The sequence below is a fragment of the Pelecanus crispus genome, chromosome 1, assembly GCF_030463565.1.
Source record: "Pelecanus crispus isolate bPelCri1 chromosome 1, bPelCri1.pri, whole genome shotgun sequence".
Classification (NCBI taxonomy): Eukaryota; Metazoa; Chordata; class Aves; order Pelecaniformes; family Pelecanidae; genus Pelecanus; species Pelecanus crispus.
Genome location: NC_134643.1, coordinates 48,106,218 through 48,394,575, shown reverse-complemented (window position 1 = coordinate 48,394,575; position 288,358 = coordinate 48,106,218). Strand labels below are relative to the sequence as shown.

General features: G+C 36.9%; 3 protein-coding genes across 3 annotated transcripts; 1 reads left to right on the top strand and 2 right to left on the bottom strand.

The window, feature by feature from the left end:
- Positions 1 to 116,848: 116,848 nt before the first annotated feature.
- Positions 116,849 to 135,688, bottom strand: ALX1 (ALX homeobox 1). The gene is made up of 4 exons (XM_075727592.1): positions 135,457 to 135,688; positions 132,829 to 133,133; positions 128,969 to 129,097; positions 116,849 to 117,169 (listed from the first exon to the last, which is right to left on the bottom strand). Exons 1-4 carry the CDS (start codon positions 135,686 to 135,688, stop codon positions 116,849 to 116,851), a joined length of 987 nt encoding a protein of 328 aa, XP_075583707.1.
- A 13,655-nt stretch (positions 135,689 to 149,343) lies between these two features.
- Positions 149,344 to 263,362, bottom strand: LRRIQ1 (leucine rich repeats and IQ motif containing 1). Its single transcript, XM_075725825.1, has 26 exons — positions 263,234 to 263,362; positions 261,880 to 261,991; positions 261,257 to 261,351; positions 259,945 to 260,050; positions 259,019 to 259,248; positions 257,054 to 257,128; positions 255,662 to 256,876; positions 254,544 to 254,696; positions 252,177 to 252,327; positions 246,232 to 246,425; positions 245,346 to 245,473; positions 239,074 to 239,147; positions 238,684 to 238,777; positions 234,500 to 234,676; positions 225,492 to 225,968; positions 223,228 to 223,366; positions 220,519 to 220,638; positions 204,484 to 204,573; positions 203,638 to 203,759; positions 202,936 to 203,031; positions 202,501 to 202,586; positions 194,076 to 194,177; positions 171,630 to 171,762; positions 169,985 to 170,045; positions 164,607 to 164,727; positions 149,344 to 149,483 (listed from the first exon to the last, which is right to left on the bottom strand). The coding sequence occupies exons 1-26, from the start codon at positions 263,360 to 263,362 to the stop codon at positions 149,344 to 149,346; spliced, it is 4,620 nt and encodes a 1,539-aa protein (XP_075581940.1).
- A 5,715-nt stretch (positions 263,363 to 269,077) lies between these two features.
- On the top strand, positions 269,078 to 278,751 carry TSPAN19 (tetraspanin 19). Its single transcript, XM_075728038.1, has 8 exons — positions 269,078 to 269,143; positions 269,229 to 269,301; positions 270,369 to 270,499; positions 271,805 to 271,879; positions 273,460 to 273,570; positions 276,042 to 276,203; positions 277,514 to 277,597; positions 278,716 to 278,751. Exons 1-8 carry the CDS (start codon positions 269,078 to 269,080, stop codon positions 278,749 to 278,751), a joined length of 738 nt encoding a protein of 245 aa, XP_075584153.1.
- The last annotated feature ends 9,607 nt before the right edge of the window (positions 278,752 to 288,358 follow it).

Sequence of the window (288,358 nt, the reverse complement as noted above, 5' to 3'; positions counted from 1 at the left end):
TCTCACTTGATAATACTGGGAAGCAGAAACTAATACCTAGGGTTACTTTATGAAACTTCTTTGATTTAAGTATCCTAATCCAGAAGCACTGCAGATTTCTTAGGTCTTCAGGAACAATGGAGCATTTGATAATTGAATGCAAGTCTCAGAAGGATCCTTGCCCTTCTCAGATGCCATATGGTCTATAAGTGGGTGTTGTAGGTAAGTAAATTTCAGACAGTGCAGAAAAAAGCAGAATAGATAGTGAAACTGATTCAGTTTTAGCATTGCTATTTCATAATTTGTTTTCTGTAAGAAGAAAATAAAGATAGTACTGCACTTTATCTCAAGTCTCAAGGGTGGATCTTTAAAAGAATAAAATTATTTGTGAATTATGATCTTGGAGAGTTCATCAGAACATTTATATAGAAGATTAGGTATCTGCTCCCAGGAGAAAAACTATATTGACTTCATTGATCCTCTGTGATATTAAGGCTTTTTTGGACTCTGCCTACCATATCTGTTCGTCTCTTTTTTCCCCAGTAAGATTTGACTAAGCTGTGCCAGTAGAGGATTCAGTTGACAAGTACTTCCCTAGCCCCAGCATGGTGGTTTGACCCTGGCTGGATGCCAAGTGCCCACCAAAGCCGCTCTATTACTCCCCTTCTCAACTGGACAGGGGAGAGAAAATATAACATAAAAGCTCATGGGTCAAGATAAGGACAGGGAAAGATCACTCAGCAATTACCATCACAGGCAAAACAGACTTGACTTGGGGAAAATCAGTTTAATTTATTGCCAATCAAAACTGAGAAGCATAATGAGAAATAAAAGCAAATCTTAAAACACCTTCCCCCATCCTTCCCTTCTTCCCGGGCTCAACTTCACTCCTGATTTTTCTATACCTCCTCCCCGCAAGCAGCACAGGGGCATGGGGAATGGGGGTTGTGGTCAGTTCATCACATGTTGTCTCTGCTGCTCCTTCCTCCTCAGGGGAGGAGGCTTCACACTCTTCCCCTGCTCCGGTGTGGGGTCCCACCACTGCTCCCACGGGAGGCAGTCCTCCACAAATTTCTCCAATGTGAGTCTTTCTCTTAGGCTACAGTTCTTCATGAACTGTTCCAGTGTGTGTCCCTCCCACGGGGTGCAGTCCTTCAGGAGCAGACTGCTCCAGCGTGGGTCCCCCACGGGGTCACAAGTCCTGCCAGCAAACCTGCTCCAGTGTAGGCTTCCCACCGCATCACAGCCTCCTTTGGACATCCACCTCCTCTGGCATAGGTCTTCCACAGGCTGCAGATGGATATCTGTTCTACTGTTAACATCCATGGGCTGCAGGGGCACAGCCTGCCTCACCATGGGCTTGACCACGGGCTGCAGGGGAATCTCTGTTCCAGAGCCTGGAGCACCTCCTGCCCCTCCTTCTTCGCTGACCTGGGTGTCTGCAGAGTCGTTCCTCTCACATATTCTCACTCTTCACCCCAGCTGCAGTTTGTGTCCTGCTGGTTTTTGTTTTGTTGTTTCCACCCCCCCCCCCCCCCTTCTTAAATATGTTATCACAGTGGCACTACCACTGTCGCTGATTGTCTCAGCCTTGGCCAGCGGCAGGTCCGTCTTGCAGCCAGCTGGCATTGGCTCTATCAGACATAGGGGAAGCTTCTAGAAGCTTCTCACAGAAGCCATGCCTGTAGCTCCCCTGCTACCAAAACCTTGCCTTACAAACCCAAAACACTCAACTGCCCTGAGGCTCCAGGTTGGGATGCTCCACAGAAGGATAATACAGCTACAGAGAGGTCATTCTTATTCCTCTCTACCTCTATTCTGTTTACTTACTTTTCATTAATTTCCAGTGTAGGACACTCTGTGTGAGAAAGAAAATACGATGATACAGAAAAGGATTCTGCTTTTATGTTTTGAAGTTGCTACTGGCCACTAATCACATTTTCTAGAGTCCTGACCTGGAACAGATTTAGTCATATAAAGGCTTTCTGTTGATCATATCTGACCTCCAGTTGGACTACTTTAATCTATGCTGCATCTCTCCAAGTTCCTTATGAAGTTATTTGAAAGAGATGGTGAGAAAAAAAGAATATGTATCACACTTACAGAAAAATCTAGAAAGCCAATAGACAGCAAAATTGAATTTTGAAGATATATAGGAAAACAAATAAAAAAGTGATGCAGAAAACACCACAGAGAAATAGACAAATACACAAAAACACCCTATAGAGGCATTTCATCCTCTCCTTATAAATGGTTCTGAGAACTGCCTTTCGGCCTAAATTTAAGATTTAGTAAATATTAAGAAAATGTGTCCTCAATTCTTTAAGTGAAGGCCCAAGTTCTATCACAAGCCAAACAGATTTCTCAGCTCCATGGCAAAGATCTCTTAAAGCACACATCCTCAGAACCTACCTCAGACTAACAGTAATGACAGTGACAAAACCAGTGTCAATAATCACATCTGTTAAAATGTGAGGCCAGAGGTGGTGCTGGTCATCTTTGATGAGATAATTTACTGCCTAACTCTCTCCCAGGAGGTCAGAGAGAAGTCATCTTTATTTTGTCCTTCTCTTACATCTCACATTTTCAGAAACATATGACAAATGAGATAGTTGTGCAACTCATTTTGCATCTTCTGTAGACAGGTTAACATCAGTGTAGTACTTTAGGGAGGAAAAAAAATAGAAAAAAATGCGATATGCTAGCTATTTGTCAAACTATTTTAATGTACTATACATTTGCATAAAACATTTTTCCTTGTCATATTTGGTATGTTGTATTTGTAATTTTAGATTAGAATATGTTTAATTTATTCTAATTTTAAAAGCATGCTTGCTGTTTATTGTCCAGTTGCCATCTCTTCTGTTCATGAACTGATTTCAGTCTCTAGAAAGATATTGCTGATGCAGAAGTCTGAATGAACTCCTTTCAAGCAGTAAGTTATTCTCACACCATTTACTTGGACTATTACGCTTTTGGGTTTTTTTCCCCCACACAATAATGAACAGCTCTGTGCATTACATCACAATACTTCTGTTCACTAGCTGTACCACAGCATTTTTTCTAATAGATTAATGACAAAAACTGACAGACATTTCCAGTATGATTGTTTACACATATCATTCCTATGCAGAAATGTGAAACTTCCAAAGAAAAAACATACACAAACAGTGCCTAATTAATATTACTGCGCTACTGTTCTAGAAATTAAATTAATACTTTTGCTCAAAGTAATTTTGGTTTATGTATCTAAATAACAGGATATTTCCTCTCCCTCCCCTCCAAAAATAAAGGTGATAAAGGTAAAAAACAATACTTTCAAAGTTTAAGGAATGTTTCAAACATATTATCTAAATTTCTCTAAGACATATTCTTAGACAATGATAGAGGGTTTTTTTTGTCGGGGGTTTTTTAAAGCAATGGTAATTGTTTAATTACATATTTCATGATCCCAAAGCAGGCTGGTAAGCAGTTGGAAATTGATTTAGATCTAAGCACATAGGTTTCTGTTACTGTACTTTATGAAATAAGTGACACCATTTTTGTCTAGATGTCATTCATACTGTAAGATTCACGTTCTATAATTTTTCTTATTTAGAAAACAAATAAGTTACATTTTTACTAACTGGGATGCTTGTCTTCCCAAAATATTAAAAACCATGTCTTAACATTTCAAATGGTCGTAAGCCTCCTCCTGAAAAGGAATAAAAGTGCAACTTTTAATACTGAATATTTGACCAGACCACCACTCTTTAGCTGGATATATACAATACGCATCACTGGATCTGGATCTTTCAGAAAAAGTTTTGTTGTCATTGGTTGGTTTTTTGTGGTGGGGTTTTGGTTTGGTTTAGGGTTGGGGTGGGTTTGGGGGATTCTGCGGGGGATGTGGGGTGGGTGTTGGGGTTTTTTTTGTTGTTGTTGTTTGTTTTTAATCTAAAGCTTAAAGCTTCATTCCTCTATAAGATAAATTTCTGTACTCTTTGAATTCTGGAATTATTGCTCATCAGTTATGTTTAGGGAAGATTAAAGCTTCCTCCTGAATTTCTATCCACATAAACACAAGTAAGATTATGCTGCCAACATGACAGTATAATCCACAAAACTATGTGAATGACCACACCAGTGACTTTCTAGGTGGAAAAAAGCTAAGATAAGAAATGGACAGAGTATAGGAAATATGCATTAACCTCATGTTATTCAAGGAGAATCCTGGAGCTGGGAACACCCACATCACCATCAGCATTCCTGCAGCTGGGTGGTCTTCCTTCCATTCTAGCAGGCCTCCCATTCATTACTAGAAACATCAGCAGTGTCCAGCTTGAGATGAATGAGATGAATGAGCCACATGCTTCCTATAAGTCAGAAAATTTTAGGAAAATATGTTTAGCTCCTCCCTCTGGAATTTAACAGTGTAAACACAATAATGAATTAGAAGTGGAATAATAGAAAATCCTGGCCTGATTTCTGACATTGTTCATCTGTGCTTTACAATATAAAATTAGAAAGAAAACACAAGTCTGCAGTTCAAAGTTGGAAGCCATTTTTCCAGGATAAGTGCACAGGATCACAGGCTGTAGGAGAACCATAGAATCACGGAATCATAGAATCGTTTAGGTTGGAAAAGACCTTTAAGATCATCCAGTCCAACCATTAACCTACACTACCAAGTCCACACTAAACCAATCAAGGGTAGACTAGACTAAACCATGTCCCCAAGTGCCACATCTACATGTTTTTTGAACTCTTCCAGGGATGGTGACTCCACCACCTCTCTGGGCAGCCTCTTCCAATGCTTGACTATCCTTTCCATGAAGAAATTTTTCCTAATATCCAACCTAGACCTCCCCTGGCACAGCTTGAGCCCATTTCCTCTCGTCCTATCGCTAACTACATGGGAGAAGAGACCAACACCCACCTCACTACAACCTCCTTTCAGGTAGTTGTAGAGAGCATACAGCTTACAATTAGATATTAGGATAAAATCATTATATCGCGGGGAGACTGATAGAAGACACACATGTATTTTTAACCAGAACTCCAGTATCAGCCTAGCACACTGGGCATGCTTCATTTTCAGCTGCCTGTCAGGCTAGTAGTGCCAAGACAGAAAACACCATAGCAAGATGGACATTTCTTTCTTAGATTTAATAAAGGAAGAAATGGGCATTTTTGCTAGAATCCTTCAAGAATTAACTCCCATTTAAATCTGAGAGCTTTCTCTTCAGTAAAGAACAAAAGGATTTCCAAGAACTCTATATTCTTTTGGATGGATAAGATCCAGTCTAAGCATTAAAAAGGACAGCAAACTCTTCCCAAGTATTTTAAAATATTATTATTCTCACTTTGTGGATTCAGTGAATCCTTGTCCAGTAGAGCACCCTCTATTTAGAGCTGCTAAACAGAAATGAGTACTCTCAGCAGCAGGACTGTCTTCATCAGCACAGACTCCTATCTGAACTTTAAGACTAACAACAAAATTCAAAAGAATAAAACATCAGCCTCACCTACGCAAATACATAGATACCATTACTTTTTCCTTCCATTCCCTCAGACTCCCTGAAATACTCCCGGCTTGTTTATATCCCAAATAGTGGTAATTGCTCTCACCTGTCAGGATACAAGCTCTACGTATTAGCATCTCCATTTTGGATGAATAAGCAGATAAATGCTGTTTTCTCTATCCAAGAGCTTTGTGCTTGTGACCCTTTCCTGCTTATGTAAGGCAAGTAATTTACTTCAACAAATGTTTGTGTTGTAGAAATTTGAGTTATTCATCAGCCAGTGCTTTGCAGAAAGAGAGGTTTTGGGGTTTATTTTTTATTATTCTTTCCCCATAGACAACTTAAGCTGGATCCTGACTAAAACAAATAGACAAAGGAACATTTTTTTATTTTATTTTATTACAAGTTATTGTATGTAGGCTTAGTAGCTTTTGGGAAATCTCTGTCTCTATAAGATAGTTTCAGATTGTAACAGATAGGGCAGAGCAATTTTACGTGTATGTATAAATTCAATTAAATTGCTGAAATTATTGAAGAAAGCATGCATGTATTACATGTAAGGACTAAGTTAGAAAGATACTTTGTGGAGGTGCTTCAAAGAATTTATAAAGAGATAACACAGTTGTTCTTGTTTCTGAGAACTGGAATGAGCTTTTTGAAAGCCCTAGCACACACTGTCTTCCAGAAACCAGATATCATATAAATAAATACCTCAGTAAATCCACCCATGGACTCTCACACAGACCCACTGAAACAGAGACAGACATTCATCTGTTGTATGTGGCTTAGGATTTTATAAAGTTCTTTCAAGTTCCATGAATGGAGCCCTCATAGTCCAGGAGGAAGCAGTTAATGACCTGCTATGCCACCTGGACGCTCACAAGTCTATGGGGCCGGATGGGATCCACCCGAGAGTACTGAGGGAGCTGGCAGAGGAGCTTGCCAAGCCACTTTCCATCATCTATCAACAGTCCTGGTTAACAGGGGAGGTCCCTGATGACTGGAGGCTTGCCAATGTGACGCCCATCTACAAGAAGGGCCGGAAGGAGGACCCGGGGAACTACAGGCCTGTCAGCCTGACCTCGGTGCCGGGGAAGATTATGGAGAGGTTCATCTTGAGCGAACTCCACAGGCAAGTACAGGTCAACCAGGGGATCAGGCCCAGCCAGCATGGGTTCACAAAAGGCAGGTCCTGCTTGACCAACCTGATCTCCTTCTATGACCTGGTGACCCGCCTGGTAGATGATGGAAAGGCTGTGGATGTCATCTACCTGGACTTTAGCAAAGCTTTTGACACCGTCTCGCATAATATCCTCCTCGGGAAGCTGGCAGCTCACGGCTTAGACAGGCATACTCTTCGCTGGGTAAAGAACTGGTTGGGTGGCCGAGCCCAGAGAGTAGTGATAAATGGTGTTAAGTCCAGTTGGCGGCCGGTCACGAGCGGTGTTCCCCAGGGCTCTGTTTTAGGGCCAGTCTTGTTCAATATCTTTATCAATGATCTGGATGAGGGGATCGAGTGCACCCTCAGTAAGTTTGCAGACGACACCAAACTGGGTGGGAGTGTCGATCTGCTCGAGGGTAGGATGGCCCTGCAGAGGGACCTGGACAGACTGGATCGATGGGCCGTGGCCAACTGTATGAGGTTCAACAAGGCCAAGTGCTGGGTCCTGCACTTCGGTCACAACAACCCCATGCAACGCTACAGGCTTGGGGAGGAGTGGCTGGAAAGCTGCCTGGCCGAAAAGGACCTGGGGGTGTTGGTAGACAGCCAGCTGAACATGAGCCAGCAGTGTGCCCAGGTGGCCAAGAAGGCCAACAGCATCCTGGCTTGTATCAGGAATGCTGTGGCCAGCAGGAGCAGGGAGGTGATTGTCCCCCTGTACTCAGCGCTGCTGAGGCCACACCTGGAATACTGTGTCCAGTTTTGGGCCCCTCACTACAAGAAAGACATTGAGGTGCTGGAGCGTGTTCAGAGGCGGGCAACGAAGCTGGTGAAGGGTCTGGAGAACAAGTCTTATGAGGAGCGGCTGAGGGAACTGGGGTTGTTTAGCCTGGAAAAGAGGAGGCTGAGGGGAGACCTTATCGCTCTCTACAACTACCTGAAAGGAGGTTGTAGTGAGGTGGGTGTTGGTCTCTTCTCCCAAGTAGCTAGCGATAGGACAAGAGGAAATGGGCTTAAGCTGCGCCAGGGGAGGTTTAGACTGGAAATTAGGAAAAATTTCTTTACGGAAAGGGTGGTCAGGCATTGGAACAGGCTGCCCAGAGAGGTGGTGGAGTCCCCATCCCTGGAGGCGTTTAAAAAAACGGGTAGATGTGGCACTTCGGGATATGGTTTAGTCTGGTCTACCCTTGATTAGTCTAGAGTGGGCTTGGTAGTGTAGGTTAATGGTTGGACTGGATGATCTTAAAGGTCTTTTCCAACCTAGATGATTCTATGATTCTATGATTCTATGAACTTGGGCTTGTTTGAGTTTTGTAACATATTCATGAGAAATAAAAAAGACAATATGCTTTCCTGAAACAGACACACTTTCTACTATCAAGATTCTTAAAGAAAGGGCTAAAATTTAGAATAAGATTACCTATTTCTCCTATCTTTTTCTATTGGTCAGAGTAATTCATTGCTACTCTGAGTAACTTTTGGGAGGCATAGTTGTTCCTGCTCTGCAGCTTCTAATGCATACAATATTGTAAATTTGTTGTTGTCCTGTCTTCCAAATGTTTTAAATACTCAGATGATTACCCAGAAGGAGGATAATTCCTTCCTCATTTGCTAGCTGATTCCTCAGTTAGTAATTTGGTAACTTAGACAGATGAAGTTACAATTTTAACAACTACGTTCCCTTGTAGAACATATGTCAAACAAAAAGTTTTACAGAAAAGTAGGTGCTTCTGTAAGCTTATTGAACCAGTGCAAGTTTATATGTTACATGATCATAATAAATAGAGGAAGCAGAAACATAGGCAAGCCTACTTGACAAAAAGCTCCTACTGGAATTTACAATTCAATTCAGAAACAAAAAACGTAATACAGTTTCTTTGAGAAAATAATTATGCAAATAATATATATGGTTAAGTAGCAGGATAGTGTTATTTTCCAGCTTTGCATGGTAGTTTTCATAAATAATGAACTGGACTGCAAGGAATAATTGATTGAGATTTCAAGTAATTTTTCATCTGCCATGCTTTTTTACCTTATTGTATATTTCAGAGGTTTTTAGCAAATGACTGAATTTCCTTTATTTCATCTACCTCAATCAGAAATGACCTGTTAATCTATGTAGAGGGTGTAAGGAAGAGTAGAATTCTGTTCCAGAAAAGAGATTAGATTCTAGGAGCACAAAAATTGCTTTGTTTTTTTTCTTTCTCATTTCCTGTTGCCATTGTCATACAAATTTTCAGTAATAAAACTGTAAAAAAAAACCCCAACCCAGAAAAGGTCTTTTGGAAGAAAAAGTGACTTAGTGTTCTCTATTTGTCAAAAAACTTGGAAGTGTGATTGTGGGGATAAACCAAGTGCCTTTCCAAAACTGGGGAACAGCACTGTTTAGATTTAGTGATCTCCTTGTTCACAGCCATCACTGCATTTCTCTCCAGCAAGTAAGAGGGATATTGATCACCTAAGGCATCTGCACTGTGGATGTTTACATATGAACAAGTCATTATAGGATACTCTTACAGATACTAAAAAAGAGACACATACTTTCAGGGAATCTTCACCTGACCAGCTTTAGATACCTGCCAAATAGGATGAAATGTGCATGTACAGTGGAAAGGATTTGCCTGAGCAACACTGGGAAATGCAGAACTAAGACAGAAAAGGCCAAGAAAGGGAAGAGAGCTAGCCACGGAGAGACAGGCCATCCTCTTATAGGATCTGAGTGGAGGCTCTAGGACAGAGTCAATCACAGTAGTGAATATCCAAAAAGAAGTGAAATGCTTTCCAGCAACAAATGTTACAGATATTGCCAACAACATTTACATGGGTTTTGACCTGAAATTTAGGTTGTGTGTGACTCAAGGAAGACATTTATGAACATGTAAAGGTGCCTAAATTTAGATACCAAAAACTTTCAGGCCAAGTAATAGTAAACAGCTGGATACCTTTCTGCATAGGCAACAAACCTCAGTGTTTAATTTAAGTACAACTAAGGCTGCAACTGTCTACCTTTGAAAGGTAGAGAGTAAATACCTATAGAATTACTATTCTAAATTCAGTTTCTAGAACAACATAAGAACAAATAATTAACATGCTATAGGCAAATATCTAGAGTGTAATGATGTGATAAGAAATGGTCAAAATGGATTTTAAAGAGCAAATCAGATCAAACCAATCTGATTTCCTTCTTTGACAAGGTAATAGGCCTTGAGGATTGCTGTAAATATCCAGACTCCTGTAAAGATTTAGAAGTTACCCTATGTGATGTGTTCAGAAGCTATCATGAAATTATGGACTTACTATAAAACGTCTTCAAAAATGGGAAATTACTGGAAAAATAGTGGTCAAATCATAGTTAAATAGTGTTCAAAACATAGTTACTAAGTTCTCTTATTAAACCTAAGGGCTGTGTCCCTGGTAGAGAGGGGAGTTATGCAAGAACTGTTCTGAACTTGCATGTATCATACTGTGGTAGAAAAGGCAAATATTACAGTGAGTTGCTTAAACTGGATTGGTATCAGTATGACACATAGTATAATCCTTTTCTTCTAGTTAGCAGTGGAAAGACCTCATCTGGAGCATTACAGAAAGTGTTGGACACAGCACTTGAGGAAAGCTATGTCTCAATAAACAAGGCTGTGTTCATGCAAGAGGCCAGGAAACAACAGAGTGATTAGAGAATGATTTAAAGTCAAGAAAACATGATGAGGAAAATTTGAAAGAACTGAGTTCTTGTAGTTACTCACCAGGCAGCTGAGGGGATATGTCTTTACATATATGAAGGGCAAGAAAGGATACATACACTATGTTCCATGTTTATCCATAGATGTGGTACCGCAAAAAGAAAGGACCTGTTGTCCATAACCAGGAGAACAAATCAAAAAGTTAGGTTACACTTCCTAAACTTTCCATACTGCCTACAAATTTTCCTTTTTGTGATAGAAGATAAACACAGGTGACATTGACTGTTCTCACACTCAGCACAGACACCGCTTACATGACATCCACCTACCTAGGAAAGGTGCCAAAATTTGGCACATCATCCCATCCTTTCTTTCTTTTTTCCATTCTTCTGGACTTCCACACATTTTCTGTAAGTTCTTAGAAATAACTAATGACAGCTCTGAGACTTCCTTCAGCCACTCCCCTAACTAGCCTAAAATGAACTCATCTAGATCAGCAGTTGAAAACACGCTAGCTATTGAAGTCCCTAACCTGCGCTTTTCCTGCTCTACCAAGGTTTTACATAAATTTAAGGATGTAATAAAAGATTGACTAGCTTCAATCACTAATCATTTATTTCAATCATTTCAATCAGCTTCAATCATCTATTTTCCTATTTGTAAAGCCAGTTTTGTGTGTGGAAACTAAGCAATATCCTCAAATCTGGTATGAAAAGACCACACGCTGCTGCTCACTTTGCACTGGCATAGCTCTAAAAAAAAATAACAAAGCAAAAAGATTTGTTTTAACCCAGTTTTTCATAGTACTGGAACAGTGGAAAGTTCTGTCTGGCTTTGGTTCATTTATAGATCTAGAACAACCACAGATATTCAGAAAGATGATTATAATGCAGTTCTTGGAAAAAAAGGGAAATAATTATTTGGAACCTACTTAGCAAATTAATTCTTTTTTATAAAGTGGATGATATCTCACACTAAAATGTAAAAGACACTGGAGAAAAGATCAAAAAAAAAACCCAACAAAGGTGGTGTGGATAATCTAGAAATTATGGTGACATTTTAAAAACCTGCATTTTAGGAACTGGGTGAGGAAAGAAAAATGAAAATCCTGTTTCATTTAAATGGGTGAGGAACAAAACTGAAAAAGAAGTTTCAGTGCACCACTGGGAATTCTTTCATACAGCTACAGCATGCATTGTAAGACATCTATGAGGAAAAAAGTGGTATAATCACTGCAGGAGAGGAAATTCATAGAAATGTGCAAAGGGGAAAAAAAATCACCTATTTTAAAATAGTGATAATTATTTTCCAACTGTTTCCTCCTTTGCTACCTTCGATATATGTTGTACCTCTCTATCCCAATTAAAATTAATACCAGTTACATGACTTCATCCAGTGTTCCCATTTTGTATTCTACTTGCACATAAGACTTTACATTACGCATGTGTAAATCTGTATGGATTACATGAAAACCCCAGCAAATACTCAGAACAAACTTTAGCTCCAAGACTGATTTATGGTACTTGTAACAGAAGTTTTGGCAAGAAACACCCACTCACGTAATTTTTTAATTTGAACCAAAAAAACCTCACCAGTACTCTTAGATTTTTATCTGGTGCCAGTCACTGGGATAACTATGCTGATCTCTGCAACCAATTTAATCTCTGAGTATAAATCTAATGGAACTAAATATAATGGGAATTTTGAGTGAATTGCTCTGTATTTTAATCATCACTTACTATTTAAATGGTTAATGAAAAGTCAATTCCTCAAGGAGAAACTCAGTTTCATGCACGACTTCATTATACTTTCATTTTTTCTCACATACCAGAAATAAGACTGCTCTGCAAGTAGTCTGTTAATCACCTAAAACTAAACATTAATCCTGTTAACCTACTTCCAGTGTCTGAAGCTTGTTAAGTTATGTTAATGTCATAGCAATAAAAAAAACAGAAACCTTTTTGCACTCTCACAAATGTTTTATTCCTCAGAGAGCTATTCATTGCTCTCAGAAAATACAGTGTATTTGCAAAACAGAAGACTGCTTTCATTTGTGTGTTTCAAGTACAGCTAAGCTTTCCCTACCCCCCTTTCTTTCTTTTTTCCTTTCAACTTTCAATAGGCTACCTTCCAAGAATCTGCTAACAAGTACTAACCAAAATCAAGATCACTTCTGAAACTGAAGCACATAGAACAGTCCCTAAAATCAATTTGTATTGTAACTTCAACTCATCCTTAGCAACCCAGACTAATGCAAAGAAATGTAATCACTTTTTATATGCAGAACTGTGTCAGTAGCATGCATTATGCTTTCAGTACAACAGTCAGGAATGCGAACCGTTTTTAATGGTAAGTTTACAAAGTTGTTTAATAGTTTCTATTCATGAGTATTCAAATAGGACAGGCCATATGTGACGCAGAACCTGGGTGATAGTTGTTTGTGAAATTTAAATTTGTTCTTCAGCTTTTTAAAATTCCCTCTCCCTGTATGTTATTCATGAACTTCAATATTTACTTAGAATTTGTCCTTATTTTTCCAAATAACTTGGCTAGCCATAATTCATTTGGAAGCACGATGGAGAGCCTTACTGCGTCTCATGCTAGGATATGCCAGAGAAGGTAATAGTGTATTCTAGAAATAACTTCACGATTTCCATAGCAATGAAGGTTTGGAGTGTTCAGAACAGACTCTATCAAACTCTGTGCAGTTTTTCTTTCATAAATATTTTAGCATATTTTGTTTTACTCTGAAACATAAGAAATTAAAGTCCTTAATCCTTTGCTAGAACATTACATTATGAATGGCATCACTGTAAATTTTACAATCCACTGCCTCAGTGCTTTTTCAAAAACTTAGATCATATAAATAGTCATTATATATTGATTAAGCAGGGCACTAATGTCTGCTGTTGTTGCTATTATTATTGTTATTACTATTATTTTTCACTTTCTTCTGTCCGTAGAAGTCAGAACAGCATAAAAGTGATATTAAAGACAAATTATGTATTTTCTTAGTATAATAAATAGAAGAAAGCCAAATCTATTGTTAGTCCATTATTTGGCAACAACCTCCAGCTGAAATCTATGCTCTTCACATGAGTAAGTTTTGTTTTGTTTTATTTTGTTATATATTGAAAGGACACAATAAGGTGTCCCCAGAGCCTTCTCTTCTCCAGGCTAAACGACACTGACTCTCTCAGCCTTTCTTCATAGGAGAGGTGCTCCAGCCCTCTGACCATTTTCATGGCCCTCTTCTGGGCACACTCCAACAGGTCCATGTCTGCCTTGTACTGGGGACCTCAGACCTGGATGCAGTACTCCAGGTGGGGTCTCATGAGAGCAGAGCAGAGGAGAAGAATGACCTCCCTCAACCTGATGATCATGGTTTTTTTTATGCAATCCAGGATATGATCGCCTTTCTGGGCTGCAAGCATGTGTTGCTGGCTCATGCCCAATTTTTCATCCACCAGTAACCCCAAGTCCTTCTCAAGTGCTTCATTTCACCTACCTGCAGTAACCACAAAGATGGACAATGAAATAAAGAGTGAATTAATGAAAGGTTTTCCAATGCAAAATGGGTTAATGGGATGCTGAATTTATGCTTATTTAAAATAACGAAGTATGGGGAAGATGCCCAGGAGACATATTTAGAAGTTTCAGAAAGGAAAAAACATTTTTCATTAAAATCAGGGCATTTCACTACATGGTACACTTTAGGTTTTGACAGTCTAGCCACACACTGGTAACTTTGGAAATCTGTTTTTGGCTAGAATGTAAAGAAATGAGTTACAGATTTCCTTATCTTTTCTGTTTGTTTACAAAAAGACTGTAGCACTCTTGGTGCTAGCCAAGAGTGGTCTTGCTATTCAGTGGATTCAAAGAGTGGTAATGTGGCACTGGAGAAAAACATCTGGCACAGCTTGTGGAAAGCCTTTTCTGGAAACTCAAAAAAGAAAAAAAAAAAAGGTTTGTGTAATCCATGGGAAAGCTAATCTAACTGCGTACTTACTTTTTGTTTCTTAGCCAGCTTTCCTATTTCTGTTCTTATGCTTCTGACAAGATCTTGTAAAACTCAAGCATCCTACGGAAAATTTTACATGACTCTCACTAAAAGTCATTCCTTCCAAGGCTCCATAAATCCACAGAACTTGTTTTGAACCTTAATACAAAGAATCCCTCTTAATTATTTTTAATTAACAAACTTTAGTAACCTCTTGTAAGAAGAGTTCCATCCGTAAATACTCACAGGTTTTGGTCCTAATTGGAACTACCTTGTTTCCACATCTTTTTATCTTTTGAAAACTGAATGCCTACAATTGTTTGCATGGAGAAGTTAGATATTGAGTTGTTAGCTTCCAGGGAGTAATAGCTGCAGGATAGAAGCACATTGCTGATGGGATCAAAATATGAACTACCATGAAAAATCTAATTGTTTTACCCTTGTTCATTATTCCTTGCTGAAATATCTGTGATGAGCAGAGTAATGATAAAAATGTAGCACTATGTAGTGCTACTGCATCTTTTGTAACAAAGCAACTAGATGTTAACTAATTTCATTTTACTTAAAGGCTACCAAAGCTTCTTCAGATCTTAAGTTCTCAATAGTACTTTGATAAAAATTACCAGTGTGGAAAATGTTCTCATTGTATTAAAAAAATCATCCTATATATATTCATTTGAAATTATTCTGGACTTCTTTTTGTAATAATTTAAATAATTATATTACTTGTTTGGTTTCTTATCTTGATTTTTTTCCTCTTTATTATTTTCCCTTTTTTATTTTCTTCTTCTCTCAGATGATAATTTGCAGTATGATACATGTGGAAGAAAAATTCAATTTCCAATAGAGTTGACTCATTTCAAAGACATAGCTCCATCTAGTGTCACAGTCAGACACCATTTTAAATTTGTATCTTGCACAAAGTAGAACTAAGCAATTCTCACAGCTAAAGTAATTAAGACTTAAAGTATTTTCTCCTGCTGGAAGAACAAAAATATGAACAAACAGGTGAATGTGGCATCTGAAATATTATAAAAAAACAGTTGTATAAAATGTATTTTGGCATATACATTCTTTTTGAAGGAGCTGAATTTACATGATACCATACTTTGTCTGCAATTAATTATAGGATTCTCTGACTCCAGATGCTCTTACTACGAACTGTTGCATGGAATAGTCTGCTAGAGCAAAACATTCATCATCAATTCTCTAAGCCATCATATCTTATTTAGTTTAGGAATGCTTTAGGAGTCTGAATATGTGTGGTACAAAGAAATTGCTCTAATGTGTCCAACAAGGACTCTGCTCAGTAACACAGTCTACAAAAGAAAAGAGACTTAGGAAACCTGGGTGGTGGAATTCTAATATAATTAAACAATAGCAATCAAAAAATTATTGTTTTCAAGCAGTCATTGGTTTTGAAATGCTTACTTATTAAATCAATTAATGGTAGAATAATTTGTTTGACTCACCCTAGATTTTGCTAGGACATTTGATAGTGTGTCAAAAACCTTTACCAGTATAATTAAACATATCTGCCTAGGAATAAAAGCAGTTATATGAAAAGCAAACCACTCAAAAAGGAACAAACAGAAAAGCTGCAATACGTACAGATTCTGAACTATTAGACCTGAGATCTGCAATGAAGTATGCAAGGAAGCTGCAACAAAACCCATATTATTTAAAATACTCATTAATTGTCTGGAGGAAGAGATGAACAGCACTTTAATTAGGTTTGCAAACAATGTTAAACTAAAGAGAATGTAGAGCAGTACAGGCAACAGGAAACAAATGCAAAGGGAACAAGGAAATAATAGCAACATGAAAGCATAAAAAATGGGACTAAGAGTAACCAAATGAGATTCAAAAATTCGAGTAAATAACTTAAATGTGAGAATATAATCTTAAAATAGCTAGCAAACAAAATTATTGACAGGCTTAATGATGGCACTAACAGCACATTTGTTACAGACAGGTTTGCAAATGAAAACAGAGAAGCCCTATGTTAGGTCTCAGCCATACACAAAGTACCGTCATGTATGAGAAATTGACTTATTTCCTTCCACAAAGCTGTGATGAGCTTGGATGTCACACTCAGTTTAGAGTATTTAAGCTTTGACCCTCCCCAGTAAGGGCAACATCAGATTTTCTATGATCTCCAAAGGTCATTGAACAAAACACATGAAAACTTGAAAACTAACAGAGTTGTCTCCAACTGATTTCTTAGATTTCAATCAGCAAGGTTGCAACCTCTTTCCACAGCTTTGGAAGAGTGCCATAAACCAGAAATTTTAATTTTCTTTGAACTCAGATTTTATTTGTAAATCATTTGTTCCAGTAATGGTTCATGTCACATTTGTTAAAATGTTTGTAGGTAAGGCATTATATATTTAGTCTCTCAATTAAATAAAGCTGTTGGTAGCTGAACAGAGTATACAATCCGGTGGATTTTCACAAATACCTGGGCATATGTGTCCATTGGAATCAACAAAAATGAGACTCCAGCTTATTTTCAAAATCTTTTCCATCAACCAGCAGGTTTATGTACTGAAATACTAAATTTATACTGCCAGATCACAGCAGCACCTTCATTATATCACATTTGTTCACAGATTTGCCATTCTCTTTTTAATGTATAAATAATAAAATTACATCCATGTCAAATAACATGGTATATATTTTTCTAATTTTTGAAGACTTTCATACAGTAAAGTTGAAAAAAATAGTAGAGTAGGAGCAACCTGGAACTGAATTTTGTAGAAAGATTGTTGCTTAAACATAAAATAAAAGAAGTATTCATCATATATATAAGTAGTTCATACGTGCACATATTATATATATAAATTTACATATACACATCACCTTATGTCTCTCTACAACTACCTGAAAGGAGGTTGTGGCAAGGTGGGTGTCAGTCTCTTTTCCCAAGTAACAAGTAATAGGACGAGAGGAAACAGCCTCAAGTTGCCCCAGGGAAGGTTTAGATTGGATATTAGGAAAAAAGTCTTCACTGAAAGGGTTGTCAAGCATTGGAACAGGCTGCCCAGGGAACTGGTTGAGTCCCCATCCCTGGAGGTCTTTAAAAGATGTGTAGATGTAGCACTTAGGGACATGGTTTAGTGGCAGACTTGGTAGTGTTTGGTTGACAGCTGGACTCGATGATCTTAAGAGTTTTTTCCAACCTAAATGATTCTACGATTCTATGTCTTAGGTTTTAATTAGGTAAACAATTATATTTATATACTTGGATAGTTTACCAGCATATAGACAAAAGTTACAGGAATAAAAAATTTTGGCAAGATTTTGTTCACTTAGAGGAAGAAAATTATTATTTCAAAACCTGCAGTTAAAGAGGTCTAAAGGAAAGCCAGCCTGAAAGCCAGGAAAGTGTACAGAAAACATATACCAGCCAACTGGGAATTTTATATCATGTATGTTGATTGGTATTTTTGTAAGGGTAGAATTTCAGCCAGGCAAAGTCAATGTGTAGTGTTTAGCTTTATTCCAGAGAATCATATGATTTTAAGTTGAAGATGCCAAAAAATATAGAATCCACCTCTTCCTTTCCTAGCATATTCAGTGGTTACCACATTCATGATACACATTCATACGTACATATATACATTTCTGAATTTATTTTCTCTAGTCTTAGGTCCCAGACAATGATACTGTGATATTTTTCTCATCTAGATTAATATACTTTTCATATTTTCCTCTGATGACTGCATTATCCAATGCAATCAGGTCAGCTCTTTACTTTCTCTTTGATAAATAAATTGAAATATATTGACTGATCTATTCAGTCCCTTATCTCTCTAAGGTTTGCATTTCTGTTTTGGTTTTGTCATAGTTTTGGTTTTACTTTGCCATCAAATCACTTTAATGGGTTTTAGGGCTCCTTTCTCATTTTACAATGTTCTGTTAAAAATATAGGAAGCTTTTTGCTCATAGTTATGGTGGCAAAAATGAATTGAAAATAAATAAGATATTGAAATAGCAGTGGAGTCAATGCATGTTATGTGAATGTAACTGTGAGCTAATGTATTTGGGAAAGGAATCTTTCTTTTGCAACAGAGTCCTTAGGGATGGCTCTGAAAACATCTGTTGTTTCTTTCTGTTCTGGGAAAATTTACAGTAACTTGTAATATGGTCATGTAGTCTCTAAACCGAAATAAAATTCTCCTTGTTTGGGTCATGAGCTCATCAAAAAGTTTTTTGTAGAATGTTCAGAAGAACAGGCCTGCCTACCTGAAAACTACTTATGGATGTTACCGCCACAAGAAAATTAATTTTAATGGACTATAAAAGTATTTTGTAAACAACTCTGACTTATTGCAGGAGAGTGCAAGAAACTAGTTTTACGTTTTTAAAATTACTTTGGTGTAATAAAAAGCAATGTTTTACATATAGCATTTGTTATAGTAAATGTGTCTTTAATCAATCAGTTCAAATTTACAAGATTTCTATATAGAAATTCTGCACTGATAAAGCAAACTACTTCTAAAGTACACTAAGATGATAAATGTTTGAAAAACTTCTTCTAAAAATAAGTCTACAAACTATATCTTTAAAACTGGGTAAAATATTCGGAAATATCTAATTAAAGTGCTTGTGCTTTTTACTGAATTCCAAAAGATATTTCCTATCTTAGTTTTTCCTTTCTTCTAGTTAGGTGCCTGAACAATACTTTATTTATAATGATATTTCAGAAAAAAATTGCCAAAATAATTGTACTTGATGAAAAAGAAAGTTTTACACATACTGGCAAAGTCTCTTTATAAGACTAAGTGCTAGGAAGTGGAGAAAGGAATGGCCAAAAAAAAACCCCAAACCAAAACCCTAAAAAGGTAATTTCAGACCTGACAGATACAGTTGTGTTATATTAGGAATCAAAGCAGAAGATTTGCCCTCAGAATTTATCCGTTAAAGCTACAGATTTCTGAAGTATTTAACCAAGGGCATAACTTCAGACATCTTGACATTAGTGCATCCTAAGTAAATGAGGACGCAAAATCAGTTGTCAATGCAGAGCACAAATAGAAATATGATGGATGGGTGATAAATACACATGGTATACAACTGAAAGAGGAAACGTGAAATCTGGATCACAAGTCTTATTAAGTTATTTATAGTAGAGGAAGTATTCAGATCTGAAATAAAAATATTCTGAAACAGACTTTGAACATCTCAAACTATAGATGATACATTAAACATTGAGAAGTGTAAGTTTTCAGAAACCTGTGCAAAAGAAGAAAGATGCCTATCTGGAATCCAAGTCAGGTCAAGGCCATTATTCATTGATATGGAATAGCCACCTAGTCATTGCCCCAAACTTCAAAGGCACAAGAATATCAAAGATGTTTTGAGGTCTCCATTCTTTTGAGTCTCAGAGGGTCTTTGCTTTGAGGATGGGGATCTTGGGGAAGCTGTGCTGGTTTTACTTTTTCCCCTCTGATTTTCATAAACAAGCCAGTCAGTGTGGGAAAAAGATGCTGGTTTACAGTATGTATTGTGTGTACAGTAACCACAACCATATTTTAATTTCCCGTTTTATGCAAGTAAAGTGATATGTAAGGAAAATCTCCTCTTGCTTACATATTCTTTCATTCATGGCTGAACACTGTCAGACAACGTAATTTGGAAAAGCTATAACTATCTATTTCTGTGTTTGTGTAATGTTTACTAATGTGGATTTCTGATCTTGATTTCATCATTTGAAAACCAGGTTGAAAGATGTGTAAACTGATTTTTCAATTAACTGATTCTTTCTTTTCAGCAGTTGACCCCACTTTTTCTGCTCAACATAAAAATTTCATTTAATCTGCAACAAGATATAAGAGGAAAAGAGGGAAGAGAGGAAGAAAGAGGAGGAGAGAAAGAAAACAAAACTGTTGAAAACACATTACTTTTACTGCTTAATGAAACTTTGAACTGTATCTTTTATTGTATAAAGACACTGGCCTTTTTCCTAGATACTGACTGTAGAAATAGAACAATCCTGACTTGTCCCAAGAGTGGTTGCACTTTATTCAAAATAAATAATTGTGGGCAAAAGTGGAAGGGATACTCATGTCTGGTGGTTTTAAAGTAAACTGTCCATTTACCAAGTTTAATGAAGCATATAGATTCCAGTCCTTAATTATTTAAACTAAATGGGAGATGGTTTACAGTAGAAGCCAGAACACTTTTTATTGTGGTGGCTAGGGAGTTTTCTCAAGGAAAGAATGATGCAGATTTACTCCATAAGCTGAAGAGTGAACTGAATCTTGTTTCTAGGATACTGGGTGAATATTTTAACTATTAACAGTTTCAGACAAAGAGAAAACTGCTGTGTTCTTGTACTATTTTTTCAGCAAAAACTGTTCAGTGAAGTTTAGTCCAATTGAAGGAGTTTTTAACAGAAGGGGTTTTGAATGACTGGAATAATGTCTTTAATAAAGTGAATATTTTTTACCTCAAGCTATTTCTTATCTCTTCCCTGCTCACTTTTGGGGTTTGTAGTTTAGGAGTTTCTACAGTAAACAAAGAGAGCATTTTTCCTAACTCTTCATCACAAGCTCCTAAATCAGAAAAGTCTAGAGGGTATTATACATCTTCAGAGGAATTAAATATTTGAATTGATTTCTGGCTATGATAACTGGTGGAAAATTTGAATTTTATTTGCTTTGTGGGAATGATGGTACGTGTCCATGTTTTGAAGCTCTGCAGAGTTGAGTAACCTGCACAATTTCTGGGCCTGATCTGAAGCCAATAGAAATATTGCCGCGCTGTGCCATGGGAGACGTTGTAGTGTTCCTGACCGTGCGGGAGTGAGTGATCCATAGCCCAGCTACCATGAGCAGGCATAGGCTGTGCTGGGCTGGGCTGTGCTGCACATACAGCCTGGCCTTCAAGCCCATGTTGTGCTGCACAGGTCCCTTGGAAGCAGGGTAAACTCAGCCAGCTCCTGCTCAGTGCTGGCAATTACACCTCCCTACACCATCTTTAGCTGAAAGTCAGAAGATTGCTTCTGTTGTAGACTGTAGAAATGTTGCCTCCTTTTAAGAAGCTTGAAAGACTGAAAGGGAAGAATCTCTGCTATGCATGCAGTCTGCACTTGGTTTGGAGTGGGCTCTTGCATTGACGTCTTTCCCTGGTAGAACTGTTTTCTTCGGTTTGGATATTTGGATATCTACAAACATGAATGATTTACACAGCTCTATTCAGAACTGTAGTACCATAGGAACACTGGAATTTTGACACAGCAAAACTTTGTTATGCTTAGGAGAATTTCTTTCAAGAACAAGAACCATTAGTTTGGATTTTTGCCTTTCTAATAAATTTATTTGTTTATTTAGAACTAAAACCAATAAATAATGCAAATAACATTAAAAAGATTGAAATTATGTAATATAATGTTAACATATCAATAATGCATTAATTGTTAGTTATTAACAATCAATATATTATTAATATATTGTAACTTATAGCAATATATTGCCTGTTATTTTATTGAATAAACATATAATATAATCAAATACATTATATAAAAATTTTAAAGACAGAGCAAATAATAGAAAAATGTGGTAGAGAAGAAAGATAATGGATACTGTCAAGGCTATGATATTTCTATTACCCCATACAGTTCACAAAAGGATGATCTTTCTATGAAGACTTTTTAGGGTTGAGAAAAATTTGACAAAATTATTTCTATACCTACATGATTCACAAATAATATTTATTATTGTTCTTTATTTTCTCTCCTGTTAGAAATCCAGTAATCCTCTAGAATTTTACTTGACTTCATACTGAACTGGTAATATACTAATGGAAAAAACTGCTTTTGACTTCCACAAGCTTTGGAACAACCTCAAATAAGTGAATATTTCTCTCAAGTGCATACAAAAATGGATAAAAGGTCAAATGTGCAAATTACTTAAGAAAAGGAAACTCCTTAAGTAAGGGAAGTGTTCTTAGTAAGTGGGAAGGATAAGAACATACACACTTCTGGTCACAGTTTAAAGTTTCTTTTCAAGCAGCATTGCCAAGATTAAAGCTTTATAATTAAATTCCTATTTGACAAAGACGTCAATTAGTTTACTTAGTGGGTTTATGATTTAATTGATGACTAAGACAACAGCTTATTTAAAGCTTGAGCCGTTTTTATAGTAAGGTATAGTTTAGATTACTAACTTTTCATCCCACTGGGACCACCCTGTTGTGAAAGGGCAATTCACTGTAAGACTTCTTTATGTTCAAACCTGCTCTCCCATCATATCATCTGTTTTATAACTCAGTCATGTGGTTACCACACAACATTTTTAAAGGTAGCTGGTTTCTTCTCTTTTTTTTTTCCACCCTCTTCACTTTTGATCTCCCTATAGTTGTGGTAAAACTGTCACTACTGAACACTCCTTGAATCAAAATTTAGCAACATATATTGGTGTCAGAAGAGAGCAATAAGTTCCTGCCTCTGTAACTATTCCTTGAAAAGCACCGCTTCAATACAATGTACAGAAACACAGAAAAATAAGAATTTAACAAGCAGCCAATTTAAGACATATTATTCTTTTTCAGGCAGTCATGTGGTACGGTTGCTCTCTGTTTTTCTCTTTACATGGGTAAGAGATGTGCCAAGGTAATGCTTATATGAACAAAGCAAGCTTTTAGAAAGATTTTTTATTTCATACAACACTGTAGCTACATATTTAGTTTTCAATATTTGTGAGACAGGTTTCACTCTCCATCTTCTGATGGATCAGCAAAGAGTTTGTAGATGAGGGTCACAGATATCAAGGCTACTTCAAGCCTATGGCGCCTCTAGCTCAGCATCATCTGCAGCAGTGACACTTCAGGAAGGGTATAAGATTCTCCCTCCTCAAACTGCCACTTTGTAGCTATTACTGAAGTTCTCCAATCTAATGCCCAGCTTTAGGAACAGCAGGTTTAGGAAATACGCTGGATAATCCTGTGAATTATGGCTGCATCTCTCCACTAGCGTCAGGATGATGTACCTGCTTTTCATCAAGCAGAATCCAGGAGGTAACTCAAATGGAAAGAAATAGATTTCTTTTCCTTCAGTTAATGGCCATTATGACTAGTTCACCACTCTGGCTCACTTCAGGGCAGCATGTAGGAAGGAATGAGAAGATACTTATTTAGAGATTGTATGTATTTTGTTTTTTATAAGATTTGTTTCGGAATATGTCATGACCTGAACTTCCCTTGGAAGTATACTGAAGGTTGGTTTAGATATTTCCAGAAATATACATCAACTTCAAAAAGACACATTCCTCCCATATTTCAACTAGAAAGAGCCAAGTTCTCAGATTCCCTCCTGGCAATTGCAAAAATATTCCATTTGTTTCCAAAGAATCAGGATTTTTCATTTTTATTCTTTTTTCTATATGCAAATTATCTGCAATAGACTCTGAATTTTACTAACTGAATTATTATTCACACCTTTGTAAACTTCTTATGAACATTACTTGGGATTATTTCTATTTTCTTGGTCTATCTTCCCTATTCAACTACTTTAAAAAAGGAATGAGGAGAGGAAGAAATAAGAGTACTCAAAAACTGGAAAATGGTTCAGGGGTCATAAAACTTCTTCCTATTTTTTAGTTCAGTCTCCGTGATTTTCTCTGTAAAATTAAAAATCATCCCTAACTACTCACTCTAATATAGGCAGATTACCATGTTGAATATGTGTACAGAAGGAATGCCACAGAAAGTCTTTTATTTTTTTGTAGGTACCATATATTTGCCAAGATAAATCATCTTACATTTTGAACTGAAAGCTGTATGGGAATGGACATGTCAGTGATGATGACATTTTCACATTTTCACTCCAGAATTTCACAATTCTGTTCATGAGGACTCCAGTGAAATTTTAAGAAGCTGAACAGAACCATGAATTAAAGACCATATGCTTAGTTATTTGATTTTTTTTCTCCGTTTCTTTCAATTAAAGTCCAGTCTCTTTAACTGAGTTCCTCAGTTAAACCTTGCAGACTCTCAAAGATTATTGGAATGCTTTGGAATATAGAGCAAAAATCTTCTAACCAAATCCACCCATATGAAAGACCTCTATTCTGTGCCTCTTGAAATGTTCTTTGATTATTGAATTGGTGGCATGAAAGAGATACCAGGATCTTTTTTGTTGGAAGCAACGGCATACTTCTTCAACAGCAAGCCTTTTGTTTCTCACTAAGCCTATTCCCATTCTCATGTGACAGGTAAAGAAATTACTGCCTTACACATTTTTTAATTTTCATGTAAAAACTACTGTTCTGAAGATAAGAGCTACATTGTTTATCTACAATATGAAAAATGCACAACACACTGGTACTAATAACTGCACCAGTTACCAGAAACCTAAAGTGATTGCTGAAAAACAGAAGACTTAATGAAATACACTTACCTGAACTGTTACAATGTTGCAGAAATGTGAAATAAAGTGGATTTTCTTTCTAAAAGCGCCTCTTATTTTTAGATACAGTTTCTGAAGTTTTCAAAATCCCTAACAAATGAGCATTAGAGATCTTTGTGACATACAGATAATTCTTCTCAGGTTAGGGTCTTTTGTTTACCTAGAAAAGCTCACTTCTTTAACTGCAGGTAAGCAGCAATCCTACAGCAATCCTACAGCTCCAGCATTTTGCCTTGTATGTGAATTTATGCAAGGTGTGAGAAAATTCTTATTATCTCTTCACACAAATTCAGAACAAAAAGGGATGATGTAAGTTTGCTTTCGATAAAGTCCACAGGTAAAAGAGAACAGAAATAGGTTCTGATTTCTCAAATGCATATTCCTTGGGTAGTTCCTGTAGAGGGGCAATTGCTGTAGATAAAGAGCCAAAACTGAACCCTAGTCCAAATCTGGCCAAAGGTGAAAGTTTCAAACTATGTTTTGTATCTATTTTGTGTGCAGTTGCTGAAAAAAATTTATCCAAACAAGGGCAAAAGATATGGAGAAATAAGGTGAAAACTGAGATAAACCAGTCATTTTTAACTTTACTTCACTCAAGAACTGGAAATTTTAGTTTAGGCATTCCAGTGTAGGTATCTAGGTGTTTAAGACAAACTAGGTGTGTAGGATCTAATTATCACCAACTGAGACCTACTCAATTCAGTCAGTAGTGCCAAGGGTGGTGCCAACTTAAATAGGTGCCTGATTAGGGTCAATTTAAAAGTTTTTTTTAAAAAAAAGATTACAGAGAGATAAAGTATTGTTTATACAAAATGCAAAAAGTAACTCTCTTCAGTTACATATCCAAAGATCATTTCTCAATGGGAACTAAACCATATGTGCAGGTAAATTTAGCTTTGGACTTTGTGATTGAGAAAATTCTCATTTTATCAACTTTTGTAATATTTCATGGAACTGTATTATATGGAAACAATGTTTATTTATTTTTGAATCATCTTGTAGATTTACTCAGATATTGAATTATTGTATGCTCCAAGTTCTAGTTAAAACAGTAATAAAATTTCAAGACATATAATTCTGTTTCCAGAAAATTAATATCAGACTTTGAAGAAAAACTGAGATTATTTTTCCTGTAGAATTGAGTCCAAGGACTAACATTAAAGAAGAAAACACAAGCCTGTATTCAGGCTACAAGCAAACAAGGACAAATTACTTCCTTATATACTTTAATTCCATTGGTATTTTATATAAGCAAAAATTCTCAAAAAAAAAAAAAAAAAAAAAAAAAAGGATGTAAAAGTAATCATTTCTCTGCTGGCCAGTAAGGGTTTCATGTACTCTAATTATACAATAAACATTAGTCACTCACAGGATGTTACTTCCTTCAAAAAGTTGGGAGGTTTTTTTTCTGTACTGTATGTGCTTTGTAGATTTACTATCTGGACATAATTAGGGCTTTGAAATCATCAAGCCCATTTCATGCAATCTCGGAGGCTATTTCTCTCAATTTACTCTTTCTTTAAAAGCAAAAGTGCTCAGTTAGATTCGTTTAATCTGTATTCTCAATGTATCCCATGGAAATCCTGTATTTTGTGTGTATTAAACCAACTAGTATTGCATACTAGCAACATACAGAACAAAGCTTCTATTTGTTACAGCAAGAGGAAAAGAAATGCATCTAAAAAATTAAAAAAAAAACCACCAACAAAAAATTGTTGCAGAAGTTATACCTTATTGAATTCAGAGATGGTCTAAGTCTAAGACATTAAGATTAATTATCTTCTGTAGGGACTACCAACTCGCAGTGGACACATTTCAGTGTTTGTGGTGGTGTGATCTGTTTAGATATCAACTGCTTATTTAAACTCATCATACATTGCAAAATTACCCATCTGTAGTATGTATTCCGTAAAAAAAGATAACTCATCATAAAGTAACCAGAAACCAGTTTTGAAAGGCCAGCTGTCCTTTGTTGTATCAGAACACCATAACAGTAACATATTTTGTTTTCTGACAGTTTCCAGTTCTTTCAATTTATTGCATGGCAGGGATTGCTGTAAGATGAATTTGCCCATTTTCACTTTTCCAGTTGTGGAAGAGAAAGTACAGAGAAAGGTCAAAACCTAAAAGAAGGGGAAAGATTTTGAGGTAACAAAAAAAAAAATGTTTTTATAACTATGACTTTTGAAGGGCGGTTACTATTCTCCCCAGCCTTACTTACCCATCCATGATTTGCAGTAGGATGAACCTCATTCTTGTATGGTGTAGCACTCTTGAGCATCCAGGTTTGTGAGAGGATATTTGATGTTGCTGTGGCTTCGCTCTCCTCAAGTCACAGTGATGCCTTCACTATTTCTCTTAGGTTCACATATGGAACAGAAGTCCCCACAGTCCCTTTATATCCTCCATCAGTGAGGACAAACCACCATTTTTTTGTGAGCCTACACTAGGATAAGTGTATAATTAAACTCTTGTAACTGTTTTGTTATCCACCCATGCTAACAGAATAAATGGAAGCTTTCCAAATCATTCTACAGCAAGTCCCTGTCAGGGCCCTGAGAGCACCCACAGGCTCAGCTCCCTGGAGTGACCTCAGCACCCCATGTACTCTTCGGTCCAGGAGACCTGTCAACGCTCAGGGCTGGGCTTGCCTGAGCCACATGGCAGGTGTAACTAGTTCCAGTCCTGTCATCTGCTGATCCGAAATTTCCATTTGGCTTTCATGAGCTGACCTTGGACTTTTCTCTGAGGTTGCCTTGCCTTTGTCTGATGACACTGGCCTGTCGATGGGACCTGTTGCCTTCACTGCCTTGCTCTGCTCCCCTGCACCTTTGTCAGGGGGATTACTGCCCAGCTGTGCTGGGGGCACTTTTGGCTCCCAGCTCACCTTCTCTGTGGAGTAGCCTCACTCTTGCAGCTCCTGACAGTCCCCAGGTAAATGTGTCCATGTCTTGATAATATAGAATCATAGAATCGTTTAGGTTGGAAAAGACCTTTACGATCATCCAGTCCAACCATTAACCTACACTACCAAGTCCACTCTAAGCCAATCAAGGGTAGACTAGACTAAACCATGTCCCAAAGTGCCACATCTACACGTTTTTTGAACTCTTCCAGGGATGGTGACTCCACCACCTCTCTGGGCAGCCTCTTCCAATGCTTGACTATCCTTTCCGTAAAGAAATTTTTCCTAATTTCCAACCTAAACCTCCCCTGGCACAGCTTGAGCCCATTTCCTCTCGTCCTATCGCTACCTACTTGGGAGAAGAGACCAACACCCACCTCACTACAACCCCATTTCAGGTAGTTGTAGAGAGCAATAAGGTCTCCCCTCAGCCTCCTCTTCTCCAGGCTAAACAACCCCAGTTCCCTCAGCCGCTCCTCATAAGGCCTGTGCTCCAGACCCTTCACCAGCCTTGTTGCCCTTCTCTGGACACGTTCCAGCACCTCAATGTCTTTCTTGTAGTGAGGGGCCCAAAACTGGACACAGTATTCCAGGTGCGGCCTCACCAGCGCCGAGTATATCTACCAGTACATGTTCATAATAACATGAATAACCTTGAAATATACAGAAAAATATACCTATTTTATGTGCAGAAATAGGGAAAGGACTGGTAAGTGAATTGGGAATCTCTCTCCTTTCTTCACTTACTGAAGGCACCAGCTTCAGTGTCTTCACACTTCCATACCAACAATACATTTTGAAAATTTCAGTTTAAGAATGCAAATAGTCCTAGCTGTGATGGCAGGGCTTTGTGTCTGACTTTTGAACAAGAAATGGTACAGAGACTATTAACGGCCTTCAGACGTAGTAGGCTGTTGTAAATATGTAAGGTGACAATGATGTTTTTACTATTGCTCTTGCCTGGATTCATACCACTGTCTTAGAGATTTTTCCTTTTTTTTCTTTTTTTTTAAACAGATTCTATACCACTACTATGTCCCGGAGCCAACCATTCTGCCACTTGGGGTTTCCTTCAGTTTTACTAATATAACTTATTTGACAGGTTTTCATGTGTCACCCAGCTTTCTGCCAAATGTGGTGTTTGGTGTATCCTGCTTGTCACTCACTTCATTTTTAGAAGCATTTAAGTTATTTGCAAGGAACAGTGCTGGAAAAGGAAACAGCTGAGGCATTGTACAGTCAGCCAGGAAGAGTGGATAGTGGAGACACTTATCTGTCTCCTCATTCTCCATACTTGGTTTTGTGATATACAGTGCAGAAGTGAAGTAAGAATTAAATTACTGCTGCAGAAACACCAACAAAAAGTTAATTTACAATATTAAATACACATAATTGCTACATTCTCATGGAAAACCCCATCTGACATAGTATCAGGTAAATTAAGTGAAGGGAGCAGTAGAAGAAAGGGCTCTATTTAAAATAAGGTTACCATTTTAAGACTGGTAGCAGAGTGGAAATCCAATATCTCTGCCTTCAGATTTTGTATCCAGACCATATGGTTCCACCTTTCCGGCTTCATTTTGGGTTTGGGGTTTTGGGTTTTGTTGGGGTTTGGTTTTTTTTGGGGGGGCAGGGGAGGCTGGGGCTTTCTGATGTGGAGGCTTCTGTTCCTCTGGCTTTTAGCTGTAGTCTTGTTGGAGCCTTAAATCCTTACCTATACACAGAGCTCTCTAGCTGACCCACACAGAAACAAGAGTTAATTCAATTCAACTAGGCGATATCCCTGTATTAACTTTCAGCTACTTTTGTTGATCTTTTCCTCCTTGTTTATCTCTGTGGTTTTTCACCCCCCCAATGGCATTCCACAATGCTGCCTCTGTCAGAGCTCACAGGAAAGTAAGACAGACCTTCTGGATGCATTGATGCTAAGGAAACGGTTTCCTTAGCAACAAAAACAAGGCAAAAGCTCCCAGATTTTTTGCTAATCAATGTAACTTCTATTCCCAGCTGTACACAAAGAAAAGGTAAAGAAATGGATCCATAAACTAACCTGTTACCACATCCTCTCACATATCCCAAAAAGCTATATATATCAATGATACTAGTACAAATTTCTGTATTTTAAAAGTATTTTAAATAAGAATTCTCATGACTGAAAATAGCTTTTAATTTTCACCACTTTGCTACTGAAAAATTAACAAAGCAATAACTCATAATAAGTACACACGCACAGCACTCCATTCACACTCTATCCAAATTACCATGAGAAAGAGGAGGCCCACAGATAAGGACTATTTTGTGCTCTATGACTAGGAACTAATGCAGTTCCTAGTATCAACTTGGTTTATAATTTTCAGCACTAATTATGATGAATGTCATTCATCTAAGGACAAAAAAAAAAAAAAAAAAAGACAAGATATTTGTCCATTTGACAGGTTTTGGAAGTGGCTATTTTCTTAGCACTTGGGGGGGAGGTATTCCCATCCCATTCCTTTCACAAAGGCCACTTAGTTATGAGCTTTGAATATGCTTCCAAAAGGAGAAAAGTTAAAGGTAATGAAAATTATTTTGTCAGAGAAACCGTAAGAGCTATGCATAAAACTAATCATAACTTTTCTTCCTAAAATGTTCACTTACTGTGTGTGCTTTATAGCAGGAAAACGATACCTAAAAACGACATCTTTGTAAATTCACTTACACAAGATGCCATTAGATTGTAGCTGCTTACTCTGCTGCCAAAGCTGAATTTGAGAGCTGTTGAAGAACAATGCTCATTTTCTTCTTCACTCAAGCTCTGTCAACATAATATTTCCTCAACTCATTGCTGGAGTGTACCACAGGGAAAGCAGCCTGTTTTCAAGGCACCAGGTGGAACATTCTTTATCATGCATTTTGCTGATTGCATAATAGATGTGAACTGCAAAGATTGTTTCTACATTTGCTATAAAAATTTAATCCTCTGATAAAAAGGCTGGTCTGATATGGATACTCTAAAGTGCTGTGTTTTATGTGCTGTGATGTGGAATGTAGAGCTGACGTGTGTGGATTTGAAGCAAAAGTTACCAAAATACTTTTGAAAAGGGAAAAAGAAAAGTACCAATCAGATCTATTGGTATTTACAACCCTCAAAAAAATGAAATCTGGGAACCGATCACTTAAAAACTGAAGGTGTAAATCTTATTGAGGTCTAGGGGTTTTGCCTATTTAAAATTCTGCACAGATTTAAATAAATTCAACAATTTTGACATTATTGAGTTGAAAATTGAGTAGATTCAAAATGTATTCTTGGAAATATGATCCTTAGGTCCTGTTTACTCCTCCTGGTTGAGATACAAGATTTTGTTAAGAGTTGCAATGGATATATTTTAGTTAGAAACTAAGTCATCCTGTATTTTTGGAGAGTATAAAATGACAATATACCTAAAAAAAATTTACCATTTCAGTAGCACTTGCAAAATTCCCTCTTTGCTACAGAATGTCATTTCTTCCCTAATTTGGATTACAATTCTGCTGCTCAGGTCCCACTCAACAAAATCTCTTTTGGAATGTTTTTTTCATCCTCTGCTAGCATGGAAAACAAGAATCTTATACAAAGAAGTTAGGTGAAGTGCATAACAGAATGTTTATCAGTATCTGCCATTGCAAGTAGTTATGAAATCAATGCACCTTCCTCACACGCTTAAAATAGGCATTAACTGGAATGTCTCAGGATATTTCTGAGGATATTAACATTCTAGTTCTGATCAGTGTGTTTCTAAAGTGAATCTCCTGGGTGTTGCTGCCTGTTGTGCTTTGGGCTCACATCCTGAAGGGTTCTTAACGTAATCAGTGAATTCCTTCCATATTAGGTACCCTTCAGCACCACATCTAATGTGCTCCAGTTATTAATAAGCATATAGTCTACTAGCCTAGGGCTAGACTAGCCCTAATCGGTTGTAGCAAGGTGGGTGTCGGTCTCTTTTCCCAAGTAACAAGTAATAGGATGAGAGCAAATGGCCTCAAGTTGCCCCAGGGGAGGTTTAGATTGGATATTAGGAAAAAAGTCTTCACTGAAAGGGTTGTCAAGCATTGGAACAGGCTGCCCAGGGAACTGGTTGAGTCCCCATCCCTGGAGGTATTTAAAAGACTTGTAGATGTGGTGCTTAGGGACATGGTTTAGTGGTGGACTTGGCAGTGCTAGGTTAACAGTTGGAACTGATGTTCTTAAAGTTGTTTTCCAACCCAAACGATTCTATGATTCTATAATCTGAAATAAATATCCCTGAAATACACTACAGATCCATTCCTACTGTGCTGCACTGCTTGCCTTTATATACACAAATTCAGGACAATGTCATATGACAGGGTAAATGCTGAATTTGCAATGGCAAAAATGCATACATGTCATCAAAGGGGCAAAGGATAATATCACCTCATTTATTGACACCATCAGACTGTACAGGAGATACTGAGGGAAAATTGAATCAAGCCACACAAAAATTGTCCAGAACACTGTAATGACTGTTCATTGCAGTCTTCAGTTTTGTATGTGAACTGATTTCAGTCATCACTATTGAGAATCTGACCTCAGACTCTAAAACCTAGGAAAACAGTTTTAAATATGTTCATTAACCTGCCTTTTCTCATTACTCTTACATTTGTATCTGGATTTAATAGGAGGACATTATGCCATTATTGTGTTGTTATACTAACAGCTAGAGGCCCTGAAAGCTTCAATACAGATGAGACCTACTAAGTAGGTGTAAAATATGACCAGAAGAGGTAAAAAAAAAAAAAAATAAAAGACAGTTGTAAACAGGTATTGTAGTAAGAGGACAACAGGTATCAATGAATCAGTGAATCAATACCTAGCCACATTAGAAGAATGTGTTAGGGAATGAGTCTAGATCTGGAGAAAGTACATTAGAAGTGCGACAGCACTTTTTCTTAGCTCACTCTGCGTGATTCTGTGAGTGTCAGAGATGCTAAATTGGATCCAAGTACAGCCAAAGCATGCTTTGTTTGCCCAGAAGTTTGTTTGGTCTCACGGAGCAGTTCTCTGACTCCCTCTGCTTATGACTATATGGCCTGGTATTATGAAGCCATTACTGTTACAGAACTTTGATAACATTACATTTACTGGTCCCTTTTCAAGAACCCAAAAGAATTACTAACAAAAATAAGTTGCACCAAATTATGTACAAACATTATGTTTACTGTTTTCTTTATCTCATTAGTAACTCATAAGATTGGTACTTTTTCTGTTTTACAAAAGATTTTTGGTTTGGGGCTTCCATTTTTGTGACTAAAACACACCTGAAAAAAATACAGGCCCATCCATCAAACAGCACAGCTTGTACAAACCTGATACATCCAGGAGTCTAATAATGTCTCCAGATGTTCAGAAATAACAGACAAATAGGCAAACTTTTTTAACATGTGGAAAAGAATATTTTTACAGAAAAAAACAGACATATAATAACCCTTTAAAACCCAAATACAGATTATATTCCATGATGAAGAGCATACATGAGTTTGTTGTTTGGAGGTAGATACGTATAGACAGAAGCTAAAAATGTCTTTATAGCAACATTATAGGTTTTGGGAAAAGCTGTAATGTCCATTCCTAACCAAAGGCTGTATTGTTCATTGCATCTCAACTGCATCAAGAGCATTTCTTTTCTGTAAAGTTATAGAAGTGTTTTGGAGTTTGCTGATAATAAGAACATGAATGTCAAGAACTGGGCTGCTGTCAGAATCCCTCATTCCCTCCTATGCCTGTACACCCACATCGACCAAGAGTCTGTCAAGGCACAGCTAGGCCCCTGAGAGCAGCAGTCTATTTTTGGTAGAAAGAGTACTTCCAAAAAACAGGTAATTCTGGGACTAAGGTTCCAGTACAGATGTGATGATTCCTCAAGTTCATTTGTTTTTAAATCAAAACCTCCTCTAAGAAAATCTACTGTGTTTTATCTTTTGCTCTAATAGAGGAAATTGCAAATTATCCTTGAAGTTTTGATCCACATCTTGTCGTGTAGATTAGAGAACTGTACATATTATATCTATGACAATCTAGCTATAAGTTTGTTTCTCAGGTACTCTTAGATTCACATAATGAAATCTTGTCTCTAAACCCCTCTCATTTGTGATGTTCTAAATGCAGAACTGCCAGCAAAGGAAACTTATTACAGATGTGTGTTTTAAAAAGATTTGGGGTCATCCTAAAAAATTTCTCATGTAAACAATGAAACAAAACAAACAAACCCCCACCAAACCAAAAAAAACCACCAAGTGTCTGAACCTGAGGCTACATTTTTCCCTGTTTTGGGTTTTTGGGGTTTTTTTTTTTTTGAAGATTGCCTACTTTTGAAAGTATTATATGCTTTTTGAGAGATAATACTGAGTATACCACTTATTGTGGTTGGGCAGTCTCAAAGCTGATTGGCATAGTTTTGTTTCAGATAATTGATTCCTTGTTGAGAAAGTTCCTCAGGGAATATTGTTTTAAGAAGCTATTGAAGCCAAGAGAAAGTGCTTAGCCTATATAGATTTTCAAAGAGCGGCAAAGGTGATGTGGAAGAAGGCATATATACAAGAGAAAGATACGGAGGACTTGCTAAGGGAAATGTCATAAAAGCAACACAGGTAACAGCTGAGGAAAGCTACAGAGACGGAATTAGATATCATCTTACAGATAGCTTCCAGTACAGCAAAGCACATTGCACAGGAAAATTTGAGCTTATGTTGCCATAGTGAGGGAGCGGAGTGATACAGCATATTAAACATACAGGGCATGACTTTAATCTGTCTCATTACATTCGTGTAAATAAATCACTGGACCAGGTCAGATACAGCAGTTGTGGCTTTTCTGACAGCCAAATCCACTCTTCTTGTTCTCTTCAAAAGGTAAAAATATGTTAAACTCTTCAGGAGGATATTATTACTCTTTGAATAAGTACTTTTGATTTTGATAGTGCATGACTAAATGAATAATAACAGTCTGCCAAGCCTTTGTTGCAATTTAATTGAGTAAGTGCTGATTGATCATTACAATTAATAACTTTAAGATATTGGGAGCTTTGTACTGGGAGAAAAAATAAAGCCTAATCTTCCATAAACAAGCTTTTCTTTTCTTCAGAAAGGGGGGGGTTTACTTAGATTTGGTTTAAATTTTTATAATTTATATCGGGTTTTTTAGACTGTAGTCTGTACGAATCTGTTTTTTGTGGCTCGCTAGATGGTGCTGTGTTCCAACGTGCAGGAGCACAGCTCAGAACCGATGTGACAACAGCCGTCACCCATGCGGACGTGGGCTGCTAGCTGGAGTGGTCAGCATGCTCTGCTCTTATGAGGGCACATCATCTAGGAGTCTTCATTTAGGTGCCTATTTTAAAAACAGTGACCCAAATTGGGAGTTTGTATTTTGCAGACATTAACTCAGGGTTAAGAAATCAGGCCAGTTTTTCAAGCATGAGGCTTTCAGTTTTGTCAGTGCAGCTCTGAGCTTTCATTTAGCTATAGAAGCTGTCTGAGGTTTTAGCCCTTAGCTTACTGTATGCCATGCACATACAAAGTTATTATTCTCCTCTTGGTCTCATGATGACAGTGATTGTGAACGTATTGCTAAGTAATAATCTTGCTGAGAAACTGTGGAGCTACCTACCCTCAGTGCCAGAGTCATGCAATTGCTTTGTTTTGCAGGGAATTTATTTGTGGAGTGTGTTGTCATTATCAGAAATATAGGCTTCAGCTCAGCAAAACACTGATCCATGGACCTAAATGCCTTGCTAAATCAAAAACATTAGAGAGAAAAATGAGTGAATGAACATCAGAACAAGGTGTTCTGCTACCCCTCATTGAGTGTGCTTTTATCTCTTTCCAGTCATGTGGCAAACAGCTACTAAGAAATTTATAGCTAAACAAAGTTTTCATTTTCTGACTGAAAACTCTTTGACCAGTCTGCTTTCAGCCTAACAGCATGGCACAAATATTTGGGATTTGACCTCTTTTAGAGGCTTTTCATTATGGTCAACTGTTTTCATTACATTTTATCTGAAAGTATTTTTGACATGGTTCACGTGAAGCAAACTTGCTGGCAAGGTATGTGGCTTGGCAGGGCTATGAAGGCCACATCTACACTATTCTGTTAAAAGGCCTCAAACACCTGATACTAATTTCCTTAGCTATCCACACCATCTAAATTTTGGCAGCTGTTACACTGAAGACAAAACCTTGGGGTTGCTTGGCTCCAAAACATTGTAGCCATCTTTCTTCAGAGATTATTGATCAGAATATTTACTATCTGTGCAATATGGTTAGCCTTCAAGACCAGTGAAAGATTATGGTGAAAAAGATAAAGGACATATATGCTCAGAACAAGGTGGAAACCACTGCTTTCGTGAGACAGAAGAGGAAACTTTTGAGTGTAAAAACAAAAATGCCGCAAGTGATCCTCAGCAAAGAAGTTACTGTATAAAATATGACTGCGGGTGACCATAAGGAACCGCTGCTTTCAAGGAAGAGAAAAGGAAGAAGTGAAAGGCAGCAGTGAACAGCCTGCACATGAGCTAACTTGTGGCTGGTCATCCTCTTTTCACTGTTACATGACCAGTAAGCAGAAATCTTTCTGTGACTGGGTCATTACACCAAGTTATGGTTGACCAAAGGTCACTACCCAAAGTCAGAAGGCTGGGGTTGCAACAGTTTAGCAACACTGAACTTCCATCTTTAGAGGGGACTCCCTTGGCCTCTTTCATTGTCTATTTGGCAGTCAGACCTCAGCATCAGATGACTGTAGGATGAGAAACCAGAAGTCAGCTGTAGCCAGACTTCTCTTACCTAGGGCAGTGGGCTATAAGTCCTTACCTGAAGTTTGTAATTTCTCATGAACTAGGTGAGGAAGAAGGAATTGCACCTCCCTCCTGTTCAGAAATGCTTCCTTGAAGGAAGGAGCACAGCTGTTCCCTTTGTCCCAGGCAGAACACACCATCCAGCTTACTTAGGGTCCTGTGTTTTCTCCATAGAACCATTCTTAAGAATGAAGTGTAATCCCAGACAATACTCCCCTTTTGCCTACCAAGACCCATTGTTTGCTCTCACACCAATATACTCTTACAATGACCTCTTCTTGTAACGTGTTGCTGTGGTGAGACCAGCATGGATGCATAAAAGCAGTGGTATCATCACTACCATCTTATCTATTATCTCATGAATAGTGACATGAAAGAGGCAGATGAGTGATGCCTAATACTCTGAGCAGAACATCCGTAGCCTAGATGTGGAAATATCTCATAGGAAAATCAAGGATAGTCCCAGACATCACAAACTAGGTATTTTTCAGGAACAATAAAATCCTACTGTGTCAGGTGAGGCACACTACCCTGAAGAACCCTAGAAAGCAGTCTAGCAAAGTCTTGTATCCATCCTGCTTTTTTTGTTCAGGGGTTTTGTTGATCCAGATTTTACATTGTTGATGAAAACCCACTTGGTATAAGTTTTGAGTAGTTTATCTGGACCTTTCGAAAGAGATATAATTTTTTTATTTTAAAAACATTCTTTGTGTGTTTGCCATCTCAAAGTCAAGGTGGAAACCAGCGCCATACAGACATTTAGAATCCTAACACACTGTATAAAGTACCAATTGTCTTCATAGCCACACTCTTTTTGGACAGTGAGCAGAGAACCGTTCATAACAGTACTCTACCCCAGATTGCATTAACTCCTAAACTGATTTTCAGGTGCTGATTTCTGTCAGCAGAACCAATTTCCAGTAGGGTCCAGATCTGATGAAAAACATAGTAACTTGGAAAGTTAATTTTTTTTGGAGGATTTATTCCCTAGAAGAAATAGCAACAGGAAGTACATCTGTAGACTATTATGGTGTGCTAGCAGGACGAACACTTCTTCCTTCAAAGAAAGGAATTTCTGCACTCGGTATTTCATCTTCAAATACTGTTTTTTCAAGCATAATGTTTGCTGTTTGACCAACTCAGCCTTACAGAATTTAGTTAGTAAATATCATGTTCATTGGAAAAATTGGAATATGTGGCCTCCTATACTGTATTTTGCTATATTGTTTTGTATTTGTTCTAAGCACATTATCAGGACTACCATTGGTCTCTGAAGAGCAAGTGAGTATTCAGGACTAATCAATCAGCCTGATTTCATCTGGGTTTTTTGCATTATCATCTTTCAGGTGAAGATGGCTGCATTTGGTGCCTTGAAGAACAATGGCAAGAACCTCGTGGAACAGTTCTGCACTAGGACAAAGCCCAGATATTACTCATAAAATGGCTTCACAGAAATCCCAGGAAACCTTTCTATTGACTTCACTAGTAGAAAATGTCTGATCATTCTCTAAATTCTGTTGAGCTCCTAGCATCAGACAGAATTACTGATATGTGCCCCCGGTTTGTACCAAAAAGAACACATAACTCCGATGTGTGATGCTGCCTTCTGGTGGTGGCATCGTGGAAATTGCAGGAAATAATACGCCTCAAGCTTTACTGTCTACTACGAAAGTTAAGAGGTTTCAGCTCTAGCAGCAAAGTTTACTATCTTTGTTTTCAAATGCATTTATATATACCTATGTTATATTAAGTGAGTTAAATTCTTCAACGACTGACTACTGAAGCTAGGGTTTTGTGTTATATCTTAAATGCTTAATAGTCTCGTTTGTTGTTCTTACAAACCAGCAGAAGCTTTCAAGGCAGAACACTGAATAGTCTTACAAAAATCAGCTTTAAGCTTCTGATCAGAGATATTAAAACTAAGAGATTCCAGAAGCTTTATCATTTTGTGTTTTGAAAGCAAAACTCATTGTCTGACACTGAAAACAACTGCAAGAACTGTAACGTGCCCAGTCATCTCAAATAGCATGTTCAGAAAGTGGCTTTGAGAGGCAGGCCATAGACCTGCACAGACATCAAATAAAAATGAGTCCATGTTCTCCAGATTGATGCAAAGCAGCTGGCACAGAGCACATGGCAGCATTGGTGTCTATCTGAAGCTAAGGGCTGATGGAGACTTTTATCCCCTTAATCTGGAAAGCGAGTTTTCACTGAAGTCTAGCAAAAACTCAGACCTAAATTTCACCCTGTATTTGTCTTTTCTTTCTTTTCAGGTGGCACTACTCAAAACATTTTCATAGAAGGGAAAAGCATCAGAAGATCTTAAAAAATGGAATGGTCATTTTATTTTTTGAACAAGTAGCCTGGTACCAGCAATATATACCTTAGTTGCAGCCTAAATTTTCTCTACCTTTTCCAACTCAGCACAATTTACATAAAATTTGTGCTCAGACTTCATGTTAACCTAAATAAAATTCCCATAACCCCTTTTTAGTCCAGGGTTACTTGGAGCTTTGTGCTTCCACTTCCTTGTCAGTAGTATGGATTGCAAGGTATTTTTGAGTCAATGGATTTTTAAATAACTGAAACACCAGACCCGTAGCTGTGTAAGTCCCAATGCTTACAAATTTGCAGCAATGATCTGTCTTCTAAGTGGAAAGCCTTGTTGATGATACTCCTGACAGTGTATTTATTCTAAAGTATTTGAATCTCAAATCCAACCAAAATCAAGTTGGGATGAGGTTTCCAGAGGAATTGTTCAAGTAAGGTTTGTGCTGATTGTAAGGTTCCCTTGATATTGCTCAACCCTGACTATAAAAAGTCTGTTAGCAGAGTAATCTGACACCCTTCTACCACTTTACTTCATGCAGAGGGTTAGGATCTTTTCAAATAAATTATAAGGGTCATCATCATCCAAAACTATTATCATGGACTTCCGGAGGGCAGACTTTGCCCTCTTCAGGACCCTGGTTGGGAAAGTCCCTTGGGAGGCGGTCCTGAAGGGCAAAGGGGTCCAGGAAGGCTGGGCCCTCTTCAAGAAGGAAGTCTTAAGGGCGCAGGAGCGGGCTGTCCCCGTGTGTCGTAAGACCAACCGGAGGGGAAATCGACCGGCCTGGCTGAATAGGGAGCTTTTGCGCGGACTCAGGGAAAAAAGGAGAGTCTACCGCCTTTGGCAGAAGGGGCGGGCAGCTCAGGAGGAGTACAGGGATCTTGTTAGGTCCTGCAGGGAGGAAATTAGAAAGGCAAAAGCCCAGCTAGAACTCAATCTGGCCAGTGCTGTAAAAGACAATAAAAAATGCTTTTATAAGTACATCAGCAATAAAAGGAGAGCCAAGGAGGATCTCCATTCTTTGCTGGATGTGGGGGGGAACATTGTCACCGAGGACAAGGAAAAGGCTGAAGTACTTAACGCCTTCTTTGCCTCTGTGTTCAACAGCCAGACCGGTCACCCCCAGGGTACTCAGGCCCTTGAGCAAGAGGATAGGGATAGGGACCAGAATGGAGCCCTCATAGTCCAGGAGGAAGCAGTTAATGACCTGCTATGCCACCTGGACGCTCACAAGTCTATGGGGCCGGATGGGATCCACCCGAGAGTACTGAGGGAGCTGGCAGAGGAGCTTGCCAAGCCACTTTCCATCATCTATCAACAGTCCTGGTTAACAGGGGAGGTCCCTGATGACTGGAGGCTTGCCAATGTGACGCCCATCTACAAGAAGGGCCGGAAGGAGGACCCGGGGAACTACAGGCCTGTCAGCCTGACCTCGGTGCCGGGGAAGATTATGGAGAGGTTCATCTTGAGCGAACTCCACAGGCAAGTACAGGTCAACCAGGGGATCAGGCCCAGCCAGCATGGGTTCACAAAAGTCAGGTCCTGCTTGACCAACCTGATCTTCTTCTATGACCTGGTGACCCGCCTGGTAGATGATGGAAAGGCTGTGGATGTCATCTACCTGGACTTTAGCAAAGCTTTTGACACCGTCTCGCATAATATCCTCCTCGGGAAGCTGGCAGCTCACGGCTTAGACAGGCATACTCTTCGCTGGGTAAAGAACTGGTTGGGTGGCCGAGCCCAGAGAGTAGTGATAAATGGTGTTAAGTCCAGTTGGCGGCCGGTCACGAGCGGTGTTCCCCAGGGCTCTGTTTTAGGGCCAGTCTTGTTCAATATCTTTATCAATGATCTGGATGAGGGGATCGAGTGCACCCTCAGTAAGTTTGCAGACGACACCAAACTGGGTGGGAGTGTCGATCTGCTCGAGGGTAGGATGGCCCTGCAGAGGGACCTGGACAGACTGGATCGATGGGCCGTGGCCAACTGTATGAGGTTCAACAAGGCCAAGTGCTGGGTCCTGCACTTCGGTCACAACAACCCCATGCAACGCTACAGGCTTGGGGAGGAGTGGCTGGAAAGCTGCCTGGCCGAAAAGGACCTGGGGGTGTTAGTAGATAGCCGGCTGAACATGAGCCAGCAGTGTGCCCAGGTGGCCAAGAAGGCCAACAGCATCCTGGCTTGTATCAGGAATGCTGTGGCCAGCAGGAGCAGGGAGGTGATTGTCCCCCTGTACTCGGCGCTGGTGAGGCCGCACCTGGAATACTGTGTCCAGTTTTGGGCCCCTCACTACAAGAAAGACATTGAGGTGCTGGAGCGTGTTCAGAGGCGGGCAACGAAGCTGGTGAAGGGTCTGGAGAACAAGTCTTATGAGGAGCGGCTGAGGGAACTGGGGTTGTTTAGCCTGGAAAAGAGGAGGCTGAGGGGAGACCTTATCGCTCTCTACAACTACCTGAAAGGAGGTTGTAGTGAGGTGGGTGTTGGTCTCTTCTCCCAAGTAGCTAGCGATAGGACAAGAGGAAATGGGCTTAAGCTGCGCCAGGGGAGGTTTAGACTGGAAATTAGGAAAAATTTCTTTACGGAAAGGGTGGTCAGGCATTGGAACAGGCTGCCCAGAGAGGTGGTGGAGTCACCATCCCTGGAGGCGTTTAAAAAAACGGGTAGATGTGGCACTTCGGGATATGGTTTAGTCTGGTCTACCCTTGATTAGTCTAGAGTGGGCTTGGTAGTGTAGGTTAATGGTTGGACTGGATGATCTTAAAGGTCTTTTCCAACCTAGATGATTCTATGATTCTATGATTCTATGATCTAACCTCTTAAGCTGGCCAAACTTGTTCTTCATCAGTACAGGGGAGAAAAGAGCTAACTCATAATTTTAATTAGATTAATAAAAATTATATTTATTCCTGCAAATGACTAATGAACAAACTTTCAGCCCTAAGCTAAACAATTCATTGGGAATGTGGAATCCTCTCTGCATCACATTACTGATGCTCAAGACCAGCAGTCCTTCTTGGCCATCCCCTAAGGTATAGACACACAACAGCTTCTGAAAGCTGCAGAATGTAGGCCCAGAGAATATACAGAACCCCAACAAAGCAGGTAGTGGGCTCCTTTTGGGACATTGGAGGGGAAGAGGACCAATTTCAGAACAGATACTCAGTCTCAGACATTTCAGGTAGGAGTCCTGACCTAGTGGGTGTTACTGGCATTTCCAGTAGAACCCTTTTCTTTTTTTCTTTCTTTCTTTCAAGTCTGTTTTAGTCACATTGGGATGAAAATTCAACAGTTTTCACAAAATATCTTCTCCTATTCCCAGAAATCAAACCCACTACCTGGTCCCCATAGAAAAAAGGATTGGTGGATTGAAGAAAATCTGAGGTTACACAGAAACTGTTATATTTCCATTCAAAGGTTGATAACCAGCAAAGAAATATTGTCTGCCATACTGTCAGTCTACATGAACACGTCTGGAGTGTTCAAATCCATTTTAGTTTTGTAGCCTTAATCTTTCACTGTTTATTCACTTTCAATATAAACAGCAAAACAAGGCAAGTGCTGTGATAATGTGGGATGGATGGGCCAGCCTTCAAATTTATGTTTTCATTAATTTTTCCTATTCTGGATTTCCTAATTTGACCAAAATTGTGCAGCAAAGACACAAGCCACAGAAGCCAGCTTTGCTTTTTGTAATTGCAGTCTGGCCAGAATTCAAATGTAGAGAGTCTCACAAAAATTATCAATATCTTTTTCATAATGTCCCCTGGAAGAATTGTTGATAAGCATCCAGAATAGCAAAACTTTTAACAAATAGAACCAATTGCTGTTTATACTATTGATTGTGACATTAAGCATTATTGTGTGAAAAAAAGAAGAAAGGAAGAGGAATAAAAACAAATTAAGTAAATACTGCGGGGTGGGGGGGAAGGTTGTTTGGAATGATCCCTTGAAGAATACAGTCTGTGGGAAAACATTTTTTAAAAGATAAGATATATGGTTATTGGCTGCCTTCCTTTCAAATTTTTTTTTTTTTTTTTCCTCTGGGATGTAGCCACAGGCCATTTAGGTGGCAATCAGATCCAGCTGTAACTGTTTCAGGTGAAGGGAGTAATGCTGTGATTTCTGCCTATGAGTCACCTGGGACTCCCATAGGTTGTTGCTCCATGACAGATGACTGACAGCTTGGAGGTAAGTGTTTTAGTGGAAAGGGGAAGGTTGAAATGATATAAATAGGTGAAACTGTGATAAATTTTCTCTGAAGTCAGGTAAAATGCTTTTCCCTACAGCAACTGTTCTAGCAATGGTTGAACCCCACCCTCTGTTCCCAAATGAAACATTTCAATGAAACCTTCAGTCTGTCATGAAGGTTCTTTTGTTTAATTCTTTTATGAACATCAGTAAGGTATCTTAAAATCCACTTACAGTCTTTCATAGAAACTGTCTGTTGGGCTTTTTTTTTGTTTGGGTGGGGTTTTTTTGGTCAGCACCTTCAGGCCTGCTCTGATATTCACTGAGGTGTAGTCATCTTTCTGTTGACCTCAGAGCTGAATGAGGTTTTCTTCAGTGGTTACCAAGTACCATTATCCCACTGCAGCCTTCTGGAGTAAATACAAAATCTCCGATGTACAGAACTTTTCACTGAGATTTCCAAACCCAGTGTTGTTGCCTTACGGTGACACCCAGTGGAAGAAAGAAGCAGTCCAGCTTTAAAAATTATTTACCATGCCTATACCTTGTTTTTTTAAATGCAAAGTGCATTGAAGTTGTGTAAACTGCTTGATATAACGTACAGATCCACAAGAAACTCATGTCAGTTGGGATTTCAGTTGAAAGCAAAAGCATAGTCCAGTTTAACCCCAAAGTATTTTATGGTTTGCCCTTTTATTAGTAGCAGTGTTTGAACACAGATCAAACTGAAAATTAACTGCTTCCTTCTCCAAGGACCATGGGAAGGAATAACGTTTTTTGTCTAAAACTGTGGTAAATCTAGCAATTATATTTGGTTTCTACCTGAAGAGAAGCAGACTTAATTCCAGCATTCACAAAATTTGGCTGACCAAAACCTCTGCAGAAATCTAAATCTCCTGCACCCAAACAAGGTCAAAAAGTAGCACTTTCTACCTTCACTAGTAATTTGGCCCAAAAATGTAATCCCTCTGCAGCTGAGGCTGGCCACAGAATTTGTCAAATCCTTATTTCCATTTTCAAAGCCTTCTATTTTCAAGCTGCTTTACTAAGTCTTCTATTGAAAAATTGTATCTATCTACTTTCATATTCATATGATGAGATTTTTCCAGTTCCTTGTAGGATACTATGCTGTCTTTTGTTTAACAAGAAGACAGATGATATGTGCAAAATTAATAAGATCATCTTGTGTCATTCAAAGGCAGTGAGGGAGAGGCGCAACTGCATAAAGTGCTAGTAACTATTATAGCTGTGTTTTCTGTTTGTATTCTTCATTGATTGCATTTTACCGCTTTCTTAGACTACATTAAAGTTACACATCCATTTCCACCAAACAGGCCCAGCAACACCAGCAAAGAGTTTCCACTGTGGCTTCCTATAGTAGTTATAACGTCTCTACTCATTAATCCATGTTATGATGAGGCATATTTTACCTAGCTCAAGCCAGGAGTAATTTATTTTTCATGTTACCAGGAAAGCCTCTTTTGGTACACAAAAGCACTATAATCTGTGCTTAAGATGCTTAAGATGCAAAAAGGAGAGGAGTTTATAATCTGGTTAACAGAGATCCCTCAAACAAGTTATTTTGCCACTTCTCTGATCTCATGATTTCTTTGTCTTGGCAACATCTCTCCTGAATACTGTTGTTAAAATTATTTTTAACTTAGCTACCACATTCCAAAAATTCTTCTGTGAGGAATAATGGTTGGTATGACTATGTAGTCACAAGGGATTTCCACTGTTAAGAGGTTATCTAAGACCTACAAGAACAATTACATTGCTTTTTTTGGCTGTGCAGGAGCATGGGCTTTGAGTTAACCACAGCATATAGCTCTCACAAGCTGTGTTCATATTGCTAAAGTAGGCAGGATTTGAGTATGTTAATTAATATGAGGCAGATCTGAGCATGAATATGAGTGCCTGAAATTACCAATTTGGAGAGGCCACTTTCTCAGAGGGTGAGCTGACTTGTGTGACGTGGGTAGGTGTTTGGCCTGAGACTGAACCAATATAACATATGTAACAGGGGAGACTTAATTTCTTTTGTGTAGCTCTACGTTTCCTCACACACCCTCCGATTGCCTGACCCCATGTTGCAAAGGAATTTTGTCAGAGAAACAAAGTACTCGATCTTGGGGGAAAATATATTTCCACCATAAGAGTTGCTCTTAAGAGGGACAGAAATATTTTTTCCTTGAAAGACATGGAGGTGAAAAGGGATACAATCAGAGATCAGGGATGTAATCATACTCTCTGCTGTCAGAAAGCAGAGCTCCTAGTCTCATTAGCCCTTCAGGACACACCACATGTCCAGAGTCTTCAAAAGCTCCTTTGTAGTGGTTTCCTCACAAGCTGAGGAGAGAAGGAATGATGCTATAGAAGCCATTTCTTTCCAAGCCTGGCCTCATATCTGCATCTGGGATCGTGATCCCTAGATCCTACAGCAATATGTTTACCTTTTGTGCAGTGTTTTGAAGACAGGTGCTAAGTAAGGTCTGCTTTTCTGACTGTTGCATACTCTTAATTCAGTGGGACCCTAAGGGTTCAACATGTCTGTAAATCAGGCCATTCTGGTTTTAAATTGCAATTCTGTTGGAAAGCTTTTTACACACTCGTAATTCAAAAACTTCTTTCTCAAACCAAAATTATGCTGGGGAACTGGATGAGTCATGGGACTGGGAATTGAATATGAAGCCTTTCATCTCTAGATCACAAGTTCAAATATGCCCTGGGTCACTAAAGCTTTGCCATGTACTGGCTTTTCAGCACTGTAAGATACAATGCATATGAGAATGGCAAAATTACATTCTTGAGGACTATGGTGAAATTGTACCAGGAGGGAAAAAGTCCCACTCTACAATAAAGTCCAATTGCTTTGCCTGAAAAGGCAGAGGGTGGGGGTTTATTTGTCTCTTTAATTTTTATTTCTTTTTATCTTCTCCTCTCCTCTCCTCTCCTCTCCTCTCCTCTCCTCTCCTCTCCTCTCCTCTCCTCTCCTCTCCTCTCCTCTCCTCTCCTCTCCTCTCCTCTCCTCTCCTCTCCTCTCCTCTCCTCTCCTCTTCTTTTCTTTTCTTTTCTTTTCTTTTCTTTTCTTTTCTTTTCTTTTCTTTTCTTTTCTTTTCTTTTCTTTTCTTTTCTTTTCTTTCTTTTCTCTTCTTTTCTCTTCTTTTCTCTTCTTTTCTCTTCTTTTCTCTTCTTTTCTCTTCTTTTCTCTTCTTTTCTCTTCTTTTCTCTTCTTTTCTCTTCTTTTCTCTTCTTTTCTCTTCTTTTCTCTTCTTTTCTCTTCTTTTCTCTTCTTTTCTCTTCTTTTCTTTTCTTTTCTTTTCTTTTCTTTTCTTTTCTTTTCTTTTCTTTTCTTTTCTTTTCTTTTCTTTTCTTTTCTTTTCTCTTTGTAGCAAAGGTAAATGGACCTGTTTTGCGAATCTGGAATATATATATATATTTATTTCCCTATTTGAGTTAAAATAAAAGACACAACATGAAGTTTCCTCAACTTCATAGACTGGGGTGACTCAGCATCAGGGAGAATCTGGCAGAAAAATACCTGACAAAGAACAGTTAAATTCAGTTAGGGCTATGTTACTGGTTTTTTATGTGTGGGGGTTTTTTGTTTGGTTGGTTTTTTGTTTGTTTTTAATCTTGGTAGAAATCAGAATGAAACAGCAATGTTGATTAGGAGTGTTATTGTAGTTGTCTATAATTTTATATACGTATTTTTTTATTTACAAATTATCAAGCCTTGCAGACTATATTTTTGTGTAGGTAAATCATTATAGATAACATTTCTTTCAGTCCCCCTTTCCTAAAACACTGAAAAAGGGAATGAAGATCTAAGATGGAGAATAAGAAGTCACGACACAATATTTATGATCTCATTCAACCTCAAGACGTTATCAGTCTGGAGGAGAAATTTAATCTTGAACATAAATTTCATTTCCTAAAAAAACATAATCTTGCCTTAAGACACCAAACGCACTGATTACAGAGAATGTCTGTGTTTACACATTTGTACAGACCATGCTGACTGTATTAGTGTCCTAGGAAACAAACTATGTGCAGCATACAGACCTGCTCCAAGCATTAAGCAGAAAAAGAAAAAGAAATTTTGAAATCAGACCCTCCGATCTCTAAATCCTTTCAAATTCCTGAAGCACATTAGCTTTACTACTGCATGATGTGCGCGGTAGTATTTCCCCTAATGAAATCTGACTAAAAGTTTAAATGAGTTTAATGCATGAAATGTATAAATAAAATGTGGCCTTGATTAAATTTAGACTTGATACATAACTTAAATGGGTAGCACAAGAGCAGCTTCAGTATCATGTGTCTAGGCTATTTTTGGCTACACTTTGTTAAAAAGGGGGTAAATTTTAGCATTCCACATACCTTACAAAGAAAAGGCAATACAAGGAAGCTGCATACAAACAGTAAGGTACAACTCAGTTTAAAAAACCAGATTTTTTTCTCTTATTTTAAAATGTTTTAGAAGAGATTGCTATGTCAAAATGAATGATGTATGGTGTCTCCACCTACTTTAAAATAAAGTCAGTCTAGGACTGTCTGTGACACCCAACTGACAAACATCCTCCAAGCATCCCTAGAAGAAGTAGTATCAGCATAAACTTTGTCACATTACCTCATTAATGTGTCTGAACCCTGACCTGTGGGAGCCCATTCATGATGAAGAAGGTAATTCACCTTCTGTATCCATTAAAATCTTTGGCTTCTTTCCAACATCAAAAACAGGTTACCCATGCAGTCTTCTGTCACAGCCCCTGAGAATCTGACAGTCAATTCAATTAATTTTACAGTGATCACAAAGAAGGTGCTCCTTTGTTGTTATGTCTGCAATCTCAGTGGTACCACCACTGCTGATTTACACTCAACTAAGATACTGTACCCAAATTTCCTCCAACAGACAACTTTGTGCAGTAAAAAAAATGCATATGGCCAATTTTTAGTCCACAATTCCCACTTCATTTATTAAATTTATATTTGGTTTATAATCAGCTACAAATTTCCATGAGGGAAAATATCCCAAAGGGAGCAGGATTTTCTTGGACAAACAACTTTCCAACACTAACAGGTATATTTTCTGTTACTGTCACGCAGATATGTGGGAATCACAATCTTGTATTTAGGAGTCATTTACTACACTTGTCAAAGTCCTCTACGAGGGCTTGTTTGTCTCAGCAAGTAAAGTTCCTTTCTGGTCTCCATCAGTTATAACCTCTGTGTGGATCCAAAACCCAATCTTTGCCCACTCCAGTCCTCTGTCCTGTAGGCCTAACACTGATTTTGAGAAACAGACCCACTTTTGATGTCAATAAAATTGAACCTGTGAATAACACTTGCTATTCACTGAGGAGCATGGAGAGACTTACAAAGCAAATTTTACCTGCTGAAAGCAGCATTGCCAATGAGCCCTTGATAGCATCCTTTTCTCTGTTTAGGATCTTTGCTGTAGGGCTTGCACCTACAGCAGATAGTAATGGAAATACAGATAGTAATCCCCTAAGGATGGTAGACTTGACCAGGAAAGTGAAGACAGCAGGAAAGTTAACTCATCCGTACAGATTGGCCTAGACAGCAGAGGTGGTTCCCGGGCACGTCATAAAGGCAGTAGAGATTATCTGAAACCATTTTTTTTTTTTTTTTTTTTTGTCCTGCTCATGGTACTTTCAAAATAAGAGAGATGTTAGTGTATCATGCAAATGGATGTCAGGTCTGAAAGATAGCCAAAACTGCTCAAGCAATCCCATGAGGAGGAAGAACAGATCATATTATACCAGCTTCTGCGCAATTACATTCAGCAACAAAGGGATTATTCTACACTCTGCATTCAAGTGATTTTTTTTTTCCCGGTAATCTGAAATGCTGTCTTCCTGTGCACTAATTTCAGGAGGGCTCATCAGAGGAAGTACACAAAAATTTGCACATACACACAAGGCTGTCCTTCAAAATTTTGCTTCTTTTGAATAAGAAACAATTCTTAAAATGAGAATTATTCCTAACTAACACCTTCAGAAACATTCATCAGATTACAGCTTCATACTAAATCTCTACCTTAAAAAAAATGAGCATGTACACTGAGCAGCTTGAGCTTTTTCAATTCGTTTTCTTTCTTTTTTTTTTTTAAAGCTCACTTTGGATTCTGCCACTTCTGAAACGATGAACACTGTAAAATTGGATTTGAAACCACAGCATTAAATGCTTAAAATCTGATCCTTCTGTTGGGACCTGGGATAAATTAAACTGATGTACATTATTTTTAAAGAAAGGAAAAAATATGGGAAGCGGGTTTTGAAGCCTGAAGGCAGAGAACAAAACAAGTTATGCAGGTGATATAAACCATCTTATTTTCATCTTTTTTAATGGTTTTCTGCTTCCATATGGTTACTCAGACTGGAAATAATTCTCTAGAAAACACATTTCAATGTAATAACTAAAATGTTTTATATATATGTTTTATGAAATGACAGCAACTACAGCTATTGACTAAAATATACTTTTTTTTCCCTTACATTTGTTTGACTTTTAGCACATAGTGACTTTTAATATATGCGTATCTCACAGATATTGATTGGATGCAAGTACAGATTGGTAAATGGCATTAGATGAGATATTTTAAAATGTTTCTCATCAAACTAAATTAAACACAGGATGAAATTAGTGGTGATTTTAATCCAAATTTGAGAAATATAAACCAAAATAAAACAAAATACCATATGGCACTAGCTGTGATTATTTTCTTGGTGAAATGTTGGACACTAAATTTTTTATTATCAAAAACTGGCTCTGTAAAAAATATTTATTAAATTATTTTCAGAAATTAAAATTCAGGATATCAGAATCAAAATAGTTAAGAGTAAGGCAGAACCTGGGACTCTTCATCCCCTTTACAAAGTAACTATCTATTCCATTAAAATTAAGGAAATTCAACATAGAAAACCCACTTTCTTCACAAATTCTACTCAGATATTCAGGACAACTGTAGAATGTTTAATAAATTCAATGTCACCACAGGAGTGCTATTCTTCCTTCTTAGAACAGGAAACAGAAAAATAGATTGGTTGAATTCCCATCTGTTGCCTTGCAAAAGGCCTGCAAAAGAGCACATTCCTCCACCTTGATCCTCTTGCGACTATGAATGGCTTAATATTTCTTAGCTATCCCCAGTAATGCAGTTCCAAATCCCTTTCATGTGCATCATGCACTAACTATAGTAAATAGGAACCATAGGCACAGAGAATGCACATCTCAGCCTTTCCACTGTGATCCTTACGGTAATGTTTTGTTCCCATTTTGAAGACTCATGCATGCTCCAGCCAATGGAACTTGCTTATAATCACAGAGCACGTCTTGAGAGGAGCAAGAAATAAAATACTCCATGAAGCTATTCCTGTTCAGAGCTATGTTAGCAACTGAGAAAATCAATAGCTTTTAGATATCTGAAAAGGCAAAAATGTCCATATGAAAGAGGTGATGTAAGAGTAGCTATAGGCTGGAAATCTCTCTAACCCCACAGGAGAATTGGTATAATACATCATGTTCAGAAGGCGAATGTCTGAGGCTTGTGAAGGGAAACATAATGCACCAATTCTGTACAATAAGGACAGAGTCAGACATGCTGTTCTGGTTCTCACTGATCCATGTAAAATGGTTTGTGCCCCTAGTCTGGTCCCAATTCCGCAGTCAATATGGTTAATATGAATATTTTAGCAGCTGCATTTTTCTGCCCGTGACTTAACAGCACTGAATGAGATGGAGACAGCCTTGGTAGGAATTGGGAGGAGGAAAAGCAGAAGGAATGAATGGCCAGGGATAGTAACCTTCTGATGGTGGTGGCTGGAGAGGATGGACAGTCACCTCCTCTGGCTGGAGCTGTTGGTCTGACCTCAGCCTCAGTGTATGGTCTAGATTACACCTTGAGGCATACACCATTTGAAGCACAGGTTTGTTGCTGGAAAGGACAAGTCATTCCCAGTCCTTACAGTTGGACTCAATGATCTTAAAGGTCCTTTCCAGCCTAAATGATTCTATGATTCCTGAACAGAGCAAAAGCTCTGAAAATTTAAGTTTCCGCTAAATAACAGACCCATCATCTGAATTTATCTGTGGTCAGTGGCATATCTTTTAACTGATTCACTACTAAAGTGCCATATTTTATATTTGTCTGGAATGCCTGGGTTTGGGGTTTCTATTTTATTTTCTCCAGTTATTAAATTCTAAAGCCTTTTCCAACTTTGAGAAGCTCTCAGAGTGCCAAATGGAAAGTGCAAATTTGTCACTATAACTTTTCCAACTTCCTTCAGCTTTAGAAGTTAAAAGGACCCTTCATTTTTCTTTTCAAAAATGTTGGATGAGGATAAAAAACAAGCAGAAGAAAAAGGGCATATACAGACTGAAACTGATTTCACCTTTAGTTAAAAATGGGGAAAAGGAAACAGAATTGCAAAATTCACATTTTCTTAGATCTTTTTAACATATTTGAATTTCACACTGATACAACCATTTAAAAGCAAATGACATTTTTAAAATAGTGTTCTCCAAGTTTTATATCTTACATGACTACCGAGGTCTTGTTGTGTATCTTAATAGTGATGATGTTGCCTGTATTTCATAATACAACTTCACAGTAAAATCTCTTCTCCAAAATAAAAGGAGTGTTGTAATTGACTTCTGTGGAGGCAAAAGCCAAGACATCATCCCTTCATAAGGGTGTTTGGTGTTTTACATAGGTAAATGTTAAACAAATGATGGTATTCAGCAGTAGCTTTCACAGAAAATTAATCCAAAATTAATGAAGAGAAGGATTGCGAAAGCACCTAAAACATACTTCTACAATATATTATGCCTCTTTAAGTTCCATTTGTATCCTTCTGTTTCGTTTTTCAAAGCTGTGTTTGTTATTTTTTTCCCAAATCACAGAATAGGGTTTTCCGTAAGAAATTATTAATTCTCTGTGGCTTAAACAATAGCGGTAGGAATGATTCTGTAGTACTTATGTTTGAATTGTCACCGTTTGTCTTCCCAAAAAATAAACTGAAGCTTATAGGATATCTGTGCTGTTATCTTGTTATCTTGCATGTCTATGTATATCTGCTAAAATGTTTGTTAATTTGGAATGGATTTTTTTTGTTAAAAATTTCTGTTTCAATACTATGGCCATCAACAAAAATTCATCTCTTTCTGTTAGGTTTTATTTCTGCCATCACATGGTTTTGTAAAACCCAGTCCTACTTTGGTTTTATAACAGAAGTCAGAAAATTAATTTAGCGAAATGTTTTCCTTTTTTTTCATTTAAAGACAAGGTTAAAAACCCCAAATCTTTCCAAAATAATTGCCATTTTCCTCTAGCTTGTTTTATATGGCTACTATCGTACTATATCTAAACACCAGAATATAACTGAATTGTGGGTGGGTTTAAACATCTTGTCCACACTCCCAATAATCACTGAAATAATTTGTTGCCTAGAGCTATTTCTGGTAGTTCTATAATCTAGGGGAAGCAAGACAGCTGTGAAAGGCCCTTTGAAATGTTTCTAACCTTCTAACATTAAGAAGTGCTGTGTATTTTCCTCTTTCTTATGGAAGAAAATATCATTCCCTCCAGCCTCCTCCTTTTATTCAAAAGCCCTTGGGAATAACAAGAATTTATAAGTCAATTAATAAAAACTAGCAACATCAGTAAATCAAAACAAAGGAGCCCACGCTGCATCTGTGCTGGAGAAATGGAGGAGGTGTAAAATTGCTTACTTTGACAGTCTTGGTTTTGGAGGTCAAAACTGCAGAGCAACAGAATCATTTTGTTGCTGTTGGCTTTGCACATGCCCAACAGCAAAATCATGAGTAATTGCCACAGTATCCTAGAGTTTCATGGGCCTAAATGGCAAAATTAGGGTTTGGGGTTTTTTTTAATATAATGTTTTAAGTGTATTTGTGAAGTAGTTGTGGCCAAATAAATGACCTGAGATGTATATCCTGCAAGGTGTCCCACTCTGCCTTGTTTCATCATTTGTCCCTAGCAGATTTCTTGTAGTTCCCTGGGATCTTCCCTTTTCTCTTTGTAGGTAAGTGCAGTTCAAAGCTACGTTAATGGTTGTTCATTACATCCACGAACAAATGGCTAGTGAAAAGCAGCATAAGCCACTTCTTATATAGTTTTTATATTCCAAAGGAAACTACCCAGACGGACTTGCCATGCTGCCATTTGTCACATCTTATTACCTTAGCTCCACTATGGTAACTTACAGCAAGGATGTGACTAACAGTAACCACATGTAATGTTACACAGCACCATCTTGTCTGCTAAGGAAATTTAACAAGGCATGGTTTCCAGAGATCAAGACCTATTTTGTAATTGCAGATTTTAGTGGCTAGAAGACAGAAGTGGGGAGCCTTTATCCCATTAACAATCATCTTGTGTGCTTCAAAGGGTTCAGTGCTATTAAGCCTCATGTCCATATATGCAACCTGTTTGTTCAATATGGCAAATTAACAGTTAAAAGTGGAAGGAAATCTGGAGCCTGATCTTGCTCTTGTTCTCATTGAAGTCAAGGGGCAAACTTGTGCAACTTCACTGGAAGAACAGGATCTCATCAGTCTTAAATCCAGCAGCTCTGTAAAACTGAAGTAACTTGTTGCTTCAGGTCTTGGACTCCTGGAGCCAACATGATATGAACCCACTACAGACAATATCTGATTCCAAAGTGAGAAGGCCCAGATCCTCAGATTAATTAAAATTTACATTAGCGGTAAGGACTGTCTGGTCTTTGAATTAGATTTTGTTCCATGAACATGTGGCAAAACAAAATGATGCAATATTAAGCATATTCTGATTCCTAAATATCTAAAGTGCTCCTAACCTCTGTCTTCTAAGCTTGCTATTTAATATGAAACTTGGTTGCCTGTCAGAAGCTAAATAAAACCAGGAGGACTAAATATTTTTCAAAAGTATTGTAGAATTGGCCTTGCTTTCTGTCAGTTAAACTGTTGTTATTTGATGTGCAGAGAGGATTGAAAAGACAGCTCCTACAGCGTGGAAAGACACACACTGAAGATGATTGGCAGCTTGAGAAGGAAATGGACTGAAAACTGTTACTAGTAACTGCTACTTTCACAGGGTACTGAATTTTTCCCTTGAGCACAATTTCCCATTGTACATAGAACTTTCCTTGAATATAAAAATGGAATAGTTTTATTAAAGCCCTTATGTTTTATGGAACACATAAAATAATGGGTTTCACTGCAAACCAGTTTAGTTTTACATGTACGTGCAATGGAGAGTCTCTCACCAGTAATTGATCCAGTTTTCAGTCTTTATAGTGGTTCAAATTCCTAGACTTGTGTGATACTTGTGTCACCAAAAGATTCACATGGAAAACAATGATATTACAGATGTGACTTCAAACTTGTATAGAAATACTTAGTACAGTTCTTACAGCCTTTTTATGCTGTTCATTTTATATATTTTTTTAGGTATTACAGGGAATCTCAAACAGTTAGAACTTAGAAAATCAAAACAAAATTTTGAAACTAAATCCCCAAATCAGGGCAACTTGTTTTGAGTTTTCAGAAAAAAATAAAAAATTAGTTACCACGTTGTTTTGTCACCATCGTTGCTCATTCCAGCCAGAGCAGCATTTCCAGAACAACAGTGACTCAACTTGACTCATATTTTCTCATGGAAGTTTTACAGTGTTTTCTGATTTGTAGGGTAACATTTTATGCTTTTTCTTTCTTCCTCTTTAGTTAATCTACATAAACATTGACAATATTAACAATGTGGACATAAGTCTGACTTTTGAAAATCTCTGCTCCATTCTGCCTTAGTCAGGCAGTTCAGAAAGATATCAACACTTTTGAGCACCTCTTATCCCTCAGCTAATCAGCTTGCAGTTTATTTAGGTAACTCATATAAAGAAAGAGAAATTAAAAGAGTTAAAAGCTGTACTATGTGAATGGATATGTTGTTAGGTGAGTAAATGGTATGACTGACTTAATGCACCCAAAATTTCCTTCCTACATATTTAGAAAGTTGTTTCTTCTCTTTTTGTACATCAACTTCTCTTTTGAAGTCATGCGTTATTAGCTTTTTCTTTCCAAGCTCCTGTAATTTAGAAGAGGACAGCAGAGAATACTTTAATCTTTGGGTTATGTTCCTTAATTTATGTTACATGAGGAGCATATTAACTCACATTGCAGTGGCTATTTGGTACCCTGTCTTTGGTTCTGCCTGATGTGGATTAAAGTTTAGTTTTGAAGTATTTTGGACAACTGTTTACAGATCCTTGGAAGTTTTTCTGGTTTTTATCCTAACTTTGCAAGAGTTCTTAGTTCTTTTGCCCGGAGGAGTATCTCGAGACACCTTTTTGTTATTGTACTGATTTTGGCTGGGACAGAGTTAATTTTCTTCATAACAGCTGCTATAGTGCTGTGTTTTGGATTTGTGACCAACACAGTTAATAACATACCACTGTTTTAGCTATTGCTGAGCAGTTCTCACACAGCATCAGGGCCTTTTCTGCTTCTCACACTGCCCCGCCAGCAAGTAGGCTGGGGGTGGGCAAGAAGCTGGGAAGGAACACAGCCGGGACAGCTGACCCTAGCTGACCAAGAGGATATTCCATAGCATATGATGTTGTGCTCCACCATAAAAGCTGGGGGAAAGATGGAAGGGATGGAGGGGTTATGGTATTTGTCTTCCCAAGTAACCATTATGCATGATGGAGCCCTGCTTTCCTGGAGATGGCTGAACACCTGCCTGCCAGTAGGACCCAGTGGAAAATTCCTTGTTTTGCTCTGCTTGTGCACTCAGCTTTTGCTTTACCTATTAAACTGTCTTTACATCAGCCCACGAGTTTTATCCCTTCTGTCCTTGCAATTTTCTCCTCCATTCCACTACAGGAGGAGTGAGCAAGCAGCTTTATGGTACATGGCTGACTACCAGTGTTAACCCACAACAATTAATCACATTAGGTGGTCATACAAATAAGATAAAAATAAAGTAGCTGATGAATGGTATAAGTGAGTCTAGCTTAAGCTGATACTTCCTCTGAGGATATCACAAGATTCCCTTCTTATCATTTATTGCTGTATTGCTAATACCATTTTTCAAAAGAGAGTAAACATGCAAGTAAAGAAACACAATCATTTAGTGAGGGCACAGTCTGTGGGTCATGAAAGGTTCATGTAGGTCATGTACAAGGTATTATTCAAGTACTTTGAACTGATTCCTCTAAGATGTTGAGTGTGAAGCTTCTACAGGCTTTAATGAAGGCATCCCATTGTTGCTCCTATACTGCAAAAGGAGAGGGAACATCTCACCACAACTTTGGGACACATGAAGTTCCAGATAAATGTCAGCCAATGGTCTAACTTATAAGAAAAATGAAACTGTGAATTTAGTAAGGTCTTTGAAAGACAAACCCTAACCTCACCCTGTCTGCCTGCAATAGGTCAGCAGTGGTACTCTTTATTTATTTCATTCCATCACCATGTTACTCATTGCAGTATTTACAATACAAAGGGATTGCTTTTCACATCCTGTCACTCTGCATTACATGCTAGATTCATACTTTGATTACATTCAGATTCATGTGATTTCAGGACAAAATAATGCAAATGAACAGAAGTTGTAGAATTTTGGTTTAAAGTCGCCAGGTTGTTGATTTGAGAAGAAATGGACACTAAGCACTTCACCTTTTTATAACTTCTGGATATTTTATTATTATGGGGTAAAAATAATTCAAAGTATTAGATTGTTTATAATTTATTGATCCTACTTAGAATGCATGAAAGTAAATTTTCAGTAATTCATAGTAGAGGATATTATATCTGTCAGATTCCATTTCTGTAATATTTAAGGGTTTTCTTAGTATTTTTAGTGTAGGATAACTGATGGAAATTGAAAACTTACAAAACAGCAAAGGAGAGAAGTCTGATAGCATCAGTAAATTTCAGTAGTCTTGAACGTTACCCCTCTGTAAACTTTAGTCATATAAAGAGTCTGTTGGAAAAGAATTCCATGCATTAGTAAGTTTGGAGGATAATTGCTTATTCTGATGGAAGTAAAAGTTTACTTCTATGTTGGACCTACACAATACCAAATATTATATTTTAACAATGACACCATAAATAGGAAATAATGAAGAAAATGTCACAAGCTGTTGTCTAAATAATAGAGCTTGGAAAGGCATTTCATTGGTCTTATCTATGTTGAGGGACAGTTTAAGGGTGAGATGGAAGTTCTCTGGGGGTCCATATTTCTTACTATCTACTAAGATTGGAAAGCCAGGGTAACTAATTTAAGTTTGGGTTACTTTGCGTTATTGGGTACTTCCGGTTACTTGACTTACTTTCACCTAAAGTGAACTAATTACATTAGTAAAATGAACTCATTTAGAAACCCTCTGAATTTTGGAATGTCAAAAGTGAGAATTACCAACCTATGCTGGCATTTTCTATCAGTGTAGCGATTTAAGCTACTGCGAGGAGGCTTTTGATTTGCTTCTACTCTAGTAAAAACTTCATTCCACATAGTATAAAATTGTTTTCCTATACAACTTATTTTGATTGAGGAGGCCAACATAAGTTTGGAAGAAAGGCAAAAATATCATTGTATGTTTTTATTTTTATGTTTCTGTAGCATGGATTGTAATTACAGTAGAAAGATCCACTCAGAGTGTAAAACTGGCCGTGGTCTATTTGGTAAAGGCAAAAAGAGAGTTAATCCTCTCTTAAAGGCTGTTAATTAGAAACAGGGACATTACAAGAAAGGACAAATTAAGAATTCAAATGAGTGAAAAATCCCAAACAATCCTTTGCAGTTTTTGTTTATACAACAATACTGTAAATAGGAAGCTGACACCATCAGTGTTACATTTCACCAGTTATCTGATAAACCAAAACAAGAGACACATTGGCACACTGGGTAGTCCTGTCAGTCACCACTAACTAGTTCACAAATAGCTCCACAGGACATCCATACTATTCAGATATATGGTTTAATCTCTATTGTGGGAAAGAAACATTTTTTAATTAATCTTTTAAATAAGTGTGTTTAAAGAAACATTTCAGTCCATTAGGCTAGGCCTCAAATTTAAGTTTGAATAGATCACTGAATTTTTTTTTAACCATATGTTAATAATACACAGACACACACACAACTTTTGTTTTGGTTTAACTTTAATAAGTGGGTTTCCAAGAAAAAGGGGCCTGCAGAAAAAATCCGGAAGGAGAGATAAACCCTTTTACCTATGATTCTTGGGGGAAAAAAAAGGAGAAAAGTGGGCTACTTAGTGATGTGGGTGGATCTCAAATCCTGTTACTGAATAGAATTGTAGGAAAAAGGCACTACGTGTAAAATGACAGCATGTCCATACGGTCAGGAAAACAATCTAGATTTTAAAATGCTTTTCAAAATGAACCCTAAACTTCCGTGGTTCGCTTTTTGCTCTGTATTGTAAGCTGTTTGGTTTACTGGGTGTTCTCACATCTATTTTCCTTCATGCCCTAAAACATGGTGGTTTTGCTATTTAATCCTAAGAATTTTATTAATTATTTGGAGTTCTAGCCCTCAGTGTTTCAGGAGATTAACAAAGATCTTTTGAAGAGATTACTGGATGGGCACTGCATTTTTTCAAGGAAAGTTTGGAACTATTAACAAGGAACTATTGCTTGCTTTAAATCCAAAACCAAAACCAAACCTAAGACTAACTGAATAGTAACCAGAAATCAAAATGTTTAAGACGCTATAACTAAATAAATGTTAGAGGAAAAAAATGTCTAGACTAACTTCAAAACTGCATGCTTGATATACATCTGTCATATTTAGTCACCAAATTAAAAATAAGATGCTTTCTGTTGAGATTAACATAAAGTGTTTGTTCGTTTCTTTCTCTATTTATTTATTTATTTATTATATCTTGACTCAACCTTCTGTTCACTAAATTTCCTATTGAGGAATAACCGCTGATATAATTCAAGTCATGGAAAGACCAACACAGACTGGCTTATGATTTTTTTTAAGCTTTTGTTTTGTTTTGTTTTGTTTTTTATATATATGCTGTCATCTAACCTTTCACAGAGCAGGTCTACATGACACAAAACACCAGTAGAGACTTGACATTATCACCTTTACCTTTTTTAGCATCTGTGCCTCCATACTTCAGCAGTGGGGGATTCACTGAGTGATTAAAAGATTATGGTGTTTAGAAAACTGACATTATTTGTGACATTTAACTAGACAGGACATTATATAAGATAATGCATAATAATGAAGTCCATTAAGAAATTTGTATAATGTAATAGGTTTATTTAATCCATAAAATCTAACTTAAAACAGAATTCTATGTAATTTTGTATACGAACATTAAAACAGTTTTGCTATGAGCTCTAAAGATCCAGCATTTTGCATAAATGAAGAAGTTTTGCTAGAACAATTTCCCTTATCCTGTCTCTGAGTGTAATAAACCTAATGAATGGAGTTGGTATATACAATATAAATGATCATTCCTGAAGTATGTATATTTTACTAAATGTTATTTACATTGAAACTTCCGATTAAAAATGATAAAGAATTTATTCTGTGTTTTTCCTATCTTGCCAGTAAAATTGTAGAAATAATATTGGAATTTTAGTGATTTATATTTCCTGAATGTTAAAATATATTTCTACAATACTTCATTTATACCTTTACTCTAAGAGAAATACAAATTTTGTCACTTCATAATTACCAAAAATTTACTCAGATTTCTTTATAATATAGGATATTGAATTTTCTGAGGATAATAACGCCTTCCTTAAATTGTGTTTCTGCAGGTTTCTTTCCCCAGGTAAAGCTAAATTATTTTTCTTTTTCTTTTTTTTTCTTTTTAAATGAACCAAAACTGTGACTCTTTCTAGAGAAATAGATTAGAAGTAATTAAAGCCTCTATCTCTCCTCTGAACAGTATTTATTTTCTCATTAGACTAAACAATCATAAAAAAATCAGAATTGAATATCTAAAATAAAACTTGAGAAACCTTCCAGAGGGATTTCATTAGATTATAGTACTGTAAGTCCTGTCATTCACTGCTGCATTCTCCTCCATAATGCTGTTAAGTAGGAATAATTATACTAAAAGTCTGCTTGCAAATTCCACAGGGCATTAGCCATAGCATATGGTTTTGGGTCTGGGTAGATAATTCCCTTATTTCAAACTAAAGTGCTATATGGTATACATTTAGAAGGAATATTACTGCCTACAGTATAAAACATATCTATCGTTTATAGCTGGAAATTGTATAAAGGCCCTTTCCATAATATATTTTTTATTATTCCATAAGAGTAAGTAGTAATTTCACAGTCTAATAAAACAGCAATGGTATTCCACACATATGTATTACTCAACGATATTGAACATATTCTTTTCCTGGCATCAGCTGAAATTAATTTGAATCTCTCATTAACAAGCACGCTAACATAAACCAAAAACTTAATGTGAAAAATTGTTTTTCCAGAAAATAAATAGGATCTCTTGCTCAGTAGTTATTAATATTCCCAGGTTTTTTTCTGCATCTGAGTAACTTTAGTAACTTACCAGTGGTCTGGAACTTATTGATTATGTAGGTCTTTTCACACCCAAACTATAAAAAAACAACAAATACTGGTTTTAATCAAAGCCACATTTTATCTACTTTTCTATTCTTCAAATTTCAGCAACACCATACATTGGAAAGGAATGTGGATGTTTATTGAAACAAGAAGTTTTGTTGCTTTAGTGTTTTCATGTTAAGTCATCTTAATTATTTGTGTACTACCAGCTAAAGTAGGTTATAAGACAATGTTTGGTTGCCCTGAGTGAACAAGGGAACAAAAAGACATAAATCACCGGTTCTGCACTGTGATCCACGGACTGTGGGTGATCTCTGAGGTCACTGTCAGTGGTCCAGTGCTGGCCCATGAATCAGTAGAGCACAGCATTTGCATTGTTTTCAGTCAGATCAGTTAAATGTTATACAAGCTGATATGTGAGAAAGTCTGAAGGTCACCAGTGTTTTGGAAGTCAATGAAGTAGATAATAGCTGTAAAAAACCCTAGTTAAAATTTTACTAGGAAAGGCCTGGAGAGCTATAGCACAACAAGAGATAATAAATCCTTCAATCGATTTGGGTCAGGTTATAGCTACAGTAATAACTACACTTGACCTAGCCAGCAATCCGACTTTGGCTGTGGCATCTTGTTAGTGTTGGCTTGCCCTTAGTAATTTAAAAGAATTGGAATATAACATTTCCCTGCTCTATGCAATGTATTTAAAAGATGTAAACAGTTTTGTATCTTTACAGCTCTGTTGCATCATATCTTATCTTCTCAACCCTGTTCTTTTAAAGCTAACTTGTCAACTGCTGGGTAGATGTATCCTAATTTTGCTCGAGGGGATGAGGAAGGAAAGATCAGAAAAGTGTATTGTGAACTCTTGCATCACAGTTGAAGGGCAAGAGTGCCAACATTTTAACAAAGATATCTTTTGTCCAGAGAGTCATTAGAAGTTGGATAGCAGTCAGCAGAAACAATGGACCTAATTGCTTTTTCACCCAGTGAAGATCGAGATGATCCTTCTGAAGCTAATTCATTAGGATGGTAGAAAAACATGGAGAATAAGGCTTGCAAAAGCATTTTTCTTCAAATTTTCCAGTGTTACACTATAATTGGGGCAGAGGCATCAATAACAACAACATAAAAAGAGCTGCTGACATGTTATCTGCTGTCTCCTTAAAACCTATCTTAAGCCATATCTCTAGGAGCTTGATTCATCTGATCTTGATCTACTTTAATCATGCAAATCAGTGAAGATAGGCAGGAACACCTAGGCCAAATTCATTCCATCATAAAGTAGGGATGAAGTCTAAAATAGGTCAGGCAAACCCTATCTTAGAAGTTCTGGTTTTAGTCTGTTAATTAGTGTGGAGCTTAATATTACTAACTTAGGTACAGAAGTGCCTAAAGGTTGGCAGAACTTACACTTCACCATCAGCTAAGTGTCCACAGCCACTAACATACTCTCTTTTAGGAGTCCACAATACTTTTTGGCAATTTTTGTGTATATGAAGGAAATAATTCTGCCTTCCTTTTCTTCTTTAGTCTGCAGTCTGTGCCTAAGGAAGGAGTAACAGAGACACCAGGGATAACACCTTTCCTCAAAGCTGGTAATGGAATGGAAAAGCTATTCTTTTTTTCTCAATAGGGTTTCTAAGTCAGTTGACGGCATTCTAAATCCCTATGACTTTGCTGTAGTTTTGCTCTACTGGTAATTCTGTTCAAATGCTCTTAGGATGATATTTCTATCATTCTTGCAAAATGGCTTTGGGCTGAAATAGGTAGTCTCCCAACATGCTCCTCCATGAATAGCAAACGATTTTTTAATTCATCAGAAATACAGAAGTGAATATTTTGTCCCCTGTTAATTGCTCACATTTTTATAACAGCCACATGACTGACTTGACAGATCATTTGCCTCAGTGAAAGCATAGAGGAAATGTATTAAATAACTTTACTGCATGCACTTCTGATGTGTAAAATTGTCTTGTTATGGCAGAGACAGAAAAACATGAACTGAGAATCAAGAAATCTCATTTTTAAAGTCAGATGTTGTCTAATTCTGGAACCTGTGCATGCTAGTAAGAGTAACCAGGTAACCTGAAAATGTACTGACTGAAACTTAAATGTTTTAAAATCCTAAAGTGGTGGTTGTTAAGATATGTATTTGAAACACTATACAAACTTTAATGCAAAGAGCACGTTATTTATAAGCTGGCTTTACTTTAGCCCTGCAAAATAAATCCCTGATTCAATTAACTTGATCAACGAGACTCAAGCCATGAAGTTCTTTTGGACAGATGCACCACTTACTACATTCTGATTTACTATATTAACAATATCATGTACTGTAAGAACACTCTCAAACTACTTTTTAATTAAAAGGAAAAATATGCAGACATGAAATTGGTTGTGTAGATCAGATCTGTTTAATTTAACTTCATGGCTTTGTCACATCATTTTCCTTCTTTGGAGCATGCTGGGTATGTGTAGTTTTCCTTCTATAACAGGGGTGATTCGTAATAATAGAGTGAGGGAGATGGTTTTTGGACTGTTTCTTCCCTCAGTTCTGTCTGTCTTCACATCATCACATTTCCAGGAAGAAGAATTGGCTGAAAAATGACTCTGAGTAAGCCCTGCTTAGTGCTTTTTCAGTGTAAAACTTAAAAGTGACATTACGGTATCAGGCAACTGCTTTTTTTTTTTTTTTTTTTTTTTTTTTTTTCTCCCCCAGCCAGATGCAAGGGCAATGATATGAAACTGAAAGAAACCACAGCTCAATCGTCTGCCTTCCACTTAATTTTTCATACAAATTTAAGGTCAGGTTGTGGCCTGGTAACCAGTGAGGTGTATGTAACATTAGAACAGTAATTCTCTGAAACTGATTATGAAGAGAAACCAGGGAGAATGGACAGGAGCCTGCTCTTGGTTAAACTAAAACTAGATCAGTTCCATTACTGTATGGAGTAATAGACTTCTTCAGATTTAAACTACTGTTAAGTAAATGTAGAATCCATCAGTGAATAACAATGACACAGTTCTGTTAGACTTTCAAGAAAACAATCTTTTATGTACAAGTATATGCATTGGATATACTTTACATACTTATATATATGTTTGTGTGTATAAAAGACATATCCACACATACTAAAGCATGCCAATATGACATATGCTTCCACATATTTCTGTCTAGATAACAAAATCATTGTTTATGATATCATTTACACAAGCAAAGGAAAAGTATCAGTAAAACAAGACTTAAAGAGCTGCCATTTTTTTTTTACCTTCATTTGGTAAATACAAGACTTACCTGTGCTTGTTCTTTGTGCAAACATTTACATCTCTCCTATTTAAGAAAATATATATATGTTAGGGTAAAATATTCTTGTGGGTTTTTTTCAGACATTTCTGTATTCACAGAAAGGCTGTTTGAAAAATGTAACAGGACATATCTAAATCTACCTTCTATCTAGTCTTACTGCAGCACTGCAATAAAGCAGTGCTGAGCATAAGTTGTGGGGATGTCCAGAGGCTGGTGGGGACCCCTCAGCAGAAATATTAAGGTTCGTGTTGCAGAAACCTACCCTAAATTTTCAATTAACTAAGTTTTTTGTAAAGTGTGTGAAAACAATGACAAAGGATTTTTATATTGGAATTTAAAAAGTTTCTGCTTTGATAAATTCATGAGAGAACCCAAGGAAACCTCAAAACTCTCCTGATTCTCTGTTTTCTTGTTTGCTTTCTCTGAAGCTGATCTCCTGAGCTTCCAGCTGTGCAGGCTTCCTCAGAGATATATATAGTAACTGTATTTATAGCCATATATAGGAGCTTCCTAAGCTCCCTAACTCTCAAGGCATGAAGATATAGCTGACTTGGGAATCAAGGAGAACCAGGAGTTTCATCTCAGGGATCCCAGCTCTTCTCTAGTCTCTGACCTGAGCTATAAAGGGCCACAATGGTTCTGGATTTCCATGTACCCCAGCTCTGCAATCCTGCACCTGAAGGCTGCAACAGAGACCTTGCCAGATCATTTATGTGATTCCTGTCAGATATTGCCCCATATGAAATCTCATACTAAGTTTAAGCATACTCTTAACAACAAAAAATCTGACAAAAATATCTGGCTGCTAGTCAGCCATTTGAGTTGAGTAACTAGGAGTCTGGCATGTATTGTGCCAGCATCAGGGAGCCAATGACAGTTTAACAAGATCTGACAGGCCACCAGGTGCCAGCAGAGGATGCAGAGGACATATAGGTAGAGGTAGCCTACGGTGAAAATAGCACATTCCAGTGTGAAGTAAAACACAGTGACATTTACTTTCTCTTTTTTTAACTGTTTGGCTTTTATCCTTGTATCAAACAGGCCAAAAATTCTGAAAATGTGAGTATTGTCACTGAACTGTAATCCCACTTTCCAAAAGTCCAGCTGGTAAAACCACCACTGCAAATGGTAATTAGTTCTTTGTTATTTATCTGCAGGGAAACAAAAAGAGTCCTTCTATTGTGCACTGTTTTGATTAATTTTTAAGACTTAATTCTGAGGATCATCTCATTTAAGCTTCAGTGCTAATATGGACGGTTTCAGTGTTAGTATGAACCATTTAATAATAATTCCTATCTGATTCTTGAGCCACCAATGGAGAGAGATATGAAACCCTTTTTAAAATCATTAGAGGGATCGAAAATGGAAAAGATCAGATTGCAGGAGACATTTTAGATTTGTGTCAAATCAGACAGTTCAGCAAAAACTCCTGGTTAAGGCAGAGAAGATCCATATAGAAAAGCTTCAAATGCAGTATTAACTGACTCGTCCACCCCTCCATTGACCATATACTGAATAAAGTTTATTTTACAGTGTTGCCTGTTTACAGCATCTTTTAAGGCCAATGGAACACTGAAAGGTCAGAGAAGAACTCAGAAAAAGGGACCATGATAATACACAAGAGGAATTTTTTGCTGTGTAATAGAGTCTCATATTTATTCTAGCCAGTTACAGACAAGGTTCATTGGGCAGACCAATTTTTGCAACTGAGTCAGTTAAAGACAGCAGAAAACAGAACTGGCTGACAAAGTACCATTATTTTCTAGTGTCTTCCCTGAATAACTGTTCTGAAGGCAGAAAACTGCGAGTGTTAGATAGTACTTATTCTTCTGTCAATGGGCAAAGCGATGGTGTTTTTATTGCAAACATATTCCCAGCCTCACTTAACAAAACCTCAACGTTGCTGAAATAATTTTGAATTTTCCCATTAATTTCTGTGAGGCTTTCAATTCCCCCTTTGGGCTTTTAGTACAATGGGAATGTGTTGACATTCACGAAAGGTGAAGATATCAGTAAAAAAAAAAAAACCCTTACATTGGAGAAATTCAATAAAATAATGCATCACAGATGAATAGTATAGCTCAAAAAGAGCAAATAATTTCCTGTTTAGATATTAAAGGAAGATCTAGCATTTCCATCACTTTAAAAAATACTGCATATAAACTGGATAAATGTATAGCATATTCAACTTGTGAAAGTAGTATATTTTATGTGAAAATAAAAAAGTACTGATATTTAATAGTTCACTAATATTTTCATATAAATTCTCACTGTTGCACATTTTGTTTCAATTCTGAGTAATGATAACTTTCTTGTCAATCACTGAATGTCCAGGAATGCAAATAAGAAATTGCATCTGTTACTTGTAATTTGCCCAATCAAATGCTGAACTCTTTCCTTAACATTTTCCACAATTCTAGCATGTGGTACTTGAGATAATCCTGAGCCCAGTATGTTTTCCTGATGGCTAGATTTGCCTGTCACTAGTATTTGCTTACCAGCAGTATCATATGAATGAGGTGAATTTTCATTGGAAGAAGCATATTGAAAACGTGTGTGTATCCTGCTTTGTTACATCTGTGTAAAGTTTCCCCCCTCCCAATGCAATTGTTTTTACTTTCTTTTAATCTTGCAAAGAAATGTAAAAGTGGAATAACTGACCCCATGTTCAAAGTCATTGTCAGAGACAATGAAGTCATAGGCTTCTGTTTTTAATAATGTCTTGCAAAACACAAAGCATCATTAATCATATTCAGAGGATAAAAGACACACAGATTTCCTAGTCTCAAACTTTCTTGAAGCCTTGAACATTTCAGTGTTGTAGATTTACATAGATAACATCTCACAACTCTTGTACAGAAAGCTCAATCAGCAAAGGAAATGTGAAATAAAAATGGTTTTATTCCAATATATAAAAACCAAGACCGCCTTTTATGCAAAGCAAAATAGACTAGAACGGCTATTCCATAATAGCGTTTCAACACCAGATGATGTCTGTAAGTAGATTCTCTTCTTTTCCCTTTGGGGATGGCTTCAGTTAAACTACACCTAGGAACATAAATAAGGGTGTCCATGCAAGAAATAAAAAAAAATAAAAATCATGCTGTTGCAATATTCACATTCTTACTTCCTTCCCAATACTTCCACTTGCAGACAAGCCTTGTGTTTTACTGGTTTTAGATGAATGGCAGAAGCAAAATTGGACCACAAAGTCCTCTAAATATTATTCTCTTATACAACTGTCCAGATTTTCATATTGAGCTAAATTCTGCCAAACGTGATTACCTTCAGTTCTGAATTAAATTTGTCTGGAAATAGAGTCTTAGTTAGTTCATTAGTGCATTAAGACCTCAGGAAAACAGTTTTGCTCTACAAAGAGGGAAATGTAATAGTACAGTTGAAATTTGGCCCTCTCCAACCCAGCGCAAGCCAAGTTGGATCCAAAAGAAGAAATAACCACAATATTGTGTTTAAAGATGTTGGTCTCAGTTCAGCAAAGTGTTTTAGAATTGGCTTCATTCTGGCTTAAGTTTAAACATGTGCTTAAAATACTATGATGAGTTAGGACTATGTTCTCAATATGCATGTAAACTGGTAATAAAAAAGGAAACGTATAATGAATGTATAATGTATGCTACCCTTATTTTTGTCTGATAAGCAAGAAAGACAAGACTATAACTTGCCTACAGTTACAGCTCATGTGGTCCCAGCCAAAAGGAAGACTAACTAGACTCAGCGTAGTCTGCAGGGTGAAATTCAGCCTCTGTGAGAATTACCACTAATTTCAGAACAACCAAGATTTAATTTTCTGAGTGATATCACTTTGCACTAGAGTATATACATCCAGTAACAGGTTTCTCAACACTGCGGACGGTCTAGAGAACTGAGTTTTGCAGTGTAATTGGGCGGTAGGGAGAGGAGGGGAGTCAGGAGTCATCAACAAAGAGGTGGAATAATCAGTATCATTTCTGAGAAGGATATAGGGAAAAGCCTCAGAGGGATTTCCACAAATTAAATTTTCCTGCCCCATCATCCAGAAGCTGAGACCTCAACACGCTCAGCCCAGGACCTTGCAGTTCCCATGGACCAGCATTCCACACACCCACTCACTGTTTTCTGTCTGTCTTCCAGTGGCCTTCACAGACAGCCTGATCCATCTCCAACACCTTTACAGCAGGAAAGTGTGTAGCAGAGACAGATCATTTAGGTTACAGCATCCTACCCACGCCTCTTCAGGGGAAGACAGACAATCCACTCCATTCTGCAAGCTGTCTGCTGACCATCTATAGTATTATCTTAAGCCAGCTCAAGAATATTTTTTTCCATTTCCATGACAAAAGTATCTTAATCTTTATTTATAGGTTGGAATGATTTCTACTGACAGCTTTTATATAGAGGTGCATTGCAAAAAGACTGTAACTCTAAATTAATAGCTTGGCTGAAATGTATGCATAAATTAATGTTATAGATATGTATATTGATACTTATGTATTTGTGTGACTTTTGTACAGTGTGAAAAGAAAAAAAAATTATTTTCCTTCATTCTTCATAACAGGAAAGTACCTACCATCTACAATTTTATGCTACTATTATTTACAGTGACCATTTTCTTTATTAAATTATTTAACTTTAGTGTTAAATGGCCCTTCCTGCTAAATGACTTCTCTGATGATATTTAGTAAGGTCGTAAAGAATTAGCAGGGAATGGGAACACTCCTATTCCTTTCATTCTGAAGGGCAACATTTATTCATTAAAATAAAGCTTACAGGCCAGAAGTACGGAGGTTAAGTGAGAAGATTCTATTTATTTCCTCCAAAGACTGAATGGAAAAGAAATTTGATATATTTTGGTCTGTGTGTGTGTAGTCATGGATTATTGTTTGGCTGAACGTGCTTCTCCACATTTACAGCAACTTTTCTAAACATTGCAAACAACATCTACAGCTGTCATCAGAATTTGTAAACATCTAGATGGTGGTTTTATATATAGTTTGTGTTTGTTCTAAGAAACTAATTGTTTGAAAGGATAGCATTCAGTGACTATTAAAGAATGATAATGGGAAGAAAAAATTCTAAATCTTAATTGTGACTATTCTCACTGAAAATCCAGTTCTTGGGATTGTCTTTATGCATTAATCAACGCACTGTATAATCTATTATTAAGTCAATTTGTATAATGACATCCTCTCAAGGTACTGTAAATCATTTAATGATTTACATTATCTACGTAATAGATACGTTGCCAAGTTTGTAAGATATACTAAAGCTATATTCGGAAGAAACAGCTAATAATCTGCTATTAATAAGCTAGTTAAATCATTCCTAAAACAAACGGGATAAAATGCAAAATGAAACCAGATCATTGCTCTATATTATCTATGTAACAGTTTATTTTTAACTAAAATATATACATTTTTTGGCTCAAACTCTCCCTTCCTACTGAATGAATGAAGATAAAAAGCATATTGCACTGTTACAACACCAAATTCACAATGACGAGATCTTTAGATGTGATCCAGATTCAACAGCAGACTTTGTTTTTTCAGTGAAAAATAAATCTGTCTCTGAAAGCTGAGTTTCTAGGGAGTTCAGAATGTTCATGGATCTGTTGAGGAACTGGCTAATTTGGGTGGGTAAAACAGGGATGGGAAATACTTGAAAGTGGTAAAATGTCACTTTGTTTCAAATGTTTCTTTCTGGAATCCACAACATTCTTAAGACATATTGTAAATTGTTTCTAATTCAAAATATAATTTTGCATTTGAAAATTGACTTGGCATTGTGGGGGGATGCGGGGGTTTCAGGTTTTGGGGTGGTTTTGTTTTGTTTTGTTTTGTTCTTCGTTAATTTTGCAAAAAAACTCTGGAAAATCTCTCTTTCCATTTTAGCCAAAGAAACGTTTTCCTACTACTACAGTTTTTGGCTAATTCAGCACTCAGGAGGCATTTCTTTGCAACTCATATTTTTACGCATTATATATAAGTGTTTTTTGTGATTTTTTTTTTGCCTTGGTACCAAAGCGCTCAACATCATTTTAAGGTCAAATATCAGTTCATACGAAATCATGTGAGCTGCCATATCAAGGCAGAATCATTCATCACTATTTACTTGTCATCACAATTACATCCCTGTGGGCTGAGTAACTCACCCCAGTGTGCATGTAAACATGATGGTGTTTTGCATTTGTGTGTATACTTGTGTGTGAGGTGTTGCATAAACAAGCCCAAAGACTGATGTACATTCTCATTGGAAAAATGAATATAAACCAGCTTTCTATATTGCTATCCAACTGTACTACAAGAAACAGTTTTGATTATTCATGGATTGTCCTTAATCAGTATTTTACTCTTTCTGAATTCTATTGGGATGTCTTTGAGTGTTTTAGACTTGACATAGATTACAAAAAGGTTTTCTGGGTTTCTTCATTGGATAACTTTTCCAGAATTCAGCCCAACCTATGAGTATGTATTCAGTATAATCAGAAACATAAATGAAGAAGTGGGCATGGCGGGATTTTTTTTTTCCTGGTTATCTTTAAATTGCAGCTTTTCTTCATCTCACCATACATGAACTTTTCATTTATTTTGGGCTCAAATAAAATAAAAAATAAAACCTGAAAAATCATTTGCTGAAAGTAATAAAGAGCAGCTTTTCAATGCAAAATGCAGTATAGGGATAAATAATTTGTGTTTAATACAAATAAAGCTATTTCTAATCACTTCATAATAATGATGAAACAAACAAAATATATTCAATGAAATAAAGACTAAAAAAGAATTATTCTAAAGTGAAAAAACTCAAGATAGTGAAGGACAGAGGGATGAAATAAACTAGTTGTAGTAGAGATCAGAGCCACAAACATGAGCTTCAAAAACTACTTAGTTATTTCACATGACTAGGAAATAGTACTGGCTTGCTTTACTGGAGAGCACAGAGATATACTCCTTTTCTCATTAAGATTAAAGATTTACATTCTTAATTCATCTTTTGCACTTGATCAATATTAATAAATCTATGGGGCACCTCTGACTGTAGCTCTCTTTAGTTCTCTTTTTTAAAAAGTCCTTAGCACTAAAAGAAGTGGCCCACAGAAGATACCCCCACCCTCCTGTTCCCTGACCCATTGAATAACAAAAGCATTTATTTGTGGTCAGCTGAACTGGGAAACTGGTCTGTGTTGACACTACCTTTCTTTTTCTTACAAACTAGATCCATTTCCCAGTCTGATTTATTGCTCAGCTACATGAGTGCTCGTGACACTTCAAGAGGCCGAGGCAGTAAAGGAAGGAAATGACGGTGTGGATAGAAGATGGGAATGCTCCTTTCACTAGGAGCCAGTTTAAAGTGTACACTGAACCGCTCTTTCAATCAAGACTAAGGAGTGTCAAAATCAACTCTATGAGGGTAAAGATAAGAGATCTGCCGCCACCTCTTTTGCTTTGCTCTATTGTCAAATGCTACTCGTAAATGTTGGGGAAAAAGTTATACAGAGGTGGCTTAATTCTTACTTGTGAAACGCTTCATAAAGTTACATTACAGCAGGTCCATATAATAAGGTTATCATTATAGAATCATAGAATCATAGAATCATAGAAATGCTTTAGGTTGGAAGGGACCTTGAGAGATCATTGAGCCCAACCCCCCTGCAGTAAGCAGGGATTATGTCATGTGTGTGAACTCTTTTTCATTCAAATGAGTTTAAACAACAGCATCTGTACAATGAAAAATAAAACAAACCACCAACAAAAAGCCAACAACAAAAAACCCCACACCTCACCTGGGAGGATGTAATGCCTCCCTAACCAAAGCACTGAAAATATGGAGGTGACTTTGTGAGTGTGGAGCAGTAGGGTTTTCATTCACAATATCATTATCTTTTTTAATGAGGGTACTGTGGAAGGGACAGAGGGAATAGATCGCAGAATCTCATTACTACCCTAAGTTGAATGAATATTCCCATTTTTGCATTGTCCATTTCCCAAACACTGAAAGCAACTGACATTCAGTTTTTTATCAGTGTATTTCAATAAGTCATAATCTTGCCTAGAATTAACACAAAAAGCCAATAGTCTGTTCATTAGGGATAATAGCCTGACTTTACTAAGAGAGAGAGGAAGCCAAGAGTGAACGTTTCTGAAGTTTCAGAGAAGTTTACCTTCTTTTGAGGTTACCTGTGCTTTCCTTTTTCACATACAAAAAAGCATGATTCTAAACAACTTTTGTGTAGGTTTACTGAATATAAATGTGGCAGAGTTGGTTTTTTAATGCATGGCACAAAGGTCAGCCTTAGTCCATTACCTTTTTTCTATACATGCTTGATTCCTACTTGCTGATTTCTTTAACCTTGAACCACATAAATCAGTAAATCCTTTCTGGGAGCTGAACCATTTAGTAATGCAATGTTGAACATCTGTCTTTAGAAAAACTGTAAATTTATTTTATAAAGAGGCAATTCAGCATAGCTAATAAATATGATTTCATGCTTTTTACTTCCCAGCTGGTTCTAGGTTCTAGAGTGTAATGAATTAGTAACTTCTGAAATCCATTGTAAGGGAATAAGCTACTAAATGCAAAAGAGAAGATTTCTGAATAATAGCCTTGTACTTTACAGAAGTATTAAGGTGTGCATTTCTCATGGGGACCACAAATCTTTGGGGCTCTGAGCTGTGCTGTACATCATCCTGACACTGTTTCTTAGCTGGTGTAAATATAAATGGCCACAGTAACTACAGTGAAGCATGTTTCCACAGCTCTATATTTAGCTCTACAGCTGTGTTTTGAATATCAGTTCTCGCTATACCCTCATACCATTATTTACATACCAGATTTCATAAGGAAACCTGATAATAGATGAGAAATAAATAGCAAGTGAGAGACCACAACTGAAAGAGCTGTCCAGACTTTTCTAATCAATGGAGGGGAGCAACCACATCCAAGGTATGGAACATCTCATCCTAGGGGAGGTGCCTGAAACAATCTGATAAACGATGCTGTGAAATCCTTTTTCATCCTTCAGATTGTAAGAGACAAGCATGACTAGTCCAGATTTACCCCAGGGCTTGAAATGAGAGCACCTACAGTTAGATAAGGTGAATTTCTTGGTCTGTGTTGAGAGTGCACCATTCTCAACTCAGTGTTGAAGGATAGGTGTTACTCTTCAGTGGAGGCAGCTAGAGTAACAAGAACCACTAATCCTCGTCTCCATCCTCTGTCCTTAACATTTGGTTCGTTACTCAGACTTCTCCCACAAAATGCTTTTATTTTTATTTTACAAGTAAATACCCTTTGAACATGAGAAAAGTAATTCCAAACATTATTCTCATTTTTTTCTGGTACTACATTTGGAGACTAATTTTGAAGTATGATGGTATTCCTAAGGAATCTTGTCATTTCTCCTCATATTATTGTAGGTGTCAGTGTTTTGGGCTTGGCTGGGTTAATACACTTAGCCGTGCCTCCTAGTCTTCAGGACCATTAACCTGAATTTGCTGTCTTTGTTTTCCCAGAGGTGAGTCATCAATTAGATGCATACTAACCAGAATAAGAGAAGGACTAGAGGCATTAACACTTCCTTTCTAAAATGGGAGCACCTGCTGAGTGCTCAGTGGTAAATGTGAAACGGAGGAAAATGTCAAAATATTTGCTGGGTAGATACTTTGGGTAACTATCCATCCTGGGCTGCCCATTAGGCTTAACTGCAATTAGAGGGTAAGCAGCTATCACTGCCCTTAATTCGCTAAGAAAACATGAATTCTAATTAGCTTCAGGCAAAGGTAGAAGTCTCCCCAGAGGGGTTCTAGGTCCACGTGGAAGCTCCCAGTGGGATACAGCCTGAACATCCTCCAGCCTCGTAGCAGGCTGGAGACAGAGCTTTATTAGAAACATCTTCTTTATCCCACTGCTGTGCCTTCAGTACCACAAATAACAGCACATGGAGTCCATTTTTTATAAATCCTGGTTTCAGCTTGTAAAAAATCCAGAGGATATTTTATGCTAATAGCAACATCATGGGCTCTGTCTTCTCAAGCTGTACTGAGGACTTACACAGGCATAATTCCCATAGACTTGAATAGGTGATTTGCCTTTGAAAACTGGGCAATTACTCAAATAACTAATTTAAATTTTCAGATTATCCATAAAAGCATTCTTACTGCCTTGTTCTAAACTGTTTTAGGGGGTGGTTATGAACTACTGATGCTTTTTTAAGCTATTCACCCTTTATTTCTTGGTTTGAATTACACAAAAGCGTATTTGAAGTTATGTGATTGGATACCCACTGCTAAAAGAATCTCTGTTCCTTGTTCAGTGAGTCCTTACCCCACTTTCCCGTACAAAATGCCTTAACAAATAATTCTGCACCTAACATTCAGGGAATGGCATACCACTCAGATTATTGGAACACTCTCTGTTCCTCACAGTCCTTTAACCCACAAGACTGTACTGATTCAACTTTCTAGAACGTTGAATTGCCCTCAATTTCCAAAGGGATTTGCATATTTTAATTCTATGAGCACAAACATTCTGTGAAGTGTTTTCTGAGCTCTAGTTTTGAGTTTGAGTCTAGGTTTGTCTTTATCAAAAAATGCTGAGGTCTGACATTGTCTGGGTTTTTAGCTGCAGTGATTACTGATTTAATGGTTCTTTAAATTTAATGATTCAGCTGGTGTGGTATTTAATCCTAGTTTTGCAATTAAACTGTTTCCCCTTCTTCAGCAAGGTCCAGAACTCTTATTTTAACTTTTTATCTTGAAATATCAGAGCACTGGCCTCAGTGTTGGTGGATCCATGGCAGACTCTGTGTGTGTATCGGACCACTTGGGAGCACAAAGATGGCTCAAGGCACTTGCAGCTCCACCGCAGGTCACTCCTGTCCTGGAAGAACAAGCAGAAAGCATGTCAAAGAGGTCACCATGTCAGCAGGACACTGGAAAGAAAATCAAGAGTGAAGGAGAAGGTGGGACAGGCAGGGATTTGGCAAGGGAACATGTCTTCTCTAAAGGTTACTCTTTGTGCTATGACCACTCAATATTTAATTTATCATCTCCAAAAGTTTTTACACAAAGCCTGCACTCTTCAGAAATGTCAGTCATTGCAAGTTTAGCAAAGAATTGAAATCTTCAGCTACTCTGCTTAGCAATCCTATTAAACTCTTCCTGTTTCTCAGTTTCCACCATAAGCTGCTGTCTTTTGTATTCCTCCCTGTTTCACAGACATGGGAGGATGTGATGCTGGCACGGAGAAATGACCTGCTGGATTTTTACATTCCTCCCATTCTAGTTAGTTTCTTTTTTTTTGTCTGTCTTCAAAATTCAGATGGGATGATTCTATTAATGCAATACATCTTTTAACCTAAATCAATCACCCACATAGTAATCAAAATCTTTTGCTTTTCATGTAGGACCTCAGCTGAAATCTTTCTTACTCTCCAGAGGTTCTGGATCACTGAAACTTTAGTCTGACTGTAGAAATTGTGATGTATTTATGAATACTGTACCACTTCTACATCATTATTCAGATAGGAAGGAAGGGAACGAGGAAATGCAAGAGACAAGAAGGGAAGGCAAGGCAAGGCAAAGGAGGGGAGATTTTTTTCCAACATAAAAAGTATCTGACATCAAACTGAACTTGCTGTTAAAGAGCAAGTAAGGACGGGAAGCTAAGGATCAGTGATTTGCAGATTTCCAGGACTATTGTTGGCCCAGGATGGATAGTTACCCAAAGTATCTACCCAGCAAATATTTTGACATTTTCCTCCGTTTCACATTTACCACTGAGCACTCAGCAGGTGCTCCCATTTTAGAAAGGAAGTGTTAATGCCTCTAGTCCTTCTCTTATTCTGGTTAGTATTCTGGAACTTTTTATCCCAGTTCATGTAGATTTTTAAAAATCTTTAATCCATGAAGATTGACAGTACTGTAAAAATTAAAAAAAAAAAAAAAGAAAAAAAAGAAAAGCTAGAAAACAATATAAAGAATATTGCAAGAGGGGATGAACTGGATGATCTATCAAGCCCCTGCCAGATCTAGTTTATTCTGTCTGATTTCTTCATCTGGAATACAGAAAAATGAGTTTAAAAAACAAAAATTCAGGAAACTGGTCCATCTCTTTTTAGGTAGGTCAAGTGCTCTATGACTTGTCTATCCAGACACTTAGATAATGCTTTGCTGCTGCCCATCTCAAAACTGACCAGCAACAAGTGTTAGTATTTTTGTAGGGAAAGATGAATGTTGTGCCAGCTGAGGGAAAAATGAATTGTTTTCTTACTATTCCTTCTTTTCTTTTTGCTTTGGACAGATACTTTGATGCAGCTCAGTACTTGGAATGCTTAAGGTAGTCCAGGCAGAGATGGATGAATGAGGCAAGCAAAGGTGGACGATAAATGTAATTTATTTCTTGACCACATATGTGGCGCATACCTCTTTAGGAACAGTCTGGCAGGGTCCCAGGTATATATTATTCATCAGTATATTGCACTGTTGCATGAACGTACTTTTGTTTTCATTCTCCTGTTGGTAAATCTAGAGACTGGGCAAATCTGTAAGCAGTCTTCCAGCCTTTTGTCTAATTTAGCAGTTGCACTATGGCAATGAAAAGCTTTTGCAAAGTTGTTATAAACATACAGCCAAGTAATGTTTTTAACTTGGTGAATTATATCACTTGTTTCAAAATGAGTAAAGAAACACTCAAGTATGTTCTGCTGTTGTGTAGAAAGCACTGATGAAATTGTCTTGGTCCCAATTCAGAAAAAAGTGTATCATCTAATTCTGGGCCTGATCTTTTCTGTTCCAAGACACTTACATGCCTTATTTAGAATGCACACACTGCACAGCCTGCCCTTTGTGCAGGATGGCCTTACTGTCAGGGATGCAGCTGGCTACAGAAGTCCCATGTTGGTTCTTTGAGGAGCTGAAGAACGCAAAGTAACATGTACAGTAAGCTGTAAAGTGACCAGCATCCTTTAAATGCTGTGGGAAAACACCAGGATTATGTGCATGAACAACACCAGAAATTAGTTTTTCATGGATGGAAAATACTTTCCCAGAGGCAATAGAAACTAAATAAAATAAACCAAAATATAGTAATTCTGGAATCAGAGGGCATAACCAAATTGTTTCCTTACATGTATTTTTTGTTCAAACTTTATTTCTGTTTTGAAGGACTGCCAAAATTGTCCAACTTCTTTCTCCGTAAAGTTATGTGCAATTCCCTTTGGATTGGGTGTGGAAAAGGGGAGTCAAATGAGGCATGTTATCAGGTAACATAAATAGTTTACACTGTTTTAAAATCATGGTGCCTTTATCTGACTAGGGGAATTTTGCCAAGTATTGACGTTAAAAGCAGGAGGAATTTAAATAGGATTGACTCCTAGCCTGCCAGAGGATGGTTCTTTATGATTTCACCCCAAACCTGCAGCCCCACTATTTTTCTTAAAAACATATTTTGGCTTCTCTCCATCTGAAACTTTTGCTGATCCATTGTGCGTGGCACATTAATTTTCTGTGATGATTTTGGCAGCCATTAGACATTGCCTATGCCTAGCATGGGAAAAAAAAGAAAGGAAACATGGATACGCTTGACATAGGGTAATTTTTCCTTTCTGTTGCATTACTGATATCAAGTACCAATTCATTTACCATCAATAAAGTGTAAGAAAAATTAATAGAAAAGGGATTATGATTTTTCTTTTTTTTTTTTTTTAAAATACAATCTGACCATCTACATGCTACCGGATGCTAAGTAAGAGCTGCTGTTCCAAGCTATGGTGCTCACATTACTAGTAGTTTAGTCAAGCTTAATAAAAATGTCTTTTACCAATATTGGATGCAGCAAAACTTTCATAAAGCCTAAGTGACTTCATTATCTATCTAGGAAGTTCACTGTCCATACTAAGAACTGAAGAACTCATGACTCAACACAACAAATCTAAAGTTGTGATAGATAGAATCTTCTGCTTAGGTCCTATCAGCTATGCTGGTCTTCCACACATTTACATTTCTTCTTGTCTTATCTTCTTGTTCCCTTTTGTCCTTGCAATTGGTGGATAAAACTATGACATCATGTCCAAAGACCAGAGAGAGAAACAGATGCATCTTACTCATTAAAAACATGGTGACACTTGTAGAGCATCCCAGAAGACTATGTTGTTCACAAGCCTCACAATTTTCATATGCCAAAAATAAACACTGAAAATTTTAGATTAAAGGAAGGAGAAAATGAAAAATGTCTCAAAGGGGACATGAAGTTTATTTGTGGTGTCTCAAAATGCAGTAAATCAAATTATTAGCTCTTTAACATAATCTTCCATCAAAAGTATGAAACCCTAGCACAGGAGCACTGGACCTGGAAGCACAGCACATGCTCATCACACTCCTCAGTTTGTGAAGAAACAAGGAAATTGATGTAACCCACAAAAAAGAAAAGGATAAACTGGAGAGGCAATTGGAGTAGATCTAAACTTCAGCACTGGAATATCATCCTTATATTCAGTGTTCAGATCTCTCTTAACTCTAAAACTATGGATCAGATTCTGATCATTGTTGCAGTCTGCAAATGCAGATTTATTCTGAAGCATGTCTGAAGTTTCACTGGCATTGGAACATGAATATGAGCCTGAAAGAACACTCGGGAAAAATAAGGATGTTTGGCTCTTAGTCTTCAGGTTTGTCACACAGGAAGGGACCTCTCGTGGCAGGCATAGGAATCAACATGCAGCTGCTATCTTACACCTAGAAAAAAAAGGTTTTACCCAAGCCAAGTACATAAGGAAAGCAGTTCCAAGTCAGGAAAATGGTTCCAAAAGAATCACAATGTTTTTATAATATATCTTGTTTTAATAACAGAATGCAGTGCAATCAAAATAAACCATAATTAGGTGAAAATTTGGGGGGAAAAGGAGCAAATTTGGTGAAAAATATCTAAGGTTTCAATTGAACTACAAGAGAATCTATCAAGGCCCCATAGCAAGATTTAACAATTTTGTGTTGCTAACCAGCTCCTAATTTCCTTGTCATTGCCAGTGGTTTGTGGGTATAGTGCTGCAGTCAGCAAATACTAAAAGAGGTTTTATGCCAGAGCTGGGCTGGTAATCCCTACACAGCAGCCAGTCTGAATATGTATAGTATGTAGCATCTCTCGTGTATCCTGCTGATGATATGGGATGCATAAAACAAGACAAGATCAAGCAAGTAAAATGTATATGAACTTTAAACAAAACAATCTGTTACTTGTGGCCTGGTTTTAAACTGCCTTATTTCGACTGCCTCAATTTAACAAACAAATCACCTTTTAAACATTATCAGTGGGAGAAACAATCAAATATATCCTGAAACATGATGAAATTAAATTGCAGTACCGCATGCACAATTATTTTGAAACCCATAATTTTCAGCTAGTACAAGATAGACTATTGTGTATATGTGTGTCTAAAATCAGTGTGGATGATACATGTCTTATGTTATTCACTGAGAAAATAACTACCCTGGCCAATTTTATTGAAAAAAAAAAAAATCCTCCATCTTTAAAGCAATATTCTTGCCAACAGAAGTTCTGAGTAACTAGGAATTGCACAATTTAGCCAATTAAGAGTTTTTCTTAGAGAAACCATGGCTTATAATGCATTTCTCAGCAATGTCATTTGTAAATTTAGATGGAAGCCAGAATGCATGAACAAGATCTCAGAATAGCCAATACTCATAAAAGCTAGAGAAATTTTCCTGAAGAGCCAGGTTTGTGCATTTTTTTGCTACTTAATATTCTAGAGAAAAACACAGACTGAGTGATGACTTTGATGTGAAGCCTTTCCTCTTCCCTGGTTTACTGCTTCACCCTGGCTTAACAAGTGAGTTTCTCAATCTTTAAAGTACTCCCATTGAAACTATTTCACGCTCATTAAATATTCATCAACAATTGGTTTCTGGAGAACTCCATGCCACACAGCAGACATATGCAAGAACTTGCTCTGAACAACATAGAGTGAGACCATGAACCTTAATGCACATGCTACAACTCAGGTGGGTGTTTGCTGGCATTCTCCCCCCTTCCTTGTCTTGGAAATTCTCTTTTGTGAGATGTCTTCAGGTAGAACAAAAACAATGGTTAAAACCTCAGAATATTTCAGTCACTCTTTTCCAGCCAGCCCCAGCAAATGAAAACCAGGTTCATTCTATGAGTGTAGAAGCAGCACAGGGAAGAGGTGCAAAAAAAGAAAGTGTATTACTCCATCCTGTTGATTTTTCATAGGCTTCTGTCATTCAAATTATCCTCAGGCAATGACAATAAGATACTGTCTGCTTTATGCATAACAGTCAGTTCCCTGCCTTTTGCATCTTTTCACTGTTTCAGGAAGGTGCAGGAGTATTTTGCTTTCTCAGTCTCGGTTCTAGCTAGTCCAGATTTGGTAGGAGTGTTCCTCTTATTTGATAAAGGCTGTCTTCTAAAGCAGGCCCACCAGGTGGTAGAGAGTCCATATCATGACTCCTGGTGCACCTATGCATGCATTCAACTCTGTTGGCAAGGTTGGGAAAGTTCTGCAAACATTCAGCAGCAGAAATACAGGCGACCAAGGTCTACCAGGGCAACAAAAAATGAGCTAGACTTCAAGTACCTAAAATTTAGACTTATGGACCTAAAATATGAAATTGTTGCCTTTGTTCTGTTAAGACTGTAGCTGCTGCATTACTTACTTTAGAAAATATTACCCCGAATCTCTGATCAGGGCCTCCAGACATTACTGCAATATAAATAAACCCCAATTATTTTAGCATGTAATAATTCTCAAAGAGAGTAGCCAAAACGCAGTCGGTTTTATTAGTGCTCTGCCACTCTTGTGGGTTTTTTTGGTGGTTTGGGTTTTTTTCTGTCTCTCTTGTGGATGACAAGCTTCATAAAGGTAGCAAATAGAAAAGTTATATGACTGTGATAAGCACTTATATACTCTGTGGACTCAGCAGTGTCTCTCACCAGACCTCCATAACAAAGAGCAAAGAACTAACCCTTTAAAAAAAGAGATTATAAGTGGTGTCTTGCTCTGTGAAAATAAACACTGAACAAAGCTTTTGGGGATATTTTCCATGAAGTTATTGTGTATAATTATCAGCACCCTAAAGAGCCAAAATATAAAATCTTGGAAAGGTGCATATATTGCATGTTACCAAATGCACTTTGATGTTTCAGTAGGAAATACAATTAACATAACTCAACTTATGAATCATCTTTCGAGTTGTTTATACTTATTTCTTCCTACTCTTTTTTTTCCCTTTAATTATTTATTCAATATTCCCACAGAGAAGTAGATGAGGGGGAAAGAATTATTTATATAACAGAGACCACATACTGTATAACGAAACATTTCTTAAGTAGCACACTCACTCTTGTCCTTCATAAGTGTTCACAAAGAATGGTTTTATACTTCACAAGGCAGGTTTATCCAAAGTAAACAATGTCGTCCTCGAGGAGTGTATGTTGACATGTTTGTGAAAAATGCACACAGTCTGCAAGAGAGACATTGCCCTGGATTACAACTAAAAGCCAATAAAGATAGATATTTTTGCAAGAGATGGGGAAAATGGTTGCATTGAGGATATAATTCACAGTAAGCTTATTAAATGGAAATCTTTATATTTAGGAACAAATGCAACATGTTGCTATTAATCTTCATTTAGAAGGGGGTACTATAATAGCATTATGATAAGTGAACTGTTTGACTTCATTGTAGAACCAGTTGGGAATTTTTCAAAGAAACATTTTTTCATCTCTCTGCTTCTCATTGAGAACTAAATCACGTATTTCTACACAGTACTGCACTGTGTCATGTAGGTGAATCTACAATGTCTCTTCATCTCATTTCTCTGATAACGACCCTTTTTTCCATACTGGCTCATTTGCCCAGCAGTTGTGTTCAGTGTGTTTGGAAGCAAATTCTTATTTAGGACGCAAATTATGGTCAAGATAAAGATTACTCTGTAATTATAAATTGGAAGATCTTTGAGAAAAATACTATTTCTAACTGAAAAGCCGTAAGGTAAGAATGGATTTCTAAAAATCTAGATGTTTTTTCATTAAAAAAAGAATGCATCTTTGGAATGAAAATGCTTCACAGAATTATGTTAATTTGGTAGAAAATGCATATCAAAATCAAGAAAGAAATATAAAAAAAATTTGTCAAAATATTCTACACATTTCACAAACAGTTTTTTTCTGTTTGAGTGATCTTCACATTGAAACTTTCCATGTTGTAATGGACATACAAGACAAATTGAAATAAAATGTTTTGACTGAATGAAAACAAAAATTACTCGCTTCTAGCTATTTTGTTTATGGAGTATGTAGAAGCGCAGACAGTTTGTTCTTAGTCAGAACAATCTCAAAACGTCATTTGCCAGATGGCATTTTCATTCTCCTGCCAGCTTTTGGTAAGGTCCAAAAAAATATAATCAAATATTCACATTCACAAAAAATTATGGAACTTTGTTCCATACGCATTTCTGTTATATATATCTACTCATAACCTTTTGATTTTTTTTTTTTCAAAAAAGTCAATTTGTTGTAAATTATATAAAGAAACTAGATGAGGCTATATTTGATTTTTCTCTCATGACATAAACACAAGTTCATTAAAATTATTGTGTTTTCATATTCAGTTCACAATTGGAGGTAATCACATTAAAGACATCATATTAAGACATTACTGAGTTTTGGCCAGCCCTTTGAAAAATAATTCTCTGGTTTCACCTTTTTGTTTTCCATATTCTTTTCTGAAAGGGCTACCTTTTCACCACCTCCAAGATTATCTAGTTTTGGATAGAGAGAAGAATGTAAGGGACTTTTTGATCAGAAACCTAGGCAGAAATAAGACATTTAAGCACTTCCAGAATACAATGGGACTTCACAAATCTATATTTTGTATCTAGTTTTCTGCAGTTACATGTAGGCAGTGGAAAAACATTTACAATTCCTTGGTCCTGGTGCAATCCTCAGCTAACACCACCAATCCACACTGGAGCAAGAGTCAGTTGTGAAGCTGCTGACCTCACTTACTCCCTAGTTACCCCGAAATGCCCTTGCTGGACTTGCTGTCTAGTAAACAGTCACAGGGTACTCCAAAATGTGAGTGATCTGGAAAGTCAGGCATCCTGGGATGTGATTTGTACGCCACACTGTTTAAATTTATTTGTGGCCTAAAGTTCTGGTCAGACAGCTTAAAACTAGCATGCAAAAATTTTAGCAGCTTATTACGTCACTAATTCTCTGTTCCTTAGAATTGATGTTTAGTCTATTACCTAAGTACTTTACCCATCTTTAAGAAAATCTAGAAGTTTGGAGAAGTCAAGCCTTCTATTAGATACAATTTTGTTCATACATAGAGCATCTTGTCTACTATTTTTTTCCTGCAACGATGAATATTCAGAATGCTTATGGTGGGAGATCTCTTGAGACATGTAAGAAATACACTTCATGAGATGAACTGGCATAGCTCAAATGAAGAGAAACAAATGTCCCGAGAAGCAACTTTTGGGATGAGATCAGAAGTTATCCACAGATTGTTTGGAAACAAAATCTTAACTAGGATGTGATTTATGATCACAGTACAGATTATTATAATTTACCATCAGTGGATCCAGAGTGCAAACTTGAGCAAAACCCAGTAAATATACGTAACTCTAAAATTAGAAAATATGATGCTGAGCACCCATAGGGACAGATTGAAAGAGCTTTTTTTTTTTTTAACCTAGCCTCTTCGCTGCATACAGCATCAGATTTTTTCCCTGGTGCAGCTCACATTAGAAAAGGATTGCACAAAAATACCTTCACAATGGTTTCTTCTTTGTTTCATACACAACAAAGCTAAGATTTCCAAAAGGAATTAAAAGCATGAGAAGCCCATCTGTTAGGCAGAAATCCTTATGGTGCTTTCCACATGGGAATGAATTTTACTTGATAGAAATAACCATAAAGCTGTTGTAATTAGCAAAATCTTTAGTTGGATAAAATAACAAATGAAAAAGTTCACTTATTAGATTGTATTATTACTAGCTGCAATTTAGAATAATTTTATGTGACATGGCATAAGTCTATTTGACTTCAATAATGCTTTTGATTTTAACTTTTTGCATTGAAAACTAACATGACCAGGTTTATTTCAAAAAGTAAAGACACCAGTCACTCATTTTAAGGTGAATTTGTTGAATATTTTTTTTTAAATACCTTCTTCAAACCATCCTTTGGAAATTTATGATATAATGTTAACTATCCAATGGATGAGTTCTCAAGCAATGACCATTGAGTGTACCGTGCTGGATGTAACACCCCATGGACAACAGTTTTCATATTTTGTTATTTCAAGATGCTTTTGTAAGAACCAACTCTTATCCAAAGCAAGCATGTCTCCTTAATACCTTTTTGTGTAGTTGCCTGGGAAAGACTCAAAATTAAGCTTTAGTTCTTTTCTTTTTCTAATTGAAAGTCTACCTAACCTTAAAAAAAAAAAAAAAAAAAAAAAAAATTGAAGCACTGTGTTATGACGTGTTGTCATAATGGTTTTCATTTACAGCCAAATGCCCTTTCAAGGTTTGTTTATTATTTTTAAAATCTCCCAAATTGATTGTTTGCTTGTGTGCATACATAGGAATTTCTATATATAGTTTGGAGGTGTTTTCTGCAGGGGAAGGTTAAATGTTTCCAACATTTTCATGAACTACCATCAGATGTCTTCCAGATCACTACTGGTTCCCAGAGCACAGATTGAGGAATACTGCATTAAAGGAGACATTTCCTTTTTCCATTGACTGTGGAGGGATTCTAAGGGGATTTAGCACCGCAGGCTAAGAATTACCTTTGTGAACACCATCTGTAGTTTAATTTTAGACACATATTTTGGGGGAGGGTGTTATGTGATCACAAATGGTTAATGTTCATGGGTAGGCAGTCCTTAAGCAAACATAGCTCATACTAAGAAAGAAATGCAGCACAGTGGGCCAGTAAAAGCTGCTATACAATACTTGCACCATTATTAAGGCCTTATTGAGGCCTTTGTGAGACCACAGATAAAAGTGGCAGAGATGATTGACTAAGGCAGGGAAATTGTTTCTATATGGGCACAAGGAGGACTGTTTGGTGTGCATTGTTGAATCTCTTACATTTAGCTTTTGGGGACTAGCTGGGCATCCCCAAACCTTGGGGATCACTAGACCAGGGACATTGGCTGTGATCAGGACTACATATTAGCATATGAATTGTATGCTTCTGATAAAGAAAGTAGCATCACAACCACTATATCACAGTAGCTGTGCCTGGTATTTGCCACAGCTAAGGATATTGTAAGGCTGTAATTACTGCTTTTAGGAGCTTACAATCATTTTCCAGAAAACTTCCATCTACTGTGCCAGTCCTAGCTTTCAAACAAGAAGGCTAAGGAACTAAACTAAATACATCTGAATAAATAGAAGCCACTACCCCAAAGCTTCATGCTCTGTTCACAGGATGAGCTAGGGAAGCTATGAAAGCAAAATAGCAAAGCTGGAATTGTATTCAGCTCAGTATGAGTGTCACAGGCCACCAACAATTGTATTTAAGTTCAATATCATTTGAAGAAGGAAGGAAGAATGTGAAATTAAGTCTGGGAAGAGGTAAAATTTATTATTCATAGAGGATTTTTCTCCATTAAATGGAAGGTTATATTCCTTTTAGACACAGAGTGGTTTTATTGTCTAACCAAAAGGAAGAACCACTCAAAAACACAGCATGATATGAATGAGTGGTCAGTACTTGGCATGTATACTACATTTAATTTTTCTTTCAACATTTCCCCCTTGCCCCCACCCTGGGTTTTTATGCTAAGCTCTGAAGTACTGAGACAGTTCTTCTGCTGTTTCAAATTCCCACTTCATCTAGTCAGTAGCCAGAAAGCATGACGTGAACTGCCAATAAGAAAATTTCCAATAAAACAATGGTTTTGGACTGTGTTTCCATCTCTGTGTGAGCACTAGAGGTTAAATGCATTTTCATAAGTATTTGTGCCAGAGAAGCTTACATTTTCCTAGGCAGTGAAGTCTGCCATGTGCAAAGATCTATATATCATGTAGGTCACAAAGTATGTAAAAAATTAGTACTTCCTGTGTATGCATAAACAAATGATACTAATCCTTCTTAACTGACTATATACATATGTGCATATGTGAGCATATAGCCCACATACAGTATAATGTCATGAATAACAATGTGTACTACACAAATCAGACGATTTTTATATTAACGAGCTTGAGGTTTTCAAAGGAAAAGGAAGGGAGAAAGCTTTTATTACTTGTAGGAGAACTCATCCTAAAGGTATATCAGGAGGATAGGTACAAAGTGTTGAAGCAGTGTAACTGTGCCAGAGCTGACTGGGGTTCAAGTCCTGAGCTACAAAAATGGGAGAATTTGATATTTGGCTGACCAAATGGGCTCCAAGAATCTTAACCAACCACACTGCACTCATGAAAGGTAGAAAGACTGAGTCATCCCCTATAACTCACTAAGGAAATACCATGTTTGCTGTGATAATGGGCATTAAAGCAGGTAAAAGAAGAAAAAAAAATATGATCTCTTGAACTTTTCAGCAAAATACCTGATTGCTGCTGGGCTGCTGTTTCTTCTCATAATGACTCCTGTTTTTAGAGGCTGCCCCATCTCTCCCCTGTCCAGCTAAAATGTCAGAGGCAAGACAGATGGAGTAGGTTATCAGTGGCCAATACGGTCAAGCTAGCACTAGAACATACTCTTTGTAGCTACATCATCTGACACTACATTTTGGGGTTTCTCTGAAATCTGGACATGTGCTATACCATAGTTTCAAGACACATCACACGGGAAAAGTCAATAAATAACCAGAAACCAAATCGCTATTATTGCAAATATCGCAGACTATCTACAGTTTCTTTAAAAAAAAAGAAAACCAAAAAACAAACAAACAAAAAAACCCCCAGAGGCAAATTGTAAAATCTTAGCTAATGGAAATGTTTCTAATATAAATACCAATGACACATCTGAAGGGCTTCTGGGCCATTAAAAGAATGGGAAGTTTTATTGCGAGATGATGACAAGAAGGAAAGTCCTATCATTCTGACTTGGGTTAGAGCTATTAGGGAGCCTGAAACCCTGAAACCAATGGAAAAAGGCAAGTCAGGCTCTAATATTACTTCCATAATTGCTTTTATGTGTACCAAAGCCACATGCTGTTCCACTGACATAACATCATACACAAAGGTGTTTCATTAGAGCATAAGAGCTTCCATCTATGAGACACCATTCTCCTAGTCTTTAACACGTGTGTAATGTTTAGTCTTACTAGTCTTCTTGGTACAATTCATACAGGCCAGGATGGGGTCCTGAGCAGGGATGTTTTCTCCTGTGGTCCTCTTTTAAGCATATTTTATGCATACTGTAACAATTCCCATTGCCAGAGCCTTTTCTTCCTGTATTTACAGGCAGGGAGCAAAGGCATGATTGTTTTTGTTAGCTTCAGCTAGGAGAAAAGATTTGACTTGAAGGATGGGAAGAAATCAGATTTCTGCCCAGCATTTCCTCAGGTAATGTCACTTTGGTTCATATGTGCATGTTTAAACTCTATCAATAAATAAATGAAGAAAAGCAATGATTAAGTATTTGTGAAACATAAAGCAGACATTTAAAGGAGAGTCATTAATGACAAAGACAATTAGTCAGACTAAAAAAACAAAACACTGAGATATATATGTCTAGCCTAGATACACACAGTAGCTGCAGTCTGGAAGCATTTATCCTCGGATTACTTTTTATCTATTAATAACATTTGAAAAATTATTCTTAACCCAAGTTATTTTCATGAGGCAAGTATAATGTAAAAACTTGTACAGAGACTCAAATGTAAATAAGAGCTATGGATGGTACTTGAAGAACTCTCCATATGTTACAATCTCTGGACTAAGGTAGTTCCTAAAGAATTTTATTCCTTAAAATTAAGAAAAAAATCAAGCTTGCCCATTCTGAACAATAGAGAAACTGTGGATTTATTTTATTTTATTTTCTGTGACTAGCTTTATGTAGAGATGAAGGGCACTTGAAAAGAACAATTAGATGCACAAGGAATCACATAAAATGATTTGCCCTGAAAAAGCATGTTATTCATAGCCTGATCCAAAACCCATTAAAAACAACTAAAGTCCTCTCGCTCATCTGACTGCATATTGAATCAGAGCCCTAGCCACAAAAAAGTACAAAATCATGCATAGTCGACAGCTAGTAGCTGATTTTCTTTTTCCTGAATCATATGAAACTGCATGATCAGATCGACAGTGAGAGTATAATAATGAGAGTGGTGAGGGAGAAAATCCCAGAAGCGTATATAATGTGGCAAGTCACATTCATTAAAAGATCAAAACCAAAGGAGAGTGCATAAATCACGAGGCAGCCTCAGTTTGAGTTCTGGCTGTTAATGCAAGTTTTATTGCAACTCTTTTCTGTGACTTTCAATAAAAAAGCATCTGCTGAACTATCAGCAGTATTTGATATGTACACTGCCCCCAAGATACAGAGCACCTTCTGAAAGAAATGTGATCACCCCTGAGCAATTTGAACTGTTGAATCTTTTACTACATTTTAAAAGAAAAATATGTTCTATGTAATTCAATCATTTCCCCACTTCTTTCTTTTTCTTTTTTCTTTTTTTTTCTCCTTTTAACATTAGAGTTTAAAATGTTATTGGTTCCTAAATGAAAAGCATACATATTGCTCATAAGACAGGACACATAGGAGGAAGCCTACAGATGCGGAACAGTAGCAATATGAAATACATAGCTTTTGCATTAATATTGAGATTATAGCTTCTTCTAACTATTGCCTCTGTAAGCCTTTTCTTACTACAATAATGGAAATGAAGTAGAGATGTGTGGCTTTCAACATCTTTGAGGGAGAGAAAGTATTCTGTTAACCCAAGTATGTTTCCAATCTACTCTTCTATCAGAGTAAGTCTGCTCTGCTTTTGCATCTGTAGCCTTCATAGGAAGATACTCTCTTCTTCCTGTGTGAGCAACTTGAATAGAGCAGAATATCATTGCTATGCAAAATGTTTGGTGCTTCTTGATAAACAGACAAGGGAAACATTTACTCATCATAAACAGAGTTAACCTCCCAGCACTAGGGGAGACACAAAAAAAACGCTGTCTGTCCTCAAGTGGCCCTTCATCTTTTTGCTGTGTGGTTACCTGTCAAACTTTCAACAGTGTGCTGGTTGTGGAACAGGACCATCAGCAGCGTGAAATTGGTGGCAAGTCCAGTGAAATGAAGGGTAAAAATGACTGTTGTCTTCAGGCACCATAAGAGATATAACATTGCTAAATCCTGAGGAAGCAAGTACTTGTGTGAATTATTTGCAAATAAGCCTATTAAGTATACATAAGTAAATCTCTCCAATTACACATAATTATCACAGTAGGTTATGTCTATAGCTGTAACCAATAACCATCATCAAAATACTTTGAGAAAAGTTCCTCTTCTGGCAATTTTGAGATTTTTGTGTGTGGATTGGTTTGTAAAACTAAAGACAAGGCTAGGATAGGCAATACAGTCAAGAGAGGGTTGAGGGCCAGCAAGGCTGTTTTGCTCATTTATCAAGAGAATCATAGCAGCTAACAACAACCAGCAGGAAAATAAATGTACAAAACAATTCGGTAGTGAGAGCTACCTCAGATGTAACTGTTTTTCTTCAATGAGCAGGATGGGTTTAATACAACTTTTATGAACCAGAAGGCTAGATTTTACAGCTGTAGTAAATGACACTTTGAAATCATACATACTGGTGAGACAACAGGAGGTTGTCCAGTAACTCTGCTCTCACTACTACAGCCCAAATTAAACTGTGTTATTGTTACAGGATGATTTAGTCTCCCTGAGCTGTTAAGTTTCACTGTTTTTCATTTAAAGTTGCTAGGAGAAAGACACAAGTGGAAGGCTTGTCAAGAGAAGTGAACGATGTGAGCCAAGTGTTTAGCAGAAAACAGTCAGTGTACGCACTGTTTATGAGCTGGGTTGTGAACTCAGGTAGAAAATCATAGCTATGTACTCTAAAATAAAGACTGAGAGAAAAGTGTTGCACAGCTTAAACACCTCGCGTTTGGCTTGAAAAGGGACTTTAACAGTCATCTTTTTGCAATAGGAGTGCTGGCTGAAAGAGATGTGGGTAGGGAAAACACCTGATTAGATGGCTCCCATTTTATTTAAGAAAGTTAAAATTCTATTTTTCTCATTAATAAACAGAAGGAAAAAAAAAATCAAAGCTAATTTACTGTGTAATTCCCCGGTCTCCAAATGGAATAAAACATCAATTTGTGTAGTCTTGTAACTCAAAAGAAGTTAAACTAATATAATATGTATTATCTATAATGGTAGCAAACTTAACATGTTGCAAACAAATCTTCAAGACTGACTTGCTATAAAGTGATATTAGAAATACTTGCTAACACATCTCTAAACTAGTATGAAATCACATTTTTTTCAGAATGAGACATTAAATAAGGCATAAAAGTACTGTTGTTATAAACATGACAATCTCGAGACAAAGAATTGTGTGCCTGAATTGTCCAGCATTTTCCAAATTTATCAATTAATCCAATAAAAGAAAATGCCTTGTCTCACATTTATGTTTCATAATTACACTAAAAGTAACTACACATAGAAAAAGTTACAAGAATTTCCTGACATTAAAATATTATCAAAAAAAAACCTTTTAGCCATGATATAAAAACTGGGATCATGACATCACATATACCCCTGTTGTGTTGTTTCCTCTACTGATAAAAATCACATGTTTAAAGCTTACCTGTATTCCAGAAAATGTCTGGAAAAACCAGAAAATCCTACATATAGTCCCAGAATGCTTGTCAGGCTGAAGCCTGGCAGAAGAAATTTTAGGGACATTTCAGACCACTTTGAAATCAGCAGGAGAGTGCTTTTGGCTTTGGTGACATCGAGATTTCATCTTCTATATCTCCATCCAAGGAATACACAAAATGTTTTGCTTAAAAAACAATTGTTGCACAACTATAGCTGACATTTCTTTCTTTTAAGCTATTTGGATGCCAGTGTGTAAGTTGACTTACTGCAATAAATGAGGGTCAATAATTGAATAATTACAGTTGCAATTCAACAAACAATTTAGTTCATGTAATTACCTTGTAAAGCTCATTTAGAATGCAATGATGACAAATAGCTAGAATTGCTGATGTCAGTTTAAAGTAAAAAAAGTGTTCAAAATACAGTCTTGTCTGAATGGAAATAACATTAGAAATTATGCTTTAATTTCTAAAGCAAAGGGAATTTGTTTGTGACTACAGTGAACTGATAAAAAGTTTTTGTAGAAAATGTAGTAGCTTACATTTGCTTAGGGATTCAGTTGTACTTAAATTCCAGTTTCATTGTTTAATCAAAAACTGTTGTTTTATGAGGTGATTATTTTTTCAGCACAGGATAAAACCATTACCTGACATTAACATAAAGTACTAAGAAAAAACAGCATTTGACTTAACTAATATGTTCATTTTAGTCCAAATACCTGAGTAATGATAGTTATTAATTTATGACCAGCCTCTTACCGTAATAAAAAAAGAAAGATACTGCACATGCTTAAACAATTATTTTATTTCCTCCCAATTTAGTTGCACACTCCTGCATCACACTTGGATGTACAACAGAACTAGACAATTGGTGCTTCCAGTGATTATAAATGGAAAGCCTTCAGCCTTTTTTTTGTTGTTGTGTCTAAAATAAAACAAACCTGTTTAACATGATTAAAAATATATACTTCTGTTACTTCTCATGACATTTGAATTGCTGGAGACATTCTGCTTTCCTCTTCTAATGAGGTGCATTAGTCAAGAGCTAAGGGACCTTTGACCCTAGGATCAAGTGCCTACCCTGCAGGGACAGAGCTCACTACATGGGATTATGGGTTGACAGGAGACAGCTGGAAGAAATACCTGAGAATTCACACTTAAAGTAATCCCTGAAAATTGAATGTAGGTATTTGGAAATAACAATTATGTTCTCTAGTGAAAAGCCTTATAAAAACTTAACTAGGGGTTTGGGACCCCATCAATAGCTGTGCTATTGAATGAAGCAGTCAAGCATGTTTAACACTATGCTCAACAGGGACTGAAGTTTTGTGAATGAGCTTAATCTCCAGTTGATTTTATTGCTGACTCCTTTCCTCTGCTAATGATGTCCTGTGTTGTATACTAGTATAATACCAAAGGATTTACCCATTATCAAATAGCAAAAACCCAAATGTTTTTTTTTCTAAAGGTTTTTCAGAGGAAAGTGATGACAGATACTTATAAATGCTTGAGACACATGGATTGATGGATATGTAGAAGTGGCAGAATAAGAACATTGCTCATGTTTTCTGTACAGAAGGGAGATCAATTATTAAAAACAAAATGCTTGTTATACTGTATAGTTAATAATTTCAATTTAAAATTTTAAAAAAATCTAGCTATCCTTTTTGAGTTGTTTCTCCCTTTTTTTCACCCATTTGTACTTTATGACAAGAAATATAGCTTTTAAAATCATTAAAATCATGTCAGAATAGATTCCAGCAAGAATTTAGTTTCTTATTGACTGACACAGTGAAAATACAGCAAAAATTATTTTGGGCTTAACCTAAGAAATAGTAATGACAAACAAATCTTTTGAAGAGTTTTGAACTTCCAGGGAGTTTAATTAAAATTGGTACTTTTTCTTTATTAAAATGTACTTGTAATAAAAATACTAAAATTCAGAGTTGTCTTAAATTTACTTGAGATGTATTTGGGTTTTTTAATTAAAATATATGCTGAAATCAAATGAGGTGTGTCAATTCTGCCAACTCTGTTCTTAATATTTCTTATAGGAAACTAATTACCTGAAAATATTTCCAAGTTTTAAGTAAAAAATTTGCTCTGGGGCAAGACACAATTAAGATCTCTAGTCTTTACATAAGTTGAAATAAGATGCTTCTGTCTACAACCTGAAACTATACTAGAACCTTCCATATCCAATTTTCTTCCATTTCTCAGGCTTGAACAAATGACTACCATGACAAGACACCCTTGCGTGTTTCCAGTGAACTGCTCTGAGGCTTTCGCCCCTGTTCTGTACTTGAAAATTCTTATACTGCTTCAGATTACATTAATTACTAAAGGTATCAGGAAGTCAAAACTGTAGCCAGGCCTGACACAAGATGGGAACATTTCTTTGCTGTCACTCTATTAAACCAGAAGGACAGAGGTGAGCAGGATGAGCTGTCTGTCTTATTTTCTTTCTGTGCTAAGGGACTGTCCTGCACCAAGATGGTTTTCCCGCAGTACTGTAGAATCTGCGGATCCTGTAGGATGAAACAACAATAAATCCCACCTGAGAAACTACTACTTAAAGAACTAACCACAAAATGAATGTAGTATATCAGTTCATTAAGTAGACTGTATGTCTATTTACATTAATGGTACATTTACATGTAGGTTAATTCAGATTTGAATCAGACTGTTAGAAAAATAAAATTACGTTGCTGTTATCCAAAAGCTACCAAGTGTCCTGGGGATGTCCTTCAAGCACTATACAGCCTTAATCTTACTTCCAATTTCTAGGGAAAGAGGTGGTGCAAAACCAATTTGGCTGAGGCAAGGCAACCAGAAGTTCAGGAGAAAATTTGCTTTCTTGTCAGCACGTTTTGGTTTTTTGTGTTCAATTGCTCTGTGGCTGACCTGAACATGAGTTTATCTTGATAGCCTAACTAAGTGTTCAGACATGATCACCATGGACTAGTGCTGTTTCTCATGGAAGTGTACATCATTTTTCATATATTGTATATACTTTGGAGTTGCCATTTTTAAAATGCAACTGTTTTAAAAACACAATCAGGATTTTGTCGTGAGTGATAAATTACAATCTAAAGCTAAGTGAACTTGTTTTGTGATAATCCTTTAAGATCAACAGCTGCCTGGCTGTCTGGCTTACATTGGCTAAAGAAACCTAAATACAAACATATATTGCCCATTATTATAATTGCAGGGAAAGGAAGCAAATCTGTCCTTCTTTCTGGAAAACAAAATAAATTTGTGACAAGGAGCACGTTTATTTACAATTGCGGCAATCATAAGGATAGTAATAAAATAAATCCTGTAAACAGTGCAATTATTCTGTTTATTGTAAACTTGACATTGGTTTTGGAATGAGCTCCTGGGAGATTTCCCTTCCCTTCCATGGCTAGTAAGATGGATGTTTATGCACATAAAATGAAAGCTTCTGTCTTTGTGTAGTATATGTATGTTTGGGTGTGGGTGGGTGTACCTAAATTCTTGGTACAGAAACAAGTGGGTTAAAAGACAATGAATTTAAACTAAGTAAACAAAATGTTCCACAGAAGAAACTTATTATTCTGTAAAATAAGAAAATTTCAGGTAAATTTTTGCTAAAAATAAGCATCACAAATATGGCTTATTTAGGGCATTAACTGTATCAGTATTGAGGCCACCCATTTTTTTAGATACACCTGTATAAATACTAACATATAGAAAAATAACCCAAGTCAGAGTGATAAAAAGAGGAAAAGCGTGATATTAATTACAAATTATCTTTATTTTCCTCTCCATTTGTGAGGCACAGATGAACCAACTATGCACAAGAAACAATCAGTGTTCATAAATATGAACATACTGAAAAGAAAATTCAACTGATGTTGCATGCAACCTTCAAGCAATCTTCTCTGAGATATTATACATCTTTCCTAGTTTTTTGGAGCTAGGCATGTGATGATGATGATAATCAGTGGGAAGGGAATATAGCTGTTGGATTGTTTAATGGAAAAACAACTGAGGAGTATTATGGATTTCATTAGTCTAAAGCAGGCAGCAGCAACCCAGAGGAAGCCAACACAAGCCAGTCTTGCTGTCCCAAATCCAGTTCAACCCAGAAGTAGAAAGGCGTGGGCTTTTCTACAGCATCTTACTACGTTTCAATCTTTACCAAGGGCTAAAACACTAAGAACACAGTAAGGTAAATTGTGTGGGGATTTCTGGGTTATTATTTTTTTGTTTGACTGGCCAAGTATCTTGGGCAATTAAGAATATATATTAAAAAAATGTGTTTTCATCCCTGGCACCAACTCAATGACAAGGATCATTAGAGAAAATTTTAAAATATAAAATGATCATTTATTTTGTCTGATAGCTTTGAAAGTTATGCTTCCAAATATTTAGAAATACATACAAAATTATTAATGAATTAAACTTTGGAAATACCACTTCTTCTTTCATTTCTTCTTTTAGTAAACAATTATGTGTGTCTTAAGGTCAGATATCACCTTGCTGATTAGCATGATTGCAAAACTCCAGGCAATAGAAACTCATCTACTAACTTGTCCTAAACCTGTAACTTCTTCTGAGGTATAGCAGCTTTGAGGAGTACATTCAGAATCTATCACATCCCTAAGTAAATTGTTCCAGTTGCTATTTGTCTTCTGTTAAAAACATTTTTATTTCCAGCTAGTGAAACAGAATGTGTGAATTAGTGATGGCTGCAATTGCGAATGTTCTTAAAGCAATTAAATTTTATGAGTGTCAGTTAAACAAACATGACACTGGAGATTGTGATACTATCATCAACAGTTAGATCTCTTTGCTTGTGCATTACCAGTTGCAAGACTGAGCTTTTTGAGTGTAAAAGTTTTAGAACAATAACTCTCCTCTTCCACGTGGGGCCAAGAAGAAAAGAGTCCTGATCCCACCTTCACCATTCCATGGAAATCCAAATAAGAAATACATTCATAACAGGAGTAAGGTCACAATGAGAAAGACACATTGAGAACCTTCAGAAATATTGCAAAACTAAAGAGAGTACTCCAACTACCTTGCACTTTACCTTACCATTCTAGATGTGCTTTAAAATCATTTCCTCTGCAAATATAAATGGACCCATTTTTCTTTCTTCTTTAGTGTCTCCCCCCTTGGTTTACCCTTTAGGACTGATATAAGTGCAGCTGTGGTTTTTTAAGAGGTGTTTATGCCATTTCTTGCACACAGCTCATACATCACTCTCTGCTTAGATACAGCAAGAATTCAAAATGCAGCCTGAGTGGCAGAGCCTTTTGCCTTTCATGAAGTCGCTTAGCTGGACCTGGAGCATCAGTGTGTCACTGTTCCTGGAGTGAATGCAGTGGTTTCTCCCATGTTCCAGAATACGTCAAAGAGCAGAAATACTAAGGTTTACATATGCTGTAGTGAATCTGGAGACTCATGTTGGAATAACTCCACTTTGTACTCACCACAGGTCTTATAGGGGCTCTGTTTCAGGTGTCATCCTTGGTACAAGAAATTTTTCTTTGCTCCAAATTATCGTTCTTAACTGTTCCTCATGAAATGGTATATAATCTGTTTTTCTTTCATATACAAGACCATCTTTCTGGTTAAATGCTAGATACAGATATTTCATAATAAAAACATATTATCAGTTTCAGACATGGCTCACTCCCTTAGACAAAGTCTGACCAACTCAGGTTAGAGCTGCTTCCATCTGCTGTTTGACAGGGCCAACCAAGTCTCTCCAGAGTGATGTTTGTGATTGTTTTACTTTTATCAACTCCTGCTTTATACTGATCAGGCACTACAGTTTTAGTTTATATCTGAAATGGCAATTCACAAAAGCATCCTTTCACTTTTGTGAAGTTTTAAGTGTGCGTATGCGGGTGGTACCAAATTCTTACTATCAGTGGGAGAAGACAGAGCGAAATTCTGTCCACTGAAGTTATTGGGTATGAAGATGAACCTGGTAGCAGCCCAAACTGAACACTGCATCTTATACCTGTGTGCCTCATACCAGGAAAAGGCAGAATTTTGCCTGTGTTTCCTCCTCTCCCTTTCTACCTAAATTTACATCAGTACTGCAAAAAAAATAATCAGTAACTAAATAGTCTCATCAGTTCTAAGAATATAGAATTAAAAATATTATTTTTCAACATTAATTTGAGGTAATTGCCAATGATAACATACTTTAAAAAAAAAATCAGTCTTAAGTTACTAGTTATTATCTAATAACTAGTGGGAAGCTTAATGGGTATATCAGATGCAAATCAAGGAAGTGCAAGCTCCAGCTTGTTTTTCTAGGATGGGATTTCCAGTTTAGTTCAGGACTGGATGTACTTTGTTTCACCTCTGCTCACAAAGGTGACGGTTTTATAAGCACTCCATTTAGAAGTTAGATTGTCAATACATCTTGAAGTTTTAAACTTACATACTGGGTCTCAAGTGCTTTCTCCAAAAAGAAAATCATGGATTGCAATTTTAAATAGAAGAATATAAAATAAATAAATTAAAAAATCGGCATTCAGAGCAGGGCAGTGTAAATTACAGATGAACAAGTGTTACAAGATTGCCTAGTCTCTACCAAATGACTTGAGTCTGTTATAGCTTAAGCTAAGAAGCCTGGACTTCTAAATCTAACCCTAAGGCCTCCGGCTTAACTCCAGCATACCAATAAATATGTCTGCTGTCACACAGGAAGTGTCTGAACAAAATCTTCTATCTAGATAAGACTAGTTATAAATAATAAAAATATTTATGATATAGTCAAAGTTACAAAAAAAAAAAAAAAATCTAGAATGTGGGTTTATGGTGTGTCATTTACCCTGTTGTGATCTTACCTCAGAATGTATATAGGATAGTGTTTTGAGAGGAAGAGCCTGCATATAAACAAAGCTGGAACGCTTTCTTTACATGGCTAATGTGAACCAGAATTACAAAGTAACATTAACAGGTACCTGTAAGGGAAAAAAAAGTGGAAAAAAAATTTTTTCTGAGCAATCAATTAAATTTAAAGAAGTAAACTAAATTTACATCAGAGAAATATTTTGCATTGTCTGACCATTGTGCTTTTGATCCAGTACCAAGAGCTCAAAAGCTGGATTTACTATATCATCAAAATGTAGATCTTGACAAGAGAATTGTGTGAGAACCAGGACTACCATGGCTCCTTGTGAGCTGTTAACTCTGAACTCCAGAACTTCAAATAATGAGTTTTTTCACTGCTGAGCAATGAATGTGTGGTCATACCTTGAAAAACTGTTTCAATGGAGTATCATTTGGGCATGGCAAGTCGTTTGTGCATCATCTAAGTTAAGCACTGAAATGCAACCCATGTTCTGTAGATCTTAGGGAAAAGTTAGTGGGATTTGAAAAAAAATTTCAACAAAAAAAGAAAAAGGTAGCATGCATTTCATAATGTTCAAAGAAAGCCCGCCCATAGAAGAAGAGGCTACTACAAAGCTGATTGAGCTATAAATCTGCAAGCAATAACACCACAATTAATTTCGGGGCTTGAGAGCAAATCATCCTAAGTAGAGGAGAAATGCAAAACCTTTTGCATTTGGCCTGTGGGAAACAATATAAGCATATTAGGGTACTGGAGGTGACACAGAACAAGAATAAATATATTAGGATTTGGGGGAGGTTTTTCTTTGATTTCATCTAAGTCAGGATTTAATCTTCTCTGTTCTGTATGTATCTTATAGTCAAATATCCATTAAGGAGCACTGAAAACTTTAAGGATACCCTATTCTATATTCTTGTATTTAAGGCTTTTTAAAATTGGTTTTAGGGTGCAATAGAAGAATAAATCTGTGGACGACTTACTATCTGGCACTAGCTTATGTAAGTACTTAGAAAATTTCTTCTTTAAAACAAAAAGTAACCCCAGAACATGTCTACATTTTAGTGAAGTTTGCTTACAAATATGAAGTTTTAATTGGTTTTGTTCCCACTTGCTTTACATCAGTTTCTATATAAAGTTTCAGAATATTTCTACATTTTGGGGAAGTTCTGAACTAGATCAAATCTTGGCTACTCTAGCATTTAAAATGTAACAGAAATGTGTGTGTTAGTCCTATAGTATGGAAATGGTTCAATATCATGATTTAAGTATACATGCCTCTTGAATTTATTACCCAGCAAAAACCTTCCTCTAAGCCTACCCAAAATTGCCAGCTTTCAGCCAATTTACCAGCAGGATTTTTTATTTATATGGTCAATAAATCATTTTTTTCTGCCAGCAGCTCTGCAACAAGCACTACTTTATTTTCTGTTGCATGTATCTGGGAAACACAAATATGAAATTACACAAAGATAATCACTAGAGAATGAAGCACTAGATGCCTTTCCCAGCACTGCTAGCTGGGCATGTCACTTGCCATGGTAATGGGTCAGAGGCAGAGTAGCGGAATTATCTGGGGTTCAGCTAGATGCAACCAATGTGAACTCTGAAAGTTCAGATCTCACCAGCATTTCATTTGATTCCAGGCAACTTTGTAGACAACTAGTCTCCAAGTGAACCAGCTCGGGCAATTTTGATTTAGTGTCTGCCAAAAGTATTTTTCTTCGCATGGATTTGATCCTATGGGGCTTTTTTTTTTTTCTCTTGGTGTTGCCTTCACATTTTGGGTTTTTTTAAATGAGAAGATATTTTACAAAGATGGAAAGAAGCAGAAGACTCTTGTTCCCTTCTCTCTTTTCTACTTACCTTTCTTTGTTGAACTTTTTTCTCCTATCCAGACTTTTTCCTTATTTCTTCTGACCCTGCATAATAGTTATTAACTATATTTTTCTTTTAAATAAAGTACTTTTTTAAGAAGAAAAAAAGTAGGAAAAAAAATCTGTGATCAATGATTTACTGTCCAAGCCACTATCATCTCCCTTATCTCTCTTCACATAGATTGCTCATTTCACCCAATCAATTTACAAAAGTTGCATTTGATTCCCTCTGTTCCAGCTGAGTTGCACTTAGCACATAGACTTGAGAAAAAAGTATTGTTTCCAAGTTATTACTGCTGCTTCTGATCATCTGAGCACAGCTTGGGGCCTGCCTGCCTATGACATAAATTAGAATAGTCTGAAGATCTGTGTGCAGCTGACAGTAGTAACCTTAAATAACTTCCTCCACTGTTGTTGCAAAGGAGAGATGGCCTCCTTGATCAGCTTTGTGTTGACTAGAGAGTCACCTTACTTCAAAGGCGAGCCACCAACTTTAAGATTCTAGTAAATCACTGGAGCAGTTGAAAGGAGGTGTATGAAAAATCATGCTTGCAGTTTCTCTCAAGCTGTACTTTCTACAACTATTGTTACACATGTATGCTACTCAATATATGTATCGGAATCACAGTTGCATGGAGCAAAACCTTACTAAATGGCTAGTACGGTCTAGATTGTTTGGTCTAGATTCCTGGTTTATGATATCATCACAGCATATGTTATATATCATATGACTGATACTCAACTACAAAAACTAGAATATTTTCTGTGTAGGCACATTTATTTTCCTTGAAGTAGACAGGGATCCTCTTTCTCCCACTTTTCTAGACTAAACTGAGATGCTTGGGCACAGAAATAAAATAAAAAAAAAAAAAAAAACCAACAAAAACAACAAAGGCATCAGAACACCTAAGAGTATATACAGTTTTGGCACAAGGCAAGATTTTTTTTCTGAGAACAAGGAACTGTTGTTCCTGACCCAATGCTGGAGCCTAGCCTCTAGGCTGCTGTGTGTCTTCTAAATTTGGTTCTGTGAGCACCTTTTTTAACCTTTGACTAGTTTCCCCTAGCTGAGAAACTGAAGAAATATAAACAAAGACAGACTGGATAATCAAATATATGGTTATAATGCATAATCCTAAGTATTTAGTCTACATATGTAAGGTTATATTGCACCTGTCCTTAGGCGAGGTGGTAGTTTTAGTGGGACCCCCTTTTTTTCTGCAAGACACTGACAAAAGAATTGTCTATTATTGTTCATGGGAACTCTGAGAGGTAAGGAACCACAAAATGAATCTAGCAAAGTAATAGTGTCATGTTCATTATTGCAAGAGTCAAAGCACAGGATCAAAGGCTTGGGAAAAAACAAAGTTTGACAAAAAAGAATCAGTTGGGAGTAAGGGTCACAGCCAAACAGGAACAAAAGAATAAAGAGCAGAAGAAAACATCTGCAAGCCTTGCTTGTGGGGAGGGAGAAGGAAGTAGGAAGAGGGAGGAACCTTTCCACATACTTGGCCTCAGAGGTTTGCATACATTTGTGTACTCCACATTGTTTGAACCTGATTTATAAAATAGTTGCATTTCAGAGATAATGAACATCACAGATGACCTCTCCAGAGGGGTTTCCCTTCCCCTCAAGGGACAGGGGGAAGACAACTTTCTCGCCACAGGAGAACATAAAGACTGTTAAGGGCTTTAACCACCTAACTCCCATAACTTTTGTGACATATGTTACATACGTGCAGACCTGTGCATGTCATTTGTTTTAAATACTGTCTCCTTATTTCCTTCCTTTCTTCTCATCTCAGTCTTCACGTGTGGCTCTGCAAAACAGAGGGGGCAACACTGCAAAAGAAAGATCCAGAGGCAGTAGATTCATGTGAGGTGAGCAGAACCAGACTTGCTCTGACTCCTGACAGAGACCCAGAGTAATGAGTCCCAACCTGGGCAACAGTCAAGCACTCAGACACAGCACAGAATTCACCTTATATTATTCCATACTGCCAATAATAATTTTGGGATGGGCTGCAGTAAGCCACTGCAAACCTTGGAAGGCTTTAATTTATACCAGTAGCCATTCCTGCAACCACCTTTTGTCCCCATGCCTTAAAGCCAGAAAGATATATGTACCTTCTGCCTGGTAAGCCAGTGGGAAGGCTTGAATAAAACCGTTACTTTCACAAAGTGTTCACAAAACCTAACTTTAGATAGAAAAGGCCAGCTTTCCTAGGCTTCCTCTACAGCCAGTGAGGTGAAAAATACAGGTTAGGATTTTCCTTTAGTATCTAAAGAGACTATTACTTTCCATTAATATGGAAGTTTACTGAGCAGAAATACTCTTTCTATATCTATCTATATCTATATCACTATAGAATATTGCTGCTTCCTTATTTTGTCATGCTTATTTCCTGCAGAAGAGGTTAACAGCAGTAGACTGGTACATCTCCATGGACAAGCCATCAGAGGAGTTAGAAAGCATCACATAACTCACCTTTTACCCTTTGCACTTGGGAACACATCAGAAAAACATCCTTTATGTGTATTCTCACACACAAGCAATTAGGATATACAGAAAATGTTCAGCAGGTAGAAATAGGGTAGCAAATAGCATCCACGAAAGGGATAGTTCTTAGTACTCTCTCTTGCACAATTGCTATGGTTTTTGCAGTGCATATTTTGCTCATAATATTTACTTGGCTACTTTTTTATTCAAGTGCCCCTGAGATAATACTATTCTTCTATTTATGGTTAATAGGATGCTTAAAGTAGTGAAGTCTACTCATCAAAGGACTGGTTCTGCAGTATTCTTATCTTCCTCACCACTGTAAATTTTTGGAGCAGTTTGGTTTCTCACCATTTGAATGCTTTGCAATGTAAATACTCATAACTGCTGTCAATGATTTCCAATATACTGCAACAAAGGGGAACGAGTAAAACTGGAAGATAGTCTTTCCAAGATGTGGCATTAAACTCAAAATAAGAAAGACCCTTTCTCCAGACTCTTACTCAGACTTTTAAAACTTCTTTTCCATCCAATGCACCATAAATGGGTATTAGATATGATCATCTAATTATCCATAGAAGAGTAAACTCCCCTATCAAATCAATGGGCATTTTTGCAAACTAGAACTGGTGAACTGTTTTGAGAAACAATGTAAAAATGTTTCACAATGGGAAGGACTGACAAGTGGAACAAATTTGTCATGGGCAGTGGCAGATTTTTAATCACTTGAAATCTTCAGATTGATGACTGGACATGTCTTAGCCAGAACCAATTTGTCGGGACCCAGAACAAATTTGGTTGTTGTGGTGGGTTAGCCTTGGCTAAGGGCCAAACTCCCACCCAGCTTCTCAATCACCCCCGCCACCACCACCACAGTAGGGGAGGGGGAGAAAATAGGATTAGAAAGTTTGTGGATCAAGATAAAGACAGGGAGATCACCTACCAAATCCTCTGATGGGTAAAACTGCCTCAACTTGGGGAAAACTAATTGAATTATTTGCTATTTAAAATTGATTGGGGCAGTGAGAAACAAAGACAAATATTAAAACAACTTTCCTCCCTCCTCTCCCAGGCTCAGCTTTGCTCCTTCACTCACATATCTTCTACCCACCCCAACAGTGGCACAGAAGGGTGGGGAGGTGATGGTCAATACATAACAGTTCCTCTCTGCTGCTCCTTCCCTATCACACTTCTACCCTGCTCCAGCATGGACTCTCCCCACAGGCTTTAGGTCCTTCAGGAAATAACTGCTCCGTCATGGGTCCTGCAAAGACCGCAGCGGATACTTGCTCTGGTGCCTGGAGCACTTCTGCGTGCGTGCCGCACCCCACCCACCCCCACCTCCTCCTCTGATCTTGGAGTTCCCTCCATTATTTCTCACTTGCCTTGTTACCTCCTCCTTGCTCTGTCCAGCAATTTTGCCTTTTCATAAATGTTTTCCCAGAGGCACCACCAGCTTCACTGATGGGCTCAGCTGTGTCCTGCAATGGGTTCGGCACAGAACAGCCCCTGGCCTCCTCCCACAGAGGCCTCCCCTGCAGCCCCCCATTGCCAACACCTTGATGTCTACATACAACACAGCTGTCAACGAGGGAAGGAGGTAAAATCCAACGGCTGGTACTAGAGTAGACAATCAGCACTATGGCATTAAAATTTTGTCTATGTTAATAACATGCGCCAAGTGTTCTCATCTAAACAAGTGCCAGCTACCAATCAGTCACTGCTCCACCCAGCACTTGTAATTGCTTACACCATTTATCTGTAGTCTCTTCAAAATTTGCAAAATAAACCCCATATTTTTACGGAAAACAAAGTCAGAAATTAAGATTAGTTTCTGAAATTGGATACAAATTCCACTTTAAGGCTCGTAAATGTTGCAGATTCAGGTAGTTTTGACTGACCAACACTTTATTGTAGATATCATCTGTCTTGAAAAAGTCACATAGTTTCAATTTCTGCATTTTAATATCTTTCACAAAACTTTCTGCAGAGAACTTGACGTACTGTTTAAAATATATGTAGAAAAATTCAAACATAAACATTTTATGACAGCTAAAATGTTTGCCTGTATATTTGGAATATATCAACAATGTATTGTGTTATGCTGTCTTTGAGTATTGAAATATAAAAATGCAGCCTGGATATCCTTAATCATGGTAACATTGTTTTATAAATATGGTAATAAATATTAAAACCTATGTAATGCACATATGGAAAACATAGACTTTTTGAGACACGCAGGGTAATTTCTGCTTTACAAATCATGAACCTTAAAAGAGACATCAGTTAAAAGGGACAAAAGAGAGAAGAATTTGGGAGCAGAGTCAAGGATGTATGATAGATCCACATAGGAACTGTGGAAGATTTAGGCATCTAGCTGCCATTTTATATGCCTAAATATAAAGGTTACCGCTTCAAGACCCCATCTAAGATGAAGCCTAACCCAAGAGGTACCTATGTCTTTGACTTTGAAATATTCCAGGAGTGGAGAACTCTGTTCCGGGCATGTCCTTAAAGGCCACCTTCTCCCTAGGTTTCAGCAACACAAAACATAGCTCACAGCTAAAATTTTCAGGATTTGCAAACTTCTTTGCAAAAGGTGGATTTGAATTTTCAGAGCATGTGGAAACCTCACACAGGTGGGATTAACCCCAGGCTCTGCTTTTTATGAGATCAGGTTCAACTCCTTCTTCTACTTGAAAAACTATAATAATTTTTACCTCAACACTATCACTGCAACAAGCCATTGGGTATTTTAGGCAGAGGTGTCCTTTGGTTACTTTCTGTTGAAATCAGAAGCTTAAGAAAGGGGGGAAAAGAGAGTGAATATGAGTGAAAATTACTTTTATCATTTAATAAGTAGAATCTCATCTGAAAATGTTGCCATCCTGTTCCAGAAATATTTGCCAGATTCTTCCATTAAGTATTCATGGGAGTGAAAAGTGGAGTCCTATCTTGAAACACTTCATGTAGCAGAATTCCCTGTGATGGCCTTGAGCTGAATGATAGCTCTCTCAGCCTCTTAATGATGCTTTCAGTTTTAAAGAATGGTTCCTCTGCTTCAAATGTTAGTTTAAGTCTTGTGCCAGGAGCTGGAAAGCCACATCTCACCTCCTATGGTCCAGGCAAAGTAGAACTCATTGGGCAAATTTTTAGGGAAGAAAGAACAAAAATGGGTCAAGTATAGAGAGGATGGTTTCTAATTCTACCTTGAAAAACCTTATCTGTATTATTTATTTAGAAAGGTGGGGGGACAATACAGCTTTATGCATCTGTAGAATCAGTCAGGAGAGATGTGATGGCTAGGATCTTTACTTAAAATTCCCCAAAAAAGGAAAATGATACATCATGGCTATTAAAAATAACAGGTAATCTGTTGTGTTCTGTGACATATGCAAAATCCATCTGTTCTATATGAATAACTTATTAAACACTAAGTCACCTGGCAACATATACTTCATGTAGTTGTTCCCTTTCCACTAATGTCTCCATATGTAGTATACGAACTTTTTTCATGTGTTGGTCAGACAAAGAGAAAGCTGCATGTACAGGATCTCCTCATGAGATACACAAAGATGAAGGAATAGAGTATTGTTTCCCCTTGCCCCCTGAACTTTGCAGAAGGGCAGCTGATAAAGAACTAACCAGATCCAGGCAGATGCCCATTGATTTTCACTCCTCCAGAATTCACAGGGAAAAATATAGAACTTGTGGTTAATTTGCTTCTACCATGATTTTCCCACTACCAATATATTTGCAACCAGAGTATGGTGCTAGTAAAAGCTAGAGGCTGACAGCACATCCATAGTAAACACTGAAGGGAAGAAGTCTTTGAGTATGAATCACATATGAAACAGCATCAGCAAGAGCAAATAATGCACACACTTATGTGGAAAAATATGTTGGCCAGTACATGGAAACAATATTAAGGCTGCAAGCAGAAAAAAAAGGTGCCAGACTAATGAAGGGAAGGATGCAGCTGAGAGAGAAAATGGAGTCTGCATAATGATAGAGAGGACTAGTGCACGACAATCAGATAGCTGAATAGATGGAAGATATCCACTGGAGAGTGAATATGGAAGCTTTGTTCAGAACAAGAGCCACAAGTGAGGAAACTGAGAGGAAGTCATAAACCTGGTGACCTACAAGAATTATTTTATGTACTTGTTTGTGCCAACTATTCTGCATAAAATTATAGACAGCTTCTGCTTTGAGGTGTCACAAGCTGAACATTTAGGAAAGTTAATAACACTAGATCATTTTTGTACAAAACCATACTGTCCTACAAAAACAAGGAAGACAATTTAAAAGAACTCATTTTGGGGTCAGTCAAATTATTGCATGGGAGGACTCTAATACTCTATCAGGGCTATATAAAAGGAGCATATAAGTTGCCATAAAACAGCTTTGCAAACATTGGTGAAACAGAGACAATAGGTGACAGCCAGCTTGCATATTAACAAAAGAAAAGCAGAGATGTGTAAAGCCCTGAAGAGTTACAACAAACTTGATTTTGCTTTGACATACTACGGAAATGTAACAGAACTATTTTATATAAAAACAAAGAGCTCTCAACTCAAACTGGAAAGTAGCAGCAACACTTTATATATGCATATTGGATGCCAAAGCGGAATGGAGGTGGAGAAGTTAAAATAAATAAGATGTCTTCTGTAGCAAGCTATTGCAGCTTATAGAATTCTTGCCTTTGACAACTTCCCAAGGTCCCTCAGCTGAATATTGATACACAGAATAAATGGAAAATAGCACTTTTTATCCTAGGCTATGGTTTCCAGCAGAATCAATAAGGCTGAAGGACAATAGAAATGTGATTACTCCATTAATCCCCAAGACCAAATTTAACACAGCAGAATATCACCTCTACAAACATCCTAATGAATTTTCAGGCAGAGCAAAACTGTGAGGGTTGGTTTCAGGATGAATTAGTGCTTTTAGAGAAATTTTGAGACATAGAAGAATACCTTTCACTAAGTATCACCCATCTTGGATGCTTGCTGCCTGGTGCAAAAGTGGAGAGAAGGATAGATTTGTTTTTGTTTCATTTAAGGCAGATAATAAACCATGTTTTCTTCTTAAAAAAAAAGATAAATTTCTTCCCAGGGTAATAAAAATTCCCTGTGAACTCTGATCTTCCTCTTAAAGAGTGTAAACAGATGCATATTTATAAAAAATGTGAGTCAAGATAAATAAGTTACACGGTAGTACTCAATCACTTGTTCTCGGCTGCTATCTTTTCCTTTTTCTGTAACTTGTATATTTTCATTGTAAGTATACTGGGTCCAGGGCCCAAGGTCCTGATTCCGTTCCTCCTTACACCTCTGGAAATCAAAGTGGAGATGTGATTATTAGAGAAATTAATATTAGAACTGGGTCCCTTATCTCTACATTTGACTCAGAAACACCTAGCACACACAGGGAGAACGAAGTGCATGAATAATTAATAATAGTTATAAGAAGTAGGAAAGTGGCCTTTCCTCTTTTCTCAGCCTAATAGCAGAAGACCTTGAGAACTTGACCTACTGATGAATAAGGCATAAATCTGCTATGAATATATGCGATATAGTGCCTTCTAAGGACTTGGGAAATTCTTTTCATTGTTCTGACCTCAAGAGGGTCAGTATTCTTATCTCCTGGCAATGAAACATAGTTGACACTGTTGTCTTGTTTTTTGAACATTAAAGAGCTTCCGTCATGAAGCAGGCAAGACTTGGACAGTATAGATTTCTCCTGAGCTAAAATATGTATCAAGCTCTTGGCTATTCACATAAGACTCATAAATGATGGAGGCTCAATGTTTTCTGAAAACCTTGTGAAATTTAATGGCTTGAAGGACTCCACATACAGTCTATTAAAGCTTCTAAGTATTAGAAGAACTTCTTCTCACAGTCATCAACCCTAACTATGATTTCTAAAGCAGTATCAACAAAAAGTGTAATAAAACATTATCACTATACACAGGTTTATTACTATACACTTTGAGGTAAGTAGTCACTTCAACTCTTTTGTTTGGATAGATGCCATAGGAAAAGTGAGTCTAAGAGAACAGTGAATATTTTGGTCAGTACCCTTCTACAAATGTTCCATGATTCCCTTTTTGGAGACAGAGAGGAGATTATAACACTACCGGTTCTGCTGGCATGCCTAAGGTTGATACAGATGGGGAGGTATATCCTAGAAGTCATAGTAAAAGCTTTTTTACTGATGATATGTAGCTTATACATCTAGTGAGTCTTTCCTCCACTTTACCATGCAGCCACCCCTTGGGTTGGCACATAGTCCTTTCTTCCCACACAACAGGGTTGTCTTTGAGCCACTGAATATCCTTATTTTTCTGCCCTTCTTATGATTATTGGACAGGACAAAAAGATACGGTCCATTGTACTTTTGTACCCATTGAAACACTACTCCCACTTAAAAAGCATATGTGGCACAGGCTTGGGAGGAGGAGAGTTAAAATTCCTACCTGCAGTTTAACAATCCTATTCAAGGAAGAAAAATTATCAGTAGAAATGGGAGTATGGGCTGGTCTAAACAACTTTGTAGCAAGCCATTGACTCTTCATATTTTTTTTCCAACACTGGAAATAAAAAAGACACACTCTGAATTGCTTTTGTTATTCTGCTAGTGTTGTGATAGGTAGATGCTATTCAATTTCATATTGGACACTATCTTCCATATGGGTGTTGCTTACACAAACAGCAATGTAATAATGGTAAATTGAAGCATAAATATGGTCTTTGATACATATGTTAAACATCAAATAGAGTTTTAATTTGGGTAGTGATCAGCAACTTTTGCCAAGAATGAGATAGCAAGGTGGGTGGACATATTTCTACAGAGCCTCTAGGGAGGGAAGTAACCCTATGCTATCCCGGTGTTTCTAGGTACATCTGTGATATCTCTCAGCACCCTATATTTCAGGAAGTCAGCCTGTTTGTGAAGTTATTGTAAGGTAGCAGTGGGCATAAGTAAAACACTGCTAATATAGTACTTGGCCAAAAGTAGCCTCCCCTGTAGGAGTTTGTTTATAAATTGCTTTGGTCCACTTGACAAGGTCAAATCCATTCTCTTAATGATGAATCTCATCTGTTCTGGTGCAGAAAGAAATGTTTTCTTTCACTTCTACGTGTGGTAAGAGCTCATTCATCTCTGTATGTTCTAAAGGGAAATCTAGCTACATCAGAGAGAGAAGGAGTATTCAGAGGGCAACTGATGGCCAGGAAGATATATTGAATTCACTTTCCTGGGACAGACATTCAAATGGTAACAAGTGATAGAAAACAGCTCTATATTTCAGCATGATGTGTGTTCTCTCTCTTATGATTAAACCCCCTGTGGGCCATCTGCATTTAATGGGTTAGAACTACTTTGTAGCTGCAGTTTTTTCCTTCCATGGCTCTTATTTATTTGAGAGGAGACCAAACTGCACTCTTAAAAGTGCAGCATGTAGGAAACACTGCCAAAAGAATGAGAACGAAAAGGCAAATTTATGGGCCAGTGTTGTTTTAAGCATTTAGCAATATAAATAGGAAGTGTAGATAAATGTGGACATATAAGTGACTCTCTGTTTATCTCAGTTACATTATTTGCCTAAATTCCAGAAGAGAATTAGCCCAATTAGTTTATACAAGGGTTAATGCTCTGCCTCTGGACTAGCAATTTAGCATATGTGTAGAACTGTTTTCAAACTAAAACTAACACTCCTCCTTAGAGCAGGTCTTCCTAAAAAGAAAAAGCAATGCTCCGTTCATCCTTGTCTCTCTGATCTTTTAAAAAAAAAAAAAAAGTCAGACACAATTATGGAAACTACTGTAGTAAATTAGATGTAAAACACTGATTTAATAAAGTTCAGTGTTTTAAAAATAGCAGAATGGACTACCTAACAAAAAAACATTCATATAAACTAAGTAACGTTGTTCCAGGACAATTTGAAATAGCGTAGTAAATCTATTATGTACTTATTAGGGATCATATTCTGCTCCCAGGTGAAGTCACTGGCAAGATTCCCATTAACTTCAATTAGGATTTGATCATAGGGAGATTTCTGAGTAGAGTTAAGGAAATTTCATCCCTCCGCCAACACTGAGTTTTCTGGCTCTAAATATTCAATAAACTCCCAGCCAATGAGTGTATTTTCCTCTTTTCTCATTGTATATATTACTTAAGCATTTGCTAAATAATACTCACTAACTCAGATCTTTCTAAAAGGCTCCCAAAATCATTCGTATTTTATTTATTTTATGTGTTCAAGTGACATCTGACAGATCTTTTCATATGTAAATATGCATTTCATTATATATTAAAATGTTTATAAAGACTAATGAGAAAATCATTCTTAGTACTCTAGAAACTGAGTTGTTCCCTTAATATTACTTTGAAAAAAAATATAATGAACTTATTTTGTAATGCCATTTTCACAGTTAAAGATCTCAGCTGGTTTCCATTTTTAATGATTAAAACAAAATCATTTGAGTAAATACACCTGAGTAAATACAGTCTTATACAGATTCAGATACTTCTGTCTCTCTTCGAGGACACAGTTTAACAAAGCTTTCATTTTAACTGTACCCTTCTCTTTCTCAGAAGGGCAAAAACATTGTGGAAGTGTTACCTAGGACCTGATTCCACCTACAAGCAGTTTGTTAATCATAATCAGACAGGATTTAACAACAAAAAAAAAAAAAAGAAGAAGAAGTTTTTGCCTTTTAACCAAAAAAAGGCTTTAACCTTCTTGGATGTCCCTCTCCATATCAATAAATTGCTCATTCACAGAGCAATTTTGGGTGCAGGAGCCTAATGTTTTGCAACTACTGGATTATAGCAGAAGACTTGGCCCAGCTGTAATGATAGTGGGACTATATTAAACTGTGGTTGGTATGCACGTATGGATATTCTCACAGGAATACAAGGCCGGGAGGATCAGGCCTATTTCATTTATTTTTAAGGATTCAGAGACCATCATTCCCTCAGCTTCTGAGAGATGAAGCATCCAGCTGTTGGGTTATGGACAGTTGCTGTAGCTAGAGCATGGAAAAGCACTCATGTAACAGCGTCTTGTTAGCCATCAAGTTCCACTGTATAAGCCAGTCAGAAAGTATGATTTTTGTCCTGATCCTATAACATGTATTCTTCCAAATGATCTTTTCAATGCTAACATCATTATTGACTTTGATCAATATTATTGCATATACATTGATGGATTTATTAGTCTAGTCTACTGCTTAGTGCTATGAGAATAATCATTGTTATGCCAGGTTAGCTCAGTTGGTTAGAACACGGTGCTAAAAACGCCAAGTTCACAGGTTCAATCCCTGCTTACTGCAGGGGGGTTGGGCTGGATGATCTCTCAAGGTCCCTTCCAACCCAAAGCATTCTATGATTCTATGATTCTATGAAGGTGGGCAGCATGAGATAAGATGAAGTTTTAACCTATTCAGTGTGAAGCCTCACAACAGCCCTTAATCTTTGGCAAGATAATGGATTTTGAGGCTCATCTGTTTGGGTTGGGGTTTTTTTCCATATATTGAAAAATCAATGACATCTCATGTGTGGACTGCATTTAAACAAACAGATTTGACTAGGAACTGTGTAATTTTATACTGTTATTTAAATAGATCAAAACCAACTGACAGAAACTTGTCAGTATCTCAAATACATCTTATGTGAGAGTGTTGTGGTATGTTCCTTCATTTGCATGCCACAGCTGTATCACATTTAATAAGTTTGTAGTGCAAAGAAGAATGGCCATGCTTCAGGAATTTGGTACTCACTGATCCAGCTGTCACTGTGCTTTAATGCTCTGCCCTCATGCTGTCTTAAAAATGCAGGGAAAGAAAACCCAAAATTTGTGATTAGAGAATGTAGAGACTGGATGCTTCTCCACAGAATTACTCTTTAATTTCCCAATATGTTTTTATTGGCAATGATAGTCATACACCTACCAGCCCTGCCTCTTCGAGACTTACTTTTTGGGTTCTTTATATCCCTCCTTAAACCAATACTGATCTTGCCAATAAAGATAGGAGAGGTGACAATAAAGTAATTCTTATGTTCACAGGTCCTGGTGAGATTTAGGTGGGGGAATTTAGGCAAGAGAGGGAAGGAAGAGATGCCTTAGGTTTAGGTTTCCTCCTTAGTCCAGCACTGTACCCTGACTCTCCTCCTAGAAGATTATTCTGCCATTCCCAGCCACCATACCCCCATACTCACTGCACACTCTTTCTCTCACACCCACACCTCACATTCAGCACTTGCCCAGCCTGATGCTTATTTCACACAATTTTAAATCTACAATATGTTCTTCCAATTACCACACCTTTACATTCTGGATGTTTACTTAATAAGTTTGCGTATACCACCAATATTTCATATAATAATTCACTAGTGTACCAGAGCGGGTTTGTGTTGCACTGGCAATACAAAGCAGTTGTAAACCTAGTTAAATTAGATATGTACTTCACCTTCTTTAGTTACTCAAAAGTGTTATAAAATAAATGGGTACCAAGCTTTTGGTAACTTACAATGTCTTACTATCATTCTGATGCCAGCCAAATCTAAAAAGATCACTGTAGAGGGATAAGAAGGGTATATTCTGGAGATGAGTGGGTCACTTGTTAATTGGGTATGAAAGAGCTGGGGGAAAAAATTGGTGTCTTGTCACAGAAAGAACTTCCCCCGGAAACATTTTGAATTTTAACAGTATAAGTGTTTTAAATGAGTTCCAAGTCTGATCAGCCTGATTTAATGGCAATTAATAATTAATCTAATTGATTTAATCAATAAAATATTAATTCACCTGTGTCATTTTGAAAACACTGTAATATTTTATTCTTTGCAAACAAAATAATTTACTTCTATCTTGCTAAAGTATCTCAGTATTAAATGCACAGTATTGGTTGTATTTGTTAAATTATATACTTCAGGGCCTTACCATAAAGTTCAGAGTCAAAATAAAATGCTTTTAACATCTTGAACTGGAGTTTTTCAACACTTGACAGTGTAAAATATTATGACAGCAAAGAAGTGAAGCAAGAAATATAGTTCATTTCAACTTATTCTCAGCAACAAAAGATGCCTTCATCGATATGTTCCTGTGGCATGTAACACAGCTGATTAACCTGTAGGTAGAAATCAGTTGTGTCAAACTTTTCTGACCATCTTTATGGTAAGGAGACTGGGTCATTGGCTGCTAAATGCAGTGTTGTCCATCATTCAGGCGAGTCTGTACAAATCTTAAAAAGGACTGTTAATTTTCATAGATCAATTTACATCTGTTCAAAAAATTGTTCAAATACAGACTTAACATTTTCAAATTGTTGATGAATCAATCATAGGAGAAAAAGCAGCGCAGTGTTATGTCATCACAAATTCTTCACAGCAATAATTACAACAATATTTCACTTTCTCTTTTAACAGGATAGGGACTCTTTGCCCAAGAGTTCTATAAATTTACTTCTCAGCATTGCCTGATGATCACATATCTCAAACATTAGTTAAAGTACTTGGCAGGAAGGCTATGTAAATCACCTCCTTTTGTTTTTAGTGCATTTGCCACATGTTGAAACAGCAGCAAAAAGATTAGTTGCTCATGCTAAGAAATCATTAAGTAGATAAAAATAAAGCACAAGAACACAAGTCCTGTCAAATGTGGGAGTATAGTCCAGTGGAAAATAAAATCACTTACCTTGAATAGAAGCTTACTCAAATTATTTGCATATAGTGAAATGTCTCTTTTCTAGAATTTTCTTATAAAAAGAGAACCCTGCAAACAGCCCTGTTGGCTCTATTTGCACTATTTGTGGAATAAGGAGCTACTCATCTTGGTTAAAAAATCTGAGTCTGGCCTTAAGCCAGCATTGGCCAGATTCTGCCATCCTTACCAGAGCTGAATAGTACCTTAAGCTGGGCCTGATTATGAACCGATTACTCATGTTGTGCTGAGTGGCCCTTTGCATGAATGGGGCCATTGTGAATAAACATTTACAAGTGATTCACAATTTGGCCTATGTGAGTAGTCTCACTCACATCAATGCATCTACTCATGGAGTAAAGCACTACTAAATAAAAGTGGCAGAATGTGACCCTGTTGTAGTACTTGACATCTAACACGAAGATACTTTTTCATTAGCTAAATGAAAAGCTGCAACCAACAGACTATCATTCATTCTTTGAGACGAGGCTGATGCAAGAGCATGACAAGCTTAATGCAGGCCTGCAACTTATCACACCTCAGGTTTAATGAAGGGTTGAATACCTGTTTGTCTAATGCAGAAAGTTATGCTAGCAACATGTAACAAATAATTTCCATTGCCAAAATTGAGGATGAAGAATTAATTAGAACTTTATCCCTTTCACTTAATTAAAATCAGCAGGAAGATGACACAGTCTTTTATTTTCCCCTTTGATTTTGGAGGCTTCAAGGATCTAAAAATGTTGTCGTGCTTTGAAAATGGGCATTTATTCTCCCCAAGTTCTGTCACTGCAAAAAATTCCTAGGAATTGTTTCATTTTACTCTTGACATAAAAAGCCTTGTAAAAATGAGCCTTTTTCTGGATTTCACAAGACAATAATAGCAAATTCTACTATCAAAATAAATAAGTATACTCAAAGAGAGGCAACAACAAAAATGGCTTGAAGTTTGCCAACTAAGCTTTTGCTTCTGTATCCACTAATGATGCCCTAATAAAAATTATCTGGAAATCACTTTGACGTGTTCTAAATGCTATACCTTAAAAAATGATTATGTGGAAACTGGGAAAAAAAAAAAAAAAAAAAGAAAAACACATTTTAGAACTGGAAACAGTTTGACCTGCTAAAAAAACCCTTGTATTTCCACGACTTCCATCCTTCTGCTTGTGGCACAATTGTCTATATAAAACTAGTTTCTCTACCTGTACTAATAAAATTCTTTTTTTTGCCTTAAATCATAAGGCTCATTTTACTGCTGTCTAAACAGACCATAAAAAGGAAAAGATAAATTCTAGCCAGAATACTCTTTCCCAGTTTCTCAGGCCAAAGTTGAAGTTAATTTTTAGAAAGAGAATAAAATTAGGAAACCACAAATTAGAGTATACGTATGTGTTAAACTTTGAGTTTATTGCTAGTGGCAAATAGGACAACCTCCCTTTCAATCATTTTTGTAGGAATCTGCTGTAAAATTCTCATTTTCAACTGATCCTAATGGTTTCAAAGTTAAGTTTGTTTATTCCACTGAAAGTTTACAGAATGGACCTGTCTCTTATTTTTGTTTCCAAGTTTAGCATCCTGAGTGGGAGCACAGACAATTTGGGGGTTCCTGTGAGTTTGTTTTTGTGAGTACTGGTAGTTCTGCAGTTGCTGTGATTAAATGTGCTTCCCTGATCTTTCCTTCTCCCCCCATCCGCCCTCCATTCCTCACTAATGGTCTGAGAGAAAAGCAAGAAGGAGCAGGGGGTGCCCAGAGAGTTGTATCCTGTTCTAATCACAGCCATGCAAGTCCTTCTTTATTTCAATTAATTTACTTTGCCTTTATGAACCTGAGAGACTGACTGTTGCTTTCAAAGAGGCTGACATTTCACTCATCTGAAGGAGCTTGGAATGTGACAGGGGAAAGGGAGGAGAAGTAAATCAAAGCAGATAGCAATTCTCCAGATGTAAAGTATTTTTCTTCTCCTCTATTTTTTTTCCACCAGAAATGTCAGAAAGTCTGCTGACATTTTAATTCCTTTGTGATAGGCTGGGAGCTGAGAGCCAAATCCTGCTGCCACTGCAGTCGAAAAGATTTTTCCTATCGACTTTAAAGGGAGCAAACCAGTCTTACACTCTGGAAAAAAAAAAAAAAAAAAAAATCCAAATAAGCGAAGTATCAACAAACTGTAACTAAAACTAAATGAAATGTATTCTTATAACATCTTGAGATCAGTTACAGACTGAAACTGGCAAGCCTTGTTGGAGTTTTTTCTTCTCAATTTGACCATAGCATAACAAAAACCAGTTAGTAAGACTGACTGGATTGGAAGTAAGACTTTGCGGTTGTTGTGTTTTTTTTCTAAATCTGGACCCTGTTGAAAGTGTCGCAGTACTATTCCATGCTCTCTTCTACTCACCTAAGTTTCAAGATACCCTATCTGCAACCTTAAAGATTTCATTTAAACGCTAGTTGACTTACATAATCGGTGCATATCATTGAAAACTCTATTAAACACTGTGATCCTGCTTTTAGTGATATGTTTGGCAAAAAAATCTCATTATCTTTAATAGGAATACACTAGTGTCCATAAAATAAAGGGGAACCTTCTATTCTATTTACATTAGTTGTGCATTGATACAACTCCAATGAGCTCTACATGCATTTAGCAAAACAGCAGAGCAGGCTCAGAGCAGCAGCACAGTGCTGAGAGAGTCAGGTCTACAAATTCCACCTACAACAATGGCGATCGTATATTTCCTTCTCTGTGTGGTGCACTTAGACATTTACTTCGTGGTTTTAGTATCATAAATTTATTTTCCTTTACAGAGTTGTTCCCTTATGAAGTATTCATTTGTAAAGCATTAATGTTGTATACAGGACTGCTAAAAACCAATGGAGTAGACATATTTGCTTAATAGTTTTATTCTTTTTTTCAGGTTCTATAATCATATTTCATCAACTGGTACAACAAAACACGTTTCTATATAAAAACCAAAATAAAGAGGGCTTCTTGAGCTTGATGCATGGTAAATTTATTTGGTTTATTCTTGTTTTATTGTTAAATATTATATTGCATTTGTTTAAGCAGACATCAGGTATATTGTGATTTCTAGCATTCCACACACAGCAGCTTATTGTAGTGTCCTTTAAATATGGGAAATAAAAATGTTTTCAGTTTGCTATTAAAAAAAAAAGGAAATGAAGAAAGGGTACTGCTATATTACATGGCCCAGGAAATATTGGCAGCATGCTCTTTGGCTTTCATCCGTAGAACTGCAATGCTGGAGGACCTCCTTTCAAACTCCGGCTTTGTTTCAAAAGCATGTCCATTGGTTGCCCCAGAAAGTAAAGAGTCAGTGAAAAAATTATTGAGGGGCACGTGGCTGAACTGATTCTGGTGGTTTGAAAAGCCTGTGTAGCCAGAATCTGTCCGGGGTGAATGGGAATAAGGTGTCATACAGGAGGACGTATCTCGTGGTAGCATGCAGGAGGTAACCACAGAACCGCTAGCCGCATTGCCTGCCCACAGATTGTTCTGAATCTGGAACATATAAAATAAATAAGATTAAATTTAGATAGTTCATCTTTTGTTTTCTGCAATGCTTGGTTTGCTTTACTTCACACATCCATTATTAGTTCTCCTCTAAAACAAGCAACAAGTACTTTACTAGTTCTCTGCAATCATATTAGAAAATACTGTGAAGACATTACCTGAGTCAAAATACTGGATCATTCACTTAACAGCAAGGGCTGCTGAATCATATACCCTGCACTGTCATCTGTTTGCTCTGTGGCTCTACCCTGAGTGTTTACCATTGAACCTCAGGATGCCATCAGCTCAGCCAGTCAGTAATATTAGTGGAAGCACAGAACTGACTTCAAAGAAAACGTGTCAAAACAGTGTACAATATCATGGCTGTTTTCACCATAAAAGCTCCTCCTCATCAGAAAACTTTCTTAGTGTAATGGTAGGAAACAGTGTAAAAGGGTGAACAAAACAAACCAGGATTTCTCAAGGAACAAAGCCCAACAGGTATTTCCAAAATTAAATATTGAGAAGCCTTGCTTAATTACTTTAAAACAAATTAATCCATAAAATACAGGCATTGTTGATAATACATCCAAGAGTTTTTCATAAAGTTGTTTCAAAGATGTTTTTAAGATAAAAATTCCTTTAATGATGTTTTTATACGAAATTATACTTGAGGGCGTTTCTGTTTCAGCTCTCAGCCTTAACTGGCTGCACTGTGTGTCCCTGGAAAACGTTGCATGACAGACTAGGAGACAAACTTTGTGGTTACCAGCAATGTCTGCTGAAGATCTGGAGTAACCACGTATTCAAGCTTTGATGTGTAATGCCTTCTATACTTGGCAGTCACTTAAAGCTTCATTCTGAGTCTCAGGCCTTCTCCTATCATCTATGTATAGATGCTATTTATGGATAGGTATTTTTCACTTGTTTGTTACTAGATGAGCAGACAGAAAGATTTTCAAGGCCTAGCACAAGTCAGCTCCTGTCATTATCTCAGACTGTGCATGCTTTCATTCCTCCTCTATTCGCTTTGCTTTAATCAAGCTTCACACTCAGTAGCTGTCCTTCTGTCTTTTTAAACTCTCTACTCTTTATATCTATCAGTACTATATGGATATAATTTCTGACATATTCTGACTTCCTCGGTCATTTCTCACTTGCATTCACCATTATAGAACATACAGCTTCATATTTCTTCTCCTCTTTTACTTACATCTCTTTCCTGAATGCTGATTTTTTTAAAAGAACATACAAATATCATGATACAAGACATTCGTAGCCCTCATTCACAGTACAGAACTTCTCAGCCAGTAACTATACCCTTTTTTACTTTCCTAAATTTGTCTTCATCCTCAGAATCTGTTGTCTGTTCAGTATATCATTGCTCTGATGCACTGGGATTGAGCCCACATGTCTTTGTTCTCTGCTATACATTGGAGTAATTGCAATTACTCTTCGGTTAGCACTGTAAAGTCAATTCCCACTTCAAACTTAATTTTGCCTTCACATTCCAAATCCATAGACAAAGGAATTTTGGCTTTAAGATATGTAGGTTATCTCTCTAGTTGAGTGATTTTTTTCTGCCAAATTAGAGGTCAGGGGAAGTAATGAATTATGACAGACATACAGGCACACAGAATGAAAACATGTTTCTAATGCTGAATTGTTTTTCTTCTCATTGTCCTATTACTTTGCAACAGCACATACCCACCAAACCACCAACAAGCTACAGAGATAAATTATGGTTCACTGAACTCATCTAGCTGAGATCTAGTGCAGATAGCACGGATGAGACAAAGTCTTATTCTAAAAGTTAATATTTTGAACAGCTGTATTAGCAGGGGTCATCAGGAGCTGACAAACTAATTTGGGCTCCTTGGCAACATCAGCATCAAAAAAGAACCAGTACATGCTTCATTTTGTTTTCCTGCAGAAGGCTGGGGAAAAGTCACAGTAACAACACATCTCCCCAAATTCTTGGTCTGCCCAACTCCTTGTTCACACAGACATGCACACATACAGGCATGCACACACTTCCACACGCCCTCATGTGAATGCAGCTTGCCTTTCTACACACACACATATGCACAGCTAGTGGGGCACACCTCAGGCATCTGCTCCTGCATATCTTAGGTGGTCTGCTGAGAGGTAATGGAGTGAATAAGGTGCCTGGGGAAGGATATCAAGGATTTTTCCTCCTTCTTGTGGGCCTCCTGAGATCTACAGGAGGAAAGAGACTCTAGTGAGAGTTTCAGAACTTTCCAGTTCCCATCCTTCCCTCCTCCCTTCAGCAGTTTTTAATAGACTCTCAAACATCCACCCATGGGAGACCCTCTGCAGCTTGACGTGATCCTCAGCTGCCTTATTAATCCTTAATTAACCCACCTGAGCCAGTTTTGACTTATAATCAGACAAACTTTTTTTTTGATCTTCAGAGAATAGGTGGTTTATCTGGGGATTAAAGGACATATCCAGACCAATGTGAACCATTGTCTTGCCTATGAAAGTTTGTTGCATTCAACCACACAGAACATTCTCAAAGAGAGCAGTACATCTGTCATAGCTCAGGATTCAGGGATTCCTGTGTGTCCTGTTGCCTGGAAGGTGTCTCAGATCCTGCTACAGATTTACAGAATGTGACAAGAAGGAAACAAGGGACGCTGAAAGAGCTGGAAAGTGTGGTAGTTAAGTGCACAGCAACCAAGAAGTCATCTACTAAGACTCATAAGGCTTACTGCCTTCTCACACTTAATGACTTTGGACTCACATAACATGTGGTTAGACTACAGAGGAGAGTAGTAAAGAAGATAGCAGCTGAAAGCCTACAAAATCCAGAGACCATCTCCACTTCACTTCAAAGCCTAAGCTGCACACATTCTGTCTCAGTCATGAACTGGGAAAATCAGAAACCCAGTCATCCATACAAAAATCATTGTCTTTTTTGTTTTTGTTCAGGAACACTAAAAACTTTTAATTGTACTTTATTGTATTTCATGGTTACATATGCATTCCTTGAAGCAGCAATGACAGATTAAGCAACTGTTGGGGTTTTCTTCCCCTTTCTTCCTACAAAACAAATCACGCATTCCTATTTCCATGCTGTTCCACTTCAGCTTGTTTTACTGGTACAACTCTTTACTGAATTGAAACAGGGAGCTGATAAAGCTAAAAAAGAATCCAGAAAAAAAAAAAAAGATCTATTTCAAACACGTGTACACAAAACCACATTCTTTTTGATGGTATTTCCAGGCCAATGGTTAGTCTCAGAATCTTCACAACAGGGTAAATTTGCCCAGGGAGAGACTAGTTCATCTATGCAACTTCTAATACAGGAGCTAATTCTGAAGGAGCTCATCATCCCAAAACTAACTCAGATGCAACAAAGTCGCATTTATCTGACTTACTAAGATGTCTTTCTAAGAAACGCTATGCCAAATGCTGCAGTCACCCAGGCTGCACAGATATAATTATGGGAAGAATTTTCAAAAAAACTCTGTTTAAATAGGAACATGCACGAGATTGCCTTTAATACTGTCATGATGGGAAGACTTCAAAAGGTTCAGAGGCCCAGTTTGAAAGTGCCCAATAACCTATGTGGTCTGGAGGTATCACAAAATCACTCTTTCCTTCCATATTTCTAGTAGTTTGGTTTGCAGTAAACTAAGTTTAGTACCACCACTTTTCCTGATATTTTTATCCTAGACAAATCTCTTTCAATTTAGCTTCAGTGAGATTGCACAGGTGTAAATGAGAACAGAATTCAGCTGCAAATCCTAAAATACACCAATGTCTTGTTAAAGAAATGTGTGGACAAGCTATTTATTCCTAAAATTTTCAAAGGGGAGCCCTAGGTTTCTTCTTTAGAGGAAGGAATCCAAATTAGGAAATTTAACTTCAGAAATGTCACAAGATGCTAGGAAAGCTTTACACCTTCTCTCATGAGACAGTTATGCTTTTCAAAAGAATGTTTCAGTCATATAAATGTTCTGTTCATTTTAGTTAAGTGACTTCACATTTGATATTAGATTTTAATTTCTTAGCAAGGATTTACAACATAAATATTTTATAGTGAAATTTAGGTGCAGAAGGTATTCCTGTATTAAAAATAAATACAGTAATGTTTTACAATAAGTCAAAATTATCAGACCTTCTTCTGGTATGTTAGAAGGAAAAGGGACATTATGTACATGAATTTAAAGAAAATATTTTTCCTCTTAAACTCTTGTGTGATCCATGAACTATATAAAAGCCAATTCAGAGACTGTGAATGAGGCTATACATACAGCACATCTCTGGTTTCTGTTAACATCACAAACAACTTGAGCTTTGCTCTTGTGGTTACCATGAAATTACCAGAGCCCTTCAATATATTTACCTACTGTATGTTTTATACACACACACACCCCCACACACACCCTTCCCGATAGAAAAAAAAAAAAAAGTAGGATTTCATAGCTGTGACAAGAACATAACTGGAGAGTTATGTTTGTTAACATGGTTATGATATCATTTCCTAAGCATATGACTTTCTGCTTGAAACTGCAGAGGAAAATTAGCTGAGGTAATTGGTCATCCCACTTGGTGTCATTGCCTTTTTTCTGCTAAAATCTCAAGCTCCTGGAGCTTTAGCCTTCTTACACAGCACCTGGAGAAATCATATAAACTCATATTTCCAAATTTTCTGAGAGCTATACTGTCATTTGCCCAGTTTTGGTTCTCCCATCACCAAATGTCTTGTCTCATGCTACCTGAGTCACCTGCCTATCCAGACTGGAGTCTTTTTCCAACAGTCACACATATAAGACACACAGCTTCTATTGGAGTGGACATCTGGTTTAATCCTTCGTATGGGAAACAAAATGTTAATCTCTTTTAAGATCTCTAGTTATGAAGTAATAAGTTATTATTGTTGTTGTTGTTGTTATATTACATAATATATGCTATCTTATGTTATATGTTATTATAATTACTCTAGTAAGTAATTAGAAACTACACATTGACTCTGTTTTCAGGATGTTCCTGGGCGTTTCAAGGGAGGCAACAGTGGCACTAACTGAACAGTTAAGGATTTACCCAATTACAGAAAACATAAATGTCAAAGAGACTGATTTGCTAAATTTTTGTCACTCCTCTCTTTGTGTGAGCAGCAATCCTTGCACTGCCAGAAAACATGAAAACTGTGCTTGCACAAGGAGCTACTTTAGGCAGATTAAGAGCAATAGCTGTTAAACTGCTCAAAACTGCTAGTTTACAACTTATGACCTGTAGGCTGTTCCTAGTCCATCAGCACAATTAATTTGGTCTGTCACTTGCCACAGTATTTTTCTTCTGGGGGCCTCTTAAGAACATCCAAAGTATGAGCAGAAATTTGCCTGTACTTCCCAAGTTTGCAGATTCATAGATTCTCAGAATAATTTAACCTGAAAAGGACCTCTGGGATTATTATTCCAAACCCTTGCTCACAGATAGCTTTGAATTTAGATCAGGTTACTCAAGCCCTATCCAGTCAAGTTTTGAGTAGCTCCAGCTACAGAGATTCAATAACTTCTGTGAGCAACTTGCTCCAAGGCTTTACCACTCTCATTGTATTTTTTCCTTTATAACTAGACAGAATACTTCTTGGTATAATTTGTGATCATTTTATAGGAGCCCTTGGATTTAATGAACATGTGAAGATCACCTGTACTGTATTGGGTTCAGGTACATATGAGAGAGCTGCAGCGCACCATTTTCAGATATGTTCATAAAATGTAAGTTGGCCCATGGTAGTGAAAGGCTAAATGCTACAGCTCTAAAATATGCGATAGACCCATTCAGTCCATATTTAGGCCTTACATACAGTGAACAAAATATAAATCTGTTCATTTGATTCCATGCTTAACAAGTTTGCTAAGGTGCAAAATAATGCAGGATTTGAAAAGTCATCAAGCTTCCATTCTTGTACAGGATGTTTTGTAGATAAAATGTAGCTTCTCCCTACTGCAATCTCAGGGCCAGTTATAATAAGAATTAATTATGTTTCACATCTATGATACAGTTAAAGACAAAATTTCATACTTTGAAAAATATTATTAAAAAGAAGTTTCTATCTCAGAAAAAAAAAAGGATTTGCCTTATAATTGAGCCCCAGCTAAAGTCACTCACAGACTTAAAGAAATACATGTTTCACAAAAAAAAAAAAAAAAGCAACAAGCTGAATGTTGAGACTGCAAGGAGGACCACATACAGCGATGGTTTAGAACCAATAAAAAATAAAAGCACAGTGCACAAATTACTTTTTGTGGAACAGACACCACCCAAAAAGATTAGAAGTGTTACTCTTGTTGGAAGATCAGCCACAGCAGTGCAACAGTCAGCACATATGCAGCAAGCAACGTACCATCCAGGTGGTAGCCCAGCCTGAGCTCCATGCTGTCACAGCTAGACAGCACGAGTATATGACAAAATTTCTTTGAAGCTAGTTCAGATATGTCTACCACATCTACTCCTACTTAATCAGTGTACCCATAGCCTTAATGAACTATTGTGATTAACTGTCATTTATATGTCTACTACAGTTAAAAGAATTGTCATGTAACATGTGGTGCCTAATATATGCCATATGAAAGATTTAATTGGAGCATGTAACTTTGATTATTGCTAATGAGAATTACCCATATGTACTAAGGCTAGAGCAGAACTGTAATGACGATCCAAGGACTTAGTACATAACACGTGTATACTGATACCACTTCTACACTCTTTGATTGCCAAAACAAATCATGTGATGCCATGCTGTTCAACATATTTAATTTGATTTATCAGCCTGGTGGATGGAATGTAAACTTCAGCCTCTTCCTTCTATTTTTGAGATTTCAACATTCTTCCTTCTTTCTACACCTTCTGTATCACTCCAGTTCCCATACCTTTGAATTGCTTTTGTCTCCTCAGGATTTCCACCTGCACTAGGCTGGGTTTTTCCACCAAAAAAAAAAAAGATTAAATTCAGTCCTATCCCACTGTTGCCCACATTTTCAAGTAAAGAGAAGTAAACAATACATTACATGTGTGATAGTAAGACAGAAAGTATAATGGTGTGACAGGATAAATCCTTTCAAAAGAACTTAGAAGAACAATGACAACAAATGAATTAGACTCAAATAACAAGCAAAAAGAGAAGATGCAAAGTATGGAAAGAGACTAGGCTAGGGAAGAACATTGCCCCTTATATCTGCCCTTCAAGGATACAATTTCATGTTTATTTACATTAAATCTAAAAAGCTCAAGTGCCCTTTGTCACATTAGCCTTCTTGCTGGCATAGGACAGCAAAAGTAGTCAAGTAAAGACCAATAAGGTAAGAGAAGAGCAAGTCTAAGCAACCTTTTTATTGTTCCTCTCCCAACACATGATAAATAAATCCATCTAAGATAACTATAGATGCCTGCAGCTGAACCAAGCATCAGAGAGAAAAATACACTTTTAGAGATCATCTTACTTATTTTGTACCTTATACTTTAGGAAGAGAAAACTTAATTGACTAGATTTTCACCAACTTTAAAGGGAACCCATCTCTGGCATAAAAATCCCTTTGGTTAAGTTTCCTAAACACAAGCATCTAATATCTATCTGACCACCAGCTGCCTCCTCTGAAGGATGCATGCTTCTTGTAAGTCCTGTTCATCAGCACTGTAACAGTGTCTCATATATCCCAAGACATCTTAAACAGCACTGTATTTAGGTGACTGAATCAAATACTGCTTGTTCACTAACATTTCCCCACTCACATTAGAATGCTGCCTCTTAGCTTTGATATAGTCAGCAGAATATTGCTGGCTAATGAGGCTCAAAGTGTCTGGGAAAAGAGTTTTAACCAGTGAATAGTTTTTTGAGTGCACTTAAGATGACAGACCACAATGTGTTGCATCTGCAAGAGAAACTTGAAGCTTAAATACTGAAACTAATGAAAGTGAAACCTTTTACCAAAATGAATGAAAAGTACTGTATATAACATTTTTCTAGAAAAAAATCTGATTTTCAGCACAATGTTGTCAAAAGTTAAATATTTCATCTGAGTAAAAGCTTAACAACTCTGTGGTATTTTTAATGTTAAAGCCTAGAAAAAAAAATGTGATAATGTGATAATAATAGTGTGATAATAAAAATGTGATAATAAAAAATATGTGGATAACAGGTGATCATTCTGGAATATTATACTAACTGTCCTCCTCTGGAATCCAGGTGTTGCCAGCATAATTAACGGAAGATCTATGCGTGCAGAATTTGGACAGTTTAGGAGATACTTAACTTCTTGGCAGCCAACTGAGCAACTATTTTGCACAGTAAGTAATACCTAAAGTCAACATACTGTAAAAATAATTAAGGTTAGACTGAATTAGCAAAGTAAGCAATTATGGTCTAGAAAAAAAAAAAAACCTAAATTGTTTATTACTATTTTGAAGATGTGTAATTTAATAGTAAAATTAGACTGGATTATAGAAATGGGGGTTGGACCAGACCGCCTCCAGAGGTCTGTTCCAACCTCAACCATACTCTGACTCAGAGCCAACCTTCTATCTGAAATAAGTTGAAAAGATCATTTCCTCACAAGGAAACCTTTCAGGTTTACATTGTCACACAAGACATAGCAGCATCATGTTCTTAATTTGTAGTTGATGAAGATAATTGGTGAAGAGACTAAGCAGGGGTCTCCGCACCCTCTGTTGACTGCAAAAGAGACTGATGTTTCTGCTGGAATGCAAGTGGGATGTCTGCTTTGGGAACATAGCCGTGGTGGGGCTCAAAACAGAAATCTTCAAATTGCAAATTCATATAATTGACACCAGAAATTCACAACAGGTCCTGTTCCTTCTGCCACACAGCAGTAAATATCGCAGCTTGATTTTATCCTTTTTCAACATCATCCTATATTTTTTGCCAGAAACAGAATCTGTTTTCCCCCATGTTAATAAAAGCTTCATAAACAAGCTCTAGTGGTCTGTGTTCCACAATCGCCAAGAAAAACTAGTTACCTAAAAGTATGTCATAGCCTGTCTAATAATTACTGATGTCAATGTCACAATAAGAGTGCTTGTACACAGAAAAAAAAAAGGAAAAAAAAAAAAAAGAAAAAGGATGCATCAATTCCTTTCTTGCATTAACCGTACTGAAATAACAGAATTGTTCTGGGAAATCAATCTATAACACTAAAACCAAACATGCAGATCACAATTTTAGATATCTCTTTATGCTTGAAGTGTAGAATAGATTAATGAGTTTATAGCAAGTCATGTACTGTATATTTATTTTCCATAAGTGAAGCACTTATAAATGGACATCTAGTTCAAAAGATTTGAATGTAGTCATGTTAGTGTTCATTGTGTTTTTAATACAGATCTTTGTTATCTCAAGCATTCTCATTGGAAATATTATGTATATGATACACACATGGTTTTACCAAAGGTGAGGATTTAAGAATGTGAAACTATGAAGAATTACTACCAGGTTAGCAAGACCGTAAGTCCATTGACTGTTCTGTGATAATTGCCTGGATACCTATTCATATTCCAGTATACAGCAAAGTATACAGCAAACCTTCTTCACTGAGGAGTAAGATACCTTGTTCTCATCACTATGCATGCAAGCACTCAACTGAAATAGCCAATGTGAAGTAGACTCACACCTTCATTTAGCTCCTTGTTCATGAAATACAGTACAGTACAACACAACTTTCTTGTGCAGGTGACCAGACTCAATTATGTGTTTGTGCCTGTCTGTTTACCTGCAGTCTGTTAGCCTGTGGTTGTAGTGAGTACTACGTATTTATGTTTATGAAGGAGTGTGCATTTTATATTCCTACACATTTTAGAGATGTTTTAGTTAAGGTTATGGTACCAACACTTACATTTCAATCTCCTTTTTTTAAGAACTTATAAATTGATAGAAAGTTTTGCCAGGCTGAAGCTTAGTTGTGTCATCAGCCTAGGAAAGATGTTTTTTAACAAATCCATAAATGGAAATGCAGTGAATTCACTCATCTTTTTAACAATCTGAAAGTACAGAATAGATATTTCACTGGGTTTAGATTTTTATGGATGATGTTCTCATATAATTCCGAAGTGTTTCTTTCTGAAAAACATTAATTTTAGGACAAACATTTTAAGTGCTTACCAGTGACTTCCAATATCTTATGCTAATGAAAATTCTGTCAATTGGGAAAATTTGTGGATGAAGTCCTACTAAAAATACAAGATGAGCTTTGAGACACAAAATTTAGTCTAGGGAACTGTCAGGGATACAAAGCCCAAAGCTTAAGTACTATTCCTTGTATCATCTCTTGTGATGCTATAGGTAAGTCAGAAAGGCCTTCAAAAGATACTTGAACACCTTGAGTGAGATCTGTGAGTGACTGTGCACCTATGTCTTTGTGAATCTGCCCAGGAGTGCTTACGGTTTTTTTGCACACCTCCACCTAGGTAAGTCTCAAACAAGTATTGTGTCCTCCTACTTAAACACAGAGTATATCATGCAGCAGTTTCTGATGTAATTTGGGCTAATGCACTATTACATTATAAAACAAAAACAGGCAGACTGATGAGTGCCTGATCTGAAATGGTTGTACCCATGCTCCGAGCTGCTGGACCACAAACCAGCTCTGGCCCAGGCACCAAACCTAGTAACACGGAACCTTCTCCAGGGAGCTGGGTACATGACACATAGGCCCGAGGCCTCTCGTTCAAAGCTAATCACATTCACCCAACGCAGAGCATGACCAAAGCAGGCCCACACAGAATATGAGTATATTCCTAAGGCTGGCAGAGACCCTGCTACCTAATGAACTAGAAAAGCACCAGAACACCAGCAGTAGAAGGACTCTACCACAGGGACCCATACAAGATTTTTGTTTTGTATGATGCTTTTTTTTTTTTTTAATTATGTGGTAAAGGCAATGGGAAACTAGAGATATGAAAAACAATAGCTTCAGAATAAAAGTATTCAATGTACGAAAACAAGCAAGCAAGCAGAAAAACAATAGCAGAGAGTGAGGCAAGGCAGTAAACCAAAGGACTGGAGAACAGAAACAGAAGATTCTGATCTTCTTACACAGTAATAACTTACTATATACTAACAGAGAACTGAAAAAGGAAAAAAAAAAAATAAACAAACTACTAGTGTCCGAGAGAGCTCCTGCCTTCCTCTCCCAACCATATACATTCAATTCTGATTGTACATGGCCATAATATGGTTTCATGCTAGTAAAAGACTTGGTCTGTTGAGGTCTGTAAAGAAATTGTGCATGATTAATACGTAAGAAGGAGGTTGCCTAGAGATCACATAGTTTATGCCTCATCTTACGAAAGCATACGAGACCAGAGCTGTTAAGACAGTTGTGCTTGTGAATACAAGTACCCCGGAAGTTAAATTCTGACCTTATTACATAAAATTACAGACCTTATTACATAAAATGGCATCATTCCTGTCACTCTCAATGGATCTAGGTGTCATCCAGAATTTGTGTATGGACCTAGAAGTGATTCAAATCCCCACATAATTTTATGTGCAGAAAAGACTTCACTGCACAACTGTATTGCCAGCCATTCCCAGTGCATAACTTATGCAAAACTCCACAGCTCCTAGTAGGATTGTTCTTTAAAAAATACTTGTATTTTAAGACTTCATTATTCATTCAGTGGTGTGTCCTGTCGATGTGTCTAAAGAACACAGAAATCTAAACACAGGAAAGTCTTCATGCACCTTCTGTGCACATGTGTGCCTAAGGATGGAAGAGAAGGTAAATGTAGAACCAAAGTACTACTTGGTCTTTACCATACCTGAGGGTAGCTGTCAGTCCTTGGAAGAACAGATATATCATAGGTGGCAGCAAAATGGCTCTTAGCTTGCTGGATCTGACCGTAGCGTTCTCTTTTCCTCCATTTTGCTCTTCGATTCTGGAACCAAACCTGTAGCAAATGAGGAAACAGTCATCAAGGTAAACTCAGTGGCATACTGTGCAAAGAGTCTTAGGAAAAAGCCAAGAGATTTTGGTCAGTAGCTTTGAAAATTTCTCTTTGTCTAAGAAAGGTAAGTTCTCCACCTGAAGATGAATTTCTTGCAGTTTCAATATTCTCAATGTCAGACCTGCTTAAGTTATTTCTGGTTATTTTAAAATTATATGCTATTTCCTTTCTAGTGCATCAAAAAAAAAAAAAAAGAAAAAAAAAAAAAAAAAGCAGAGGAAAGATCAGTCTGCCAGGCAGTGCTAATTTTGACAGAGTTCAGTTCTGTAGAGGAAAATCACCAAGCAGCAGCAAGTCAAATTGTAAAGAAACTTTCTCTTAATTTCATATGCCCACTGACTTGATATGACTACCTATGATCTGCCTCCTAGAGGTATACATAATCTTTATCAAGTGCAGTAGTGAAGAGGCAGGAAAAGCTGGCGCCAGTCTGTGCTGCAGAAAAAGCTTCTATAAGGAAAGCTAATAGGGCAGGAAGATAATAAAAAATCATAAGATCACAGACAGTTTTAAAACTATTGTGACATTTTTTCACATTTATGTTAGGAAATATGTATGTTTCTGACAAAGTAAAACTAAAGAATGGCACTTTATATTTAGACTATGAAATAATTTAGACCTGAAACAATGCCTTGTTGTCAACAAAAAGCTATTTTCTTTATGCTTAAATAACCTTTGGACTGTTCTGTAATATTCTGAGTGTCGGGTGTTATCTCAAGACCTATTATATGTACATTTCTTGCTGTGACTGATACCTGCCATTTTCCTGTCGTCTTCAAAAGAGTTTTTTCTTTCAAACAGTTTAGTTTGGACTGGTTAAGACTTATCCTGATGAATTAAAAGGATTGCTAAGAAAAGTAACTGTTCCTTTACAAAAGTACTATTATCCAACTAAGTCTTTATTGTTCAGCTATGAGCAAACTCATTCCAGCTCCTTTTAAAGATGTCACACTACTAGCAGGACCATTATTTTTTTTATGGAAACAATGCCATTGGTTAGTATTCATGCTAAGTGGATCATGAATCCATTTGGATATATACATACATGAATGGATTTTTTTAATATAGACACTGCCTGTGAATCCCATTTTGAGGGATATTTTCTGATCCCTCATGGTGGGATATTTAAAATAACACTGTTTGTTTTATAATTCAGTTTTTGCCTTGATCTTTAGAGAACTCAACTGTCCTTTGATGCTGCTTAAGCAACCAGGGCATAATTTTGCTCATTTTAATTCCCAAGGACTTGTTGCAAATTTAGTATGTGCAATCTTTTAAAATGTACTCTGCAATCAAAGCAAAGCCCATGCATGTAACTGCTGAGTATATATTGTTAGGGACCTTGTTGGTAAAATTGTATTATTTATGATGCCTGAGGCTCAGCAAAAAGGAAAAAAATTCTCCTGTCTCCACAGGAGGCATCAAGAACACGCTAAGGGAATTTAGTAATGAGGCTCTTTCATTGAAAAAAGACCTTGACAATCTCCTTAAAATGGGTGCCAATTACTTCACTGACATGCAGCAGGAAAGAGAACAACTCAGATAAATTAGGTTCAGGTTGGCGCTCTCTGCATGTATGCAGGACAAATATTAAATTGGATCTTGATGAAATGGCGGTGAAGGGAAATGTGGGTAAGGTATCCAGCTGATCACTCTGCTAAACTAAATCAAACAATTTGCTTGAATTTATAGTAACTAAATGAGAAAAAAAGCACACATTTTTTTCCTTTGACAATCCCCCAAAATGTTTCTGTTTACATCACTTTACTAGAAACTGACTCTTGGCAAAGATAAAGTAACCATTTGCCTCCACAAAGCAATGTAAAAATCTGCTGCTTGTTATCCTTGCATTGCCAGATGCTTGCCTCTAATGATGTAAGGCCTTTTAAATTGCTTAATCTTGTGATGGAATACTGTTGCTACTCTGGATAAAAATGATCACCATTTCCTTTCATATTTAGCATATGAGAAATGCAAAGATCGGTTATCTTTTAAGAAAGGGGAGACATGTTTAAATAAAATAGAAATAGATATTCTGTGAAAGTCTGGTGAAGACATATATGTTTTCACATTTACTCTCTTATTTTCAATACTTTTACCATATGAAGCTTCTAAAACTTAGAAAAAAATGTGTAAAAAGTCAGTTGACACATTTTAGCCCAATTCTCCCCTCCCTATTCTGAATATTACATTGGATATTCTTGGCATAGTTCTTATTATTCCAGAATTATGCAGTTCTAGAAACAGTGTTTTAACATTAACATTGACCAACTGGGTTAGCTCAGTTGGTTAGAGCATGGTGCTAATTATGCAAGCTTGTTTTTTAAGTCAAGACTAAATCCCAACGAATGGAAGTCATACTTGGAAAACTGTACCAAATTCAGAGAGAGGGTGATTGCACAGAGACCGAAGAGTTAAAAGCCACTGAACTAAATTCCATGGGCATCACTGATATCGTATTGATATAACTGACACACAGCTTTGGATTCTATTTTCCAATGACAACAGTGAAAATGCTGTCTGGTTGAACAGACATGAAAAGAACACTTCTTTAAAAAGTTAATTAGCTGAGTTCATTTCTGAAAGTGATCCTGGTTTAATTTCTGTTGTATGCATGTGCACTGATGTCTATTTCTTTATATGCATGTGTGAGTATGTGTTTAATTACAAGTTGTGAAGTTGTTATCATATTCAAGTCACTAAATTAAAAAAAATTAATCCCAGTCTGTAAGAATCAACAGGACTGCTATTCCTAAATTGAAATTATGAGTATTGCCAGGATGGGGAAGATCTCTAAAAATAGGATAAACTCACAAAATGCAGCTTACACCCTTTTCTAAGGGAAGATGTCTGAACAGAGGGGAAGGGTTGCATTTCCTGGATATTTAGCTTCTTTTCTCACCATTGCACATCCAAAGCCATAAATATTGTTGCGATTACTGTACGAGCACATACTGAATGAATCAACTTTGTACGCAGTTAAGATACTCAAATACTACACTAAGTGGTCAACAGTATGATTCGTTCCAAAAATTAGAATAACATTATCCATCAGTTATGCAAGTTTAAAAACCAGCAAATGTACTTCCCAATTTTGTGATTTTTAAGCTCATTCCATACAACAGAGATGAAAGGATTACATCCTTGCTCTACACAGATACAAACACACACACACATATATATATTTATACACACCTATGTATGTGCAGTTTCACTGCATACTCTTTGGATCTAAACAAGGAATCTTATTAATTTTTAAACCGTACTTTTCATGCTGTAACACACGCAGAATCCTCTGTGGCTGAGTTCTGCATTGTCATCAGTCTGAACTACATGCAACACATCTTTTTAATGGGATATTTACATGTAACACTTTATGTATCCACTGCCTGAAATTCTGACGGTAAAACAGAACTACCAGAGATGAAGACTGCTTTACTATTGATGTTGTTTTCACATCCTTTAAACAAGTTACTAGAATGGTAACACAAGCTATTTTTAAAAATAACAAGTTATTTTAGTACTGCAGCATAACAGCTCATATCCATAAAGAAATAAAGCAAAAGAAGCTATGTACTTTAGCTTTATGGGCTTTTGTACAATCCCCGGGAGTGTCATGTACCAGTTCCTACAATGCACAACTTGTCATGGAAATGCTGAAGTTTGGTTCCTACCTGGACTCTGGCCTCAGTGAGCTCTGTTCTCAGAGCTAGCTGTTCTCTTACATAGACATCAGGGTAGTGAGTTTTCTGGAATACTTTCTCCAGTTCCTCCAGCTGCAAACTGGTGAAAGTTGTTCTGTGTCTCCTCTTCTTACTGCTGGAGACATTGCTGTCACACTTATCACCAAGTTCATCCAGTTCCCCCTTCTCCTGCATCCCTTTCACCGGAGACATCCTGAGATTGTTGCAATTGTCCATGGGCCTGCTCAGCTCTGTGTGAAGAGGCTGTCCTTCCACTTTAGTAATCCCGTAGTTCACTGTACACAAGGTGGGGGAGGGAAATAACTGGTTAAAGGGGGGGGCTTTAGGTTCAAGGGTTTGTACAAAACAGTTTCAGAAGAAACCAAATTCTATCCGGCTGCATATTTCTACACGAGATCGTGGAAGAGGAATATGTAATATTAACCACAAACAGAGTAAAAGTACTAAATCTCACTGAATTTTAACTGAGAATCGTATCTGAAAATATCATCTAAAATCTCACAGTGTAAGGAGACTGCATGAGAATACTCAAATATTTTTACTCGGCCACTAAAGTAGTTAACAATCCATGAAATCAGCTTCAACTAGAGTTGCACAGATAAGCAATCTTAGCCCAAAACAGATTTTTGTATAAGTGGCATAAAGCTCTTGACAAATGTGCCTTTAAACTTGGAGGCAGTTTTTAAAAACTCCATGAAAATACAAAAAAAAAACCAACCCTGTAACATAAACTAAATAGCTGTAAACTGACAAATCAAGAAGCAAATGAAACTGAAAAGGAACTTCGCTTTACAAACTCAAAAGATTCCATATACTTCTGCTGGATTTGTAAAACGGAATTGTTTCCAATTAAGTTTGTTATGGTTACAAAATACACAGAGTTTCTGCAAAACGTTAACTTATTAAAAGAGATCGTTTCATATACTTTATATAAGGATTGCAGGAACTATTTTTCTTTAGGTAAAATCTGAGTGGTAGAGATAAGAAAAATTCCTCTGTAGCTTCTTAATAAGAAATGAAAACATTTCCTATTCTTTCTATTTTTACACATCTCACATCACTAAAAAAGTCATGCGATGTGTCACAGGATTCGAAAGAGCATTTTTTTTCTCTCAGAAACACGCAAAAAAAATTTAAAAACTCTACCGAAATTAAAATCTACAAAGATGGCATGTAGCATACGATAAGAAGCTTGCTTTGGGATTTTCTTTCATTCTCAGTAATTTCTTTCCTTTCAGTCCGAGCTGATGTTAACCAAACACAATTTTTAGATACTTACCATCAATACATACATAGATAGGAAATGCCCCAAAGCCCCCAAGGCACACATTAAATGAGCTAATTAAGAAAAACTTCAATGTATAAATCAATTTTCTGTAGAGGTTTTTTTTTTTTTTTAAGTTGCACTTGCAGAAATCTGTCGTTATTTCTTACAAACTGTTTCATACAAAAAGGATGTTGTCAAAAAAACACTTCAATGCCTAGATGAAGTCAAAAAATGGAAGATATTGTTAGTCTCATTGCCGCAGCTGATCTTCTTAAACCATATTTTCCGATTCTGCTCGGAAAAGGTTTTTTTTTTAATTATTTTTTCTCTACATGACTTACATCACGTTGGAATAACGGGGAAATTTTTAAATGTTTACAAAACAAAATATTCCGCGTTCTCCTTGCCGATCAGCTAGGAAAAAAAAAAAAAAAACAAAATAAAACACTGTTTGACAGTGTTGTTGGAATTACCTAAGTCGTTTTTGGGTCAGTATGAGGAATGACTATTATGCATTATTCAGTGACACACCAAAAAAAAAAAAAAAAAAAAAAAAAAAAAGAAAAAACCCCAAACCCCAAACCCGGTACCCTGGCAGAGCGCTATTGGAAGGGACCGAAGGTGACCGAGCGACCTTCCGCTGCCAGCCTGCACCGGCACCCCGCCGGCCGAGCGCCAGCCCTCCGTGCGCGCTGTGCCGCGGCCGCCGGCGCCCGGGGCTGCCTTTCCGTGGGGTTCGCAGGGCCAACGCGCCGCCGCCCGCAGCGGGCGCGGGGGTCGCCGGCCGCCGGCCCCCAGCCTCGGCGCCGCCGGGAGCGGCCGGGGAGCGGCCGGCGGCGGGGCCGGAGCCGCGGCCGAGCCGCCCCGCACCCGCCGGGCCCCGCGGGGCCGCCGCGGCCCTTCCCCGGCCGCCTCCTCCCTTCCCCGGCCGCCTCCTCCCCGCCGGCGGCCCCGGGGCCGGGCGGGCTGTGGCTGCGCTCCCGCGGTGGCGGCGGGGACGAGCCAGGGGAGCCGGCCCGGGGCCGGCAGGGAGGGCGGCAGCCGCAGGGGCAGCGCTAAAAGGAAAAGAGGGCTTCGAAGCAGGCGGCCACCTTTTCGCGGTACTGCTCCTAGTACTATTATTGTTGCTATTATCGTTATTGCTGCTATTATTATTATGGTTACGACCATCATCATCCTCATTATATTTACTGCTACACGGCAGCCCCTCGCATGGCAGCACCCAAAGGCTGCCCGCGCCCTCCCCCGGCAGGAGAAGCCCTGGCCTCCCCTGCCCGTCTCCAGGGAGAGCAAAGCGCAGGAGCGAGGGTAACCCCGGGATGGCGACTCACCGTTGTTGTCCTGGCAGGGGGATGTCCTCTCCAGCCTTACGTGATGCTCAGCCCTTTGCAGAGGGTTGAAGGCCGGCACGCATTTGCTGCCTGACGTTTTGCTATAAAAGGACTCGTTGTCCAAAGTTTCCATAACGTGCTCCAAAGTGCCTCCTGCTCCCATGTAAAAGTCACTGTTCTTGCTCGGCTGGCTCTTCAGGGCAAACTTCTCGCTCAGAAAATCCATAATCATCTAAGGCTGCTTGAGAGCCTCTTCCCTAGACAGAGGCTGGACTGTGAGCAGGGGAGGGAGGGAGGGAGGGAGAGTGGGTGAGTGGATGGGAGGGAAGGAAGGAGGGAGGGAAAGGCGTTCAGAGCTCAGGGAGCTGTTTTGCCTCTGAGCCTTTGATTTGTCTTGTCTTGAAAGGGGGAACCTGAAGTTGCTTTTATATCTTGAAGCTCAGCAGGGCTCCTTATGCAACCTCCCATTTCTAATGAATATGAAAATAGGCAAGCAGTGTAACTCCACCCCAGGTCCCCCAAGACCTAATCCCAACACAGGAGGGAGTTCCAGGCCCATTTTCGACAGACAGATCCGTTTCAGACAGACAGACACACACAGGCGTGCGAGGAGGGTGAGGGGAGACGGGGAGGGAGGGAGGGTACATGAAAAGGACATTTCCCCTCTGCAACCTATCCACATTTCTCCGGGGATCCTAAAAAGAGAGTAATCCCTCGCTTCCCTCCCTCTCCCCCCAGCTCCCCGAGAGGCTTAGAGCAAGGTAATTTCAGGGGCACGTACCCTCAAGTAAAGGATCTTCTTTAATCAGTTTGACTGATACCTCGGTAGCTGCAGTCCTGTTCTCTGAAGCTGTAAAATTAAGAACCGGTGTTCCTTCTTTATTAAACAGCTCAGAAGTTTGGTCCTAGAGTTAGAGAGGGAAAGAAATACTATAGGCGCTTGTTTGCGTAGAGGGAATGGAAAATAGGGGAACTTAAAACTAGAAATCTCTCACATCAGAAACCGGCCTAGAAGAGAATTTGGCTGCTATCAAACAGACCTCCAGTCTGCCTCTGTGTGTGTGTGCGCAAAGCAGTTAAAACGGTTCCTTTATTTTAAATCTCCTGAAATATTATCACTACTGACTTGAAAAAAAAATACACGGTTTCTAAATGAAAGTATTAAAACAGAGTCTTAGGTAATAAAAAGAAAAAGAAATGAACCATACATGCATGCATTCCTATGGATATTGAAAAAGTGGGTGGTTTTCACCCAAAGTGTGAGCTTTGAAGTGTTGAATTCCTCGGTCCTTTCGCACATAGACAGGATTTAAAACACAAGCAAGAGAGAGAGAGGGAACTATTTAGAAAAGGCCCATATTATGGAAAAGACCTGCTCCCTGCTTCCCCGTGAAAGGAGGACTCGTCGGAATAAAGCACAACCGAGCCTGCAATCGCTTCAGATTCGTATTTCGGCATCGTGGGCCCGAGCTTGTCTGTTTTATTAAGGCTGTCTAGAAATGAGTTCAGTGGGCCCTTCCCCCGTGGGGGGGGGGAAGCGAAGCTTTAATGAGCGGTTGAAGTATGGGTGCAGCAATGGCCAGCCGGGACTGCTGGGCATCTTGGAGGCTTTCCTGTGAACCCAGGCAAAGGTGAAGAGGCGGCCAGTTCAGGCCCAGCGTATTTCCCGGCGATCAGCCCCCCCTCCTTCTTCAGCCGGCCTCTCGTTTGATACTTTCCCGGAGGAAGGGGTACTTAATTGAGGGATGCTTATTTCAGCTACAGTCGAGTAGCTGCGGGCATCACCCGACACACGCACAACCTGCCCTTCCTTGCCATCCCGCGGAGCCGCCCCCGCGTCTCCGTCCCTTTTTCCAGCGCCGCTTGCCCCCGACACCGGCCCGCGGCTGCGGGAGCCCGGCCGGGCTGCCCCGCCGCCCCCGCCGCCCCCGCCGCCCCCGCCGCCCCCGCCGCCCCCGCCGCAGGGACGCTCGGCCCCGCCGGGGGAGAGCGCAGAGGTGGCGCTCGGGGGACTTGGGGTGGGTTGGGGATCTCTGCGGGGACGGGGGGTGCTGCTTGGCCCGCCCGTGGGGAGGGGAGGCGGCAGCGGCTCCTGTAAGCTCCCGGGAGAAGGGGAAGGGGCGCGGAGGACGAGCGGTGCCCGCCGTGCGCGGCCAGGTGCGGCGGGGGGCAGCCCGCTGCCTCGCCGGGGCGAGGGGCAGGACCGGCCCCGGGAGCCGCTCCAGGGCCACTTCCCGTCCCTGGATTTTTCCTGAAGAAGCGGCGCGTCTCCTCCTTGCACCTTTTGGAGCAACGCCTGCTGCAGAGCCGGGGAAATAGACCTTCTCCCTGCCCCCCGCCGCCCGCATCTCCGTGTGCTGGCGTTCCGGCAGCTTGTTTATAACTATGCCTTAAAAGCACTAAATGCCTTGGGGGAGAGAAAAAAAGAGGGGGGAGGAAAAAAAAAAAAAAAAAAAAAAAGGAGCTCTCGGTGTCTTTTAAATGAAAGACACATGCAACGTTGTTGCAGCCTGCAATCCACTTTTATCCCAATAAATGTCCCTCTTTAAAGGCAGCTAGTAAACTCCGGGGGAGGCGAGGACAAGGAGCATCTCATGTGCCCGTAAAAAAAAAAAACAACCCAAGAGCTCCCAGCAGCAGCGGGGCTTTTTCTAGAGAGGCTGTCAGAAGCGCGGGTGCCCGCCCGCGGGGACACGCGTGTCCCGCTGGCAGCGAAGAAGCCCCTGCGGGGCGGCCGCGCACCCCAGCAGCGCCCCACCTTCCCCCCTCCCGCACCCCACCGGACCCGGCCACCCCGGCGGCTGCGGCGAGCCCGCGGGGCGGTGGAAGCGCCGGCCTCGGCTGGGGACCGGGCTCGGGACAGGCTCTGCCGCGTCCTCTCTGCTCTTTCCAACCCCCTCCCTCCCCGCTCCGCTGAGAAAAAACCCAAAAAAAGACCCCTCCGGCAGCATCTGCACCCCAGCGGTGAGTCCGCTGCGCTTCTCGCCCCGTCTTTGCGAAGCGCTTCCCCGACGAGATTAGCGCCGTGATTTCCACACGCGCTTCCAATAGCCGAGTATTAAAGATAGGGAGCGACACAAATTCTAACCGGATCTTAAAATCCGTCCCTCCTCCCCCGGAAAATAGATAGATAGATAAATAAATAAATAAATGAATACATAAATAAATAAATAAATCAGAGTGGTTCCACATCATTGTTAGCTCCAGGGGCCAAATTCTTCTCTCATTTACCTCTGTGCAACCCAGCTGACTTCAAAGGGAAGGAGAGATGTAACCTAGGGGAGAATTGGCGCCACGTATGGCATTCGTTCTCCTTAAAAGCTTGAAAACAGAAAGCTGACTTCAGCGGGCTAAAACCATTTAAAAGGGGTTGGACAGATCCCGGGGGAGAAGGCGGCAAAGGAAGAAAAAAAAAAAGAAAAAAAAAAAAGAAAAAAAAAAAGAAAAAAATCCTGTGCTGAGGTGAGACAGCTTTGAAAAGCATCTTTCTTCAGGGACTGCTTCCCTCCGCCAGGCAGCCCGGTTATTAAGAGCTGCGTGCAGATGTGCCGCTGTGTTTCCAGAGATGGAGTATCTCCTAAACCTTCTGTGAAAGGGTGTTACGTGTGATGGAGAGACGTTTCGTGGCCAGAGGTGGTGTGAAGGAGCTCGCCCCTGCAGTGCCTAGGAGCTGCTCGGGGGAAGCCTGTCCCCTGCGATAAGCCGGGCGGGGGGCTTCCCCGCCTCGGCACCCGCGGGGCTCTCCTGCGGGGAAGGAGGGCTGCCTTTCCCCCTCCGCACTCGCATTCCTCCCTTTCCTGAGATCAGGAGTCACAGAGCTGAGCGGAGGAATGCGGATCCCGCACACATTGCAAGCGTCTCGCTGCCGAAAAGTGAACGGGTTTAGGGGAAAGAAGTGTGCGAGTGCGGTGCCGGCCCCGCCCGGTGCGGGACAGCCCGCCCTGGACAGGGTGGTCGTTGCAAGTTTCCAGCCGAAACTACTGCATGTTTGAGGGATCTCCTCAACAGTTCCGCTCACATACTTGCGTTTGTTTAAACAAAGTGAGAACCGCATCAATACGGGCGAGGATCTCCCTTCCAGACTCCCAGGAATCCCCATCCCCCCCGTCCCCCCTCCCCATTTCTAATACGGGTTATTAACTAGGGATGTCAGGACACAGAGAAGATGCTTGTGGTTTTTAATCCATTTTACACCAACGCTTCTCTTCCCTCCAGAAAGGTTGCAACACGAAATTTATTTAGGGATTGGATGGGAAGAAAACAGCGCTACCTCGGACTGGGCTAAACGAATTCTGGGGGTATTATTCGCTTCCTTCCACATGCACACACTCCAGTTGTCCGTGAAAATGGAAGGGGAAGATAGGAAGATGAGAGCTGGGGGTTCCCGCGGGGGAATAGCCCCCGCGGTGAGGGGCGGCTGAGGGCTGCCAGTAGGGGAAGAAGGGGAGCGATCCTTGAATGGGATCGAGCACCCCAGCAGTCCCGGGGATGGGGGGCGGGGGGGGGGAGAGAAGGAGGGTCCACGAAATACGAAGAGAGCTGGCAATCTTGAAAAACAGGTGCTCAAACGGTTCAGTACTTCCACAAGCCTTCTGTTTTCTTTGCTGAGGCTGTACCTCGTTGCTCGTTTCACGTTCAGACGCGGAGATTTTACTGCGTTGGGTCGGTTCAGGAGTTAGGCTACAGGGAGACCCCCCGAGGCTACAGGGAGAGCATCCGAGAGCCGAGAGCCCCGGTATTCCTCGCCCGCTCCTGGGATCGACCGACCTGACCTGCCGAGGCGAGAGGAGGTGTAAAAAGACACCCCGCGACTCGCTCCACGTCTCCCTCCCAGCGGAATGTGGCAAATTGCAAATTACAGATTCAAAATCTAGCTTGGCTGAGCTATAATTTTCCAGACATCCTGTTTGTGAGAAGAATCATGTGAAGTATTCTTACTGCCAGCAAAGAAATGTGCAATGCATCTCAATGAACACTGAAAAGAGTTGAGTTTTGGGGGCTGCTAGGCTTTTTTTTTTTTTAAAAGTATGTTAAGCATCACTACCCTGATGCCTAAAAGTAAGGATTGTGCTTCGGATCTCCGCAGCCAGGCTGCAAGGGGCTCCCGATCCAAGCCCCGCTTAACGAACTTTCTTCCTAAAGGGCAGTTTTTGTTCACCTAAGAAAACAAACAAAAATCGGTTCTGGTGTAGGTGGGTAGCCTTCAGATTATCCGCTCGGAGTGGAAGTATTTAATTGACATTGTGTGACTTTACCAAAAGCCTAGGACCTGTATTTGCAGACCTAAATGAAAGCGCAGGAGCAAATCGACTGCTCTTCTACTTGGCAATTTAATGTTAATTCTGCGTGGGCAGAGGACGAGACAGTTGAGCCCTGCTCATCTCCGAGAAATACGCGCAGGGAAAGCGATGTGTCGTTTCTCATTACGCTGGGCCCGAGCCTGGAGCCTTTCCCAGCCAGATTCGAGGTTCAGACGCTCCCAGATTTTGTCCACAAAGCAGCCAAAACGTAATGACAGCAATCATTTCACGGTTCCTGCAGTTTGGCGCTTTGACAGCACCTCAGCTGTTTGGGAGGTTTCCTGTATGACACCTGCACAGATAAAATGAAGATTTCATGTGCCTCAAAGGCATATTCAGGGGGAAGACAAGAAACTGGTGAATGGTGAAGGGGAAGACAAGAAACTGGTTCCCCCGTCCCTCTCCGCCCGTTAGGAAAGCGGGACTGCTGTCAGAGCTGGCCGAACCTCGACAATTTTCCTCTTGAAACACGTAATGGCTCTTCTTAAACCGTCTAACGTTTCTTTCAACACAAAATGGAATGAGATAATATTTAGTGTGTGGATTTAATCTGAGCCCCATAGGAAATCTCAGCAGAGATGCTCTATAAAAGCATTAATCTCTTATCTTGATCTAGTTCGAATTATAATGAAGCCTACTTACATATGTGCTATAAAAACAAATCCTACAAGAATTTAATCTATGCTTTCTCGAGCTGCTATTGTAGCCCTTTATCAAGTTTAGAAAGGATTTGACAGCTGGGCCGTGGGACTCAAAGCCCCGTGCAGTTTGGCACTACCAGGAGGAGGAGATCTGCTCCTCAAGATACTTCTCGGCTCCGATTTTTCGCTCCGCGCTTGGCGGACGACTAAGATCCGGCTTTACACTTGGCACCAGAGGGAAGACAAGCACAGCCTTCCTCTGCCTTCAGCCGGAGGCGGCGCGGCTCCGGGAGGAGCCGTCTGTCCCGCCCGCCTTTACGGGGGGACAGGGGGACAAACCTGCTGGCTGAATTAGCCCAGCCGGGCTGCTGCTCCAGCAGCTGGATCCGCTCTTTGAAATCCAAATCCTCCCCTCGCCCGCTCCGCCGTGCTTTCTCACAAATTCTACAGATACACGCAAAGCAAAATACGAACACCATTCTTCGTATCAAAGAAATGGACGCCTTGGGAGAAAAATCCAAACGTGAAAAAGACGCTCACTGGTAGGGCATGCACTGATACGGGTGAACATTTGCCTCCCCCCTCCCCGGGAATTCATTTCCAAGGAGGGGGCGCTCCCCCAAAGGAGCTGATTAAGAGTTTTAAGTGTAGAAGTCTAACTAAACAAAGATTTTTTTTATTATTTTTTTATTTTTTTTTTTTACCAACGACCCCTTCTCGCTCTCCCAATCGCGACCCGACTGAGAGCTGCCTGTAGGGCACCGCGCGTTAGCGCACCTCTGCAAAGGAGCAAACCAAAAGAAAAGCCCTCCTTTGCGAGCTACGCGGTCTCCCCTGCTGGCAGTTTGATTAATATTGGGACAATTCCGAAAATATACGGGCTACATTACCGGAGCGACCCCGAGGCTCTGAATGTATCGAGGGGCCTGGAGAGTGTGTGGGGGGCTGCCTTGTCATCTCAGATGAATTGATTTCTTCTAAGGCATGAAATATGGCTCGACATTCTGGTTTCTAAGCACGAAGCTAAAGGAAGGTGTGAGACAGAAGGGACAGGGGCTAAGAAATAGATCCCTGTTCAAGTTGGAGGCACTAACAAACGGATGCATTGAGCTGCTTTGACAGGGACTGCTGGTTTTCAAGGCTAGCTCGTTTGAAAGAACCGTTGCTTTTTTCTTTTTTTTTTTTTTTTTTTTTTCCCTTCCCCAAATGCGATGTGTGCTAGACCCGATTAAAAATGTGTAATTCAGCGACGCCGAAAGCCACAGAGCAATTTTATTCCGGTCTTTCAGCACCCGTCTCTGTACAGTCTCAGCCTTATTTTGTCCTTTGCTGAGAGCTGCCTATATCTTTTGAAACGCTAGGTGCATTAAGGAGCATCTATCCCCGAGTCTTTAGACTCTCTGCCCTTCTTACCAGAAACGGCGAGATGAATACAAAAAAGGACTTAGTGGTTAACCGATATGCTGCTAATATTTCATCCACGGGCCTCCTCCTCCTCCTCCCCTTTTAAAACTTCAGCTCTTGGAAAAACAACATATTTTAGGCTTTCCAGACAAATATTGATATTGGCAAATAAAGTCAACCCCCAGCCTATGGTTAGAGACAGTCTTCTTTTTGTTTCTACCCCGGGCAATCAAAATTAATCCACTGTATTACAAATTGCTCCGGAATATTTCACTTTTCCTGACAAAACCCGTACCTGGCAAATGTCACCGCGAGAGAGCTTTTCCCTGGCCCGTTTGCCTGGTGGCCCTTTCTAGAGGGTATCAGGCAGCGACGGGCGGTGGGCAGGGGACATGACCCGGCAGGAAAGTCACTTATTTGTGCCTGCATTTGTGCTGGGGCAAGGGGGGGGGGGGGGGGGGGGGGGGCGTTACCCCCCGCCACCAGCCCCGCGCCCCGGGCAAAAAGGGGCAGAGAAATCAACGGGGCTGAGCCCGCAAGGAAGACCGAAGCCGCTGCTCGGAAAACGGGAACGATTTCAGGCGCAGGCACACACGGGTCCCCGGTGCTCCCGGGAGCGGGGGCAGCGCCGTGCCGCTCCCGCGGGCTCACACCCGCTCCGGCGCCGCGAAGCGCCCTCCCTCGCCCCGGGGCCGTTTTCACAGAAGCCGCAAATTAAGAATAAACTGCGACGGAAAAGAAAAAGCCACCAGAAATTACCACTCGTTGAGACTGCGTGGTCTACGCATTCTCTTTTTCGCTCCTGCCGCGACCCTAGCTGTGACTTTTTTTTTTTTTTTTTTTTTTTTCCTGCGGCACGTCGTCTTTTCTCACGTTAAGGAAATTGTGGTTTAAAGGAAAATTGCTGGAGAACTGTATTAAATCAATAGGCAAATTAGAGTCAAGCTTATGGCTGACTTGCGTTCTTGCGATGAACGACCCCTCGAACCTGCTGCACGTGGTGACGGTGGCAGAAAACACGCAATTTTGAAGGGACAGCTCTCATCTAACGACGGAAATGTAGCAGGAAAATAAAGCTTGTTTTATTTTTTTTTTTTTACGTTCTCCTTTTCAGAGCGTGGTTCACAAGCACAGAAGATTAACCTGACTTGAAATAGAGGCATTCATCCTTTATTAGAATTTTAACTAAATAGCTATAGCGATCTCTCCTAAAAAGCTGTCTTGTACCTCAGGACATCGGTCGGGCACCGATGGTGCTGGCTTGTGGCTCAGCTAATCGGTGGCGCTTATTTGCGTTCAGGCGTGAAATAATGACTAGCGAAAAAAAAAAAAAGCTAACCTCTGGTTTCTTTGTCTAAGAGCAATTTAACAAATGAATGCCCTAGGAATAAAGAAAATCCCACCCTCAGCTATTAACAAACATCTTTTTATCACGTCTTAACTTTGTGAGATCGGCATTGGTTGTTACAAATATAAAATGCTCTTACCTGCTTACTGCTAAAGACATACCAATTGCATTTCAGACAGAAGGAATTTTGCATCTATCTGGGTATTTGGGCTTCTTTAGTGTTTGATGAAAAAAAAAAAAACCTCAAAACAACCAACCAAAAAAAACCCCCAGCTATACAAACAGCAATCAATCAAATAAGAAACTGAGAAAAGGTTGCTAACTCCACACAAATCTATCTATCATTCAGGTTCGGCAGCTAGTTATGTGCTAACCTGTTGTGTCAGCATCTACGTCACCAAAATAATGGAGGAAGTCCATCTGTGCTCATGAAGAGCAATCTATTTGTCCAACTGCTCTGCAAGTAACAGTGTAGTTCATAATGTCATTCATTTCAACTTCCAGTCCTTGTAAGCATGGCCAGTCTGGGGCAGTTACACAATATTTCTACTAAAAATCTCTTTGAAAACCCAGTCCCTGTCCATTGGGCATTGTGGAACTTCATGAACATCTCTCCAGTAGGGATTTTAGCTGTAACAAACCCCCAGCACAACTCGGCACCCAGAAAATGCCTTGAGGATGGATCCAAGGAGATGTGGTCAGCACTTTCCTGTCCACCATCTACCTCAAAAACCAGGGAAGCAGTTCTCCACAAGACCAAACAGCTGCTTTAGACTGATCTATATTGTTACTTGCAGGCCATACCTATGTCTCTTTCCTTACTCCAGGCACATTTCTCTGCCTCTGTGTGAGAGGAAAGAGGTGTGCTATTCCTTAACCACAGCTACATTCATGTCCAGTTGGTATCCCACTTTCATATATACATATATATCTCACACAAACTCTTACAAGTGCTGCAGTAGTTCACTGTGGGCCAAGATTTCCATTCTCTAAGACCTTACGCAATGACGAAATCAGCAGTGACTGTGATTTGTTGGCTTTCCACAGACTACTAGCCAAAAGTCCTATGTTTTTCACAACTTCTATTAAAAATAAAAATAATTCGTTTTTCACTTATGACTGTAAAAAGAAATAAACTAAGCAACAAAGTTTGCTGGTGTAAGTTGTTTTTTTGGTTGGGTTTTTTTTTTTTTTTTTCCAGCTAGTACAGCTAAGTACAAACAGCTTGCATCTCAGATGTGATCTCAGGCTACTCAATCCTTTATAATATGGTTGAGTTCCTTTCTTGCCTTTTTTGGGGCCATGTGGTAATAGCTACTTTTCATATGTGTTTTTCTCGTTACAGAAAAGCATATTAAGATATTGCAGTGTCCCGGAATATTAGCCTGGCTTCCATTAATGCTAATAGGAGTAACATCAGTGTGTATCAAGGAAAGACTGCACCTCCATAAATATACATTGCCATAATCATGATGATATGACACTAAAATCAAAAGGGTATTAATCCAGTATATTCCTCATAGTGTGTACAACAGTTGTAGTGGGAGACCAAGTGGCAGTTTTGCACCCATGTCTCTGAGGCCAGATTTGGACACCACTTGTGGCACGTTTTTGAAAAACGTAAACATTACTTAGAGTGGACACTCCTTTAATGAATGCATGTTTGAATAACAGGATTATTAATAATTAATCATAATGATTTACTAAGTCAAAATGTGACACCAACTCACCTTGCATCGAAGCAATATCTATCCTACAGATACATTGTCTCCCTGCTATTTAAAGATGTCTTAAAACAAGAAATCTATCTGAGAATAATCTTTTGAGTCAGCATAGTTACTGTTTAAGAGTGTCTAAACATGTAAGCAGGAAAATCTGCCCATTAATCAGTGAGAAACATTTCCTCATGGTGTTTTGTCATTCAGGTGTGGGTTATCTGAGTACCACTAACACCTCGTTCTCACTCAGCATATGCATTTTGAGGAGCATTTTTTCTGTTGCAGCACATAATGATGCTCCTAATGCCACCGTTCAAATGACAGAGGGTTTAAGGAACTACTATGCAGACGTTCAGATAAGTTGCACAAGAAAAGCCACTCCAGGGATCCATTGAGGAGAGGTTGCAAAAAGCTTTTCAATTCGATTTGGTGAATGACACCCATCAAAGGATCAATGCAAAAATGCACCTCGATTGTTTCATTCTTAATTTTGAATGAACGCTTGTCTACATTTCTGAGACTCGAGCTTCATACATCCAAGGAAGATTTTTTAAAGAGCTTATGCACATGAAGTCCCTTCTCCTTCATGTTAAAGGATCTACAGGGAACAGAAAAAAGTGCCGAGGAGATGATGCTAGTGAGCTCTGAAGAGGTCTGGAGCACCATAAAGGCAGTAGTGCATCTAGAAATAGGCAGTTTTGGGGATTTGTGGTGCAGGTTTTGCTCAGCCACCACTGTGTCTCACAGCCATGCTGACATCAGAACAGATTGCCAGAGAAACTTACTTTTAAGAATATGTTTTTGTCCTAAATGGGAATTGCTGTATTGGGGGGTAGGGGTGGAGGGGATAAAGAAAAAGAAAGAAAAATTAAAAAAAAAAAAAAGGAAAACAAAAATTAGAGAGAAGGAAAAGAAAACCCGAGACAGACACAAAGAAAGCATGAAACAGCTTTCTGCTATGCAGAATAGGGCTTGAAAAAATCATGTCATAAATATGTCACCATGTGCACCATTCGTGTTACCGCTGACCTTGCATACTGTAAGTTGTGACTATGAAAAGCAGGCATTCGCCCAGATTTAGGGTTGCTTCACCTTATTCCTGAAAGCCATAAAGGTCTTTCTGCTAGCTTGAACAGAAATCGCACCTTGCACTTTTATCCGCATTTGACCAGTACTGTATTTTCAACACCGCAATTCATAAAAAATGTGTTAGATACAATGAGACATCATCCTGTTACACATTCCAATGTTATACAATGAAAATAGCAACACATTTGGGCATATTTTATAACTTAATTTCTGTTGGGTATGCTACTCAACCTATGCATGACAATATCAACTTATGGAACAGCAGACTAAGCATATTACAAACCTGAAAAGGCATGTCAGCAAATATTGTCACTCCAATTTGTAATTTAGGAAATTGTATGTTAAAAAGCTACTATTTTCTCTTTGCAAAATAGAATGCCTTTAAAAATGTTGCCAAAACATTTATGCAGGCTTGGAGGTATTTCTCATTCAGAAACACCTGAAAGGCAAAAAAGATGAGGTATGATGACTTTTATACAGCAGATACATTTTAGATGTAGAGGTAGATATATAGATGATACAGACATAGAAAGATTTATGAAATCCGAACTACAAATGTCTCTTACTTACAGCTGTGGTGATGTGCAGTATATGATAGACATTCTAGACAAATAGAGGGAATAATCTGCAAGAAGTGCTAAACTATGAATTGTTTGATTTTGTATTTTGATCTCCAGTTAACATCTGTAACAGTGGTGTATCTATTTACTGACCACACTGCCATGTATAGTGGCAGACATTTTAAAGTAACAAAGTTTTCCCTACAAAACTTGTATCCTTGATGATACAACTGAAACCACAGAAGCTCCAGTCTTTGGGGGTGACATTTAAAACTCATTATATAGCAGATCTGGAAATTCAGTTTAACACTTACTACATACTTTGGGAAACTAACTAGATAACTTAAGCTTCTAGTGATATTTTATACACTGCTGACAACCACAGAATTTCTATAGTCAGTCGGAGCAACATTCACTGATCATCTTTCCTCAGAAAGGTAAAGAAATCTTTTCTGAAGTAGGCTGCACTGACTTTTCAAAAGTAGAATGATAATAAAAACCACCACGCTGATTCAGACAAGCAAGGTTATTTACTGGAGGTTTTCCACGATATCAACCATCTTTTAATCTGAAAATGAATGCAAGTATTCACAAAAATGGAGATAACTGCTTTCAATCCGTAGTCATATGTGTATGCTAGCATAAAAAGCACCTCACAAAATATTGTCAGATGTAATTTAAGTACATTTTAAAAACAGCCACAACATAAAAATTTATGTTCTTTACTGACTGAAGTTTCAAGCCCCATTACCCTCCCCACCTCTCTCAGTCTGTAGGGGGTTGAGGCTTCACAATATTGGACAAAACCAGATGAGGAAATACCAAAGACAGACTTCTCTAGATCGAATTAGCAACTTCTATCCTCAAAGTGGAAAACATTAAAATAATGTTAGGCTTTGAAATCAAGGAACGTTTTCTGTCCTGTATGTTGATGGACAAAGCATTCACTGGAAATAATGAGTTAGACACCCGTGAATAGTTGAGATAGTATTTCTTCTCTTTCTCTAGAACCCTTTGCACCACAAAACTTTTACACATGGGTCTGAAGGAGTCTGGCTATATGAACAAATGAAGTTGGGTTAACAGTGTCGTGTAGATGTAATGTTACGTTATCCCAGAACAAAATGAGAACTTAGTAAAATTATTTTTTTCTTTAACCCTCTAGGAAAATTTCAGAAGTCCTTGAAAGTATACAATTATAACAGGTTGCTTTATCATATTATGACCTTAATTCAGGATGAAATCTCTAGAGGAATTCTCATATTACTGAAAAAAGATAAGTGCATCCCCACCATTTGTAGGTTGCTGTGAATTTTTGCTGCTTCAGTAAAATATTATAAACAGACTACTCTACAAATGGCATTGCTGGCTGTTATAGCTCACAACACAGTTTGCAAGCATGTATTTTATTTGTGAGAAAATGAGAATTCAGTGTTTCGATATGTGACATACAACACATGAGCATGAACCATTATTACATGTGCACATCTCAACCGGTTCTTACAAGCAAGCCTAAACTTATTCACCATACAACAAACCTTGTAGGGTTAATCAGTTCTGCATTCTACATCACATGAACATATAGGCAATTGAAAACACAAACTACGATAACTTACTGACAGGTATAAAATACTTTGACCAAAAAACAACCAACCCAAAACCACTGCAAACATGTATAATAAAATAAGTCAAATGTACTTAACTGAAACTGCTTATATTGCTAGTAAACAAGAATCCAAAAATCAATATTCACAGGCTTAAAAAGAAACAGCTCTCCATATGCTCTCCATATTTGATTAAATCATCCAGTCAAATTATCTCCAATATTCAGCTAATATTTTTAAGCTTTTGCCTTTTTTTGCCTGCTCCCCATCCTCCGCTGAGCTGCACTGGATGGTCTCGAAATGATATCCGTTCTTTATGACATGGACCCAAACATGACTTTTCTGGAGTAGATACATTCTTTTCTAAACAATAAACAGACACGTGAAATTAAAAACCAAACCAACCAACCTCCCTAAATTTCACTGCATCATGTTCTTTTTAAGATAATAATATACATTAATATGCCTAATTTGATAGCACACAACTTTTATAATTATGTATTGCTCATGGTTTTAAAAGTAATAGAAGTATTTTCACAAGGTAGTACTTTTTTAAAAAACAAACTCCTTATCAAAATAGACCATAAAATTACTACACAAAATTATCATATTTTTAAAAGTGCCACTATCTGTCCATTTTGAACATATTTTAAACACATATAGAGATAAGCAATGCTTTTGACAGAGAAACTAGTAATGTCATTCATCCTTCAAGTGGATGGAGAACTAGTTCAGAAGATATATCTAATTAACAAGTTGTTGTTTTACTGTATGACACCAAATAAAAGAGTGATTTCTTTTTTTGAAAGCCCAGGAACACTTAATCTTTGATGCTGAATGATGCCATGGCAAGTTTAAGCACACATAGAAATATGTGAAATAATCACTTCCATTGTCATGCATACAGACACTTGAGTAATTTAGACAATAGTTTCTACAAAATACTTATTTAAATAAAATAACCGGTAGACCTGACCAAAGGTATGATATTTATTTTACACAAACCAACACTTTACAGATGGAAATATCTTTCTTAGACATCTGTAAGGAAGAAAGCATCTGTGGAAGACAACTCAAAACTTTGCAAGAGAATGATATCATGTTCACAGTACAGGAGTTTTATATATATACATATATATATTTAAAAAATTAGCATGCTATCTTAGATTATCAAATAAAAGTTTTACAAACATATTTTTGCCACCTATTAAAGGAAAAGATTACTAACTACATATTTTTAGTAAGTATTTTTGAACTTCAACTTTTTAGCACTTTTTAATAGCAAAATTAAATTTCTCTCAAATAGTCCCCAAAAAATTAAAAAAAAGTTTAAATAATATGACTGAATATAATTCTATCTACTAATATACACAACATAGCTATAAATTTCAAACAGTAAGAACTTCTTTGTTTTGTCATAGATGTTTTTCTGTAGTCTGCCAGATCTAAATGTCAAGAGATTTTCCCAGCCTACAGTTCCCTTTTTTATGATGTTTTAAATTATTGCAAATGTATCTTACTAAATCTTTCTCTCTTTTTGCAATCAAGAGCTTTCAAGTATTTTTAACATGATCTCTGTTTGTTTTCTTACGGCTCTACAGATGTAGTAAATTGGGGTTTTTCTCTCAAAATGTATAGCTTACTCTAGCTCTACCTGATAAAGGTTTAAAATACTAATGTCTTGCCTTTACAGGATTCCCAGTTTCCTTGCCTTTGGATCTTTTTATTTAACACCTCAAAAGGTAGCAGATATATATCTGGTGCAGAAAGGCTTTTGTTAAAGAGCAAAGAATAAAGTTATTTAATCAAGCAGTAAACTTTCCATTAATTCTTTTGACTGGGAACCATAATGTATTCACTGAAGGCTGAAACCCTCAAATTAGTAAATTAAGTGGTTAATTTAGTGAAACTTCAAAATAAATCTAACATGGTAATAATATTAAAAATAATTGCATCCCTTCTTTAAATTAAAGAGATGTTTTCTGAAGTTGCAAACATTGTTAAACAACAAAAAGAATTACGACTGGAATATGTTCTTTGTTAAAAAAAATAAAAGAGGGGAAATAGCTAGTCCATGTTTAGACTGGAAAAGAAGTTTGAGGCTAAATTATGCTTGAGATTGATTTTCCTATGCACTCATCTTCAAGGTTGTATTAATGATAAAGGTAAACTAGACATACCAGTTATTTATTTCTATATTTTGACAAAACAAATATTTTTCATTACATTATTTTTAAAACAGCATAAGTAGAAATGCCAGAACAAAAACATCATTAATAAATTTGAAAATTAGTTTAAAAGTGATACAGTCAATGTAGCAAAACAGGAAGTCAACCACATCCTAATTGCCTAATCTGGATTATTTCTGGACTAACAATCTCACTTGTTTATGAACCTGTCTGTACTGCTAAATATTGTCTTCATGATGCATTTCAGAAATCCATAAATGTATGTTTTCTGGCTTTCCACTTATAACTATATGCAATTCATAGGAAGGGATATATTGTCCTTCCATTAGTATAAAATGTGTATTATTATTCCATAAAAAAATCCCCAAAGACTTGCTGTAATTTGCTACAAGAAACTTGTGAAAAGCCTTCATAAATTACTAATATATCTTTTTATTTTGGAAGAATAACAGCCGTATCTGTCATAGCATGAATTGTGCTTGTCTAAACTTCAGAGTCAAAAGTTCACAATTCGGGTTTTTTTATTATTATTTTTAGTTGTAACGGATTTACGCATTGTTTAGAGGGTAGTCAACTATTTTGTGAGTAAAATGTAATAACTTATCAATCTTGACTGCATATTAGCTGTCTGACAAAACAACTTTTTAGATGTCTGTGAGAATCATAGCTCAGGATTTGTAGACCCTCAGTAATAGAGAAGGATAACTTCCTCAGCCTGAAGCTATTTTTGCAAAATCCCAGATACTCTAAAGGTGTAGACTCTCTGCTCCCTTGAATGCAGGTTTAACAAATCAGAGGCTATCCCAAAGCCTGACAGTCACAGCTCTCTTTTTCTTTATCTAGCCTGAAGTGCTGGTTAGATTTCCTAGGGGCTGCTTTAAAATTTACTATACAGTAGTGACCTAGACAAACTGAATCAAAGCATAAACTACTCTGTATTCTTTCTTTCTGACCTTCACACAGTTCTCAGTGCTTTCATCCAAATAAAATAGAACCATTGTAGGGAATGATCAACTAATTTAGAATGAAATATCTACAAGACAGGTTTGTTGCAAATCACTGCAAATCACTCCCTTTGTATGTCCCATTTTCCCATCTTTGAAATGGGCATAATTATGCTTGCTCTTCTGATAAAACACTTTTGATATCTACTAATTAGCACTAAGAGATGGGTATTATTATCAGCACTGTTGTTCCAGTTATTGGCCTAACTGGAGTGATGAAAGACAGAACTGGCATGGAGATCCAACAGCCTATTCCCTGAAGAAGAGTTCTCAAACACAAATGAGTCAGACCGGCACATAAGCACAGTGAAATTTGCTTACTCCTATTCATATCATACCTAATTCTCAGCCATTATACTTACAGACTGCTAGTGGCTTAAATATTAATTATGATTGAAAAATTGTGTCATAAAGCAAAGAAACGCCTCATTTACAATGAAGGTATTAGTCAAATATGAGAAAGGTTTTTATTGCCGTTCTTTCTCCTAGAGTTTAACGCAAGAACAGAGAGAAAAATGAAAATATAGGAATGGAATGCATTGCAAATATAGGACTTACCTGATTAATCATACATGTGCCCACAAATCACTACGCTTATTTTTAATTCATGTCTTTTGCTATTTCAGTGAAATCTAGGTATGAACACTAGGTATGTAGTGAATTAAGAGCAGCTTTGTACTTAAGTATAAAGTAAGTGTCTAGGTAGAGCCTTGCAAGAAGGAAAAATACTACATATAAATTAAAACTAAAACTCAGTTATTTTGTTGCCAATACCTGTGTTTAAAACAGGTTTTCTGATCCTACATTTTTCAAACAGGCAATTTTTTCCTTCACAAATATTCAATAAAGACAGCTCCATTAGCAAATGGTTAGAATTCTGCCTAGATCGAGGGGTTGAGGGAAGACAACAAAGTCTGGTAAGGGATGACAATGTCACTGAGACCTAATCTAGAAATTTTCCTTAAAAATACAGCCTCGTTTTCCTAAACAGACAGACAGACACACAAACAAACAAACATATTGAAATGAATAGGTAACTGAATCCTTATTATATTTGTTTTACTTATATTTGTTGTCTTTATATTTATCGTGCTTTACTTCTTCTACTTGGATGTAAATATGTTTATACCTGCTCAGGGGAAGTTGTGCAATTTTACTTCTTTATGAGTTTTTTTGTTTTAAGAAAAGGGAAGAAAATAATAAAAAGTGGGGAGGATACTTAGTTCAGTGTACAGAAAAATAAATCAAAGATTGACCAAAAAAACAATGATTGATAGCAAATGAAAATAGTTTCAATTTTTTAAAATGTTCTCCCAAGCATACACCTGAACTGCTGCAAGGTCAGATATTCAGGTATTATGAAAAGATTAAAAATCTCCGTGAGATCCTTTAACTGTTCTTCAGGGTGTACTTTATTTGAAAGTCTTACTTTACACCTCAACAGAGTTCTTTTGAGAGCTTATAGCTTTCTCTTACAGCATTACTAATGATGCGAACAGTTTTTACAGCAAGCTTGGATTTGCAATACCTCCATTCTTCTCTAAGTTGCAATGCATCTTGCAAATGAATGGTTCTCATATTAGCATATATGAATGAATAAAATTACGATTATCAGAACTTTTTGATTGGTAAAATAAAAGGTGACATTTAAAGTCATATTTTGCTGCAAATATGAAGAGATCTGTAAGGCATATCTTTCATTACATAGGTATGCACATGTGTATTTGTGATTTAGGAATAATTGTAAGCAAGTTCATACTACTTTCTTTTCATGTTAAGTTCCATGAGTGCATTTGTAGCGGGCCTTACCCAAAGGCAACAATAGAAAGACTCACATTGTTTCAAGCCCATACATAAGTATCTTTACTAAATATAATTAGAACTATTACATTGGGTTTACTCTATAAAGTACTGATATTTTTTACAACAACAACAACAACAATAATAAAAAAAATAAATTATTATTGTTATTACCATTACTGCTACTAGAAAAAAATAGAACCTGGCAAGTGTATTAAGTATAATTTAACATGATATACAGTCACTTTAATACCCATTCATATGGGAACAAAATCTTAGCCAAGAAAAGCAATTTAATTTCTCCTATCCCAAACTAGGCTTTGGAAGACAGCCTGTAACAGTTATTTACTGTACTTTCATTTAATTGTAATATTTGACTATATGAAGCTCCAATATAGTCTGAGAGATTTCCAGGTGCCTGTATATATCAAATAACCGTTTCTTTTGAGTATGTGCTGAAAGCTTGTCTTGGGTTAAGTTAACATGCTTCTATTTCTAAGCAGTCACTTTTCTGTTGTTTAATCTGTTTTCTGCTATTGATTTGTTCTGGTCTTTCTTGGTTAAAGCCTGGGTCTTTTAACAAATGTCAAGGTTTACATATCCTCTGTTTTGATAAGTAATGCAATATGTAAAATGCTTTGAATGAAATTCTTGGTGTCCAAGAAGAAAAGCCTTATTAAACAGGTTATGATAGAAATTTTATGATGTATAGTAGACGTCATAGGGCATTTATCGATCCACCTAACATTGTGTGTCTGGAGATATAATTTATTTCAAAGTCCTTACCATATTGTATTACTTAAGAGCAAATAAAGCATAAGAAGGCGTGGAGAAAAAACTTCAACATTTTAATGAAAGTGACCAGAACGAATCCTTAGCAGCAAAGCGTTTACATCAATTTAAGCTCTGGAAAGAAGCTAGGTTCAGCAGGTCTGTGAAAACAGTAAATGCTAGAATCTCAGAAAAGTTACTTTTCAATATTGTTACTTACAGCAATATCGAAGTCAGATTAAAAAAATAGTTGCATTTTTTTACATCCAAACAAAAAAATATTTATGGCATTGCAATTTTACATTATAGTTTTGTATTTCACACTTATATTTGAATAGCATTGAGAAGCCTCAGGATAATCTTATGCAAAATCCCACATAATATGTAAAGATATATCTCCATTCCATATGGAGATTTGAAGATAAAACATAGTCACCTTTTTTTTTTTTTAAAGCAAATAATTAATTTTGTTTGTAAATCTCCTTGACTTCCAGTTGGTAGGACTAGAGACCAAACTTAAAATTTTACAGAAACAACAAACTTAAATATCTATCTTTGTCAAACACTGATGCTGTTCTAACCAGATCATGCTGACAATTACATACTTGAATAATCTGAACTCTAAAATGTGACTCAGTCACATGAAGGAATTCACATGGATAAGCATTTACAAGAGTACGTTACAAACATTTATTAATTGCCACTCTAAATACTTAAAATAAATAACATAATAAACATAATGCTCCAGAAATGTTCCTGTAAAATATAACATTTTCCTAACTACAAACAGGACTTTTAGCACCATTGGCTATTAAAGCCCAATATTTCTTTTGTTTTTTAGTTCCTTATCTATTTCCCCAGTTTTGACCATTTAGGATGAAATTTTACATACTGAGTATCTGCCTTTGGCCAAAGTTTTCTGAAAGGTCGCTCACTTCTAAGAAAATATGTGAAATATTTATGTTGCCCTTTGCAGAGGGGACTTGAAGTCGGCCAAGTAACAGAGCCTTGCTTTTAGGATCTGTCCAAATTTGGATCAAGTATATACAAATTGAAGTTTCTACATGATCAGAGGAGATGTTCTTGATTTTTTTGGCTATATTCCCTAAAATATCAGTCAGCATGGAAACGCGCTTTACCATGATGTTACACAGAGCTAAGCAAGGCTATTCCTAAAAATAATGTTGAAGATCATGCTAGGTCAGGGAACTTGAGAGCCTTCTTGTTTCATGCTCTCTGTGGCTTATGGAGCCTAGTTACAGGAACCATGGAGAGGATAAGAACCAAAGCTCCTATAAGAAGGAGACTGAGAGAAGAGGCAGAGGGCTGGAATTAAAAGCTGAGAGAGAAACGAGACTGACTAAGGTTAACTTGGCAAACAATACCCTGATACGGCTGGCACAAGAGACTAGAATGACTCGAGAAAGAGAGTGACACTGAAAGCAGAGAGAAAATGTAGGGAAGAAGAAAGTTGTGAACTGGTAAAGGGGAACTGAGGAAGAATAAAGAAGACAGATTAAGGGGCACTAGGTTGGCCCTAACTTCCAGAACTTACATAATTAAAAGAAGTGAAAATACAGGTGATGACAAGAAAGGATACAGAGAATAAGTAGGTTAAGAGTCTGGACTCAAGATCTGCCTAAATAGTACACTAAATCAGGCCAAATTTGCAGGATATTTAAACTAGGAGACAATGAATCTGAGCAATGCTGGCAAGGACTAGCTGGATACAAAAGGGAGTAGAGAAAGAGAGAGTGGAAAAAGGTAATCGGACAAGGATCTGTGGAAACAAACACAAGACTCAATGGTGACCGTGGAAAGGAAGCCTAAGTGGATGAGAGAGGAAGCTTATGCTGGAATAAGAAGTTGAAGGAGCAGAAACAAGAATTGTTCATAGTAAAAGAAAGGATTAGGGAACACAACTATGGAAAAATCAGCAATGAAAAGGAGACAAATTAGAAGGGAAAAACAAGGACAGAAAGATTGTCTTGGGGAAAAAATCTATAGACATATCTTTGCCATCCAATGCAACAACTCTGTAGTAGTTCAACGTTCATCACTGGGTCTTTCTGTGCAATGACTTGAGAAATATTTTTGAAGCCACTTGACAAATATCCCACAGCAAAGGAAACCTAAAATTTTTATAATTTACTCATATCATATAACAGAAATCCTTGCGGTGAGTCTAATGGTTCCAAGGTTCCAAGTGGGTAACTAAGTTATACATAAGTCAATGTCTCTGAGTGGATTTTCTCTTTTTTTTTTTAACCTGGTTTCTCTTTAAAAAAACCAAACACTCCCCCCAGAACCCCCAAACCCTACTAAAAGACAATCAGGTTGTAAAATTAAGCACTTAAAATTTAGGAAAAGCCTCTGTGTGTCTCTTATACACAGTTCTTGAATTATTTTCATAATTCAAAACACAGATGATGAAATTACATGAGATAATGTATCATTTTTCTCCCTAGCCTGCTAAATTTAATGAAAGCAAGTTCTAAGTGCCTTTTAAAATCTGCATTTAGGTCATTTTTTAAATATGTCACCTCAAAGTGAATTAAGCAGCATCTTGTAAAATATCATTCTGTAGTCTGTTCAAAAAGATTAGGCATGTGCTGTTCAACAGTTAACTAATACATGGAAAATATATATGCATAACCATTTCAAATGGTTAGGAAAGCAGTATCTTTCAGCTGTGCTTAACAAATAGAAAAAAGTTCTGATCCTGCAGAATATGTCAAATTTGCTTGCATGAGTATTCTCATTATGCAAAATTATACACAAGTACTTTCCCGCTCCAGATTTTCTTCTTCTTAATCGCATTCACCACTAGTTGAATTTTTAAAACACCTGAGCAGGGAAATCAATTGAACTACACTAATGAGCCAGGCCTACATGTGTGTTTCCTTAAATTAAAAAAAAAAAAAAAAGTTATTAAGATTGCATACTATTAGAACAGGGAAATACTCAGATATTATATCTTTGAATAGAAAAAAAAACAGCAAAAATTGGAAGTTTTTGCATTGTGTATTAGATGCATGTATCATACTGAAATCTGGCTTACTGGCTTTGATTAAACCAGGATTTCAGCTCAGAAATTCACTTTTACCTTCATGATTTTATGTTCATTTTTGAGAGAAGCCTTCTTCTCAAGCAGATAACATTAAGATAAATAGCTCTCTGCACACGTAAACAGTGACACCTATGTTGATTTACTTCACTTCCAAACACAGGATTTATATCTATACTGGAAAGAAATTCATGATACATACCCGATTTTTCCTAGTTTTATTATTATAAACTGTTCGCTGGATTTTTAATAACTTTTCTTGAAGGACGACTGCAATTCTATTGTTACTCAATAGAACATCTCCCCAGTTAAAGAAAAAACAATGTTAGTGGAATGAGAGTTAGACCTACATTGTTACCAATTACCTTTATTTTGTGAATTAATTATTCCACCATTTGACATATCCCTTGATTTTGTCACCATACTGTAACTAGTTTGTCATTTGCATGGCTGTACCTGTGTATATCTATCTGTAACATTACTCCTTTGTTGACATGGTAGCTTCCAAATAGTGTATCCCGTTCACAAAAGAGGAGGCGGCCCCTTCCCTTTCCTAACAGTTAAACATAATGATGCTATCAACCTGTCATCAGGAGTTACATAAATATTATACAAGGATGATATATATCATGATTATTATTTCTGCAGATAGGAAAATTGATGTATATAGATTCAAAATGGCATTGCTAATACCAACTAACAGGCTAGTGACAGAACTGGAAAAAAAAGCCAAAACACTTGAATCTGCAGTCAAATGCTTTCTCTCATGTGAATAAAATGTATCCTTTCAGCACCATACATTTACCATACACAGAAAAGTAGGTTTTTGTATCCACGCCTGCACATGAACAAATTCCATTGTGCTGTGTATTTTCACATATAGGGCATCAAGTAAAGTTCAGTATACTGAAGAATGTTTAAAATATAATGAAGAGTATTGTACTGATTTATTAATTTATAATACAGTGATTTTTCTCACTGATTATTGAAAAGAAAGCATCAAGGTGAGATGAAAAATTTGGATGTGACACAATCTTAAGATTATGAACTTTATCTACCTGCACCATGAGTTCACAGGGTATGAGCAAGCTCTTGTTTGGAAGTCATTAAAGAACTTCAAATTCATATAGAGTTGTGCCACTGCTAAATTATCCCATCTCTGTGTATGGCTTTTTGCCTAGGTACCATTCTATTCGCACATACCCATGGGTTTCCAGACTGAGGCTATTTTCCATTCTTTCAGCCTATAACATAGGTTTAATTAGTTTCTAACTGTTTTCCTCTGACAATGTAAATGTATGCTATGCATTAATTTATGGTGGATCAACAGCTTTTTTTCTGAGGCATATTTTGTATTCTGCTACAGTGTACAGAGGTATCTCCATGGGAAGAAATATTATGTCGAAACGATGTTCAAAAAAATATTCATGCATTTCTACTAGGTATCAAAGCCTCGTAAATTTTAATTACTTCAGAAGTGTAGAACCCTTTCTCATCCATTTTATGCCTTGATTTTCTGAGCACAAAAATATTAATAGTATGGAATTATGTCACTATCTTTTATTGGACAAAATGCTTGCCCACTAATATTCCTGTCATCATATAACCAGGTGTGGCTTACAGAAGAGACAGCTTTATTCCTAAAATTGTGGCAGCAGTTGTGATTTCTAAGGTAAACTCGGTTCAGCATTTTGCTGACAATAATAAGTAATTTGTACTGTAAATACCTTCTATACATTTACAGCATTTCTACACATTTCTAAGGAGAAAGCATAAACTTTACAATTTTCTTCTAGGAAGTCTACTAAGTAGGTCAACACCAAGAAATTGAAAGGACTACTAAATAAGTACCTTCATATTTGATCCCATGTTTCTAAGATGTTTTTTACTCAGTTTGTATAACATGGCAAACTTCTAATTCAGACTGCATAAGCAAATAAACAAAAAGAAAGAAAAAAAAAGAAAGACGAAAAAAAAAACCACTAGAAACCCTTCGGTAAAATATGAGTAAAGGCATGAAGAGAGAGCTTAAAAATTAGATGTTTACTGCACACAGGGAGTTTACAAATCCTAAATGAAAGACAGAAGTTATGGAACTAGAATATATAGACAATACTATTGCTAAGGAGAAAGGAACAGGAAAGCAGGGATTTTTAAAAAAGTGAAGCTGTACCATACATTGCTTAAAACAAAGTTGAAGACTTTCTAAGGATTCTCATTATCAAAAGAAAGGAAGGCAAAAAAAATCAAAGTGGGGATTTTGTCAAGAGGAAAAATAAGAACTGAAAGATGTAAAAAGGGAAGTGAAATAAAAGTTACTATGTTTTTTCTTTTTCTTTGAGTTTGAAGTCTTTCCACTATAAGAAAGGCATTATTAAACTTCATTAATTTAATTTCACTGAATAACAGAATGGTAAAAGTTTGAATTTATCTGAGAAATTAAATTGATAAATATTTTGTAGTGGAGACAGTATTTATGGGCCATTTTTTGAACTAGGGGTGATTAAGGAATGACAAGAATCAGGTCCAAATTTTTAAAAAATTTTTTTCCTGGAAAGCAGTGTTTTACTGATATCAGAGGCTCCCTGAAAGACTAGAATTCAGGGAAGAGAAGAATTAAGAATTCTGGGCAGTATTTTAAATAGCAATTAGATGCACAGCTCCCATTGCATTCCACTTTCAAATTCTGGTGCTTCTGGAAATCACTGTCAAAAGACTGCAGTTCACAAGACAAGAAGTACAATGAAAATGAAGTTTAAGATTTTCAGAGAAAAGAAAACCACAAAATTGTGATGAAAGGTAGACAATGTAAATATATAGGAGACTCATGTAAAGGTGCAGCACTGGTTGGCCAGAACCAGATTAGGATGATAAAATGGAGTTGATGATTGTCGTAGACTACTCACAAACTGGACTTTAGTATAGAAACCTCATCCTGTCGAGCTATGTATAAAAAAATAATCACTTAACTTCTAATTCTTGCAAAATATTTCTATGCCCATCTTGCAACTCAGAGCTGACTACACTACCAGTGTTCAGGAAAGTATTAAAAAAAATAGAACCAGCAATTCACACCAATATTAATAAAAATACCAATGAGTGTAGGACTGATACTTGAATCTTGCATAACTCTGACTGTAAGCCACTAACCATCATGGCTCATGTATGTGTATTACAGAGAAACTATACATCAGGGAAAAAGAATTTTTTTTTCTGTCCTTTTTTACAAAAGTGAGGTAAGTTTATGTGAAACTGAAAGGCAGAAAATATAATCAGCAAAAGGTCATTCTAACACATCTACTTTTGCAATTTATTGGCACTAGGTATAACAGAGATTAAGATCTTAGCAGCAGTCAGACAAGAATGGACAAAAAAAAGAAAAAACAAACCCACCCAAAAAAAAACCCTCAAGAAATAGAAAAGAAAAATAGTTACCAGGGAGCATAAAGAAATAACTGTGATTTCTGGAAGGAATATAAAGTAGTATGTTTGAGAACATAATGTACTGGCCATCAATAGAGGCAAGGTCCTAAATTAGATATATAACTAATTAGTCTAACTGAACAATTGCTACTCTTTCTTTAGGTTATACATTTTTTTTTACTTTTTTTTTCTTCTTTAATACTGGGTGAATTTAACGCACAGTCAATTTTCCCTTTGAACATATAACATGGAACCACATCAAATACTTTAAGTACACAAATGCTTTCCTTAAACTGAGATATACTATGTCCACAGCATTTCCTTTATTCCTTAATTCATTTTGTTTTGTCAAGGAACAGAATTAAGTTAGTTTAGGATTAATCTACCCCATCCAGCTTTTTCAGAAAAAAACCAGTAAATTTGGGTGATAAAAACCTTAAAACTCTTTAACCAGGAATTCTAAGAACCTACCTTTGGAAAATAAGGTCTACATAAAGTACATCAAAGTCGAGCAGTTCCCCAAAATATTTCTGAAAATCCTGACTCAGCCTTTCTAAAAAGCCCCCTGAATTAAAGGATAGTAACTTTGAAGCATTGTATGTTTTGTCTTTACAAAAATGTGATCATTCATGTATCCCGGTAGTATATAAAATGCATTTTATTTCAGCATCATATATTTTAGGTTTGTTTTGAGTAAATATACCTAAAAATCATTTATCCTGCATTTTTACACCTCACTTTTCAGCCTGGAGGTTCTGAACAACTTATTGATACAATTACTGAATTATAAAGTATATGTAAGAAACATATATGATACCCCCAACTAATATCTCTGATATACACTAACATCTCTCTCAGCTGTATGGCACAGTTTGCCGAAGAATTCCTACCAATAATTAAAAAGAATTCTGAGCAACAACCAGGATTATGGATGTTGCAAAGTGAACTTAGTAACATTTTATTAATTAAAGCTTGTCAAACCATTGAGGCTGAATTCTCCTGGAAAAATGGTACAAGAACTCAATTTAACAATTTATTCAAATGGTGGCACCTCTAAGGTCACAGCATCTTTTCTAAGCTCTTCTCTAATACAAGTGCAGGCCAACTCAAAAGAAATACAGCTACTAAGTCACTAAAATAATTTCTAGGATTCTTCATTAAATATTTCAGAAAGCAAACCCAAGGGAGACAATATAACAGGACAGTATTTTATGGATACATTATAAATAAAGGCAAATTTCTACTGTTTTCGGATTAAGGATACCACAGGGCTAATAATTTATTTTCGATCATTGAAAAGCAACAGTCCTTGTCAAACAGAACTAATATAATAAACATGTTTATATACTCCATATAAATTGTACAAAGATAATAGTAATGTCTGGTTTTATATATAATATGCATTATAAGTTAATGTATCATCACTGTTTAATTTCTCAAATCCACGATGAGAAATTTTATATAGATGCACATACAGAAATGTATGTAGAAAGACTTAAGATCTGGGCCTTTTTTTCCTTAGTTCCTGGACTACTGAAAGGAGAATGAATATGTAATTGTGCTGTAGTAGATATGTATTTTAACACATATATATTACGACACTGTAAACTGTCTGTCTCTCATGACTGTTGTTGATTGCTCTTTCCTGCTCCTTTCCTAGTCTCTTCTTTTTGAAGGTATAATACAATGACACAATTTTTTCTTTACTGTTCCCAAGCTCCTAACATGAGCCAAGTTCTACATGCCTGTCTTTTTCAAAAGAGCTTATATATTTTTCTGGATGGCGATATAGTGTAGGTAACAATCTAGACAGCAGTTATACATTAATATGAATGCAGTGTATGCTATTTAACTCAATTATTCAAGATATGCATACATTCTATTCTGAATATATGAATATAATGGTAAGTTTGCCATTGACATCAGTAGCTTAGACTTGTCTCACCTAAATTCAGGATCTTGGCAATTAGGAATCTCATCTAATTTAAACGGTAGGGCTTCATCACTAGCCAATGGAGAGAAACAGGAAAACTCAGGACACAATTAATTCTTTTCTAAGATGGCAGGCAGAGAGCAAGAATCATATTCTTTCTCCATGGATGCATTTAACTTTGACTAGGATGATAAAATTTATCTAATCTAATTTTAGGAATGTAAATCAAGTGAATAAGCATGGACAAATTGTACTCACTGTTATTTTTTGCCTGTGGTGGACTAATGTAATGTAAATAAATCTTTATTCTAAAGTCTTTACAAAATATGTCAAAAAATAGAGATATCAAGTATTTTTACATGTTTTCCTTGAATTTTAATTTGTTTCTCACTGAAAGTGAAATGTCAGTATATATGAAAACATAATCAAAAAAGCAAATCCAGCAATTACATATAATTTATGAAATAACCTGATTTCTATTTTGACATAAAGCATTTCAAGAAACTTCACTACCTAAACAGTTTTAGGAATTTCAATAATTTTGCCAAAGTTATTTAATACTGTTTATATTTTCTGTAAAATACATTTTTGGGGTTTGGAGTTTTATTTATTTGGAAAAGACATTGTACACAAATGACAAAATATGGTATGTCGTATTATTAGAAATATATTAACACTTTCCTCAGTTATATTACACAAAATAAAACATGAAACTTAAAATGTTACCATTTTACGACTTTCAAGTATTATTTTTTCATTTCTTCTACATATAGATTCTTTTGTTAATTCGTATGATATAGGAGTGGTAAAAATATAAGGCTTTAAACGGATCCTCTGCAACTGAGCCATAGTTAAGTTCAGTAGGATGCATATACTACAGCATCATTGGTAATCAACATGACAGAAATCTGGGGCTTGATTAGGATATATGTTCTGGTATTCAGACATCAAAACATGCATTTTTCAAACCTCTTTTGGAAAAAAAAAATGGAGAACATTAAAAAAACCACTCTGTTTTATAATTTAGAGAAAAGAAAACCTTTTAAGAACTCAATCATCAGAAGACCTAGCATATGTCACAGGGAACTTCCCGTGGGTTAAAATCAAAAGAGGAAAGTCTGTTGATATTAATGATGCAGTTCTTAAACAGAACCATAGAAAACATACGAAAAGGTTTTAGGTAAGAAAGAAACAGAAAGATAAGTAGCATGTGTTGTTAGGGATTCCAAGCATGCTCAGCTCCACCTAGCATTTTAAAGTGATCTTTAAAACTGATACTGAAAAAAACCCATAACTTACTTGAAGATCTTGCTGAGTGTCTGTGTGGCTGCTTATTTTTTTCTCTGTTCTCAGTCAAAGCACTTCCACTGGCCATGGAAACAAGGTCTAAATCCATGTCTTCTCTGCTTACAGGACTTGCCTGGAAGCAGTGGGAGAGAATGTACACAATCATGAAACAAAATATAACATTTTGTGAATGCAGCTCACATTACCCCAAATAAACAAACAGGGTCTGTCAAACAACCTTCTTCAAAATGATACCACAATCCTTTATTGTTGCCTAGGCTGAACAAATGCACTATGTCAAAGCATTTTTGTAAATAAGAGCCGATCTTAAAATTGTGGTTTGTGATCCGAGTCAGTGCAACAACAAAAGAAAACATTTTAGTACAGTAATTTTGAAGAAAATCAATCTTGCAGACGGCTGATGAAACCTTAAACAGCTTAAGATCATTTACTGACCAGTCTATAATTTAAGTTACAGTTGAATGTCAGAGATGTCATATTGGATTATTTTCTGCAATATTTATGTTTTATCCAGGACACGTATCAGTTCAATCAGTCAAGGGCCCAGCAAGTAATTTAATCTTTTAGTTTTTTGCTAATTAACCATAACCATCAGATAGCATTTTAATTATACTTTAGGTAAGAGTATTATATTAATTATAAACTTCTAACATTCAGTGGTGGTACATTTTGGCATGAGGCAATGTACCTGCACATAAATATGGCAAAACAGAAATGAAAATCATATTTCATTTTAGCAAGGGGTCCTTGTTTTGGGAACATGTAGGGCAAAGGTTAAAAATACTGACCTGGAAGATACCACACACTGTAAATGGTAGATTGTTAGTTTTGCACAAATGCAGACTTCACATTTACCCAACAAGAACTCCCTTTCCTTGAAATGAAAAGCTATTCAACATCAAAAGCAGCCATCTAAAAATACTGTTGACTAGATACTGAGGGCCAGTAACAATGACAGAGAAAAATCAGATACTGCAGAAGAGCAAGCTACAAAATCCCCAGTGTAGAGCTAGTCAGCTGGAAGTACTGAACATAAGGACATACTTAAATTTTCTAGTTTCTGGACATTCAGAAGTGGAGTCCAGGAGGCAGATTAAGTCATTCCTCTCTCTGGGCTGAAGAGCCCCAAATCCTTTCAGAAGCCAGGTGTCTGAGCAGAGTCCATTTTTTATAAAAACAACCAACCAACCAACCAAAAAGGAAAGACTACGCTAGTGGTAATGTCGCCAAGCTTTTGCATAATATCGTAGTAGCTAGACTGCTCGATCGGGAATTGAGAGACTGGGTCTCAGCCCCTTCCTCAGGGGGCTGAATCCCGCAGCTCCCTTTTTTTCAGGAAAATGCCATTGCTATAAAGTTGTAGGCTATTCTGGAGGAGACGATCTCCAGACTTCCTGTTCAAACCAGCTCACTGTACCAAGAGCAGCACTGCACCAGTGCAGACAGGCTTTGTAGTCCAGGCTAACTTAGAGAACTCAGATGAAACGGAGACCTGTTTCATTTCTTTGTCTTTACCCAGTCGCTGTTTAATGTAAAATCCATTAAAAAGTTCATGCATTTTCAAGCCAACAACTCCAAAGATACAGAGATTTTACACTCTTTCTTAGTGACTGCGTACCCTTTGCGTCAGCACAGAAAGTTTATCGCTTGCTTTCTGACGCTTGCCTTTTATATGTTTAATGACCATGATTGTAAAGTTTCGCTTTGCACAGGTAGCAGGCTGTATTATTGCTGTAAACATGAATATTTTATTTTCTCTTCCATAGCAGTGCCAAGAAACTTTTTGAAAAGAGTAACAGTTTTATCCTGTTGACTCTTTATATTTTTGGCCTTAATATTTACAGTTGCTTTAAGCTTGTGAGAGCTCTGTATGTTCAAAATCTTTAAGTAGAAAGTTCTTAGTCTTTCCTTAGTAGAAATAATGCAATCATTGTGATGCTCAGAGAGATTCAAACCAATGGAATTGATCACTCTTATTTCCATCTAACCTGCCTCAATACACAGCAGAAGTTTTCTAATGTCCCAATTCCCAAAGACCCAGGAGGCCACAGTATTTTAAACAACTAACCTTTCCACGGAATTATTATCCAGTCCTTATCATCGTAGAATCTGAGGCTTCATCATCTCATAGACAACAATATTCAGTGTTATATGCCAGATTTTAACAGGGCTGTCTGGCTCTCTGATGTAAAATATTTGTTTTTTTCTTTCAAAGAAAGATAAGTGTTTTCACCCAATTCCAGTCAGAGTAATAGTTAAGGTTGTATTAATCACTGGAGCAAACTTAATTTCAGGTTTGTAAAGAACCTGATTGAAAGTCCTCTGAAGCTAATTAAAACCTTCCCTTTTACATTTATAGCTTAGAGCCAAAAATTTGGGAGAAATTTAAGATACTGGTACACTTTTTTCACAAAGTGCAGTATTGGACTTCCATCTGCAGTGATCACCATATTTAACTCTTTAGACTTTTTGCCCTTAGTTTTATTACCACAAACCTTTTTTTCCAATTAATTGGAAATTAATTTCAATGAGGAGGAATCTTTGCCTTAAATAGAGCTCTGCATCTGCATATTTGTCTATTCCTATGTTAAATTATCAAGATGTTCTGTAACCTTCTGAGGGAAAAAGTACGTTTAAATTCAAGTTATATGTTAATGATTTGGAGATACTGATTAACAGTGAAGTGGTTAACCATATAGGTAACTTAAACTACATACAAAGATGAATCAGGAAGTCTATCCTACTTGTCATTCAGCAAAACCATATTAATTTCAAGTGCCCAGTTTAAACTGTAAGTCAGCGTGCCTTCCTAAGCACTTAGCAATAGTAAGCAAAATAATCTAAATGATCAAGATTATCATAATAAGGTCTTAGATTTACTGCAGGTTACTACATAAGGTTTATTCCCCAATGAGAAGGGCTAAGACTTTATTGTAATACGCAAGCATTGAAATACCATTTTGTATCCATGAAAAAGAATGTTTTAAATTCTTGGAATGTGCACATACATCAGTCAGAAAATGATATTAGTACTTTCAGAATGCAGGCTTATGTAACACATACAAATTAGGGATTTTATTACACACCAGAAAACTTTTTGATCAAGCATATGACATATGAATAAACTACTGGAAATGCCCAGGAATGCTCTCCTCTTCTAATTATCTTTCTTTTTTTCTTTTTTTAAACGTATATTTTCCTCTTTCTTTCAGTTTACCAGAACTTTTCCTACTTTTTGATAATGATTGCAGATAAGTGTTAACTTTATTTTTGATATGATTTCGTAGCTTTTAACTGAGTTACTGTGCAAAAGCATTAGGAGTGTGTTCACATTTCACATTTCCACCTATAAATGTTAAGAGAACCCATAGAAATTTCAAACCCGTAATTCTCCAGCCATCTATGTGTACAAACCACATAATTATTTCATTGCCTATGCAGTACTGCTTTCTGCATTAGAGATACATTTTATTCCTTTTGCTATTTTTTGACCTTCTATTGCATTTTTCTCTGTATTTCATTCATGTGGAACAGCTATGTAATTATGTGGCACAGGCTGTGACAAGCCCATAACATTGCCAGTTATGTGGGCACACCACATAATACTGTTGTGGGATTGCAGCGGTATTTTGTGGACAGAACTGCTTACTGTAAATAAGATACAATCTACCTATGTGCACATATGTTTACCGATAATTACATAATGTGTAATTTAGATAACATTATTAGATTATGATTTGCTCAAATTAGAGCAATTACTGTTTTAGACTTTACCTAACAAATAACTATTAGCGCTGCTGCAACCAAAACCCATCACAACGGTTGCCTGGTTCATGATTTCAGACACTAAACTTTAACAGCAACCTAAGAACTGGACACACCCCACATCAGAGAAAAATCTTTGACGAAATCTGACTTAAAGAAAATAGTAATACTAACATCTAAGTCTTAAAAGCATTTCTTCAGCAGTGAATTTTAGAAAAGTTTATGGAAGTGTTTCCAAAACATGCATACTGCATAGGGGGTGAAGCTAAGGAAGAGAGAGGTTAGAAAGGGTCAAGATTGCTCAGAGTACAGAATGAGGCATATGACACATCAGCTGACTGGGAAATAGAATCATAGAATTGTCTAGGTTGGAAAAGACCTTTAAGATCATCCAGTCCAACCATTAACCTACACTACCAAGCCCACCTAAACCAATCAAGGGTAGACTAGACTAAACCATGTCCCCAAGTGCCACATCTACCCGTTTTTTGAACACTTCCAGGGATGGTGACTCCACCACCTCTCTGGGCAGCCTGTTCCAATGCTTGGCCACCCTTTCCGTAAAGAAATTTTTCCTAATTTCCAGCCTAAACCTCCCCTGGCGCAGCTTGAGCCCAATAGAATCATAAAATACCTTTTATGCAACAATGTACAGTATATATATGAATATAAGACACTAATTCTGTATAGTTTGTAACTTTTTGCCATATTTTTTTAAGCCCCACATAATTATATCAACAAGAATATTGCTAATTTGGCAATAAAATGTGAAGTGTGTGTATACGTGTATGTGCATATATATGTGTGTGTGTGTGTGTGTGTGTATAGAAAGAGAATATAAATTGGCCTGTAGGCATCATAACACTGCTCACTATCAAAGGAACTTTCGGGTATCTCTGACACTGAGCCTTTTAATGTTGTAAATCTTCAGATTGTTAAATTGCTCATAGGCCCCCTCCTGCCAACCTTCAGAACCACCCATTTCAGAAAATACATTTTTTTTAAATGCTGCAAAGAAAAGAATGAATCATTAAAAGAGTAGAGGGCATTTTATGATGTAAAAAACTATAGAAAAGAAATTGTAGGAATAAGTCTGATTTTATACACTATTTTTAATAATGTCACCCTATTAATATACTAGTGCAACTTACTGTCTTTTAATAAATGTCACTGTGGGCATATTAGAATGATTTAGGTATGTGACTTACATAATTAAAGAACATTTAAACTTGTCTGATTGACAAGAATACATGTTTTCAGTCAATAATATAATTAGTGCTGAACCATATTTAATTTTTTTTAAATGTTTTTAAAAGGTTGATTTATAAGCTTTAAAAAACACACAGTAGCATTTGACGTCTTAAAAACAAAACCACTATCAGATTATGAAACTAGAACCCTATGTACACACATGGGTTCTTGTGCTCAAACATTTTCTTCTGATCTCCATCAATGGGTGACTTGATTGCCAAATAGAGAAAACATTAAAGAATTATATTCAGTCAAAAAAGTCTTCTGGTTGTTTTTACACAAAGTATGCATTTGAAAACACCATCAAGGCATAGCTGAATTCTGCAAAATCCCACAAGGAAACAAGTCCTTACCACAAGTTGTACTCGTCTACCGTCACGTATCGCAGGATCTAACTCAGGCAAAAAACGACAGCTGGGAAAAATGTAGAATAGAAATTTCAATAAATCCCACTGTACTGGGTTCACTAAAAAAACCTGGACAGAACCTTTTCCTGGAAACACTCCTGCTTAAGTAGAAATTATACTATTTAAAATAATTCCATGGTTAAGATGTATCAGAATAATTAATATTAATTGATAATGTTAAAGTATCAGAGTAATTAATATTAAAATATTTGCACTTAACATTAAAATAAAGAAATTATGAACAACTAATATTGCTTATTCCTATGATAGAATACTAATTTAAAAATATAAATGTCAATAAATGCAACCATGCATGAATTTTTGTATGTACTGACATAAACTATAGCCAAATCAGTTGTCACATTACTTTACATAGGAATGAAATTGTTTTCAGTTACATAAATGTATCAGCTGTTCTAAACAGTCTACCAGTGATGTTCCAATGGAGATCAGTGGGACTTTTGCCACATTCAAAAATGGTATCATAATCTTAAAAAATGTCAGTACAAATACTAGTGCATAGCACACACCTGCAGAGGTAACATAATAACATTTAAAAAAATTCTTTTCTAAATTTCCATGTCTTCTTACTTTCAAACTTCATTACATGTTCTGTTCCAGTGTTTTCATTCAAATTAAAAGTCATGACAGTTATCTTAAACAAACACTTGGAGTGTTTCACTATTATGGAACATGACTGACAGATAAATATTTTCTAAGGAATATGTGCTGCATATACTTCCTACAGTCACTGACACAACCTAGAAAAGTGGAATATTTTTCCATACTAAACATAACAATATGCAGTCCATTTCATTACAAATTAAATACATTTTTAATGAAAATAAATTTAAAAAGCTTACACTAAATCCATTGCTTGCCTACTGACACCTTGTTTGGTTTTATTAGAGGTGCTTGGCATTGTGTCTACTAATGACTTCACTAAGATATCAATGGTTTATATTGAATTTACGACCAAAATATACTTACTATGTCTTCGTGTTAGTTTAGGGAATGAGATTAACCTTTTCTTTAACTGTATTGATATTTTACCTGTTTAATAACCAAAATTAGACATAGAAGGAACTTGTTTATAACATTTTACTAAGGTATGCTATGAAGATGTAAAAGTTGGGTTTATGTTTTGAAGACAAAATACAAATACATACTATCTAGTTAAAAAGTGGGTTTTTTACTTCCTTAATCAAATCTAACAATATAGGTAATGTTACAGTTGATCTAATTACATAAACCCAAAATATATACCAATAAAGTTATAAAATATGTGACGAATAAGCACTTTTTTCTATACTCTTTACACTAGAAAAAACACTGCATTGCTAGCATAAAGCTATGGAGATATTTATGATAAGATGCTGCAATGTGCACCATTTCATTATCACCATGGAGGAAGTCTCTGTACAATGACTACTAACCCAATTCTAAAGGGTACCATGTTTGGGACCCGGAAATACAGTGTACTGTCTGCTAGCTACAAAGTCATGTTTGTTTTAGAACCATTAACCTAGGTTTCACTTTACAAGATAAATTTAAAATTAAAAAAAATCTAATTTAAAGGCAATGACCTCACCACTTCATATTTTTGGAACTGGCTGCTTCATAATCCAAAAGCTGTGTATGAAGCCATTGGTATGTAAAGTCTTTTCTCCTTTGTAATTTCTCATCTAAAGTAGCATCCAGCTGAGAAAATTCTTCTTTTTTACCTGGGGAGGAAAAAAGATACTCTTGTCTTTCATTATTATTTTAAAATATCATTTTTTTTAAGGTTCCCCAGATAAACTTCGAGCTCATTGCCTTTTACAAAAGAAAAAAGGTAATTACTTCCTTGAATTTCTTCAGACATATTTGAGAAATACTTTTAAATTAATTTTTAATTTTATGGTTTATTTTATCTTTTAAGATTAAATATTGGTCTTTAAAAAAATTTGTTTTTACTGGGAAACAAGGTTCTCCTTTATTCTGAAATATATGTGGAAATACATATTATACATAAATTGATTGTCATAGCATCTGTGAATGTTGCTTACTGTGCTATCTCTATGCTTAAAAATACACATTCATGTATATTTATAATTCTATTTACCCATCTATAAGGTAAAAAAAAAGCACCATTATATGCAAGAGTGGACACATAGCAATGTTATTCCTCTGATCTATCTTTTACTGATATGATTTATTAAGACACTTTAATGGCACTTTCTGACATTGGGTATCAAAGCAATCGCATACACAAATGAAATTATTTTTCACAAATTACTACCTAATTTTGGATGACAAAAGACACCCAAAGACAGAGACTAGAACAGCAACATTATGAACAAAAAGCTGTACAATTCTGGAGATCCTTCAGTTTTTGGGACAATTCTGGTGAATACCAGATACGTTCTGAAGCAAAAGGAAGAGGACGGCAGAATTGGAATACCCTGCAGAGGAAGCATCATTGTTGCATAGGGACATTCATGGATTAGAATAACTTCATTTCCCGTCCTTATACACCAACTTTACAGGTTATGTCTTTTTGGTACCTTTGACTTAGGGCTTTTAGGAGACATCAGAAAACTTTTTTCTTTTGGTACAAAAGTATTTTGTTTTTCTCCTTAATCTTATTTCAGATGACATTGAGTTATCTTCCCCCATGCTGATAATTCCTTTTTTCCTTTGAAAGATTTTTCTTTCTGTCAGTGATAGGTAAAATCAGCAGCTACTAGAAGGTGCTTAGTAAACTGTAGGAGCATACCTGCCCTTTTGCACTTGAACCAGCAAAGAAGGTAGGTCACTCCACTTTGTATCAAGTCCATTTGGCCACTATGAATGATTTAACTATCAATAACTGTAAAGGAGGGGAATGTCAGAACTGTCTTTGAGGTAAATGGTTTCCTCTTATTTTAAGCCTTAGCTTTCATTCATGGTTTGACAACATAAACTGAGGTTACATGCTATTCACCAACTCACCTTTGTAAGAGGTTTGCTAGATTACCTGTAGTATTTTTTTAAACTTTTCCTTCTGTAAAAATTATAATTTAGATTGCATAAGCTGCAAAATGTAGTTCCTCACTTGCATTTCCCCTGCTTTTACAGTGAGCTCATTGCTTTCATCTTTTAGCTCTAAGGGAATAGTGTCAAAATGTGATAGCTTCTTATTTCATAGTCCGAAATACAAATGTCTTTTGCTTGTGCTCTCCATTTATCTTGGTATAGAGAATCTCTATTCAAACCAAATCCATTCCTTAGGCTGAATGCGTTCAATTGCCAAATCCGTAATTAACCTATTAAAATTAGGCAAGGTCCTGGTCCAGAATATGAAGTCATATGTCTTGCTAGTGACTCACAGACTAGAACTTAGGCAGAATAATTTATCCTCAGTTGATGTAAAGAACTCTTATTTACTTCCATAGGAAGACAGAAAATATAAAGCTTGGATGGAGAGTCACTGTATCTACTCAAATGAGGTTGTAAGGGCTGACTAAAAAGTTCAAGGAGTAAACTGCTCAATCAGTGCCAAATATTAAAATATAAAGAGTCCTAATTACAGAGTTCATCACCTTCCTTGGTTAAAGTGGGAGCCATTTCTTCCTTTCTAAGTTTATGATATTGCCTTCCCCTGTTCCGGGTTCAGGAGTACAGCCTTCTGATGTTTAAATTTTGAAAATTTAAGTCTGCAACTACACTGGTACCCTTATAGCTCTCAAGATGAAGAAGATGCTGATTTATAACAGCAGTAAGAAACATTCTGCATGACTTTGTAAGAGCAGTCCTGGAGATTGAGCCTTCTGGTTTTCAGCATATGTTCCCCAATGAGGACTAATTCCCCAAGACACTATCTTTATTTTTTTTTTCTTATCTGTATTTACAGATAAGTTGGTCCAGTATTACCATCTTTCTCAGGAGAATTACTTCTTCCTATTAAAAGGATCAGTATTATTTATACATTTAGGAAAATGTTTTTTACCTTTTCCTCCACTAAAAGGGAAATCTATGTAGGGATTTAAAACCAGTATTAGAAGTTCAAGTTATTTTTCCAAAATGATGTTAATAATTTGCCCTAGTTGCAGTTTGCATTTTTGACTGACCTATGTTTGAAACACAACCGGTTTTATTTAATAAAATTTTATTTTATTTTTAATTTACTTTTATTTATTTTTGCATGTTAACATTGAAACATTATTGAAACAAGAAAGTGACCAAGATAAAAGTGCACACAATAGGGCTTTTTTTTTTAAAATTATATATGCTATTAAACAGAGTATTCTTGTTCCGTATTAGCGTTAATAGTGGCTTTTTTTCTCAAATGGGCAGACACTGTTCAATAATTTTTTTAATAACGCTGCAGAAAACTGTATTCTGTTTTCTTATTTGGAACATACCCAGATACTTTCTATTAGTAATCTCTCTCTTTAATTCTTATGAAAAAATGCTATGTTATGAATTAAGCCACAGCATTATCACTTTTCTATTCCACTTATGAACATCATGTGTTTGAGGATCTGGTGTATCAGTATCATTAGCATGCATTTGCTTGATAGCTTTCTTAAATTAGGACTCTGAGTTTTTTAGAAACCTGGACCTGATTTTGCAGAAATACTAACACTCACAAATTCCACAGAAGTTCCAAAGAACTGTAAGCATACTGCATCTTTGAAATGGATCAGACCTATAATCTTTAATTGTTAAACCCAGACAACTCTTAGAATATCAAAGAAAAAAGGAACACATCAAAGAAGGCATAACTCCATCAAAAATCAAATTAATCACAGAGGTATTTAAAGTATCATACCCTCATTCGATTATCACTTCTAAGCTTCCAATCTTTCTGACTTTTTTTTACATGACACACACGTTAATAATTTAAGATTGGAATAATCTTACATTTGGCATTAATACAGTAATGATTTTTAGGTGTTGCCAATTAATCATCCATACACATACTGTGCACTTCGGCCAGAGCCAGTGCAGCTTTCACAGGCACCTACTGCCATTTTCCTAAAGAATTTGGGCATCTAAGCAGAGAGAACTTACTCAAAAGAGCCTGGGCACCTGAAATGTCCCTGGAACCAAACATTACAGGACAATAACAAATTCTTTTCTAGGTCTCCAAATCAATATGCAAACCCATAACAACCTGAACTTTGGGATCTAGAATAATGTCATCCTCCAGCTGTCAAATGAATTTGCTGGGCATGCTCTGAGACAGCACGACTCCTGTTCAGTTTAAAATATGGGTGTTACTTATGTACTTTAAATTAGACTATCTCTGGATAATCCATTAAGTGAGTTAAAGGAGAAGGGCTAAGAATCTGTGAAGTACTTCACTGGTGAAGTGCCCTATGTTCTAGATAGAGTCAGTATTCTTCTCATAGGTTTTTCTTCAAGATTGATGCATCTTGTGCCCTCAGCTGTAGCAGTCAGCTCTAAACAGAGGACTGAAACATACCCAAAGGCTGTAACTTGGCATGTGGAAGCCAGAGATTCAAATCTCCCAGGCTAAGGAGTACCTGAAACCTATGTTTCCCACTGTCGAAGGAGGACTTCATACCCATGTTGCCCAGTCGAAGGCCAAGTGTTCTTAACAGCAAGCCAGTATACAAAAAGAAGGAAGATGGTTACGCAGTATCTACATTCAGGGTAATCTTTCAGATTCTGCATTTTAGTTTTCATATTCTATGCCCAGGAAACATCAATCTTGACTGTTGCAAATCCCAGTTAGCTACTCAACTCTCTGTCAATTTATACGCAAGAGGATGCTGAGGAACCTGATTCAACACCATGATTTTTTTTTTCTTTTTTAAATCTATTTCTTGCTGATGGGAAGATAAAAGTTCTAACTTTAATGTCATATGTTTCTTGAAACAGAGAAATGTGTGGACAAGTCTACACTGTATCCAACCTTTTATAGTTAAATTTTGTGTTTAGAGGATGATTTAATTCACTTCAAAACTTGCTTCATACAGAGTACAATACAAATAAAGTAAAAGACTAAGAAAACTAAGACCTACAATGTGAAAGAAGGGCTTGGAATTTCTTCAGCATTCTAAGTTTTCCTCCCTTAATATAAAAAATATGTGACGAGAGTTAATTTTCTCAATATGTATTCTGGAAATGGTGCTCTTAATATAGGAATTAAGTAGCTGAGCTTGGGTACAAAATTCGTATCTATGCTATTAATACATTGAAATTTTTCTTATCTGTCAGTATTCTGGTATACATTACTGGTCACCAATATATATTATGAAGGGGAGTGTGTGTGAGTACATGTATGAGTGTACAAACTCTATAAAAAGACTATTCTGAATGAAAATTAAAATTATATATACCCTGCGAGGATTTTTATAAATTCTCCTATGTCTTCTATAACGCCATGTTATAGACTCATAGAATTGTCTAAGTTGGAAAACACCTTTTAGGTCATCGAGTCCATGTTATAATACACATTAACAAATAATCTAATAATCTTGAAATCCCAAACCTAAAATCCAACTTTTTATCTCATTTTCTCCATATGTTAGTCAACAAACAATGGCATTATTTCTGTCACAATCTGTATAATACACACAGAACAGAAAGCAAGAACAACATGAGTAATAACATTGCTACCAAGGCAAGAAACTGAAGAATTTGGAAACAGACAGGAAAATAACAACAATAAAAAAAAACCACAACCCCCCACCTCCACCCCTAAAACCATCCAGAAATTTACAGCAGAATGTAAGAGAAATGAAAGGAATTTCTTCTCTTCTGCAAAAAGCTTGACACATTTGCCAGAAGTCACTAAATACACCTAAGCATTACATAGCAATCACTATATGCCCAAAATACTGGTTTTAGAAGAAGAATGGCATTTCGAGTGGTCTTTCGCATGCTCACAGGTATTCCGTGAATACATTTATATTAGCAATATATATAAGACTTCCAGACAGTTGTAGTATCATGTGGCAGTAATTGATACAGAGTTGTTCTCACTTAAAATTATAGTATCTCCAGATAATGTTAGTTTACCTACAACTCAGGTCTGGAATTTTCAGATAGTGAAACACATACATTTCTACCTTAAAAACACAGAAACTTGTTTGTGACACAGCTATACTGTATGGATTAGTAAATTTTATATGTTACTTTTTCATCTGAGTAACTTTTGACTAAATCAACTTCCATCTCTAGGACTGGAATGAATTAAATAAAAATAGTTATAGCAGTGTCTGAGTGAGTTCACAGATGAATAAAAGATGAAATAGAATTTTTTCACAAGAATACCACATCAGGTTATGATATGCAAAATTTCTTGATGCTTAAAAATGCATTATCAATTACATCACAAGGAGTTTTGAACACGGGAGTGCTGATCAACCCACAAGAGCACATCTTTAAAAAATTATAAAAGCAATTAGTGAAAGGACAAAAAAAAATATTTCTGAGTTTTTTTTCCTAAAACTTGTGCCCTTTTTCTCTTTTTACCAGGTATTTCAGATTTTTTTCCAGACTATAAATAAGGTCTACTATATTACTATTCCATCTGCAAACCTCCTTCTCTTCTCTAATCTCTTCATCTGCTATTGTAATCATCTCCTTTTTACCACATGTCTGTTCTTGACCTCACCCTCACACTCATTCTTCCTGCACCGAACCCAGGTATTCACCACACTCTCAGTTAAGACCATAGTCTTTATTTTGGCTGTCCTTTTCTTCCCTGTTTTCATTTCTACTTTTTGCTGTCTTTTACACTGTGCTCTATTTCTGGGTGATTAACACCAGTAATAAAGCTTCACCTACTTAGTTCATCCTGCTTCAGTAGTTACCACATTTCAGCCTGTGCTTTCTGTGTTATCTCTTTGATGTCTTGTTATTAGATTATGTAAAAGCTGAACCCTTTCATTGAGATTCCTGAACCACTGAAACTGCACAAATTTCAGCTTCTGAATTGAAGGAAAACAGGTTTTCATACTTGGGCCTTTCTACACATTCTTTTCTATTTTGCTACTTGTTCCTGCCTCTGCAGAATACACCACAAGTACTATCTACCAGTAGTAATTAGTATTTATCCCTAGTGTATTGGTTATGCTCAATTTCCCCACACTGAGGCAAATCCAAGTCTGTCTTAATCTTCAATTGTGTAGTTTTAAGACACCTCATTTAAAGTTATTTCTCTCTATTCATATCAGAATAGTGTCGATGTTCTCCCAGTATTTCCTGATTATTGAATCTCTTTCACTGCAACCCTCTGATCACACAAATTTAGGACAAGAGGAAATGGGCTTAAGCTGCGCCAGGGGAGGTTTAGACTGGAAATTAGGAAAAATTTCTTTACGGAAAGGGTGGTCAGGCATTGGAACAGGCTGCCCAGAGAGGTGGTGGAGTCACCATCCCTGGAGGCGTTTAAAAAACGGGTAGATGTGGCACTTCGGGATATGGTTTAGTCTGGTCTACCCTTGATTAGTCTAGAGTGGGCTTGGTAGTGTAGGTTAATGGTTGGACTGGGTGATCTTAAAGGTCTTTTCCAACCTAGATGATTCTATGATTCTATGATTCTAAATATATTGCAAACTACTACACCATATTAAATTGCTTATGTCTTTTACTCTTCTTGTCAACATGGTACATTTTCCTTTGAATTGCTTCATAAGCTTCACTTTCCTGGCACTGACTTCAAGGCAGCACTAAACACTGTTCCTTCCAATTTATCCAACTTTCACAACTTTTATGGGCTGTCACCACTTTCTGTACTCCTCCATTTACGTTAAACACAATTTATCATTTTTGTTCTATAATTTCCTTCATAACAATATCAATTTCCTATCATAATATTTCCTAAGACATAAAACACCTTTCTGAGTTGATCTATGAACCTAAAGAGATATTTCACCTGAGGTGTGTACAGGAAGCTGCCACACATGCAATTGCTGATTTCATTTTTTGCTAATTTAGGACTGTTCTGATCTGATTCAGGCAGTGAATCTTGGGATAAGAACTTGATGATCTATTTGAGGAAAGATATAGGGATTGAATAGTGTATGGCTAATAAAAACAATAATGTAAGAATAGGTTCCTTGGGTCAATTAAAACTAAATCACAGACATGGGAAGAAAAACTAAAGGGACAGTAGTGCACTGGTTTAATACATGTCCACACTCTCTAATAAATTGTATGAGATTCCCTTGCCCACCAAATAAAGAATTATTTCTTTAAAAAAAAAAGCCAGAAAACAAAACAATATTCTGCCATTTGACTGAACTGGTTAATATTGTACCATTTAAACCATTACATTTAGAGTTATGTAGACTACTGTTCAAACACATTCATATCACAGAAATATTCAGCAAAATTGGTTTACTTCTTCAGCATGCTACAGCAGTTATTTAACACTGGAATTAAACATAGAGTTATGGTTATTTATTTTAACCTCAGTAAATGACAAGGGCTATGTGAATTTTTTTGCCATAGAAAAGCAGAGGAAAAGCAGAAGAAAAAGCAGGAGAATAAACTGCACAAACATTTGGAAATGTTAAGATTCTAATTTCTTTGAAACCTTCCAAGTCTGGAAATGCAAATATCAAGCTCTGGTGACTGAATCTATGATTTGGCACTTATTAAATTTTTCATTAAACGCTATATAGTCACTGGCTCCACTCAGTTGAAATGTATCAGCTGTTCTGGGTATTTTTGTTTGTACTAAGACAAGTATTGAAGGCATCCAAACATCAGCCTCTTCAGCCACAGCACGTTGGACTCTTATATTGTGGTAATAGTATAATAAACAGCATTACTATTAGGATAGCCAGAAATTTTCATATTGGATTAATGCTGTGGTGAAAGTGAAGGTATTCACTCAGGAATAAATGTAAAACAAGCAACAACAGATAGGATGAAGAGTATATATAAAGAAAATTTTAGTATCTCAGCATCTACCTGCACACACAGACACACACGGCTTCCTCAGGTTCCCAAGACAGAAGTTGCATTACAACTAGAAAGAACAGAGTAACATTTCTCAGTCCAGCCTCCCAAGGGCAGACTTGGTTTATGTGTATGTTGGGAAATAACATGAAATAGCTTCACGTTTGGAAAACCAAGTTGGTTCTTTCTTAAAAAACAAAAAGAACCCAAAACCAAACCCCAACTCTACAAAAATGGAGAAACTACAGGGATGATATTCTACCCACATGCACACAAAGAGATGAGTTCTGTTGTAAACTACTTCTTGCCATCAGCACTCTTCAAGATCCACTCAGGCCTTTACAAGTTCAAAAAGTACATAAAAAACCTTACAGCACTATGTTGTACTGTCACATTATTATTTTGTGTAGTCTTCTATGAAGGGTGTTCTGTAGTCTACGTACTACCTGCTTCAGCCATTCAGCATGGGCAAATTTCATCAACAGCGCTGCTGAGAAGTAAATTCGGAGCATAGCCACAAGTTGCCCGGAGATCTTTGGATAGTCAAGGCCCACGAAGAACCAAAGAAATCAAGGAGTAGTAAAAAACATTTTGAAATGTTATGCTCAGCGTTTCTGTGCTTACTTATCCATTAGCAAATGTAAGGAATAAATAAGACGGAAGTAGATTGAGCCTATTTTGCTTATCCTCACTGCCTACACCCTACGTCTAGTTTTTCTCATAATCTGTGGGAATTAATAAACTCCCTAATGATGGACATTCTTTACTAAAAAGAGGAATGGATTTTGTATTGCTCAGGAGAAAATTAAGAGATGCATAACATGAAAAATTTTTTTACAGAATCTTGTGATAGATTTTATTTCTATACATTCCAGTTCTTAAGATTAACTGATGGAAACAATCAAGAACTTGAACAGAAGTGCTTAGTTGCTCAGTAATGAAACAGCATTCCCAAGCAAGAAAAGATTATCACTTCGTATGGAGTCCAAGCCAGAGGAATACCTTTCTCTAAATTCAATAAACCAAGCAAAATGATTTAAGACATCAGATCTTCCAGAGGAATTCTCAAAAAAACAAATACAAAGGAACATTTTGTAAGAGTGCAGGAGGTCTAACTACTATGTTGTCCCCTACCAAGAGGGCAAAAACTACAAAATACAATAATTTTTATTGAGTGTGACAACCATTAAGGTAGGTTTTGTTTGTACTGAAGGACTTAAAAGTACAAGAAAGGGACAAAAAAATCCAAACCAAACAAAAGATTTGTTCACAATAACAATTTGATGTTGCTATGTGACAAGAAGACACATATGCCAAGTATTAAAAAAAAAAAAAAAATCATTACTCAGGAGCAGCATGAAGTTAGTAAAGCTGACTTACACTACATCAATAACTGTCTCATAATTTTTATGAGCAAGTAATTAAAATATGTGGGTTTGTATCACAGCTTGGGAATGTACATTAAAAAAAGTGTTTGTTATGTTTACTCTTGAGAATAAACATTTTTTCTAGATAGTTATCTGAATAATATATGAACTTGTTTTTAAGAACTCATGTTCATCAACACACATGATGTATGTGAGTACCATATGTGATTGGTACTTAGCAATGCAGAGTAACACTGAAAACAAAATAATGAAATTATTGTATCAATGTCAATATGTAGTTCGGTTATGAACACCTAAGAATTGGTTATCTAACTATTATGTATACATACAATTTTTGATTTAAAAGTGTTTTATTTTGTGTGGGTGACTCTTTCTGGCTTACTTTCTGATGTTGACTTTAAATATGTGTCAGTATTTGATGAAGGTGCTGTGACAACAATTCACAGCTTTGTCAGTCCAGTAATGCATAACAGCAGAACTACTCTACATTGTCAAATATACGCACAAAGTCTACACAGACTGAGTGCAAGGCTGCCTTTTAATTTACTTTATAGTAAAACCCAGAGGTACCACTGAAGATCAGGCCTGTCTTTATGCCAAACATTGTATAAACAAGGCTTGATTTAATGCTCATTGAATTCAATGGAAAAAAAGATTCAGATAGACATGGTTCTTAAGACTCTACATCTAAAGTGAGTTAATCCCCAAGCGTGCAGAATTCTTATATATTTATATCCAGCTTAAAAATAACCATAAATACTAAATTTAGGAGTGACTATAAATAAATATAGACATAAAAGCACTAATTCTTCTTATTAAGTTATACTTAATTGGTTGATACATCACGGAAGAAAATAAACAATATGAAATTCCAGTGTTTTATGGATTTATTAAAAAAGGGAATTCTATTTGTAAAGAAGGACAGGTAAAAAAAGCAAAACAAAACCACAACTTGCCTGTAAGTTGCCCCAGGTTAATCCTTAATTCATATGGCTCAAAGAGCTTAGTATTTTTATAGATTTCTTGATTAATTGGACTGAAATTTTCAGCTTGTAAAGAAATGAAAAATGCAATAATTGAAACACAATATATAATTTTAGAGAAACCGACACATATTCAAGAGTATTCAGCCCCAGGGGAATTGAACTCAGTTTTATTGATTTTGGATCATAGTTACAATGGCACAGCTTTTTCCACCCATGCAGAGAAGGTTTGAATGATTTACCTCACTGAATGAAGAAATCAGAGTTGAAAAGGAATAAATTAGCCCTGACTCCTCCTGTTCTTTTACAGAATTTTAATTTTTTTTTTTAATGAGAAAATGTACAAAACAAAAAACCCACTTCTCTTACTGAACATAATTTAATCTTCTTTAAGCTTGATCGTAAGTATTTTATTCTTTGAGTAGGTGTGTTTGAATCAATTTCTTTTCTACTAAACTTTTAAGCTAAATTTGCTACGGAACTCTCCAACTCACTGACTTACATATATATTTCTATGTAGATATATATAAAATTAGTTTGAAAAGGAGGGAATAAGTTAAATACCGTGACTATTCTGAATAGGTGAATTTGCCTCATGTGCATTCTGTTTATATTTGCAATAGCTTTCGAGACAGCCATAACTAATTAACTTAAAAGTATAATTTACTTGTTGCCTAACAAAAGGTAAAACAGTTGTCCATTCCTAACTTTGCTTGTTTGCAGCCAATTACCTAAGCTCCTGCAAATAGCACAGGAACTTACAGAGCATTAAGGTCCGATCCAAAAAAGGAGTGAAATCCCATAAATTCTAATTAGGTAAGCAAACTTCCACTTGAGATTAAGGAACTACAATAGCTAATCTTACACTATTTACTCCAGAAGAAGGGAACAGATGATTATATTATGAGTTTTACAACCTTATAGACTATATTAGGCTATTAAAATTGTATTAACTTACATGGGAATTTGTATATTATTAAATATGTATACGATTAAAGATTAAATATGTATACGATTAAATATTTTTTTTTAATATGAGTTCAATGATTTAACTGGCCAAACCAAGATTTTCCTTCCATTGTAACAGTCACTGTCATGAAGAAGAATGAACAGCATTTCATTGCCAAGTTCAAATGTAACAAGAAAATACCTGCTTTTTGCCTTATATCGGAGAACTTATTTTCTAAGATTCTAATATCATCTCCTTTTTATACAAGATACAACAATTTTAACACAAAGGAATCTGAGTGAAAAAGCAAACAGAATTCTTCAAAACAGTTGAAGAAATAGAGAAATACTAAATGGTAATATTTACAGATTTTTTTTTAATTTAACTACAAAAGTGAGCACAAAGCATTATTTTGTTCAGCAAGATTTTTCTGCTTTTCTGAAAAGCTAAATACAGTGATTAGAAGCAGTATGTTAGAGGTACTGATACAGAAGCTAGGAAAAGGTGTATGTATCTGCAATGAAAATACAAAAAATGTATGTAAGTAAATACAGAAACTTGTCTGTAACTTGTACCACAGTTCTTGAAACTCTCTTTCAAATCTTTGAGCTTCTCCATTCTGGTAAAGTGAATGCATCAAGGGATACTAAAACTGGAGAAATGTCTGAACAGCATCATCATCCTCGAGGCAGCCAGGTTTCTGAACAGACTCTCCTTCAGGATTCTGGCTAGAAGAGGAGGAAAACAGGAGAAAAGAATGCAATGATGTAGCAAAATAGTCACTAAACCCAAGATAGCTATTTTTGAATGATATTTAAAAAGTCTTACTTCTACTCACCTTCTCCTGGATTCCAAACAGATTCTTCAGTTTTCACCTGACTAGTCCTGAATAACTACATCTCAGTGCTCTGGGTGCTCGTCAGGAGTCTCCTTGTGCAACTGTATTAATTATGCAATGAAAAAAGGGGATTTGCCCCTACTATTTCTATAATGAACAAACATATTGTTGAGGGGAAGTCATAGAAATATATAACACTCTCACAGGGGAAATAAAACAAATGTCAAAGTTAGGAATTAGCATGATGCATGGATAACTCACATGCTTAGCAATATAGTGAAATAATAGTAACTATTTGTACAAAGGTATAAAAACCAAAAATCCTGAGCAGCCATAACTGTGGAAGAAGTACCTTTTAAAATTTATTCCAAGTAAACTTTTACAAATATTTCCACTTGCAATAAATGAGAGATGCTTGAAAGAGAATTTTGAATACAGTGCACACAACTCACATGGTATGATGACAGCCTATGCAGTGTTTTAGCATATGTAGACCAGACTACAAGTAGAGTCTGACAAAACCTAAGAAGGCAGACCTGGCTAAGAGTCAGGAGTCACGCTTATTAAATTGAACTCTCAGGGGTATCATGCAATCAGAGGTCACAATCGAGGCAACAGAAGCAATGTCACGATATCAGAGAAAGGGCCAATTCAGACCTGCTCCCTGACAGGCAGTGAGGTCACGGCTTGCGGCAAATAACTGTATTAAAAGGGAATACTCTCTGCACACTTTTAGAACTGTCATCTGAACAAACAAAGCCAGGTCATTGGTAGGTTAAATCAGAACTTTCTGCCTTAGTAGCACATAGCTTCCTTTCTTTTTACATTCACTACTAATTTCTCAATTACAAAATATATATCAGCAAATTCTCAGTAACTTTAACTTTGAAACACACGCAGTGTTTAAATTCACACTTTTTAAAAGTTAAATTCTCTCTTTGACAAAAGATATCCTTGGTCTCTTCATAAACTAAAAATTACTAAGCTTGCTTTATATTAGAAAACAATAAGCATGCAAGAGCTTTAGGGAAATGACTTTCCACAGTCAATTTCTTAGTAACCCTGATAGCCAGTCTGCATTTAGAAACCATTAAAAAATTAAATAATCTTCTTGTTTAATGATGATTGGGAAAGTGAAATAAAGTTCTTCTTTTGTCTGGCTACTTGGATATCTTTATCTCGTTACCTGGACTGGGTTATCTATAAGATTCTACAAATGTAGCAATTTATGAAATTATAACCATGTTGGATTAGTTAACCTGACAATAAACCTGCAAAGGAATAACTATTCTAGACTGCCATGTAAATAAAATTTTATTGAAAAGTATTATCTCTGTACGCAGCCTTTCTTAAGAACAAGAAAGAGGAAAAAAAAAACAAAACCCAACCTGGAAAATTCAGTATTTCTACCTTTTTTATACACATAAGCCAGATAAAAAATCTGCAGTTCATACATCAAAACAGCACAAACCTATGAATTTCAAACTACTGCTAAAATGTTTCTGTATTGCACATGGTAAGCATTCAACTGTAAAGTTATGAAGTTGGAAGACGTACATTATAGAATAGAGCAGAGTCATTACACAGATATGACTGCATGATTGTACATTTTTATTAAAATATCTGAGTTACTTGCAATTCCTTGTAAAATCATCTAAGTCTACCATACATAATATTTTATAGATTATGTGAAACTTGTAAAAGTTATATGACTTTGGTATAAGAGTTAGTATTGAACAGCATAAAATTTTCATACCTAGATTTCAATTTTAGAGTCTTGTTTTAATGTTTTGCTTGAAAAATGTTGCACATTACCAAAATATATTATCTGAACCACAACATTATTATTTATGAAAAAGAAAGATACTTAAATGTGTGTTCAATATTAAACACAAGAAAATAGCCTTTTTGGAATGCTGTAGAACTCTGACCTCATTAATAGTATTAATTCCCCATAACACCATAGTTCACGCTACACAATAGGAAAAAAAGAATTATTTTATAAGGTTCTTTAATCAATTACATTTTCAAATCAATGAAAAGCTCTGGGGTGAAGGCCTTCCTTTAATTCACCTCTAAAAGTCCTTAAAATATGCAGAGGCATTGCTATTAAAATGTATGGCTACAGGAAACATTTCTTTAATTGTGATTTAAAATGTTTCATGTTGTCCAACTGAAACAAGATTTCTACTTATAAAATATTTCTAAGAATACATTATATTCCTTGTTCATAGCTCCATACCAAATGGAAATTCTTTTGCAAGATGAACAGTTGTGCAGTGCAGTACTTGTGATACTTTTATGGACATGGAACATACGTTTTCTGTGTCCTATGTTAAAATATCATTTGCATACCGGTATGATTTTAATGCTTGAAATACTGGCTTTGGAAAATGCTTGGAATATATCTGAAGATGCACTTTTAATGACCTCTTCATTAGCAACTGTTTTTTGAAGTGTAAAAAAAGTATTGGGTATTGTTCAGTAAAAGCAAAACAAATAAATAAACCACCCCAATATTGACTACAGTCCCCAGGCATCCAAACAGATGGCAACAAATTCAACAATTACTTTTAACTAGACGTACTAAATCCAAGTGCTGTAACACTTTATTTTACAGGAATTTAGCCAAACCTATTCTCCCTTATCCCCTCCAACCAAATCCATTTGGATTTAACTTGTTGCTAAAATTATCTGTCTTTTGCACTCTAAGACCTGGGTCACAACCTTACTTAGGGACAGGAAATAGTTATCAGGTCACTGAATGGTCAAATGAAAAAGGATTTGAAATGCTTCGGTACTCAGGGGTCTATTCATCCAAAATAACTGCCTTATGTAGTATTAAAAGCTGTGAACGTGGAGTCAACTTCTTTACGTATACATTGGCTGAGATGCAGAAATCTACACTACCTAGCTTTTGGACTTAAAATGTCAAGGAAAGGAGAAAAAAAGAGAGGTAGAATCTCAGAAGATGCAAATAAAACTATTTGAACTATTGAGTTATCTTATTCAACAATGAGGAAAAAACTAGTTTTCAACTTCTGATGACATTTCGGGTGAAATCTCATTCCCACTGAAGTCATCACTGGGTAATTATTAGCAAAAAGCAGTAAGAATTTTTTTTTCCCCTTGTGTGCTGTTTCTTTTAGGTTAAAGATTGGTAAACTACTATGCTGTGAAAGCACAGGTGATATCGTACACATTGTATAAAATCCGTATTTTGGAAGTTTGTTGGAACACTCTAGCTCAGAGACCTCATTTAAGTCTGATGCACTAATAAAGCCCTGACACCACCACAGATTACAATAATCTGCAAAACAGTGGAGACACGAACAAAGAGATAATATACAGGCAGGTGAAATATGTGGTCAGAAACCTTTAACACGTGAATACAGGAACCCTAAAGACTGGAACCACAGAAAGAATTCATAATATTAAGTTGGTAGGTACCTATGGCAAATACCTCCTGTTCAGGAACTTCAGGCAAATAGAAAAGCCTTTTTTTTTTTTTTAATTGAATGTGAAAAGCAAGAATATTACTAAAAAAGTCGTATGTCTAGATCGTTTATAAATATTCAGACACCGAAGTGCACTGCATAAATGCACATAAATGATGTTTAAAATATTTATTTTTAAACATATGCCATAATTTCAGGATTGCTTCATTCCATTAATACTGAAAAAATCCTACAGTATCATTGATGGACAGGAGGCTAGAAAATTAGGCACAGATTTTATTTTTTAGTTTTCTTTTATAATAAGAAACTGGGCCACTAGAACTATGTAACTGAAGCTTGAGTGCGTGCACTGTAAGGCCCCTGCAGTCTTTTACAACTTCTCAGCGTACCGCTGTTGTGAACTGGGTTTGCACTCTGCCAGCAGAGCAGCTCTGACCCATGGAGAGCACTCCTTCAGATCAACACTGCCTCAGGCTTTACTGCTTTCTCCAAGAAGTCTTACATTTCAGGCATCAAGTTGAATTTCTTCTGGAGATGATTAACCCAAACCCATGACAGATTTTTTCCAAGATATCCAACTCCTTATGTTTATTTTATCCTGGCTCTTTTTGGATGTACTGGACACAAGTAACCTACTCATTTTACATGTTAAAGGGCTGGTGGAGAGCCATTAATTCCTTAAAATGAGAAAATATTTCAATGCGAGAGTTCTGTTGTGTGAGCTTAAACTAAATAATAAGAAACAAAGCCATAGAATTCTGATTTTAAAAGATAGATTCCCTTCCACACTACAGGTTTCTGTAATGCATTTTCATCACATTTCAGGACAGATCTTACATTCTCTGGAAATGCATTGTTCTGCCATTTTTGTCAGTACTGTATGGTTTAGAAACTGCTTCCCTAATGTGGCATACAAATTTAAAGCCTGGGAGATATGTAATAATTGCATTTTGCCGTAAACATGGCAATTGAGCTAGTAGAATTGCAGCAAGGCCATATTTAGACTGTGGTTATTAATCCTTTTCAGATCACAGCTCAATAGAAGATGACTTAATTTAGAAATTGATGTTTACAAACAGTGTGCTTCCTGGGAGTTGATGCTATTTTTTTTTTTCCATTGAAAAGAGCTAATTTCTAAAATATGAAAACAGCTAACATAAATTATTAGCTATAGTTCAATGTCTTTTTAAATGCTCTTAAATAACAAACAACAAAATATTTGAAGTACCGGAAAAGACGAATATTAGCATTCCACTCTCAGTACCTTCTCTTAACTGTAATGCAGATATTTAAAAGCATCAGTGATTTGAATCAATATGAATTCTATTACCACATATAATTTTTCTTCAATGTATTCATATTTTGTAATATGGAAAATCTAAGAGATGATGTTGATCATTATGTAACAATATTTTAATGAGCTCAGAAAATTAACTCAAAGGCAACCTTAAATTACCACTTTCCAAAGTTTCAAGTTCACATTTGTAATTAGCACTGGTAATAATAATCTATGAGAATGTTTTGCAACATTTTTCACTTGAGACTACAAGGAGTTTCATAATTGTAAACTATCAGAAAGCTGGAAAACAGATGACTTTAAACAGATCCTTGATATTTATCTTCCAATCATATGACATAATCACAAGATCACTTTACCTCTTATTCTTGTTCCAATATGAAAAATGTTATTTCTACTGACAATTTAAAGAGAAATGAATAAATATTTCCATAATTAAAAGCCACCTGAGAAAGCATAATCTGTTCATTATCAAATTTGTATTGGTGAAATCTGTCTTAACATTATACCCATTACGTTTTTTTTAGTCACCAATGAGCATAAAATGACAGGAAATACAGTACTGCCAATTAGAACTACAGGTTCCCAAACTACAGTAAACATAACTTGACAACATAGTCCAATGCTTTTTTAATATAGTTAAACTTCCTGGCATTGGTCATTGTGCACATTCCTGGGTGAAGTCAAGTTGTATTGTTTCCACTTCTTCAAAGTATATGGTACAGATGTGCCACTGATGGATATGGATATGGCTAAAAATAAATGTACTATATGTGCCAATAAATCACCTAATCTACATAATTGATTAGAACATAGTCTATGAAATTCTGAGAAACTAAGTGAATCATATCCAAATAATACTTGGATAGTTTGACTGGACTCTGCTGATCTGCTGCATTCTTCCAACTTGCTCTACAGATCATAATCCAGCTTCCCATTCCACTGAACAGAAATTATTTGGATAACCCACCAAAATTATTGAGGTAGATGGATTAAAGAGAACCCCAAAAGATATATACTGTTCCCAAAGCAAAACAATGTCCTAGGCCTGGGGGCTGCTTCTTTAGTTTTGAGCTGCTGTACTGGGACAAAGCACTAACACTGTTGGTTGGAAAAGCAGGTATCCTTCCTCTGTGTAAATGAAATTACAGACCCTATAATTACAGGCCCACAGCTGGCAGAAATGCACATTCAGCCAGGACTAATTGCAACTTCCCAAGAAAAGAGAAGGAGTCAAGGATAGATGCTTCCTTCAATTCCTGATCTACTTTATCCAAAATAGTCAAGACCATTTTACGTTAAATCAATGACTGAGATAGCCTCCAGGCAGCAAGAGGAGAAACAGTCATAAAGCTTTCTAAAAATATGCTTTGCTGCAAAATAGGAAACAACAAGAGTTATCTGTGTTCCTTATAACATTTCCAAAATTTTGAGACCTTTGAAACGTCACCATCTACAAAACGCATGAAAACCTCTAAGAACGTTCAATAAAACAGTAAGCAGGCATATTTTGTTTATCAACTAACTAGCACTAACTGAAACTCAACAACCGTGCTGGAAGCATAACCCTATCACACTAAAAAAAGCAGTGTAATATACGTAAGCCCAGGAAATGTCCAGCAAATAATCAGAAGTGAAAGTACATCAGGTCAGGCTTTCATCTGTCTTCAGATTTTTGATGAGGCTATAGTTTCTTACGAGAAACAGTAAACACATATTTACACTTCCATATTCTGTGGCTTACTTTATAACCACTGAAGTTAATGTCACAATACATAATTATGATTCAAAAAGATTTATTTAAATAATAGTTTTAATGAATCTATTATACAATGACCACATGCATTAAATTAATTTTAAAGAAACTGAAACAGCATCTAGACAGAAAGCATTAGGATTACAAAATGCATATTGATACTACAAATTACACCAGAGAGTAATTGTTCATAATTTACTTTCCTTTCAAAATATAAAAATAAAAAAGCATAAGTGCTATACTTATTGAATTCATATACCTACTTACACTCACGGTATATACATATATTTTCATGTGTGTATGCACACATGTATTGTATGTATATGCATTGACACATACACATATATAGACACCCACATATACACCAACACACATTTAATTACATTCCCATAGTTTGTGCCTTCACATGTTGCTTGTATTTTTAAAAGGTAAGATCTTGTCTGTCGGAACGACATTTCCTCATGCTGTTGACGAAGCATGTAATACAAAGGGGCTTGTCTCTAACTTCTGTGTACTATTGTGATACAAATATGAAATAATGGACCCCTGTGGGGATTTTTATAACATCAGTGATTAAGGTATGATGACTCTTCTAAAATTTAATAAAAATGTATGATGTCACTCAAGTTCTGAAAATGTATTTTCCTACAATGTGTATGTCAAATTAGACATATGTGAATTGTCCCATGGGATTAAAGTTATGCACAAGTTTTCAAAATTGGATATCAACTTTTTGCATAACAGCTCCTCAAAAGTTTTGCAACAGGAAATTGTTGAATATTGCATCAACACTCTGTCCTCACTGTGTTAAGATATTGCTTTACAAATGCTGCATGATACAACACTGTCAGCATAATGCAGTAGCTTAGATGAGAAGGCAAATTATGACAGAATATAACCTTTACCTCAGAAACACACAAGCATCAGATATTAAGCTCATTCGTTTTTGCTCTTTATTTTTATACCTCTAATTTTTTTATTCCTTTTTATCTTATTTGTATTTTTAAACACAAACTAAAGACACAATGAAGATGAAAGACATTCATCGTACATTTTAAGTAGATTACTGCTTAAATATGCACTACCATGATGTGTTCCCGTTTGAAAATCTAAAACTGTTCTAATTGTTTCACTTCCGAGGGCATTCTCTTTCAAAAGTAGTGATTCTGTTATTTAACAGATAACACATGTGTACTTGCTGTTGATGCTATGGTTTCTCCCCCCATTTCCCAATTTAAAGAAATAAAGCAGGAATATTTAGAATATGCTTTTTTTAAATTTTTTTTTTTTTTTTTAAGATTTATTTAGTGGTTTATGGAGGAGATGGATTGGCATTCAAATTTTCTACCAGAGCACTGACTACCAGGCTGTGAAGGTAAAAGGGCTTGAATGGAGGAAGTTTATTTCCCCCATGCAATGGACTGGTCTGTGTTCTCTCTTGACTTAAAATATGGTGTTCACAAGATTTATGGATACAGAGTGAAAACATTCCACCTTCTTTTACAGAAAGAACTCCCATTGCAGAACATACCCAAAGAAATCTACTCCAGGCAAAAGAGGAAGAAATGGTCAAAAGGTGAGAGAGGGGAAATGGGAAAAAAGCTTTTCTGTGAATGAGGGAAGAAATGACTGATAACACAACTCTGAAATTATCATGCAGGTGCTTTGATTTGCAGTAGATAACATGCAAAGTGTTACCAAATTCTAAATTTAGAAACTCTTAGTTCTGTCTGATGGTATCTCACATCCACATAAATATAAATACTCTGTGCTGCACTCCGGGTTCTACTTCACAACCTAGTGTGCTCTGGCCATACCATCTCAAGTAGCAATGCCTCAGGTAGAAAGACAATTTTATATCCTGGTCAACCAGAAGAGTATTGCTTGTCTTCTTGAAGGCTCACTGGATTGCGTATAAGCACCCAATAAAAGATTGCTGAAAAAAATCTCAGTTTATTAGCTGGCCGAAGGAGTACAACGGTCCGTGAAATGAAAGATAAACAAGAGTGCTGCTACAGTGCTTGCCTTTTGATAGCTAATCTGCTATGGTGCCTTCTCTCCATGTATTCAAAAAGTAATTTCAGTAATATTTAGAATGCATATATTGGCTTTCCAAAATGAAGGTAAATGTCTCCAGGTAGGAACAGATAAACCAGCGTCAGGAAAGCTAGGTTAAACCTACACTGACTTTAGGGTACTGAGCCCAGGATCGAGCCTGTGTCTTTGACATGGCTTTGGACATTCACACTACTGCTTGTAGGCGTTGGGCATCCAGTGTTTTGCAGGCAGCCTGCATGTCCTATTTCTTCTGCATATGATGCATTCTGGCATATAAGCATATAGCACAGGAACAGATATGAGACAACAGGAATGCTAAGTCAGGCACAGTATATACAGGCTGTATATTCTAGGTAAATTCATGCTTGGATCCAAGGCAAATAACAGTGCAAACATTTTCCTCTTCAGAATTCACCAAGAATTGTTTCCAACCACATTTGAGCATGGGCTCATGAATGTGAGGCCAATTTGGTCTTTCATACAGCTAGGTTAATTGACTGAATTGCAGTTCAGGTGTACTCATATTGCTTGCACACCTGTCTCAGAAAGGTTCTCATTTCTATCCTCATTCAGTGAAATACTAATATAGTAGTATTATTTTTAATTTTACGTTGTGGGATTGGGACTAAATCAGATAGCACATGGCTATGTCTTTGAAAAAGATAAAAAGACAGAGATGACAACTTTCTGAGCACACTGCTCCGTTGCAAAAGGAAACAAAACAATCTAAAAACAATGCCTCTCGAGATGCTTGGCTTCTTACAAGAAGGGTATTTTAAATAGACTTGGCCTTATTCTAATTTTACTGAGGCTAAGGAGAGTTTTAACATGATTTTCAACAGTAAAAGAGTTACATCAATATAGAAATGCTTTTGGAAAGCCAATTTCGTATTTACATGATGAAGATTCTTTTCTTGTCTTCTGTCGAATAGTGGGTTTTTAGGGAATATTTATGAAAGTAACTTCCTAAAAACATGTTAACGATCATCCAGAACTAATGGCTAGCTTGAGAAAAGGCGACAGTGAGTGAAGAACTTGAAGGGATATTTCATTTATAAAATTTTATTCTAGTACTTTGTATTTTATACCTCTGTGACATGCTTTGATGTTTTTTATGATTATTATTTTTATGATGAAGATTTAATAATAATAAATAAATGAATTAGGCACCAGATCATTATGAATTAATCTCTAGGTGCACCACCACCACCACCACCCCCCCCACAATGAATTGAAATGTTTCACTGCTGTAACTTGAGATACCCAGGAACAGATAAGAACCTTAAACTCCCGCCGCCTTCGATTTGTGAATATTGTTTTACATTTCAAGTAGGCTTGCTTAAAAGACATTAGAAGATATATATGCTTATATGCATAGAGATAAAGTGAAATACTTGTTCATACCTTCAAAGTAATCAGCATTTATAGACTGTGTCTTCCTTGGTGGTTTCACATGGAGATGTTTATTTTCATTGTTTTTGAACAACGCCAGGCGCACAGCTGGGTCTAGACGACAAGAACAAGTTAAAATCAAAGGTCAGACCTGGCTCATTCATTCCTTCAAGCAGTTTTTCACCTTTTAGCCACTTAATAAATGAAAATACCTTTAAAAGTAGGTTTTATATTCACAAAAGGATTACACTTTCTAAAATAAAGCAACATAAATACATGTGCAACTGAGAAACAAAGTCACTATTTTGCAGGATTTCAATACTTGATCTTTTAGCTAGCTCATCTTCAAATTAAAAATAAATTATAAAGCACATACTTGCAGAAAATATTAAAAAAATCTGGTTTTAAAGCTTGAAATTAAAGCAGAAATATTAACAGAATATATGCCAAGCACTGTTCCTAAAAGCTTTGGTTCAGAATTATTCAGCAGCCTTAATCAAGTCATTTACACCTAAAAAATGTTAACAGGAGGCAGTTTATTTTTTGAGACTAAACTTGCAGATAATAAGCTAATCTTCTTCCATGTCCCATCCTTATTGAAATAAAAAATACTCCAAAAGTATATAGACTTATCTATATGCCACAGTACGAAATCTTGATTAGTTTCATAACTGTTATTTTGAAAACTTTGCAAAGAAGCAAAGATGACCACACAACTGTCTGTAAGTCTAGATAATACATGTTCCTAGACTAGAAAAAAATATAAAGTTTAATTAAAAAAAGCTAAACTAATGCAAAACCACACAAGTCAGGAAAGGTGATTTTCATGCATTATTTCTTATGTGAAGGAAGAATTGTTTGTTTGACTTAGGAGGAAAGTAGGAGTTTAAGGGAAACAGTGGGTTAGAAAGAATGTGAAAATTCTATGCACAGTGCAGAATAAACCAGTTATTAAAAAAAAAAAAAAAAGGACTGAGAAAAATGTAGACACAAAAGCAACTACATTAATGACGAGCAAAAGTATATAGGGTTCTGTAGGTATGACACTGAGCATGATAACATGAGTAACAGAAAGCCATAGGAAAAATCAAAGAAATATGTTTCACATGGTTAAAAGAAGACGACAATAGCACAAGCAGACAAATGCACTCTCAGGAATACGTGAGAAACAATGAGACAGAAGACGTTTGTCTACAAAGGTGACTATGAACTGTCAGAAAAGAGTAGACATTAATAAGAATAAAGAGGGAAAACAGCAATAGAACTTAACAAGAAAGTAGGTATGGCAAGGAAAGGATCTAAATTTTCACAAAGTATGCAAGTGTAGCAAAAATGAGTATGCAAGACACTGTCAGAACAGATAGAGCAGGGAAACAGAGGAGATGGAAAGACTCAAACAGCATTCAGAATAAATTCACGTGACTAATTATGTCCGATGCTTCATTTTGAGCTTGTTACATGACCTTGCTGGTGTTTACTGAGAGAGTTTATAAGAGCATCTATAATACTGCAGCAAAGTAAGTAGCTTTTTTTTTTGGTTCCCTTATTTATGGAAATAAAGGATCACAATGCCCTGTTAAGTTAGTAGGCAATTTCTTATGAAGTTTAACAGCAATTTATAAAGTTGGTTTTGACTAGACCTCTACATTTGCAGTAGATGTTTCAGTTACAGACTAATGGAATGCAAAGGGATCTTAAGAGCTCCTCTTTCCTCAGAGAGCGCTCTCTTGACACAAGCAAGACAATGCATAGTGTATCTTTGCCTTACAAACCCGGAGAAGGTCTCTAAATGGGGTGTGGATACTTTATGAGATAACGCATTGACAAAACACGTCAAAATGTTATGGTATTCTTGGTCAGCCCACACTGCAGCAGCATTCGCTTGACAGAATGTTCTTAATGGTACTAAACTCTCACAAAGCAGCAAACTTGACTAACAAAGGAATTGTGGAAAATACGGATGGAAGTAATTTAGGTCATGCCTTCTTCCCAAGGCAGAATCAGCAGTACCTTACACTTTGTTATCTCCAATTGTCTAGAAGAACCTCTATCATCTTTTTGTATGATGATTATAGCTTCCAGATTAACCCAGAGAATGTCAGATTTAAAGTAATTTCAACCTGTTTATACTAACTAAAGTATAAATTCAATGAAATGATCCAAGAAGCACAATAAATGATGATTAGCTCCATTAGTTTTAAAGGTAGATTATTAGAAAGATTCTGATAATGGGATCACTTTATTCACAAACTGGATTACCAGGTTTGTCGATATTTTCACTTCGCATAAATGGATAAAGTAGGCCTATTTTGTCATGCCTCCCAACTCAAAAATAAATCTGTAGCAACCTAGTGTTCTTCAGGGTAGCAAATGTTTGGGGCTGTCGATCACACTAAGATTTGTGATAAAAATATCTTGAAATAGTAAACCATTATATTTTAAAAGTTCTCCCTGAAATTTTAAGTAACAGAAGTTATAAAAAATATTTTAAGTATGAATTATTATTGTGTTTTCTACACTTGTAAGATACATAGCCATAAGAGTACTATAAACAGATAAAAATGTAGAGAATAAAATTTTTTGCAATTATAATTTCTCCAACATCCAGCATAGAGTGTTGACACGATACAGGGTCGATAAAAACACTTCTAACTTCTTGCCTTATGCTAGTTACAAAGCCAGTGTCTTTCTTCAATAGAAAACCAAAGACAAAGTGATGAAATTGATTAAAACCTCTTAAGACAGAATGCAACTGAGGATTTCCAAACTATTTTTGATTAACTTAAAATAATTCCTGAAATAACACACTTTTTCCTATGTAGGTCTACTGAAATTGTTCCAAAATGTTTTAAAAACGTCATCTTTCCTTAATCCAGCCTCCCACCCAATTCTATGAACTCCAACCAGTCCAAAGTTAAACTACACCAAGGACTTTTGGGTGAAGTCACATGAAGTTATTAGTGCCAACCCAGATTTTTCAAACATTTATTTGTGCACAAGGATATCAGCAGTAAAGAAGGTCCATGAACTGGGAAGAGGGGGAAATGATGGAAATTGTTCTTCTAAGAGATTTCTATCAGATTTATCTTTGAGTCTTTGCAAAATAACTTAAATAATCTACAGGGATTTAACACAGTGCCAGACTACTTGAATTTGTACCTACCTGGATCACCTCAACCATTGCCTACAGCTCTTTTGTTATTAAAAATGAGTCCTTTTCCCTATCTAGTCACAAATGTAGGCAATATTACATAGATTAGTTTATAATACTAGTGCTTTTCAGTCTCTGAGTGAGCTAGGGAAATGAACTGCATGTATGCTTTGATGACAAGCAATCAAATGTTTTAGATTTCACACAGAGAACTGTGAAAGAGTCCAATAGTTCAAAATCATAGAAATATCTTCCTGCATTCTGGCATACTCATTTAAATGTGGCCTATTAGTCAATGATCTGTGCTGGCAATCTAGGAACTAGGGAGGAAATTTAATGCACATTGCTTGGCTGACTCCAAATACAGAAGATAAGTTGGACAAACACAAGAAATGTTAAACAATATGGAAGGAATAGTTACTGCCTGATCTGGCACCACATTTGCTAAACAACTTCTTGATAATATATGAAACTGAAAAAATTAAATGTTTGTCATTCATTTTTGTTGTGTAATATCTGTAATTAGAAAACATAAACATCTCTCTGCCAACTTTAAAGAGTTGATAAATCAAAGTAGCACAGAGTGACAGATGCTTATCTATAAAATAATTCAATTTGTAAATTCATTTGGAAGAAAGACCGCATCTTGTTCCATAATTGAACAGCAATTAGAATTCCAACTCACCCATGGCTGGAGTTCCCACATGATACTGCTACATGGAATATGAAGAACAACAAAAGTAGCTTGCTTTCTGCTACTAGGAAAATATAGATCAGTGGTCATTGATGTAATGTGCAACAAGGAATAATAATATCCCCCAGATTTTTATTCTGACTGTTGTTAATTCAACAAATCAATGTTGTATAGTCAGATCATCTGTTTTGGGGTTGTGGGTTTTGAGGGGGGTGGGATTTGGGGAGGGGGGTGTTTGGTTTTTAATTAGTACTGCATTGCTGTCTTAAATTCTAAACTAGAACTAAAAAATATTTGCCGACCTCTCTGAAATATCTTTATCATTGCGCTCTGGTTCTAGGAGCCAAGGCCCACTCGAGCTGCTTTTTACCTTTTTTTTTTCGCTACCTATGTGGCAGCAAGAATTACCTTCTCATGCTGTCAGTCACTGACAAAGAGCTTTTCTTTGGAGAGGAAATGGTTAAACAAGAAGTAATACAGCAGTATAAGAGAGACAAGCTGAAATTAAGACAAGGCTTCCAGCCCTTTTAAAAGAAAAATAAGTTAACTTTCAGAGGCCAATATAAAACCCACAGAATCAAGGAAATTCAAAGTTAAGCAAGAAATTCTGTACTGCTGTGCCAAGACATCTTTAGGAAGCTAGGGTTGTTATAAGTCATAGATGCTTAATTTTTAAGCACAGTGAGGTGCAATAATTTCTGCTGTATTTAGATTTTTAATTAGAATTTTTACAGAATTTTATGCACCCATGATAAACAGGAATATTTCTGACATTATGCCAGTTTTACTTGGCTGCAAAATTTCTGGTTTCTTGCCCACACTTTTTGTATTATCTTACCGTAGAGTAAAAATAGTTGAAGCAGACACAGCCTACATTTGGTATCGTTAAAATACAGGCCACAACTTTATTTAACTACATAAACAAGCATACATAACTGTAGTGGATTAGGGCATAACAGGCCTTAAGGCCATTAGTTGGTGGGACTGGTCTACTGCAATATAAGCATTGCCTGAATCATTCCCTATTATAAGGTTATGCTACTTTAAGCTCTTCCTCGTAATACAAACCACAGGATTCAGTGCACTTGCTAGTATTTTCCATATTTTTTTCACTACTGAGAAGGTATGTGGCCAGACATATGAGGTAAGATACTTCTCAGTTACTTCTACATATCTGCAGTTTAACACTGTACTTCAGCCAGTCGCTCCAGGTTTTGTGTATATGCAATGGAGAACTATAAGTGCTTTTACAGTGAGATTCAAGTAGCCTGTTTTTGAATTATGTTTTAGGAGGAAATTAATAGCATTTAACGTGGCTATTCCTTTCCATAAAGGAATGCAGATGACTAGCTCAGATGTGGACTTCTATAATTAACCAAATGAATCCCATCACTGTTGCACTAGGAGAAGACAAACGTTTTAGATGGAAACTGAAAAGGAATAAATTCCCACACTTGAGGATGTTAAGAATTGAAGCTGTTCATGACTGTCCAATCCAAGTTCCAATCCAGCAGATGTCTTGACTATGTTAAAGAGCAATTATAAAACACCCTGAATGGAGGCTGATTTAACACTTTGCATTTGTGAATCCCAGGCTTAAGGCAAAGGAGTCTGATAGCATATGGAAGCAGACAGCACACTGACATGCCATTTGTTCCTACAAAATCCACCAGTATCTTAGCATTAGTTGTAACTAATAAGATCATTACCATGGAAGAGCTCAATGGCACATAAAAGACGTTTGGGATGACCCTGAAACCTTAGCATAAAAGCTATCAGTGTATTTGTTAATAGCTTATAATTTATTTATTATTATTATTATATTAGATCTTGTTGCTTTGCTTTTTGTCAGAACTTAAAATTTTGTTCTTAAATGTGCAATAGTAAATGGATATAACATGGAAAATTGCTTTTTTAAACCTTGTATTTCCACTTTTAAGTGGATGCTGGCTCCTTATTTTCTAGTGGTTAGGAATCTGTATCACTGACAAAATTATTTTATTGTAGTTAGCATACCTTCAACTATGTTAAATCAGAAAGCTAAAAAGGAAACAGTTGCAATTATAACACTGAGGACCTAGAAATTCAAAAGAAAGAACAGAAATAAGAATACTAAAAATAATTCCTACAAGATTTCATATGCAGCTTCAGTAAGTACAAGATGGGTGAAGCTCATTTCAGAGGAGATGAAGGTGATAGGATGCTAATTTCTAGGGAAACATTAAAAGACAATGTTGACATCTACTTATTCAGATGAATTTCAATCTGCTTTTAAATATTAGAATGAATAAAGTCTCTTACAGAATTCCTGCTTCAGTAGGGTTAAACTCACAGCAATGGCCTAAGATGGTGAACTCTTCCCACTCCCCCCCGGCTAGTTATACTGGAATTTCTGTAAGTATGCTAGCACGAGTTGTACCACACAGAGATGCAAGAAAGATACTGGCAGCCCAATGGATCTGGTTACAGTTTCCTGATCTGGAGCTGGCTAGCCTCAGGATAAGGTATATCTACCCTTAAATGCTGTAAAGTCCCTCTGTTCAACCAGACCTTCAACAAGACCCTGACTTGCTCTCACCACTTCGGAGGAGGTAGCTGATGTAAACCACAATTATATATGTGGAGATTCTTCTTGCATGGGGAATATCCCACCAGGATCAGTTTTAAGCGCAACAGCTGAGTTTAGCATCGGTTTACGATAAAAATACTTGTTTTAATTGGTAATGTCTCTTTGGTCCTTACTGACCAAGGAAGGACTGACTTTGTCAGCGTGCTGTATGAGAAAGAATAGTTGGTTGTGCTGGTTTTGGCTGGGGTAGAGTTAATTTTCTTCATAGTAGCTAGTATGGGGCTATGTTCTGGATTTGTGCTGGAAACAGTGTTTGTGCTGGAAATGTGGGGTTAAACCACGACAGGCTTGATAATCTTGGTACTGAAAAGGGATTGAGTGTGCAATATTTTCAGTGACATTTTTTGGTTCTGGAAATTATGCTTTCTGCTTATCTAAAAAAAAGAATGTGATTTTAATGACTGTCAGAGAACTCTATACAGGAAAATTATATATACAGGTTATTTTTGTGCTTGATGTAATAGTTAGAAAGATAAAAAATTCTTATATGAGGTAGTGTCAAGAGAGAAAATTTGAACCTATAAAAACATCGTGCAAAAGTTTTGTTAATTTTTTTAAAACTAGTAATATACTTTGAGAATATTCCAAGTGATACATTAAAAATCTCAACACACATATACTATATTGAATAATCTGAACAAAGTGAATATAAACATATCGAAAAATCCATTAGAACTACAACAAAAATAGGATAGCAAATTTAATATGCTCAATCAGACATTTATGACTGGATTAATTACTACTAACATAAACCAGAAAGCATATGGAGAAAAGATGATATAACCTAATAAGCTCTATTCATTAAAAAATGATACAGAGGCCACCAAATGGAACATATGTAAAAAACTCAGCTGCACAGCAGACATTTACCACTTTTTTTTTTTTTTAAATTACATGGCAGGGCATCATGGGAAGCTATCAAGTCTTAAATATAATCACTTTAACCTCTTACTTAACCTCGTATCCATTTTTTCTCCTCTCTGTAACACTAAAGCATGGTTTGTTGATTACATGTCTCTTTCTCCCCCCGCCCTTTTTTTTTTAAAACTAGAGATCTTTTTTTGTAATATTTAGTCTTAGGCATGATATTTAAAGTAGAAAAGATCACACAGAGAAACACTTAACTGTATCCATAGGCTGAATTTTTTCTCTTCCAAGAGCAAAATGTCTTTCAATATTTTCAACACTTAATACAGAAGAGATTTGCAAAGTTATACAAAAGAGGAAAATTAACTATAGCTTGTGATAGAATTTAAAACATTAAACATAAATAAAGGTACACTTTCCACAGACCATTTAGAGTTAGGTCCTATTGTCAAGCAGGCTCTTACATATTTGAATGTTTCTTATACTAGCAGTATTTTATTAATATTTTTATTAACGTATTCCATTAACTTTTGTATTAGCATATCATACTAACAGTTAATGATTCTAAGAAAGGTTCACTGTCATAAGAATTATCTGAGAAGAACCAGAATACAATTACAGAGAAGCTGGATAAGCATTATCTATTTCCACAGTGAATATTTAATAATAAAAAAAAAGATTTCATATGTATTGAACTGTCATTTTCATAAGTAGTTCTTGCATAAGTCAGTAATTTTAACCTGAGATTCCCCCCAAGAGAAAAAATACAAGAAGCACAAAATGCTGAAATATAAATTCTGTATCTAGAAAGAGAGATACATGAACAAAAAGAAACAGAAGTTGTTTAACATGGCTGTCAAATATTCAACTTCAAAATCCAGTAGAATGTTTTTTAAAATCTGAATATTTTATCACTGGAACAAATTGATTTCTTTACAGAGATTTAAACTGAATTATTTTTACTGAATCTCACTCTACCTTTATTAAAATTAACGTTTAATGTTTTGCAAGCAAACTTTTAAAGAGAGACACTATTTGGGGATTTAAGAATAGAAACATTACATCGATATAACCATTTTTTAAAGCGTTGACTTACCTAAATTTTTATTACTATATTTTTGGGGCTTCATTTTATGGGCCCTCTTCAGCATTAGCTGTGCAGTAGAAATATCCTGAAAACCCCTAGGGGAAGAGAATAACTTACTAAACATTTCACATATATTATGTTACACCAGCTGCATATTATTGTATAATGTACTTTTCAAAAAGAATACAAGTGTATAGTACTTTTTATGCATGGTACGAAACTTTCTGAGTTACACAGATAGCCACAATGCCTATCTTAATATTACATTATTGCAACTTATGAACCTGGTCTCCCAGACACTTGTAAAAGTAATTACAATAATTTTCACTTTGGGAGAAAACACAGATTCTTGAAAGGTGGAACTTAAAAAAAGCAAGCAACAACAGCCAACTATACTGTACCTATTCCTGGAAGTCGTTATGTAAGCAAAATAGCTTAACATACCATTCTTCTGAAATTCTCTCTTCTTTTTCAGATACAAATGAAAATTTCTTTTTTTCCTTCCAGTCTGAGAGCTGTGACATTGTTCCTTTCCCTGACCTGAAAACAAAGTATAAAAGCAGTACTGAAAGGTAGGTAAATAAGAAAGGGTCTTGGGTGACTATTTTGCAGCCTTTGTTATTCTGCAAGTTGTTTGTGCCTTTTAAAGGCACTTTTGAAGCTTGGAAATAATACAGAAAATCTATTTTAATACTCCAGGAAGGCTTTATCTTGGAGAGTAATAAAAGTCTGCCATCAATTTGAAATGTTTACATTTCAATTACTTGAAGCATATTTCAGTCCTTTCTCTCCAAAAGAATGCAGCTGTGTAAGAAATCTCTTTTAATCTTTATCTAGTCTTAAAAATCTCTATTTCAACATCTATGTTATGATATATATGAAAAAATACAAGTTTTATGATCTATAGTCAAAGCTAGATAAATAATAATACACATATATATTCTTATATTCTTAATTCCAGTAGTCAATGAAAAATAACAACTGAATTCAGTATGTTTGGTTTTAACAATACATTTTAACTCCAGTAATATCATATTAACTGAAAGTAGCAAAAGCATCAGAAAACAGCGTCAAGTTCTCCTTCTTTCGATTTTTGTCAAATCCAAATGAACTAAATATAATGAAAAAATATATTATTTAACTTACCTGCTGTGAAAGTGGATATTTTCTGCTGAGTATGAATGTGGTCTGTTAACACACTGCCAAACTTCTTGTGGTGACAATGGCAAACTATTTGAATGTTCACTGCAATTTGAAGGCCTAGAATACTTCTCAGTAAGAGAAAGAAAAAAAATTGCAGTTGATGAGTCCTGCAAGTTTGCATTTAAAATGTGCAGGTAAACCTGTATCAGGGTTTGCAGAGTCTATTACTATAACAGAAAGGATTCTTAATGGTGATAAGCCCATTACAGACCTTACCTTCAACTAACTAAACAGGGCAAAAAGGTGACTTTAATTATGCTTAATGTCCCCAAATAGAATGAATTATACATTTATAAGACTCCTTTCTTTTAATTGTAGGAAATAAAACATTAGTAATACTACGCTTGTAACAAGAAGAGAAAACCCTACCAAAACAAAAAGCTAAAACTTCAAAGTTTATCAAATAACTAGCAGACATTACAGTTCAATGACCTTTAGCTGTTCTGAAAACATTCAGCTGTTGTCATACAATGCAGATCTTAGTATTTTTAAAGTAGTGTGTCAACCAGCAATTTTTAATCCATTGCCAAACGTACAGATGAAGCACATCATCTTTTTTCTGCTACTGTGAAGTAAAGTGTTGAAATAAATCCAAAATAAAGAAAAAACTAAGCAAATGAAAGAAAATCTAAAAGAAAAATTGCATCTGGGGATGAGGAGGAAGTCTGAGACTTCTAAAAGTAATTGTGTTTTTCAAGTCAATAGATTGTCGTATTAATCACCCCAGAATAGCATATCCTTAAGGAATGAATAAAGACTGAAGAGGAAGAAGTTTCTGTGACATGTTACCTTTGGCCAGCGCAGCTGGTTTGAGAGCAGGAGTGTTTTTGAAGGGAAACGGGTGGAATCTAGAGTTAGCCATTCCTTCTCTAATGCAGCCTGCATGAATGAGTAAAGTCAAATAGTGGACTGATAAAATCAGTTTAGTTTTGATAACTTTTGCAAAGTCTCTTTCAAATTGTCTTACATACTGTTTCAAGTGTTTTCAAGTCGTATATCAGAACTGCCACCTGCAGAGCAATCGCACTTAAAACACCTTTGGAGATCCTGTGTTGTACTGTTTTATTTTAAACAAATCAGATTAACAGTATTTGTGAGTTGTGGGGCTTTTGAGGGGTTTTGGCTTTGTTTTGTTTTGTTCTTTAAAGAAGATGCATCCCCTCCTTCTCAAATTCTTGTAATTTCATCCCAACGTTGTTAGTAAACCCAAGTTATTAAAAAAAAGACTGCCAAACTCTGAAAAAATACAGACCTAAGGTACTTAAAGGCCTAAAGAACATGAACAGCTTTGTTTGCTTTTTTAGACTAATTGAGTATTTTATATCCAGATGCAGGTGTCTGATTCTGTCAAACTTGCTTTTGTTGAGTTGAACTGAATTGGTTAATAGTTTTCACTGACATCTGGGGTTAAAAAAGTGAATGCTAAATGTACTTATTCCTTCAATTAATCAATTTTACTTTTGATGTAATGGAATAATTTGCAGACTAAATTAATAGCTTGGAATGAGGAGGGGTGACAGAATTAGGTGCTAACTGGTGTGTCTGGCACTTCAAGGCAGAATTCAGTTTTCTTTCATAAAACAAAATTCAGATTTTGTTTCAAACTCAACCTGGATGTGACTTATTTTTCTTATATGTCCTTGAGTTTTTTGACCACATGTTCTTTCAATGTATTCTGATAAGCGAGAGAAGTAAATTACTCCCACACGGTAAGTAAATACCTCTGAAGAATTTGGCTTCACTTACACAGGGCTCAGTCATTCAGGCTGGTCTTACTTCAGCAGCAAAGAGCCTGGTGTTCATTCTTTTGAAAATGCCTAATTCACAAAACTGGAATACTTCTCTCCCATTCACAGAATATTTCAGATTGCACTGATTTCTGACCCTGAGAAATTATCCTAACTTTGGATACCTTAATGTGTAGTTTGTGTAAACAGGACTTTGCACAGCCTTAGACTGGTGAACAAGAAGATCTTCCAAGCCCTTTGAAATTCTGAGACACAAAAGGATCATATTCCAGCTATTTTGAAAAGGTTACTTCAGGTACTGATCACATAATTTGGTGACTCTAAGTCCACTCTTTTTATTTATAAGGTAACTGTGAACCAGCATTAGTTCTTCTTCCATTCTGACCTAGTTTTTAAAAATAAATTTTCAATAAATTTTGACTTTATTTTCATGTCATAAAAGGGATGCATTCTTACATCTTTGATCCTTGTTTCGGGAATTCCCTATTCTTTGATTACAGTATGTTTTGGTTTTCATTCTTTTATTTAATAAATCTGGATAAATTCTATGCTCTCATTATTAACAGATGATATCTCTTTACCACTCTTCCCCTTACCGTTTCAATTAATGATAAATATACAATATTATCCTTTTTACCACACCTCCTCTCTCAGGTGGTTGTATATGTCAAGAAATCTATGTAAATAAACAGAAGAGGCATGCAACAAATAAGATGTATCACATTATTTAACTCTTACATTTACCTACAACCCACTAGCGTTCTCTCTCCTCAGTGATTAGTCTTATGCTGATAACCACTGAGTGGTTGATTCAATTTTCATTTAAAAAAAAAAAAGTCACAGTTAAAATCTATTCCAGAAGCAGACTGTAGTAAATCAAATCCCAAAGGTGATCATTTAAAGATGTGAAATTGGTACAATTTGGACACAGAAGACTGCTAAGTTCATATCTCAGTAGAGACAAAGCTGTGTTCAAGTTTTGCAATTGCCTGGAGTCTATAGGCAGAACGGTCAAAAGGAGTAACTATGAAAAAGGGAAGAAGTCTGACCAAAAACTGTCAGTGAAATTAGATATTATTCCTCCTTGTCCTCCTTGAATTTACTCTTCAATTGCACTATGCAAATCGTATTTCTAGCTTTTCAGATGAGAGTTTTTCACTTATTTCCTGAGTGTGGGCATGCAACCCTGTCACAGGTAAACTCAATGTCTGCAAAAGGTGTGTCTTCAACTTCGCTGGTGTATAAAGGTATATGAAAATGGCAAATTTCTAAAGTATTTTTTCCTCCTCTATTTGCCAAAGTATCAGTACCAGTGGGAGAGAGGTAGATTTCCAATTCTTGTACAATTTAAATGTCAATCAACTTAATTGGTGTGAACAATGATGTGTCCATTAATTACGTGGGTAAGTTATGTCTTACCTTAACAGCGAATACGATCCAACCTCTACCGTCAGATTTCAGGGCAAGCTTGCATCCTAGTTATTTGAATTTTTACCTCTCTGATGAAATTGTTTGTGACAGAAATCAATAAAATCATGAAAATGAAAACTAACACTCCAAAGCTGTAGTCAATTTTTTTGAACAAGTATCACTTAAGCAGTACACTGATTGAATCTTTTTGCTTTATAGTTGTACTATAACCCAATTAAAGTTATTTGCTTTTAATATTTAGGTTGAAACTTTTCTCACAAATATTTTCTTAGCCCAGTGTTTGCCATTTATTAATTCAACATTCTCCACAGTGTTTTTATTTCTTTCATAGCCTATAAAATGTCTTTCAGTGTCCTAAGTGTTGAAAAGGAATACCAATGAAAATATAAAAGCATGACTCAAAGGTATAAATACGCAAGACAAAAAAAAAGATAACTGATTTATCATTAAGCACATTTTGCACTCCTATGAATGTGTAGCATATTATAAAAATATACCACACTGTCGTTTGCTTTGGCCAAAAAAAATAAACACAATTGATTTTTAAACATATGCTCTTCCACTATGTTTATCCCTAGAGATTTTGACAGCACTAAGTTCAAGAAACTTCTGTCCCTATCTTTCCCATAAACACAGTCCTAAATTATAACTAATGCAAGGTTTATGACAGACTTACCAATACCTAAGGCTGAAAAATAGACTCATTTCTACTGACATTGTCCACCAAGAGTTAAAAAAAAAAAAAAAGCAATCTGAGATGAAGTACAAAACAAACAAATAAAGTTTGATTGTATGGTCTACAAAAATAGTTATAGGCATACTGTATTTACATTTATTTCTAAAGCCAAATTAAGGAATTGATTTCACAAATACTGAGCTTTACACATATGTGTAAATCACATACAGTTGATGTAACACACATTAGTTCATCTGAAGGTATCTTTTATCCTTCTGTATCCTCCATACTTTATTTCCAGTGTTTGTTTCAAGTCAAAGACTGTATTGATTACTTTTAAAAAGTTTCAATTTTCACAAGCACACAAAACATACCTTTCTAATTTTTTGTTAAAACTTCACAGAAATAAATTCACTTTAACTTGCTATTTGAAACATACTTTTAATACTTGGCAATTTTTTCAAGGTTTTGTTTTTTGGTTGGGTTTTTTTTTTTGCTAGACTTTACATTAGTTTTCATTTAGCTCCTGCTCAGGACACAAACAAGATAATTCCAAGACTTGAAAGAATACAGACCACCAAATTCACTATTGAACACAATACAATTACCCCGATATAATTCTTCAATGTGAAGAAGGTGTGAACATATTTGGGTTTGTTTTGTTTGTTTTTTTCTGAATTTTAATAATAAAACTTCTATAGTATTAGCTATTTCCATTTATCCATTAGGATCAAGAACTTTTTATCCTGATTCACAATGCATTTTTTACCCTTTGAGAATCTAATGCTACGGGTTTTTTTCTCCCCTTTGATTTTGTAGCTCATAAATGAACTCTGGAGGATTTCATGGCATATTTTATATAACATTTTTCATTTTGTTATTCCTTCATTTTTAAAATATTTATTCTATCTTTGCCTTTGCAAAATGTAATGACTATTTACCAACAAACATTAAACTTCTGTGGTCTCGGAAACAATCCAATCCTACAACCACCAAAGTCAGTGAGAATGGTTCTACTAACCTTAACGGGGACTGAATAAGCTTCTGAAAAGCAGAGTTTTAGTGCAAACGTTATTTATGCAATCTAATTTTAGGCATCTTTTATATGCTTTGGATTACATTCTGGAACTACATAATCTTTTATAATGACTATACATGTAATTTGGGCTGTTCTAAGTCTTATTTAAACCAGGAACAGAAAATAGCTCACAGGACACAGTGTCAAACCTACACTCAGCTTTAAAGCACTGCTACAAGTAACTGTCCAAACTGTGAATAATGCTATCACATATTGCCTTTCATCTCTCTTAGATCAAGGAGGATCACAAGCGTGTAATAAAACCCAAACCGATCCCCAAAACTGTACTATGGTTAGAAGCAGAGTATGCAAGAAGGCATTACCAATACAGGCTGAAAAGAGAGGCCAGCTTTTGATATATAACAACTCTGTCCTTGGTCAGACCAAATATCTATCTACATCAGTACTCTGCTTCCAGAAGAGTTCAGTAGCAGATGCTTATGGAAAGAATGAAAGAAGCTGGACATGTCAAGGACAATCCTTCCCTTGCTATATTCTTTCAGACCTTGGAAACTGGTGGTTTAAGGACTTTCTGCTAACATCTAGGAAAAGATTCCTCAACTTAAAACAGTAATCTAACTTCTTATGACAAATATAACCATCTAGTCAGCGTGTTTGCAAGGTCATCTCTATGTCAATCCAGAAAGAATGCAAATAATTTACATAGCTCAGAGTATGCAACTGCTGAAGGGGTGCAGTTTAGCTCCGAAAGGCCAATATGCTGGCTGCCATGGGAGCTGAAGCTACTCCAGGTTTCCAAACATGGTGGACCTCAGAATCACAAGATGAATCATCATCTGAAAAAACTGTGAAATTATTTTTGAAAATTACGGAGAACTAACTCTTTATATCTCTTTCCTTTATTCTTTCATTTCCTCATTGACTCGCTCACTGTTTGCAGGACAGCAATGTTTTAGTCAGAAAAATTGTTTTATTGATATTTATGTAGTGCTTTTATTTATATGGTATCTTAAGGTAAAAATAGGAAAATTACCCAAAGGACTATAAACAAGCAGAAGAAAACTAACATCCAAAATCCACTCTGAACTCAGAGTAATGACTGGCCCCTGAGCATTACAACAGAATAGGAGGAATAGAAGGGGAAAAAAAAAAAATCATCTTTTATTAAAAAAAAAATATTTCCACGTTACAATTTCACAGAAATAGTGTGTGGAATGACTTGCTTTAAAAAAAAGATTCACCCTCCAGTTTACCTGCCTGGTTTTGTCCAACCTGTTTTTCTGGACTTCTGCTCCCCTCAGTGAGGCAGGCCATTAGTGTCATTCTCAGTCAGAACGGCCCTTTTTCAATGAGATTTTACAAAGTATCTGCCCTCTCTACATTCAAATTTGCTTTTAATAAGAATAATAGGTAATAAGAGTAAATAAATAAATAAATAAATCAGAATTAATCTTTCCACTAGTTTTCTCTATAGAATGCAAGTTTAAATAAAGTTCTTCAGGATGGTAAAGTCCTCGATTTCTACTTTCCTAGTTTTTACTGAGTATATTTGAATAGTGCAGTTAAAGTCTAGTTCACTCCAAGAAAATAAAACAAAAAGTTAAAACAAAAAGACAAGTGAAAGACAGTACTTTAATTCAAGGCAGAATGTTCAACAGCATTCTATGACTACTTCAAATAAGCTGACAGAATTTCTTTTTGGGCAATACACGCCACATCAAGAACTACTTTTCCCAGTGTTAAACATCCTGTAGGTTAAATAATTGCTCAGAGGCTGGGAGGGGGAGTGGTCAGGAAGAAGGATCATATGCTGAAGGTTAACCCTGTGGATACTCATAATAGAAAAGGGCATCCCACAGCCAGCCATACTGTACTGTCTTTCATCTGGCAGAAAGCTGTAACTTTCTCTCTTGATTCCTGGCAAACATATTTCACTCTGTGGTGTACTTCATTCAAATATGCTACTCCACGACAACGTCTTTCATTTCTTTTTAAACTAAACTTCATTTCTGCCAAGGCCTAAGTATTCTTTGCTAGAAATTTCTTCTCTAAAAGCATAAGTAAGTTTTGACAAACTTCTTAGAAAAAAATCACAAATTTTTAGCTCTTACAGCTGATACAGAAGGATTAGATCACTTTTCTATGCTCATTTATATGTTGTTGATAGACTGTGATTGAAAACTTCTTTTGAAATTAAAGATCTGAATATTTTTGTGCATTTAGCCTTTTTTTTAATCCAGTCTTTTTAGGAATCAGATTACTCTACGGGCTAGCTTTCCTGAGAAACTCAAGTTCATGCGTAAAGCTTAGTTCAATGTTAGGAAGTTGAATATCAATTCAGAGCCAGACTTTTAAAGAAAATTCCAAAGCTAAGGCAATATCAAGTATGAACATCCTTAACTGAATCATCTATTTGTTGCATTATTATTCCATTTCCGATACCACAAAAATTCAGTTTAAGTTTTGCCATTTTAACGCTATATGTAAATGTGTTGATTTGATCAGTTCTATAAAAAAACTGTGTACAGACTTCTTTTTAATTAGTTTAGTGGATATATATTTTATACAAAACAGATCTCTGAACTGCAAGCAGTAGGAAAAATAGCCTTTTCTTTAGATTTGTCTTTCATGCTTTTTCACATATTTTATGTGGTGAAGATAAATAGGTTAGCACCCTAATAAAGGTTATTTTAACCTTTGGCAATGCTTCTTTTTCAATCTTGTCTTTATATAAAACAAGAGAATTAGGAAGGAAAGTTGGGCACGGCTGCATTCTTATGACTGCTAAAATCAAACAATGTTTCAAGCCAAAAAAAGGAGCAAGTATCATATGGATTCCAGAGAAACATCACAACGATTAATTGACCCCAAGAGATTTTAAAGACTTATGAAAGCTGGTTAATTATTAGAGCACATTCTTGTAGGAAAATTAGAGGACAAGCATAGTTGTGTAGTTGTCCATTTATAAGAAGGATATACTGGCAATTACTGGAAAAATCACAGCATTCTGTTAAGAAAAACATTCAAGAACATTTCACTGGGCAATGTCTTCTCCAAATGTCATTTTTCCAAACTGTTTAATAAGCTCAGAAAACTAACTGTTCTCTAAAATTCTTTTTTTTTAATATATATATATATATATGTATTTATATTTAATACAAGTATCTATGTGATTTCTCTAAATACATATGACTAAAACTATGGAAATAATTTATTTTGGAATATACAAAAGTGAATGGATAATGAAAATTTCAGGGACCCTACAAGTTTTCTTTCACAAAAAAGCTTGAATGTATACATACATAATTAACTCTCCAAAAGTCTGAATCTTATTGTAGTTCATGTCAGTCATGCATGACCTACATGACCCAAACTTTTCTAGAAATGTACTTTTGTCTTAAGCCTGACAGTGTTCAAAGGAAGCTGTGGGTCCTACATCTTTTTTTGAATACAGGAATAAAAAATACAGATGGGTAAATGGTAACCTCAGCCTCAGAGGTTAGACATGGTTCAAGTAAGCATCAGAAACGTATGCTTCAAAAATCTTGAGATGTATACCCCCACCCACCTCAATAAACATCAGGCTCCTGACACCTTCAGGCCACCCCTCAAATGGCTCTAAGACCCCAGAGGCAGTCGTTCCCCATGAAGATGACAAGAATCTTCACGTCTTCCCCTTTCTGACTCATCCACACTACACAAACTGTAGCTGGTATGTCCCTATAAGCCTTTTTCCAAATCCTTCTACCTCTGTGAAAATGAACAAACAAATCTTTCAAGGGGCAATGAATTAAAAAACCTAATAAACAAACCATCCAAGGGACCCCTCACCCCCACGCCTTAAATACTGTACATTCAGAGAATACACAATTTCAAATGAAGATAACCCAAAATATTGGGGAATGAATACTAAAAACACAATAGAAAAGAAAGCTGTACTTCAGCTTGCAGTTTTGTCAAAGGAAGGGAAGTCAGGCAGAAGCACAGGGTAATAAAAAATAGACTACTCAGAAGTTTATAGTCACCTAACCTATAATGCGTTTCAAAGTTCATGTCACATGAGAAATTTGATTCAATTTCAAGACAACTTTTCCACTTTGTTTAAAAGTCCCTATTTCAGAGATAAGAACAAAAAAGAATTTGGACGATAAAGAGCAAGGAGGACTAAGTTATAAGCATATTTTTTTTGAAACTGATGATAACAAATCTCTAATTACACTAAAAATGCTTAATTCTAAAGAAGATATGTCTTAATCATTTCAGCTTCATTTATGCTGTCCTCCTTATATGACCCTAGCACTAACTCTTCTATTTGAAAAAAATTACACACAAATGAATCTGCAAGTTGAAATTTGTTGATTCGTAACTGTAGTCTCAACATCTTAAATCTTTTGGGACCTGCACTGCTACCCTCTGGGAAATTCAAGAGCTTCAGGGGCTGAGTCCTTGGGATGTTTTCCTTTTGTAAACTCAGATTTGTGAAATGATCAATAGCTACTGCTATTTCCATATCAAAATAAAATTTTACAGTATTTTCCATACAAACAAAGTAACTAGACCGAGAAGCAGGAGATGGTTTTAACAGTATTTAACATTTAGGAATCCTTAGCCCACTCCATTCAAGGACAAACTAGACATAAATAGTTTTTAGGTAAATTAAGGTTGTGTTACAGGGTATGGGGTTTTTTTTCCCCCTTCTCTGTTTCCACTGTTAGAAACTCAAGAATTGCATGGCAAAGAAAGTCCATTAGGACCTAAGATCCTTTTATGTGGTGCTGCTTCCTAGACAGTCAGCCCGTAGTCAACAGTGTTGCATGGGGTGACTCTAGCCCATGTATCGGACTTTGCACTTGCTCTTGTTGAACATGATGAGGCTCTGGTCAGCCTGTTTATCTAGCCTGCGCAGTCTGCTCTAAAGAACACCCTGGTCTTCCAGCATACTGCTGCTGCCCCCAATTTGGTATCACCTGAATACCTGCTGAGATTGCAGTCTGTTCCATCATCCAGGTTGTTAATTAAAATATTAACTATTTTGGTCCCCCTGCCATCCATGATGGGCTCCATTAACTACTGTCCACAAGCTGGATTTTGCACCACAGAACGCAACTATTTGAGTGTGACAGTCCAATTTGCCACTCACCTTATGGTCTACTTGTCCAGCCCACACCTCAACAAATTTTGAGAATAAGACTGTGGGAGACTGTCAGTGGCCTTGTTAAAATAAAGGCATGCAATATACACTGCCCTCCCCTTATTCATAATGCCAGTCACCTTGTGATAGAAAGCAATGAGGTTGATCAGCCCTTGGTAAACCCATGCTGGCTGCTCCCAGTCACCTTGTTTCACGGGTTTAGAAATGGCTTCTAAGAGGATTTGCTCCACAACCTTACCAGGAACTGAGATAAAGTTGATTGGCCTCTAGTTCCCCATGTCTTTCTTCTTGTCTTCCTTGAAGATGGGTGTGATATCTGCCCTTTTACAGTCACCAGTAACCTCCCCTAGTTCTCATGACCTTTCAAAAATGACTGAGTGACCTCAAAATGACATCAGGCAGCTTGTTCAACCCCCTTGGATGCATCCCATCTGTTCCCTAGGTCTTGTATATGTTCAGGTGAGTTAAGCTTGCTGTGATTGGATAACATCTGCTACGTTCTAAACTAAAAGGACTTCAAGCTCCAGGCAATGAGACATGTATGGATTTAAGTGTGGAGGAGAAAGGAAGCTGACATCTCACTTTCCTCTTTGGTTCCTCCAAAAGCACTGCCATTTAACTCAATTACAATATAGGCTGCATCAATGGCCTCTTCTCACAGAGCACACACAAGTCAGAAGAATTTTGTAAATAGGAGAAATTTGTAAACAGGCATTACTAAAAAATCTTCTTCAATGGAAATCAATGTATGTGGACATGCTAAATATCATACATTTAACTAGATCCTTTAAACATGATCTATACCTACACTTAAATGTCAGTTTTAACATTACACAAAAAATAAAGAACGTAGGGAAGTTATATTCAATGATTTGGGGTCCTTAGCTCAGCTTTCAACAGACTCCAGATGCAAATGTACTCACTGAGAAGAACTGATGGCTCTATTATTACTTCCATTTACAGTGATGCATTTGGCTTAGAATGATTTTCCTTTGAGGTTACAGTAATGAGTCTAAAACTCCACAGAACTAAGACTTTTTTCACTTTTATACATTTTTCCATTGCTTAGCCTGTTATTCAATTCTGATGCTTGACTTTGTCTTTAGAGAAATAAGACTAGGCAGTATAATTACTGACATAACTATACTTTGATATGTCATACAAGCTAAATATAATTTAGAAAAATACTATACCATTTAGCTAAATACAGGTTCCAAAAGATATCTTTAGTGTCATGCATCGTTAGTGGGCTTTCCTTTGGAAAGTATTTGTTTGAATCTGGCTACTTAACCAAGAATTAGACAGACACAAGGCGTGAAGATAGTTTCTGTTTAAAAATTAAAAGCATTTCAGGTGGCATTAAGAACTGAGATCTCATGGTTGCCAGAAAGCAATCAGAGCACATTCTGCAGGACCTGTGAAGCTGGGGTGTTAGCGATGGCCACAACTTCTACTAGCTGTGTTTGTGTTTATTTTATCAGATACTGACTGAAACAACCTACTTCCAAGGCCAGGGTATCTATCAGATAACTAGAAAACAAGATTTCAGCATTTTAGATAAGCATCGTTGCTGAAAGAGGTAGAAAAGAGGCCTTATGTACCTGATGATGCAACAGACAGAGAACGGTATGTGATTCATTAACATAGCAGCTGAAGAAGCAGGATCACATCAAGAGATTGTTGATACACGCTCATTGAAAAGATTGATTTTCCAATATGTTACTTAGGAGAGAGTTTTTCCCCTCCTTCTTAAAAGAGGATGGATCTAATGAAATGTTCATCATACACTTTTTTGCTTTTTAACAACACCGTAACTTCATAAGAAGTTTGATGAAAAAAGGATCATATTCTTTGCAGGACACAATACAGAAAGGCTGGATTCTGATCTGACATTTGTAAGCAATTACAAGAGCTAGACATGTGTAAGAGTGTCAAGATAGAAGAAATGTTATGGGGACCTTCTAATCCATAGGCTACACTTAATTCCTGGCACTAGGCAGAAAACAGCAGTCACTGTCACAAGCCCAAAATCACAAGCTCACAGCCTGAGACAAACCACATCATGAAGGATTATCCGAAAAGAAAACAAAACACATTGTATGTGTCTAGTTTGGACATGTGATAAGAATACTAAAGATGGCAGATGCAAAGAAATTGTTCTAATTGCTGTTTACTTTTCAAGAGTTTGCACATACGAGGTAGTTTTTATTCTTCTCCCTGCCCCCCCCCCTCCCAAAAAAAAAAAAAAAGAAAAAAAAAAGAAAACTGCTACCTAGCTGCCATGGAAGGCAAGCAAAAAAAAAGGAACGGCTATGTGTCTGAGTGTGGATATGTAAAAAAATATGAAGGAAACTCCTGGTCAATAATTTCAAAAGCTGTCAAAATGACTGGGATTTTAAAATTCTACATCATCAAGCTCAGAAGCAGAACAGCACTTTGTCTCAGGGCAACAGATTTATTCCCTTTGATGAAGGAAGCAGTGTTGGATTTCTTTTTAGTTTCATTGCAACTTGCAAAGTTACTTTCTTTTTGAAGAAGTATGACTAGATAGCCTGATTTAAACTAATTTCAAAAAATCAAGTTTTGAAAAATACAGTACTTACTTTCTGTGCCATGTAACCATCAATATCGGTACTTACCTTGATGAGAACAAGACACATGTCCATATGCTGACTCAGTGTAGGAAAACTAATTATTTAATGTCCACTGTTCTGAGTAAAGAATTGTCTTAAAACTGATCATATTCAACTCATTCAGCTTTCTGGTGAGTTCAGCCATGTTGCATTTGGCTCACATCATATTCTCATCCAGAAAACAACGATGCCAATGGCTACATGGTACAGAAAGTAAGAGCTGTGTCAAGCAAATGTGGTGTCAGACTTTGTCCACCAGAGGTAAAGTGAGGTCTGCCTTGTAGATCATTTGCTACATGGATGGACTGCTGATGAAAGGTTGCCTTAAGATCAGCCTTCTGCAGCATATAGGCTGGAATTCTCCAAAGTCCACATGAAAGACATGAAAATATCACTAAATACCAGGCTCATACTTTCAGAGACATCTGTTGGCCAGATCTTTCATCTCATCTGGGATAGCCTGTTTGACATTGCACAATGCAACAGACACAAAACGCTACTGCCATCAATTGCCTCTGAATGTCTTTGGCAACATACGGGAGCTGATATGAATACACGAAAATACCAGTAATTGCTCAGGTGAAATGATTACAATATACTATTGTGAGCAAAATAAAGGCCCTTCCTCCAGCTCAATCACATGCAATCCATTTTTCACATGATATGGTGCCAAACTTGTAATAAATATATATCACTGCTCAATGTGCATAAATGAAGTAAACAGATCATCTTTGGCAAAGACTAGAGTTTTCCCCATGCTGTTTTGCAGCCTCACCTTCCACAGAGCACTGGGTACACTGAGTTTATAATGAAGATATTAAACAGTAACTTAATGAAGACTGGTGCACTATGACATCGCATTGTGATATTTGCAAATGGTTTAAATAGGTGCTTGCACACTAGTGATTTTGTAGAATGCTAGATAATACTGAATAAAATCATTATGACTGAAATCTACATAAAACTGGTATTAAAAAACCCAAACAATGACTACACCACAAAATAGTGGACCATTCCAAAAACTTTTGGACAAGATTTAGTACATTTATATTGGTTTACAATAAGGAAAGGTTTTTCTGCCCTTCTCTCTCATTTCACTCACCCTATCCAACAGTGAAATCTGAAGTACAAAATGGTGTCCAGATATTTTTCTCTTCCTTCACACCCTACCATATGGGATCTCTTAGCCCAGCAATATGTACTCCTCCCTACACACTTGTTTGAGGCCCAACAGATAGCCACTGATATCATGTGTCACTATTTGGCTCTGCTTCAGCACTTTGCTATAAAACACTGAGGCCAGAAAGGAGGGAGTAGGAAGTATAGACTGTTCCAAGCTTCTGCTGTTTGTTTCTGCAGAAGTAGAAAGCTCATGTGATTTGGTATCACCTAGCTGCAGAGAATGGAACAGCTAAAGACACATGGAACCAGGCAACCTAGTACTGAGGATGGCTAGTCTGGGCTAGGTAGAACAGAGTGTAAGGCAAGAATCATGGAAATTTTAGCAGAATATTAATACAAGTTTGCAGTAAGTATTCCTTGGTATCTCACACAGTTAATAACATGATATGGCTGTATCATATACCACTATTTCACACTCCAGTTCCAGTAGCCCCACTATAGTTAAGGCACACATTTCTCACAATCAAACTCTTCAGCAGACAAGATATATGCTTGAAAAAAAAAGAAAAAAAACCCCAACCAAACCCCAAAAAAAGAAAAAAAAAAAAGAAGGAAAAACTGTCAAATATTGCATGTTATAATTCTAGTTACGGCCATCAATCTTGAACACTGAAATGCTCACTCACTGAACAAAGTATATCCTTCATGGGTATATACATTGTAAATTTATCGCATACATTGCTCTGTAGAAAACAGATGTTCTTATATTTTTCAGTACAAGAAGCTAAGGGCTTGAGTAACTTTTCAGTCCCCAGTTCAGCCTGCTGAACCAATTAAAATGTCAGCTCATGGTTCTCCTGTCATCATCTGAACCTAAACACTTTCTCTGAGAATTGCTACCTAAAACCATATTTTACTTCTTTCCTAATAAACTCAGTAACAATTTGAAAAAACAAGGAAGAAATGTATGGCAACACCAGAGGGTGACACAGTGCAAGCCCCTCTGAAATGAGCTGGCCTTTTTTTTCCTGTTCCCCCCACTCCTTCCTTTTCTCCCTGGCCTCAGGAGCACCTGTCCAAATGCGATTGCCCTGCTGACAGACAGATGGGACAAAATGGCCCATGTAGTTTTCAATTTAGCAATTAAAAAAAAAAAAATCACGGGATTATTTGGACCGAATAGAGTGAAACAAGAACAGCTCAATTGAATTACAGTATATAAGACTCCGGCCTACTGGCTGAATAATTCAAAACAGGGTATTTTCCTTCTTTAATATATGAACAGATACTTCCTTCCTGTGTGAAGAAATAAATCCTTCAACTTTCTGCTTTTTATTATTTTAGAAAGAAGCCAGGGATCAGAGAACATCAGCTAATGAGACTGTTCTTTTTTGTATATATATTTCAAATTAAAATGAAAAAAAATCCTAAAATTTAAGCCAGATCTCTCTGTTTACACACACACATTTCCTGTCTACCAAATGATTCCTGGGACTCCGGCCTCAAACATTTTGCATGCTCTTAGAATAAGACAGTAATTCTGAAAATGTATCTTAAAATAGCTACTGAAAGGGAGAAGAAAAAAAAAATTACTCCAAGTCATCAAGTCATTGGTAATAATTGCATAAAAAGCCTGACTATTTTTTAAGGGGAGGGGGGTGGCAAAAGAAGGCTGATAGTTGGATGACCAAAGACTGATCAACTGTAAACTGCACTGCTCCAATAACATATTTGGTTTCATAACTTTCTTTGAGCCATACAAACATGTGATCAAAAATAGGATCTAATCCTGCCAGTAGCAGGGCTATCACATCAATCTCCTTTGGAAAATTACAGTGGAATATTGACAAATGGCCCTTGCAAAGATGCAGCAGCTGAATAAGCACATTCAGGGACAAGGGTTCATGAAAAAAACCCTCAGTCATATCCTCTTAGGTCTCAAATGGCCACATTGCTATCAGTTTTCTTTGCTTTACCTGAAACCATTAAAACCAAAAAAATGCCAATGAATGTGAACAATTAGAGAAAGCAGTGCTCCAGACAAATATATAGCTAAGTCATCAACAGCTGCCTTACTATGCATACTGAGTCTAGAACTTCCCATGTAGACTGTGTCTTTTGAGGGTAAAAAAGATAAAATTAGTTTAAAGATTCTTTTCCTTGCTTACTGAATGAAAACATTGATCCTGTCGACATTTTTATTTTTTACTTAATTATTGCTAAATTCAATTTTGAATGTGATGTTATTCTTCAAATTCCTTTGGAGCCTGCTTTTATTTGTTAGAATGGAAACTCTTGAGCCAATTTCAATCCTTTGAAACCAAAAGGACACTACTAATTCTAAATAATTTGTAAAAATTACTAGTAATAGGTTCTGGATTTTGTGCATCACAGACCTTCTAAGTGTAGTTAAATCAGAAAAAACCCACACTTCTCTTCATAATTTACTACTGTATTCAGACTTATCATGTTTTTAGCACTTTACCTATAAGACAAAAGAAGAGCTAATAAGCCTGCTTCACCTCTGGTTTTGAGGGTGTATTGTTTTTACTGGAATACTGCAATACTGAATCTCAGCTATATTTTCTATATTTTCAGCTATATTATTGTTTTCATTCTATCATGAAAATGAAAAAAATACACACTCAAATATTGCTGACATTATAATCTGTTACCAAAATTCTAAAAAGCTAAACGTTTGAGAACAAAAGTAGCTGTTTCCTTATTCTCATTTGATTGTCCTCTAACTGCAGAAATATATGGGGTTCTACAGTGGGTGTGACATTAATAGCACAGTAACTACCAGAGCACCTCAAAGAGCACGAAGCAATTAATCCATGACAAATACATTTAAATGAGCTATATATACCAAATGCTTCTTTATTTCTGGACATCCAACATCTTAATTCTAGCCCTGGTAGGCCTTTCAATTTCTTTCTTTTATTTTCAATGCCTACACGATTGCTTAAGAATAATAATATTAATTTTTTACATGAAGTTTTTATGCTAATGACTGTGCTTACTTCAGAAAATGTGAAATCATCCACATTTATTTCTTCATAGTCATCCTCCACTTCATCACTTTTAACAGCTGCAAGAGCACTGGCCAGCTTCTTTCGAAAAAGAAAACCCTTCCAAAATGCCTAAACAAAAAAATTTAAAGCATTTTACACAAAGCCATAGATCAAACCTGAATCCAGATTCTCTATGTTATCCCATTAGGAAGATAAAACATCTTGGGCCTTGGTTTAATAGCTCAATGATCTGTTTTTTGAACTTTATGTGACATTTAAAACTACAAGACAAATTAAATGCCAGCATATGTCTAAAGCTTAGAGTACTCAAGAGGCTCTCCACAAGTAAGCAGAAAGGAATCCTGAAACTCCCTTAACTACAAACCTGGGTCAACTAATTAATTATTTGACAATTCCTTCAGGGACTATTATAAACTGAAAGGAAAGGCTACATAAGAAAAAGCTGAGTGTCAACTTTCAAATTACTGAGAATAAAAATACACTTGTACTAAATGTCTTATAGTTTACAAGTAGCAATTCTTGGAGACATCTCATGCAATTGACCTAGGTCAGTTACTCTTTCTTAACTGTCTAAGATCTTTATTTTTAAAAAAATATTACCAGTAGGCACAATCATATCTAAGAAAAAGGAGCACATTAGGAATTAAGTACTAGTAAAGGAGGAACGGTGTTAGGAACACATGCCAAGCCATAGAATCAGATCCAGCAAAACACTTCAGAGATCAAAATTACACAGATGGAATTTAGAAAACTAAATTCAGGAGAGCAATTTTCCCCCAAATCAGTGTTTGACATCTTTAGAGTTCAAGATGCCCTAACCATTTAAAACACCATGCAAAAAATTTCCACTGTCCTGAAAGATGTAGTGTTGTCCACATTTAATGGCTTTGCAATGAAGGCACTAAAATAGGAAGGGTAAATCTCATATTCTGGTTTAAAGTTTATCTTATTAATTTTTAGGAAATTATTGTCTAACTGCATAAATTATTGAAAATGTTACTGTTTTTACACACAAAACTCCTGAATGTTATAAAAATGATTAAATTTATTAGAATGGCTTTCTTACAATTTCATTGTTGTTATTTTCCTACAGATCTTCATAACCATCCAGATAAAATATCCTTTTATTACTGAGTGATCAAATGACAAATATATTTCATTCAACAAATACAATTAGTTTTCACAAATGCAAAGGCGAGAAGCAATCCTAAAGGTACATGCAGAAGGACGAACTGTAAGGCAGCTGTTAACACAGATCTATGAAAGCACCAGGTCAGTGCTCAGCCATGATCTAAAAGAAAAAGTATGTTAGTAGTTTTTAAGAAACAAGATGAAAACTGTCTTACTGGACAAATTAATGATGTATCTGCCTATTGAATTCAGTTCTAGTCACTTCTTTAAAAAAAGGTTATAATAGAATGAGGTAAAGGTTCAGAGAGGGACAAAAAGATAAGAAGTAGTAGAGAGTAATGTGAAAAGAGACTAAATGGACTAAACTTGTTTACAAAAGAGTGAATCTAAGGATGGATATAAGAGAGATCTAAAAATCCATAAAATGCACAGAAGACATATAGCGAAAGACTTTATTTTCATACTAACTTCGCAAATTATTAGGTCTGAAACAAATGAAAAGAGGCACATTCTAATCACTATACACATTTGTGAAACTCATCACTTTAACATATAGTAGAGACCAAATATCTAAGTTCAAAAATGCATTAAATAAGTTTATGGAGATCAGCTGTTAATATACTAGCTACACACACTACACTCCAGAAACAAATTTTAGCTCAGCTTCCCAGATAACTGACTGCTGTAATATGATTCTGCACTTGTCCTGTTTCTTAGTACGCACATTTACTAAACATTTTGCTACTGCCTGTTTGTTGAATAGATACTAATGAATTACTTGGATTTTCAGTCTGAAAATGGAACTTAGGCTCCTAAATTACTTTGGTGCTGGTGACATTTTTATAGAAGACTTATAATATCGAATGCGTTTAAGTTAACTTGAAATCTGAAATCAATACAGAGTCCATTTGCTTAAAAATGTAGAAAAACTCATGAACCCTGGCAACTTGGCAGGTAAATAGTATATCTGGTTAGCAAACTAAACAGAGCGAAGGCATGGACTTTAATTCTCGCACATAGTAATCCACTCTGTTTAGCTGTTAGCTCAGCATCTACGATAGGACAGCCTAGGCCATGGTCTGTTCCCAATGGCAGTATGGATGAGGCAATCCTGGTTTTGGAAGATGGGGAGAGAAGGAAAGAGATGGATAGGTAGGACAGAAGAGATGGAAGGAGTACCTACTCCTTTGTTGTATAGATATCAGGCATGATGTACCAGTTATGCAGCATCTGTCAGTTTAATAGCATAGACATATCCCAGTAAGAACACGGGCACAATATGTCTTAAACATAATATTAGAATTAAATCAAGCAAAACTAATTCAGTAAAATACTTGGTGAAAAAAGGGAAAATATTTTTATGCTTCTGTAAAACTTTTTTTAAAGAAGGCTCTCTCTTAGAAACATCAAGGTTATGCTGATTAAATAAAACAAAAAATGTTTAATTATGAAACTATTAATAAAACCATAAACAAAAATAGAGAGATGATCACAAGTACACAAAAGTAGTAAGATATTGTTCTAATTAAATTTGCAAAATAAGTAAAGAGAATACCATAAACCAACCTGGATTAGTGTGGCAGCTTCATGCTTCTGTCTCAAAGCCTCTATAAACTGATGATTCTCTGTTTTGGTGCAGTCAGTTTTCCTCCTGGCATGGTACTGCCGCCAAAGGGACTGGATCACTGATGCTGCCATATGTAGCCTCGTAGAGAAATAAAATACCTTTAGGAATGATATAGCCTCACCAGTAAAACTGTATTATCATAGCTGCCAAACTATAACCATAAAACATAGCACTATGCATTGAGACAAATGGAAGGCTCTGCCATTAAACTGTAAAGAAATTACAATCCAGATGTGACATATATGTTCAGAAACACTGGAGGATATTCACTTCACATCACTTTGGAAATCCAGTTATCTAAGAGGGCTAATCTCCACTGGGCTCTGTTCCCAGTATATTCACTGGAGAGGAAGAGTCTCCTCAAAGGAAGGATTAGGAGCATAAGTGGTTTAACAATGAGTGAATAAACTATTGGAGGGGTCCACTTATCTCCACTGTCCGTATAAAAAAAAAAAACCAAACCAAACTAGAAAGAACTAAATGCTGAAAACTGCATGAGACAAATATCTCCAATGGAGCAGACAGAAAAAACTGTGAAAATACAATTTCATCTTTTGTCTACTTTTACCCTTCAATTTAACACTACTGACCACTGGTTATATGTATACATTTTCTAATTTGCTCATTGTTTAACAAGCACTGATTACAGACTATTTAGATTTGTTCACTGATTGAGCTGTCTAAATATATGTTCAATTAATTTATACTGATGGAGAAAAAAGTTTAATACCAGCTCTACATTATGATTTTATTTTCTTGGAATCCTTTTCTCCACAAAACTCTCACTTCAGTTGGATGGTGGGTTTAAGAAAAGACACCAGAATTTCCCCCAATCTTTACATATTTTCTTTCCTTGTGCAATGCATCTATTTAAAGAGGAGTACTTTTCAGCAAAAAAGCACACTTCGGAGGTTAAGCCAGAATTTTTTTTTTCCTAAAATGTGTTTTTTACATTTACCAACCCCAAAACATGGTTTATTTATAAGCTTTGCATCTATAAAAAGCACTAGCTGAGTTAAAAAACAAACAAAAAAACCCCCATCTAATCATTTGTATTCTGCATTGAAGAGAACTGTCCAACAACAGGCTTACAGAATGCATTTAAAACATTAACTAAAAATTCTAAATGAATTATTTCAAAAATATTTTTCTGAAGCATGCACCTTCCATAATAGACTACTGTACTCTTACTTTCAACTTCCTTAGAGGCAATGATGAATTCTAAGGTCTTCCTGAATAATAAATTTTATGACAAATTATTACTGTGTTAAGTACCTACTAAGCACTGCTGCCCATTTACCATAAGTCTAAACAGCATGAAGAAGCACACCTTCCATGCTTGCTCTTCATAGTGTTCTCAAGACATGTATTTTTGAAACTGAATTCTTACAAAATTGTAACTGAATTTTTGTACCTTTAGGGCAAAAATGTCAGGTTCTGTTTTTCCAGACTACATCCAGAACCATACAAACCAGCAGCAAAAGCGTTCCAAAGAGGTAATAAACCAGTCTGTTTCATGCGGAAGAGTATTTGGGGCCACAGAACAAGTTGAACTGGCCCCTCACCCCTGCCTCTACTTTTAAGAAGCAGGTTGAGGCATGTTGGAGGAGTACCAAGGGCAGGGCAGGCTGTTAGCTCTTCAGTCATCACAACAGCAGGAGACTGGCCTAAGGTCAAGGGAGTACAATGGTAGATTTAAGCAACTTTTCCCTCTTCCCTTCTAAACGATACTGACTGTAAACTCTACACAGATGAATCTTGAATGTCTAATGAATAGTATAGCAAAAAAGCCTTACGCTAGTTTGTAGTTTAAACTGCCCCAAAATTCCTGCAAACCATCCAGCATTTTCATCCCTAACATTGTATGTGTCATTGAATTGGTTTCATAAACTTATTGCAAAAAAAGAAATAAAAGGTAGGAGATGAAGAGAAAGTTTTCAAATTCTCTTACAATACAGTATTTTTAAATTATTTTAAGTATATATTTATCTATATTCTAATATATCAACTGACAGAATACCACAAAGGATTGTTGTTAATATGGAAGTCTAGTGCGCATCACCTTAAAATAATTCTTTATTGTCTAATGAGCTTAAAAACATTGTTTTCTTACAAGTTTTGTACCTCTGTTTTAAACAAGAAATCCTCACTCCTATTGCCTATCCGTATAACCTATTTGAAAGCAATCTGACATCTGCCTTACCTTTCTCTATCATTCTCAAAATGCTGAAGATCTCCTCCCGTATTACTTGCTGCTATCACTGACTGTTGCAACATGAGTTGGGCTGACATGTTATTGTTGCCTTTGCTCTCCTCACTGTAATTAATACAAGATTCAGTGCTCTTCTGCTTCACTCTCTGATCTTCTTTATTTTCCTTTTGGTGCACAGGTATGGAGGAGTTAATGAATGTGGCCTGAATATGGCCAGTAGTAATCCATCTTTCAGAAGGATCCAACAAGACCTGTTTATTTTCTGTCGCACCCATGATAAAGAGGTTATTTTCCTGTAGGCAGCCAGTGGATGTTTGCTTTAAATGATTTTGCAGTGCTTCTGGTCCATCTCTGTCAGTAATGTTTAGTTCACCGTACTCATGTGCATATCGATGCTTAATACTAAGTTTCATCAACTGATTAAAATACCAGCATTGTCCCTGTGCAGAACCAATAGAAGAGGCAATTCTAAAAAAAGACAAAAATGTTTTTACATGTGTTTCAGACTGTAAGAATGCTTTTTAAAAAATATATTCCCTCTATTATTTTCTAAACTATCATGTATTTTCAAGTATCCTTACATGTTTCCATATTCTTACAGTGAAGAGCAATTACTCTGATTGAAAACCAGTTTCAGTATTTATCAATCTTAATTGCATTATTCTTTTTTTGGCAGTATTTAGAATATACTCATATATATTAGATTGCTTATTTTACTCTGATTTTTTTTAAAAAAGGGTTCAGTCTGTTTGAAATAAACACTAGGGCATGCATTTCACTATTAATTTTCTGTGTGGTTAGAGGCATACGAAGCCAAAAATTTTAGATGATTTGAGGCAACTTTGTTATAAATCCTGTAATAGCCTTAATAATCCAATTTTATCTGGAAACTATGAAAGTTAATATAAAAATAACAGTAATTTTAAAATATAGATTAGAACTACAGCAACAAACCCCAAACTTAGATTCCAACCAACAAACCACAATGCCTAGGAAAAATTTAGGAAAACAGAAACTTTTAAGTATAGATTTTTTTATCAATATAAGGGAAGGTGCTAGACTGAAGCAACATTAATCTACAAAGTCTGGCTCTCATTCGTTCTTGGTGTTACACCATCTAAATGACAAGGATAAGTAAGAGCAAATATGAACTAATTGTTACAGATTCAGAAGGCTGCCTGTATTTGGACAGTGTTTGTCCATTGTATTAGGTAGCAGGTACTTTTGGAATCACAAAAACATTTTCCTTTGATAGCATAGATAGATGCAGAGATCTGTAATTTGGTGCTATTTTCACAGGAGCATAAAGTCAATTCCAGGTCAGCAATCCAAGAGAAAAAGTAGAAATAAGATCAATTCTCTTGGGAGTCTGGAAAAATCAGTTCCTAAGATTACAGTTTGAATAACAGAATTTTCCTTCCTGTTCATCATTCTTGAAAGGTGAAACTTTTATACAGTATTATTGTGAAAAGACTCTTTACCTATACAACTATTTCCTCTAGTGAAGTCCACCTAAGAACTTTTCAGATTTTTAAGAACATACAGAATCAGATCTTTTACAAGAGTAAAAAAGATTCCAACTCTTCCTCTGCTAGTGCAACTTCGGTGCTTTTGGACAAAATATGAATGGCTAAATTGGAAGCCAAATCCACGCAGCCTAATTACACAACTCACTGTGCATTAGCTGTACATTTGATTGACGATTACACAACATTACTCCTACTCCTGTTAATTCCACAAATATGACAATTCCTAAAAAGATTTAAACCTATGCATATATTTGCTTAAGGATCTAACAAATTCTAGCTGTCTCCTACTAGACAGTAAGAATAGTAATTTCTTCAATATGAAATAAAGCATTAGTTAAATACTTTAGTTAAATACTTTAAATTAGTTAAAGTATTTAATAAGATAAATTTGGTATAATATTACCAAAGTTCTAAAAAACATACTACGGTGAAAGACAAAAAAAAGAAAAATAAAAGAAAAAGAACCCAAAATTAATTCCCACATTTTTTCCCTTTGGTTTGTTTTAGTTTTGTTTGTTTGTTTGTTTATTTGAGCATTAAAATATTGTGAAAAACTCCAGAATGTTTTATATATTGGGCAAAATAAACTTCTGCATGAAAAGTATATCCTGAGTATACTTGTTCATTCTCAAAAAAAGGGAAGCAAAGAAAAACAAAATACCATAACAATGAACAGAGTAGGATACTTGTGCATCCTCTCCTTTGACAGGTGCAGAGGCACCTCGAGCAGCTGTTTCACCCTTCCAGTGGCTATGAATGCAGCAAGCAGAAATGGGCGGGGAGGTTGAAGACACTTGAAAATTCAGGCAGTGAGTAAGTGTGTGCTCACCAGGAATCATGTGTTACTTTTTTCACAGAAGCTGCTTTTGGGCAGCTTTTCCAAGCAGTGGTTGCAAAATATAGTCTTGCTGCTGAGGGCATGTACCCTATCTCGCAGCTGACACATTCCTTGGCAATCCACAACTATGCTCTGATTTTGTAGGATTTTTAGGCTGCCCGCTGTGTATCAGTGGCTTTCCTTTTAGGCAGTCAGATCAGACTAAGTTTCAAGAAACTATAAGGTAAGATGTAGTGACATCTCACAGAATTATGAGCAATGAAGTAGCTTTGTAACTGTATTTGGGGTTCTCCTGCAAAGGTGAAGGTCCAAAGCACAGACAACAAATATTAAGATGGGGCCTGAGTGCTAGGTAGAAGCCAGCTTGGTGGTTTCCTTAGATGAACAGAGATTTCAGGTAGGTCTGGAGAGGAAAAAAGAAGTATTCAACAGGCTTGGGGTAGAGCTATCAATGCGCTGCAGCTTTCTCAGTGTCTCAAAAGGACTGCATTCTTGATACCAGAGACATGCTCCTGAAGACCGCTTATTCAAACCACAGAAAGGAAGCTGCTAAAATGGAAAATATGCAGGACTGATTTACTTCTTTAATGGAAAAAAACACATGTGAGGAAAGAGAGAAGACAAAGTAAGAAATATGACAGTATTAAGATTTTTGATACCACAATATTTCCTTTTCAGTTAATGTAAATTGGTTGTTTGCCTTTCAGACCTTTTTTGGCATTGTAAGTCAAGGGGTCTGGTCACACTAACTCTTCTGGAATTGCTTCTTGGTTAAGACACAAGCAAGGTTTTAAGCATAAATTGGCATCTAGACAAAACAAAAAATGGGATTATCCTGATGTATCCATGCTGCCTGGCTGCTTAGTATGTAATGAAATGTAGATGAATACGGCGCTCTTGCTACAGCAAAATTTTTATGACTTCCAGCTTTGACCAGCGCATTCCCTCATGTTCAATGGCTACCCACAGCTTTGTTTTGATCTTAACAAGTGAAAGTAATTTATGCCGTATGTAAATTTTAGCATGGCCACAAAGGATGCACTGCTTTTGCAGTGGGAGAAAGGGGTAATAAGCCAGAAGAGAAAGGGATGGGTCTTTCATAGCAATGTACAAATGTGCTAGAATAGTGGCCCCGATAGTACCTAAAGACCAAGATACTACTTTCACAAACCAATGCTAAATGCAGAAAGCTACCTGTAACTTTCTTACCAAAAAGATACCTCTCAACTTGCACTAGGATTTTCCAGGGACTTTAAGGAAAGATAAAAGCATTAGAATCAGATTTTCATCTATTTGGATATTCAAGTCAGGCATTTATTAATGGCTGCTACAACTTCAGCCCTAACATCAATCCACCAAGACTATCCATCCCTGTCTACTTGGTAAATTTAGACCAAACCCTGCTCAGTTTCACATGCAGTGTCTGGAGGGAAGAGTAGAGGTGGGGAGAGCAAACCCTCACTGACACCACCTAGGAAGTGTAAGGCTGACTTAACAGATATGGAAAAGGACAAGTTATTCATCCATAAAGGCCTTTCAGTGGAGTTTAAATCAGCCAAAATGCTGCCATTTAGAAAGTTTAAGGTGGCAGTGGAAGCTTCCTTACAGAGCTGACACATTTTGTATAGAATTTCCTACAGCAATTGCATCTGCAATGACTGCCAGGTTATTCAAAGAGAATCATTTTGTCAGAATGAGACAGTAAAAATTATATGGAAAAGTCAGCAGAACACACTTCTCGGAGGCAAAAGGGACAGAGGTAAAAAGGATTAAAACAAGCCAGTTTAATCAGCAATGGCATTTTTGTTCTGGCCACTGTAGCTAAATTATAAATAATATTCCACCCCTTTGTGTGCTAGTTAAAGTTTTGCTTAACGTAGTGTTTTTCCTTTGCGTCTCTACTGTGATTTTCATAATTCTGATACATGGAATATTCAAATAGTACACTCCAATTTTAACTGAGCTTTTGTTTGTAATAGTCTACTTTGTCTTCGGGGAAACTTCTATAAGCGTCATTACTGATATTCAACTGCAGGTTACGTAAGTCTCTTACAAACATGTGGAAGAGGTCACTCTCCTGCAATACCATTTATGAAATTCCTGTAATTTTCACTGTATTATACATACAGTATTTATAAAGTTCAAGTTCCACTAGCCAGACATCTGCATATCTGATGACTGAAAGCAAATTACTGCAGCCAAGGTGTCATATTATTTTTTTATATGATTACTCACTACAAGACATCTAAAGATTATGTGACAGAAACCATTTATTAGAATAGAAAAATTTAATTTTAAAATATGTTTCATTCTTAAGCATGGCAAGAACAGGGAATTTTCAGGCAGAAACAGCACGGACAATTTAACTGGGCAGCAGTGGTGTATGAAACATGGATTAGGGAAGCAAGCAGTGATTACTTTTGGCAGCTTACATACTTGAGGTCGCACCTACGGGGGCTCATAACTTAGCAAGATGTGAAACAGACAGAAGTTTGCTCTATGTTGTTGGCCTGTTCTTTAGCAACGTCACATTAATTCAGTCAAAGTATTGGAGTAAGTACATATAATAGCTATGCTGTTAAGGCTCGCATACAAACAAGTTGTTTGGAGTTTTTATGAACTGCAGTTTTCAACAGCTTTCAAATCATCCATAAATTGTACTTTTAGTCAAAATAAAACACAGAGGGCTTTAACACACAGGAAATTAATTTTAAGACTAAATTTGATACAAGATGCTTCAACCACATTAAATTTACCAATTTAAAAGATTGTGAATGAATTCTCAAAACCTTAAAGAACCCACAACCCTCCCTCCCCCGATCCAAACCATACTTTTAGGAAAGAAGAGACATTTCCTAATTTCTTCTTCCTGCTATTGTTCTTCTCAAATATCTGCAAGCTCTTTCAAACAAAACTTATACATAATCATAGAAAAATTCTCAACTGAAGGAACTCAGGAGGTCTCTAGTCCAACCTCCTGCTTCAAAGCTGGGTTAGCTCTGAGATCAGACCAGGTTGCTCAGAGCTTTATCCAGTCAGGTCTTGAAAACATCCAAGAACAGAGACTGCACAACCTCTCTGAGCAACCTCTTGCAATTCATCACTGTCCCAACAGTGAAAAGGTTTTTCCTTATGTCCAGTTGTACTGGGTCTGGCCGGGATGGAGTTAATTCTCATTGTAGCTGCCCATACGGTGCTGTGCTTTAGATTTGTGACTGAAAGTGTATGGATAAAACACTAATGTTTTGCTGAACAGTGCTTGGACAGAGTCAAGGCCTTCTCTGTCCCACTCAGCAAGTAGGCTGGGAGTGGGCAGGAGGCTGGGAAGGGACACATCCAAAACAGCCACCTGAACTGACCAAAACTATATTCCATGCCATATAATATCACTGAGGGGATTGAGTGCACCCTCAGTAAGTTTGCAGATGACACCAAACTGGGTGGGAGTGTCGATCTGCTCGAGGGTAGGATGGCCCTGCAGAGGGATCTGGACAGGCTGGATCAATGAGCCAAGGCCAATTGTGTGAGATGCAACAAGGCTAAGTCCTGGGTTCTGTAGTTGTGTCATAACAACCCCATGGAACACTACAGGCTTGGGGAAGAGTGGCTGGAAAGCTGCCTGGCCGAAAAGGACCTGGGGGTGTTGGTCGACAGCCGGCTGAACATGAGCCAGCAGTGTGCCCAGGTGGCCAAGAAGGCCAACAGCATCCTGGCTTGTTTGGCCTACCTCCCAGGTAGTTAGCAATAGGACAAGAGGAAATGGGCTCAAGCTGCGCCAGGGGAGGTTTAGATTGGATATTAGGAAAAATTTCTTTACGGAAAGGGTGGTCAAGCATTGGAACAGGCTGCCCAGAGAGGTGATGGAGTCACCATCCCTGGAAGCGTTCAAAAAACGGGTAGACGTGGCACTCTGGGACATGGTTTAGTCTAGTCTACCCTGTTTAGTGTGGTCTTGGTAACGTTAGGTTAATGGTTGGACTGGATGATCGTAAAGGTCTTTTCCAACCTAAACGATTCTATGATTCTGTGATCATGCTCAGCAATAAAACTTGGTGGGGAGAGGGGGAAGTCTTTCCAAGGTAGCCATTGCTCAGAGAATGGCTGGGCATCAGTCTACTGGTGGGAGATGGTGACTGATTGGTTTGCATCACTTGGTTGCCTCCCCCCTCACCCCGCCCTTTCCTTCCCTTCCCTCCCCTCTTTCTTTCACTTACTAAACTGCCTTTGTCTCAATCCACGGGTTTTTCTTGCTTCTGGCCGTCTGAGACTCCCTCCCATCCTACTGGTGGGGACAGTAGTGAGCAAGCAGCTGATAGGTGCTTAGTTACTGGCTGGAATCAACCCACCACACCAGTCTGAACCTCTCTTGTTTCAGCTTAGGTCCTTGCTGCTCATCCTCCTATTCTGCACCACCGCAAACAGCCTGGCTCTGTCTTCTTGAGCATGTGCTTGAACTCCCTGACCATCTTAAGGGCCATGCACGAAACTTGTTCTGGTTTATCAATGCCTTTTATGTATTGGTGACCCAAAATATGGGGCACTGTATTCTAGATGCAAGCTAATAAGGGCTGAAGAGAGGGAAAGAGTAACTTCTCTCAACTTACTGGCTATGCTCCTGTAGATACAGCTCAGAATGTTCTTAACTTTCTTTGGTACCAGGGCACACTGCTGGCTCACATTCAGTTTCTTATCTACCCAGATCCAAAGGTCCTTTTCAGCAGAGACATTTCTCAGTCAACCAGTCTCAGCCTGTATTGTTGCAAGGGGTCACTCCTTCCAAAGTAAAGACCTTTGCACTTGTCCTTCTGGAATTCACAAGGCTCCGACTGGCCTGTCTCCCCAGCTTGTCTAGGTCCTTCTGAATGGTAGCCCTGCACTCAGGCATGTAAACAGTTTCTGCCAAATTGTTGTCTTCTGCAAGCATGGTAAGTGTGCACTCCATCTCCTGCTCCAGGTCTTTGATAAAGATGTCAGAAGGACATGTCAGCCTCCAGAAAATAGCACGAGCCATTATCTATTAATAGTTAATGGATGGTCTAAGCCTGACTACCCAACAAATTTCTTACCTGTCTAGCTGTCCATTCATGTAGGCCATGGTTAAATAAACCATTACATTGTCTGAATATCATCTTTCCCTCCCATTTTTTACCATCTTACAGAAATGTATGTGCAAGTTAGGTCCTTAGATTCTGCTACAGCTCTTTCACAAGTCATATCCTAATTAAAGATTGGCATTTTTTTCTGCAAAGGATACTGATGAAACAGGTCCTAAATCTCAAACAAACATAAGAAAATTTTCTCTACCATAAAGGAGGAGGAGTACTTTTTTTTGCCTCTCCTTTTTTCCTTTTAAGAAAGAAAGGAAAGAACACTATTTCAAAATGGTAAACAGATTAGGAAGTATCAGCTTTCCACCTGCAAACCAGAAGCCAAAAATCACAGAAGTGGAGAAGACATATCTTGAGGGTTTAATGGAGAAACACATGAGTTCTAGGAGGCAGCTAGACATTACATCTGTCATAGAAAACTGCACTATATAATTTCTGCCAAACTACTTTCAGTCTAATTCTTAATATGAACCTCTTTTCAAATAAATCTGTTTTGTGAGCTATGAAGATTTTATTGCAGCTTAGTAACAACCAATAATACATCAATGTAATAACCTGTTAGGCAGTAATAAGACACCATGGATATACAAGCTTACAATGTAAATGCAAAACAGCTAGATTCTGAAAAAAATGTGGGTACTTTTCCTGAACCAACAAAGTACACAAGGAGAAGTTCAGACTAAAGCATTGTAAAATGCCACACATGCTTCACCTGCTCTGCGATAATGTTCAGTACCTGGCAGGATCAAGGAAACTATCTTTCCAAACATCAGCAGACAAGTTGGATATTAAAAGGACTACAAGCACATTGTGAACCTGCTAGGAAATGAAAAGGAACTAAGAAAGAAGAAAACCAGCAATATTACCAAGTGCGAAAACACAAGAAGTTTGAGCTATTTAGATATTGCAAAGTGGTGAAAAGATAGCAGGTATAAATGATAAATTACCACTTGCAATGTCTAAGCTGAAGTCACTGGGCAACTAACTACAGTAATAATGATAAAGGTAGTAAGTATGACAAAATCAAAGACCTGTAAACAGGGCCATCTGATCCACTGCTTTAAGAGAAAAGAGGTCCAAACTTTTGCAATCATTTAGAATGTGAATAATACAGACATGGAAAACAAATGCAGGAAAAAATAGAGCACATTGCACAAATAGCCAAACTAGGTTTGATTACACTAAAGCTGGAAATCATGTTAATATGATTATACCACTTTCAGGATTTAAGGTACTGTTCCTGCATACCACTGTACTACGTTGTGTGTATGAATTCATTCCACTACTACTAACTGAAGGTTTTGAACCACCTGTTTTCTCAATGTTAACCAAAAAAAAGTCAAGGCTCACATATTTTCATATCTGTCTGAAATACTCTTTGCACTGAAGTCAACAATTCTAATCTCTTTCTCAACATAATACATTTCCAGCGAAAAAGCTAAGCAAAATTCATAAGACACGAAGAACTACACTAACAATACATGAAAACATATTTCTGAACGCATTTTTTGTTCACATACATACCCCAGTTCAGCAGCTTTTTTTTTCAGTAGAACATTTTCTTCAATTTGAACTTGACAAAGTTCCAGAAAAGTTCTTGATTCTGACCTTTTGATTCTTTCAGTTGTGGGTAAAGTGTGATAGTTTAAGATTTCACCATCAAGAAACTGTAAACTAGGAAGGACCTTACACAAGGAAGTCCTTAGAAAAGAAAGAAACATAATTAGTTTTACAAAAAAATCCTGATGCTAAAACTCCCATTTTATTGATACAATCATAAAACAAGTCAGAACAGGATGATAGTTCTCTAAGTATTTGTATAGATCTGTCCTTACTTCATATGCTTATGTATTAACTAAAACTTTACTCTTTAATAAACCACAGAACTTAGCAACATTTCTTAATTCTTTTTTGGTATAAAGACCACTGCTGAAATACTGACCCCAGGGAGGTCAATGGCAACATCCTCAATTCACTAGAGCTAGCATTTTACCTACTTAAACAATAACAGGAAAGTTTGACACATTTGTGCAGAGGCAGCTGTAATGCATTTGATTAGTAGGTAACACAGCAAACTAAGTCATAGGATTAAGATACAGCACTGATTTTGCTGACACATTGAAAGGCTGAAATTGAAAAACTGCATAGAATACTAAACATTGTCAGTCTTACTCCCTTTAGCATTTGGATATACCACATAAAGCAATATGATATTCAGTATGACTAACAGGAAAAAAATCCACTTTTGAAATATTGAACTTGGGTCAGTGAAAGGGATGACAGTAGAGATGACATTTCCTTGCTATGAAGAGGACAGTTGTGGCCACTGGTTTAAGAAAAAATATGTATGAGAAACTTACCTACTGATTTAAAAGAATAGTATCGTCAATGCTCTCTCTTTTAGGTTATTGTAAAATAATCTAGTACTGCAACCTTGTTTCATGTATTTCTTAGACCAGACCAAATTTGCTGAAAGTTTCAAGACTGCAAAATTATTTAAATCAATACATCTACACTCAGTACTTCCATTAAGTTAGTTTTAAGTAACATGTACGAACTCTTGAAAGAAAGTCACCTTACTATTAAAAAAGATAACACTGTTTTCAAAATTTTAGAACTCCCTGACTATTCTCTGTGAAGGTAAAGGACTATTACTCAGCTCAGATGATATACACTACATTTAAAATCAGAGAAAGTGTCTATGACTGAGTTAGAATATTCCCAAATATAGCTCCAGAGAATGGAATATTATTTTTTTGCAAATATAAAACTTTCCTTCTCTACTGCCCATTAATGTAAGAATTACACTGTCTGAAATACATTTGGAATAAAACGATGGGTTTAGATAGATGTTGAATAGTGATACATCAAAAAAGTGCCATATCAAAGTTGATTGATGCTGGAAGTATTGTGTCTTAGAGCTATGGGATCTCAACACTAGTTTTTCCAGCTGGTTTTCTCCTGGTGAAGGGCTGAGTCAATATTTCATTTAGTGAAAACTTCCTGGTGAATATTCTGTCACTTAAGAGGCTCTATTAATCATTACAGCATTGAAACACATTCCCCTAGGAGTGCTTAGACTGATCCAAGGATTTAATTTTTAAAAAACAATTTCTTACTACTTCACTTTTGTTGGTGTTATCGCTGGCTGGACATGAAAGTATGAAACCAATTGGGAAATTTTACAACTAATTCCTTTGTTGGTATCAAGGGGTTATGTAAAGTTCACTGAAACATATTGCCTGAAGTTACGGTCAATGCTGTATTCAGCAAATCCATATTTTATAGTATCCCATACTTTAAATCCTTTAGACAAATGAATCTCTTGTCTAATCATGAAAGCTCTATTGGGTCAAGCAATCTAAAGTGTCAGTTCTTACAGTTAAATTGGAATTCAGAAAGCTTTTCCCCTCCAGATTACAAGTGAAATAACAGTTAGTTCTATAAAATAGTGGGAATTAAAACAATGCAAGTGTGAATTTAAAATATTGTCACAGTCACTGAATTTTATTCACAAAATTACCTGCAGGAACCATGGGAGTGCAAATAAGTCTGCTCATTAAAAAACAAACCAACCAACCAAGAATGTATTTGTACAGCTATCTTTTAAACTACACAAACGTTTCCAACTAAAAATTTCAAATAGGGTTTTTTCCACTGGAATACTAATCAGAAATTTGTACAAAAATCTTCTAATGGAAGATACACATGTAAGGGTGGTTTTGTTTTTGTTTTTTCTCTTAGTAAAACACATACTCCAAAACACACATACCCCAAACTTTGCTGTCGTTATACTAGGCAATCTAATATAGCAAATGTGAACACAATTTATTTAAACATATTCTTGTGTAACATTGTAGTGTAAAGCTTCACCTTTAAATGACTTGCAATTATACAAGGCACAATTTTGGTTATTCTTCAAAATTGCTAAGCTTAAAAAAAAAAAATTTTTTTCTAATAAAAAAATCTCAGTCACCTGTTTTAATTACATCCAAAATGAAAGTTCAACTGTTGTGTCTCATTTCATTTCCTCAGACATTTTATTATGTCAACACTTTCCTAGATAAGTACTTGATTTCCTTAGCTGAAAGAATTGGTAATGATTTAAATTCTTACTGATTAAATGCTTCTTTGTACATTTAATGGAATTATAGTAAGAGTTCACTAAAAGACACTCTACTGTTTCAACACATGTATTCTGGAACATCACCTAAAGATCTGAAATTGCATTTCCAGCTTGTCATTCTGCTCTTGAAGGCCTGTAGACTAGAAAGTATTAATGCTAAGGAAGATGAAAGAACACTTCACATTAACAGCACTACTGTACTTTTGTTGAGCAATTCTCTCAGACAGCTTTAAGTTTTGATGGCATTGGCCCACATATGGGGTTTCAGACCACAGAATTCTCAAGAAACCAGGAGACTTCTACTAAAATACAAAAAAATATACAAAAAAACTATCCATGCACAATTTTATTCACATGGCTTACAAATACAATCCTATCACAACTACTCATTTCAGGGGTTCTGGTGACTGCATCTCATTTCATATGTCAAGTTTCCTTTCTACCCTATCCACTTTTTATATATACACATATAATAGTCTTTAGGACCAAATCTTTAATTTTTTTTCAGATTCTTATTTCAGTATTATACATCACTGGAGGGCAAAGAACAGCATTATTTTTACATCTGTCTCTCTTTAATAATCATAAGAGCTATTAATTTTTGGTGTAAAGATAAGGAATTCTTAGAACAAGAAAAAAATCTAAGCTTCAGCTACTAAGGAAAAATCAACCATTCATTCTGACTTTTTTGTCTAAATTTTTTTTCCTTAAAAGATGCTAAGCCAAGGATTCCTTGATACATTTATTATAGACACCACCCTTTCTCTAGCTATGTGCAGTGTGAACCTGTCACAGCAGCAAGACTGTTAAGCAGTGAATAGATGAAGTGATGGAAGGGAGTAAATAAGGAAAAAAAAAACAAGGACAGCAAAGCAGAAAGAGAACCACTCTAAGAAGCTATGTGATAGTCAGAAATTGACAGTTCTGAGAAGGGCAAGTAAGCAGTGTAGGAACTTTAATAATGAGAGAAAAAATAAAGGTTTTAACAGAACAGATGAAAGAGAAGGAGAAAAAGGTTGAGTGGGTGGTCATGTCTGTGCAAAAGTTCTAATGAAATGTAAAATAGGATAATAAAGGTCAGACAAAACCTCAGTCAGAAAGTTAAAGTTACTAAAGGTGGTAAACTTGTCAGTAAAGAGGAACAACAGAATTCATGCTGAAAAATAAGATGTTGTGATCAATGGACGAAGCAGATACAAATAAACAGCACAAAGAAGGCCTACGTCATCTTTATAGATTCTGCATTTGCCTGAAGAAATTGTCATAAAGAAAAATACTGATTTAGTATAACAGTTAAACAGCATGAGACACCACTGTTGAGTTTTAGCACAAACTACTTCTTTATTAAGGTTCCAAGTGCTAGGTCAAACATCAAGATTTTTGTTTAAATGAAACCACAAACTGGAATTATCAGAAAATAAAGACCACAGAATTGAGTTTTATTTCTTATTTTCACAGAATTCTCTTCCAATTTGTGGTAGTGTTCATACTTACCTCCTTTCTACTATTTAACTAACGTACGTACACCTAGTTTTTGGCTGATTTTGATTTTTTGATTTAGCAAATTAATTCATTTTCTTACCTCCAATTCCTTTCTTGGAGAAGAGGATTTACACTGAGTGACAACTCCCTTAGTTTATGACAGCCACTTAAGCATGTAATGACACCTTTAAGGTCTGTATTATAGTAGGAAAGAAAATTAAATATAAATTTGAATGCAGAACCATATTATTTCTCATAAAAACTTTCATGTGAATAAAATGTACCAAAATCACGAAGTACTACAAGCAATTCTGCTACCTACACAGTACAGTTATAATTAATATCTATAATATCCATGTTTGGAAAATATTTATATGTTTTCTGTATAAATGTCTCATAAATAAGTGGGAACGATCAAATTCAAGTAAGTTTACAATTTAATTAAGAAGTTCTTGTTTGGATGGGGTTTTATGTTTTTTATACAACTCACCTGACAAGCAGTTGTTTTTGATATCGAGCTTTTCCAAAGATACAAATGAATTTAAGGGCACAAGCTCAGTTAATCTAAGAACAAAACAGAAGAGTTTTGTTTTTATTTTTTCAATTAAATAAACCAGCAGGTCATAAACACAAAAGCACCAGAATCTTTTAGAGTTATAACAATTTACTTATTTACATAAGAAAATACTCATTTAGCTATCCAAGGTGCTAGAACTAATTACTGAAATTTTAACTTGAAAGCATTTCTTAGTCTTCTCAGTAGCTCAGTTTTTAATATTTACTCATTAATGTTTTGTTTTATCCGGTAAATATTTAATTCTGTTTCTTGCATTTAGTGCTGAGGATCTGAAGTCTTGTAAAATTTACACAACTCAACTGGCTTTTCTTTAGGCACCATAACTAGAATGAAACTAACAGAAGGCCCTCATCCTGGAGAAGAAATAAAACCTGCTTTTCCTCTTTCCTCTTCCTTCATTTCTCATTGCTCAAACTTCTTGTCAGTTTGTTTCTCTTCTCCACTCAGTACACTACTTCCTAGATCCTAAAACTAACATAATTGTAATCATTGTCACAGTTGTATTTCTTAACAGATCAAGGCTGCACTGTCCTGTAATATACTTTTAGTGGTTCCTCTGTCCTACTACTTCTGTAAGACAGTGTCAGATAGGTGCCTATTATACAGACAGTTATGGAATTGCTCTTCTTGAGTAGCAAAGCTTTTCTTGTGCAATAAAGCAGCAAAGCAGTAGTAAAGCCATGACTAAATTCTTATTTGTAGTACTGAAGAGTAAATGTAAGGAAACTGAGCTGACATTCATCTCTACAAAGGACTTTGGACTGTAAGATGTGCATTATCACAGCTACTGAAACATTAGCATCCAATGTTATTCAAGCTTCTTTACTTACAAACTTGCATTGGTGCAACTAAGAATGAATGTTGAATGGTTTGGTCAGCTGCCAGGCTATTTCCAACTATTACCTTTCAGATTAAAAAGTTTATTTTGTTTTATGTTAAATATGGAAGAGGGAATAAAAGTAAAATCCAGATGCAAAAAAAAAAACCCCAGTCTTCAACTAAAACTAGAATGTTTATGTATAAGCACATACCAAATCAACTATACCTTTTTTAAAAAGACACTTTTAGGTAATTTGTTTCATCCCTGTAAGGACAAGGCCTAAGCACAATGACAGAATAGCAACACCAATGGCAATGTGTGCTTAATTTGTGACCGCTAATTTTCATGGAAAGCAGTATTTTCTGAGGGTTACAGTGCCTTTGAAAGCTACAAATCAGAATTCTTCTGGTCAAAAACATGACCATACAAAAAACCGAAACCCACTCACTCCACAAACTTAAAACTGGTCAGAGCCAAAAATGCTTATTTGTTGCTGAAATCTGTGACTATGTTGTGTTTCCAGCACAGGCATTACAACTGAAAGACAGAGCTGGATGTAACTTCAGTACACAAATCCTGGACCAAATGTTGGTGTAGATTTTTTAATCTTACTGAAAATTTGACCCTATGCAAAACAGAAAAAAAATAATTTCCACGTTTAGTTGACAAGTATTTCTATATGACAACTTAACATTTTAATATTAAATTCAGAGAAACAGATATAAACCAGTTGAGTATGTGCCACTATACTTCCATTTCTTTCTCAAACCATATTGTAAAGTTATCCTGGTTCTAGTCCTATTTAGTTCTATTACCTCCCTGCCAGTTCTCCATGGAATCAAATAAATACCAAGAAGTATTAACTCTAAAAAGCATTCAGCCTTATATGTAGATCTGTACATAGTACTACAAATATCAGCATTTTAGGTTCTCATGACTAGTCAATAGTACATAAATATATTTAATATTTGTAACAAATTTCATCATAGGTATTAGTGGCTAACAGTATGGCTGCAAAGACTGAAAATCCATGATTCAGATTATAGATTCACATATTCAGAAATATCCAGGAAAATAAACATTGTACTTTGCACAAGGGATGAAAGATAATGCAGTATTTTTTTATTTATAGTGAGTGAGTTCTGTGGATCTTTATCAGTATATGCTGTGGTGAATTAGAAATTGTCTACTGGACTATCTTTGCCTGCCGTTGGCATTATGAGAGTTAAAATGTTTCCTCGTCATTCTATAGCTTTCCCTTTACTGACATTCTTTGTTAATTTTTTTCCTAAGAAAATTCAAACCAGAAAGACAAAGGACATTACTGAAAACTTAATACTACTTGACCTTGTCACATTAGCCCTGGGCATAAGAGAGATATAAATTACAAAGAAGACACAAAAGTAAAAGATATTCACAAAAAAGCAAGCTATAGCTTCCTCTTTCTGCTCCCATTTAAGGCTGTAGCAGGACAGAACACAGATAGCCACAGAAACTCTATGTCAGAAAACAAGATTTAAGAGACTAGTTGCAAGTATGCATCAGAGAAAACAAAGTTTGCTTTTCTGAACACTAATAGCAGTTACTGCTCAGGATGGTCCAAATCCTGCTGTGCATCTGCTTTTCTCGAGAAAAAACAGCACTGATGTTAACGAGACGTTAGCAGGAAGGTGCAAAATAATTAAAAATAAATTTATATTAATACAGGTCCTTAAGTAAAGCCTATATTTCTTTTCCACTCTTTAAAAATAAAAATATTTGTTTGCAATATTCACCATATTTATAAGTAGTAATCCAGTATAATGTAGGAAATCTGTCAGTTAGCCACTTGTTTCTTGAATACTCTGGTAGGTAGTACTTCAACTGTATTGCCCATGGTGCCACATACTTAGAGATAAACTTACCGCCAGCAAAGAATTACTGCAAGTGATCAAAAAGATCTAGACTGGTAAGGATGGGATGAGGAAAACCACTACACATAAGTACAGCTTTTTCATGACTGACTTATTTCAACATCCAATGACATTTAGATTTATTATGACAGCTCTGGAAAAGTGGTCAAATTCTCAGAACATGATGGCTTGCAATGACAGTGAGTTCAACATCTGAGAAATTAGGTTAAAAACATAGATACCATGTATATTTAAGTAGGGAGAACAATACATACTAAGAAACAATTGAGCTTACTTTTTAGCATTTCTATTATAAGCCTTTTAGGAATAGTATGCATCTAGTTGCAAAAACATGGGAGCAACATGTTCACAAAGAGCTTGATTCTGGCCAAAACAGTTTCCCCCCAAAAACCGGGAATTTTTACAGATGACTGCATTTTTTTAAATATTAAATTTTTATCTATCACACTTAGTTTCTCTTAATGAAAAACAAGAGATAGCAAAAAAAATAACTTTGCCATATTAATGTCACATTAAAACAGAAGTTTTAAGAGGGATAGATTTGTCTATTTTAAAGTTGGGTAAAAAAAAAAAGTAATGGCTACCTGAACAGCAGATTGATTTAGTGTCTCACTGTAAAACTTTTAAATGAAAAAGACATTAACAAGTAAGCTACTTAATTAAGTGGGATTACAAGTAAATAAAAATACCACATGAACTTCTAACACATATTAAATATGTTTTAATTTTAGTCCCAGGGGAAAGGTTTTTCTCCCCTACACCTAAATCTTTATACACAACAGAAGAAAAAACTAAATGTGCCTTTTTTAAACTAACTTAACAGTTGTGTTCTCCTCTGCTATAAAATAGAGCATAGATCTTCATAGTCCCAATTCTACAGTAAGCAAGTCAAGATGACATTCATCATTGGCTTTTGTCAATTGCACATTGACCGAGTATATGCTTTGTATGAGAAAGCCACAACAAAACACTTAATAAAAGCAGTAGCAGTGAAATAGCTGCCATTTTCGTATTTGAAGGAGTTAATCACTACCTGTTATATTATAATACCTTGTTGCTAGATTGTAGGTTTAAAACAATTTTTTGAGTTTTATCTTTGGCAATTTCTGGTTTATGGTACAGACAAAGCATCTCAGGAATAAAAAAATCCTGTAAATTAGTGTAAGAATTTTCTTTTCACAGACCTTCACTTTTAGAAAGAATACAGATTCACAGCATTACCTTTATATGGGCTTCCTGCAATCAGTAAAAAGGAAATGGCACTCAGTGCACACTTGAAAAAAATTCATAAAATTGCACTAGGTGTAGGATAAAAGTAAAGAAACAGCTTTTCTTTCAACAGCTTACTCCATTACATTCACTGTTTCTATAGAACATCGAGTTACTTACGCTGTAGCACACACATATGGAGCTGCTTATAAGTGTACATAAAGTGAGTGTAACAGAGCAGGCTACTGAAATGCCCGGAATTTTGAGGTTTTTAAAATGCATTTAAGGCTACCTTGTCCTGTTTGTCACAAAGATTTGAGATAAGCTATAGATACATCAAGGAAAGAAAGGGAATTGTTTGGGAAGGAGGTGTGTGTTTATTTTCAGCATATCCAGTTTGCTGATGCAAAAATACGTGCTTTCTCCCAATCCAGCAGAAGAAACTCAGTGGACAAAACACTGCATCTCAGCTTGGCCACTGGAAAACCAGAATAAGCACTACAATGGACATTAAAAACTGTAAGATCATGGGACAAGCAAGTGACATAAGGTACATCTGCAAGGCCAGTGCAGCACAACCTATATCCAGAGACTGCATTCAAGCTATGCCTGAAACCATGCTCCTAAGTTTGTTCTCTCCCTAGCAGGCACGAGGTCTTCAAGCAGTTTTGCAAACTTTTTATTACACACAGCATAGCTACACCTTAATGTTAACAAAAAACAAACTGTAGGAAGAGGAGGAAGCTACAAGATGGTGTGTTCCACAAAAAGCTGAACGGGACATGGAGGGGGGCAGGGGCAAGCAAACAACATGAATTAAATCAATACATATGATTCAGAATCTGAGACCTAACAAATAATGCTCTTGTTAGTCACATGTAAGAAGCACTTCCTCCAAACTCCAGAAGAATTGAAAGAACAAAAAAACCCTAAAAGCCCAGCAACTTGAAGATTAGATTCTGTAAATACAACTAGATGTGACATTTACATCCAAGACTTTACATGCATACTACTTCATTAGAGTTGATGTGAAAAGAATCTGAAAAGTTGTATGAAAATATAGGTTGTATATACTCAAATAATATTTATTTTCCATGAAGGACATTCCTTATAATAACAGGACTCAGTCTTACAGATCTTTTCTCCTACAGGCTTCCAGCTACAGTTGAACTCTGCTGAACTAAATGTCACACAGAATGGGAGTCATCTGTTGAAATGTAGACACCTACATGTGAGCTGGTCATCTTGACTCTGTTAATAGCCAATGAAGATGAACAGGCACTTGTAGGGTATGATTAATCTCAAAGCAAACAGCTAAAAATGGCAGAGGAATCACACTCAAAGCATCTCCTCCTCTTCACTAACAGGAGAGTTAGGTGGTTAGTTCTGAGTGTATATTCTGTATATAGCATGTAACAGAGTATATTCTATTTATTTAGTTGAGAACAATCTTATTCAGAGCAAAATGGTCACAGTATAGAAAAATAATTAATTTATACTAAATTAAAATTCATTTTACTACTAACATACTGTAAATTATAACTGTCCCTTATTTTTTTAGCAGAATTTAAATTGAGAAGAAGGGGGTGGGGAAATAAAAATTTTGACTTCTGAGTGTCTGGTCATTCTAATCCTACAGATGTACAGATTAGCTTAGAAAATGAACACAAAGCTAATTACGGAGTACTTGAGTGCATGATCTAGTTTTACACTGCTGGTCTTGATCCTTCTTTTTTATTTTATACCTTTCAAACTGAATCATAGGAGTGCAAAATTAAAGCAAATATGCTTGTTTTGCAGAGCATTAACATATGTATATAAAATAAAAAACAACATTCTCATTTTTCCTTTTTAACTCCAGTAGTTACACTTAGCATAGCCTTCGAAGTCTGCTTTGAATAAGCTAGCTGTGAAATATGAAGTTTGACAGACATACTCTAGAAACAATTGCTAAAGAAAGGAAAAAAAAAGAAACACCATGGTTTTAATAATGCCACGATGCTCAAAAATTGTTGTCATATAACATCTAATAGAAAAAATTACTTGTCATAGTTAATGCTGTTTCAAATTTTCTTAGCTAAAGGTAGCCAATGACATTACTTGTCAAACACATATTTTCAAAGGATATCTGGAAAAGATAGCGATATTTTAACCATACTGAGAATTATACTTTTCAGATAAGTTTTAATGTTAGTAAATTCCTCTGTATCAGTTTTGTAAATGGAAGAGTGTTTCTTGCTTACCTATTTTGAGACAGCAAAATAATCTGCAGTAGAGGCAACCAATAAAAAGAAAGAATTTTCACAGCAGAAATGCTATTGTCATCCAAATACAGTTCTCTTAGGAGAACATGATTTTCCAGCCTTGGAAGCTAAATAGAAAAGAGATGGTTATTTAAAATTAATATAAATTAGAGAAACAACAATGGAGTGCTTACCAGATGCTTTTCATAAATCATTACTAAACACAAGCAAAACCACATTTTGGATACATGCATCATTTCCTTATAATGTATGTACCAGTTGTCACACATAATTTCTACTATCAGGTAGTAAGTATTTTTTAATGTCTTCTACCTAGTCTGAACAGTCAATATACATTTAAAAAAAAAGAGTCAAGAGCCCAAGAGCCACAGACTTACTACTTTATTTATGTAGCTATTTGCTTCTTTTGACAATGGTTTTCCTCTCTCAAATTCATAGCAGAATCATTGTCAGTAAATATGACTAAGTGTACAGTTAGCAAACTACTTTCCTATTTTAAATGCTGCAGCACAAACTTCAACTTTTGGAGGAACAGCATACACCAAATCAGCCTCAACTATTACATATACGTAATGATAATAATATTTTGTTACATTTTAACCAAAGAATCCGCATCATATAATATAAACTGAAGACTAGATGCTATAAACAAAGGAGGGAAACATAATTACTGAGGGGCCAATTTTTCATGGACCTAGGAGCAAGAAAATACTTAACTGCTAGCCATTTGTATCTTTGAAAAATAGGGGGGAAAAAAGAGCATGAAACCTCCCACAGCAAACAAAGAGCACATGATCAGCATTCTGAAAAATATGACTGTTAACAAAGATGTATGCACAACAACCACTGAATTCAAAGCTTTTACCTCCTGGAGGTTATTGCCTTGCAACTTCAGAATTTGAAGTAGTCCACAATTCTCAATGCCTTCAACTTGTGTGAGATGATTAAAAGAGCAGTCTAGGTGAATGAGAGTAGGTGCCTCACAAAGACCTTTTGTGCTGATTAATTGATTATGGTCCACAATTAATTGCTGAAGATTTTTCAATGACTCCAGACCACCTGAAAATTAAAGATTTTAGCTGAATTAAGCCATAATGAAATAAAACCTGTTGGTTTTCAAGTACTAAGAAAACTCCAAACTTCCTATATATCTATATTATCTATAGCAACAATTAATATTAGTCCTCTATAGGTTTAAAAATAATTATTGTATTTTGACCTTATCAAATATACAATGCATACAGTTCACAAATTTCTGATCCTGTTAACCAAGCAATAACAGTTCATAACCCCTTTAGCACTTCTGTTGGAACAGAACATTCTTTCAGTGATAAACTATACTTACGATGCTTTAAGCACTTTATAACTGTTACTCAGAACCTATCAGCTCTATGAAATACTAACAGCCCTCTTAAAAATCACCCCTCAGAACAGAAACACTATTTATGTTTAAAAGTTAATTTTCATTATTTCATTTTAAAGTTTTTTTTTAAGTTATCAGCAAGGTGAGAAAAAATTGCGTTAAAACTTAGGTCAGCACCACCTCGATTATTTAAGTGCATCTTGTTTAAGTAATTATGTTAAAAAATATTTGAATGTATAAACAAAATTTAATGCCTTTAAGTATAAAGCTATACTTCTATAGCCATTACACTCGCAACAAATTTACTCCTGCCACTAGTGTAAAGAGCGAGAATGTGCGCAATCTCTACCCCAAACGGACACAAAGAAAAAGGTTCTTGTCAGCCTCTGTTTCTTTCACAGAATTTTTCCCAAATCTTCCTCTTACAACAGCAAAAATCACACTGTCTTTCCATGGTCTTACACATGCTAGATGTTCTGCAATGGCTTCCTTCCTGGAGCACTGATGCATCTGACTTGCTACAGGTCCAAGCAGTTTTTCTGTACCTCGGTAGTAAAACTCCTTTGAAGGTGCACCCTTTACAAAACATATCTAAAACAAGGAATTTCTGAATTTACTTTTTTCATGTATTCCTCACAGGATTATTTGAGCTAACGCTTTGTCTCATCTTTATCTCACTCAAAACTTCCCAAGTTCCCAAAGGGAAGTTGGGTGAGCTTTGCAGAGGTGAATGTCTTTGTCATTGTCCTCTGAGAATAAACTGGATTATGAGACCAGCGACCAGTTTGCACCATAGATTACTGAGAATACAGAAGAGAAAGAAAAAAATAAAATGAATGATAAGGAGAAAATAAGGAGAAGTAAAAAAATCAAACTACTGCCAAAACTAGCAGTACATTTAAAAAAAACCCAAACAAATATAGGCCTTCGAATCATAGTAATTTAAAAATGGAAAGTACCTAGTTGAAATAACACAATTGCCTGATATTAAAGAGATATCATCCTAAATCTAAAACAAATGTCCCATACTGTAACTTCAAAGCTGTGCTTTGGGAAATAAATATACAAATCTTTAATTATTCTGAAAGAATTTCAAACATGCCCGTGACATACTATCCTGACTGCAAGATCCTGGTCTGTATTTTCTTTTATGCTTGGATAAAAATAAAAAAGGAACCAGCACCATCTAGTGGTCTCAAAACAATTTCATGCCAGACAGTGCTAAAATTAACAGCTTCCAAGATTTCCTCACAAGACCAGGCCTTAAATCCCCACTTTTAATTTACCAGCGTAGCAGTACGGGAAACTTTAAAAGCACTATATTAGTCTGGAGTAGGACAGAGAGGAGAGACTGCACACACAGTAAGAAAAGGCAAGGAATTAATACAGCATCTGGAAATTTCCTATTCTGCATGCTGCACAAAGCACCTTTTTTACATCTCCTTCTCCTCATCTGTCTTGTTTAATTAGACCGAATGTCATTTGGCACAGACATGCCAAGGCTACATACAATGGGATCACAATCTACTCTGAAACTATCAAATGCAGTCCAACAGAAACATGCACAAGAGAGAATAATGTAATACACACAGATGGTATTTCAACGTTTCTTCTGTACACATGCAAAATTAAAAATAAGCATGAAAGTCTTCTGCACATTTCCAGAAGATACTGTCTGGTTTACACATGATGCAACCAACAACAGCTATAGCAGTACAGGAAAATGCATTCTGTTGAAAAACATATGGTTTCAGCAAGATTTGTGGAGAACCTTTATCGAAGTAGCTCTTAGCAATTTGCAAAGTGCACCTGGACTCTGTTAGCTAAGGACTCTATCTTAGCTATCAATGCAGTTCTGAAGTAACTTCTATGTGTGACAAAGATGAATAAGAGAGGAGTGAAAGCTGACAATGAAGATGAAAAAAACACATACAAAAAAACCCCAAACTGAAAGGCGTCTGATAAAAAAACCCTCTTACGTGCTTTCCTAAAAAGAGTGAGTAGGTCCACAGAAGCATTTACAGCTATCCACTGTTACACATTGCTATTCTTAGCACTGCCAGGATTTTAGCCAACATACTATGGCAACAGACACACCCTGCAAAAGCATATTCTACGACTCACGTCAAAATGCTACTTTTTCTGTATGAAAAATTTTAAGTAAAGCATCCATCTTCCAAATACAAACATATGCACTGAACTTCAGTGTATTAGTGGACACAATTACTTAATTTGTGACCATGCATTCTTAAGTGGAAAAGCATAATTGAGACGTATTTCTCATACTTTTGCTGTTATTTTTAAGGGGTTTCTGGCAACTCTCATTTTTTCCCTACTGATGCTGTATTTCAATGAGAGGAGAAAAAAAAGAAATCGTAACATGCTTGAAGTTTCATACAACAAGTTATTAAAACAGAAGTATTACAAACATAAATAAGCCTTACTTCTTAAGAAAAAGCCCACAGCCTTTGTTAAAGTTTAATGAACAGAGAACATTGCACAGTACTGCAGCTTCCCAAATTGCTAAGGGACATCCTGCAAGATTTGCAGATGGGAGGGATACAATAACTTCTTAAAACCCATAAATCCATTTTTGTGTATTCTATATGACTACTTGCAACCAATATGTTACTGTATGAAATAAATCCTGTATTATGCATGTTTTAACCAGACATCCTCAAAGCAATTCTGGAGAGGAGAAAGACAGATCCCAAGCTGATTTTTGTGAACATTTATTTACCCACTCAAATTCATTAGAGACTCAGTGAACATAGCACCACACTGCACAAAAAAAGAAAGTACAAGAGGATTTTACTCCACTTGGCCTGTACAAAGATACTACATTCGACAGAGATGCCACATTTCTAGATGTCATCCACTAATACTATGTCATTCTTACAGTAATCTTGCAGACATTTTTATCAAATGAGATAAATCTGTGTCCTGGTTTCGGCTGGGATAGAGTTAATTTTCTTCCTAGCAGCAGGCATAGTGCTGTGTTTTGGATTTAGTAGGAGAAGAATGTTGATAACATGCTGATGTTTTTAGTTGTTGCTGAGTACTGCTTATGCTAGTCAAGGACTTTTTCAGCTTCCCATGCTCTGCCAGGCGCACAAGAAACTGGGAGGGGGCACAGCCAGAATAGTTGATCCAAACTGCCCAAAGGGCTATTCCATACCATATGACGTCATGCTCAGTATATAAACTGGGGGGGGGTGGCCGGGGAGCAGCGATCGCTGCTCGGGAACTGTCTGGGTATCGGTCGGCGGGTGGTGAGCAATTGCATTGTGCATCACTTGCTTCGTGTATCATTATTATTATTATCATTATTATACTGTTACTATTAGCATTACTATTTTACTTTATTTAAATTATTAAACTGTTCTTATCTCAACCCAGGAGTGTTTCTCACTCTTAGTCCTCCGATTCTCTCCCCCATCCCATCGGGGTAGGGGGAGTGAGCGAGCGGCTGCGTGGTACTGAGCTGCTGGCTGGGGCTAAACCACGACAATCTGAATAAGAATCTTATCCAGCATTATTGGCCACGAGGATATAGATGAAGCTTCTTTAACCAGTTTATTTTATTGTTTCTCATTAGGGTACTGACAGGCTTTTATAGTAAACATTGTCATTCCAGCACCTTTATTCTCAGGTATTATAAACTCCATTCACAAATACTAACATTCCAAGTTTGCACATATTAGCAAAAAATATTAAAAATATCAACATTAACCCCCTAAATCTACAGGTTTTTTTTAAGCTTTCCCACTTCTTGTTTGCTATGTCCTTGTTACTTATCATGGAATTGCATTATACATGTTCATTCTGTTTCAGTCTTTTTTTTTTAACAGTGGAAACCATTTCTTTATATAAATGTCTTATGTCAATGTGTTTCATCCATCAGCTTAATAATTGTTTTATATTATTTTCCTGCTGGACAGCAGGAAAATAAGGTATGTCCACATACTTTAAAGAAAATTAAAAATCTAAATCAAGACAAATAAAATCAAAATCAAAATCTCCTTATCTCCTTTCCATTCCCAGTTTTGCAGTCTGTCCAAGTAACATCTTCAGATTTAGCACAGACTAAGAATACAACTAGAAAGTCACCTTTTCAGGTTTCATGTTTCAATTTCCACAAAATTAATTACTTCATCACATGCAATGTTTTTTCTTGATGATATGATTTTATTTCAATGGACAAATCTCTGAAGAATCATCTCTGTTAAGATTATAATACTGAAGTTACACAGTCACCCATATTTTGGTGGCCTTTACAAATTTCACAGTCTGACATGCCACCAAAATCCAAGTCCCTAGAGTATAGGGAGGCTGTTAAATCTAGTTCTGTTCTATCTGCTGTCCTGCCGCCTTGAAGGAAATTTGCTACTTTCAAGCCCTGAGAGCTCCCAGTCAAGTAATGATCTGTCAATTTACTACTACCTTTTCTCAATGGTTAATGTTACTTTTGAGGGACCACTAATGGTCTTCCCTCTGTACGTGAATCTACAACCAAAAAACTGGCTTCTCCAATTACATATAGCAAAGCTCTTGGTTATTTTCACTGCACTACACCTTCCTGACCCTTTGCCAGTTCAAAAAGGCTCTGAATCCTGATTACCTCTATACGAAATCTACGTAACACAAGGCTCACAATGCCCTATTTTTGGCTTGTCAGAAGCTGAGACACAATATCTACCCCTTAGGCACTTTACAGTGGCAGTACAAGCAGAGAGGCAGTACAGGCAGAGGCAAACACTCGTTCACTACATGAAAAATTCCTGTCTGGCCAACAGAAAACATCTATCTCCTGGCACAAAGATTTCATGTATTGATGCATCTGTTGAGTGGTCTGGGTGTATGTAAATTCTGTTTGACTGCATGCTAGAAGTACACCTGCTGCCTGCCAACTGTTGGACCTAACAAATACAACAAACTGCCTTTGTAAATACAATAGGAGTTGGCACATCTGCTGACCTAAATGATTTGCATGATTTTACCTTAGACTCATTGTTTTTTTTTTTCCAGCTTTGGTGCAATGAGCAGCAATGAAGAGCCAGAGTGGGAGGGAAGTCTAGAACAATAGTTTGGAGCCAGAATGGGGAGCATTTTAGTAGAAAGAGAGGCTGTGGTCCAGTGCTAGCACGGTTCACAACTGAGTTAGTGCAGGTAATAATAGGGGCCCCTCTAGAAAGATTTTTAGTTCTTTTTGGCTGACAACAGTTATATGATCTGGCAGATGGAATACCTGGCAGTAGCTAAGCCATACTACAAATAAATGTGAAGTTGAGTATGCTTTAAAATGCATGTGTGTTCTAAGTCTGTTTCCTCATTCTCCTTGGGCTTAACAGCTGGCTGGTCCTGAATCCAAGGCAAGTATAATTCTGAATATAAGCAGCACAAATATTGTTATACAAATTGGAATATTTTTTCATTAATTTTCTTACCAATTCGGGTGATTTTATTGTAGGAAAGTTCAAGATTTTGGAGATTTATGCAGCCATCTAAGCCACAAACTGATGAAAGATGGTTCTGATTCAGAATCAGAATACAGAGATTTTCTAGATTTTCACAGTCAATTATCTGAATGTTGTTTTCCTGCAACAAAGGAAAATTAAGAATATTAAATAGCATCTGAAGTGAAATAGCAGAATTAAGTGTAAAAATATGGTAGATTTTCATCATTGCTTATTTTTATCCTAAACTTCTAGCTAGGAGTAAAGGCATCTCTATTTTTTCCATTAGGACAATAAATTGATGAGTCATAGAAACTGCTTTTTGTTTCCTGCTGGGATAGAACAAAAATGTATCTCAAACTTCATTCTGGCTCTGAAAATGCCCAGAAGTTGCAACAAAAAGTGTAAGGAGAAGTTAAGGACAGAGCGGTCTTTTCCATACACGCTTTCCTAGCTTCCCAAATCCTGGGAGACTGAACTAAAAACTGCACCGAAACCATCATATTTACTAGACACTAATGAAGACAGCTATGACTTTGCTGGAATCCTATTTACTAATAGTGAAAATCTGCATTTAGGGGTATTTTGGTCACAAACATTAACACTGTTCTCAGCTAATGTTCTTCCCCCAAGAGATCTTGCTCTTTTAATGGCTCCCCAGGCCATTTTAATAATGCTTCCTCAGACTTTTATTTCACTATTTGCTGCCCTTGCTGTTTTCTTCTGTTTTTCACCTGCAGATGCTCAAACAAGCAAAACTTAAACTCCCTGCCTTTGTAACAAACTGATTAAGCCAAATAGTCTAATTCCTATTGCAGAATTAACATGCTGACTAAATTTATGTGCTACCTTCAGCCGCAGGCAGGAATGCGTACGGGTTTCCTTTGGAAGCCATAACACCGATTCCTGCCCTTGGACAGCCCCTTCAGTTGCACCAGTAAGTTAAAGCAGAGAATTGGCAATGGCTTAAATGTTAGCTTTCGTATCAACAGAAATGAGGGGCAATATAAAGTAGAATGCATGTCCAAGGGAAACAGAGGCAGCTGCTTTAGCTGTGTGAGAAATACCCATGAAACAATCTTGGACTGTTTCAACTGTCACAAAAGAGGCTGTTTCTTCATCATGGTTGAATGGAAGACAACTGACACATTAGCTGGCACAGCGAAAGTATAAAGTATTATTAACAGTATATATAATTATTAATTATTACTAAAGCATACTTAAAAGTATATCTAAGAGTCTTCTCTTTAACTAAATTATCCTGACATATCACGGTGAAGCAATCCTGTATATCATTTAAAGCATAACATTTTAAAATAAAAAAAAAAAAAAAAAGCCAAATCACAAAACCAAAACTGTTCTGTAAGAGAAAATATTTGACCTAAAAAGATTCACACATAAATACCAATCTTAGTAAGACTGGAAGCTTAGATATATATTATGCCCTTATACTAATACTTCGGTCTTGTATTTTGAGGTACCCAAAATTATCAAATCCCAGAAATTATGTTCTGAATAGATAAGAAAACTGAGAAAATGACACAAGTATTTCAGCCTGCCCTATTGCAAAGCTCTAATTACTGGACAGACAACAATCCTTTAACTATCATTATTATCAGCTCTCTTCTCCAAATGTTATTAAAAAACCCCAAACCAACAAAAGCCCCATACTCCGGAAAGAACATCAGTTACTGGGCAAGCAGAAACATTTCTATGAATAATAAGGGCATATTAACTTTCTTGTGAAATGGTGTTGTTAAAATAAAAATAAAAAATATGAACCAAGCTGTTTTATGTAAATTGTCAAGTTCTGGAACTAAGATGCATCACAGAGCAAAACATTTTCTTTGGTCATTAAATTTACAAAGCCACGTAAGACACTGCGCCGTGCAAGCACCTAGACATTATGCCTCTAGTGTAACTCATTATACTGTTCCTTGAGCATATATGCAAGTAATTTTAAGGAATATTCAAGGTGTGTATTGCAAAGGACTCTTCCTTCTACCTACTCCTGCTTAAGCTGACTACCTGCTATGGTGAACAGCATCTGCACACTCATGAATCAGAGAGACTGAAGTAATGAAGAACTATTGCTGTGCCATACTAACGCTAATCCTAGACTGATACTATCATGCACTTTTCTTAGTATAACTTGATTACATTTGCAGGATGTTGCTTTAATACAATGCAAATTGCTATATACAATGCAATATGCTGCTGGTATAACTTTGGGAGTATTTTGTTGATGCTCTCAAGGTAATAAAGTTATATATTCAGTTGGATGGAACTGCATAACCACCTAAGCAGCAAAACCGGTTCTTCCTGGGTTATAATAAAAAAATCAAATATGCTTGGTACCTCCACGTTGATATACTTTAGGTTTTTGCAGCTACTTAGTCCTTCCAGAGCAACTAGTCCACAGCGCCTCAGAGTCAAAACTTGAAGATTTGAACACTCGGATAACGTTGAGAGGCTACAAGCTGGCAAATCTTCGAGTGTAAGTGTTGTGACCTACATGCATTTATTCATAAATAAAATTATTTGTTTGTATATTGAACATTCATTGTACAATGTCACATTATGGTTATTTTCTTTAAAAGGAAAAAGAGACCAAAAGTACATTCTATGAACATTTTAGAAAATGCAAGCAACTAATGTTAATCCTTTCATATAGAAAAGGATGACAATGATGAGTTTGATCTGTTAAATGGGAAAAGTTATTATGAAAACAATCTGTTTGATTTTAACATCCACCTTAAAATAAATAAAACTGGTGCTTTGCTAATGACATTGAATTTGAATGGACGGAAGATTAACACTAAGCAAAGCATTAGTAGTGTGAATTGTTTCCCATCACACTATCATAAATAACAAGTAAGTGAGTGCACAAGAACGGACAAGAATAGCTCAGACTAAAAGTGTATGTAGTCTAGCATGTCATCTCGGAGTGGATACCAAGATGAGAGCACAGAGCAAGCATACAGTGATCAGTTTGTAAGCAGTAAGATAATTAAGTGCTGGGAATCAAGAGATGTTCTTTATGGCAAAACACCATCTATAAGCTGATCAGCAGTGTCTTGCTTCTGGAAGAGACTAGTCTTCTCAAAACTCTGAAGGGGCTAGATGAGCAGGAGCTGAAATGTGGACCCTCATACAAAGGCAAAACCATGTTAATTTAGCAGAAAATAGGAGCTAGGAGCTCCTGCCTTTTACAGACTTAAGACACTATCAATCATCTGAAAACTAGTACCACACCAGTCTACTCCACAACACTCACAGGAATTCAAAAGTCATTCTCATCGCCCTTATTCTGCATTTGTGCAGAGGAACTCTCACTGAGATCTATATCCTGCTCAACGATAATCCCCTCCTCTTCCAAAAAAGCATTCTGGTGACACACGAAATGTACAAAAAAAAAAAAAAAAGTAATGGTATGGCTTCCCATTTCATTCTAAATCTTCTGTATAGTTAGTTACCTGCTGCAGAGTACTCCAAGGGCCACTATGAATTATCTTTTGTGTACTTAATGGAGGCATCTTGCTAACTGAACGTTTCCTTGGTCGTTTTTTTATAGTTGCTTGCTTTCTTTGGTTTTCTTCATGTATTTTAGACCACGATTTACATGTGTTCATCCAGTTTATCCTCTTCTTTTCAATATCATCAGGAAGAATTAGTCTACTGGAACACTCAGCTACATCTTGAATTCTGTCCCAGGTCTCTCCGACTCCCTCATTAGTATCTTCCATTAGAAACAGAGTTTTCTCCACTGTTTCAGACTGAGAAAATTGATCTTTGAGTTCTCTATTACTAGCATTTGGCTGGACATTTGGTGGACTGCTGCATATATTGTTTGCCTTATTTTCTATCATGTCATTAGCTCCAAAATTAACAGATTCATCCTTTGAAGTATGATTATTTGGAGCTTTATTAAGATCTCTAGTTTGTGAGTAATTTTCTTCTACATGTGTTACTGAATTAACGTATATGTTGTCATTATTTACTTGAGAAGAGTGTTCCTTCTTCTCAAAGCCTAGCATATTTGGTGTTGGTGTCAAATTTGTTTCTGCTGGAATCATCCAATTATTTGTTTCATCCATCGTTTCAGTCTGGTTTTCTTTTTGTTCCTCTACTTGGTTATTTAATTCCTTCTTCTGTTCTCTTATTAATTTTGTGTTTTCTGTCTGCTTATCCTCTTCTATATTTTCTTTGTTGTTTTCTCCACTTTCACTCATCAGAGCTTTTGCTCTTTTTTCTCCTAGTTTTCTCTGTTCTTCTCTTCTTATTTGCAGCTGTTTTTCTCTTTCAAGTCTCAGGCCTTCTTTCTTTTTCTCATATTCCTCACGCCTCCTCACCTGTTCCAAATATTCCTGTCTTTCACGTTGTTCTCGTCTCTTTTCTTCCTCTTCTTTCTTTTGCCTCTTTTCTTCCATTTGCCTCCTCCTTTTTTCCTCTTTTTCTTTCGTTTCTCTCTCTATTTCTTCCAGTACTTTCAGCTTCTTTTTTATTTCATCTTTCCATTCTTTTAAGATTGGAGCATATTTTTTACGGACTAAAAATGATCTAAATCTAGCTTGTATTTTCACAGCTGCTGTATTCCGTTGTTCTGCCAGGTGTTGTCTTTCTTTTGCTTTCTGCTCTTCTAACGCCTTTTTTCCCTCTTCCATTTGCAACTGTAGCTTCATGATCAGTTCCTAGGCCAAAACAAGTAGGATAGACTTAGGCTACTTTTAAAATAGGACAGGTGTTGGCACATATTTATCATTAATAAACAGAATCTGGTGTATTAACTCTTCCAGAATAACACTTATTCTTGAATATATCATAGTAACCTCACAGTCATTTGACAAAAACTCATTGTACAACCTTACCTTATGTTGCATTATTTTGTCTCTCCAAGCTCTCTTTTCTTTCTGTAACTCATCTTCCACCACAGTTTGTTGTTTCTGCACAACAAATTAACTTAGATGAATATTGTACAAAACCTGGAACATCACAAACCCCCCTCTCTCCAGTCTCCCCCACCTTCTCGACTTCGCAAGGATCTACTTTTGCAAATGTCTGAATTAAAATGAGAAACTCAGCTGTGTAAGGATCAAAATAAGCAACTGGACACTCTGATCAGTAATACAGCTTTGGTCACGTACTGACAGATGCATATCTTCAGAGAGTCAGCATCTTGGTACTGACCCAAACAACTGCCACTTTCCTCTCCAAATTCTGTACTGCTGTTGAAGATGAAAACTATGCTTATGAAACCAACATTCAAACTACAGCTAGATAATAGCAACATAACAGAAACAAAGCTCTGAAAGTAGCATGAACAGTCCCCCTTTAATTGCACTAGTATGTTAACTGATAATCGCATAATCTTTCAAACATGAATTTTGTTCAATGAAGTTAAATTTTTTTTCACTGAAATTGTTTCTCAACAGAAAATGAAAGCTCAAGTCTATTTTCTCACTATTTGCAAATAAATAGCATTTTCCCCCTCCCCAACATACTCTCAATCAGAAAAAAAAAAATTCCAAATGAGCTGGAATTACATCTGACTGAAAATTAGCAGGCAATAAGTACCTAAAAACTAGTAGCTGATCCAGAACCACCTGATTCCTGGTGGAACCAAGATAAACAAACTAGCACTTCCAGCTTGGACAAAGTCTCCCAGGTGCCTAAGCACTGCTTTTCATGCATATTCAGAAGCATGCTGTTCAGACAATGGGGGACTAGAAGTCTATATCCTTCTGTAATGGGGTAAAATTAGTCTCCATTTCTCACCACCACAAAAAGTGTGCTAGCAACAGCACTAGCGAAGTGTCCAAATGGGAACATGCCCCACCTTTTCTAGGGAAAGAAAGCCACTCTACATCCAAAAATGATGTATGACATCAAAGAGCAGAGGAAGCCTAATCAATTTTGTGGCCTGTTGAAAAGAGAGCTCTCTCAGACACTGAACAGGCCTTCAGAGATCAAAGGTCTTTTCACTTACTAAGCCCTTCCTTAATTTTGGTGACTTGAGTTACCTTGCTGGGACCAAGATGCTCACCTTTTCAGAAAGCTACAAATTAGTTAACTGAATACGTAGTGTTAATGCATCTCCCAAAACAGAAATATTTAGGCTAAATAATAAAATATTGTGGCCCCACAAGTATAATGTGTGAGGGTTACATTTTTTTCACATTCTTATGCTCCTTTGTTGAGAGTTACCTAATTTTATCCTCAGTATGCACCATGCACTATAGCAAAACACAGATAAACACTCTGAGAATGCAACCAGTCAACATATGGAGCCATGATCTGTTGTGGCAGAACTTAGTAGATTAAGCCTGACTCGGTCTCCTAGATACAGACAAGAAAAAGGAGTACTGTAACTTTTACCCAAATGAAGCACAGCACCAGCATTTCTGAATGGAATGATTTTGGTTCAGATTACTTCACCTGTGATTTTTCATCTAACTGTAAAATTGGGGTGGGAGTTTCTAAAGTAAGTAAGTATTTTCTATTCAGGCACAGTGACCATTTTTCGTTTGTGAGTAATTTAGCACAACTCTCATTTCTGGTACTTTGGCTGGTGTCATAAGATAAAAACTTAGTAAGGGCAAAGCCTGAAGAGTAATTTAAAATTTAGCATAGCAAATTCATTCACTGTTGATCAAAGCAGTAAACACATAAACCCCAATGGATCATACTTAGATATGTCTTACAGTTCACTATAGCATCACAAGTAGACAGTTTAGGACAGTCACACAGTTTGGGATAGTACTCTGTTTTTCACATTAGATCTTGAATTCAGACAGTCTAGATGTGAACAGATTGGCTTCAATTTCATTAATTACCTTATGAAGAAGCTCTAACTTTATTCTTTCAGCCTCAAATTCCTCCAGACGCTGCACCCTTCTTGCATGTTCCTCTTCATTCTGTTTTTCCTGTGCTTCCCTCTCAGCTTTCCACTTTTTCCTCTTCTCATCTTCAAGCTCCTTTTGTCTTTTCTCCCACTGCTCAAATTCTTGTCTACACTTTTCTTCTACTTCACGATGAGTAAGACTTATGCTCATTTCAACATCAGCTACGAATTTGTAATCAACCAAGCAAACCTTTTATTTAATTTTCTAATAAGCACTGGGGGACATTAAACAGTCTTAAAGTATTGACAAGAAAAGGATTCTGTGCTGATACAACCAGCAATATATATCCCCAAGGAAATGAGAACTATAACGTGAGTGTCTTCTATCAGAGATGTCTTATTATCATGACGCACATTTACTGACTCTGTTTATTCTACCAATGTATATTTCAGGATTACCCTTTGGTGTCAGGATGAATGTCTCTTGTGGCTATCAGCAGGGGTTTTATAACTGATGTACTCCACCCCAAAACACATAAAGGCCATGGCAAAAGGAAACACTCCCAGACAATGTGACTACAAAAAAATAAAAGAAGTTGTGGCCAAAGCACAACCTGCTTAGTGCCTCCAATCTGGCTTCCATTTGTATTCATAATTCTTTAAAGCATTTTTGGGTAGTATATTTTGAACCAAATTTCTATCAAGACATTAAAGACTAGGATAATTTTGTGATCCTGAAATGCGATATAAGCACACGCATTTGCTCATGTCCAGTTCATGAAGTATCAGAATCTATTGCATACAGTAACATGTGAGTCTTTAAAAAGAATGTTATGATACTCATGAAAACAGAAAAGCAGGAAGTAGTGATATGAGGCTAAAGACCAACTCAACCGAATGACTAACACGTTTGCTTACCTGTAACAAAATGGTCATCAGTGACCACTTCATCACTGGTGGGCTGACTATTATAACTAGGTGTTGCAGCAATCTGCAAGTCTTCATTTTCAATTTCAAATAGTACCTAATATAGTTTAATATGGTCATTAAGAAACAAAATGCAAAAGCAGAATGTTATAAAAATCTTCCAGAACAAGGATAAGCTTTTCATCATATGACAAATACAATACTACAAAACTTACTGCTGACTGGAATCCTTACAACATCGAATAAAGCAAATGTATCAGTCAAAACAGTTTTCCGGAGTAATAAATATTTGAGCATTTCCCAAAATACATAACATTTCTATGTGTTTTTTACATCGCCTATGTGTATGTTACATTTTGACTTGGAAAAATGAATGTTCTGCATTTGGGATTTTTTTTTACTTTCTGTGGAGCTAAGCACTATATTTATGCATTAATACTGTTATGCACATAGGGGAAGAACTAGTTACAGAGTAAATTTTTAAGTCATCTATTTGAAAATAATGCTATTGGCAAAAAGGTTTGCTGTATTTCTTTCACTGTTCTTCATTGGCAAGAAGTAACCTATTCCTGCTCATTTATCACCTGCTCATCACATGCTTGGGGCATACATTAATATTTGTAATGCAGCTGAAGTCACATAAAGTAATTGTGTGTTCTTAACAATGGTCTTCTGAGAACGAAAAGTCATGTTTGTAAAAGTGCTCACTAATAAAAGGCAGGTGACAAATTAAAAGTGATTAAATTAAATACAGGTTTATGTTTTTCTAAGAACTTCAGCAAGTTATTCAGTCAAATTCTATAAAAGTATAAAAGAACCCAGTTTTACAACTCTTGATTTGTCTTTGAAAGTTACAGACATTATTATGTTCACATTTCTATAAAATAATGGAATATATTAGGAGCAAGATTAATAGTAACACATCCTCTTGATCATCATAAAAAGAATAAGATTAGAGAAGTTTAAAAGTGTTATACTACTGAGATAATATCTGCAAATAATTAAAAATAAAGGATTATTCAGTTTTGTTTAATTTTGTTGATTTTTGTCTCAGCATCTCAACTACTGATACAGAGAATTTATTCCAAATTTTAAAACTTGTAGACATGGTTTATTACAGCTGATGCCCCAGTTCTAAAGAATGGCATATACAAACTCATCTTAATACCTTATGGATAGTCTGACAGAAACAAAAATGAACACTTCTATAGGTCTCCTTAGGAGGCCAACAAAGCAAGTGTAAGTTATCTAGATTACTTAATAGAATTTTGTTCACTATAAATATTGTTTAAATAGAGACTACCCTTTTTTTAAATTGTTCTGGTTCTTCATTATATTCAGAAGCCGATTCTGCCAAGTAATCTGACGCATGGCAGGAAACTACTCCATAAATGTTACCTAAAGAAGAAATAAATATATAATTTAATACAGAGAGAAAAACCCTTACCAGTACTCCGTTCTGCTCTATACTGCTTAGCGACTACACTTCTTTAAACTAAAATAAAGCATTTTTTTCCTTTAAAACTCTTAACACCCCCTGCCATTTTTACTCAATTAAATATGGGAGTCATTTATCTACATTAAAAGCAGCAAATATGTGCAACTGGAACACACACAACAATAATGTAAGAATCCAGCAATAGCAAATATCAGAGAGAATTCCACAGCATAGAACACAGCAGAACATTTTGGTGTAGAATCAGATGAATTTTTAGAAAAATCCAATTCATACTCAGATATTAATCCTAGAAGACAGCATTGCATGATTTTATTACTAGAGATTTTCAGCATGCATTCAGAAGCTGATCCAATAGGTTTCACTGCTTGCTCTACTTAGAAGTTTGGAGTGTTTTAGTGATGATTGTTAGTCTAACTTCCACTGGCAATACAAGGTTCATAAATATTTTAACTGTGATCCCTGCTTACTTGTAGTTTCTTCATCTTCTGAGTCTTGCAGTATAAGCTTTTCAGCATCTTGATTTCTGCTCTTTATAAAGTTTAAATAGGAGAGAACTGATTCTGGCAAGTCATCTGAAATCTAGAAAAACATGACATTTGACATAAATTCTACATTTCATCTCACAGCCATGACCAGCGGTAAATACTTGACATGCAAGAATAAAGACTCATTTTGGCTTCACCTATAAAGCACTAATGGAGATTTAGCAGCAATTGCTACCAAAATTGTTCCCAATTCCTACACTCTTTGCATTGTCTTATCACCCACAGAATAATTAATAATTCTAATTTTTAATTACATTCTAATTAAATTTTCATTGGAACACATTTTAGTAACTATAGTTATAGTTACTATAGTAATTCCACTATCTTCAGAAACATGTTTCAATTAACATTTTCTTTATAATTGTGTTGGACCAAGAAATTAAGAAAAAGGCTAAGACAAAAATTAACTAATACCTATGATGCACAGGATCTTTTTCTTAAAAGTGTTCAGACTCTTTCAAAAATAAATTAATTTAAATTTACTAATGTTTAAAGTATGCATGTAAATCAGATGCTTCAACTTTCTTTACTACATAGATACTTTCTATTCAAAAGACTGTCTTTTACTGCAAGGATTTGGGAAAATGGACTGCTTTCTCTCAGATGTGTAAATTGCAGTAAATGTTCCTGGCATTCAGCATGTGAGTGCACAAATAATTAACACTGATACCTTTGCCTATCTTTATGTCATATCAAACATATGATTCATGGCCATATATGACCAATATCATATACCCCAATATCCTATAGACCAAGCCTTTTGCTACAAGTCTTAAAGATTAAAATAACTGAAAAGGACCCAAATAACTGATTGGATTTCAGAGGAAAATCTTTCCCCAAAATAAAAAGTCATCCAAAAAAGAGGACTTGAAGCACCTATTTATATTAAATTAATATCAGGAAGGCTTCAAACATAAGACAGTCTCTTTTAAGATTTAAATACTGATTTAAATGAAGAATCATTGGCTTATTCATCCAGATTTAATCTACCTCATTAGCTTTAATAAAATCTTCCAGCTTCAGGGGATTCTAAACCAAGTCATTATCTACGAGTCTGATCTCCTCAGTTAAGCACAATGCTGATATTCATCTCTTTTATTGTCTTGTCACCATTGCAGGTTATGTTTTTCATGAAGCATTACTACTGAGACTACTTTTCGGAAGAAATCCTCAGGTTAGGGATGTCAAGAAAAAGTTCATTTATCAGATAGGCTTTCCAATGCCCATACTACTTTCAAGAAGAAATAGAAGCAGTGTTAGCCCATTGAACACTTACTGTCTCACTGTCACTCAAAGCTTCATCTGATACCTCCGTGTCAGGATCATCCGCTTCAAAGGAAGAAACACTGATTCTGCTTAATTCGATTTCTATTTCTTTTTCAATTCTTTCAATATTTTCTGACATTCTAGCTTCCACAATGTCTTATCTGCTTTCAAAGCTACACAAAGAAAATATTAACTTTCAGCACTGAATGAACCAAAATAAAGAGGGTGCTCATTTAACATAACTTTATTCACAGGTGTTTATTGAACAGTTGGCTTAAAACATGAAAAGGAACAGCAGAAGTTTATTCTGAACACCTCGCTCCATACCAACAAGCAAAACGTAAGAAAAACATTAGTTTGTGATGAGAATCCCTGCAGCACAGTCTACCCCTCTAAATTTTGCAAGTGTTACCAAACTTGCATATTAAAAACCTCTGCCTGCTCTCTACTGCTTGTGGACAGTATCACTGCTATCACCTAAGCTTCACATGGGGGTTTTTCTATCATCTATCAGCAGTCCTGGTTAACAGGGGAGGTCCCTGATGACTGGAGGCTAGCCAATGTGACAAGAAGGGCCGGAAGGAGGACCAGGGGAACTACAGGCCTGTCAGCCTGACCTCGGCGCCAGGGAGGATTATGGAGAGGTTCATATTGAGCGAACTCCACAGGCAAGTGCAGGTCAACCAGGGGATCAGACCCAGCCAGCATGGGTTCATGAAAGGCAGGTCCTGCTTGACCAACCTGATCTCCTTCTATGACCTGGTGACCCGCCTGGTAGATGATGGAAAGGCTGTGGATGTCATCTGCCTGGACTTTAGCAAAGCTTTTGACACCGTCTCGCATAATATCCTCCTCGGGAAGCTGGCAGCTCACGGCTTGGACAGGCATACTCTTCGCTGGGTAAAGAACTGGTTGGGTGGCCGAGCCCAGAGAGTTGTGGTGAATGGTATTAAGTCCAGTTGGCAGCCGGTCACGAGCGGTGTTCCCCAGGGCTCTGTTTTAGGGCCAGTCTTGTTCAATATCTTTATCAATGATCTGGATGAGGGGATCGAGTGTGCCCTCAGTAAGTTTGCAGACGACACCAAATTGGGTGGGAGTGTCGATCTGCTGGAGGGTAGGATGGCCCTGCAGAGGGACCTGGACAGGCTGGATCGATGGGCCGTGGCCAACTGTATGAGGTGCAACAAGGCCAAGTGCCGGGTCCTGCACTTCGGGCACAACAACCCCATGCAATGCTACAGGCTTGGGGAGGAGTGGCTGGAAAGCTGCCTGGCCGAAAAGGACCTGGGTGTGCTGGTTGGCAGCCGGCTGAAGATGAGCCAGCAGTGTGCCCAGGTGGCCAAGAAGGCCAACAGCATCCTGGCTTGTGTCAGGAATAGTGTGGCCAGCAGGAGCAGGGAGGTGATTGTCCCCCTGTACTCGGCGCTGGTGAGGCTGCACCTGGAATACTGTGTCCAGTTTTGGGCCCCTCAATACAAGAAAGACATTGAGGTGCTGGAGCGTGTCCAGAGAAGGGCAACAAGGCTGGTGAAGGGTCTGGAGCACACGCCTTATGAGGAGCGGCTGAGGGAACTGGGGTTATTTAGTCTGTAGAAGAGGAGGCTGAGGGGAGACCTTATGGCTCTCTACAGCTACCTGAAAGGAGGTTGTAGTGAGGTGGGTGTTGGTCTCTTCTCCCAAGTAGCTAGCGATAGGACAAGAGGAAATGGGCTCAAGCTGCGCCAGGGGAGGTTTAGGTTGGAAATTAGGAAAAATTTCTTTACGGAAAGGGTGGTCAAGAATTGGAAGAGGCTGCCCAGAGAGGTGGTGGAGTCACCATCCCTGGAAGTGTTCAAAAAACGGGTAGATGTGGCACTTCGGGATATGGTTTAGTCTAGTCTACCCTTGATTGGTTTAGGTGGGCTTGGTAGTGTAGGTTAATGGTTGGACTGGATGATCTTAAAGGTCTTTTCCAACCTAGACGATTCTATGATTCTATGATTCTAGCCCTAATAGCTGCAGACAAAAGAAAAAAAAAGTTTTAAACATTAAATACATAATAACAATTACAAAATAAAACTAGGAACCCAGAAAGCACTCGATGAAGTTGTAATGATACAGAGAAAGTGGTGAGAAAATGTCCTAACCCACGGAAGTACAAGACTTGTAGATGGATCCAGGCAGGAGGGGAAGGGGTCCCTTGCCGTCCCCCCCTTCCTCTGCAACCCGCACCCCTCTCCTCACCTCTATCCCCAATTAGGGGCCCCGGGAGGCGGCCCAGACCCTCTCCATCAGAGGCAGCGAACAGCTCCTCGTCCCTCGCCGGCTCCTGGAGCAGGGGAAGCAACACGCTGAGCGCTTCTCTGCCGTGAAGGCGCGAAGCAGTTCCTCCCTAGGAGAAACTACACCTCCCAGAAGGCATCGCGGCGGGGAGGCTGCCCGCCCACCACCACTTCCCGGAAGGACAGCGGAGCCGCCCATTTGCATGCTGGGAGCTGTAGTCCGCCCCTCAGGGCACCCATAGCCCTCCGCTCTCCGCGACCCATTCCGTGTAGCAGCTACTCACTTCTCGTTCAGCCGAGCTCCTACCGGAGCCCCCGCCTTCTTGGCCGCCTCCGGAGACCGCCTGCCCCTCCGTCCTGAAATCCCGCAGCCCTCAACCGCCCCCGGCCAGGCCCTCCGCGGGGACGGCGAGAGCTCCGCCACCGCGCTGTTAAACCGGGAGCGTCTCCACGGCAACGGGAAGCAGCGGCTCGGAAGGCGAGCGGGAGGATCCAAACTTGGCAAGCGGCTGCCGTTTCGCGCCCGGCGGGGCGGCTGGCGGCGCCTCTCGGAAGGCCGCTGGGCCGCGATCGTCGGCGTGCGACGAAGACACCTCAAAACCCTTTTCTTCGTGGTTTGGGTTTGTTTGTTTGCTTTTGTTTCTTTTGTTTTTTTAAGTCGTGGACTGAAATTTAGTTTTCAGAATACATTTGGTTCAGCAATTATTCGGGAGGGGAAAAAAAAAAAAAATAAAAGCAAACTTCCTGTTTCCAAGAGAACTCCAGAGGCATGAAAAATGAAAATGCGCCAGATACCCTGGCTGCCTGCACACGTTGGGGCCCAGTCATGGCCTCTCACCAGCCGTGGGGCAGAGGGACGCTGGGCTCCGCGGTGGTCAGCTTGGCCAGGCCGGAGGGGCTCAGGGGGACCGGCAGCTCACAAAAAATAGTAGTTAAAGAAAGAAAGAGAAAGGCACATACAAGTTATTTGAGAGCTGGGGAGAATGTCCAGTCGAAGAATTAAAGACTCCGCACAATTCAGTCTAGCAAAGTTGATACGGGGCAGGGATGGTGCAGAGAATGTAATTGTAGCGTATAAGGGTATTTATAGGGAATTCATCTGTTGCTAAAGTCTGATTAGGAATACCAAGGTGCAAAGACAGGTGTAATAGAACAGTAAGAACTGAAAGATAAAGATAGGTTTTACTTAGAAAATGAGCACTTTTGTGAGCAATGGGAAGGATCTGCCAAGGACAGTAGGGCTTTTTCCCATCTCTTACCATCTTTAAAATGAACTGAGTACCTTTCTGAAAGACTTATGGATGTTAACCACAAAACACTGCATTCAAGGGCAACTGTTTACCATTTTCTCACCAATGTTACGGATGAGTAAGACATTTAAATCTTAAAACAATGGAAACGCATCCATTTGATAACCACCCTGCGATGTCTCATACTTTACAGAAGCATGGAACCAGTGAACTTTTCAACATGGTCAAGTCTTCAAACACTGAGTTGAATGTGCGCTTGATATTTGTTTTGTAATGCAAGTTACACTGTGATCATGGTGACTGAAGACCACTGGCACCGTGCCATGCATTTGGCAAACAACTTTGCTAATAAAAAAGACGTTTCTGTAGGCCTGTCGCCTGTAAACAGGAAGTCAGGGCCGATCAACAGAAGAAAACTTCTCTGTTGTAAGGATGTGGTTAAGTTGGACTTGAGGAAGAAACATATCACTATGAGACTATGCTCATTATGGTAGGACGGAAATATTCAGAGCTGGTACAGATCTTCTTGTGCAGTAACAATGTAATGTAAAATGTACATCATTTTATAAAGTTAAGATTTCTATTTTTCAGATAAATAATTTAAGATAAACAATTATTATTATTAAAATGGCTCAAAATAAAGCATTGAAACCGCATAGTTATTACAACAGAACTATTGCAGATGCCAGTTTTCAAGTGAAATATGTAACCGTTCAGATTTTTTTACTAGAACAATGCATTGCACCAATGTTTTAATACATTGTGGTTTTGAAAATTCTGATGAAGTTTAATTATTCTTAAAAGTAGTGGATCTTCTTCAGGGAAAGTGCAGAACCAGTTATCTAATGCAGTCCAGAAGTTTGCATGGTGCATTATTGACCCAAATTCACTGCAGAGGTAGTTTGAGAAGCTTATCGCTTTCTTCATTCTGCAATTCAGCAACAGAAGTTTTATAATCCAGGCAATGAGGATCTTGACAGGGCAGGCAAAGCTTGTGCTTGCTGAATCTTTTTTTCTAATCAACAAATTTGATACATATGTAACATATGTTTTGTATGTAAAATAAGTTGTTAACACAAGATATTTTTTGTCTGCGGAAGCTTCATTTTTTTTTTTTTTTACTGTTTTACAAATAACAGAAGACATAACTTCATGTTGTAATCAATCTGTAGTAATTCTGACAGAAAACAAGAACAATTCCTTTCAAACAAATCCCTTTGCATTGGAAAATACTTTCTGAAGAGTATGGCTATGCTGGTTTTGTTCACGCATCTGTGGATGTTTGGGTGCCTGCCTGCTTTACACATAAGAAGTGTCGGACAACTGCAGTCAGCTGCCTTTGCAGAAACCATCTCCTGACACCGCTCTTGGACTCCTTTCAGCTTGTACCACCAAGCCAGGCAGACCAAAATGCCAGAGTATGTTTACAGAAGAGGCGAGACAGGTGAAAGGGCACATGAGATGGGGGACAAATGTATGAGTTTCTGTTGAGGTTTGCAAGCATTTGCAAGGGCGATACAGCTGGTACTCAGGTTCTAATGCACATTTTGTGTGTATTTCATGGGCAGTTGCTATGGACAGGGTCTCCGCTTGCCCTTCCATTGACTGAGTGCCCACTTGCTATTGATGACCAATGAAGTGCATCTCTTAATTTAGTTTCATTTGAAAGTTCAGCTTTTCACATCCTGTTACATTCCACAGCAACAAATGGAGGAAAAAAGTAAGTGGGAGTGACTGGGAGATTCACTTCAAAAGTGTAAAGCATACTCCAGAGTTTAGTACAAGACAGGTAGTAGCACTGTTCAACGACTCTCATGGCTTTGCTAGAACTGTGTGCTGGATTGCACTGAAATCATTAGGCTGTATCTGCTACTTTCAACAAAAATTGAATCAGGTCGTGTAGACAAAGGAGGATTTATCTCTTTACTATGGTTCTCCCTCTTCATTTCAGCTGGTATCCTTAATAATTAGTAAACTAAATGTATTGAAGAATATAAGGACAAGTGTATGCCAGGCTATGTAACTTTTGCCATCTCTGCAATATAAATCTTCCTACGTACATGCTGCCTCCAAATGTCTTTAGTAGTTAAGAAAAAAAAGCTAAGAAAAGAAATACATATGTGCAATATAAAATTAGAGGCAATTGAGACCAGACACCATCCTGATGCTTCTGCTGTTGCCACTGTTTTTTGTTCAATGTATCAGGTGACTGTTTAAATTTATAAAACATTATCTAAAGAAAATAAATCCCATTGTAATTGATAGGTTTAGTTATATCTGTTTCATATTGAATGGACTGTATGATTATATTTTCAGCTGTGATTCAAAACTAAAAACTGAAAGATGAAAATAAGAGATAAAGTTCTAGTACAGAAGTACTACTTAAATGTCTTCAATGGAATTTTCTTGGTAAAAATTCTGTTTTATTATTTATCAGCTTCAAATTATTTTTTAAAAAATGTTTTGAATTAAAACAATAATCCTTTTTTTCCAGGCTGGAGGTCTTATGCTTTTGACATTTGGCCTGTGGCTTTTCTTTGACAGAAACAATTTATTCAGTGTGTTATGTGAGTATAAATGGAATTGTTCTTTTGTTTCAGATGATTGCAAGATAAATCAACAGAAACAGCTATAGAATCTTTTTTTTCACAAGGTGGCAGTATTGGATTGAAGTGCATAGGTTATTTTTTTCTGTTGTGTATATTTTCCATCATTAGACAGTATGATTATCAAAATAGGGGAAAATACATATCAATATATCTACAATTTGTATATTATTATAATTTATATAATTTATTTATTTCTCTTGGTGTACAGCTTATAGATGAATCACTGAAATATAAATCAGCTCTACTGATCTTTTCTTTATATAAATTACCAGACTGCATTTGGCCTGCATTTGACAAGATTATAGATCCTTTAGGTGGGTATTTGGCTGGAGTGAACACAAGTTGGAGCTTGGGCCTCTCCATATAGATATTCCTTTTTCCCAGAGTGTCTATCAAATTGTTTCACAGAGAAGTAAGTTTTGGGTCACATAACAACATCTGTGCTCTTAAAGAGTTGTCTGCCTTGGCTGCACCAAGGAGCATCAGTTCCCGACTGCTGAGATGGGAATCATCCAATACAGTAATTCTGGGATGAAGCATTTGAGATGGAAGTAATGAAAACCCCTGCCACTTTCCATATCTGTGCAAAAATGGTTAAAGTGGAAAGGGGAAAGTGGCCAGTCACAAAGAGGGAGGATAGCATTGAATCTGAGTCTGGATTTAATGAGAACTGTATCTATGTCCATGTAGGATTTGTACATGTGCTACTAATTTTTGGCAAACAAAAATTCTGTAAACTTGTAATTGTTCTCTGATTTCATTGTGAGTGGTTCACATTGTTCAATTGAGTATGTTCTGTTTACATCTCATATGTTGTTACCATCCTCTGAATTTATGAAAATATATCTTTTTCTTTCTGTGACTGTTGATAGCATAAGTAATAATAGTACCCTTTTATCATTCTACTATTTCCATCCTTTCAGTAATGGCATTGCAAAGCTTTCGTTATTTTTCTGGAATAAGTTTTGTAAGTGGAAGTCTCAAAAAAAAAAGAAAAGTGACAGTATAAATGCACTGTGTTACAGTTTCTTCAGGTGAGAAGCAACTAGTGGCATATATTTCTTGTATGTTACTTGGAATTGGATCTGTTATTACTTTTACATCAGCCATGGGATTCCTTGGAAGTGTTAAGGAAATCAAACGTCTACTAGTTACAGCAAGTGTAAATCAGACTTCAACTTTCTCGTAAAATGAAAAGGAGTTTTGTGTGCATGAAAACTGTAATCCTGTCTTGATGTTGTGATTTCCACATACAGTGCTTAACAAATCTGCTGATAGAAAGACAATTTTAGATAAAGTCGTGGCTCAAATGAAATCTGAATAAAACTGAAGATTCTTCCATATCACTGCATGAATGTTTTCAATGACAAAACACTTGCAGTTTGATGCAGCAAAGATTTTAACCGCTGTATTTATTAACTTAGAAGTTCCAAAATTAATTTAGTATTGAAATTATGCAGAGTAACTATATCTCATTTTGTGCTCAAATGCTTAGTATGTGCTGAAGAAATAAAGAAAAGCCTGCCACAAAATATTGCAGGTTGAACGCACAAGTAGCTACAATATGGCTACAATATCGAAATGGAGAGTGTGATTAAAAAGCTGTTACCTATGTAGACCTACCTGGATACTCCATATTTATATACCATTCCTGCTTTTTAAGGGAAGAACACTTTGATTTCTGAAAAATTACACTGTAACTATACATTCTTATGGTCACTTTGATTACATTTTTTTCTTTTACCTTTTGTTTACTGTCACCCTTTTTGAGCAATCTGTTTTAGACTATGTGAAGGCTGATGCAGAGAACTCTTCTACTGATTCATTTGTTAAGCACTACAAATATCAGCTGGCACAGGAGTGAGAGGAGCTCAGGTGCTATAACCAGAAATATTGTTCTTCCTTCCTTCCTGCTACTGCCCTAGGCATGTAGTGTTTGCCTCACAATATATTAGGTGATGAAAGAGAAAGAAGTGTCTGTTTTCAAACTTCCATGGAAGTATCTAATATGACAAAATCTAGATACTGTGGTTGAAAATTTGGTCTCACTGAAAATGAACAAAATGAACTATCTTTTTGTTTTGCTTGTGCATCTTATAGCTCAAAGGAGTCCTTGACTAGGCATGAGACTTAGGTACCATGATAATTCAAACAAGAAATAATGAAATAAGAGCTTTATTCAGTCAAGCACAGCTGCTTAACAACAGCTTTTGTTCTTCACTTCCAAGAAAGTCATGGCTTTGTCTTTAAGCCCAAAACAGTCAGTTGTGCTTTGCCTGAAGCCTGCCTCTTAGACTGTGATGTCACTTTCTGAGGGTTTCCAGGAAAAAATATTTCTTATTTTTGTTGGAATGACTCTAAATAATAGTCATGAAGGATTATGCATGAGCTTCTGGAATTTTTTATTACATTGCTCTCTTGTTCAATATTATGTTTATACATAATTTAGGGTTTTTTTCAGTGTGTGAGTTTTCAGATCCTGGTGTTTGTTACTCAGAGGTCAATGTTGGTGCTGATATTTGTGAAGAAAGAAGAGGTATGTAAATAAATTATGTGAGACTGCTGATAATTTCAAAATAGTTTCTTGCAATTAATTAAAAAAATTCTAATAGTCAGTTCTCACTGTATGCTGTATCACCATTTGTTTGAACTTGAGTATTCTGCATGTCGACCAGGCATAGCAGAAGATGTGGAAAACTTAATTTGAGGAATTCAGCATGGTTCAATAGTTGTAATGGAGAGTGCATGGAAATATATTTCCACTTCCTCCTCTGCAACAAAACGTACTCTTCCTGTTCAGGAAAGTGGAAACAACAGCGTAAAGGACAGCTTTATTCCTTTTTCTGGGATGACCCAGAAAGTCCCTCTTTCCTGGATGGACATCAGCAGAGGTGGAAGAAAGCATTAGATGCTAACCTGTGTCTGCTAGCAGGTAGTAAGGGTAGTCTGCTGTGCAATTGATAGTAGGAGTCATTGGTATTATGGCATGCAAAGTATGCTAATGAATTACTCATTTTATTGTTTGACCCTGTATTTTAGGTCCAAGTAGAGGTCTAATATAAGGAATATGTATCTTTGCTTTTAACAACAGGAAGCAAGGTACACCACAAATAAATTAGTTTTACTCCATCAAAGTGAATCTGTATCATCAAGATTTCTTCATTAAAGGTTAATTTATAATGATGGAGTCCTCCCTGTTTTGTATGATGGGTTTACATATTGAAAGATTTGAAATGTCGGGAATGATGCATTCTGGAGTCACCTATTTGTGCTAGGAAAATTGGCTGAAAGATTGCAGTTAAATTTATTTTATATAACTGTAATTGCACTTGATCTCAACCTTAACTAAATATTGCTAAAGTATAATAAATGATGGTAACATCGTCACTCACTGTGCCTGTGCAAGCTTTTGAATTTTGTTTTTAGGATGGCTGTAGTAAGGGGAATGAGTTGGAGAAGCCTCATTTTTTTCTTGTTTTGTAATGAAACCTTTCAGTGGCCTAGGAGTTCTTTTCTGCCTGTCTTCCCTGCTACACTCTCTGTAATCACACTGTTTGTGATCAGCTTGTCCTCTTCAAGGTGTGGAAGATGTATTTTAACAGTCTCTGCAAAGATGCCTAATCTAAGGCCAACATGAGCTGCTAACTCCTCTAACCCAAAGCAATACGTGTCCTGGCCAGATTGTATGGTGCTCACACAAGTTTGTATCACTTTGGTTGTAGAATCAATTTTGGGTTTGTGCTTGTTATTATATGGTGCTGTGCTTATTAAAAATACATATGAGAGGTAGGAGTTAGTATTTCATGACAGATCAGGTGCATCTAAACTATGTTCCCTGGCTCTTCTGGTTCCATTTGGGCTAATCACCTTGTGCCTTCTTGTGCTATGTATGTGATTTGGGTCACTTTATTTATCTTCCCCTTTTGCTTTCAACTTTCCCATTAGTGCAATGGCTATGACATGTCTTAGATCATATTTAGCAACTTGATTAGAATGCTGCTGCTTGCAAGTTACCCTTGAAGAAACCTGAATATCAATAAAAGTTCAAGGATTGTACTATCCAACTATACTTTTATCAATATGCATATACTAAATGCTATAAATATTTGTGAACAGGTCCACCATCAGTGGAACAACAGAACTGATGAAGTTATTTCTGAATACGGCAATGAGAGTCTGGCTGAGCAGGAACCCATGTGGAACATTCTGAATGCTGTGCAGCACAATGTAAGAAAAAAAACCCACAAAATATCACCACCAAAAATACTGCATCAATCAAAAAATGTTTATACCAATCAGAACTTAGTTTAAAAAAACAACTCCTTCAGTAAAGGATTAGTTTTTCAAGATCCGCTGCTAATATCTGATGTGGGTGGGCAGATTTCTTGCTGTTATATGGATTATTGTGGATGAGATTAGGCTTTTGAAGGACTTGTCAATGTATGTAGGAGCAGACAGTACTGGTCACTGAAGTCTACTGCAGCTGAAAAAAGCAACGGGTTTCCTAATGTCTCTGACAGTGCTAGATATCATGAAACACTTGGTCTGCTTAGGTCTCAAGACTGACCTGAACTATGGACAAGCAGAGATGCTATGAGATCAAAGCAGAGCTCTTACTGTGAGACCATTCGAATAGGTATTGCACTGAGACTCTCACAGAAATAATGCTTAAAGCCTCAAATGAGCTTGCAAATCAATACTTTCAGCACACATACTTAATTATTAATCATCATAATTTTCGTGGCCTGGCAGCATGTAATTTGTTTCCTTTTTCAGAAAAGTCCTTTAAAGCGTTTGTATGGGATCAATTATTTTGGAAGTTGTTAGCAATGGTTTTGACCAGTGGCCCTTCAAATTAATTCTGCATCATGAGCTTTTAATTACAAACACTACAGCTTAACAGTTTAATATGGTTTTAATATGCTTCTGTAGACCAGCTGTGGGTCCCTTAGTATGACTTCTTGCAGAGGCGAGTTCTATATTCTTGACAAATGTTGAAGATAATTTATGATTCCAGATAACTCACAAAGCATATATGTCTAGATTCAAGATTACAAATGCATTTGTAATATATATTTAAAATCTGTTCTTTGAAAATCTGGTCTTCTCTCATTGCATTAATGATTTCTCTAGTGATTAATGGTGACCTCATTATGTCAATGGTGCGGCTAGACTATATGCTGGTATACTTGAGCTCAGTTTCATTGAACAGTTGTGGGAGCACAGATTTCAGCAAAGCTACCTACCCACCACCTACTCCAGTGGGCATGTTTAAATTGTGGCATATCTCAAAGTCCTGTGGATATTTTGCTGTTGGTACCTAAGCCAGATAAAATTATATTAAAATTATATTAAATCTGCAAAGGTGAACTGTAGTCACACTTTTGAATGAAAACTGCAATCCCCGAGTCTTGTGTTACATGCTTCCAGCTCTTTCCAATATCATCGTCATCTGCTGTGAGAAAAATAAAAAGCCTAAGATCATGGATAGTATTAGAGAAGAACTAGATTTTTATATATTTGTGGTAAAATTTAATGTACTGCTTAAAGCTGATGATTTTTTTAACTGAACTTATAGGGTTGTTGAAATTGAATTTTTTTACAGAGAAAAGACAGTTTTGGCTAATTTATCTAATTTTTCAAAATTAAGAAGCCGTATATTGTGGATTGACTCTTAAAAACACCAAAATAAGATGTTTTTGTTTAGCATCTCTAAGCCAAAAAATGGCAAACTTTTTGTCCCCCACAAAAAAAAACCACAACAAAACCAACCATTTCTGAAGTTTCATCCTCATTCAGAATGAAAAACTGCTTGAATTTCCTACATGACAAGAATTCTGTTCTCTAAGCTCTTTGATGGCTTGATTTGCTTTTGTGTTACTGATATTGAAATAGATTATTGGGAAGAGCTAGCTGACAATCCATTTGAACAGGCCAGAGTATTTGCTTTGTGCTTTGAGTTTGAGCTATGTGTTCACAAGAGATCAATTGCTGCTAAAACACAAGTTGGAATAGGGAGACTTTCTAAAGATCTCCTCTTGCTAAGAGCAGAGAGTTTTTGCAAATACAACATTAGAAGTGACAAAGAAATAACTAAAAAAGTTTTCAAAATCTGGTCCTTATTTAAGTTCCTAGACCAGAGTAAAACAGTGTCTGTGTTTTTAATTTTATTTATTAAAATATGTTTTATAAAATCTGTTCCCATTTACTGCATTCTTTATGAAACAACATTCATTATATTGTTTCCAATAATGTGTTGTTTTCTTTCTTCTTTTTGTTGTGCTTCACAGAGAGCACATCCTTAATATAGCTTACTGCTTACACACAATTTCTACACTGAATTTACTTTGGAAGGTTAAGGGGGATAGTCAAAATGTTTTGCTTTAATTTGGGTTTGTAATTTTTTTTTTTCCTATTTACACATGTTCTAGAATAATTTAGAGTCTAAAAGAAAGTTCCTTTCAAAAGTATATTTTAATATCATATGCTTCTGTACTATCCAGTGCATATCATGGGAAATTATACATATACAAGGGCAAAATATCCCCTGCAGAAACCTCTCTCTACTGAATACAGAGGGGAACTAGCTAGCTAATTTAATCAACTAAATCAAATAGCTAGCACTGGTTGGGGTGAAAATTCCTCTGTGTAACAGCCTTTATAGGTGTCAGTTACAAGTTACAGGATTTCTATTCTAGATGGAATGCTGTGGAAGAGACAATGTCACACAGTGGGAAAGGAATAAAACCAAGGAAAATAGTACTCAAAACCCATGTTCATGCATAAAATCTAGTCTGAAGAAATGGTTTTGTGATGTCCCAAGGGATTCAACGTACAGTATGATAAGAAATAAAAAACTTGTCTTGAAGAATGTAAATTTTTCTAGTAAATCGTCTTTGGAAAAAATACACAAAATGTGTTTTCCACTGAGACTTGGCTTACAAATGCCAAAGTATTAATAATATTCACTGTTTTGTCCTTGGTCACTCTGAAGTGACCTTTTACTCATTAGGTGTCAGTCATGTAGGCAGTTCTAAATTAAGGATATTTCAAGAAAACAGGAGTTGTGAATATCACAGATCAATATCACAGGGACATTTAGTTGTGGTTTAAGAAGTAGTAAGCATTTGGCATTCAAAAATCCATGCTGTAAATCAATGTTGACAATGGAAAGTAACAGTATATAAAAAGTATACAGTACATTTTCCACTACTAATTACTATTCATTACTTACAGAATGTCAGCAATGTCTCCACCTGTTTGTATTATCTGTTTCCATAGCATCTTCAATACTTTACAGGATAAGAGGAATGAGCAAGGCATTGATATATGAAATGTGTTTCCCGAGATCAGTTCATGTTAGCATTTACATGTCTTAATATCAAAGGACCAGTTTGCATAGGACCATCAGATTTTGTCACCTGATAATAGAAAACTGGAGCAAAGCAATACATATTATGCTCTTCTATAAACCCTCCAGTGTTAATAGGACTATCCAATGAGAACAAAAATTCAATGGGCAAAGGTTATTTCTTGACAATGCAGGACAGTAAATAACAGAAAGGATGTTGTCAATAGCATGTGGTATTGTCTTCCTTCCCTGATTGGTTTGGAATTGTTCCCTGTTTCTACAAACCCTTGTAATTATTAAAAGATCACTTCAAAATATAGAAAGCATTTATTTATATGTTTTATTATATTTATAGCTATTTTAAGCTATGTAATTTAAAATTTCTTTTAAAAAGCAATATAATAAGAATAGACTGTAATCTGGAAAATATGCACATCCATTTCAGGATGCATAATGTATGAGAATCAGTGAAGACTTGAAAATATTCCTTCAAGCATTTACTTGTAAGGTGGTGTCTCAGTTATACTCACACAAAAGCAAATTCCCTTTTGATTAAGTCACAAGCTCTGTATTTCCATACAAAAGTATCAGATTTACTTCAGAACAATCTGTTTAGTTCAGATAGTTTTCAAAACGTTATAGCTAGCTCTCTGCAATACACATTAGTGATGTATTTGATTTCTGGCAAGTAAATATCAGGACCCATCATAACATGCAGAAAGTTCTATATATTTTAAAAGTATGTTCTTATAAAGATGCAATATGAATTCAAAAGTTGAAATTATTTTTCTTGAAATCTGTTCATTTGCACCTGCTTAGGGATGTGAAGAATATTTAAATATATGGTTTGAAAACAATGTTTTGATCTTAACTGCAATTACTATCAGCCTGCTAATTACACAGGTAAGAGTACTTTTAAGCAAAAAATCGCAAAATATTGATATTCTGCTGGTGGAAAAAATCAATTCAGTGCCATTTGGCTTTGGCATACTTTCCAAAATTTTGTAAAGCTTTCCATCAATTTCAATTAGAAGTAAGGTCAAGCAATGTTTACCAACAAACTCCCATATATTCAAGCACCATCACAGATGTTGGTGTCCAAAGTTTGTTGAGTGAAATGTTTGACCTGACTTGTGAAAGCAAACAGCATTGCAAAGACAGGAAGCAGTTAAAGAGAATGTAAAATCTGTGGAGCAAAAGACCTCTTTTGTCCTCTATTTGTACAGAACCTAGTTGATGAATATGCTAAATCAAACAATACAAAATCATGAACCCACTCCCCCCACATATCTGTGAGACAATTTTATTGGGTAAAAAGGAATAAAGCTTTCAATATCAAAACAAAATCATATGAATAATGGCAACAAGAATTGATTGTTCACTCCACAGATGCCCTGAAGGTTGAGTACCATCAAGGAGGCAGAAGGATTTTTGGTAATATCTAAAATCATGAGGTTGAAAAATGAGATTAGTTCATTTTTACTCAGAGAATTAAAAGTATGACCTATTTTACCTCTTCCATATGTAGTACCTTCCCATAGAGGTATGTAATAAAAACATTCTGGCTATGGAGTGGGCCAGTTCAGTAATGAAAATGTTTCTTATTTATTCACACCTAATCCTCACTAGCTCAGTATGCAAGTGTCTCATGATCTTCATTGTACTATCATTGACACTGTCTTGTCAGGTGGGAAAGAGCTGTTATCCCCATTCAAGAGGTTAAGACCAAGATTCATGTGGCACTGAAACACTTAATGTTTAACTGAATTATGTGCCACTTGAAATCAATTTCAGGATACTTCTGTGGATGTGGGCCCAAGTGACTTGCTGGAGGTCACAGCGAGCCTGTGGCAGAGCAGAGAATTCAGCTTGTGTCTTCAGGCACGTCATGATTTTTATATCCTTTATATCCTTCTGTGTTGTCATTCACAGGAGCTAGGTTAACGGTCAGATTGACTCCGTCATGAGCGAGTATCAACACCTGCTTTCTTGTTTTTAACTCACCTTTTTTCCTTCCTCAGATATTTTTGACCACACTAACTGGTCAGCTATTTTAAAACATCAAAAAGAATAATATTTGGCCAAATGAATAATAAGCTCTTCTGAGCATTGCTGCAGTGCAAGAGTTATCTGATCCCTGCCTGTGACAATCAATGAAATTACTTCCACAAAAATTTGTATCTGGCTTTACATATTGCAATCACTAGGATATAAACATTTGGTCTTTAATATGTTTGTTTATTGTTCATGGCTATGGATATGGCAGTATGCTACAAAATTCTGTGTGTTAAAGTCTGGAGTACTATGCCATTTACTAGCTGGTTAATAAAACTTCCTGATAAGCAGAATATTAGTTTCCTGAGTCTCCGGAACAACTTGTTCAGTGTTGTAAATAGCACTGTATAGTATACCGCACTTTGAAACAGAAGGAACCCTTTATCAGGTTCAGTTGAGAAACACATTGACTAAACCTCACTGATATTTCTTTAGACCTTTACCTTTCCTTCCAGTCCTTCTCTGTTTTGTCCTTTTCTGTTGTGCAATTTAATCTCCAAAGATTTTACTGAGTCTTATAAATATTGGACTCTCATCAGCCCTTTTCCAAAAAGTGTTGTAGTAGACATCTTTCATTCCTGCTGAATGGCTTTTACCATTCATTTAATCAAATGGCTTCAGTGGTTTAGGTGGAGTAAGCTTGAAACCCTAAAACATTCTTTATCCTCTGAGCAGTGAGGTGACCTGGAATATCTTGAGGAAAACAGAGGAAGGTGATATTACAAGTGTAGGTGGTAGCATTGTTAATTATTTTTTCTCTAAAACTTTTGATTTCAGTAATCCATTTTCTAATGCTTATAAATTTGGTAACTACTACTTATTTAGTCTAAAAAATTTGCATTTCAAATGCCTGCCACAGGCTGAATTTCTTATAAACTTCAAATAAAAGAAATGTGTCAATTCATAGGTGAACATCATGCTTGGAACAGAATCTGAATTCCAAACTTGTGGTTTTTGTTCTGCCACCAGCAAAAATCTAAGGAACACAGCAATGAAGTCTCTCATCCCATTCAAAGGTTTATCTGCATAAAAAATGGCTGATACCTGCTACCTTGATGTCTGTGATGGTTTAAGAGGTTTTATTTTGTTATTGATGTAATTCAGTCTGAGAATACAATCTGAGGAGGATACTAAATAATAATAAATAAACAATATTTTTTTCGGTAATCATTTTGCAATTTAGAGAGTACTTCAGAAACTTAAGATCAAGAATTTGAACTAAGAGAAGCATTCAATATTACAAGCTGGAGAGGTGGGCCTGTGTGAACCTCATGAGGTTCAACAAGGCCAAGTGCAAGGTCCTGCACCTGGGACAGGGCAACCCCCAATATCAATACAGGCTGGGGGATGAAGGCATTGAGAGCAGCCCTGCGCAGAAGGACTTGGGGGTACTGGTGGGTGAAAAGCTGGACATGAGCCGGCAATGTGCGCTTGCAGCCCAGAAAGCCAACCGAATCCTGGGCTGCATCAAAAGCAGCGTGGCCAGCAGGTTGAGGGAGGGGATTCTGCCCCTCTGCTCTGCTCTGGTGAGATCTCACCTGGAGCGCTGCGTCCAGCTCTGGGGCCCTCAGCACAAGACGGACATGGACCTGTTGGAGCGGGTCCAGAGGAGGGCCACCAAAATGATCCGAGGGCTGGAGCACCTCTGCTACGAGGCCAGGCTGAGAGAGTTGGGGTTGTTCAGCCTGGAGGAGAAAAGGCTGCGAGAAGACCTTATTGCGACCTTCCAGTACTTAAAGGGGGCCTATAGGAAAGATGGGGAGAATCTTTTTAGCAAGGCCTGTTGTGACAGGACAAGGAATAATGGATTTAAACTAAAGAGGAATAGATTTAGACTAGACATAAGAAAGAAATTTTTTACAATGAGGGTGGTGAAGCACTGGAACAGGTTGCCCAAAGAGGTGGTAGAGGCCCAATCCCTGGCAACATTCAAGGTCAGGTTGGACGGGGCTCTGAGCAACCTGCTCTAGTTAAAGCTGTCCCTGCTCACTGCAGGGGTTTGGGCTAGATGACCTCTAAAGGTCCCTTCCAACCAAAAGCATTCTATGATTCTAAGAATCTGAATTTTAGTTCATAAATATCATTCTAAAATACAAAGATAACCTAACAACTGTAACAAACATTACATTTAAAAATCCCAACAATCTGGTAAAATAACAGAAGCTACTTTTTCATTAGAAAGTAGATCCATTTCACTGAATAGGTCTGTGATGCAGAGCAGGATATAACAACTGTTTTTCACTTACCTTTTTCCATGCATCTAATTAATATTCAACATGAAAACTAAATACAGAACCATAGAACATACAGTAATATAGGTTCAAATGGTCATCTGGGAACTACATATTCCAGTCCCCTGCTCAAAGCAGTTCCACTTAGATCAGGTTTTTCAAGGCTGTGTCCAGGTGAGTGTTGAATACCTCCAGGGATGGAGAGTCCACAGTCTCTGGGCAACCTGTTCCAGTGTTTGACCACCCTCACAGGGAGAATCTTTTTGCTTACATCTGACTGGAACTTCCTGTGTCACAGCTTGTGCCCTATGCCTCTTGAACTATCACTGTGCACCTCTGAGAAGAGCTGGCTCCATCATAGAATCATAGAATCATAGAATCGTTTAGGTTGGAAAAGACCTTTAAGATCATCCAGTCCAACCATTAACCTAACATTACCAAGTCCACCACTAAACCAGTTAAGGGTATAGTAGGAATTTCATGTTTCCTGGCTTGGTGGCTGGATTATTTATAATGGAAGTAAAAACTAGGAATCGTTAAGGTTGGAAAGGATCTCTAAGATCATCAGTCCAGTCATCAACCCAACACCACCATGCCCACTAAACCATGTCCCAGAGTGCCACATCTACCTGTTTTTTGAACACTTCCAGGGATGGTGACTCCACCACCTCTCTGGGCAGCCTCTTCCAATGCTTGACTACCCTTTCCATGAAGAAATTTTTCCTAATATCCAATCTAAACCTCCCCTGGCGCAGCTTGAGCCCATTTCCTCTTGTCCTATCGCTAACTACTTGGGAGAAGAGACCAACACCTTTTAGGTAGCTGTAGAGAGCGATAAGGTCTCCCCTCAGCCTCCAGGCTAAACAACCCCAGTTCCCTCAGCCGCTCCTCATAAGACCTGTGTTCTAGACCCTTCACCAGCTTTGTTGCCCTTCTCTGGACACGCTCCAGCACCTCAATGTCTTTCTTGTATTGAGGGGCCCAAAACTGGACACAGTATTCGAGGTGCAGCCTCACCAGCACCGAGTACAGGGGGACAATCACCTCCCTGCTCCTGCTGGCCACACTATTCCTGATACAAGCCAGGATGCTGTTGGCCTTCTTGGCCACCTGGGCACACTGCTGGCTCATGTTCAGCCGGCTGCCAACCAGCACACCCAGGTCCTTTTCGGCCAGGCAGCTTTCCAGCCACTCTTCCCCAAGCCTGTAGTGTTGCATGGGGTTGTTGTGACCGAAGTGCAGGATCCAGCACTTGGCCTTGTTAAACCTCATGCAGTTGACCTCGGCCCATCGGTCCAGCCTGTCCAGGTCCCTCTGCAGGGCCTTCCTACCATCGAGCAGATAGACACTCCCACCCTTTTCCACTCCTTCTCAATATGTAGTTGAAGCCAGCATTAAGATCTCCCCTTAGGCTTCTCTTTTCCAAGCAGAGCAAACCCAGTTCTCTCAGCCTCTCCTCCTGTGTCCATGTGCTCTGGACTGCTAACGATTTTGGGGTTCCTCTGCTGGAACTGCTGCAGTATGCCAATGTCTTTCTAGTACTGGGGATGCAGTGCTTGAGATATGGTCTCACAAGAGAAGAAAAATCATTTCCCTTGGCCTGCTGACTGCACACCTGATAATAGAGCCCAGGATGCAGCTGGCCTTCTCTGCTGTGAGGGCCCACTGCTGAATCATGTTCAATTTGTTTTCTAGCAGGAGCCTCAGGTACTTTCTGCAAGTGTGCTTTGTCCCCATTTGGCCCACATGCAACCCATACTGCTGCATGGGGTTATTTCATCCCAGATGTCTTTACTGAATGTCATGAGTTCCCTGTCAGCGCATTTCTCCATCTTGTCAAGGTCCCTCTGAAGAGCAGCTCTGTCCTCCAGGTTATTGACTGTTCTTCCTCTAAGTTACTATCATTTGCAGAGGTGCTGAAGGTGCAGTTCATCCCATCATTCAGGTCATTAACAGAATTGCCCGTAGTCTTGATCCTTGAGGGGTGACATAATTAACCAGCCACCACCTCAGCTTTATACTGCTGATCACAATCATTTGAGCCAATTTTCCTCCCAATAGTCCTCTTATCCTGTCCATGTATCACCACTTCGTCTATAAAGATATTGTGGGAGCCCATGCCAAAGGCCTCGTTAAGGTACCTAGTGGTCATTACTCTTTCAACTCCTACTAAGCCAATCATCTCATCATAGAAGGTAATCAAGCATGGTCAGACATGATTTGCCCTTGGCAAACCAAACTAGCTGTTTCCAATGACTGGAGTTCTTCATGTGCTTGGAAAGAGTTGCCAGGAGGATTTGTCCGATAATATTCCAAAAGTGTAAGGTGAGGCTGATCACCCTGTAGTTCTCCATACCATCCTTCTTCTCCTTTTTGAAGAGAGGTGTGATGTTTGTTTCTCTGCAGCTACCACGAATCTCCCCCAAACACTATAACCGTTTGAAGATGATAGAAGGTGGCTGCTCAGTGATATCAACCGGGTCCATATGGATCCATGGACTTGTGAATGTCCAACTTGTTGAAGCAGTCTAGCTTCCTGTACCATGGATTATTATTCCCTCCCTCAAGACCCTGCTACTAGGCTCAAGGACCTGAGATTCCCGAGGACAAACATTGCCTGTATATACAGAGTACCTCAGCCTTTCCACGTCCTTTATCACTAGATACCCTACCCCACTGAGCAATAGGTCCACATATTTCTTAAACTTACTTTTTCTGCCTGTCTACTTACAGAAGCCTCTCTTGTCACTGTTCACATCCCTCAATAGTTTCAACTCCAGCTGATCAATGGCTTTCCTGCATCCATACATGCTTGGGCAGTGGCTCTCTTTTCCTCATGTGTAGCCCAGGAAAGTGTACATTCTCTTTGTGCTTGAGACCAGTACCCAGTTATCCAAGTTTTGTGTTTGAGACCAGTTGACCATTATCCGTACTAGCCTTCCACCATGCTTGCTCAACTTCCTGCACATCAGCATGGATCGTTCTTGCACTCTGAGGAAGTCATCCTAGGAAATCAGCCAGCTCTTTGGGGCCCCTTTTCTCTTCATGGTAGTCTCACATATGATCCTGCCAAGTAGATACCTGAGCAGCCACTTGCTCACATATTTTAGGATTTTAAAGTCCACAGTCTCATGGTCATTGCAGATGAGATCTTGATCTTTGCACTTCCAACCAGTTCTTCCTTGTTTGTGAGTAACAGAACCAGCAGATCATCTTCTCTAGCTGCATTGTTGATCATAGAATCATAGAATCATAGAATCATAGAATGCTTTGGGTTGGAAGGGACCTTTAGAGGTCATCTAGCCCAAACCCCCTGCAGTGAGCAGGGACAGCTTTAACTAGAGCAGGTTGCTCAGAGCCCCGTCCAACCTCACCTTGAATGTTTCTAGGGATGGGGCCTCCACAACCTCTCTGGGCAACCCATTCCAGTGCTTCACCACCCTCATTGTAAAAAATTTCTTTCTTATGTCTAGTCTAAATCTATTCTTCTTTAGTTTAAATCCATTATTCCTTGTCCTGTCACAACAGGCCTTGCTAAAAAGAATGCCCCTATCCTTCCTATAGACCCCCTCTAAGTACTGAAAGGCCGCAATAAGGTTTCCTCACAGCCTTCTCTCCTCCAGGCTGAACAACCCCAGCTCTCTCAGCCTGTCCTCACAGGAGAGGTGCTCCAGCCCTCAGATCATTTTTGAGGCCCTATCACCTGTATCAATCCAGTATTGTTAACACACACCAGAAATCTCCAGGGTTGCTTGTGCCAAGCCATATTGCCCTTCTAGCAGATGTCAGGTGGTTCCTCTGAGTGCAAGGGCCAACAATCATAAGGCTTCCTCCTCCAGTTGCCTAAAGAAGACTTTGTGGACTTCACCTTCTTGATCAAGCAGTCTCTGTCTACTATGACATCACCTGCAGTGGTTTGTCCTATGATCCTTGCCCATAAACTCTCAAGTGGCTCATCAATCTTTCAAAGGCAAAGCTCTGGGCATTCTTCCTGAGATATCAAGTCAAGTTGGCAGGGGAGTTCCTCCTTCCCTCCAAGAGCTACATTTTCAGAATCACTGAATACTTCAGTCAGTGTGAAGTAGCTTCTGCAGATATACAAATAACTCTATTCAGTCCATGTGGGATGGTTCTTCACTAGTCTAGTGCAATAAATTGCATCCAAATCTAATAAACACCTATTCATGTTTCACTGGTTTGTTACACTTAAAATAATTACTTTTGCACTCCCCCTGTTTTAAAAGGATATTAAGGATGGGATTATCTGGGTGAATGCAGCCGTGTAAAAGCTGGACAAGCATTCTAGTGCCTGTGGAGAGTATGGTACTCCTGTAGAGTAATTCATCCTACTTTTGCTAGGTAGATATTATAGAAAGACATCCTCTAGAAGTACCTTTATTTTTCTGGTTTCAGTGGGAGCCTAGTTGCACTAGCTCATCGTTTCTACAACTTGAAATTGTTAACACTAGATTAACTGGATCCCAGTTTAATATTATATAGTCAAAAATTCAGAAGGCTCCAAATAAAGTTACATGTGGAATCTGAATTTGTTCCTAATGTATCTGTATTATAAAATGATTGTCAATTATGTGCTCACATACTGGCTTTCTACAGTAGGCTAAAATCCAAATTCTGTAAAAATGTACTGAGGTCTGTACCCAAATATTATTTTAGGATGAATAGAAGCAGCTCCTATTGTCCTTAGTGACAGGCTGGCATGCCCAAGTGAGAGGGGAATGTGCTTCAGTACATAAGAAAGTACTGCACAATACCTACCAAGACCTGTTGTCAACATTCACAATAAAATGTACATAATGGACATATGTGTGTGTGCAAGAAGATTATATATAAAATAGACAGTACAGCCACACATGCTGCTGGTGCTTAACAAGAATAATTATAAAACCATCATTAGTAATATAGTAGTTATTAAAAAAGGAATAAGAAAGAATAGGGGAGAAAATTTATAGGATGGAAAGTTAAATCTTTTTTTTAATGTTTTGAGACAAGAAAATGGAAACAAGTATTTCTTTGCCCATTTGTGTAATGCTGATAGGTAGACACTAGAGGACACAGGGAGCTTAAGAATAATACAGGACATGGAAAAATAAACACAAGATTTACAGAATACCATAATGTACGCACCTTATACATAGTCCACACTCTGTAAAACATATTGAATAAGTCTGAAGGTGATAGCCATGTGGCACTGCACTGTCAGAGAAAATGATGTTCAGAGACAGCGTGCTTCATAGGACTCCCATGGGAAACAACTCATGAGAGCTGTGTTAAAGCTCAGTAAGGTAATGAGTGAATCCAGTTCAGCTTATTTAGAAGTTGTATCACCAAAACTAGGAGATGTCTCAAAAGGGATTATTGGTGTGAGTGCAGGGGGAATCATAACTGCATAAATTCCCTATACAAATCAGTAAAGAGAGGAAACAAAGAGTGTGGTTACATAGTTGCTTTCATGTGGACTAAAAGCACTCTACTGCTAAAGACATGGTTCCACTGTCTTCATGTTCTTAGCCTCGTGCCCATCCCTGGCTGGGCACTGGCACTGATACTCATGCAGCTTTGTAGGGAACGGGTCCAAAGCACTGACTGGTCAAAAAAAAAAAAAAAAAAAAAAATCCTACAAAAAAAAGTGATGTGTTTAGGGTTGGGTTTTTTTTTTTGAGGGGTTGTTTCTTTGGTTGGTTGGTTTGTTTTGGTTGGTTGGTTCGGTTTGGTTGGTTGGTTCTTGTTTTGGTGTTTGTTTTTTTTGTTTGTTGGGTTTTTTTGGCTGATACTAGTCCAGTGTAAAATATATATACATTTCAGGGGTTGGAATTTTAGTCCTGCCCCTTTGTACATAGAGTGTCCTAACCCCTATGCTAAAATAAGGCCCCCTCTTGCTTTCTTAGTATTTGCCCCACCATGTTATGTGCCTGGATGCACAATGGTTAAGCTTCAGTAAAAGGACATTGAGTGCTCTCACTCACAATGTCTCATGTCTTGAGGACTAGGATGCTGTCTTGAAATTTCAAGGTAGGTTCAACCCTTTGAGGAGAATGAGAGTGAAAACTCATGTTTCCTACCTCTGCAATGGGGGCTCCAATTATTATAACACTAGATAATATAAGGGGATGGAATCACTGTCAGTATTACATCAAACAAATAGTCATGGTGTTCACTGTGACTAATGTTTGGGGAATTCTTCAGGGTCTTAAGGTGGCTCTGAATAAATCCTACACTGCTTGGTTTAAACTTGGTTTTTTATAGAGCTACAGATACAAGCTAGATGCCATGTACCAATGAAGCAGGCACCTTGAAATTGCATAGTGACTGAAGGTCCCAGAAAATTTTTGGACAAGGTAGAGAGGCACAAATGAACTACATGCCTGCCTACATGGCTAGGGAGCCCTAGAAAAACAGTGGTGTGAATGCCACCTGGCTATTTTGTTTTCATATTCTGACAGAAATAAAAATTATAGTTATTTGATTTGCACTTATATCACCATCCTGCTCATCTCCTGAGGGAACAAAATCTGCAGCTCCCACAGGACATTTGTAATTTGTGTTTGGAACTTATCCAAAACTAATTTCATCAATGTCAGTTCTTCTGTGAATGTCATGTGTATGTTCTGAATGGGAAGCTACAGTAACACTATAGGTAAAGCTGCTCCAGTACAAAAGTCATGGAGAACAGGTCCAGATATTTTAAATGTTAGTTTGGACTAGAACAGATGGGATAATTTCAGGTATGACCTCCCAAGAATTTGAGGATCCAAGCTCAAAAGAACAGGACAGATCAAAGAGATAATTTGTCTAGGATGAAAAGCTCTTTGTAATGAAAAATGGAAGCCACTTTTTAATAGAAGAATACTAGCAGTTAGGACACTATCATACATCAATAACAAAAAAAGAAAAACCTAGCATGAAAATAAAAAAGGAAAAAGTAAGGTGTGAACAGCCTTTTTTTTTTTTTTGAATGAGTCAGTTTCTAGTGCTTTGAATAATCACTAGCTAAACTCCTGTTCTCCATTCTAATAAAAATATTTAGAATTCTAAAAAAGAATACAGTAAATAATATTCCTTTTGCTTTAACAGAGGTAGTGACTTTAACATATGATCCCAGTGATCTAATGATATTTCAAAATGAAAGGTGACCTTTCTTTCTTTAAAGAACATTCTTAAGCCTCAATTATGCTAAATACACATGCAGACAGTCCTGCAGAATGCTTTGATCACAGAACTTAAGGAATTTATCCCTTATGACAATAAGGTGATTAGAATGATCTGTATATTTCATATTTTTTTTTTTTAAATCTTCCCAGCTAAATTCCCATCATGTATTTCTGCTTGGAAATAATACATGTTTATATTTCAGTCTTCC

Bases quoted from the DNA above. Each gene is read 5' to 3' on its own strand.
- ALX1 (XM_075727592.1), bottom strand. From the start codon at position 135,688: ATGATTATGGATTTTCTGAGCGAGAAGTTTGCCCTGAAGAGCCAGCCG. The intron at 133,134-135,456 runs GTGAGTCGCCAT...CCTTGTGTACAG, and splicing joins CCCCTGCCAGGACAACAACG to TGAACTACGGGATTACTAAA. The intron at 129,098-132,828 runs GTAGGAACCAAA...CATTTGCTACAG, and splicing joins TCACTGAGGCCAGAGTCCAG to GTTTGGTTCCAGAATCGAAG.
- LRRIQ1 (XM_075725825.1), bottom strand. From the start codon at position 263,362: ATGTCAGAAAATATTGAAAGAATTGAAAAAGAAATAGAAATCGAATTA. The intron at 246,426-252,176 runs GTAAGAAAATTA...TTTAATTTTCAG, and splicing joins CAATAAAATCACCCGAATTG to GTGGTCTGGAGTCATTGAAA. The intron at 220,639-223,227 runs GTTGGTTTATGG...TTTTTTGTTTAG, and splicing joins AAGCTGCCACACTAATCCAG to GCATTTTGGAAGGGTTTTCT.
- TSPAN19 (XM_075728038.1), top strand. From the start codon at position 269,078: ATGAAAATAAGAGATAAAGTTCTAGTACAGAAGTACTACTTAAATGTC. The intron at 269,144-269,228 runs GTAAAAATTCTG...CTTTTTTTCCAG, and splicing joins TCTTCAATGGAATTTTCTTG to GCTGGAGGTCTTATGCTTTT. The intron at 269,302-270,368 runs GTGAGTATAAAT...ACTGTGTTACAG, and splicing joins CAATTTATTCAGTGTGTTAT to TTTCTTCAGGTGAGAAGCAA.